The sequence below is a fragment of the Leopardus geoffroyi genome, chromosome B4 (genome assembly GCF_018350155.1).
Source record: "Leopardus geoffroyi isolate Oge1 chromosome B4, O.geoffroyi_Oge1_pat1.0, whole genome shotgun sequence".
NCBI classification, from domain to species: domain Eukaryota; kingdom Metazoa; phylum Chordata; class Mammalia; order Carnivora; family Felidae; genus Leopardus; species Leopardus geoffroyi.
Genome location: NC_059341.1, coordinates 48,328,652 through 48,617,009, shown reverse-complemented (window position 1 = coordinate 48,617,009; position 288,358 = coordinate 48,328,652). Strand labels below are relative to the sequence as shown.

Genomic DNA, 288,358 nt, shown 5'->3' with positions numbered 1-288,358 from the left:
AAATGAATAGCTACTATAATCCTATCTCAAACTTAATTTGGGAGTAGAGTTCTTTTAGCAATAAGTCTAATATATCTGGTTATTGCTAGCTGATTTGATTGAACTCATTTTAAGAAGTATACAAACTCCTGTATGTGAGTGGTAGAAATCTGACTATCAGACACTCATCAGCTTGTTACAATTTTTATAGAAAAGAAATGTCAGTTCCATTGTAGGCAGTCAATTATCTTTTATGAGTCCTTGTGAAACCAATAAACCCTATGACTCCACCCCTGAGAGTTCACATAACAAGATTGAGTTTAATCAATCCAAAAAAAAATTAACTTTGATAACCAAGGAAACATAAAAACCAGTCTTTTCAAATAGGAAATGAATACATGAATTTATAATTTTACTTAGCAATTCAAAATGAAAGGTCAAATCATGTCCCTGGGCCAGCAAGTAGGAAAGACTATTGTTAGACAGTAATTTAATAAGGGAATGAATGGGCAACTAATCTCGCAGTCATGGAAACTGATTTCTCTGTGACTGTACTGAAAACAGATCCATCTGAGGAAGGAAAAGCTCTCATTTTATTCATACAGCCGGGATCTCATACAAGAAAAAATTGAAGCATAAACAAGTTTTGCTGCTAACATTTTCAATATTTGCTATAAAGAAAATGATACCTATGATGTCTAGCAAAGGTGAATATTTGGTTAAATTCCGTATACTCTGGTTATTTTTATCAAAGTGGCAAATAGGCATGTATTCAATTACACAGCATAACATTTTTAAACAAAGATCCCAAGCTATGTTTCTGAATCGGCTGATATGAGAAGCAAATTTTTATGACAATGCATCTATCTATAAAACAAAATATTCTGAATAGATGTACAAAAAACAAAAGATGAGAGGTAGATTTGGACAGGCAGTCAGGCTGCATAGAAAAAGCAGTAATCTTCCCAAATTTTAATGGCATCTAAACATATATTATATCTGACACTATTTAATTATACATTAAAATACATAATAGTTAAAAATATAGCTCCTTAAATATAAAGTATAAATATAATTTTTATATAATTACATAAATTATTTATAAATGTAGTTTAATTATAAATTAATTCTATATGACATATAAATTATATAAATAAATTTATATAAAATATATATTTATATAATATATAAAATATATTGATATATTATATAAAATATAAATTATATAAATTTATAATATATAATATATAAATATAATATTTATATAATATATAAAATATTTATATAATATTATATAATATAAATTATATAAATTTATAATATATGATATATTATAAATATAAATTATATAAATTATATAAAATAATTTATATAATATATAAAAATATATAAATTAAATAAATAAATACATAAATAAACAAACACACATATATATGTACCGGTAATAAATGTCAAAACTGATAAATGTCATGGCTAAGCATTAATTCTGAAGAAGAAAACGAAGGAGGAGGTGGCAGAGGAGGAGGAGAAGAATTAAGAAGAGGAGGAGGGTAATGAGAAAAAGGAAACGAAGAAGAAGTTTAAGCTTATTTAAGTTAATGAACTATGGGAAAGACAAGTAGAAAGCATGATTATACATGTATTTAAAGCTAATAGGAACAAAACTTCTGTTCTGCTCATGAAAGATTTCCACTTCTGCTCATGAGAAGGTAACTAGTACCCAACTGATGTCTCCAAGGTAAGCAATTGTAAAATAGGATAAAATATCTGAGGAATCTATTTTCAGATAATGGACAACAGGCATAGGGCTGTGATCCCTCAGAGAAGAAAGTCAGTGAGATGAACCTAGGAATGGCCATGGCTTTTTGGCTGGGGGTACTTTCCTGATTGATCTACATGGAAGGGAGACTTCATGAAGACCACATGGGTCTCAATAAGCTGGAAAGTCCTAAATCAGACTTCGATGTTACCACACTGGCTGAAATTTGTAGAGCAGTCTACCAGGGAGAAGAGAGAGACAAATGAAAAAAAGAAAGAAATCTTCATGTGACTCCTTTTAAGATTTTAGCCAAATATTAATATGCACATGCATACGACAATGGTAAGCAAGGTCCTCCGGAAAAGAGATGCTAGGAACTTAGAAGATGAGTGGATCCTAGAGCTATACAGGGAGACAGAGAAATTCTGACCAGCCCTATACACATAAGGCCAAAGTAATGGCTCCTCTAGAAGCAACCTTAAAATGTTTAAAAACAGGGGCGCCTGGGTGGCGCAGTCGGTTAAGCGTCTGACTTCAGCCAGGTCACGATCTCGCGGTCCGTGAGTTCGAGCCCCGCGTCGGGCTCTGGGCTGATGGCTCAGAGCCTGGAGCCTGTTTCCGATTCTGTGTCTCCCTCTCTCTCTGCCCCTCCCCCGTTCAAGCTCTGTCTCTCTCTGTCCCAAAAATAAATAAACGTTGAAAAAAAAAAAATTTAAAAAAAAAAATGTTTAAAAACAAACCTCAAAAAGATCAAGCTTATCTACGTGGAAATTAATTGTCTGCCAGAACAATATGAAGGGTGATAAATCCAGATACAACTACACAGCACTCAGAATGTGCAATATACAATAAAAAATTACTAGACAAGCAAATGAGCGAAACAATGTGACTAAACACCAGGAGGAATGAAGGCACATATAACAAATGAGATAAGACGCTGCAAATAGCAGACAGTGGCTTTAAAAAATCCATCATAAAAATGGTCTAGGACTTAAAGAAAAAAAAAATATTAATCCATAGTGGCCCAAACTGAGCTTTCAGCAGAAAAAATAACGGAAACTATTAAAAAGAAGAAAAAGGAGAGAAACAGAAGAAATTCTAGAACTGAAATTGAAAACATTTAAAATAAATACTCCCTCAATGAACATAAAAAACAGACTGGGGAAAACCAAAGATTGGTGAATCTGAGGAGAGAACAACAGAAATCTGAAAAAATAGATACAAAAAGAATTAAAAACTAGAGCTTAGGTGACCTGGGGAACATCAGCAAATAGTCCACTAGACATATAATTCAAATCCCAGAAAGAGAAGAGAGTGTGGGGGAGGAAAACATATTTGAAAGCACAGAGGCTGAAAATTTCCCAAATTTGGTGGAGAAAAGTGACAGAGGGATCCAAAAATCTCAATAAACTCTGAGCAGAATAAAGACTAAGAAAACCCCAGCTAGGCACATTAATGACAAATTGTTGAGAATAAAGAATAAAGAGATAATAAATAAAACAACCAGAGAAAAATATCAGATACAGGAAACCAATTATATGAATCATAGAAGACTTCTTATCCAAAAAATTGAAGACCAAAAGACAATGGAGTGACATTTTTTGAAGTATTAAAAAGTTTTTTTTTAATGTTTTTATTTATTTTTCAGACCGAGAAAGACAGAGCATGAGCAGGGGAGGGGCAGAGAGAGGGGAGATACAGAATCCGAAATAGGCTCCAGGCTCTGAGCTGTCAGCACAGAGCCCCACGTGGGGCTCGAACTCACAGAGTGTGAGATCATGACCTGAGCCGAAGTCAGGCCGAAGTCGGACGCTCAACCGACTGAGCCACCCAGGCACCCCCATTGTTTGAAGTATTAAAAGATGAGGAAAATGGTAGCAGGAGGCAATCCTGTATTGTAAACCCAGTGAAAATGTTTCATCTACGAAATAAGGTAGTATTAATAGAGAAGAATTAAGAGAATTTGTTGATAGCAGAACAATAAAATCTAAAGGAAAATTTTCTCAATGCATTGTATTACATTGAATGCAAACTTGAATGCGGAGGAAAAATGAAGAGTACCAAAAGAGGTAAAAATGAGTGTAAATATAAAAGACTATATTCTTCTTCTTTTAATTTTTTTTTTTTACAAACAACCATTTAAAGCAACGATAAATGTCTATTGTGGGGTTTAAAGTGTATGTATATATAACATACAATAGGAAAGTGGGAATTCCACTATTAAAAAGTTCTTAAATTGTTTGCAAAGGGTTTAGATATCATTTCAAAGGGCTACATTCTGAATACTTTGAATCAAACACTAAAATATAATCCTACAAATATAAAAATATATAGATGTAAACAAAAAGATATACCTAAATGGCCAATGGAGGAACTAAGATGAAATAAAAAATGATTAATCTAAAATAAGACAAGACAGGAAGAACTGAGGATAAAAAAACACATATACATGACAAAATTTTTATAAATACAAAATAGTTTTAAATCCAACCACATCAATCATTATGTCATATGTAATGATCTAAACCCTCCAAATAAAAAAGGAGAGGTTGTCAGACTGAATCAAAAGCAAGCCTCAAGTAAACGCTACCTCTAACAGACACACTTTAAATATAAGGACACTGACAGGATGAAAACAAATAGATGGAAACAATATTGGCACACTGAAAAGAGTCGGCATAAGAAGTCTGGAGTAACTATATTAATAGCAGATGATGTAGACTGACTTCAAGACAAAGAATATCACCTAACACAAAGTTATTGAGGCGTCTGGGTGGCTCAGTTGGTTAAGCGTCTGACTCTTGATTTCAGCTCAGGTCATGCTCTCACAGTCTGTGGGTTCAAGCCCCACATCAGGCTCTCTGCTGTCAGTGCAGGGCCTACTTCAGATCCTGCCCCTCTCTCTGCCTCTCCCCTACTCACATGTGCCCTCTCTCTCCCTCAAAAACAAATTTAAAAAAATGTTTTTAAAGACAAAGTCATTTAATAATGATAAAAGGCCAGTTCAATAGAAATCATAATAAATTGTAAATTATAAATGTATGTATGCCTAATATAATAGCGCTTTGAAATACATGAAACACAATACATGGACAGAATTAAAGAAACAAAATCCCCAGAGATAGTTTGATGCCAACACTTCTCTTTCGGCAACGGATAAAACAATTAATTATATAAAACCAAGTAGTGAAGACAAAAAAGATTTAAACACCATAACCAACTTGACCTAATTTACACTTCTCACAATATCCAACTGAACTTTATATATGTATATACTCTTTAAGTGGATATGAAATATTTACAAAGATGAGCCATATGTTTTACCATAGAATAAATTTAAAATCATTTTGAAGACTGATATCTCATGAAGTACATTCTTTAAACACACAGGATTTGGGGTGCCTGGGTGGCTCAGTCAGTTGGGCATCTGACTTCAGTTCCGGTCATGATCTCACGGCTTGTGAGTTTGAGCCCCACGTCGGGCTCTGCGGTGACATCTCAGAGCCTGGAGCCTGCTTTGGATTTTGTGTCTCCCTCTCTCTCTGCCCCTCCCCTGCTCATGCTCTCTCTCTCTCTCTCTCTCTCTGTCAAAAATAAATAAACGTTAAAAAAATTTTTAATAAAACAAAATTTTTAATAAAACAAACAGCAGAATTAAATTTGAATTCCATAAAAATAAGATCTCTCAATTTTCTTTGAGCTTAAATTATTCATCTGAGAGGTAGAAGAAAAAACATAAAAAGCTGAAATCAATACAATAAAAATATAATATACGATACAAAAATTAAAGCCAAATTGTTTCTTTGGAAAGAACAATAGAATTAGAAAACTCCAACCAAGGGAGTATCATGGTGGGGGGAGGGAAGAAGACAAGGAAAGGAGAGGGGGAGGGGGGGAAGGAGAGATTGAGAGAGAGAGAGGAGAGGAGGAGCAGCAGACAGAGGAGGGACAGAGAGACCACAGTTTTCCAAAACTATAAGTGAGAGACAAAATAGCCGCAGATGCCACAGATATTACAAGGATAATGAGGGGTGCCCGGGTGGCTCAGTAAGTTAAGCCTCAGACTCTTTATATCGGCTCAGGCAGTGATCTTGTGAGATACAGTCCAGCATCAGGGCCCACACTAAGCGTGGCACCTGCCTGGGACTTTCCCTCTCTCTCTTTCTCTCTGCCCCTCCCCTGCTCTCTCTCTCTCTCTCTCTCTCTCTCTCTCTCTCTAAGAAAAAAAAAGAATAATAAGTATACACCATGGATAACTTTATGCCAATAAATTCAATAGCTCAGATCAAATGCTTAGATTCCTTGAAAGACAAAACTGAATCAAAATTAAGAAAATATGAAATAGAAAATCTGAGTAGACTTATTCCTACTAAGGTAACCATAATAACAAACAAAAAAAGGCCATGAAGAAAATGCCACACCTAGATGATTTCCCTAGTGAGTTCTATTAAATATTTAACAAAGAAATAATAGCAGTTTTACATATGCCCTTCAGCAGAAGGAAAGAGAATGGAACACTGCCCAGACTGTGGGGGCCAGCATAATTCTGATACCAAAAACTAAACAAAGATTTTACAAAGAAGAGAAAACTGTAGACCAATATGCGTCATTACATACATGCAAAAATCCTTAACGAATTTAGCATATTGAATTTGGCGACAGATAAAAAGAATAAAATGTAATGGCCAAATGGTATTTATTCTAGGAATGCAAGTTGGCTTAACATTTGAAAATCACTTAAGTCAGCACAATGACAGGTTTAAGGAAAAGTCATATGCTTATCTCATCTGATACAGAAAGCATTTGACAAAATTACATGCCAGTCATGATAAAAGTTCACAGCAAATAGGAATAGAATGGAATTTCCTTACTGTGATAAGGGTATTTATTTAAAAAAAAGAAGAAAGAAGAAAGAAAGAAAGAAAGAAAGAAAGAAAGAAAGAAAGAAAGAAAGAAAACCCTACAGCTTACTTAATGGTGCAACACTGAATACTTTTTCCTTAAGATCAGGAACAAGGCAAGGATATCAGTTTTCATCATTGCTATTTAATAGAATACAGAAGGTCTTACACAGTGCAACAAAACAAGAAAAATACAAACTACATAAAAATTAGGAAAAAAAAGTATTTGAAGATAACATGATTGTCTATGTGAAAATATTTGAGATCATTCATGAAACAACTACTAAGAGAATTTAGTAAGTTCTCCATACAGTCAATATGCAAAATCAATTTATTTCTATACACTTACGCCTTACAATTAAAAACTAAAATGTAAAACTTATATCCACAGTAATATCAAATTAAAATACTTAGAAATAAATTTAGCAAAATATCTAAAGACCTGTATACTGAAAACTACGAAGGCCCAGGTAAATAAAGGTTATATTAAATTCATGGATTGAAACACTCAGTATTGTTCACATGTTAATAATTCTCCCTAAATTGACATATACTTTAGAAAACAGTCTAATTATAATTCCAGCAGGATTTCACTAAAAACAGCAAGCTATTTCTAAAAATTAAATGGAAATGCAAAGAGCCTACATTAGTCAAAAGGATTTTGACCAAATCATCAGAAGACACTAACATATTTCAAAACCTACTATTAAGCTACAGTAATTAACATGTGTCATGCTGGCATTAGGATTGGCAAGTAGATTGATCAAACAGAAGAGAGGGCTCAGAGATAAACAAATTTACACAGTCAATTGACTTGAAAGATGATATAACTATTCAGTAAGCAAATAAACATTTTTTCAATGAAAATGCGGAAACAACGGACTATCCACATGGAAAAGAATTCATCTCAACATTTATCTGAAAAATTAACACAAAATGGACACATGGAAATGCTAAACTTGCAAACTAAAATATAAAATCTAAATCTATAAAAAAAATTAGGAGGAAATATATATTTGCAACCTAGGATAAGGCAAATACTGCTTGGACAGAATGCCTAAAGCAAAAACAACAAAAGAAGCGTTAGATTTATGTTCATCAAGACAGGCTTGGAACATAAATTGGCAAGCCACCCACTCAGAGAACATATTCACAGTACATGTGAACAATATCCAGAATATATAAAGAATGACTACAACTCAATGACAAAAAGACGATCCTATTCGAAAATGGGGGGCAAAGTGGGACATGTCACTAACAAAGATACAAGAATGACATATAAGCACAAGAAAAAAAAAACTCAACATATTAACCAAGGAAATGCAAAATAAACCTCAAAGAGATCCCCTTATACCCAGTACGGTGGCCAAAATTTAAAAGACTGACAACATAATGATATGAAACAAATGGAATTATCATAAAATTGGACAAAATGGTACATTTTGGGAAGGTCTTAGCAGTTTCTTTCATTTCCCATCATTTACCCTGTAACCTAGCAATTCTCAAGAAAGGAAAAGAGAAAGGAAGAGAGAGAGAAAGACAGAGAGGGAGGGAGGAACGAGGGAGGGAAAGAGGATGGGAGAAAGAAAGAAAGAAGAAAGAAAGAAAGAAAGAAAGAAAGAAAGAAAGAAAGAAAGAAAGAAAGAAAGAGGAGAAGGGAGGGGAGGGGATAGGGTGTGGGAGGGAAGGCAAGGGAAGAAAGAAAGTGGATATCCACAAACTTATACATAAATGCTTATATCAGTTTGACTTATAGCTAAATATTAGATATAATCTAAGTGCTCACCAAGAAGAAAACAGATTAACAAATTGTGGTATGTTCATACAATGGAATATTACTCAGCAATAAAAAGGAATAAACTACTTACAATGTAACACAATGGGTAAGTCTCAGACATTGTGCTGTGTGTAAGAATAGGGACACAAGAAAGTATCAACTATGTGATTCTATTTGTAAGAAAGTTAGCCTACAGAAAACTTATCTATGGTGGGAAACAAATCAGAACAGTGATTGCCTGAGGTAGCAGCTGTATGGGAAAGGTCCTCAGAGAATATTGGGAAAATGAAAATACTCAGTATCTTCATTGGTGTGTTGGTTGTACAGAGGAATGCATTTTTCAAAACTTGAATAGTACACTTAATATCTGAACCTTTCACTCAATGTAAAATCTGCCTTTACAACAACTAAAGGCACACTGTCATCAGTGTGGTATCATATGGTAGGTAGCAAGAACCTTGCCCCGTGATCTAGAAAAGCTGAAACTAATGAGTCCAAACTCTAACTAGAAACCTTAGAAAATTATTTTAACTTCTCAGTGCTTCAGGCACCTATTTTAAAAAAGAAGACATCAATATCCACGCTTTATTCAGTCAATATTTAAGAACCTACTACATGCCAGGAGTTTCATAAGTGATTCTATTACTTCATGGGCTTATTATTAAGTTCAAATGAGAACATGAAAGCAATTTATACATAAGAAAGTATGCAAACATTATGATTTTTTACTGGGCAAGTAACAGAAACCACCTAACAGGAAAGAAAAAAAAAAAAAAAGACATATTTAGGGCTTCAAATTGGAGACACATCCTGTCTATAGCAGAAACTAATTTCTTTTTTAACATGAGAGAGAACATGAGAGACCTTAGATGAGAGGGCATATTTTAAAAGGAAAACTACACACAGCCCTTTTGCTTCATCATCACAGAAAGGACTCTTATTTGTGCAATTAAAGTTGGTTCCCAAGGGAAATAGCAAACCTAAAATCAAAAGCTTAAAGATCAAGAATTTAAATCCCCGAAGTAGAACAGTGGACCCAGAATGAATCAGAAGGAAATGTTCTAAACAAAAAATGGAGGTAAAATGAGGATGATAATAGATCAGTTCTATTCTCATTCATTTTAACTTCCATATGTACAATACATTAAAATATGATATTCTTTAAACAGGAATAATCATTGATTTAAAAAAAGTTGTTCAAAGTTAGAAAATAAATGGTTTAAATCTATATAGCTCATAGAAGATAAACAGTCCATTACTTTGAAGTAGAAGTAGCTATTTCCATTTAGTTCTGAACCTTAATTGGAATATCAAGTTGGGAACCTAAAATGCCAGAAATAAGCCCCACACCATGCTTAAGATGTCTTGATAAATTCTTCCAAACTTGGCTTTGTGGGATCTAAACCAAGTTTGTAAAATACTTTCATCACTGAAGTTAAGTTAGTAAATTTTATTTTAATGAAGAGTCTTTTCCTTTTTAATTCCAATGTTGAGGAATAAATTGAATACTTTTGATATCACAAAAGGCAGTGATGGACAGAATCTATTTCAAAATGGAGAGTGGAATTACGGAGATAATGCTCCCCTCCCTGTTTGTCTTCTTCATATAGTAAATATTTCTAAATTAATACAGGTGATAAACCCTACAAAAAGGTACATTATTTATATTTATATACATTTAACTTATGTTTAAATCTTGTTTTCCAAAAGGGTGGCCGTTCCAGTCATGAGATAGCCTTTGAATTTGGGAAACCGAGAATCATTGAATAAAGATCCCAACAAAAAGTTCAGCCAACTTATGAAGTTAAAATAAGATAAATTATTAGAGGGTACCCAAAGTCACTGGGACAATATCTCCAATGAATGTCTTACAGAGCAAGGTGTTTGGAGAATTTATATTGGCAATGTAGCACAGTTTGCAAACAAAAAGGCTGACAAATAATTTTAGTCTACCTTCACACATTTTCAGAATAATGATAAGGCATAGCTACGTGTTCAGTCAACAAAGAAATGCAAGTGTAGGTTCTTTTTCCAAGACAAAACAAAACAAAGCTGCGAACATACTAATGGCACGAAGAGCTTCCTGACATCCATGGAAATTCTTGAGAGATACTGTCTTGCCTTACAGGCTAATTAAGATCCATTCAAATAGGGATCAACCAAACAACAAAGAAAATCTGTGTGTTACAGATTTTTCAGATCTAGTTCACTGGGTGCGTGGATAAAAGTAGGGAGTGTATGGGATCATCATGATGGTGATAGTAAGTAGATCAAAGAAAGTTTAGACATCTATAACCTTAATATCAATGTCTACAACCCACCTACATTTCACACGCTTTATTTTCTTCCCTCCTCACACTAGTCATCAAGGAATATTTTTATATCTTCATTTAAAGAAAAGAAATAGGCATTCAAACTTTAAGTAACTTACCCAGAATGATGTAACTACTGAAGGTAGAGACAAGATTTGACCTTAAGTCATTCAAACTTTGACTCATGGTTTGTTATATGCTTTTTACCACAACCACAACTGAATTCAATTTTTTTTTTTTTTACCTATAGTGTTTATAGTTTACCCTTTTCCACATCATATACAATGTGGGAATTTTTGCATGTGGCCAGATGACTAAAAAGCTCTTTTATTGCATGTAAACATATTGATTCAAATGTATATTGCCTTATCTTTCTAATCAGGACAGCCTCAGTTTAAGGTTAAAAAAAGAGTCCTAAACTGCCCTGCCCCAAAAGCTGGTTACTACAGAGATAAGATGAGTGAATGCATTGTATACTAATAGGTATACCAAACCAAAATAAAGATGCTTTCCAAATGCTAAGTTGAAACAAGAAAGATTTTAGACTATTGCCACTCTTTTTTTAAAATTTTTTTTTAATGTTTATTTTTGAGAAGGAGAGAGAGAGAGAGACGGAGACAGAATGTGAGTGGGGGAGGGGCAGAGAGAGAGCTAGGGACACAGAATCCGAAGCAGGCCCCAGGCTCTTAGCTGTCAGCAGAGCCAGACATGGGGCTCAAACTCACAGACCGTGAGATCATGACCTGAGCTAAAGTCAGAGGCTTAACCAACTGAGCCAACCAGGCTCCCCTAGTCTGTTGCCATTCTTAATGATCAGCACAAGTGAGAATAAATGGAAATTAAATGTTTTGAATAATGAGATTTAGCTGGGTCAGTATCTCATCACTGCATATGAAATACGGCCTCAAGGGGTTTGCAGATACTTTGTTAATTTCTTCTATATTGCTTTTATTTGGCAATATCAAGACATAGAAGCACATGGCATTACATTTAAAGAAACAAAGATCATACAAGCGTAAACAGTGAGTAGTTACTCTACTCTTGTTTTCCATTAAGTGGATATTCTTTTCAGTTCAACGTCATGGACACTAAGTGTTAGATCATTTCTCAGAGGCAAATATCCCTGTCCTTGCTTATATTAGGATAGTTTTTGGTTCTAGCTCATATTCTTTGGTCCTCAACTGTCTTTGTGGTTCCATTTTCTAAAAGGCAACCAACTATTATTTGCCCAATAACATAGGGAGGTCTATACTGAACCAATCTCCCTTTAAAGAATTTTAGAAGTAAGTGAAAGCAGAAACTCTTTAAGGAAGACAAACATGGGCAAAAATTAATTCAGGGCTCTGTCCCTTCCACCCCCCCCCCATCTTTCCTCTTACTCAACTGAAATGTTCCAACATACTGGCTGTTTACATGCTTCCTAATCCTCCCCGCACAGAAAACAATCTAACTTGCTTTGGCATGCAAGTGTTTGTCCTTTTTTCCAAAAATAATTAGTAGGGAAGAGGCATTTGGAACAGGAGGGCAAAAGGGGATATTTTTTGGACAGAGGGAAAAGGTTGTTGATGCCCTTCAAATCAAAAAACATTAAAACATAACAGTGTGAGCCCAGTTCTGAACAAAAAGGAAAATTTCTACTTGCAACCCTAAACTTTGCAGCTTATGTTTGCATATTAGACATCTAACAACTTGGCTGACATTTAAACATATGGCTAACATATGCCAAATTTGTTTAAAGTTGTGTCCAAAAGTTCAGATGTGGAAGACTAAAAGTCCTGATTCATGTTTTCTTATTATATTCTCCTGAAGGTAACTCAGTGCCAGCATGTCTGTGTGTGTGGCGGGCGGGGGGGGGGGGGGGTACATGAAGGAAACTTACAGGGAGGGGAGACAATCCTTCTTTGTTTTCCCTCCTTCCTCAGCAAATGGGGAAGTGAGGCAGAGCACTGAAAGTCTTGCGGCAAAGCAAGACTTTGTGACCAGCAGAATACACGTTTTGCATGATTGTTTGGAGAGAAGGACACAGTTTATCCAGAGAAATGTAAAACTACCACAATTTTATGAATGGGAGAATATAATAGGGTGGATTAAAAAAAAAAAAGCAAATATGTAGAGGCGTGTCAAGGTTCACTTAAAGTTTTACAATTATATTTTGCCTGTGTAGTAGCAACTTTTCAGTAGTAGAAAAAAATATTAGAAAATGAAAATATGTCACCTTAATTACATTACAGTTTCTTGTGCCTAACACTTTTTAAAAAGGCATGTATTCATTATTTAAAGCTCTCAGAATGATCCAAGAAGGTGGATTTTGATGATCATCTCCATCTGAGAAGTAAAGACGCAGATGCACTGAGAAGCTAGATATTTTGGCCAAGTCAGCAGTGTTAGAAAATGGTGGAGCCAGGATTCAAACGAAGGCAACTTGGCTCCAGAATTCTCACCCTTAGTCATAATATCATGTTGATGCCTTGGGCTAAAGAAGGCTGAACTGATCAACTCTGCCACTATTTCTTTGAGAGGGCAGGAAGCAAGTTCCATCCTTAGAAATATAAGGATTATTTTAATTTTTTTTTAATGTTTATTTATTTTTGGAGAGAGAGAGACAGAGCATGAGCAGGGCAGGGGCAGAGAGAGAGGGAGACACAGAATCGGAAGCAGGCTCCAGGCTCCGAGCTGTCAGCACAGAGCCCCACGTGGGGCTTGAACTCACAAACCGTGAGATCATGACCTGAGCTGAAGTCTGGCGCTTGACCAACTGAGCCACCCAGGCGCCTCTAAAGATTATTTGAAATGTTTTTTATATCCATCTGTCCATCTACCTCCACTCAGTTATTACAGGTAAAAATATCTAAAAGACAAGATGCTACACGTGATGTACTATAAAAGAACTATAGTTTATCAGGAAAGGGAAGGAGGTAGTCTCATGTGAAATACAGAATGAGCTCTCCAGCACCATTAGACAAACACACAGTAGTAGATCGATGGTAAGCAAACAGTGACTAGTGAAAATGTGGTCCTCCGTCTTCTACCATTAATGGAAAAGGGCAAGCCCATGGGGCACCTGGGTGGCTCAGTCAGTTGGGCGTCTGACTTCAGCTCAGGTCATGATCTCACGGCTTGTGAGTTCAAGCCCCACGTCGGGCTCTGCGCTGGGGACATCTCAGAGCCTGGAACCTGCTTCAGGTTCTGTGTCTCCCTCTCTCTCTGCCCCTGCCCTGCTCATGCTCTCTCTCTCTCCTTCAAAAATAAATAAACATTAAAAAAAGCTTTTTAAAAGGAAAAAAGAAAAGGGCAAGCCCAGAAATAAGTATTAATTGTATATAAACATTGGGCAACAAAAATGAGAGGAGATACGCTCTTAAACTACACTAAAGAAGTATCTTCAAAATGACTTTTGTATTAGTAAATAAGATTACATCAAAAGGGCAAGTACATTTATCAATGTGTTTTTCCTAAAAGGGATCTGAAATTGAATACAAGCCTTTCCTCTAGCTGACAATCTACTTATTGTTTGTGACCATACCTGACATTCCTGTGGCAATACCTTTGCTCCTGTCATTCCCATATGACAATAATCTTGCCAAACCCATAAAGTTTTCTTCAAGGGATTTTCCTTCAAGCCATTCCTTTCTCTTGAAGCCTTATCTTTGAAAATTGTGACACTGACTACTTATACTGCCCTGTGCCCTGTAGATTCTCTATATTTGATGTGTCATCTTGATATCTAAAGAGGAAATTTATAATGGTCCAATATTTTTACTTACTCAAACACTGAAATTATAAGTTTATAAATAAGAGATATTCAGCATGCTTGAATCATTTTATATTTCTAAAATTACTATGGAATATTTTAAAAGGTGAAAGAAAATGTAAAGATTGATTATAAATTAACAAATAGCTAGAAGCCCAAATAATGATGTTTGTTGCATCAAAGTAGATTAGAAGTATAATTTTACCAATCACAGAGACACATTGATATTCTTGCCAAGATACATTTAAAGTATTCTCTCTCACAATAGTCCAGACTCAAAGGGAATTCACATCACTCTGGGTCACAATTTCTGAACTCACATGTTTACTTTTTAAACCAGCACAAGGAAGCTATAGTGTGTGTAACTAACACAACGTATTAGCCACTTTTTTTTTTTTAATGTTTATTTATTTTTGAGAGAGACAGAGTGTGAGCAGGGGAGGGGCAGAGAGAGAGGGAGACACAGAATCCGAAGCAGGATCCAGGTCTGAGCTGTCAGCACAGAGCCCAACACGGGGCTTGAACTCATAAACTGTGAGATCATGACCTGAGCCAAAGTCGGACGCTTAACCAGCTGAGCCACCCAAGCACCCCAACCTGTTAGCCATTTCTTTCCTTATTTTGCAGGCAGCCTTCGGAGTCATGAAGCTGGCCTTAATGAAAAGAGCATTCTGATTACCGAGGAGCCGGGTTCCTTGCCTGTTTCAAGTGAAATAAGAATAATTGTTGTTCAGCTTCCATCAGCTTCCAATTTTATTTGGGTCTCGACTCTCGCTGCATGTTAGAAACTCCAAGGACTTTGCAGAAACACTGATGCTAGGATCCCCAAGTCAGTCCAATTAAATTTTTTTTAATATTTATTCATTTTTGAGAGAGAGAGACAGAGGCAGAGCACGAGCAGGGAAGGGACACAGAAAGCGAGGGAGACACGGAATCCAAAGCAGGCTCCAGGCTCTGAGCTGTCAGCACAGAGCCTGATATGGGGCTCGAACTCATGAACCCTAAGATCATGACCTGAGCCAAAGTCAGACGTTCAACCGACTGAGCCCCCCAAGTGCCCCCCAATCAGTCGGATTAAATCATGTCTCTGGAGAGCAGGGCTGAGCATCATGATTATTTGAAATGCCCCAGGTGATTGTAATTCAGGATCAAACCCCACTTCTCCATAGGCTCTTCAGTTGGGCCCAGCGAAGTGCCTGTGGGTGTGGTTTATATTGGTGGCCACTACAGGTACAACAGCTCAATTCAGGGTCATTTAACAGATAGGGAGGCTTTGCAGAGAAAGGAATGATAAAACTCACCTTCCTGTGAGAAAGAATAGGTACAATGATATTATAGCTAATAGGACTCAAAATGTCAGTTTTATTTATGGTCAGTCAGGTGCTCATTTCTCTACTAAAGTGCATTGTCCTTTGGCAAGAGTGACTTCAATAACGTGAAAGGCCATTTGTTCCCTAACCCCAAATGGAAGACATCAAAAATACGCAGAACTGGTTTGATTTACTCACCCCATGGCAGGCTAAGAAGCTGAAATAGAGAAAGCAGAAACTTAGTTGGGCCTTCCAGATAAAACCCCTATCGTTCTTCTTCCTTGAAGGCACCAGAAGAACAAGATAAGCCTTTTGGCTGAGTGGTGCCATTTTCCTAGATTTAAAGGAGAGTCCTCTAGAAACTAGTAAAAAGCCACAACCCAATAAATGCACAGACTCTCATTATTCACCCTTCATCTGAAAAGGACAGCAAGTAAGGATGTGAAGTAGGCTTAACACTCTCTCCTATACAGGTAGGAGATAGATATAGATAATAGATAGATCTATTATCTATACATATATAGATCTATAGATAATAGAAAATTAAAATCTCCTCCTTTCTTGGCCAAAACAGCAGTATAGGGTTATGCAGTGTCATCAAGATTCCACAAATTTTGTTCTATCATAGCCCGCGGACCGTATAGCCAAGCGTCTGGTCAACCAGCAGTGTGAATGGCCCTCATGGCTGTCCTTCATGGTGCCATGCCACACCACGCTCAATGCCCTGAAATATTCTCCTGAAATTCATGATGTGGCCACTCAGTGGTTGCCCCCAAGTGCTTTGATATGGGTCAGAACAGAACATTAACTCAAAGTTATGCTGTCTATACCAAAAGCCAGTTTTATTCTATTTCTCATTTCAAATTATGCTCAGTAATTTTATCCATTGTAACTTACTCAAGATTATATGTGATACCCAAATGACAGCGCAAAGACCATCTCCAAATGATACAATGTGCTGAAAATTAATAAAATATAGATCTTTCAAATATGAAGCTGCCAGAGAGAATTACAGTTTTGGATGGAATATCCTTCTTAGGCACTAAAAATTTTAAGTTCAAAATCAGTTTTCAGCTCAACCCAGAGGATACTCATTTAATCTGGGTTTCTGTAGCCCCTGCTGCATGCTGCACTGTCTCCCGCGGGTGCCTCCTAAATTGTTGTTATTTCGACTCTGAAACGTGTGTGTACCTCTTTGCAGTCCTACCGTAAAAGATACAGGCTATCACACCACTGGCCTCATGTCCATAAAACTTACACAACAAATTTTTGGCCCCGTGGCCAAATTCCTAGGAACAAAATCATTCCATAACTCAAGACTACCTATACCTACAAAAGTGTACCAAGGCAAAATCTTGGTATTATCTTGGAAAGAAGGGTAGACAGGAAGTATAAGAGGTAAAGGAGAAAAATATATCTCGCCTTCAGTGATTAGGATGCCACTCATTTTCTGAACAGTAGTCTGAAGCTCGCTATCTGTGAGATGAAACTCATTTCCAAGAAATCTCCCACTGAGCCATAAAGTTTCATAATATGTTTCCCCATCTTGGGGGAAAAATATCTATCGTATACAATGCTTTATCGCTCAGTCAGAGCATTTGAGATATTCCAGTTTCCGTGAGCCTTCTTTTTGCTCCTTGATCCCACATATTTAAAAAAGTCTTAATTTCCATTTTCCCTTTGAGCTTTATGTACTTAGCGCTCTAGGCATGGAATTTGTGTAAATTATTTCTCACGTAACTACTGGTGCTTCTTATAAGTAAAGCTCCTCTCATTTTCAACATGCAACTTCTCAAAGCAACATTTACTGTCCTTTCTTTGCACTTTTTATCTATTTGTACCTCCCAGGAAGATTCCAAGGCATTCCAGTCTTCTGCCATGTGCTACCTATGAATCCTGCTAGGCACAGTTTCCCCATTGACCCCACATACACACCAGCTGGTGAACTAGCCTCTGTCAATTCTTGAAATGAAGTTGCTCGTGATGCTTCCAACACCCATGCCCTCAGAGATGCAGTGAGGTTCAATGCTTTCCTTCACCTTCAGAAGTTTCTTTCTTTCTTTCTTTTTTTTTTTTTACATTTATTCATTTTTCAGAGACAGAGACAGAGCGCAAGCTGGGGAGGGGCAGACAGAGAGGGAGACACAGAATCTGAAGCAGGCTCCAGGCTCTGAGCTGTCAGCACAGAGCCCAACGTGGGGCTCAAACCCACAAACTGTGAGATCATGACCTGAGCCAAAGTTGGACACTTAGACTGAGCCACCCAGGTGTCCCTGAAGCTTCTTTTTTTTTTTTAATGTTTATTTTATTTTTGAGAGAGAGAGAGAGAGCATGAGCAGAGGAGAGGCAAAGAGAAAGGGGGACAGAGGATCCAAAGTGGGCTCTGTGTTGACAGCAGTGAGCCCAACGCGGGGCTTGAACCCACGAACTGTGAGATTATGACCTGAGCCAAAGTTGAACTGTCAACTGACTGAGCCAGCCAGACACCCTCACCTTCTGAAGTTTCTAGATACATAAGAAAAAAAAAAAAAAAAAAAAAAAAAAAAAACTAAACAAATGAAAAAAGAGGCAATTATTAGCTCCAGGAGAAGTTAAACTTTTTACAAGAAAAAATGTAATCGTAATACACCAAGTGCCTGAGAAAGAGACAGAACATGCCCAGGAGAGGGGAAGAGAGAAAGGGAGGCAGAGAATCCAAAGCAGGCTCCAGGCTCTGAGCTGTTAGCCCAGAGCCCAATGCGGGCCTCGAGCTCACAAACCACAAGATCATGACCCGAGCCACCCAAGTGCCCCTATAGTTTCTAATTCTTTAAAAAAAATTTTTTTTAAGTGTTTATTTATTTTTGAGAGAGAGAGAGAGACAGAGCATGAGCAAGGGAGGGGCAGAGAGGGAGGGAGACACAGAATCCAAAGCAAGCTCAGCACAGAGCCCAATGTGGGGCTTGAACTCATGGACTGTGAGATCATGACCTCAGCTGAAGTCGGATGCTTAACCGACTGAGCCACCCAGGCGCTCCTATGATTTCTAATTCTTACGCAGAGGAAAGCTATATGCACTTTTCCATTTCCATGAAACAAAGAAGTAAGAACCATCTGGAAAACTCTACACACTTCAGGAAGCTTTATTTGTTTGGGCTTCATAGTGACTTGAAGTTAAAAAGTGTTGGTAGGGTGAGAAAAAGAGATCAAGATGGGTAGGCGAACACTCCATTGGGAAAGATATTTTTGGATCTGAGCAAATGGAAATATAAAACATCATGTTTGAGGTAGAGGCAGACGCTCCACATTTGGAAGGAGTAGTTCCCATATGCACATCCAACTGACAAACCCTGCTGAGCCTGACGAGGACTTCACACAAGCAAAAAAACTTTTATCAGACTTCTAACTGTATTCCAACTTAAAAGAGAGAGAGGGAAAAAAAAAAAGACAATTTCCACCTCTGGATACAGGACATAGCATTACACCTGCTTCATAGACAATTTTGCCTTGTGGAAAATGCCAATGTTATTTGAGTCACTGACTTTAGTTGCCGGCCTCTTCCAGGCCCCATCAGTCCATGTGACTCCTATGACTTCTATTTAATGTGTAGAATTCTTGCTCTTTGTTGAATTCTTATATGTATCCTTTAAGATTTACTGATATTGATACAGTGTTTCCATGTGCTCTGTAATTAAAATCTAGATCAGTAGACTTAAAAAGAAGAAAAATAACAGGATTAGAAAAATAAAACATAAGACAAAGGTAACAGAATTCTACTTTTTGAATCTGAGTGGAAAGTTGAGAAATAAATGTGTCATGTATTTCAATATATAATAAATTATCGTAATGGATAGCAGTCATAAATGTTTTTGTTTCATTGAATAAATATAAGAAACAATTGTAACTTGCTTCAGTTATAAATTGAATATACGGGGCTCCTGGGTGGCTCAGTTGGTTAAGCGTCCGACTTTGGCTAAAGTCATGATCTCACGGTTCGTGAATTTGAGCCCAGTATCCAGCTCTGCGCTGACACCTCAGAGCCTGGAACCTGCTTCGGATTCTGTCTCCTTCTATCTCTGCCCCTCCCCCACTTGTGCTCGGTCTCTCTCTATCTCTCAAAAATAAATAAATGTAAAAAAAATTTTTTTAACAAATAAATAAATAAATTGAATATGCAACTATTTGATGATTTCATCTTATCCTGAAATACTCAAACAAGGATCAAGCCTCATATTAAGTTTGCCAACATTATCTTCCTGCCTCCAATTATCTGGCCTGTTGAGACCAGCTTTGGCCTGGTTTCTAGGGTTAACTTCTGCCTAGAGTGCTGGTATTTCTCTGTACTGCACTGCCTCTTGGTAGCTGGTCCCCTTCACACTCTCCCTGTGAATATAAAATGCTAGCTATCTGAACATCTCCTAACAATATCAATATAATTCTGTACTTTATTCATGTATACATATGGTATGAATATAATACTTTCAAATGAATAGTTGAGTTTTTTTTTTTTTTTTTAATTTTTTTTTCAATGTTTATTTATTTTTGGGACAGAGAGAGACAGAGCATGAACGGGGGAGGGTCAGAGAGAGAGGGAGACACAGAATCAGAAACAGGCTCCAGGCTCTGAGCCATCAGCCCAGAGCCCGACGCGGGGCTCGAACTCACGGACCGCGAGATCGTGACCTGGCTGAAGTCGGACGCTTAACCGACTGCGCCACCCAGGCGCCCCAAGTTGAGTTTTTTTAATCCACAATAAAAGTATTCAATGAAGTTTAAGATTTCTTTCAGTTTTTAGTCCTGAAGTTATACATAGCTGAGGATTTACAGTTATAGTACTGTGTTCCAAGGTCAAGCAGAATAAATATTTCCTTTGTAAGGTTTTTCTGCCAAATTAGTATGTGGTAAAGTTCATTTGTTTCTGTTGTTTTCAATTCTCATCAATACCAAAGGATTATTTTTCTTCATTACTTAGTTATTTTATGATGTAAAATATTTACATAATTCCAAGTTCAAAAGTCAGTGAGGTATCTCAAAGAATTCCTGCATTAACTCTACACTCCCTTCATTGTTTCCTTTTGCAAGGAAAGATTCCAAATAATTTTCCCTTTTTCTCCTTCTAATACAAAAGCTAGCATGCTATATACCCTCTTCTATATCTTGGGTTTTTTTTGTTTGTTTGTTTTTTCACTTAACAATATATTTTGGAGATAACTATACTTTAATGTATAAAGATCCTTCTAATACCTTTATTCCTTTCTACCACTGCATAGTTTTCATGGTGGGATTGTGCTATAGTTATGCAACCAGTTGCCTATGGTTAACCATGCGAGTTGTTTTGAGTCTTTCACTATTACGAATAATGCCTCAATGAATAATCTTGTACATATGTCACTTTTTATTTTTGCGAATTTGTGTTTATGATAGATTCCAAAAGTGAGATTCCTAAGTCAAAGGAGCAATTTTAGTGGGAATTTTACTCACTGTGGTCAAATTCTCTCCTGTAAGAGCTGCTCTACTTTGCACTTTCACTAGCAAAGTGTGAGAGTGCCTGTCTTCTAACAGTCACACCAACAAAGTGGGCCGTGAAACTGATGGCAAGAAACGGTATGTCACTGGGGTTTTCATTTGCATTTCTCTTATTATGAGAAAGATTGAGCAAAGCTTTTTCATATTCATCGTTCATCAGGGTCATTGTCATTCTTTTTTGAGACCTGTCTGTATTTTTGTCCAGTTTTAAAAATCAAACATTTATCAATGTTTGGAGGTTATTACATATTAGGGTTTTACAACAGGTTTTTCCCAGTGTGTCATTTGTCCTTTTGGTATTTGCCATGAAGAAGTTTGGTTTTGTTTTAATACGACCAAATGTATCTACATTTATGGCTTTTGAATTCTGAGTCATAATTAAGAAGTTTTTCCCTATACCTTGTTGAGAAAAAGGACTTCACAAATGATTTCCTCTAGACATAGTACAATTCCATTCGTATGGTGCTAATCTTTCTGGAATATTTCTTAGTTTGTAATATAAGATCTGGATAGAATTTTACCTTCTTCCAAATGACTAACTAGTTGTTCCAAAACTTTTTATTAAAAATCTGTCTTTTCATCCATGAATTTGAATTTCCAAATTTATCATATCATTTGCAGAATTACTATGTTCATGGTCTATTTTTTAAATTTCTTTACCCTATTCCATTAGTTTTCCTATTTATTCAATAATATCACACTCCCTTAATTATAGAGGCTTTATATTAGGTTTTAACATGGAACATCAAACATGGAACTAGTCTCCTTCAAAGTATTTTTTAGCTATTCTTGTTTATTTACTCTTCCAAATGAACTTTTGAATCTATTTGCGTGGTTTCGGAAAATAAAAACTTGTTGGCATAGTTATTTGAACTACATTAAATAAATTAGAAAGAGCTGACAACTAAGTGATATTAAATTTTTAATAGGAACGGGGTATATTTGTTTAAGTCAACTTTTAGGTTTTTCACTAGTGTTTTAAAACTTTCTTCATAAAGAGATTGTTCATTTTATCTTTCTTATTATGATTGTAAATGGATTCTTCTATCCAACTATATTGTCTAACTAGATATTGTCTGTATATACAAAGGATGGATAGATTGATAGATTATTATTTTTTATATTTTTCTACCTTATTAAGGACTCTTATTTTGTAGTAGTTTTTCTACTGATGTGGGGGATTTTAGATATATTGTTATATCATCTATAGATGCAGATCATTTTACCTTTCCTTTTACAAATCTTAAGTCCTCAATAACTTTTAACAGTCTAATTTTGTTAGTAATACTTTGTAATGTTAAATAATAGCAATGATGTAGGAAATTCTGTTTTGTTTCTGACTTTAGGAGGAATATGTTGGTTATTTAATGCTCTCCTGTTAAATAGGATGCTGGCATCAGAGTATGCATGTTATATTGTTTTATTCTTATACCACTGATTTTATTTTATTTTTTTTTTCAACGTTTATTTATTTTTGGGACAGAGAGAGACAGAGCATGAACGGGGGAGGGGCAGAGAGAGAGGGAGACACAGAATCAGAAACAGGCTCCAGGCTCTGAGCCATCAGCCCAGAGCCCGACGCGGGGCTCGAACTCACGGACCGCGAGATCGTGACCTGGCTGAAGTCGGACGCTTAACCGACTGCGCCACCCAGGCGCCCCTCTGATTTTATTTTAATCAGGAATAGACACTGATTTTTGTCAAATGCATTTTCAGAATCTATGGAGATTACCATATAATTCTTCTAGAAATTTCGATACACAGTTTAGATTAGTGGAACCCATAATATTAAAAACCATCCTTGCATTATTGAAATAAATCTCACTGAATCCAAAGATAACATATACTGAATTATGTGTGCTTTGTGATTTTTATAATGGACTATTTCGCATCAGTATTTATAAACAAAATTAGTTATTCTTTTGTGAAGTTTTCATCTGATATCGACGCTAGTGCTATATTTACATTATTATAAGAATTTGGAATTTTTTCCCCTATGTACTGGAATAGCCTAAATAGAATTGGGGCTATCTACATCTTCAAAGGTTAAGGAGCATTTCCCTATGAAATCGTCTGGGTCAGTGAAATTGGTCTGCAAGGATCTGCTATATTAACTGCATTTTTAATAAACTATAGTTTCCTAGAGACTTATTCATTTCATTTAGGTTTACACATTTATTTGCAAAAGATTTATAGAGTAGTTACATGATAATTTAAAAGTATTTCACTTTGTTATTTATTCCCTTTTGTCAACTTACTATTGTATCTGTGCATCTATGCCTAATTCTTTTAACTAGACTACAAAAATGCTTTCTATTTTGTTGATAACTTCCCAAATATGATATTCTTTCATTTGGTAATTTTTGTTTTCTAACTCATTGGGTTTTTACTTTTAGTAATTACTTCTGCCTTTATAAAGTTAATATTGATGTTCTTTCTCTAACTTTTTGAATTGGACATCCGGTTCACATATTTTTTAATGACCTATGGCTGTCTGCTACCCCAAGTTGTGCAAGATATGTGCTCAGGCACAAACCTGTAAATTTGCAAAACTTACCTGTTGTATTTTCCATATTTGAATGGTTTATTCCCTTCAGCCTGCATTTGATCACTTTCCGGTGCCTTCCAATAATTGTGCTTTATGTAGTGTCCAGATTTCACAACTGTCATCTTAGAAGAATTCATTTGACCAAGCTATTGACCAATTACCAGCAGCTAGAATGTCCATCTGGTTTCTAGAAAACAGGTTGGGAAGGTTAAAAAAGAAAACAAAAAACGACCCCACTTTCCTTATCATATTTCCCTAAATCTCACAGCCTCTGCCTTAAGCAGAAGCACAAGAGGGAGGCATTCTTCATGTTGTGTGATTTTCATAGGATTTTGAGAACTCCTGTGAAATGATAATGGCTTGCACTCAGGGAAATAAGATTGCCCTCTGAGCCTTAAACAATAAAGCAAACTTATAGTATATTAAAAATTAAATAAATAAAATTACCCTGTAGAGAATGAAGGGCCCTGCTAAAAAAGAGAAATAACTAATGATATTGACACATTTAAGAAAAACCACATGGATGTAACAGTTCTACATAAAATATTAACTCTGATTATTGAACAGGTTCTTATTTAAATTTTTAAAGTTTAAATTTTAAAATTTGGTTGTGAACATTTTCAAACTCACAGAAAAATAGGAGTAATACTAGGATCAATCCCCTTTACCTCAACGTTTTCCCTTTTTAATGCATGATGGTAATGTAGGTATCACTCAGGAATATGAGGAGGTCAAACATAAAAAAAAACAAAACTCTCAAATTTGCCACATCACAGAATAAAAAAGAAAAAAAGAAAAACGTATGCTATAATTTTCAAAATACACTAATAATAAAATTATCAGAAAATTATGGATAGAACAGAGCTTCTTTAATCTTATGGCTGTTTTCCAATCACTTTTAATATAAAAGTTTTAGACAAACTTTACATAAGTTTAGGAGACTGACAAGAATTTTTGTCATTATAAATGGTGCCTCAACCAAGTATTGTAGGTCTTCCTAGTAAAAAAAGGCAAAAAAGAAAAACTATAATAACAAGTAGATATTATTTATGAATGATTTCATTTGCAATGAAATCCCAAGAAAATTACTATATATGTTATAACTATAAGAAGTACAATAAATTTACTTAATAAAAGACCCACATATAAGAATTAATATTCTTCCTCTAGTCCAATAATAATCAACTATAAAAAATTATATTTCACAAAATTTGCACCATTCCTAGGAATTAAAAAAGATGGCATAAGACCTTTATACAGAAAATCTGAATATTCTGTTAGAGGATGCAAAAGATTATATATGTCTGTATGTGTATATGGGTTAATAGCAGTTTGCCTCTAAAATAATTTATAAATTATACACTCCATGAAATTCCAATCAAAACCTCAGAAAGTTTTGAAAGGAAGATCCTTAATAAATTAACTCAAAAATTAATGTGACTGAATAAAAATTCCTGCAGAACTAACACATTTTGAAAAAAAGAAGAACAAAGGTGTTTGTACTCCAGCAACATTGTACTGGGCTCACTGGGGCGTGGAGAAACAGATGGCCGCTGGCGCCTGCAGGTGTTTGGGTGCAAGCTGAGGGAGCGCTGAGGCTGGCCCCGGGGATCGCCTACGGATGGAGGCTGGTTTGCTGAGGATTGAGTGAGCACTGAGAAAACTTCATCGCAAACGTAACGATATTTGGAGCTGAAATGGAACAAGCATTTGGTGGGCCAATGAGAGACCAGGTCACACGGACACATTTGACAGAAGACGTTCCAAATGCCAACAAGTGCACAGTGATTGGAGGCGCTGGATTCCTGGGGCAGCGCATGGTGGAGCAGTTGCTGGCAAGAGGCCACACTGTCAATGGATTTGATATGCGGCAAGGGTTTGACAACCCCCCCGGGGTGGGGGGGGGGGGGTTCTTTCCGGGTGACCTCTGCAACCAACAGGATCCGTACCCAGCTCTGAAAGGTATAATCAGAGTTTTCCACTGTGCATCACCCCCACCATCCAGTAACGACAAGGAGCTCTTACAGAGTGAATTACATTGCAACCAAGAATGTCATTAAAACTTGCAAAGAGGCTGGGGTTTAGAAACTAATTTTAACCAGCAGTGTCAGTTCGCCTTTGAGGGTGTCAACATCAAGAATGGAATTGAAGACCTCCCTTATGCCATGAAACCCATTGACTGTTACACGGAGACAAAAATCTTAAAGGAGAGAACAGTCCTGGACCCCAGTGATCCTGAGAGGAAATTCGTAACCATAGCCACTCGCCCTTATGTCACTTTTGGCCCCAAAGACCCCCAGTTGGTCCCCATCCTCATCGAGGCAGCCAAGAAAGGCAACATGAAGTTTGTGATTGGAAAAGGGGAGGACCTGGTGGACTTCACCTTTGTGGAGAACGTGGAGGATGTGGAGAACGTGCGGCACGGACACATCTTGGGTGCAAAACACCTCTCCCAAGATGCAGCCGTCATTGGGAAGGCATTTCACATCACCAACGATGAACCCATCCCTTTCTGGACATTCCTGCCCCACATCCTGACAGGCCTCAACTACGAGGCCCCCAAGTACCACATCCTGTGCTGGGTGCCCTACCACCCGGCCCTTCTGCTGTCCCTCCTGGTGGCGGTGATCAGTCCTGTCATCCATCTCCAGCCCCCTTTCACACCACTGCGGGTCACACTGGTTGGCACATTCCACTATTACAGCTGTGAGAGAACCAAACAGGTCATGGGCTACCGGCCCCTAGTCACCATAGATGACACCATAGAAAGGACTGTGCAAAACTGTCACCACCTATGGAAGATCGAAGGAGGCACCCCGGAGATTGGGTCCTCTCAGTGCATTCCCTGGCCACTAACTATCCCCTGCGGTCCAATAAACAAGCCTCCTTCAAGTGAAAAAAAAAAAAGCCAAATATTTAAAATTGTGCAGTTCTAGAACAAGAACAAATAAATAGACCAATAAAACAAGTAAAGAATGCATAAATGAATTTCTATATACATGTAACTTATTATATGTATCTGGGAGATAACTAATAATGAGGTAATCAAATGTACAAATTGCTTTTTCCTCTTTAGTTTGTACTTTTAGGACGTTAACAAATAAATGTATACATCTGACTACATCAAAACTGAGATTTCTCTTCAATTAAGGACACTTTAGACAAGGCAAATGAATAGAAGATTGAGTGGGGAAGGTATTTTTAATTTTTAAAACTCACTAACTAGCTATATATGAAAAACCTCAATCAAAAGATTGAGTGCACCAGAATATCCACATAGTAATGCTTATGGTAGCAGAGTTGGAAATATCTAACATGAGTATCACCAGTGGAATGACCAAGGAACATCTGATATATACACAGAATAGAATTACTATTGTAGTAGTCAGAAGCCATAACTAGAATTCTTAACTTTGTTGGTCATCAAGAGCATAATGTTGTATGAAAAACATAAGAAAAATGCAATTACAACTTTTATTTTATAGTGTTAAATGTATATGCATATTTAACTGACAAAATACCACCTTGCATTCTTCAAAGATTAAAACATGTATGGAAAGTGGATTGGAAGAACATATATTATAAATACTAGAGTGGGTGCCTCCTGAGGGGATAAGGAAATGGAATTGTGTTTGGGACCTGGTAAAGGAAAAAAATAATAAATATCACAAGATAAACATTAAGTCTTGGAATGCTTACTATAACGAGCCTGAAACCTCGCGAGGGGTATAGTCAGTTCTATTTTCCTAAAGGAAAAAAAAAAGTATTATTTAGGGCATTTTAGGAAGAGAGGTTGTGGTTGTCAGCAGTAAAAGCATAAAATAAGAAACACTGACTTATTATTCACTTTCCAGAGATGAGAATATTCTGGCAGACTGACTCAAATGTCCCATCCACCTTACAGACTGGTATTCAGCAAGTATGCACCATTTTGGTAGATTATGGCCAGAGACCGCATTGGTAACAGTATCCATTTATCTGGGTTGGGGCCCTGTACTTTACCCACCATAGATGCAATTCCACTGTGGAGACTGAATAATCAAATTACCAGAATTTGATAATAGTAAGCATTTAGATTATATAAGTGATCCCTCTCCTCTGAACCCATGCCTCCTGGCAACATCATCATTAGTTTGCCTATAGGAAAATATACCCTGATCAGAACAAGGAAATAACTGCTATACCTTCCTGCTGTTTGGTGTATATTAAGAACATTGATATTATAGTTAACTTTTTATAATACAGTGTCTGAACATACAAAGTTGAGGATGAGAACCCAGACCCTGACAAACTCGTCAAAATGGGATTGCTTTCTATGTTCACTTATTTTTGAAAATTAGATATTTGTTTGGATTTTTTAAAATGTTTCCTGGTCCCATTTCAATATTTATGAGAAGTCTGAATTTGAACGATTAAAAATGGAATTTCCCAATAAATTTTCATTTTGAGGGAGTCTTTCAATAGCAAAGGACCTTTATTACCTGGGCTATTGTCTGAAGTGATTCTAAATTGTTATAAGATAACAATCAAGTTGCCCAATGCATGAGCATGCAAAACAAAGCATGGTTTCCACCCCTAGCTCCCAAAATATCTTATAAAAACAAGGAATGATATTTGATCCACTGCCTCCTTTCTTTTAATGCCTTCTCAGAGTTGACATTTTAATTACACATCCAACCATTTATTTTTTAGTCCAGGCAGGAATAATTTATGTGGTTTTTAACCATTTGAGTTACTCACAAACTAAGAAGTCTCTGAGCTCAAATCATCTTCCCCTTTTCCTAGAGAGAACCTCCTAGACAATGTGTGACTGGCCTCTCAAAGAGAGGGAAACCCAAAGGACATCTAAACCCTTGCTACCTAGAGAGTAGAGCCTCAGCCCCCAACCCAGGTCTCCTGAATTAGAATCTCCATTTTAACAAAAGCCTGAGTGAATCACATGCATTTTAAAGTTTGAAAAGCGTAGGTTTCCCCAAGTCTGGGCAATCATCAAAATCACAGTAGATCACTTTTGAAAACATTTAGTCTTGGATCTTGCCCATGGAAATGCTGATTCTCTTAGTTTGGGGTGGGTCGAAATCTGTTTTTAAAACTCCCAAAACTTGGTCAAATTCAAGAACCACTGTAGAAAATGTTTTCATCAGTAGTGCCCAGAGATTAATTCCAAGTGTAAATAGCTGTTTGGTTGCATACAGGAAATTGCTCTCCCCTAATGTGAGAGATGCCAGTGCAACTCTGAAGCACCTAACAATGTATCCTTGTGAGATAAATATTTTGTCCTATAGAAAACAGCTGGAGATATGAAGTGATTTATTCAAAATCACATGGTTAGTTTTTCTCAGAGCAGGAATTGAACATAAACATCCTGCCTCAAAGTACAGGAATCCTTCCACGATGCAAGAACTCTTCTTTCCTACATCTTTTACAACCATGGAGCCTAGATTAAAATTTTCATTTTACATTTAGTGGAGCCCTAATTGTGCTTGCTCTCTGAAAGCTGGGCAAGAGTATGAGGAGGTGAGCAGAAGACCCCACCTCCACAAGTCTTGTGTTCCCTTCTCACTGGAAGACAGTACATTGGGCTAATGGAAATCCCAGTTACATCTTCTTTGTTTCCTATTAAAGCTATAAAGTACACAATTTACTTAGCTCCAAATTCTAAATTTGAACATTATTTTCAAAATTTATGGGGTAATAGGGGCGCCTGGGTGGCGCAGTCGGTTAAGCGTCCGACTTCAGCCAGGTCACGATCTCACGGTCCATGAGTTCGAGCCCCGCGTCAGGCTCTGGGCTGATGGCTCATGATGGCTCAGAGCCTGGAGCCTGTTTCCGATTCTGTGTCTCCCTCTCTCTCTCTCTGACCCTCCCCCGTTCATGCTCTGTCTCTCTCTGTCCCAAAAATAAATAAACGTTGAAAAAAAAAATTAAAAAAAAAAATTTATGGGGAAATAAAATCTTGTAACCTCACCACCCTACCACAACTTCTATTGTTATATCATCATTTCTAGGTTTTGTATTACATGTATTGACATAGCGACAAGTGCTAAAGCTTAAGCTCCAAGACTTCCTCAAAATCCCCCCCCCCATCCAAAAACAGACTGTGGTGACCTGAGAGTCACTGAATCCACATTGGTGCAGGAAGATAGCAGCAGAGGCTGGAAAGGGGGAGTTTGGAGGCTCACAGAGAGAACTCCCTGTTTGCAGTCAAAACTTGGACATAGAGCATGTCTTTCATCCCAGTGACATCAACATAATTTCTGCATAGACATTCTCCTTCTTCAGTCCTGCACAACATTCTGTTTTATTTTGATTTTTAAGGTAATTAGAAAGAGTGGCATTAGCAGTGATTTTGATTAGCCTTCCATGTTTGGATTTTTAAAACTATGTAGTTTTAACCAAAAAGAAATCGTCTTGCTTCAATATTTCCCCACTCTTCAGGCAACCATCCTACATATTTTTCGGGGGAAAATGAGTTAGGAGAGTGGTTTTGGAACTGTTGGCAGAGAAAAATGGGTTGGGCTTGAGTTTCCTCTCCAGCTATCCCACTTAATCCAGAACAATTCAGATCTATATGTTTTATTTATGTTGCACGTCCATGTTAAAATTTAAAAAAAACAGGTGTCTGTGATTTTAAACATCTTGGGGAGTGGTTTGGCAATGGGGCTTTGATGTAGTGTGTGTAGGAAAGAGTAGGAGATAAGAAGTGCAGGGATCACGGGTGGCTGGGAGGAGTGGCAAATGCGACATTTCTACATGTTGCCATTCGTGATAGCCAACATTAGAGGTTGTCGGTACCACTGCTTTTCCCAAGGCCAAAACCTGCACATGTATTTTTCCCATAGGTGTTTTGCATTTTAAGCTGTTTATTTCTAACTGTACAATGAAATAATCTGTTTCCTCTGAAAAAATTTTTTTTATTATCAGCAAGCCTGAGAAAACGTACGGTAAGAGTCTTTCCAGTATCCCTAAAATCACATCTCCTTCACAGAAGTAAGACAGTGTGGGCCTGGTAGAAAAAAAAAAATCTGTTTGTCATAGATTCGAAGTATCTGAAACTCTTTGATCCTAGTGAGAAGCAGAGTTCTTGGAACTCAACAAAATTTTAGCAATCTAACCAAACGTGGAAAAGATATAATATATCACAACCAAGTACCATTTATTCCATGTATACGTGCAGGTTCAATATTCAACATTTAACCGATGTAATTCACATAACAACCACTAAAGAAGAAAAATCACATGATATAAATTAACACAGAAAAAATACTTGATATGATTCAACTTTCATCCGTAATAAAACTCCTAGTACACCAGGAATAAAGGAGGGCTTTTCTAACCTCAGAAAGAGCATCTACAAATAACTTACAGCTAACATCATATTTAATAGTGAAAGAATGCTTTCCCTGTAAGACCAGAAATAAGGCTAGGCTATCCATTCTCACACTTTTATCCCACACAGACCTGGAAAATTTTGCCATTGTAGTAATAAGGCATAAAAGAGAAACAAAAGGTTTACAAATTGGAAAGAAAGAAAACTACTACTATTTGCAAATGATACCATATATATATACAGAAAATTCCAAAGAATCAACAAAACAAAACCTTCTAGGACAGTTTAGTAGGGTGACAGGATCCATGATCAGCACACAAAAATCAACTGTTTTTCTATATATTGACCGGGAACAAGTAGAAACTGGAATAAAGCATGCAATACCATTTACAGTTGCTCAAAAGAAAGTGGAATAGTTAGGTATAAAGGTAACAAAACATAGTGAATCAGTTTGCAAAAATTATAAAATGCTCAGAAAAAGAATCAGACTTAAACACTTGAAGAGACTATACCATGATTATGGATTGGAAAATTCCACATAGCACATACATCAATTCTCCCCAAATTTATCTGCCTGCTTATCAAAATGCCTATCAAAATTTCAGACAGTTTCATGTAGACATAGTCAAACTTATTCTAAAATTTATATGGAAAGGGTAAACGTTCTAGACCTTTATTTTTCAAAACAATTTTGAGAATTACAAATAAAGTAGAGGAATCACTTTTCCTAATGTTCCTAGGCTTCCTACATAGCTGAAAGAATCAAGAGAGTATAGTAGTACCAGAAGGATACAAATGAAGATCACTGGAATAAAATTGAGAACCCAGAAATTGACCTACACAAATATGTCCAATTAATTTTTGACAAATGAACAAAAGCAATTCAGTGGAGGAAATGTTGTTTTTTCAATAAGTGGCACTGGAGCAATTGAGTATTGACAAAAAAAGAAAGAGAAAGAAAGAAAGAAAGAAGAAAGAAAGAAAGAAAGAAAGAAAGAAGAAAGAAAGAAGAAAGAAAGAAAGAAAGAAAGAAAGAAAGAAAGAAAGAAAGAAAATGAAACTTGACCTATATCTCACACATTATACAAACATTAACTTACACAAAATGTAACTTATACAAAGATAGGTTACGGATTTCATGTAAAATTATAAAATTCTTATAAAAGAACATAGGATAAAATACTGGGGATTTAGGACCAGCCAAAGGGTTCTTAACACTTAACACACCAAAAGCACAATTTATAAGAGGAAAAAATGATAAATTGGATTTAATCAAAATTGAGAACTTTGTTTAGCAAAATATCCTGTTAAAATACAGAAAAGACAAATTGTGGACTCCATATATTTGTTAAACCACATAGGCCTTATATTCAGAAGCATATGAAAATATGTTCAACATCATCAGCAATCAGTGAAATAGAAATTAAAATCACAATGAGCGATAACTACATACCTATCAGAATGGCTAAAATGAAAAATAGTGATGACACCAAATGGTAGTGAGGATGCCAAGAAACTGGATCACCTATATGTTACTGGTGTGGATATGAAGTGATAAAGCCACTCTGAAAGACTGGCAATTAAGGCGGGGAAACCAAACACAAAACCACCACGTAATCCAATAGTTGGCTCCTGGGCCGACTTACTTAAGAGTAATTAAAACTTATGTTCACAGATAAACCTATGCACAAATGGCCATAGCAGCTGTATTCATAATAGCAAGAAATTAGCAAAATTCTAGATGTCTTTCAATAGCTGAATGGTTAAACAAACTGTTACCTCCATACCACATTTTCATTCTACTTAGAAATGAAAAAGAATGAACTATTGAAACATGCAATTTGAATAGATTTCCAGAGAATTATGCTGCTTTAAAAAGATCCAATTCCAAAAGGCTCATACTATTTGATTACATTTGTATAACATTCTTAAAATGACAAGATTATAGAAATAGAGAACAGATCAGTGCCTGCCAGGGGTTAAGAAAGAGGGAGGAGGGAGGTTAATTTCAACAAACCTTTCAACAAAGGTTAATTAAAAATTTTAAAAAGAGGTCATCTGATATTACCTCTGATGCTGAGAAAACTCAATCAATTACCATACTATGCTTTTCTATCCCAAAATAAGAATTTTCTATGCCTACTCTGAGTACTTCTCTCCCACTCTTGACCTTTGCTGGAGACACTGTGCTGTAGACTGTCAGCACTCACCCACACTCCTTATGATTTTATCACTGGAGTGGAAATCCAACCAATTTTAAACTGACTGAAGGCTTTCTTTGCAGGCCGGAACCTGCACAAACCTGGCAACAAGTGCTGAGGGAACAGTTTCCCTTTTACACTAACCTCTGCAGCATCCCCTAACCCACAGCCCTTGGATGAGCAAACTATGAAGTGCATTTTCTACATCAGCTCCCAGGGAGTTCCCCAGTAGAATCAAGATCCAGTAGCAAACAGTTGTAATCGGCTTGTCATGCATCGCCCATTTTTGCATGGCTTCTCTCCGTTTCTCAATTTCCCACCCTCTAGCTGGTGTTTTCTTGGAAACACCACCTCCCAGTCAAACTTCTTGCATTGGGTCTGTTTGTATTGGGTCCTTGTATTTGGGTCTGTTTCTGAAAAACCCTAAACAAGACACCTAACTTCAAAATTCTGGCAGTGAATTTTGGTGGGCCTGGTGTGGTCTCATTTTTTCCTCTGCTTCCTGCACTTCACATTTCTGCACTTACCTGGACCTTGAAAGCTTGAAAATATATGAGATCTGAGGTCCTATTCTTTTCCCATTCTATCTGCTTTCAGCTATGAGCAATGAGTCCAGTACCTATCCAAACATTCATGGTTCTAGTACAATTGTCGTTCCTTATTAACTCCCTGAACTCAGCCAAGACACAGGACCTCACTGGGTCTTTTATTTCTTTCTTAGATAAATAGGGATAACAGTACTTTCCTGCTGCCATCACAGATTTGTCATGAAGGTAAAATGTGAAAGTAAGTGGGAAAGAATAAAGCATGATGAATGTGAAGTCAGAACACTTGTGCCTTCATTTTCACAGGGAAAATTCTTTCTGAAATCCCACTGCCCTGCTGGGACTGGCTAGGGGGATGGAGGAGTCTCTGCATTGCCCATTTCACCTTCCCCTTCAGGGCTTTCTCGTCATTCCGCCAGCCCCAAATGGCTTTTGTAAGCAGTGGAGGTCTGGTTATGTTCTATCTTGTTAGGAACATCAAGATATCCAATTCCCTTTTCACAAATCCTGCTCCAATGTCATTTCACGTTCAGCCTAAGCCAGCGAAGGAGCTTCAGTGCTGCAAAAAGGACTTGTCTGTTCATTTTGTTGTCTTGCGTGAATCTCTAACAAAGCCATTTGATTTTTAGGATTTTCTCCCTCCCCACAGTCATAACAGAGCTATGCCATTTTTCCTCTCTTTCAAATGCATAGGGAAGATGTGGCCCAAGGCAGAGAATACTTAACAGATATTCATTTTCCATGTAGCTCTCCCCCTGCTGTGGCTTAATGTAGAGATGATGAAGGTATAGTGCTCATATAATCTGGGTTTTAAATAACTGTGACAAAGGTCTCTCTCGCACTTCCTGGCTAATGTGGTGCAGATCCCTTGAAATGAGAGAAAACTTAAGAGTAAAGAAACGAGAAATGTGTGGGGGCTCAGGTTCTAAGAAGTCAGCCCTCCAAAGCCTTCTCCCGATTCCAAATTCTCTGTTTCTACATTTTTTAGAGGCAGTAGTAGCTATAATACCAAAGATGCTTTTACATTATACTCTTATTTTATAGCTGTGTGGCCTCCAACGAGAGATTTAACCTTGTGAGCCTTCCTCTGAAAAATAGGGCTAAGAATGATGATACCTTCCTTGTGGGCAAAATGGTTAGTTCCTAGCACGTAGTGGGCTTTTGGCAAATGTTCACTGCTTTTATCATTATCAACATCATCAACAGCATTAATGCTATTTCTTCAAAAGTATTGTTATGGTGATTTAGGATTTTCTTCTTAGAAGATGTATAGTTGTTGACTAACTTTTTCTTTCTTTGAATGGCAGATATAATGGGGCCCCCGGGTGGCTCAGTCGGTTAAACATTGGATTTTGGCTCAAGTCATGATCTTATGGTTTGTGAGTTCAAGCCCCACGTTGGGTTCTCTCTGCTGTAAGTGTCGAGCCTGCTTGGGATCCTCTTTCACTCTCTCCCTCTCTGACTCTCCCCTCTCTCTCTCTTTAAAAAATAAATAAACATTTTTTTCAACACGGAAGATTATTTACTTGCTTCCAATGGCATAGAAGAACTGGCTGATTTGAGAATCTATCCTACTCCACAGAAAGACAAAATTTTCATAAATATCCTGAGAATCACCAGTTCTTCCCCTGTAATGCTTGGCATGAACAATCAATGACAAGAAAACGTATCCACCTGTGTTTCATTCATATCATCTTTAGTTTCTTAAAGTTGCATCATAAAGCAGATATAGATGGTTAAGTAAACTAATTACCTGCCTATTTTCAGGAATTAAGGTGTACTTTTAAAATATATAACTGACTTTGTTTCTTTTTTTAGAGGTAGTTTTAGGTTTATGGGAAAATTGAGCAAAGAGTATAGAGTTCCCATGTACTTGTGTACATTTAAAATCAAAGAAATAATAAAACGATAGTTATGAACCACCTACAAATAAGACTCTATATGGGTACAAAAAGTACGTTCTCTTATAAAAGAATTCCCTGGGCAAGTTTTTAGCAGGGTATTCTAGCCAAAGGAAATAATATACAATGGCACCAAAGTGAAAGCAAGCATGAGAGAGTCTCAAATTAAAGAGCAACGTGCTTGAGAATAGGATGCAGAGATTATATAAATAAGAGGTGGTGCTTGAGAAGAAGCAAACAGAGAACCCAAAAGATATTGAAAAAGTGTAAAGATTTTACCTTACAGGTAATAAGGATCCACTCAAGAATTTTGCAAAGAAAAACAACATAATCAGACGGTGTGTGTAGGGGCCAAAGGCAGGCTGCCCCGAGACGACCCACTTGAGCATGAAGATCATTTTTGAGTTAAAAGTAAGCAAAACCCAGGGGTGTCTGGGTGGCTCAGTCGGTTAAGCATCAGACCTCGACTCATGTTTGTGAATTCAAGCCCTGTATCAGGCTCTGTGCTGACAGCTCAGAGCCTAGAGCCTGCTTCAAAATCTGTATCTCCCTCTCTTTTTGCCCCTCCTCTGCTGACACTGTCTCTCTCTCTCTCTCAAAAATAAATAAACATTAAAAAAATTTTTTTAAGTTATCAAAATCCAGCAGATTCAGGAAAAGCTCTTTGCTTTTTTATACTTCTCCTTTTCATTCATGAGGCTCTATGAAACATGCTTCTAATGTATTTGGTTACCAGAAGGTCATTGACAACTTCAACAAGGAGGAATTTGCGATAGATTGAGGTGTGAAATGTAAGTCAGTCTTATGCATTGCTGAATCCCTACCACCTAGCAAAAAGATTTGTTCTTCTCATTGTTCAGTAAATACTTATTGAGTGATTACACAATATATCTTTTCCTAGGTCATGTAACAGGCAATGAGAAAAGAATTGTTGTTCTTTCTTGTCAACTGTACTTAACATTTAGTGATCCTCACTCTGATCTGAAAGCTTATCTGACAGACTAACACAACCACACTCAGCTACACTCTCTACATTCTGTGTTCCTACTCAATAATTCTTGCCAATATTTTAGAGCTAAGTCTTGCTGTTTGCAAAGTAGCTTAAAATAAAATTTAAATACTTTAAAATGTTTAATTGTAAAAAATGTAACATAAAACTTACCATCATAGCCATTTTTTAACTATATAGTTCCCTATTGTACTATTCCCTATTATACTATTAAGTATACTTACATTGTTGTGCATTAGATCTTTGGAACTTTCTCACCTTGCAAAACTGAAACTTTACCCACTGAAGAGAAACTATTTCTCCCTCCCTCCAGCTGCTGGCAACCACCATTATACACTCTGTTTCTATGAATTTGGCTATCTTAGATACCTCTTACAAGTGGAATCATACAATATTTGTCTTTCTGTGACTGGCTTATTGTCCTCAAGATTCATCCACGTTGTACCACATAAAATGGACCTATTTTTAAAACACAGCTATCATATGTTTTCACTCATATGTGGAACTTGAGAAACTTAACAGAAGACCATGGGGGAAGGGAAGGGGGAAAAATAGTTTCAAACAGAGAGAGAGGCAAACACATAAGAGACTCTTAAATACAGAGAACAAACTGAGGGTTGATGCGGGGGAGGAGGGGAGAGAGGAAAATGGGTGATGGGATGGGCATTGAGGAGGGCACTTGTGGGGATGAGCACTGGGTGTTGTATGTAAGTGATGAGTCGGGAATCTACTCCCGAAGCCAAGAGCACACTGTGTACACTGTATGTTAGCTCACTTGACAATAAATTACAATAAAACAAACAAACAAACATGGTTTCAGTGTTTTTCTTGTAAAAGTTCTAAGAGTCCAACAACACATGCAAGTCACACAATTTCCAGTTAGGTAGGAATCATGAGAATTTTTCCACCCATTTTGTGGCTATCCTTAACATGGAAGAGATCATTCTTCTTATTAGAAATCATTCCATGACAGGGAACCACTAATTTTGAGAGCACTACTGCATTTTTTCAAAAAACTACTGCATTTTTTCAAAAAACTACTGCGGTTTTTCAAAAAACCTCATCATTAAAAGCTACAACGCTCTACTCTCTGTACTGTTCTGAGGATGCATTTATTGAATCCTAGAATTTGACAGACGTAGAGGAAGTATAGAATGCCAGTTTAGAGCACTTGTTTTTCTTAAAACCTCCTAACATTCTTCAAGTCACCTTTGTCTTTCTGGCTACTAGCCCTTCTATTCCTTGTATCATTAAACCGTAGTTACTTATTAATCACCCCCTGGAAGATGGCTGCAGTAACGATGTGCCCGTAGGGTAAGCTGTCTGGTTTGGGAAAATGAAAAGGGGGAGACATATAAAAGAAGAGGGTTAGAAACCATCCCTAAAAGCCAAAGACAAAGGAAAGGCAGTCTGGCATCTCAGCTGCTACCTCCTACGCTACTAGATTTTACTATAATTAAGCTCTCAGCTTCCAACTTAGTACGACTGTGATCTCCAGCAGCATTTCAGATATAGAAAGCCTGAAACACATTTCCACATGTCTTTATGTGTAGCTTGGTCTACAGAAAATTTGCAAATGAAAATGAAACTCTGAAATGATGTCTAAGTTTCTACATAAAGAGGAGGTGGGGCTAATCCAGTCACTGTACGTGTATCTACGCTTCTGAATTCTGCCACATGTGGTATATCCCCGGAAGAACTGGGTGCATCTTAGTCGATGTCGTTTTTCCTCTTGGCCTGGTGCTAAAGTCTAGACTGCTGAGGCAAACATGTTTAGTTATTTTGACTAGGGTTGAGCAAATAAGCACTAAATCTTGCCTCCAAACCTGAGCTGATCCTCATCATAACCTTTTAGGAAGCTCCAAAAGGTCTTGTTGCCTTAGGTTTTCAGACTGGTGTTTCACTTGTTCCCCTGTTGTCTACCAGCCAATTCCAGTCCTGAAAAAATATATATGCTTTAAGAAAGATTTATCGGCCCTCCATACAGGATCTAAGGGGGAAGGGGAGGAAGGGGGAGGGGAAATCCATGATTGTTCTGTGTAGGGAGTTACTGAAAATATCTAAAAGTTTTTGCCAGGCAAGTATTCTTTCCACCATGGAACACAAGCAGCTTATAGACATATCGTGATCTTATTACTGAGATTTAATAAGATTTCCTTTTTGGGAAGACCTATACCTGCACATTGAGATTCTCAGAAATTCCTTTAGATGGAAGATGTTAAGAGTTGAATTTTACTCTCCCGTCTACCCAGATATAACTGTTCACTCTTGGATGCCTTATAACTGCTGTTGAGCCCCGGGGTTAGGTGATGAAGGATGGCCTGCATTTTAAGTAAACTACATGATTCTCCCCGAGGATGGATTTGACTCTCTCTGCCTCCAGGTCCTCCGTAGTTTTGAGTTATATGCCCTCAGCCTCTGACTTACATGTGAGGCACGGCCATACAAAAATAGTAATTCGTGACGCTTTTATGGAGAACACAATCACAAGATATGGTCTCATGTATTACCTTAACACAACAACCTGAGATAATCGGGTCTGGAAACAGAGCCCCATTTCATAGATAAGGAAACTAAGCATAAAGTCATGATTTAAAGACCAAGAGGGGAGCAAAGTGGGATCCTAGGTTTTCTGACTCTCCATTGTGGTTTTCATCTGCTGGTTATCTGTGTAGGCACTAAAGGGAAAGCCACATTGTTCTCAGTATTTCTTTTTTTTTTTTTTTTTTTTTAATTTTTTTTTTTCAACGTTTATTTATTTTTGGGACAGAGAGAGACAGAGCATGAACGGGGGAGGGGCAGAGAGAGAGGGAGACACAGAATCGGAAACAGGCTCCAGGCTCTGAGCCATCAGCCCAGAGCCTGACGCGGAGCTCGAACTCACGGACCGTGAGATCGTGACCTGGCTGAAGTCGGACGCTTAACCGACTGCGCCACCCAGGCGCCCCTGTTCTCAGTATTTCATCTTCCTTTCAGCTTTCTTTCTCCCCCTCATCCCTGCCTCCCCCTTATCCGGTCTTCTGCGGTTCTCTGGAAGTTACCTCTGTGTCACAATAACCAGTTCACATTTACCCTTTGTAGCCACTTCCTACAGCTTCCTGAACTTCTGGTTTTCCTCAGCTCCAGAAACCTCTCATTCTGTCAATGCTCTCTTAGATTCTTGGAGCCAAGTCACATGGAACTGACGGGACATAAACAGTTCAGTACAGTTGGGGTGCCTGGGTGGCTCAGTCGGTTAAGTGTCCAACTTTGGCTCAGGTCAAGATCTCACAGTTCATGAGTTCAAGCCCAGCATCAGTTCTGTGCTGTCAGTGGGGAACGTGCTGTCAGTGGGGAACAGACACCCTCTGTCTCCCTCTCTCTCTCTGCCCCTCCCCCCCTCAGAAATAAATAAACATTAAAAAAAAAAATAGTTCAGTGCAGTGGTTCTCAACCAGGTGATTTTGCCCCACGGGAGAACTTTAGAAGTGTCTGGAGCTATTTTTGTGCTCCTGGCATCTAACAGGTAGAGATCAAGTGCTGCTAAATATCCTACAATACACAGGGCAGCCCCCAAGACAAAGAATTACCTAGCCAAATGCTAATAGTGCCCCTAAATGTCAAAGTTGAAAAGTCTTGGCTTAGAGCAATAACCCATCCCATACAACAATATCTATTACAAGCATTTACCCAAAGGAGGAGCCAATGTCAGGTCTTTTGATCACCACGTGGTTGGAGAAAATAATAGGTTTCAGCAGAGGAGATGGGGTAGTGGAAGGGTATGGTGGTGTTTTCAGTCATGTCATGGGATGAATAACCTACTTGGATTGTGTTAACTGATAACTCTGGACACCATAAAGCCACATTCAGTTTGTAGCGTTGCTCCATGGCAACACAGCAGAAACTTGCCACAAGGGGAAAGTAGAAAAACCAATGACTCCAAAATTCTCTCTTTCAGAGACACCGAAGGTTTGTTACGAGGCTGCCCCACGGTGGGTCTCCAGCTTCCGAAGGTGACCTCTTGGCAAATGAGTCGCCAGTAACCACATAAGAGGAATATGTGATGGGCAACAGCCTTGAGGATTAAAAGACAAAAGATACGTTAAATGTAGTATCCCATGTTGAGGAACACATTGCAGACATGAGAACTTGAGTGTGAGATCCTCAGTCTGCCTTACTGGATCTGTCAGAGCAGGTGGTCATGTAATTTCCATTCATTCTGTACAATAAGACATCTTTAAAAAATTCATTCTGGGACCTATGCCATGTACATGTCTAACCGACAGTACAAAATTCCATTCCATCTCGTGGACAAAGAACAATTTGCTCTCAGCTACACCTTCCTTTCTTCCTTCTCTGACATCAATTCTGTTCTTGGTACCTCCTCTTGAGCCCCACGTGGAACTAGCTCAAAGACAAAGATGTCTTTTGACCCTGCTATGCCTCCACTTTCATGTTCATGACACGTATTTACAATATTTGAATGAGTGATCATCACTTAATTCTAACACATTTTTCAGGAAAGAGCATTTTCCTTAAACATTTTACTTTCCAAGTCTAATTATCTCAATCCCAAGAATTTCTCCCTTCCCATTTAGCTAAATCCAGGGGCCACTCTTTATTATCTACTTTCTGGATCCCAGTTTTATACTTGACATTTTTCTATGCTATGTGCTTAACCACTTTCCAGCTTCAGCCGCAGACACGCTCAATTTTTATCTTACTGCTTCTTTATGTTACCAGAACACTATATGTACTTACATTGCTTCCTTTCCTTCCGTGTGTACTATAGGACTGGAACTATATGAGGATGTAAGTTCTAGTTGCCACCAAGCATGGAAAACTGCATTTATTTTGAACTTGCATCCCAATTGATGGTAACCCACTAGTTACAGGTTAGTTTATCTACTGAGATAAATGGGCTTGAACCAGCTACTAACGTTTCTCCTTTCCACAATCAATTTTGAGAAACAACTACATAAGGGTGTGGGGGTGGGGAGTAGGGAGGAGTGTTTGTGATTTATAAGAAGGAGAGAGAAAGTAGGAAATTATTTTGGTGTACTTAAGGGTGATAGAAGTTCTTTTTCTTAAATAAGATCCTATCTGTGACATTGGCCTATGTAGTACATAGAACATAGCACAATTTCCCCTTGTTCTTCCATTTCAAGATTCAAAGTACAAGGATCATGCTAAGAAAAGAGGGATTTGGGGCTGCATTAGTTTCAGTTCACTATTGGAGCCTCTTCCAGTGGTTGACCCTTATTTTTCCTTTGGCAAGGATAAATTTTTGTTTTGCTTAGAAAATCTTTTGCTGTTGGCTGTGGTAGACATTTCAAAGAAGGACAGAATGAAGGAAATGGAATGAACTGTGTGATAGAACATTTTCCTTGATTTTTTTCCCCTCACAGTAGAAGAATGGGGGGTCATTTAGGATGAGAAAAATAGGATGTGTTTTGACCTCCCTGAAGCAAGCACCATATTATTTTGCCTTCCCACAGAGCCTAGTTAAATTTCTATAACCAGTGAGTGTCAGGAAAGTATCATTATCTGACTGTTTTTGTCCCAAAAGTCCAAGAAAAATACTCAAATAAGAATTTCATGTGAAAATATACATTGTACCTTTATAAGAAATTACTGTTTAGAAAGTTAAATGAATCCATCCAGTGAAAAGTATATATGGCTTTAAACCTTTCAGTGTGCTGCTCCCTAGTGAGCGTTTGTTAAAAAGACAGCTAGCTCTTCCAGAACTGTACCACAGGCAACAACACTGGGGTCTGTGGGGCCAGATAGGTAGAGGTGTTGGTGGGAAAGGGCAGAGGGGATCAGGAAGGGCAAGAAATCCACCAAAGACCCTGAGACCGAAATACAGAGACCAAACCTGGGTGTTCAATGACTACTTATGAGAAGTATCACCACATTAATAGATTTTGCAGACTAAGCCAGCCCCAGGCCTAAGCCATGGCAAGCCCAGTGATCACGTAGGCACTGTCTTTTGCAAACTAGGGACTGATGGGAGTAACCGAGAAGCAATGAGCAACAGATTGGTCTACCAGTTGGTGTAAAATAAACAAAAAAACCCCCGAGGTTCATATACGCAGTCAGAATCCTGTCTCGAAGAGCTGCCTGCATTCTTAGAAATACACCAACTATCCACGTTACCTGCTCGTTGTAAGTGGTGTCTTCTCACTTCCTTTTATTATTTAAAAAAAAAAAAAAAGTTTTTTTGAGAGAGAGTGCATGCAGATGAGCAGGGGAGGAGAAGCAGAGGGAGAGGGAGGGAGAGAATTTTAAGCAGGCTCTGCCTCAGTGCTGAACCCAACACAGGGCTCAATATGGCAACTGTGATATCCTGACCTGAGCCAAAATGGCTCAACCAACTGAACCACTCAGGTGCCCCTTCTCACTTCCTTTTAGTCTTTAGAGTTACCCTATGTACACACAAAAAATTATTGTAGGAAAGATGGAATTTGTGCCGTGTTGGGGAAGGGTTGTGTTTGGGCTCCTGCAGTTAGAAGGCCCAACACAGGCACTCTGTCAAACATGAGTTGTGGGTAAACTGAACCACAGCTTACAAAGGATGAGGAGTTTGGTGGTTTCACTACCCCAGTAAGTAGTAAATCTTTTGCTTCAGCATTCTAAGGTAGCCTACTGTCCCCTACTTCGGTGTGGAATATAGGAGACTAACTTCATCAAAAAATAAAATAAAAATGTAAAATACATTTTAGATGTCATCTTCTTACATAGCAACCCCATTCCCTTTTGATATTTTTATTATTTTTTGATATTGGCTATTGTTTTTAATACCTACTGTCTATTTAAAAAAAATTTTTAGTGTTTATTCATTTTTTAGAGAGAGAAACAAAGTGTGAGCAGGGGAGGTACAAAGAGAGAGGGAGACACAGAATCTGAAGCAGAATCCAGGCTCTGAGCTGTCAGCACAGCTGACATGTCCAACATGGGGCTCAAACCATGAACCACGAGATCATGATCTGAACCAAAGTAAGACGTTTAAACAACTGAGCCACCCAGGCGCCTCTGTCTCTTTCTTTTGTAAGTTTTGGTGTTTGTTTGTTTGTTTTGTCTTTGTTTTTGTTTTGTTTTTCAGTAATCCCCAATACCCAATGTGTAGGCTCAAACTCACGACCCCAAGATCAAAGGTCGTGTGCTCTTCTTTTTTTTTATAAATGTTTATTTTTGAGAGTGAGAGAGAGACAGAGTGCAAGCAGGAGAGGAACAGAGAGAGAGGGAGACACAGAATCCAAAACAGGCTCCAGGCTCTGAGCTGTCAGCACGAAGTCCAATGTGGGGCTCGAACTTATAAACCATGAGAACATGTCGGTCAGATGCTTAACCAACTGAGCTACCCAGGCACCCCAGGGGTTGTGTGCTATTCTGACTGAGCCAGCCAGGGGCCCCTACCATGTGTTTCTTTAATCCTAATAATAGGAAACCCTGGATGTAATTTTAATTGTCCAAGAGAGTTGCCCATGATTAGGAACCTAGTACATGGCAGTACTGAGAATTAAATGTTTTGCCTAACACTAAAGACACTATGCTCAAGTGGCTTTCTTGCTTTCTTTCTTTTTAAGAATCATTTCTTTTCAAGACATACCTAATTCTGTTGCTCTTTGGAAGATAATTAGTGAAGTGGATGAATTAATATGACCAAATATGACCCTCCCTCTTCTCCTGAGTAACATGGGCACTTGTCACCATGACTTTTTGAGATGATGTCTGACCCAAGGGGGTCAATGGACATTTCTAATCAGCCATAAAGGGAAACTAAAACCGTGACAAAATTGTAGGCAAAGTAATTTCTGGACAGATGAAACCTTACAATTCCTCTCAAAATAAACCAATACAGTAAAACCGTGGATTGCAAGTAACTTATTCTGTGAGTGTTCTGAAAGATGAACAAACATTTCTAATAAATTTTAAATTGATAAGTGAGTTATGTCTTGCAATATGAATAGCACCTGATGTCAAATGTCACATGAGCATAACTGAGCCAATGGTTCTTCTCTCTCTCTCGCTGTGGGATTGTGGGTGCTCGGATACTTGGTCTCAGGCCGTGATGTTTGGCAGAAATCAGTGATTTTTCAGAACGTTGGAAAGTGCCCACAACTGGCACTAGTGTATTTTTTTTTTTTTTTTTTTTTTTTTGGTCTCTTCAAAGGACCTTTGGCTACTCCTTTGCTTTTCCATACAAGGGTCAGCTTAGGAATGCTTTGCTTCATGCTCGGTCATTGGATAGCTTCCTGGTTAAAGTTGTACAAAAAGAAAAAGATTCCATTGAACCAATAGACAGCAGTGATTCCATTAGTGATAGTGGAAATCATTCTACACAATAATCCTCTCCTCTCTTACCTCCCTCACACCAACCACGAAGATTTTCAAAGGTAAGTGCAGGTTAATTTGTCTATTTTTCTTTATATTTTGTATTTTATTTATTATTTTGTATTATAGTACTGCAATCATTTTTACAAGAAAATTTTTGGTTGTGGCACAAATCATGAGTTTCCATTATTTCTAATGGGGCAATCCGCTTTGATGTACAAGTGCTTTGGATTACATGCATGTTTCTGAAACGAATTATGCTCACAAACCAAAGTTTTGTATTTGTTTGGATGAGTAGACCTTTCCCCCTTCCTCCTCTTATTAAACCCCTTTGTGCAGGGTAAATAGTGTCTGCCACAATTCACATCCATCTGGAACTTCACAATGTGCCCTTATTTGCAATAGGGCAGTAGGGAGAAGTAATTAGTTAAGATGAGGTCATACTGGATTAGAGTGAGCCATCCAGTGACTGGTGTCTTTATAAGAGAAAGGTGGAGCTTCAGACACAGAGACATAGAGGAGACATAAGGGACAGAGACTAGACTAATACAGGTACAAGCCAAGGAAAACTGAGGGTTGGCAGAAGCCATCAGCAGCTCGAAAGAAAGAAGGAAGTTTCCTTCCCCTAGAGCCTTCAGAGGGAGCACAACCCTGCCAACACCTTGACTTTGGACGTCTAGCCTCTGAAATGGTGAGAGAATAAATTTCTGCTGTTTTAAGCCACTCATTTTGTAGCACTTTGTTATAGAAGCCTTGGGAAACTAATATGCCCGTTGTCACTAATCGATTTATCCATGCAGTTATCTCCTAACCACTTGAAAAAGCATAGAATCTGAAAGAATGAAATAGAAAATAATGAAGCTTCAGTGGCTGCCAAAAGCATAGGAGTGAGCCATCCCATGTGGTTGGTGGACAAATATGACAATCCAGGAACTGAACTGAAGAGAAAGCAGATCAAAAATATGATATTATTGGGGCACCTGGGTGGTTCAGTCGGTTGAGGATCCAATGTTGGTTCAGGTCATGATCTCACGGTTCATGAGTTTGAGCCCCACATCATGTTTGCTGCTGTCAGCACAGAACGCATTTCAGATCCTCTGACCTCATCTTTCTGCCCCTCCCCCATTCACTCTCTCTCTTTCTCTCTCTCTAAAAAAATAAATAAACATTTTTTAAAAATATGATATTAAAGTGAGACTACCTGCCATTCACTTTTGTCTAAGGGTCCAGGTTGATGATAGTCAGCCTTGCCTATGTCCTGAAAATCATTTGGGAAAATTAGCATGCTTATTTTATGTAAATAAAACCAGTTTCCCCAATAAAAAAATATCTAACAAACTTTGATTATAATTTGCTAAACCAAAACATACATTTTTAGATAAATGAGTGAATTTTCAAAATAAATAAACTTCAAAAATTGATATTCACGTGAAAGTCTTCCTAAAGTCAACAGTCAATGTGCGTTTATATTAATTCTAGCCAGAAAACTCTTTCAAAATGGTATTTATACAAAGAGTGCTTTGCTTAAGGTTTCATAAAGCCCTTAGTGAATACTTGTCGAGGCTCTTTGGAAAAACAAAGTTGGAGTTAAAGTTGATTGCTTTCTCAGAATAAGCAAGCAGGAGTCTTGGATGGAGTGTGGAAATCCCTTCTAGCCCCATTCATTATTAAGGAAAAAACAAAAAGACTTCGTAGTTTAATAAAAAGAGCCTTGTGCCAAGAGTCAGGGGACTCCATGTGAATTATAGCCCAGACTCTGACATTGATTTACTGTATGACTTTAAGGCACACATGTCGTCTCCTAATATCCCAAGTTTCCACTCACTTTTTTCTGTGTAATACTGGACAAGTTATAACAATACTCTACCTTTGTTTCTCCACCTATCAGCTAAGGATGACATACTCTTCCGAATTACTGTGAGGATAAAATAAGTTCGTATGTCTAAAGCCCCGAGAACGATGCCTGGCATGAAGTAGCTAGTATTAGTAGCTGCAATATTGCATGGCTTCTCTCCCTTCTAAACCTTAAGCCTCTTAAGGATAGGAATCATACCTTATGCACCTTGGTTTCTCTCAAAACACCTAGAAATGTATCTTGCATAAACTAGTTTCTCAATACGTATTTGCTGAACTGAATTTAAACTTCAAGGACAAAGTCTATATATTATCTAGCTTGTTGGGGTTGTATTCATTAATTTTTTTTAATCCAGTTATCTGGGGAAAGAAGAGAGAGCATCGTTTGGGAAAACATCTGTGAGCAAAGCATTCCAATGAGAAAAATACTTTAACGAATCTCCTAGTGAAGGCAGAAGACTTTAGCTCTTTCGACAGCTTCTTTCCCATCCTGCTGGTGGCCTCTTTCTCCCAGGAGAACTAATAGTAAATTCTTTATTGCTTTGGCTTTATTGCTTTTAGCTCTGGAAACAGTGCGCTTTCAGGCAGTAATTATATTTCATGTATAAATATTATTTCTATGAGAAGAGCTAATAGCTTTTTTGTAATGCTATCTGTAATTCTGTGGTTGCTAAATTTATGTGTCAGCTAGAATCTTGAAGTAAACAAAATTTATAAATTGATTCCTTTAGAACGATGTAAGATCTTGCTAGACTCTACTACTGCTCAGATAAGAACAACTGAATTCATCAGCTAAGCCAGCAGTGAAATTAAAATACAATTGAATACTCTGAGCAGTCTTTGAGAACTATGGCAAATTACAATAAAACCCAACACGTGAATGTTAGTCACTTTGTCAAGAAGTCAGGTTGTAAGTTACTCAGCCTCCTATTCAGTCACAGGTTCATGTGTTTCTTCCTAAGTTAACTTCAAGTTAATTTTCCCATAAAAATAGTTGAGATGGGAAAGAGTCTTTAACCTTCATAGCAAAGAGTTCAAGTAATTGTAAAGAAGAATATAAATTACGGGTAGCACTACTAACCTCTCTATAGGGTCAGTTGATGGAAATGCTTCTTAAGAAGAGGTTAATGTACACTCTGATGTCTTAGCTGTAATAACATGTCACGGTGAGGATAGGATGGCAGGTTGGATCCTATCTTCATACAGAGGGCCTCTTAAGGAAACTATGTGCAATGGCCTTCTCAATGCTAAGGAGTATTAAATATTTGCAGATTTCTGCGCACTTGATGAAATATACACTTTCTCTCGAGAGGTAGCATTATGTCATGATAAGCTGCATAAGCTCTGAGGACAGAACTTGATGGGTTTATATAAAAAAAACTGAGTCGCACAAGTTGTATCAGTTGGTTTTTTGTTTTTTTTTTTGTTTGTTTTTTTTGCATTTTTGAAATGGACAGTAGCTAGGAACATTAACTGAGTTAATACAACTGAAGGATCTAGCACACCATAAAAGATCAATGGTGTTTGCCATTATATATTCCTCTTATTATTTAGAATTGTTTTATTTAGAATAATTATTAGGATTATTCCATTTCGAATCATTATATTATTTCGATTTATTAATTAGCTCTTTCTTGGCTCTTGCTACCTTAATTTTAGCTCAGGAACTCCAAACTACCATCGATTTTACTGTCCTGAAGAGGCATTCTGACAACCTTCTGTCTACAACGACCCTAGCCAGGAAAATTCTAATTAGCCCGGAAAGGAGGGAAAATCTCTTTGAAAAAAAAAAATTATTTTGGGATGAGCACTGGGTGTTGTATGGAAACCAATTTGACAATAAATTTCATATATTGAAAAAAAAAAGAAAAAAAAGAAAAAAAATTAAAGGACCAAACAAGAATAAAAGCAATTATAGTCTGAAAAGAAACCCTTACCCGTGATTTTGCTCTCCAAGGTTTCAATTACCTGCAGTCAATCACAGTTGGGAAGCACATGATCCTCGTTCTGATGGTCAAGAGTAGCCTAAAGCTACTCACAAGGACTGTATCACTCACCTCACTTCATGTCATCATGTAGGCACTGTATCATTTCCTGTCATCACAAGAAGAAAGGTAAGTACAGTACAGTAAGCTATTTTGTGAGCGAGAAGGCCCACATTCGTATAATTTTTATTAATGTATTGTTATACTTTCTACTTATTCGTTATTGTTGTTCATTTCTTACTGTGCTTGATTTATAAACGAGACTTTATCGTGGTTGTGCATGTCTAGGAAAAAACCATCATATATAGAAGGTTCAGTACTATCCACAGTTTCAGGCATGTACCCGGGGGTCTTAAAACCAATTCCCTGCAGATAACGGGGGTGTTGGGGGGGAGCTGCACAGAATACAGCCTTCCAAAGTGACTTGTTACTACTTCTAAGGGAACTGAGGTCCCTGGGAATCCTCTGTAGTCCCTGGGGACTCCTCTATTCTTAGAAGCACAATGAACTCAAGCAGTTTTCCTCTCCTTCTCTGAGCTGTGGCTTCTTTTTTCATCGACGGGATGTCCTTTCCCCAAGACGTGTTTCAGAGAGGATCACAATTCTCTCTGACCTTTTCCTCTTTGTGCTATCTCCCCAAATTAGCAAACAACCCACTCTCATCCAACGATTTTATTACTAATTACCATACAGTAAAAGAATGGTGCCAAAATTTTTGTTAATAGAAAATAAAATTGGAAGATACAGGGTTCTCAGAGTTCTCCTGGAATTCTGGGGTTTTGACTCTGAATGCCTTTCTTGGATGAGGCATGGACCCCACTCTCCTCCAGTGCTGTCATAAGTCTTAAAGGTGAGATTTACCAAAAAGCATCCGTTACTACACTTTCGCCAAATCCTTTTCTTTTTGAAAACTCTTCCAAATAGAGCTAAAGACCTAATTAAGGTGGGTCGATTAGGCTTTTCTCAAGTGAGTGATGTGTATATCAGATGAATTCCAGGCATACATCTGTCCTTCGGGGCCATCTCCATGTTCCTCTACTTCTGTACATGGAAGGTAGCACTGGGTGATGCCCATGTATTTCATGACTCAGTTTCCATCCTTTATTCCAGTGGTTCTCAAATTTCAGTGTGTATCACAAGAGCTTGAGAGCTTGTTAAAACACAGATTACTGGTCCCTGCTCTCAGAGCTTCTTAGTCAATGTCTGGGATAGGTCCCAAGAAGTTGCATTTCCAACCAGCTTACGGGTGATGCTGATCCTGCTGGGAGCACTCTAAGACCCTTTGACCTATGGTCCTCCTATCCCGGTTTTCCTCTTTGGTCAAATGGGGAGAGCCTTTCTGTAGAATGAAGTCAGGGTCAGAGAAACAAAATAAAGAAAAAGGAAGGAGAACATGGGGAGAAACTAAACACAACTGCTCAGTTCTGGGGTCCATCAGGGTCTGCAGCCAGCTCCAACACTCTGTTTCCCAGCTATATATTAAAAGTTATAAATATACTTTTTTTATATAAATATACTTTTTGTTATGCCAGTGTGAGTTGGGTCTATGCCACTTGCAACAAAAAATGATACTGCCAATATAATCTTAGTTCGATGTACTATTATAAAAATGTCCACTCAAAAACATCTCCCATTGCTCCTGTAGGTAATCAAAGATGTAATTTCTCCACATCCCTTAATCGGCTTTGTCAACAACAAATATCTGTTACCAACTTAACAACAACTACGTGTTTGTTTATGGAGATCTGATGGTAGCTGAAGCAGATGGAAATTCTCCCAGGTAGATATAGGCACACAAGGCAAAGTTGAGCATGTCTTTGGCAAGTCTAGAATCATTCATCCATTTATTTAATAAATATTTGTTAAATCACAACTATGGGCTCCTCATTAGGCCAAATGCCGGAATGAAACAGTGGAAAGACCTCTTTCAAAGATGCCTGTTATTCCTTAAGTTGGGGCAACAGAAATTAAGTCAGTTACAAGAGAGTGAGATCATTGCTCTACAGGCATTGCACAGGACCATTGGCTCTGGAGTGAACACAAAGGGCCACCGGGGCACCGGGCATGTGCTCTGTAAACCATCACTCTGAGTCAAGTTTGGGTGATGGTATGATGCAGTGGACATGGATAGGTTTTACTGTGTCAAGGGGCAGGCTATGGGCTGTGGACAAACTTGGGTTTAAGGCACAGCCCCACTACTTTCTAGTCTAGTTAGTGACCTTGAGCAATTACCATCTAAGCCTCAGTGTATCTTATTTATAAATCGGGCTTTCAATATTACGTATCTTAGGTAAGATTGCAGTAAGAATTGCACTCCAGCACCCAACGTATATAAGTGTTCTTTCAATGTTTGCTAAAGAAAACACCCCAAAATTATACAATTTTAGTAAAACAGTAAAGGAAGTGCCCATCTTCTGCCGGAAAACTACTTACAGAGGAAATGTGAAACCTGAAGTTCTAATGACCCAGTTGACATTAAAATTAAATAAAGGAGGAATTTCTGAGTAATCAATAGTTTCAGATCTGAAACTCTAAGGGGCATCTTTAGGAATCAATACTGATGCCATAAAATCTATTGAAAATTACAAGAGATGGCATGATATCTGTTTTTGAAATGGAAAAATAATGCAAATCAAAAAGAAGTTGCAAGAGACAATAAGTCCTCTGTGGTCTTCATTAATGGAAAATAGGAAAAATGCCCCACAAGATTATGCACAAGAGCACATCAGCTGTTATAGTGAAAGGAAGGAAAATAAAAAGACAAAACTCTAGGTTTTAAACTTAGTCTTGACAAAGGACTAGCTCCACCACTTTCTAATTGTGGGTGATTAAATTCTGGGCTCAAGACTTGTGATAAATTATGTCACCATAACATCTACAAACACAGGTTTGTGGGGAACCAATAAAAAAATGCATGTAAAGTGTCTACAATAATGCTTTGCACCTAAGAGGCACTTGGCAGATAGGAGCCCCAGAAATTGGTGAGAGAGAGAAGAACACTTTTATGTCCTCTCCATAGGTCAAGCAACACTCTCTACTGATGCCTGGAACCTTCCCATTATATCACGTTTTCATCTTTTGCTGAATACAAGGAAATGCTGTGATCAGCAAAATCAAATGGATTGCTGGACCGTAGGTCACAATTCAGAGACAGAAAGCCTACTGTGGGCATAATTGTGAGATTACACAGAACTTCAGCCATCGTAGATGGCCATTTCTGTCTCTCGTCTGGTCGCAGCCCAGGATTTCCTAATGAGCTGTTTGGAACCCCTTACTCTGACCCAGCAGGAAAGGATAGCTTCCTAAAACATGGTTTTCAAATTCTGTGTACTTGCATCCTTCTTGCCATGAACAGACTCTGGCAGGAATAAGCAAGTGGTCTGTCAAGATGAGGCCCTCCTGAAAACTACTCAAATTATTCAATCTGAATTTTTTTTTTTTTTTTACCTGTCTGGGACAGGATTATAAATCTATGGGAAGTTCTTCTCTCCTCCAGTATCATGGAAAGAGATGATGATCTCAGACTTCATGGACCATTCAGGTTTTTTTTTTTTTTTTTTTTTTCAACGTTTATTTATTTTTGGGACAGAGAGGGACAGAGCATGAACGGGGGAGGGGCAGAGAGAGAGGGAAACACAGAATCGGAAACAGGCTCCAGGCTCTGAGCCATCAGCCCAGAGCCCGACGCGGGGCTCTAACTCACAGACCGCGAGATCGTGACCTGGCTGAAGTCGGACGCTTAACCGACTGCGCCACCCAGGCGCCCCCAGGTTTTTTTTTTTTTTTTAATGTTGCATTTTTAAAAAGAGATGCTCTGAAGAGTAAAAAAAAAAAAAAAAAAAAAAAAAATTGATCCAACTGAAATATATTAAAGTTGATGAAAGGAATTATGGTATTTGTATTCTGTACATGTTTCCATGTGTGTTATGTAGTTAAATACCCATCATCAGAAAGATCTTTTAAATTAAAAGAAATTCTGCAATTACAATTAAATTAAATTGTAGCAGTTCTGAAAGTCTGTGAATTATTAGAGCCTTAAAATATAAAATTTGGAGAAGCACATATAGCTTTAGGACAAAGAACATGACAAGAATCTTTGTCCACTGGAGTCCAGTTCAGGAAACTAGAAAGCATACTAATCATTTAACAGATAGACGGAGTATAAAGTAATTATCATCAACTAAACAATTGCCTAAGTAAGTGTTAGAGGGTGGAAAATGCTAAAAGGGGACATTGAAGGGATTAACACAGAGAGAACTTCCAGAAGCAGGAAGCACCACAGGGAAGGTGCAGTGGAGGGGGGAACTTGGGGGTGGAGAACAGGGTCCTCAAAGCCCAGCAGACCGCTGCGGAGACGGCACTGCCTGGCTGGTGCAGACAGCTCTGCAGAATTAGGGAGGGCTTAGAAGGAACTGGAGAACAGACTGGAACAGTCACGGCTGCCAAAAGAGAGCAGCTGCTGCTGGGTATGCTGTTGACAGAAACCAGAACAGGAACGTCCAGGCAGTCCCCTTCCAACCTCACAGCATGCCCCCAGGGCTTCCTCCTCCAGGCAGCCCAAACTATATTTCCCAGCCCTGTGTCACAAAGCTGAAGATAGAAAGCTGGGTTTGGAATCGAGACTAACTTCATAAATCAGCACAGTATCTTCTTAGCAACGACTTCGAGTAAACGGAGGCATTCACAAATCACAGCTGATGGTTCAACTGGCACCTGAGGTTTGCAAACGGGGAACAGCACTGCTGAGTCTAGAGTAGGAAAGCCCCTGTCTATGCCCCATTGATCTTTGCAGCCATCCATGCACACAAATAATCATCTCCTTCATTTTATTCATTCGTGTATTTATTAACCAAGAAATATTTATTGACATGCTTCCATTTCCAGGCATTTCTCTAGGTGTTGTTGGGGTGGTTATAACAGTGAATAAGACAGACAAATCCCCTGTCCTTCTGGAGCTGACATTCTAATGGGGAAGACAGACAGAAACAAATACATACCAATGGCCGGTAGTGCTAGGTCCATGGGGGAAAAGGGTATTCAATCCACTTCTTTTTAATGTGATGAACACACAGAAAATTCTAGAAAAACAACTAATGGCTCCAGTTCACCTGGATTGACATTTTACATTAACTTTCTGTGTTTCATAAGCCATCATTCCAACTGTCAGTGGCTCGTATTAAGCATTCTGGCTAACATCATCTCCCTGATAAAACAACAAGACCTAAGATTTGTGGCGTCCTGGGAAGAACCAAAGACAGACACATCAGCTCAAGCCCAGCACACTGAGGTGGGTGGGCGGCAGGACACTCTCTTGGAGGATGTTTTTGCATCCCAGACATACTCTGTGGTGTCTGAAATGATCTCCTCAAAGTTGGTAAAGAGCTACGGGCACAGATTATACAGGAGAATGAAATCCCAGAGAAGATGAGTTAGCAACTTGTCCTTTTTTCTTTTTAACTTTTTTTTAAATGTGTATTATTTTTGAGAGAGAGAGAGACAGAGCACAAGCGAGGGAGGTGCAGAGAGAGAGGGAGACACAGAACTCCAGGCTCCGGGCTCTGAGCTATCAGCACACAGCCCGACGCTGGGCTCGAACTCATGGACTCACGGACCGTGAGGTCATGACCTGAGCCGAAGTCTGCTGCGCAACCGACTAAGCCACCCAGGTGCCCCTCAACTTGCCCTTTTTTTTAAAGCTTCAGTGGCAAATCACCTGTTTGTAGCTTATTGTATAGTTAGTTGCCTGGATAAAAATATGGTAAAATGGTTGTTCTAGCTCTGCTATATTTTTACTTTGGGCAAAATAAATATTACAGATGCCTGGACTCTAATTTGTTTTGCTTCTTCAAGGCACTATGACTATTAAATTATGGAGGATATTAATCAAATCTCTATGAGTGTGCATGTGTGTCGTTACAGTAACATGTGTTAGAAAGAGTAACTGAGACTCCAGCATACATTTACTGATCCTTAATTAATTTAAACTCTGTTTAATATAAAACATCAGGTTATACATACTACTTAAAATGCTATAAATACAATCTTTATTTCCCGAGGGATTAAAAAAACTCTTCTCACCATATTGCTTCTCATAGCTAACATTAAAACCCATATTCTGACTTCTTTTCTGAGAATCTGGTAATACTAGGCCTCACTTCCCAGGGTCCACTGCTTGAAGATGTCTTCTGACACGAGCATGCTGTCCTCAGTGCCCACTGGTCCCACTCAGCTTGCTGCACCAGGTTTCCACCATCTCCTGGCCTCTGGAGGCATTTGAGTTTTGCAGACTCTATGTGCTGTTGAATAGCTCAGAAAAGGTATTAAACATATTTAAGAACCAAAAGGCACGGGCAATAAAGTGACGTCCTCCAGGTCTCATGCAGTGCTAGGTATTAACCCATTGGCTTCGGATTGTGTAGAAAAAAGTCTAAGATGCAGGAGTGGGGGGGGGGCATGTAGGGAGCTCAGGACAGTAATTATGTACCTATCTTATGGAAATATCAATATCTGAACAGCCCATAGGGTCACATTGCCTGAATACCAGATGTAGGTGTGCATTCTTCAGGTGCAGGATTCATGAGACTCCTTCATGAGTTTAAGGTGACCAGTGAGGGAAGGAAAGATATAGAAGGGAAAGAAGATGTGGAGGGAAAAAAGAGGATAAGAGGCCTTCAGGTCATAGAACTTGAGGGTAGAAGAAAGTGTGTGTGTGTGTGTGTGTGTGTGTGTGTGTGTGTGTGTGTGTGTTTCTACCAAAAAACCTACAGAAAGCCTGTAGAGCTCAGAAAGAATATAGTTTCTAAGGGCCTGAGCATGGGGTGTAGAAGTTGCTAGACCTACAAAATATCTAAGACATTTCTGTTTTGAAATGGTTAAGAAGGGTCACCTGGGTGATTCAGTTGGTTTGGGGATTCTATCTTTCTCTCTCTCTCTCTCTCTCTCTCTCTCTCTCTCTCTCTGTTTCTGCATCTCCCCTTCTTGTGCACTCTCTCTCTTTCTCAAAAATAAATAAATAAACATTTTTAAAAAATGATTAAGAAAAGCAATGATTCCTTGGTCCTAAAGGCCTGAATAATGGAAGAACTAAGGTGACAGGAACCTCTATCTCATCCCTTATCCCACTCTCCTGTCTGTCTTCTTCCACTGAACTGAATTTCTTTTGTCTTTGTATTTCCCAAATTTAAGACAGTGCCTGGTTCAAAATGCCTCCTTCCAGCCTCTTCCAACTTCAAACTGATTTAGGTGTTCTCCCTTTGTTTTAGTTTATCTGTCTTATCTGGAAACTCCCTGAGGGAAGTTTTTTTTTACTGCCTGACTCAGAGTAATGTATTTGTTGAATGGATAAGTAGATGAATATCAATCAGTAAGCTATCTTGGCACACAGTTGTAGGGGGGAATCTGTAATATTAAGCATTTATTTGTTCAAAGTATGCTGCTGACTTATGAAATAATGGGGCAGACATTGGTGATTGGCTACGCAAAAGGCATTCCCAACCCCTTCATCTTCATGGTCTCTTTGTATAGCAGCTGGAAATCTTTATGGCCTCCTTTTCTTAGAGGTAGCTGTGTGATAGTTCTGATCTGTAAGGAAAAGTCTGCTGGAGTGGGGATAGGAATCAGTGTTGCATTTTCTGGCTGTTTTTGGCTTTTCTGTCTCCTTCGTCCTATCTTGAACATGGATGTGGCTGGTGCTGAAACAGCCACCTTGCAGTTATGGGAAAAAAAGACCTGAAAATCTTTTAGCACGTTTTAGCAACCCTGACATCTTTCAGCAATGGACCTGTCACTAGCATCTACACAGCTTTGGTCTGATGATTGAAAAAAAGTGAAGGTTTTTGAAAAAGGTTTAAACCAACAGATTTCCTGTTACTTGCCACTAATGAGTAATATCAAATGTTAAAGTTACACAATTCTGGAATATAGTTTCTCTTTTAAACACACTGTGGGGATGGGGAATGTAAATGTATTCAGAGCACTTTGGGTCTGAAAGAGTGTGATGTCAGAAACCAAGGTGTATTTTCTCAGTGTTCTCTATAGTCTTCAGATGATTTCCCTCCAGGACAAACGCTAAGAATTAACCAACCCTGCTGGAAAATGAAAAAAAAATTAGAAATTTACTTCTCCATTTCTCTGGAATAGATATTGAAGTCCCTAATTAAGCTCCTTGTCACTGTAGACAATGTTGCTAAACTGTGTATGATTTCCCTCCTTTTCCTAATTCCCCAATGGCCTTTGCATCTGTTTAATCAGCAAAGAACAGTAAATTTAGCCCTGTCCAAATCCACAGTCCCTCTGTATTTTCACAATCAGACTGTCTTAGTGGTAAGTGCTTTAATACCTTGTTACAATGTTATCAAACCAATTACAGTGATGAAAAGATTAATCATTATATTGCTATCCATTAATATTAATCTTTGAAAAACTAATGAATATTGATGATCTGCATGTTCTTGCCATGCATCTGCAGCAGTTTGAAAACCCCTAGATCTGAAACAGAATAAGCCAACAACTTGAAGTACCTCTAAATGTGATTGTTGCATAAGTTATAATCATTGAAAGGAGGCTTAGAGATTCTATCACCCATCTAACATCTTTGTTTTACAAATGAGGAGACTGAAAGACCTAAATTGGGAGCCGTCTTAACATATGTTCTCATGCTCCCATCAGCTGTATCTATTTCTATAAACAGAAAGAGACAAGGGTTTCTTTCACTGTTTTACCCATCTGGTGCCGAACACAATACCTTGCTTGCACATAGGAGATGCTCAGTTAGTGTTTATTGACCAAAAAAGTGATTCCACACATTTGATTGGGTTTTGTCTCATTCATTAGACCATAATAAGCTGGCCCTCACTGGGTCCTCTGTGCCTTGATCATTCCCATCTGCCCACCCTCTCTCTAACTATGGTCCTATTTATGCCAACTCAGCTTCTAGCTCCTCTAGGGAGGCATCCACACTGTCTCAAGTCTTCATGGCTCTCAGTCTTGATGAAAGAGGTTAAAAGACAATCAGCTATTTATACAATTTGGGATTTAATTATATAATGTCTTTTATTGATTCTTGTTTTCCTGAATAGCTTTGTCCCTGCCACTATCATTTATAGTTCCAGAAGGCAGCAACAATACATTGTATTTTTATGTACCAAAGTGCATATCATGTTCCAGAATGCATAGAGGTCCTCAGACTGTCCTTGATTTATTATTTGGAAGGAACAGAAACTATCTCCAAGTTCCTTTGTAGATCCTTACTCAACAAAATATGTATGAAATAATTTCTGTGTCCTGAAACCGATATCATAAAAAACAAATTGTGGGAAGATTATTTTTTTAAGAATCAAAAAAGCACACACTAGCACTAATAAAATACAACATTTTAACATCAAAAGGAATCAAACTGTTCAAAGGTACATGCCTTTATGTCCCATATCTCCCAGAATAGATTGAAATATTTCAGAAATATACACACACAGACTCAAGAAAAGAGTACAGATAGAGGGCAAGAACAACCAATACATAAGAGATTTTAGTAAATCTTTGGAAGATAGAACACAGATGGGATTTTATTGATGGACTATAGCAAAAGAAGTCATGGCCTGGAATGTTCCATGAGGGAGCTGTGTTGGAAGATGAAGGGGGTGGGGGATGCCACCATCTGCCAACTAGAATATCAGAGGGGCTTTGAGCTCAGGGGGAGGGACTGATTAGGAGCCTGGAAATAGGCAGATTTACTGGAAATATAAACAGAGAAGAGGTTACCAGTGAAATTTTGCTCTCTTCTCTCTCATTGCTGACATTTGCAAGTCTGGGGAGCTAAGACTTCTAGTATGATGTTGACACTCACAGTCAAGTCTCTTCACTCTGACTTTTGGGGAAACCACACCTGACAGCCACCCTCACATCTTCTCTTCGTAAAGCTAAGCTTGCCATTGCACAAGCTCTGCCTTTATAAACAGAAGTCCCTCTCAGAATTTCCACTCAGTGGAATACTCTAATACCTGAAAGCCAATATTAAAAACCAGTATAACAGGGGAGGTGCTTTTACCAGATCCCATCCTTCATTCTTAAATATGGAGAAACAAACCAAAGGTAACTAGATATGTGAAAAAGTACAGCAGCATAAAGAAAAAAAAAAGATCATCATCAACAACAACAAAATAACCACAGGGAATAAAAGAGAACTCAGGTATACAAAAAGATTTGACATCCACGAACAGGATGTGCAGAAAAAGGACAAAGCAGAGACTGGTAAAGAGGTTGAAAATAGGATAGAAAAAAAAAAACCCACAAAACTATAGGAAAAATAAAGGACAAAAATATCAAGAAACGTAAGCAAAACAAAAAGGAGAAATATAATATGACAGAAAACATAAGAGAACTAGAGAAACCATCTTTTGACTTAGAATCTCAGAGAGAGAGAACAGAGAAAATAAGAATATTACCAAAGACACAGCAGGCAGAAAAAAATCTCCAAAATTGGGAAAGACATTTTCAGCAGAGAAGGATTTCCTAATTGTTGAGTAGAGTGAGTGAAAAATCCTTGGAAATTTTAGAGCACCACCAACAAAAAATAATCGTAAATATTTCCAGGAAGGAAAACACGAATTTGATCTAGAAAAGAGTATGTCTGGAACAACATAGCTATGCTCCGAGCTTGGAAACCAGCCAGTCCAGATGGGCCCAGTAGGATAGAGGCTCTGGTAGGGAAGTGTCCCCCCAGAGTTGGAGGACTTGACTCAATAAACAAAATAATCATGAAGCTAGATAAACTATGAGAGTATGAGGTAGTATATTTTTTTTTGCCAAAACAAACAAACAAGATAATTAACAAGTAAACAAATAAATAAAACAAAAAACTTTACAGGACCTTAAATAACTAATGATGTGTAGAGGAAGAAATTCTTTCTGACCTTTATACTGGAAAGATGTTTCCCTGAGCAGTCCAGAAACGTAGACACTGAATGAGTAGAGAAGAGATGTTTACTAAGCATACTAGTTGGCCCCACTGTGAGGGGCAGGGGGAAATTATATAGTCACAATAATGTAACTGTTGTTGATTAGTTTGGTTTTAGAATCAATTTATAGGGAAAATATAGAAGATTCAGGTAGGGCTAGTGAACAGAATGTTAATATTGAAAATCCTGAGAATATAAAAGAAAAGTTGTGGCTGACATAATGGGCAAAAGAAGAAAGAAATTTGGAGAGAGGGGTGAAACCCTAGGAATGTCATCCTAAATAAGCAAAGATTCAAGATAATGACTAAAGCTGGTAGGAGATGGAACGTCACTGAACTGTATCATTGAAATAATAGTGGTAATGAATAGAAAATCTAAAAATAATAAGTATCGAATATAGGAAATGAGAATGGCTAGGGGAAGTAGTCAATGATAAGAGTTAATATGTCATCTTTTATCACAAGGAGTCTCTAAATATTGTTTAAATAAAGACAGAAGCCTATAATTTTAAGTTATCCTGGTAACTATGAGATGATAAAAAATAGAAGCAGATAAAGAGTTGCCTCTAGGAAGTAGAGAACATAAAGGGTATGAGGGGCATTTTACTATTTAGAACAAGCTCTTCCATTTTATCAAATATGTATTTTACACTGATTTTTAACACTAATTTTACAATAAAACAATGTGTTAAGAACCATCCCTCAGCCTCATCCTCTTCTGAACCTCATCTATCCTTATTCTCACCCCAAATCTCGTATCTGTCCAACCTGAGCCTTTAGCCTGTCTTAATCTATTTTGAGCCCTGGAGGAGCACGTGGCTAAAGTTTCAAAATGGCAGATCAAATTGGTCAAATGAAAATATCATGAGTGACCCACCACTTCATCCTCTGTGCCTCAAGTTTTCCTTCTGTAAAATGAGGTCATGCAGTGAATACTTTAAAGTCTGTTCCCATTTTAACAGGTCTCAAGAACATTTGTACACATGTGTTTGTTTACGTACTTGTTTTTGTTAGCACTAGACTATGAAGCTAAATGTCCACAAGCTGGCAGTCTCCTAATCTTGCTGGTAGAAATTACAAAGCATAAAGAACTAAGAGAAATGTTTTGAGGAAAGCTCAATAAGGCCATAAATAACATTCAGAGACAGGCTTACTGCCCCCCACTTTCACCATCATTAAACCTGTCCAATAACACGGAACGACATTGCCACGGATCATAACAGCCTGAATGTTAACATATTTTCAAAATAACGATCACAAAACCATATTTCTCTGGTTTGGACCTCCACTCCTCCTGTGGGAAATTCGGTCTGCTGCTCACTAACCTAACCCCTCCACTTAATTTTGAGATCCCCAACAGGTGCTTCATCAACCATACCTCTCAGCACCTTCATGTCCGTATCAGTCAAAGTCCTAGCGGAGAAACAATGAGTAGACTTAAGCATTAATACATTTTTACACAGAAGTTGTGAGAAATTGGTGTATGTGGTTGTGGGGGCTGGCTAGGCAAGCCTGAAATCTTTAGTGAAGGCTGGAAACTCTCAGGTAGAAACTGATGCAGCAGTCCACAGGCCAAACTTTTTTTTAAGGGCAATGTCAATTCTCCTTTCAAGGCTTGATAATTGATTGGATCAGGCTCACCCAGATTAGCAAGGATAATCTCCTTTATTTAAATTGATTGATTGTAGATGTTAATCACAACTACAAAATTTCTTCCTGGCCTATTCGTTAGTGTTTGATTGAGTAACTAGGTGCTATGGCCTTGTCAAGCTGATACTTAAAACCGACCTTCACAATTTCTTTGCCTTTTTCTTTCTCTCTTGCTCTCTGGGGCAAGGCTGACTCCCAAAGATGCAGATGTTGTGGTGTTGCTCTTGTGCAGCGTCCCTGGAACACTCTCTCCGAACCACTGAAGCTGTAACCGCCTAGGCTTTGAATATGCTCATGCCCCCTTGTCCTCTCAGTGCTCCTCCCGGATTTCAGTGACACAGTCTCTGATTACAGCATCTCTTCCTGGGTCTCGGGACACTGGAAAATTTGAGTAGGAAGAACCGAGGACATAATCTGGCACAAACACACCATCAGCCACTAGCTCTTTTCTTTGGACTAAACGTGTATACCTTGGCTTTCTCTAACATGCTCTTAGGAGGGATAAATAAAGGTCTAACTAACTCTTGGTGTGACCTTCCAGACACATTGTCTGATTCCCTCTGTCTCTCCAGTCTCGCCCTACAATGTGTTTCTTCTGCCTCCCTACACTCCTGCTTCAACGGTCTCTGCTTCAGTCCTTGAACTTTGCCAAGCTCACTCTTCCTTGGGCCTTTGTAGGTGCTCTACCTTCTGCCTGGTATATTTCACCACATCCTCTTTAACCCATCATCTGGATAATGAGATTTTTCCTTTAGATCTCACTTCAGTTGTCATTTCTTCAAGAATGTCTGTCCCAACAACCTTATCTGATTACTTCCCCATTATGTATACTTATAGTTTTAAGTACTAGAGATAATTACAAACCTAACCACAGTTGAAATTTTACTTTTCTGTATGTCATCTTTATTTATTTTATTTCTCCCCAACTAGAGTGTAAGTGCCACAAAAGCAAGGATCATGTCTGTTTTTGTTCATTATGTCTGCAGTGCGTATTCTTCCCGTGCAAGAGAACCTGGCATAAGCTGGCACTCAAAAATTTGGTAAATGAATAAATAATTAGCTTCTGTATTCCTTTCCAGAACTAACAGTGTATTAATTTCCATACAGCCATAGCAAAGGCAATTAGTGCTGCCATAGCAAAGTACCAGAAACTGGGTGACTAAAGCAACAGAAATTTATTCTTTTACAGTTCTGAAGCCTAGTGTCTGAAATGAAGGTCCATGCTCCCTCCAAAGCCACTAGCGAAGGGTCCTTCCTTGCCTCATCTGGCTTCTGAAAGTATCGGCTGTTTCTTGGCTTCTGGAAGCCTACCTTCAATCTCTGCCTTCATATTCACAGGGCCATCTTCCCTGTGTGTCAGTGTCTGTGTCCCAAATTCCCTTTTCTTAGGACAACGGTCATATTGAATTATAGTCCCAAGCTACTCCAATATTATCTCATATTGATTACATCTACAAAGATCCTAATTCCGGGTAAGGTCACACTCACAGGCACTGGGAATTAGGACTTTCACATATCTTTTGAGGGGAGTACAGTTCGTTCTATAACACACAGAGTCTTTTGAAAAGTTGATACTGAAAATGTTTATTAAATTTATGTAAATTTTTCCAAACTTCAAGCAGAAATGTCATCACATAATACAATATGTTTTACTTGAGGCCATATATATCTTATTCCTAGAACACCTCCAAACTATTTTAAGTTTATTTACTATTTGTTTTGAGACAGAGGAAAAGAGAGGGAGAGAGAGTGTGTGAGTGCAGGAGGGGCAAAGTGAGAAGGAGAGAGAGAATCCTAAACAGGCTCCACATTCATCACAGAGCCTGATGCTGGGCTTGAACCCACAAACCATGAGATCCTGACCTGAGCCAAAATCAAGAATAGGATGCTTAACCAGCCGAGCCACCCAAGCATCCCCTTCAAACTACTCTTTGCATTTCCATGGAACAATAATTTATACTTGAATGTTCAATGTAGTTCAAGTACTTTTTCATCCTGTGCAAATAGTAGGTGTAATGAAAAGAACTTTTCAATTTGTGTTCAAAGACCAGAATTTTAATCATAGTTCTGTTATTTTAACCTTGCTAAGACATACTCTCCTGTGGTGTACAATGCTATTAACAATGCACATGTTGCGTTGTTATTCTCACAACTAAAAGGGGGTAATAAGTCATCAGACACTTAGAACATGTTGAATGAATATCCATTTCTTCTTTCACCTCTATGTCAATTTTTCTACTGCCTCATCTGAGACCACACACACATACATATGTGTACTATAGGTACACTACATATACATGTACTTATATAGCATCTGTATATAAATCTGTGTATATAAAAATATATATTTCATCTGTCCATGTTTGCTATGAAGAACATGGGAAAATATTGGAGCTCATAATGGGAGCTAAAGTGTTAAACCAGGAATTAGTTATCTCCTGGGTCTCCGGACATTATGAGACTGTCTCACTTCAAAGGGAAGATCTATAGGACCACATAATTAAAAATGAGAGGGGCACCTGGGTGGCTCAGTCGGTTGGGCGTCCGACTTTGGCTCAGGTCATGATCTCACGGTCCTTGAGTTCGAGCCCTGCGTCGAGCTCTGTGCTGACAGCTCAGAGCCTGGAGCCTGTTTCAGATTCTGTGTCTCCCTCTCTCTCTGACCTTCCCGCATTCGTGCTCTCTTTTTGTCTCAAAAATGAATAAACGTTAAAAAAATTTTTTTAAAAAAATGAGAATAATTCAGCACTAAGGTAATTGGCCGTATCAGATATTTAAGTGTGAGACAAAATTGACTACCACAATATTTTCCTAAGTGTTCAAAAATAATAAAAATGTTGAGGGGCATCTGGGTTGTTCAGTCAGTTGAGCATCTGACTCTTACTTTTGGTTCAGGTCGTGGCCAAAGTGTTGTGGAATTGAGCCCCACATTGAGCTCCACACTGGGCATGGAGCCTGCTTGGGATTCTCTCTCTCTCTTCCTCTATCCCTCTGCTCCACTCACAATCTCTGTCTCTCTCTCTCTCTCTCTCCCTAAAAAAATTTTTTAAAATATTTGAGTAATAGATGTATAAAGGACAAAACCAGAGGCTTTGTGAATTAACTCTTCAATTATCCTAATGCCCTTCTCTCTACCTCTAGACAGAATGTTACATAATAGAGCTAAAAACAAAAGCATTATAATATGCTCTAAAATTTTGTGGTCTCTAATTGAGAACAAAACATTCATTTACTCTATGGTGATTCCTAAAAACATAAATCAATAGAATTCTGCTAAGCCAGTGAAGGATATGCAAGCAAGGTGCTGTTGATATGTCTTTAATTGACATTGTTCATGATGTTTCTTGATTTTTAGGAAGAGAGAGAGTATATGTAGAAGTTTCAGCTGAGAGTACAATGCTCATTTAGATCAGCATAATATTTTGCCAGTTTTGCCAAGTGAGCTCTCATGAATACAAAGTCAACATGAAAGAGGGTTCCTTTAGGCTAGGATAGCAATGTTAGGGCCAGAGTCTTTTACTTCATTACTTATTCATTAATTCAACAAATATCTATTGAGTGCCTACTGTCTGCCTGACTCCATGACAGACACTGAGAAAACAGCCAAGAATAATACTTTAAGGTCACTTTTTTCGTGGAGTTTACATTCTAAGTTCTGGGAAAACAGACATTATGGCTGCAATCTAAAGGATGAATTGGGGGACAGGGGTGAGAACAGAAGGATTATTTGAAGTTGGTTGTAATAATTGATCCAGAAGACTATAGAAACGGTGAGCAATGGACAGATTCACCTAAATTATTACTCTTCCTAACTTCAAAACTCATCCCCCACAGACACATCTACCAGTACTGTCATGCAGTTGATGGCTCCCTTCAGTGTGATTTCATATCAAACAGTGCCCTGTGCTAGGGTATAAGCATCTTGAGAGCAAGAGATTCATGATAATAATAACAATGACAATAGCAATTATACTGTGATCATTGAGCATTTACTATGAGCTTGGTATTACATTCTTATCTCATATAATCTTCAAAAAATACCCCCATGAAACAGATGCTACTTTCTCCACTTTACAGATGAGAAAATACATTTGGAGAAGTAAGTTGTTTATCTCTGTGACTCCAGAGTTTGTCTTGGCTGGGTCTCATCCTAATAAGCCTCCAAAAATGACTATCAGAGGGTCTATTGAATTGCTATAACCAAAGCATACCATTTGCTTCTTTTTCCTGTTCTGATCATTATCTTCCTTGTCTGCATCTCACAACCTTCCACCATGACATTATTCAGGGCAAAATAACTAAATAAATAAATAAAATAATTTCAAGTTGAGAGGATTTGGAAAATACCAAGATGTATATGTATTTTTTTTTTATTTTGGCAAATGTCAGCTTATTTTCAAAAATGAATTTGTTCCACTCAAGGTCAACACTTTATTTGGTCAACATTTTGTAAACAGACACAATACCTGTCAAGAAATAGAAGGGAAGTTCTTCAAATGAAAACAAAAAGACACTAGACAGCAACACAAAAGCATATGAAAATATAAACCTTACTGATAACAGTAAATATAGAGAAAAATAAAGAATATTGTAATACTGTAATGGTCATATGTTAATCACCTTTATTCTGGTATAGAAGTTAAAATACAAAAATAGAACTATAACTATAAAAAAATGTTCAGGGATACACAATATGAAAAGATGTAATTTGCAACATCAATAACATAGAAAAAGGGAGTAAAAGTGTAAAGTATTTGTATGTCATTGAAGTTTAAGATATCAGCTTAAAATAGACTATTATAAGTATGATAACCAGAAAAAAATTACTTATATAAGATACACAAAAAAAAAATAAATAAGAAAGGAATCAAAGCATATCACTATATAAAATCAATGAAATAAAAAAGAAATTAGCAAGAGAGGAAGACAGGGCAAAAAAGCTACAAGACAGACAAAAAACATTTAACAAAAGAGCAATAGTAAATCCTTCCTTATCAGAAATGAAAATGGATTACATTCTCCAGTGAAAAGACATAGAGTGATTGAATGGATAAAAAAAAAATTTAAATATCCTATGTTCATGTATTGGAAGACTTAGTATTGTTAAAATGTACATACTACCCAAAGCAATCTATAAGTTAAATGCAATTTTTACCAAAATCTCAATAGTGTTTTGACATAAATATAAAAAATAATCCCTAATTGCATCTAGAATCACAAAGGTCCCCCAATAGCCAAAATGATCTTGAAAAAGGGCAAACATGGAGACCCAAGACTTCCTCATTTGAAAACATATTACAAGACCCCAGTAATCAAAACAGTGTGGTATTGGCATAACCACAGACATAGATCAATGGAACAGATTAGAATGCCCAAAAGTAAACCAATACAGTCAAATGGTCAACAAGGGTGCCATAGTACCCAATGAGGAAAGATAGTCTCTTCAACAAATGGTGATGGGGATACTGTATATCCACATGCAAAAGTATGAAATTGAACCCTATATTTCACCATTCATAAAAATCAACTCAAAATGAGTATCAAGACTTAAAGACCTAAAACCATAATATTCCTAGAAGAAAACCTAGACGACATCTTTCATAACATTGGTCTTGGTAATGATTTCATTGATATAACACCTAAAGCACAGGCAACAAAAACAAAAATAGAAAAGCGGGACTACATCAAACTAAAATGCTTATGTACAGCAAAGGAAACAGTCAACAAAATGAAAAGGAAACCTATTGAATAGGAGAAAATATTTAAAAACCATATATCTGGTAAGAGATTAATGCCTATAATGAACTCTTACAATTCAATACCAAAAAAAAAAAAAAAAAAAGAAGAAGAAAAAAAAAAAGAAAGAAAAAGAAATCCCAAATAACTTGATTAATAAATGGACAAAGGACTTGAATAGACATTTCTCCAAAGAAAACATAACAAATGGCCAACAGGTATGTGAAAACCTCACTAAACCATACTCAACATCACAAAACATGAGTGAAATGCAAATCAGAACCACAAACAAGATATTATTTCATACCTGTTAGTATAACCATTATAAAAATAAACAAATAAAAAAAATGTCCCAGAAAATCAGTGTTTGCAAGGATGTGGAGAAGTTGGAAGCTTTGTGCACTTTTGGTGGGAAGGTAAAATGGTGAAGCTCCTATGGAAAAGTGTGGAAGCCCCCAAAAAAATAAACAGACCTATCATGATCCAAAATATTTGAATTAGCATCTCAAAGAGACATTTGCACACCCCTCCATGTTTATTGAAGCATTATGCACAATAGCTAGAAGATGGAAACAAGCTAAATGTCTATTGATAGAAGAATGAATAAAGAAAATGTTGACTATACATACAATGAAATATTATTCAGCCATGAAAAATGAGGAAATATTGTCATATGCTACAACATGGATGAAATGTGAGGATATTATGCTAAGTTAAATAAGTTAGTCACAGAAAGACAAAATAGAATGGTGGTTACCAGGGTCAGGTTGGGGGTGGGTATTGGGAAGCTGCTATTTAATAGGTATAGAGTTTTAGTCATACAAGGTGAGCCATTTCTAGGGATCTGCTATACAACATTGTACTTATAGTTAACAATATTGTACACAAAAATGTAAGAGGGTAAATTTTATATGTGTTTTTTACCACAATAAAAAGAACTCCAAGGTAATTTTTTAGGAGGGTTCACACACAGGATGAGAGTGGAAGGAGCTAGACAAGCTGATTCTAAATTATACATGAAAAAATAAATATGCAATAATACCCAGAAAATATATGAAAAAGAATCATAATGAGACAATGGAAGTTTTCTCAGGTCTTATACTCTGAAGTGGGTAGCTATTTAGAAATAGATCAACAGGGGCGCCTGGGTGGCGCAGTCGGTTAAGCGTCCGACTTCAGCCAGGTCACGATCTCGCGGTCCGGGAGTTCAAGCCCCGCGTCAGGCTCTGGGCTGATGGCTCAGAGCCTGGAGCCTGTTTCCGATTCTGTGTCTCCCTCTCTCTCTGCCCCTCCCCCGTTCATGCTCTGTCTCTCTCTGTCCCAAAAATAAATAAACGTTGAAAAAAAAAATTAAAAAAAAAAAAAAAAAGAAATAGATCAACATAAAATGACAGAAATAGAGCCACTGTGATAAATACAGAAATTAAGTAAATTAATGGGAACATGGATTGTTAAATAAATAAATCCCATTAGGATATATGGCTGTTTACCTGGGAAAAAATACATTCCACAATAACTTTCAGATGAATCCAAGATTTAAAGTAAAACATGAAAGAAAAAACTTGGGAGAAAACATGAAATTTTTTTTTGCAAATTTGGAATGGGAAAACCTAAGTAAAACAAAACTATACAGAGGTCATTAAAATCAGGGGCGCCTTGGTGACTCAGTCAGTTAAGTGACCAAGTCTTGATTTCTGCTCAGGTCATGATCTCAGGGTTCATGAGATCGAGCCTCATGTTAGGCTCTGTGCTGACAGAGTGAAGCCTGCTTGGAATTCTCTCTCTTCCTTTCTCTCTGCCCCTCCCTCTTTTGCATGCATGTGGGCACTCTCTCCCTCTCTCTCTCTCAAAATATAAATAGATAATAAACAAACAAACAAATAAATAAATAAATAAAGGTCTACCTGATAAAAAATAATATAAAGGAAAATAAAAAACTAAGAAACCAAATAGGAAAAATGTTTTTACTACAGATAAAGACAAATATTTCCATTCAGATAGATTGATAGGAAAATAGAGATCAGTATCTTATAATTCAGTACAAAGATCAATCATTTTATTGGAAAACAGGCAAAGCACTTAAGAAGACAATTTATAAAGATGCAAAAGTGATTTTTTTATTTGTTTAAAAACACTTTTTAATGTTTATTTTTGATAGAGAGAGAGAGAGACAGAGAGAGCATGAGCAGGGGAGGGGCAGAGAGAGAGGGAGACACAGAATCCAAAGCAGGCTCCAGGCTACAAGCTGTCAGCACAGAGCCGGACATGAGGCTCGAACTCATGAACGGTTAGATCATTATCTGAGCCGAAGTCTGATGCTTAACCAACTGAACCACCCAGACACCCCAAAAGTGATTTTTAAACATGAAAACTTGCTCACTCTCAGGCAAAATAAAAATTTAATAATCTGTGTAGACAAGAGTGTTAGGGAAAGTGTATATAATTGTGCATTTTGTGTTAGCAATTACAAATTATTTGGAGGCTAATTTGGCAATCTCTTTCCTTCAGAATCTATCCATTCTACTACTAAGAATTTACCCTGGAGATAAATCTGTGCAAAAGTGTCATACATGTGCAGACAATTAATGAAAGACGTAAGAGACTAAACATATCCTAAACGACCATCAGTGTGAGACTAAATAAGTGAATTAGAATTCAATCATATAAATGGAACCTATGAGGTGTATGAAAATGAACGAACATGAAGCAATCCCCAAGATAAGGTAGGTAGAAAAGCAAGATATAGAATAGTGAATACAGTATGCTACCATCATGCAAAGAAAACAATGTATACACATAACATTGTCTCTGGAAGTATGTACAACAAACTAACAACAAGGATTGACTAAGAACAGGAGGGAGACAGAAAGCATGGGGTAAATGAAACTTACCTCATTTGCATGTATACTCCTTTAATGTTTATCTTATGCCTGAATAAACATGCACTTGATACACATGAATAACCAAGTGGTCCATTTTAAATTGGCCAATGAGTGGGAACAAATTCAGAACTAGCTCAATGGACTTAAAAGTTTTCCATTGCAAATGGTCTTCAAGTTCATGAAGTGTTCATTCATCACAGCAGGTGGCAGTGTTATACATGAAAAGAGCTGGAAACAGCGCCTTAGGACTTCTGGACAGAAAGAGAACGGTTTCTTCATGTTCGAAATATGCTTAGATTTATTACTTGGTTTTTAGAATTTTGAGCTGCAAGGGACCTTAGCAATTATTTAATCCAATATCTTTGCTTTATTCTCAAACACTGAGACCAAGAAGATGTCTAGCAGATCCTGTGCAGCTCAGCCAGGCAGAACCCGAGCCTCATGATTATTTTATCATAAGGACATGGTGTGACTGATGCGCACAATCGGTTTATGAATCTGGTTTTAAATTTCAGTTTTCATCAGTCTGGCTCTGCCCTTGAAAAAGAAGAAAGTCAAATACTTCATTTTGAGTTGCAGAAAGCACTGTGCTAGTTTATACACACACGTAATTTTTGTGACTTGTGTAAATAAGCTTTTCCCTCTAGCCTTTTATAAAATACGTCTTTTTAAAAAAAAAAATTCAGTGTCATATTATCTCTGTTCTCATAACATTAGTTGTTGTGTTGCCAGTCTTATGTTATTGGTTTTCCTCTTGTGCAAAATATTAGTCTTATTGATTAGTCTTATCTATGTGTGTTTTCCCTTCACTTCTTTAGTTGTTGAGAAAATACTCTCCCTCCTTTTCTCGGTTTATAGTGATTCTTGTTTTTCTCATGGTGCAAAGAAAAATATTAGAGGTCAACTGCACAGTCTCAATTGTTTAGTAACAACTGTGTATATTTGCCCACAGTGGGGCCCTCCAGAAGAGCATTTCCTCCTTACACACTTTTTTCTGCTCTAATGCGCCTGAGCTCTAGAATGGGAGTTGCTGCCTACATCACCAGCACCATCAACCCCAACTTCTACCCATTGATGGGAACAAATACAAAAGGGGTGACGGATAAGTGAAGGTCACGGCCTCCACCTGCTGAGACAAAGCTCTCTCCCTCCCTGGTCCCCTCTACTCCAGTCAGAGGGGACAAATGAGGACAGAAAGTGACATTGACTACAGACAGAGGGCGGCCATGTGAGACAATGGTAAGAGGTCCACCCCAGGAGTAATGGCGCCTATTTGGCCCGATATTTCTTGGAACTGCCTCAGTCTAACACTTACCTTCTGAACTCTGACATTCTGTACAATTTGAGAAGCATTTAACTGGGTTAGGTCTGAAGTCATGAGGCATGTCTATTAGTCTAAAAGAGTCAGAACACATAAATGGTAGCCCCTGTTCTCACATATATTACATATGTTTTTATGGCAAGTAGGCCCAGTGAAATTGGTCACCTGGATGTTATTAGAATTCTCTAATTCCTAACATTTCCTAACGTAGGCTTGGACGGCATCAGTGTTTTCAAGGTGGTACAAATATGAGAATCACCTGGAGTCCTTCTTGAAGACAAAAGATGTTTAGATCTCACCCTTGGAGACTTTTCTTCAGAAAATCCAAAATGTGGCCCAAATTTTGTGTTTTTAACAAGAAATCCTCAATGGTTTTTATTATCAAGAAAGTGTTAGAAAATTTCAAAAAATCCTCCAAATCGCGGAATGCTATGATAACTTCCTTCTGGGATTGTTCTCTTTTTTCTGTTGTGTTCTGCCTGACATTATCCTCCCTCCACCTTTGGTTTACACATACCTTAGGTTTTGCGCATACACAGGCTTATTTCCCAACTCCAGCTAACAAGCTCTGGTGGAGGAATGGTTTCTGTTCTTTGATACAGTGCCCAGCTGGATAATTCCCATTTGCCCCTCCACTCTCTACCCTTCTCCACCTGATCCCTGTTGTTGGAATCAACTTTAGACAATGTCAATGGGCTCCTTTGTCCTCTGACTTCCAATTGGGTTTATCTAATGGGAGGCATCCGCAGAAGAGTAGAGAATGAGAGAAGAATAACATTGGGGTTATTTATCGGCCTCATCCCCACTCCCTCCTGATTACTCACAGGATCCCTGTGAGGTGGCTGTGTCCTTCTACAGCCCCCTCAGTGGCCTTTCTTAGAGAGAAGACCTACTGGGATTCCTTCAGGCCTAGGGTTTGAAATATTGTAGTTTCAACACTGTAGCCAGCCCCAAGTTACTGTCCTACCTTTTTTAGATATTCCTTAACCCTTCCCAAGCCTTCTTACCTTACTCTCTCCTTTTTTTTTTTTTTTTTTTTAAGGTAGCTCTACACCCAATGTGGGATTTGAACTAATGAACTCAAGCTCAAGAGTCACATGTTCTACCCACTGAGCCAGCCAGGCCTTTTCCAAGCGTTTAAAAAAAATTTTTTAATGTTTATTTATTTTTGAGAGAGAGAGACAACAGAGCGTGATCAGGGAAGGGGTAGAGAGAGGGGGAGACACAGAATCCGAAGCAGACTCCAGGCTCCAAGCTGTCGGCACAGAGCCCAACACTGGACTTGAACTCATGAACTACGAGATCACGAATGAGCTGAAGTCCGACCACTGAGCCACCCAGGCATTCTCCCCACCCCAAGCCTTAAATAGTTCCTTTGTTAAAATTTCCTCAGTTACTCTGAGTATGGCATTTCTGCTGCCAGGACTTTGACGGAGACCATGGTTTACCTTTATTCTCTTTCATATGTGTGCTATTTATATGAGAAAGGTTTTCTTGTTTCTTATTAAGAATAATAGAAATGGTAGACATAGAATTAGAAATGGAAAGGACAGAATTCTAGAATTTGAATGGCTTTCAATTATATCTGATCTAGCTTACCACTAAATGCTATACTTCATAAAATAGACCTGCTTCATCCCACTCATTACAACTTTTCAAATATTTGCTGGCAATTATGGTTTTCTCATCTAGCCTAAATATTATCAGTTCCTTCAACAATTTTTCATGCAGCATGGTTTCTAGATCTTTCTCTAGCCTGACCATTGAATATGTTCCTCTGGGTGCATTCTTAAAATGTTTAGAGAAACATTTGCAAAGTAACCCAATGGAGAAATCTCACCGAACTGGAGAAGAACCCAGACCTCCCTACCTGAAAGGCACGGGAGTGAACAAGCACACCCAGAGGCTCTGGCCATCAAGTGGAGTCTCTGACTTGAAAATAGGAGCATGAGTGGAAGCAGGACTTCCTGCTGGAGGGGAAGTGCCTACACATCGTCACTGTACTTCCTGCATGTCACAGGTCCAACTCTTAGATTTTATGCTTTACTTTTCCTTCTGTACTTTTCTTTTCTTTTTTTAAAAATTTTTAATGTTTATTTCTGAGAGACACAGAGAGACAGAGCATGAGCTGGAGAGTAGCAGGGAGAGAGGGAGACACAGAATCCGAAGCAGGCTCCAGACTCCAAGCTGTCAGCATAGATCCCAACATGGGGCTCAAACTCATGAACCATGAGATCATGACCTAAGATGGATGTCCAACCAACTGAGACACCCAAGTGCCCCTCTTTTCTACTAAGGAAGAACAGCAATGGACAAGAATTAAAATGAAACATAGGAGTGCTTTAAATTCCCATGGTCTGGACATCTCCTTACCCCCAACCAATCCAGATTCCTCCCTTGGGCTTCTAATGTTTTGGCCGGAGGTAACTAAGTCATTTGTGCAAAACAGTGCAGAACCTGCAGCACAAGACATTTTCTTGAGTGCTGAGCTTCTTTAATTTTCACACTCACACTCTGCAGGCCTCAAAGTTGTGGAATTATCAATACCGTGAACCTAGATGGCCTAATTCAGGCAAACCAGAAAATCCAAGGCGAAAGATTTTTGTCCAAAATTGCAGAGTAATGTACTGGTCAAGCCAGGATTAGAACCCAGATCTCTTTTGTCTCTGTAACCCTGTCTTTCTTTTCAGTTAATTTTCCCCATTCTTTTACCACAGATTATGAAACTGAAATGAAGAAATCAATACTGCTAGTACCCAAGGCATCCAGGTCACGTAGGGGCAGCAATTGAATTGCACAATTGCCGTGAAAGTATTGGGGAAAGATGGCTATGTGCACATTACATTTGACACAACCTCAGAGGTGAAGCAAACCATCATTTATTCAGAGGGTTCAACTACCTGTCCCATCTCAGTCTAAATTCCATAGCTCAATCAACTGAGCCAGGACACTAAAAGGAAGGTTCACGTTAACAGATTCCTGAGTTTCCGTCTCCAAATTTAGACACAGAAAATGTACGATTTACAAGTTACAAAGTGGAATCAGAACTTGACTTTATTCCTATGCTCTTTTGCATGCATTGTGTTTATTTCCTGTACGACTGTGCCCTCTTTGCTGAACTGACTTTCAGAAGAGGGCATCAGATATTTGCATATAGCATTTAATACGACTTCATGATAAGATTCAAGGTAAGTATCTCCTTTATTAAATGAGAAGGGGAAGGGGGGTGACAAAAATGTTATCTAAAAAGCTACTATTAATTGTAGGGACTGCCTGGTAAAAACTAAATTTGAAGGACTTAACAGATAAACAAAATTTCAAGAACTATCACTGAATTCTAACCAGCTGATAGGAAATTTGAAATGTCCTAACAAAAGTCTATTTGTATCCACTGTTCTGGGCTGAACTATATAGGGCAAGAGAGAATCTCACACCAAGAGAACTCTTCATAGCAATTTAGGGGGAAATGACTGTGTAAGCTGAAGAAACCACTTCCGAACAGCTGAATTTCAAGACTCTGGCAGATCAATAGGGCAAAAGTAAGCAAAATTACAGCAGATGCTGTTGAAAGTGGCAGAACCTCAGGTGCATCAGATGATCCCAAACTGAGCAAGCTCATGCAATTCCAGGTGGCTGAACGCCTCCCAGGGGCAAATCACCGTGATATCTGCAGAAGAGGGAAGAAGAACTTGTAAGTCTGCCTCACCACCACCACCCCAACCCTTCAGAGCCTCTTCTGCTCAGAAAGACATCCTTTGGGCAGAGACACCTCACTCCTCTCTCCTACTTGTTGTCTCAGCAACCAGGAAGTTATCTAGAATGGCCCTGCAGCCCAGAAAGGATCAGACCAATTGGGTTCTGATGCCCCCAGAACAGACTCCACTTAGTAGGCATCTTCACTGGTTTCATTCTGTACCTCTTTGAAGAGATTACCCAAGGCTTTTGACTGGAGCTAGCCTGAGGGGGTGCATATCACTGATCAAATGGGGTCTCCCCAAAGCACAACCACTATGGAAGGAACACAAGTGGAATTCTAGTCAGGCCAAGGGTTAAAATGGGAAATAGAAGCACTTTAAATCCCCACAATCTGGAAATCCACTGCCTTCTTACCCCCTACCAATTCAGATGCATTCCTTGGGCTTCTCTGATGCACTCTTTTGTTCCTTTACATTTTGAAATGCCTACAATGCCCAATCACGTACTGAGAAATAATCTCAAGACATCTACTAATCCAATTTTTTGCTTCAGGCAATAAAATATTATTATCCCTGGATTACAGAGAAGCTGACTGGAACCTAAAGAGATTAAAAATCTATATAAAAAAAAAAATCGGAGTTACAAGGACGGGACTAGAACCAAGCCAAAGATCTCAAATCTCCCTTCAGTGTAAAACTCTTTCCAGTGTTCCAGATATGTTGGCAGAGTTAAACATAAGCCCAAAGCAAACCTACTGGTCTTCTATACACCTGGCCAAAATACAGAAGCAGTTGATTTAGGAGAACAGCGAAATGAGCTCTATAAAGGAGCTAGAAAATGAATTTGAGATCCCAGGGGTGGCACTTGACTGCAAAAAGCAAGTACACTGAGAATTGCCTGGTAAGGACGCTGATTGCCAATTACATCATTTGTCAAAAGAATATTGGATGAGTTCAAGGCATGTTCACACAAAAACATGCACAATTGTGTTCATAGCAGTATTATTCATAATTGTGAAAACTTGGAGGCAACAAAATGTCTTTCAATAAAATAAGCAAACTCTGATACAGCCATTCAATGAAATATTATTCAGTGGTAAAAAGAAATGAGCTGTCAAGCCACATAGGACATGGAGGAACCTTAAATGAATAAACATTGCTAAGTGAAAGAAATCAGTCTGGAAAATCTGTATATTGTGTGATTCCAACCATATGACAATCTGGAAAAGGCAAAACCCTTGAGAGTAAAAAGATTTGTGGTTGTTAAGAGTTTGTGGAGGTGGGAGGAGGGATGAACAGATGGAACACAGGGGATTTTTAGAGCATATATTCTGTATATACCTGTAATGATGGATACACAATGTTGCGCATTTGTCAAAACCCATAGAACTGGACAACACAAAGAATGAATCCTAACATAAACTATGGGTGTTAGTTAATAATAATGTCACCAATACTGGTTCACCAATTGTAACAAATGTGCCACACTCATGCAGGATGCTAATAATAGGGGAAACTATGTGCAGGAGGAGGAAGGTGGCAGAGGGGGCATGTAGGAGCTCCATACTTTCTGCTTAAATTTTCTGTCAGCCTAAAACTGCTCTAAAAAATAAAGTTTAATATTATTAAAAGGAATATCTGGTCATTTGTGTTCATTAGCCAACAAATCAAGTTATTCTAGTCAACCGAAATTTTGTATTGGATACATTCAGGGTGCAGGCCCTGCTCTGGGTGCTGGAGGATGTGTAAAAAGAGGAAGTTGGTTACAGAGTGGTTTGCCAGGCCCCACCCTTTTTTCCAATATCTCACTCGGGGGCCTCAGATTGTCCCTTAATTTCTCTCTGCCTCAGGTTTCTCTTCTGAAGAAATAATGAAGTTGGGATGGACTAACCCTGAGAATCTTTCTACATTGAAAGTCTACGACTCAACCATTATATGTCCTCAAGAGTTGCTTCACAGAAGAGGGTTTAGTAACTCTGGGCCTTAGCTTGATTCCTGTAGGTGTGTTTCCTCTGGGCACACGTGCACTTACTTAGGAGGTAAAATTAAACCCCACATTTCTATGCCTTCAAGGATCTGCTGCCTCAGGTATTTCTTTTAACTTTTCACAGCCCTTTGAGGCCTAAAGTGTGTATAGTAGTGAAATTCCGAGTGAAAGTCCACATCTTTTGGTGGCTCACCTGTTCCTAGCCCCTCCATGCCTGGAATGTCATCTCCAAACCTGGGGGAAAAAAGAAAAAATTAAAAATTAGGTGAAAGAGTGAAAAGATCTTGGAATTACTCATATAGAGAGTTTCCTGATGAAAGGGGAAGAAGAGGTTTAGGTTTTTGTCTTTGTGAAACACCTTTAATTTGCATTGACCCAGGGCAAAGGCGATGTCACTCAGGCTGTTTTCAGACAGTGTGTCCCCTTGGAGAGAGATTTTTTCCCTTGTAAGAATATAGCCTATGACAACTGAGAACCAAATAGCACCATCATGGGGGAAATTTAGTCAAGTTCCACTTTTAAAAATAGAAATTGGAATGAAAACACAGTATGAAAGGCATTAAAATGATCAATTTATCCATTTGATCAGTTATCCAAAAGCATTTATCAAAGCATTTACTATATGTCAGGCATCGTATTGAGCATAGGGAATTAGGGAAAAAATAATAAATTTTCTTTGAGGGACTTCAATCCCTGAGAACAGATGTAAGTAAACAAATGTGTAAAATAATACAAGTTGTGATAGCTGAATGTATGAAATGCAAACATAGAAGTAATGATCACACTTGTCTAATAAGAGAGTCAGTAATGGCGTCCAAAAGGAAATTAACAAATGAGCATATGTTAAAGAATAAATAGAATTTGGCTAGAAAAAAGCAAAGAACTGAAGGCATAACATTTGTTGCCATACAAATAAACTGAATAAACTCTGTGTTCTGGCAATGGCCAGTGTTTTAGTATTCCAGATTAAATCACAGGGTATGCTGGTGAGGAGGAGTGGTCAAGAAGAGTCTGGAAGGTCAAGTCGAAGTTTGCTGTGATAGGCCCCATTTGCCATGCTAAATGTCACCACAGACCTGGTTGGTGAGGGAGAAAGGATTCCAGGGCTAAGGACACGATTCAGCGAAGATTGTGGTAGAGAAGAAAATAGAGCAGAGGGTGGAAGTCTTTGTAAGTCTGTTTACGTTTATGAGCACTAATTTCTCAAAACCAAAGCAGGGTTGTGGGGAAAAAATAGAGTCTTCTTTTTAATTTGGTCTTACCCTTTCACCCCTTTCTTAGGAGGTTTGCTCTTGAATTGGCGAGTCTGCCTCTGCTTGAACTTGGGGGGCCCTTTGCGTGGGGTAGTGGGACCCTGGTTTGAAGCTGGAGGAGCCAAAGCAGTGTTGTCACTCATTCTGATGTCCTTGGGTGTCTGGTGGTTCTCTTTCGGGCTCCTTAGGCATTGAGAGAAAAAAAAAGAAAGCCCTTCAGGGTACAGGAACCATTGCTTCTTCAACCCTCATTGGACACTTCAGAAAAACTTAGGATTTTGTGTTGACATAAAAGGGAAGAATTCATCATCTTTTAAAGAGATTTTCAAGAAAATATCAATGGAGGCACTTAACATAGACTGACAATGAATAGATTTAAAGTCTATTTTAATCTAAAATAATCCCCCAAAATCTAAATAGACATGTTGTTTCAATAAATTGTCCCTAGCTTTCAATGTGTCACTAGTTTTCTGGTTTATTATAATATATACTTCTCCGTGATTACCAGTTCCACCACCTGTAAAGACAAGGAAATGGACTAAATGCTAACTATAGTCTTTACAGCATTGGTATGTTCTTTAAACTTTATATATTTTTCCACCCAACTGCAAAATAACCCGACTCTGAATGTTTATTGACTCACATTTTATGGGCTTCTTTCTTTATAATCCTTATTTTGTCTAATCCTCGTGTGATCAAGATACTTCTCTAGTTCTCTAGTTCTGGGGGATAGCACTTGGGGAAGCTCTGCACCAGGGATACTAACACCCACATAGTATCCGATCCATTCCAGTACACACGCGCACACGCACACACACACACACACACACACACACACACACACATCAATGGAGGGTGATTAAGTAGTAAATTTGTGCTTTAGCTCCATATCCAGACATGAGGTTCTTTTTTTTTTTTTTTTTCCAACGTTTATTTATTTTTGGGACAGAGAGAGACAGACCATGAACGGGGGAGGGGCAGAGAGAGAGGGAGACACAGAATCGGAAACAGGCTCCAGGCTCTGAGCCATCAGCCCAGAGCCTGACGCGGGGCTCGAACTCACGGACCGCGAGATCGTGACCTGGCTGAAGTCGGATGCTTAACCGACTGCGCCACCCAGGCGCCCCAGACATGAGGTTCTTAAGTCACACATTTCTCTGAAATGTCCAATATTTTCTTCTATCCAAATCATGGAACTTATCCAATGTGGCTTTCACAGACTTTGATTTTAGCTACAGAAATGTACATTGTCATTCTTCAAGGAAAAACAGGTGTGTTAAAAAGATAAAATTAAAAAATACATATGCTAGGCCAAAGGATGACTTTTTTTTCTTTCTCCTTTTCTATCACAAAAGTTGATAACACCTATCCTCGGAAGAAAGATTCTAGAAAGTGCTGAACAACTTCTCAGTAGCCTTAATCACTTACTCTGAGCAAAACCATCTCATACTCTGCTACCTGGAAGGTTTATATAATCTGTAAATTATAGACTTATGCTAATATTAGTAGCTTCAACTCTCCCTGACACTCTTTGGCCCGTGCTAACCATCTTTCTCTTTTTCTGCCACACTGAACATCCCTCAAATCTTATATTGTATGACTTTGAGTTCATCAACTTTTTCTGATTACTTTCAAATAAGGTTAAATTACTATCTTTGCCAAAAAATATTTTTTCCTTATCTTCTTTTCCCCACTTACTATTTTCATTTTCTCCTGCTGATTCTCAAGTTCCTCAATAGAAACACGTTGACTAATCTGTGAGTGGGTACCAGGGGTGGTGCACCTGGCTAGGGCTCTGGATCACTTGCTTATGCCATGGATTTTATCTAAGTTCCCCACTGGAATGTGTTCCATAAGCCTGTTTTTTTTTTTTTTTTCAGTTTTCATTCATTTCTGTGACCTTAGAACCTACAACAGTGCCTGGAGCATAGCAGGTGTGCCATATATATTTGTCGAGTGGGTGAATAAATAAGTGAAAAAATTGAACTAATACTTGGGATATTGGGTTGCAAGATCCTGACCCTGTGACTTCTCCATCAAACCATAGAGAAGGCATCATTTGGCCTTCATCTCACAAAGCTCTCAGTGGCTTTTGGAAATAGGCTGCCAGCTCCTTTGCTCACTGAATCCAGTCCTTGTGCTATGGTCCCTCTTCTGCCCTAGTAAACAGCCAAAGTCTGTGCCTCATCCGAATGTGGTTGGGACCATGTAACTTGCTAGTAGGCAGCCAAGAGACACATTATTGTCAGAGTTTACCACCGCTAACTGACACATCCCAACTCTGACAAAGTCACAGAGGAAAACTAGACAATTTCTCCCAGATCAAGTTTTTGTGACTTCTCAATTCTTTCAAAATGTTAACATACCACAAACTTTCCTTTCTCTCATCTGGAGAGTTTACTAGGACTAGGATTACCAGATTTAGCAAATAAAAATACAGGGCACCCGATTAAATTTGAATTTCAGATAAAAAAACAAATATTTTTAGTATAAGTATATCCCAAATATTGTATGGTATATACTTATACTAAGAGAATTATTCATTGTTTATCTGAAATTCTAATTTTACTGGAAACATTTTATTTTATCTAGCAAGTCTAATTAGGATCCCACCATGTGAGATCTAGAGTCTACAATATGAGGGCCTAAGGTAAACTAATCAGTCAAATTACACTTTGAGGGCAGTGCAATGTAAAAGGTATGTGCTTGGGGTCCCTGGGTGGCACAGTCGATTAAGAGTCCTACTCTTGATCTTGGCTCAGGTCATGATCTCATAGTTCATGGGTTCAAGCCCCACATCAGGCTCTGCCCTGATGGCGTGGAGTCTGCTTGGTGTTCTGTCACTCCTCTCTGCCCCTCCCCTGCTTGTGCTCTCTCTCTCTCTCTCTTTCTCTCTCTCAAAACTAAATAAGTTAATTTAAAAAACAGAGAATGTGTTTTAGAATCAAATAGACATAGTTTCAAATCCCTGCTCCACAAAACTGTCTATGTGACCTTGGATAAGTTGCGTAACTTCTCTGCTCCTCATTCCATCTATAGAGTCAATCAAATATAACTTCTTTTGTAGAGTTACAGGGAAAATTAAAGGGCATAAAGTAAATAAGAAATAAGAAAAAGAGTAACTATGCAATAGACCTTCTATAAGTAGTGGAAACCAGGCAAGTAAATCTATAATTATGACACAGGTTCACCTGCACTCCTACACTCATTCTCCTGGGCCAACTGCTGAAGATCCCCTGTCATGTACCAGAGAGGTGACCGTCATTCAGCAATTGCTGGGTAATCCTCTGCATCCCTCAAAAACCCTGACTATTAATGTATGCCTCGTCTTGAAATTCTGTCTTAAACCTTCCTTGGATTCCTTTGACATCCCTATCAGCAGTCCCAAAGAACGTAAAAATCACACTTGATTTCCATCTTTCCCTGATTATACTTCCCCTTTTTTCTTATAAGTTTCTTTTGCATGTTTTCACATATAATTTTGAAGTTGCACCTCTGGGCTTGCACAGACTTCCTGTCTATGCTAGGTGTGATGCGTTATGTAAAAGAATTCTCTTCAGAAAGAGTTACATAACAGTTGCCTGGTTAATCCCTGGATCATGAAGATAACCCTCAGGGTTTGCACTGTGGAAAATAAGTTTATGTTTCGTGTGCATTTCATGTACGATATTTCATCTTTGAGTACATAGGAGTACATAGGTTGAGTACTAACCCCTAGAGTGTTTCTGTCATAGATATGCTCTGTAGTTCTCCCTGTTCAACCTTTGGGAGGAGCAGACAAATATGACCCTTTCCTGGGTGGAAGTTAGTGTTGTCTGCCATAGATATCACCATAGCTAAACTTATCCTGGCCATGCTTTCCTAGGAATTAAAAGGGTATCTCCCAGGCTAAATAATCCTGAATCTAGAGTCAGACTCGATTTTACCTAAAAAGGACGTTTCACATTTTTGCCTCCCCAAAGTGTCAAGCAATCCATTCCTTTGTGAGGCAGAATGGCTTTTTATTTTTAAGGCGATGCTAGCTCTTCTCCTTTTGAAGGTTATGAAGCGTTGTTCTTCGGGAAGAAGTGGATGCCACAGAGTAATACATCAAGGCGCAGTTTGGTAGGAAACCAGGGATGGTGTCGCCTTAGAGCCAAGGCAATGGAGCTCAGCTGTAGGAAGCTACAGAGGATGATCGTTTATAAATTCCAGCTAAGGGAGAGCAGTTTCAGAAGGTTCTTGAGTCAGGATCTCTGATGCTGCTGCTATCACCCCAGACTTCCGGTCTCTCCTCAGCAAAGATATAGGCTGAGGGGTATAAGAGAAGGGTTGGGGAGGAGATAGATGCAGGGGTGTTCTCTCTGCACTGATGGGGTTGAACCCATAAGGATTCTGCTGAAGCAGAGAGAATCAAATAATTTGGAGAGCCAAGGAAGACCCAAACCAAAGTCACGAAAAGATAAAAACAAAAATCCAACAAGTGCCTTCCTTCAGACTGGAACAAACAAACACTCTGACCTCAGAAAGAGAAGGCTAAGCCACCCACACTGCACCGAGGTCATGCCTGTGCTGGCTCTTGGCTTTCTTCCTCCTTATCCTCACACTCTCATGTCCCCCGTCTTGTGCCTTGGTCTTTTTAAGCACATCCTAGGAATAAATAACTGTTTTCTCTGTGGTCGTTTAGTGCCCCCAAATCCCTCCTTTCCCAGAAAACTGTTTGCCATGGAACCACAGAAAAAAGGAGGGTCAGTTTGGAGTTCTTTCCAAATGAATTTAGTAATCAAGTTTTGCAATGACCTTGTAACGATCAAGTTTTACTTATAAGCTTGCTACATGACATTATAAGGCTATTTGGGTGTATTTCTTTCATGTTTTCTCCTAGTTTCATTCCCGGCCCCAGTCCAGGCCCACAGGTTCAGTGTGTCCTCTTCTTCCATTTCTTTATTTTAGAGCCAGATCAACCCCTACCCCCACCGCCCCCCCCAAAAGCCCTTCAGTTATAATCTGCCTAAACACCACAAGTTGAGAAATACTCACAGAGTTGAATGTTGCTCTCATAAACTGTCCAGTTGCCTTCTTCACAAGAGATGAATAAAGGATCTTTGCACCCCGATTTATCTCCCTCTAATACCCACATGCTTCTTAATCCCACTGTTAGGAGCTTAGAGAACCAACCCAGGTGCAAAGAAGTTGGAAGAACAAGGGGTGAGACTGGGACAGGCTTAGGAGTTTTCTGACAATTGAATACTCTCACAAAACTTACTTGGGCTCTCTCCTGTCAGTAAACAGGTATTGAATCCACAAACACACACATAAAGTGTTGATATCCAGAAGTATATTTCCAGTTTGTGCCTCCTCCATTCCCACCGTTAGTCCTTGTTATCCTTCCATTCCTGCCCTTTCCCTGACACACACATCCTCAATCATAAATCAATCCCCACCATATGCACATCGTGTCATAATTCTCCTGGGACTCTAGATAACTGGAAAGAAGAGTGTCAACCATTGTGTCCCCCTACACCCCATGGGGACACTGGGACGCTGATTGTGTGAGCCATGACACTGAAAAGTATTCAGCATCTCTCCCTAACAGGTACTGTATATATTTCCTCAGTAAGACAGAACCACAAATCAAAAAAGACACAGAATAACTGCTAACTGATGGCATTTATTTGAAATGATTGCTGGATCTTCGTACCCAAAGTCTTCAGGAGCAAGACATAGGCTGCAATTCAATTCATTGGTACACTTGGCTTCAGTCTTTCACTTACATTGACCCACTAGTGTTAGTTTGGACATCAGTTTGTATATATCTTAGCCTAATGTTAATATCATCAGGCTCTTTTGACATACTTATCATAGAGAAATAAAGTGATTGATTCAAAACTGCCGATGAAGTTAGTAGTGAATCCAGGAGAAAAAATCTGAGCACACCTTACATATTTCAGCCATCTGTCTACTGAGTAGAGCGAAGCAGACATAGACCAAGATGTATCTGTTGCTGGTCTCTCTAAAACCTTGCCAGCGGATTGTGACATGCCTTCCCTAAATCATTACTTGTTAGAGAATTGCACTCCATAAGATGATAGAGAAAGAAGGTCAATTCATCCTTCTCGGGCAGGGAAAGATTCTCAACCAGGGGCCCCGAGCAGATTAAAGGGGCAGCTAAACAGCTCACAGGGTATTTTGATGAGCTTTCCTCTGGTCTTTACCAAACTTAGAGGAGTTCTGAAGCAGCAGACACCTCACAGAGCTGGCAGAGTGTTTGGTGTCTGGATGAGTCTTTCCACTCCCACCTCTGTGTCTCCATTACCATTGAGATCTTCCTCTACTTTTACACACCGGGCACATGGATATTGAGATTCTTATCTGTCAAACCCTCACCCATTCTCTGTTTCTTCATTGAAGGACTGCAATTCATACAGGCGGTGAATAGAACAATAAGCGGAATGTTCTCAAGTGTTGCTACTCAAAGTGTAATGGCATGCACACCACCTGGGCATTTGTTAGAAATGCAGGACCTCAGGCCCCGCTCCAGACTGCCTGAACCAGAAGCTGCATTGTTACAAGGTATCAAGATGATTTGTTTGCATATTAATGTCTGAAAATTACTATTATAGACCCATGTGCAGACCCGGTTTTACCACATCTCTGCTATGTGACAAGATCACCACCTCTTCAGGTCTCAGTTTCCTCATATGTCATATTCCATAATGTGCCAAGGTTCTCAGTTTCTGCCATCCCAACAACACCTGAGAGAGATAAACCATACTGATCAGTAGCAGGATTTGTAACCAGTGATTTCCCAATGTTAGAAGGAGGATGAGGGCTGTTGTGCCGCGACTCTTCTCCCTCCCAGGGAGACCCAGGAGAATGGAGAGTGAAAAGTGGGATGTGTGGGGCAAGGCAAAGTCTATAGTTGGAAAAAACTCTCCTAAAATGATTCTAATATAGCTCTCGATGGTTTATGATAAGAAAAATCTTAAATTGCTTTAAAGATTTAAAAGCTTCTATCGTATCCAGTTCTGGACAAGAGTGGGGTAGATATACTTCTTTCCATTTCTCCTGCTAAGTACAGCTAAAACTCCTGGATATTACATATGGAACAAACATAAGAATATTTTAAACGTTCAAAAGAAGATAGATCAAATAGGCAACTTGGGACTCAAGGAACAATGTGGCAGCAAATTTTTTGAGTTCTCTTTTTGCCTTGTATATCCTGACCTAGATGCAAGGGAAGCATCTAGGGAAACACAAACAGGAGCAGACAAAAAAAATTATATATATATATATATATATATATATATATATATCTCCTCTCAAAAAGCCTACTCTCTCTAGACAAATAACCAGGAAAGAGAATCTAGTAAGGCAGAAAATAAGTAGAACAAAATCTCGATGCCGTGGAAACAAATCCAACATCAACAAATCCAATATCATGGGAAGAAAAAAAGGCCAACATCAACCCCCTCAGCACAAGCAGAGTAAAGAGACTTCCATCCTGGCCCAGCTATAATTAGGTAATCCTACCCCATCCCTACCTGGGTAGTATCAGAGAAGGCCATATGGGGATATTAAACTTTCATCTCCCACCAGTGATAATGAGGCACCCTCTTCCTTTCTACCAGAATGGTATCAGAGGAGGCCAAATGAGGAATCTTAATTTTCATCACTATTCAGCAATAGCAAGGTATCTAAAGAAGAACAAAATGAAAATTTACAACTGAAAAATAAAACAACCAGCATAAAAAACTCAATGGATGGGCTTGACAACAGAAAAGAAAAAGAAGAAGAAGAAGAAGAAGAAGAAGAAGAAGAAGAGAGGAGGAAGGGGGAGGTGGAGGTGGAGGAGGACAACCTGGGACCTGGGAAACTAAAAGATCTAATATTCTTGTCATCAGAGTTCTGGGAGAGGAGAAAAGGATAAGGCTAAAAAAGTACTTGAAGAAATAATGACTACAAACTTCCTAAATCTGGTGAAAGACATAAGTCTATGGAATCAAGAAGCTAGCAAACCCCAATGAGATAACCCCAAAGAAATGTATGCCAAAGCACATCATAATCAAACTTCAAGAAACTAAAGACAAAACAAATTTTGAAAGCAATTAAAAATATATATATTTATATATATTTGCTTTTGAAAGCAACTTAAATATATATGTATATATATATATATATGTACATATGTATATATGTATGTATATGTGTATACATATGTATATATGTATACGTGTGTGTATGTGTATATATATAAATATATATATGTATATATATGCCACCTTACCTAGACGTGAAAAAAAATAGAATGACAGAGGATTTCTCATCAGAAACCATGGGTCAAAACGAAAGAAGCACAACACTTTCCTAGATCTGACCCCAAAAAAACACAAAAAACAAAAACAAAAAAACCTGTCACCTCTGTCCAGAAATTTATCCTTCAGGAGTTAAAGGAAATAAAGACATCATAATAAAGAAAGGCTAAGGCAATCTATCCCCAGAAGACTTATACTAAAATAAATGATAAAGGAAGTTCTCAAAACAGAATGGACATGATATGAAAGAAGAAAGAGAAAGAAAGAAAGAAAGAAAGAAAGAAAGAAAGAAAGAAAGAAAGAAAGAAAGAAAAAGAATTTTGAACATCCAGAAAAAAAGAACAACAACAAAAAGAGATAGTATGGGATACAAGGGAAGTGTGGAAGATAGGACCCTCAACCACATTCAGCAAGGTCTTGTGGAGAATGAAACAGTGTTCCAGACTCTGTGAAGTTCTAAAGATCTGGTCATTTTGTACCTTTAGGAAATGTATCCATTGTTCCCTGTTCCAAGGGGCTGTTCTTTCTAACTATTGCTCCTGTTGCCACTGAGTCTTAGAGGATTTGCGTAGCCTGGCCTATCAGCAGTAAATACACACTGCCTCTGTCAGACAGAACAATTCTACCAGATCACTTCATTGGTCATTGGCTAGGTTAGTGATGACTGACTTTTGATTGGTTGCCTATCTCAAGATCTTACCATTCAGGTAATGGAGTCACATGGCACTAAACAAGCTGACTGATGACCAAGAAATTTCTCTAGACAAACTTTGGTTGTGCTGGACACTAAGATTTCAAAGACATAAGAATAAAACCAACAAGAACCATGCTGGAAAAGAAAAGGAATTATTATTGATAGATGTAATAACATAGATAAATATTAAGCACATTTCACTTAGTGAAAGAACCCAGAACTGGAAGGCTCTATACTGTCTGATTTAATTAATATCATTCAGAAAAGACAAAACAATAATGTTGAAGAACAAATCCGTGGCTGCCAAGGGTTGAGAGAAGCTGACTGCATGTAAAGGGACGATGCAAGGGATTTTAAAGGGTGATGAAGTTATTTGGCATCTTGATTACAGTGGTGGATCTATAAGTCTATGCATTTGTCTAAACCCATAGAAGTCCACACCACAGAAAATGAGTTTTGCTATATGCAAATTTAAAACTTAAATATCATAAAATACTTTTTAAAAATTATGTTTCATAGCTCTATAATCCTTAGTTCTTGATACTTTCTGACAGATGGGAAAATATTATTAATCACATACAGGAAAAGACTCAAAGGGCAGGTACTAAGTAATTAGAAAGTGATTAAAATTTTAGCTGTCCGATAAGCTCCTTACACAAGTGCTAATCTCTAATCCTTCTTTAGTGTTTCTTAAAATACCTTTGAGTAGGAAGACAGACATCAGAGACACATTCCTTCCACATTTGGATTTTTCTAGTCTGAGATTCCATCTCTAATCAATACATAGTGGACTCCAGAGAGGAACACCCTAAATGTGAAGGAAGAAGTTACCTTCTCTTAATATCTTAATATCTCATCATATTATGCATTTTCCAGATCAACAGTGCAAATCTTAAAAAAATAACTTATTAAATAAAAATACAATACTCTCTTTCAGAAAATGGAGAAGAAGGAACAGTTATCAACTCATTTCATGAAGCCAGTTTGACCTTCATAAACTTTTTTAACACAAAAACCAAAGATAGCAAAAAGGAAAAATACTGATCAATCTCTCTCATAAATTTAGATGTAAAAATCCTTAACAAAATATTATCAAATCAGATACAGAAGTACATAAAAATAGCACCCCATGATCAAGTGGATTTATTCCATGTATGCAAGACTATTTAAAACCCAACTAACATAATGCACTGTATCAACAGGCTAAAGAAGAAAAATCATATGATCATATCAATTGACACAGAAAATGCATTTGGCAAAACCCTGTGCCCATTTATAACAACTCTCTGCAAACTAGAAATAAGAACTCATAAAGAGCATCTACCAAAAAACCCCTACAGTTAACCTCATACTTAATTGTGAAAGACTGAATGCTTTTTCTCTAAGATCAGGAACAAGTCAAGAATGTCTGCTTTCATGATTCTTATTTAACATGATACTGAAAGTTCTGGCCAATGCAATTAGGCATCAGAAAAATAGAAAGCATACAGCTTGGAAATAAAGAAACAGAACTTTCTATTTACAGATGACATGACTATCTACATAGAAAATCCTAAGGAATCTGTATTTTAAAGCTATTCTATAATTAATAAGTGAGTTCAGCAAGGTTGGAACATACTAGGTTAATGCAGAAAAAATCAGTTGCATTTATATTTAACAATGAACAAATGGAAACTGAAACTTAAACAGTAGTGTCATTTGTCACTGCTCTAAAGACAATGAAATACTTAGGTGTAAATCTAACAAAGGATGCACAAGATTTGTATAATTAGAAACTACAAAATCGAATTAAAAAGAAACCAAAGCAGACCTAAATAGTCGAAAAAACATACCACGCTTATGGATTAGAAAACTCAACGTAGTAAAGATGTCAATCCTCACTAAATTGATCTATGTTTATTGCAATTCTTATCAAACTTTTAGCAAGGTTTTCTGGAGACATAGATAAGTTTATTCCAAAATGTACGGCCAAAACAAGTTTGAAAAAGAAGGAAGTAGGGTGGGAAGGAATCAGTCTTCCTGATGTTAAGGCTTGCTGTATTGCTACAGTAGTCAAGACAGTATGCTATTGACAGAGTGATAGACACACACATCAGTGAAACCAAGTAAAGAACCCAGGTGTAGACCCACACAAATATGCCCAGGTACTTCTTGACAAAGGTGCAAAAGCAATTAAATGGAGAAGGGATACCTGCCCAACAAATGGTTCTGGAGAATGAGTAGCTAAAGCTTGGGCAAATGGTGCTAAGCATGGATATTTTGTCCATGGACATCCATAAAGAAACAAAAAAAAAAAAGTGAATCTTAATCTAAACCTCACACCTTATGCACCTAAAATTCCACACCCAACCCACACACCTTGTCTAAAAACTATCTCAAAATGTATCACAGACTTAAATGTACAATGTAAATCTATGAACATTTAGGAAAAAAAATAGAAGAAAATCTTCAGGGCCTTGGACTAAGCAAAGAGGTCTTAGAGTTGCCAGCAAACGTACTTGGCGGGAAAAAAACTGATAGATGTGACATCATCAAAATTTAAAACTTTTGCTCCGTGAAAAACTCTGATAGGAGGATAAAAAGACAAATTACAGGCTGGGAGAAAATATTTGCAAATTACATACCCAACAAAGGATTTGCATCTAGAATACACAAAGAACTCTCAATGTTCAATATTCAAAAGGCAAACATTGGGGCGCCTGGGTGGCTGAGTCGGTTAAGCGGCCGACTTCAGCTCAAGTCATGATCTCGCGGTCCGTGAGTTCGAACCCCACGTCGGGCTCTGTGCTAACAGCTCAGAGCCTGGAGCCTGTTTCAGATTCTGTGTCTCCCTCTCTCTGACCCTCCCCCGTTCATGCTCTGCCTCTCTCTGTCTCAAAAATAAATAAACATTAAAAAAAAAAAAAAAAAAAACAAAAGGCAAACATTCCCATTAGAAAATGGACAAAGAATACAAATAAACATTTCACTGAAGAGAATATACAAATGGCAATAAGCACATAAAAAGATGTTCACCATAATCACGCCTAAGGGAAATGCAAATTAAAACCACAATGAGGAGGAGTACCTGGGTGGCTCAGTAGGTTAAGCGTCCAGTGTCCAACTTCAGCTCAGGTCATAATCTCACGGTCTGTGAGTTTGAGCCCCACATCGGGCTCTATGCTGACAGCTCAGAGCCTGGAACCCACTTCAGATTCTGTGTCTCCCTCTCTCTCTGCCCCTCCCTTGCTTATGCTCTGTCTCTCTCTCTCTCTCTTTCTCCCTCTGTCATGCAAAAATAAATAAACATTTAAAAAAAACCACAATGAGGAAATGAATCAGGTATGGACATCTGGGAGAAGAGGATTCCTACAGGGAGAGTAATTGCTGAAATAGGAATCTCCTTCTGATGTAAGGATTAGCAAGAGAGCAGGGACTGGAATGGAGAGAATAAAACAGTAGGGAGAGCAGTCTGGAGTGGTGCAAGGGACCAGATCATGAGTGCATTAGTTATCTAATAACATAAAAATTGCCTCAAAATTTGGCAACTCATAGCAATAAACATTTGTTAATATCCCACGGTTTCTGAGGGTCTATCCGGGAGGAGTGGAGCTGGCTGGCTCCTGCTCAGTCTTTCATGAGGTGCCAGGCAAGCTTTCAGCCGGGGCTGCGGTCATCTGCAGCTGGAGGGTTCACTTCCAACAGAGCTCACACGCATGGCTGTTAGCAGAAATCCTCAGCTTCTCGCCATGTCTTTCCTATGTCGCTTCAGTGTCCTTACGACATGTCACCTAGCTTCCCACAGAACAGGTGATCTAAGAGATAGAGAGGCACAGTGTCTTTTATAACATAGCCTCAGAACTGATATAGCATCACTTCTGCTCTAGACACATTTCTTATCCTTATATAATGTTCACTTTGGAAGTCCAGCAACCTTGAGCTTCTTCTTTATAATTCCCTGGACATACCACACCATTTTAGGCTGCCACGCCACTGCTCATGGTCTCCCTTTCCTCAATTGCCTTGCCTTCCACTTCCAACCCTCCCCGATGTACCAATGTATACTACCCTTTGAGATTTAGCGTTGCAGTCACTTCCTCCAAGAAGCCTTCTTTGATGTCCTTACTGACTTCTCTCATACTACCCCATGTGCATTTCTTTTCCTAAGCATACATAAAAAATTTCATTTGTTTCTGTCTTCCTCACTACGTTGTTAGTAACATGAGGTCTAGGATTGTGCCTCAGGACTGTGTTTATCTCTGCTCCTGTGCGCAGGTTCTGGGATGTAGTCGGGAATTCTTAAGGGCTTGTCGAATTCGGAAATAAGCCTTTACGTCAAGGCTCTGAACCCCTGCAGAATGTAGTTCGCCGTGTCGTATATATAGAAGAAAGGAAGAAACAGAGAAGTTGGTTTCAGTGATTCCCTGTGGACACACGACCTTGCTCATATTTGTATTCTTTCTTCGCCAAGGCAACGCTCTCACCAGAGGAAAGAGATGGAGTGGGGTGCATAATGTAGGCATTCCTGTCTAATTTAGACATATACATATCTACTAAAGAATTTTACTCAATGTCTTGCATGAGTCTGACAAGCATTATGCGAGCCACTCCAAGCATTACACGATACGAACGACACCGGCCTTTCCTCACACATTTTATATTTGGGTGGAGAGATAAGTCTAACGCTCAGAAAAGAATCGTTTAACACAAAGCAGCGCTCACTAAAGGTCTAAATTATAATTGTATAAACAGTGCACACTCTAGGGGAAAAAAATACAACACACTTGTCCTGGATCAGTGCTGGAAAGCTTCAAAGAAGAAGGAGTTACTATATAAGACATTTATATTTGAGATTTATGGATGCTGATTGTGAGTACTTAGATGAAAATGCCTCTTGCCTACTTATTCTAATATGTGTTATGCAAAAATAAGGATCAAAATGTAAAGTTGGGGGGTGCCTGGGTGGCTCAGTCATTAAGCGCCTGACTCTTGATTTCAGCTCAGGTCATGATCCCAGGGTCATGGGATCGAGCCCCGCATCGGCCTCTGCACCGGGCGTGGAGTCTGCTTCGGATTCTCTCTAAATATAAAAATAAAAAATTAATGTGGAAATGATGATGGTGATGATTTTCCTAGCCTCCACCATTTGTTGAGTATTGAGCACTTTTCTGAGGTGGAAACCTTGCTGGATGCTTTCTCACACGTTATTTCCAACCCTTCTAGCAATGCTGAAGGTTGACATCATTCCTCTCTCACAGATGAGAAAACTGAGGCTCAGAGAAATGAAAACCGTGGCCCAAGGATCCACTGATGGGAAGACACAGAGCCAGGACCTCTGTCTGAACTGCAGCTCTACCCCCAGCCTGCTGTTGGTGCCTCATGGGCACATTTGAAAATGGATAGCTCTCAGGGCAGAAAGTCTTCTCTGAGAGCCTATTGTCTCTACTTGTAGCCTCAGAGAAATACGTCTGTGCAAAAAGGGGAAGTTTTAAGTCTGCAGTCCTTTGTTGCTTTTTTTAGGCCCATGGCAAAGGCACCGCCCCTTGGAAGATCTGCCTAGAATTTACCTTTCAGGCGGTGCTTATAACAACAAAGGAAAGCTGGAAAATACCTCAAAGTTTCCATCATTTTTCTAGAAATTCTTAGGCGGTTTTCCAAGTTCTGCTGATTTCGTTTGGCAGCACAGAGCTAAGGTCCTTAGACTGAGAGCATCCTTACCGCCACGACGGGCCTTGTCTTACATCTGAGGAAGCTTAGATATGGGGAAGGAAGTTTCGATGCATAACACACCTTCGTCAGCATGGGCTAGAAGCAGTGTCTCCCATCGTAGACTTCTTTGAAAAGTCTCTTCATCGGTTTTCCCATCCGATAAATACAGGTGAACAATGAACTATGACGGAAGAAAAATGAGAAATGGGAATTTTGGATAGATCCCTGCCCTGACTGCGATACCAAAGGATATTTTAGGAGAACATCACAGTTGTCCCCCAAGTTACTGAAAGTCCACTGCTATATCATCAAGAAGAGGCTTTAGGGGTGCCTGGGTGACTCAGTCCGTTGAGCATCCAACTCTTGATTTTGGCTCAGGTCATGACCCTGGGGTCGTGGAATCTAGCTCCTTCCTCAGGCTCCACGCTGAGCACGGAGTCTGCTTAAGATCCTCTCTCTCTCTCCCTCTGCCTGTCTCCCCTGCTCATTCTCTCTCTCTCTCTCTCTTTCTCTCTCTCTCTAAAATTAAAAAGAAAGAGAGGCTTTAAGTTGGCAATTCTTAATCCTTTTGAGGTCATGGACTCTTTTGAGAATTTGATGAAAATTATGAATGCTCTCTCCTCCCCCAATAAATACATACACACTGCACACGTACAAACTGATTTTACAGACACTTTCTAGTGGTGTCTATACCTTCTAATGTCCATACCTAGAGCAGTGCATTAAGAAAAATTGTGGAGTCACATTGGACTTGGCAGGAAAAAAAAAAAAAAGGCCTGTTTGACTCGTGACGTCTTCCCAAATAGCATGAGAAATGGGTATGGCATGGAGACTATGAATCTACCATTCCCAATTTTTAAATCTTTCTTGTTCTAAATAATTTATTCTACCTATGTTATTTTTTAATTGTCTGTCTCCCCTAGAACATAATTTCCACAAGAGAGCAGAGATTTTTGTCTGTTGTCTACTGATGTTTCAGTGGTACCTAGAACAATAACTGGCAGAAAAAAAAGGTGCTCGACAAATGCTATTGAAAGAAGAAATGTGTCCCCTCTTGAGAATACTAAGCTACAAAATCTCTTCCCTGCAGACTAATATTTGCTTTGATTTATGGTGCAGTCAGATGCTTTGTTTCAAGGGCTATCTTCTCTCTACATCATTGTGAAATTTACACACTAAGTCTGTATTTGGCTTTCAGCGCTTTTGCCAATTTTAATCATACACTGCTGTCCTTTTTCTATTTTTCTAGATTAACCTCTTTTCTCCCACCAAATGACCACCATCTCGATTGTTTCAGTTCCAGTGACTAAAGGTAACGTATGTTTGGTGGCATCCGTTTACAAATTAAAGGGAGCAAAATGCAGTACGCTTAAATGACAGCAAAATAGATGTCCATTTCTTCAAATATATTTGCTTGATTAGCCATCTCTAAACGTACTGAAATGATATAAATAGTGAATATTGAAATGTTAGTATAAATAAGCATTGTTTATTGGCAGCAGCTATGGAAGTGTATGGAATAAATGTGGTTTGAATGCCTAAAAAATGTTCCTTTAAATGGTTTCAATATGGCCTCTGCAACTCGTTCCCATTTATTTTATTTTTTATTTTATTTTTTTTTAATTTTTTTTTCAACGTTTATTTATTTTTGGGACAGAGAGAGACAGAGCATGAACGGGGGAGGGGCAGAGAGAGAGGGAGACACAGAATCAGAAACAGCATCCAGGCTCTGAGCCATCAGCCCAGAGCCCGACTCGGGGCTCGAACTCACGGACCGCGAGATCGTGACCTGGCTGAAGTCGGACGCTTAACCGACTGCGCCACCCAGGCGCCCCTCGTTCCCATTTAAATTACTTCACAGACCAATTCCCTAGATATGGTACAAAGTCAATTTCAGTACTTGTTAAATTATCACAAATTCTGAGGTAGAAGACAACGAACTAATGAAGTTATATGCTATTTTGTGATCTTCATTCCTAGGTTTAATCAAAAGCAGTGCTTTACGTTTTTTACTTAAAACATTTGGCCAAAACGACAAGCAACATTTGATTGTGCTGCAGTACAGAGCTGCATTTTGAAATTATACCAACAAAACCCCCAAAATCTGTTTGAGGACATTTTTTTAAGTTTAGGGCCAAGTATATGCAGTTAACATTCATAATTCCTTAGCACTCTGTATTCACAGCCAGCAAACTTTCAAGATATCTGGCTGATGAGAAAGCTGGCAGAGACCATATAGGATGAGACGTCAGTGCTATGAAGTGACGCTGGTGCGAATTTATTGCCAGTGGTTTCAAGGATACTTGCATCAAGAAGCTTATGCACTGAAATGACTCGATTTTTAGACACACCCACACAATTATTCGTAGTGCTCAAGGCTATGGCCTCGATGCCCTTGCGTGGACACTCATGCATACCCGAGTTCACACTCAACACGGGCAGTCATGCTCCCACATGTCCCATTAATTGACAAGAACACTGTTCAGTTGACTGATCGAGAGATATGCAGTCCAAAGGAACAGAATTTGAGACAGCCCAGGGTTTCCTCTTCTAGTAGGTTTAAAACATTTTTTTTTTCCCCTCACTAACTTCCTTCCTGTTCTAACTGCCAGTACTCAGAAGTCAGAGTAAGAGACAGAGGCACCCCAGAGAGCTGTGAGCCACTGAATGTAAGTTGAAATACCTCGGATGCGGGAGGCTCTAGGTGGGCGCAGGGAAATGTGGTAAATCTCGCAACTAGGCTATGACCCTCTCCAGTTTATTATTTTTTTTTTTAGAAGGGCAATTCCTCTTTAAAACAAACTTTATGATAAGAAAGTACTAAAGAGGCTGTTGGAACAGTTCTGCAGAGAATGGGGAAGTCAGAGCAGGGAATGTTAGCAATGACTCAGGGGAGAGAGCCCCGTGAGGGAGGGGAGGGTGTGCCCTGCAGCCCTGGGGATGAAATCCTGTGTGTCTGGGGAAAGGACTATGAGTGTAACTGCTGCGGAGTGCCTGGAGGGGTTTCCTACAAGGTAGGACTGGGCATCTAGCCGAGTTCAGAAGCACAAAGACTGTGGACACAAACTGGTGTGGAACATGCTGGTAGATGATGGGTTGCTGCTGGGGTGGAGATGTGTGGTTTCCTGTTTTTAAGTAGATTGAAAGAGACTGATTGCAAAGCAAAAAAGATAAAGACTCAAAGCTGTCAAACATTAAACTCGTTGCCACTAAAGAACTTTTCTGGGGATAGGAGGGAAACGCATAATGAAAGCCTCCCTTGGAGTACGGTGGGATTTAATAATCGAACGGAAAGTATGGTAGAACATATTGTTATTTACTTATCAGTCATATAGAGACAGATTTCCACCATGAACAGAAACCGTTTATTAAATGCCTGCAGTCAGACGGGCGGAAAGATAGTGGGTATTGTTGCCAAAAAATAGCTCTTTACATCCAAGAGAACTGAAGGCAGACATGGAAGGCACCAAATAATTTATTAAGAGATAGGTTCTGGGGCACCTGGATGCCTCAGTCAGTTAAGCGTCTGACTCTTGATTTGAGATCAGGTCATGATCTCACGGTTTGTGGGGTTGAGCCCCGTGTCAGGCTCCTGTCAGTGTGGAGCCTGCTTGGGATTCTCTCTCTTCTTCTCCCTCTCTCCCTCCCCCGCTCATGCATGTGTGCACATTCTCTCTCTCTCTCTCTCTCTCTCTCTCTCTCTCTCTTTCTCTCTCTCTCTCACTCTCCCTCTCTCCCTCTCTTTCTCTCGCTCTCAAAATAAATAAATAAACATTAAAAAATAGAGGTTCTACAAAAATCCAAATAGATCTGTTAGGATACCTGATCTGGGAAACCAGTAAATTTGGAGACCATTAGAAAGAAGTGTTTTAGGCATGACTTGAAATTTTTTCTTCCCTTTAGAGGACGCTCCAGTTAGCATGTCTTATAGATCTTGTCTGTAATTAAACTCTAGACCTACTGTCCCAAAAATAAATAAACGTTGAAAAAAAAAATTAAAAAAAAAAAAAGGGGCGCCTGGGTGGCGCAGTCGGTTAAGCCTCCGACTTCAGCCAGGTCACGATCTCGCGGTCCGTGAGTTTGAGCCCTGCGTCAGACTCTGGCTGGCTGATGGCTCGGAGCCTGGAGCCTGTTTCCGATTCTGTGTCTCCCTCTCTCTCTGCCCTTCCCCCGTTCATGCTCTGTCTCTCTCTGTCCCAAAAATAAATAAACGTTGAAAAAAAAAATTTTTTTTTTAAATAAAAAATAAAAAAACTCTAGACCTAGGGTAATTTATCCTGGGTCTGATAAATCCTGGGGAAGGCAGACTGCTTTCATAGAGAGGTCCCATGGTCACCCCTTCACGTGGAGACCAAGAGGCACTGAAATCGAGGCGAGCGTGTTGGATCCTCACTGCAGGAACGATCAAGCAAGGGAAATCAAGAGGCCGGTGTTGGCCCAGGAGGTTCGGGCACAGGTAGACATCCTTGATCTTTGCCATTGCTTTGTTTTGTTAAGTGGACAAGAAAATATCCCTCCCAAATCCAAATACGACACAAGCATAGTAGTAAGATCATCTTGCTCTCTTGTAAGGTGTGTAGAATTCTGAGAGAAGAATTCATTCTTCATGTATGCTACACAGTCCCAGCACTTGTGGAAGAGCTATGTCACAGATGTACACAAGCTGACTGGAGTGTTCCAGGGACTGGAATTTCGTCCTTCCTTGTTTGGGAGAGCATGAATCTGTCCCTAGGGAAGTGTGCTGTGAGCAGCATCGAGGTTCTGTTTTCAGCAAAGTCACCCTGACAGAAAGATTGGCCTGGGAGCACAAAATGTTACAAACTGCAGCTAGCAGGGAGAGAAGCCCCAGGGAGGAAAACCTAAGCAGATAAGCAGATAGAGAAAGAACCAGCATCTGTCAAGTGCTTTCTTGGTAGAAACTCAACTCTGAATCCTGAGAGGACTCAGAGGAGACAGTAAGGGTCAGAAGTGTTAAATTATTTGACTAAAGCCACATACTGGTGCAAAAAGAAAAAAAAAAAAAACAAAAAAAAAACAAAAAAAAGAACCAACAGCTACAATGCCTTAGAAGGACATTTTAAGAAATGTCTCATGGGAGAAATTGTTTTTAATCCCTTGTTTGTAGGTCAGTGTTATGTTGTCAGGGACCCTGGATTAAAGTCCATACTGGCATACCCAGAGATGGGTCTCATGTTGCTCCTGAAGCTTCAATGTTTATCCCCTCAGCAAGCACTTACTGAGTCCCCTGTACTCTGGTCACCATAGCCAGAGCTGGTAAAACATCAGTAAAGCTTTCTTAAAGGGCCTGATCTTGTCGGCACAAGGGATTATAGAGAGTGTCTTTACTTATTTTCATGCTTAATTTAAAACTTCTGTGACTGTATTGAGTTATGGCAGTGTAGTATTTTGCTTAATAACGGCTTAATGCAGTTTTTGTTGAGGATTATTTAAAATAAATATTTGCAGGGGCGCCTGGGTGGCTCAGTCGGTTGGGCGTCCGACTTCGGCTCGGGTCATGATCTCGCGGTCCATGGGTTCAAGCCCCGTGTCGGGCTCTGTGCTGACAGCTCGGAGCCTGGAGCCTGTTTCGGATTCCGTGTCTCCCTCTTTCTCTGACCCTCCCCTGTTCATGCTCTCTATCTCTCCGTCTCAAATAAATAAATGCTAAAATAAATATTTGCAGAGGTGCCTGGGTGGCTCATTTGGTTAAGTGCCTTACTTCGGCTCAGGTCATGGTCTCACCATTCATGAGTTCAAAACCCATGTCGGGCTCTCTGATTCAGCATAGAGCCCGCTTCAGATCCTCTGCCCCCGGCCTCTCTGCCCCTCCCCTGTGTGTGCACGCTCTCTCTCTCTCTCTCTCTCTCCAAAATAAATAAGCCTTTAAAAATAATTTAAAAATAAAATAAATATCTGCAAAAATACTGAGCATAGTAACTTCACAGGGTAGACACCCAGAAAAGTTGAATGGGTCCACTGAGTCCTCTCTCCTTCCACGTATGAATCTGGGTTAGAAGGATGTATTGTGAATACACAGGGAAGAAATTATGTATTGGTTCTCCCACCAAGGAAAATGTTAAAGAATTCTGCATCTAGTAATATGTCCCCTCCTCTGGATTGATTTTAATGTTTACTGACCCTAATAGGGACTCTCAGGCATTTAGTTGATTCCCCTCATCCAGCTTTGCTCTCTTGGATGCTCTTCATAGAGCTAACATGGTAGAAAGCAGCCCTGAGGAGCCTGGGAAGCACCAATCCCGCCGTGGTGCTATGGAATACTGAGAAACCACAGAGGACTCCAGAACCCGGACAGCTTGTGGTGTCCTGAGGGATGACCTTGGATTCCCCCAGATAAGCCAAATCACCAGGCAGCCAGGAAAGCAGAGCCAAACCCTTGACCAGCTCTGACATGTGGACAGTCCTTCAGGGATGGCCCAACTCTCCAGAGCTGGGGAAAGTGGGACGTGTCCTGGTCAGCAGGGAAGAGACAGGACACGGTGACAGAGAATGCTCATACTCACATAGGTACTTCTCTGATGGAAATCCCCCTACTTCTGGTACTTCCCTCTCTCATCCCCAACACTTCTATCTAATAATATTCATGGCCTGCGCGTCTAGATACATGAGTGATCTGGCAACTTTGGAACAGAAGTTAAATCTCCACAGTGTTTTGCTCCACAGCCAAAGGAAGTTTTCTCTATTGGCCGCCCCTGTGTCTTTTATCAGTTCTCATCATTCACAGAGTGAACTCTGGCTTCAATTATGAAAGGGAGCAATAAATAGAATCTAAAATTAAATTGCCCATGAGGAAGCTTTTTTAAAGAAATAGAATAGTGACAGTCCCATTTTCAGGTTGATCCAGTTAATAAACAATCCTTGCGATTCCCAGAACTTCTTGTCTCTTCTGTACGGCTCAAAGAAACAAAATCTATTTTTAAGAAGGAAGGAGTGGACGTTGTCAACACCGCAGATCCAAGGGAAAGCACTTGGTGCCTAGGCAGTCAGTGACCTCACTTTGCTGAAAGTGTTCAGCAAAACAGATGGCATCGCTGGGAAGGGAGCAGAGGACGAGCATGGGTCCTTTATTCAGCATCTACCATTGGCCAGGACAGCCGGGAACTTTTCATGTCTTTGTTCCAATTCTTCAACCCCATAAAGAAAGATTATTACTCCCACGCTACTAGTGGAAAATCTTGGGCTCAGCTAGGTTGATAATTTACTTGTGTCATGCAATAATTCAGTGCAGACCCACATTTTGTTTTTATTTTACTTTTTTAATGTTTATTTATTTTTGAGAAAAAGAAAGAGAGAGAGAGAGAGAGAGAACACAAGCGGGGGCAGGGAGGTACAGAATCTTAAGCTGGCTCCAGGCTCTGAACTGTCAGCACAGAGCCCAATGCAAGGCTCGAACTCAGACCATGAGATCCATGACCTGAGCCAAATTTGGATGCTCAATCCATTGAGCCACCCAGGTGTCCCACAGAACGGCGTTTTGAATCTCCGACCCATCAGACTCAAAGTCCATATTCTAGTAGGCACTGAAGATCACCTTTCTTTGACATAACGAGGTGATTTGTTTTATCTAAAGTCGAGTTTCACCTTTTCTGGCCCTCGGCTTATTTAGAACTGCATTAGTGAACCAGACAAGGGTGCTCTATCCCGAGGTGGGTGCAAATTCTTAAGGGTATTTCACTTGCGAGGTCTTGGAAATTTCACTGAATTTGCAAGCAAAACCACCAGTTTGGTGCTATGGCATTCTTGCACCATGAGGAAACATCCTAATTTAATGTGGCATTTTAATTGAGCCTGAGAGGATTAAGTTCCTAACTCAGCACACCCTTCATGTTTACACTGCTTTGCTGAGTAGCAAACACAAGGGTGTGAGGGTTTCACTGTGAAAACTCATCTGTGGAAGCATCGGTGAAACAGAAGATAAAGATAATGAGTAGTAAGCGCACACACACAAAACCAGTATGTGCTTCAGGGCCTGACGGAGCCCACGCTAACCTCGTTAAACACGTAATTGTTCATTGTCCATTCCACTTTTACTGTTTAAAAAAGCCAAAGTCAAAACAACATACAAACAGCAACAACGACAAAAAAAAACCCAGCTCTGCTCTTTGTGGAACAGTGGGTGAGCTGCAGAGGAAGGTGAGAAAAGACCAGCCAGAATGTTCTACACAGATGGACTGGGTTCTCCCCTACCCCACCTCCACTTCCTCTTTTCTCGTTTCAGAGGCTTCTGTAAATTAAGGAGCATTCGAGCATTCATTGTATTAGGAAGAGGTTTCAGAGACCCTTCCAATGCAATGATTTCATTCTGCAGAGGACAAAATCCAGAGCACAGGGAGGTTCGGTGACCTGTGCCAGGTGACTTGGGCAGAGTTGCATGGAAACCCTCTTTATATGACACTTCCCTGCCTTGCTAAAGCCTGCAGAGTTTTGCAAAGAAGCATTTACCGCAGCCTGGGCACCCTCAAGATAGATTCCCAAGAAGACTAATGGGTTCTATAATTTTATCTTTACTTCTTAATAAAGACGGCTGAAGCAACAGATCATTGCTCCTGGAAGCCAGACAACCTGGGCTCAGATATAATTCTGCCCCTTACACAGCATGTCATCTTGGGCAAGTTACTTACCTGAGCTTTAGTTTCCTGAAGAGAATGATAATACCCGTCCTCAAGGCTGTCATGAGGATGATGAAATAATCCTCAGGAAAGCATTTAGCATTATGTAAGTTAACTATTATAATTATTACCATCAATAAGAGAACTGGTTTTTCTTTTTTTTTTTTTTTAATGTTTATTTATTTATCTTTGAGAGCGCAAGTGAGGGAGGAGCAGAGAGAGAGGGAGACACAGAATCCGAAAGCAGGCTCCAGGCTCGGAGCTGGCAGCACAGAGCCCAATGAGGGGCTCGAACCCACAAACCATGAGATCATGGCCTAAGCCGAAGTCAGACGCTTAACCAACTGAGCCACCCAGGCACCCCGAAAATCAGTTGTTCTTTAGATGATACTTGAAGATAGTCTATAGAATTTCCATGACATGCTTATTCTCACTTTAGCAAGCACCCATAAAATGGGGGGATAGAAAGAGAAAACAGATATCTGTGGTTAAATATATGCACACGTATAATTTGGGAAATCATCATCAAACTATATAAGCTATTGTGGCTGAGGCTTTGGCAGAATCTGAAGTTCTGCAGAGATGAACTGTGAAATGAAAAATGCAGGTCCTTTTGGGAATTCATGCAAATCTGAAATAGTAAAACAGAGATAGATAAGTCTCTTGGGTACACAAGTGAAATAAGGTAACTGAATGACTGTGGCTTAGTGGACACATGACTGCAGGGCAGGAGAAATCTACAGATGGAGACCTTAGGAAAGATACACTTAGAGGTTGTGTGCTCCAGCCCCCCAAACCCCAAGATAAGGAGAGTAAGATCCGCAGTATTTGAAACATCTTCTTAGGGTGTTACAGCTGATCAGTAGCAAAGCCAGAACCAAAATCCACACGTGATGAAGTCCTAGTTCAAAGCAGAGATAATTATCCAAAATCAAGTATATTGAACAGAACTCTTCCCCTAAAGAGCTGTGCCCTTTGCACTTTTGCTCCTCTGCCAGGCTTTGTGTCATTCCCTCAGATATAGACATTACCCGGTATCTCCTTCTGCTTCTACATAAGCCAACATTTGGGGTTTGATACACATGATTCTCAGCTGAAAGCTAGGTGGGGTCAGTGACCCAGCCAGGCAAGCTTCCATTGTAACACTCAACTCTCTGCTTCATGTTTCCAAGAAGTCACAGCGTCAAGGTCATGTTTCTAATCTTGGACTCCAGTAAAGCCTAGGAGCCTCTGGATTGCAAGCACAATCTCATAGGTGTATTCCTTTTTTCTAAGTTGTGACTTTCACCAGATTTGTCAAGAGACCTACAGTTTCTGAAAAGATGAACCAACCAAACCACTGTGGTTGTCCATCCCCCAGCCCTCTCTCCACTTTGGAGAGTAACTTAAACACCAGTATGAGTGTGCTAAAGCACTGTGTCTTATAAATAGTAGGTGCTCACCAAACACTATGCTTTAAAGAAGTTTCCTTGAGAATTGCTTTTCCAGTTCTTTATTTCTTGTATTATTATGTTTTCATCTTTTTCTACTCAGCTTTCCAGATTGAACTGGTTTGGGACCATCTAGCTTCGTATCTCCTTTTTATATGCTATGTGATTAAACCAAATTATTTTGGGGCGCCTGGGTGGCTCAGTCAGTTGAGGGTCCAACTTTGGCTCAGGTCATGATCTCACAGTTCATGGGTTTGAGCCCTGCATCAGGTTCTGTGCTGACAGCTCAGAGCTGGAGCCTGCTTCAGATTCTTTGTCTTTCTCTCTCTGCCTATCCCCTGCTCACACTCTGTCAATCTCTCTCTCAAAAAATAAATAAACATTAAAAAAACAAACAAACAAATTATTTTGATGTGGTCCTGAATTTTCTCCTCTTTACTACAGCAATTTTATACAGTAACCTCATATTATCCTCTGCTCTTACATGTCTTTTAAACAAATTTGTTTCATTTTTGTGAAGCAATTATTGTATATCTGTTTGCAACGAATCAAGCAAATTTAGACTTGACGTAAGTCTCAGATTTACTAGTAAGAATATCAAGATCTTAGATGACAGATAAACTGACTTGCCAATGATCACACAGAGGTTGTCAAACCCTGTCTGAGATCAGGTCTTTGTCTTTGTCTCTCCCTTCTTCTCTCTCTCTCTCTCTCTCTCTCTCTCTCTCCCTCTCTTTCTCCTTTCAAAATTGAGATTTCAGCCTGCAAAATAATAATTCCCTGCAGGTTATGGAAATTACCTTGGGCTAGTTAGTGGGTACGTGTGATATCTTTTGATGGTCAAACTTCAAGCAGATGATTTGTTAGAGCCAAGCGATATATTCCAGAAAGGCCTTTTGAAGAGGGCCAAGATGTCCTCATCTATAGATAGGCTTCCTGGTGACCTGTCCACAGGTTTGTTATGTGACTTCCATTCTGGGTATCTAGTCAGGCTTCTGGGTGTCACCAGAGGAGAGCCTGTCTCTTCTGATTAGTCTTATCTGATTTGCTCTTCATCTCACTGCTTCATGATTGTCCTCAAACTACCTACAATCTACAATCTCCACCCACTGTGCCCTTCATTGTTTTTCTAACCCATTCATTCAGTTTCCCTGAGTGTTGTTTGGAATATGAGTTGAGCTGGTCATGATGTTTATTGTGCTGTGAGAGGCTCAGCATTGAGTGGTGCTGAATCTTGGGCTGAAGCAAGAGTTGCCATAGGAACAAGCCTGCCTTTTTCCTTCCTGCACAGGAAGTGGACCTGGGCATTGCAATGCTGTTTGCAGACTTGATCAAGCGCATGGTGTTTGGCTTGTTATTTTGCTAGCAGAGGATCGATGAGCCAAGAGATAGTGTTTCTTTCTCTTCTCTTTCTTTTCCTTCCTTTTCTCTTAAAATTGTTTTTGTTTGGCTTCACTTCCCAATTATTTTCCTTTCTGATGCCAATGATGGAGACATCGAAACTCAAAACCATAATTGGTTTTGGCCAGAGATAGCTTCATCCCCTGGGGGACTTTATAGAGGTTTGCAGAGTCATTTAAGATGAGATATGCTAGATATTGTCTCACAGTTGTGCCACTCAGGAACAATGTGGCCTTTAACATGGCAGGGAAGAGACATACTCTTGGGGCAGGACTGAAGGAAATCAGGAAATTATCTCCTTGCCCAAATACCTCCTGTGTTTCCTCCAAATAGCTCCATTGCTGCCAGCCATGGGCCTGAAATTCTTCCAGCACAGACTTCTTCCTCTTTATTAGGACACTGCAGTTCCAGCTATAGGAATTTGAGCATTTCTCTTAACCTCTGACTTTCCATTTTTTCAATGATTCAATGAGGGGTTGGAATATATCACCTCTAAGTTTCCTTTCTGCTCTGAAAATCTCTGACTACACATGCCCTAAAATGGGTATTTTAAAAAATCTATTATTCAGTCACTAACAATTAAGTGTGAATAATTTAATTAGAATCATGCCTCAGGGCACCTGGGTGGCTCAGTCATTTGGGCATTTGACTCTTGATTTTGGCTCAGGTCATGATCTCATGGTTCCGCGAGTTTGACCCAATCTGCACTGGTGGTGCAGAGCCTGCTTGGGATTCTCTCTCTCCTTCTCTCTCTCTGCCCCTCTCTCTCTCTTTCTCAAAATAAATTAATCAATTAAAAAAAAGAATCTCCCCTCACTATTTTAATACACAGCAAGTAAAGGTAGATTATAATGTGATAATGGAAGAAGACAGACTCCAGAGTATGCCCAGATGAGGCCTTAGGGCATAAAGTCACTAGAAATCCGGGTAGGGGAGGTACTAAAAGGGAAGGGGATCCAGAAAGGGGAGATCAGTGGAAGGTAAAAGTAAAGACATACAAATCCTTACCATTTCGTCTGGAGGAATTTAATTTTGTTATTTTATGTCATTTCAAAAGAACAGAAGATCTTTAGCTATAGAACCAAACAAATCAAACAATGGATGTTTATAAAATGCCTCCACTATTCAATTATTATGGGAGATTCAAGAGAAACACAGAACCTGGTACCTGCCCTCAAGGAGTGTTGGATGGGAACCATTCCTACACCTCAGGCAGGTATCATAGGGGTCTACAACGTTGCATGACTTACCTTTGAAGTATTGCAGGAGTTCAGGGAAAGATTCAATTAATGGGAAGATGCCAACTCTTTCTTTGGCTTCCTGTGTTTTGAAACCATCATAACCGAGACTGTACAACGTTAAGAGCTTTGACAGTGGAGGGGTGGTGGCTGGATTTAGAGAACTGTGGTTATTTCTATAATTATTTGAACTGGGGCTCTCTGCTCATTATTTGGGGCTGCCTGTGTTATGTTGCTTCGCTTACACATTACTCACAAATGAGCTATTTCTTTCTTGTCAGTTTTATTCGGTGAACAGGAGACATTTGTCACAGTGCAGAGAAATTCAGGAAGATCCAAGAAAAGACCAAATGCACTATATTCTCATTGCATAAAAATATGAGATTAAATTAGGAAAAAATATCCTGGAAAATCCCTGACAATGACAAAAGTCCATTAGGGCAAGGATGGTGTTACCAGTAGCCCCACAAACATTTTCCATACCTGTGGACTTGTGGCTAATGGACTATCATCCTCTCTGTCTCTAAAATAGATCAAAATGACTGAAAAGGACCCAGAAGCACACCTGGAGGAAGATGTTGATGAGCTGGACAGCAAGCTCAATTACAAGCCTCCACCTCAGAAGTCGCTGAAAGAGCTCCAGGAGATGGACAAGGATGATGAAAGCCTAATCAAGTACAAGAAAACACTCCTGGGGGATGGCCCTGTGGTGGCAGGTGTGTGTGTACAGGGGGATGGGGGGAGGTGGGAGGGCCCCGATCAGGCATACATTTTGGCAACACAGGAGCAGGTGCAAAAGAAAGAATACCAAGTGTTTCCAGGGCTCAGTGAGTGAGGCACGATCTATATATGCTGCATAAAGTGACAACTGCAGGATTAAGTCCTTTTTGGAGATAAAGTGCAAGTTGGCATTGAAATAGGCAAAAATTACACATAAGGAAGATTTAGAAAGAACTTCAGACTACCACTCAGATGGCATTCTCTCCATTCTCTCACATTTTCTTTCCTTCTTCTCTTTCTCTTCCTTACTCCTTACTTAACCGTTCCTCTCTTCCACATACACAACAGCAGACTTGGATATAGATGGGCACTGCCCATCTAGCAGAGGAACTTACCCACAGCCACTCAGGAAAGGTTTGCTGTTAATAACTAAGATGGGCCTCCAAAAGCTTGACACAGAAATAGTCCTGCTCGAGTTTCTGAGGCCATTAAGGCCAACATAGTGAACCTGCCGCTTTCATCTGTATATTCGCTCCACATTAGAGATATCGCTTTTCTTTTTATATTCCTTCTCTCCTACTTGAAATGTACACACACTGTACCCGCATGTTCTCTTCCCTAAAATTACATTCTTTTCTGAATCCTGCAGACCCAACAGCCCCCAATGTCAAGGTCACCCGGCTTAGCCTGGTTTGTGACAGTGCCCCAGGACCAATCACCATGGACCTCACTGGTAAGTGGACACATCTGTTCTGTTCAAAGGTGTCTAGCGATATCGCAGGGAAAACTTAGTCTCTGCCCCCTCTCCCAGCAAAAGGAAATGCCAGCAAGGTGAATGCCAGACACATGTATGCTGGCATCGGTTCACAAATCATTGCTCTCAGAGTGCAGTATTTACCATGTTTAATGAAAAGCTCAATCTCTGTCTCTAATTAATTGGAGGGAGTGCAGTCATAAGCGTTGGATGTATTTACTTGTATCATAATTACTTCAGAATTTTATCTCTACACAGTACCAGGGGAATTACTATTCGTATAAAGTGACTGATGGTGGAAATATTAAGAAGCAAGCTGTATGCTTCTGAAATGTAATATTTATACATTCTAAACATCAGAGAAAATATTCATCTTACATCACCTAGAGACCTTACTTGAAGGCAAGAAGCAATCTAAAATCTTTTATTAATTTTTAAAAAAATTTTAATGTTTATTTTTGAGAGAGAGACAGACAGACAGAGCAAAAGCAGGAGATGGGCAGACAGAGAGAGAGAGAGGGAGACACAGAATCCAAAGCAGGCTCCAGGCTCTGAACTGCCAACACAGAGCCTGATGCAGGGCTCAAACCCACGAATCACGAGATCATGACTTGAGCTGAAGTCAGACGCTTACCCAACTGAGCCACCCAGGCATCCCTAAAATCTTTTAAATAGTGCTGGAAATTCTACTGTTAAGTACATACTATTTTAGCCTAAAGCTCTGATTCTTGTATAAGCAACTTCCCCCACTAAAGATGTACCAATTAAGATGTTATTTCTTTTCCCCTTATTGTGACAAGGGTCAAATCCTTTCCTGGAACTTAAATCTTGAGGAGATAAAGACAGGCTGAGAAGTCAGGTATTATGGGTGACGTGTGCATCCCAGGGTAGAGAGGGAAGAGCCAGGAGGTTGAGGGTGTCCAAGGTAGATTTTCAGCAAAAAAATAAGATTACCAGATTCAAAAGGTGGACTCATGAGACAGAGCAAAGCATGACTCTAGAACAGTAGGCTCAGCGGCCAGGTGGCTCCCTTCTCACAGGACACATCCACTCTTTGCCTTATATGGGCTTGTCTGAGGGAGGAAATCAGAGGCTGAGAAGACACACTTCCCCTTCAACTGAAGTCATTACAGCAGACACAAGTGCAGCTACCCCCACATTCTAGCATCTCTCTAGGAGAATCTCTCTCTCTCTTTCTTTCTCACCAGGACTCAGGCCTCTTCCTGTGTGAAATTGGGTAATGTTACCAGGTGCAACTGTCAATTTGTTAGATGGGGTCTGAATTAGCTCTGAGGAAATCTAAGGGCCTGATGGTATTGCAGGGAAAACTCAGTTTCTTTCACTTTCCTAGCACGGGGATGTCTAAGTTTGGTTTTCTGTCACAAAAAGGCTATTGAGGTGAATCCCAGTATAAACACACACACACACACACACACACACACACACATACATATATATAATACCCATAATATACAGTATATATAGAAAACAGTGTGTGTATGTATATATGTGTACATATGTACAATATACATTATATATATATAGTATATATACAAAACTGTGTGTGTATATATATATATATATATATATACTATATAAAGGCACACACACACACATATATATATACTATATGGTATATATACTATGTAGTATTGTAGTATATATACTACATGGTGTGAAGCACATGCACAGAGCTATGCAAAACAGGAAAACACACACACACAAACACACACTTGCCCCTGAAGGTCAGATGACACAGGATCACATTGGGAGAAGAACAGAGAGTGATTATCTCCATACCTAAAGTACAGGAATTAGAGTCAGATCCTGGTTTTATGGGTCCTGAAGCTTTTATTACTTAAGGGACTCTCCTTAAGGAAAATAATATGAAATTACAAATGCAAAAGCAAAATTAAGTACAAAGTGAATATATATCTAGAATGATAAAAGGGAAACCAAGAGAAGTAAATTTTTTAAAGCTAGAAAATGACATAAACATCACCGAATCTACAAAAACAATTAGGTGGTACTACCATATAATATTTTTCTTATATTTATCTATTTGAGAGGTAAGGGCATATTCTTTAATCATCTTTTTGTTTGGCCACATATGTGATATCATTTTCAATAGAGAAAATAGCAAGATCATTCAGATGTTCCTCTAGGATCACTGATTAAAACTTGTTTTTATTATTGACAATTAGAAAAGACATTGTCAGGGGCGCCTGGGTGGCTCAGTCGGTTAAGCGTCCGACTTCAGCTCAGGTCATGATCTCACAGTTTGTGGGTTTGAGCCCCGCATCAGGCTTTGTGCTGGCAGCTTGGAGCCTGGAGCCTGCTTCAGATTCTGGATCTCCCTCTCTCTCTCTCTGCCCCTCCCCCACTAATACTTTCTCTTTCTCTCTCTCTCTCTCTCAAAAATAAATAAACATTAAAAAAGAAAAAGAAAAGGCATCGTCACACACAACTCACTGCTGTTAATACCTTATGTATTTTAGGGTTGTCATCAAACTTGGGGGAAAAGTACTATCACATTTCTTCCATATCTAGCTATAAGATTTCAGCTTTTCAAGTGTGTGTGCGCGCGCGTGTGTGTGTGTGTGTAGCAACTAGTCTCAAATATTCTTTGAATTGAGGGCCATGAGGACTGTGTTGCTCTGATGAGCCCAGCAAACAGCTCCGGAGTTTAAATCATTCATCTTCTTGTGGTTCTCCTTCTGAGGAGAATAATCTCTTTCTAAATCTACTTCTACAGGGGATCTTGAAGCTCTCAAAAAAGAAACTTTTGTGCTAAAGGAAGGTGTTGAATACAGAGTCAAAATTAACTTCAAAGTGAGTATCTTTCCCTGAATGTTTTTACAAAGCTTAAATTCTTCCTATAATCAGAGAAGGAAAAAACCCAAATGTCTTGCATTAACATGCTGTCATAGTTTTTGTGTTTCCTTCCCCCCGACCTCCCCTCTCTTGACTGTCCTCTCCCCAACTCTGAGCTCTACCTGCTGAGGCCCACCCTTGCTTCATGCCTTTTCCCAACCAGAGCCCTCGCCTTGAACTCTCCATTGATAACTCAACCAACAGGACTGTTCTGTGAACTCCCAACGCTCCCGTCCATGAAGCACACCCTATTTTGTACTGTACCATTTGTGGCATTTCTTCCCTGTACAGCCCAAACGCCCTGAGAAAGGGAAAAATTATTTATCTCTTGTTTCCAATATCTTACCCGAAATTTTGTAAATGATATTTAGTGAATACTTATTGAGAAATTGATAAATGAATGAATCAATTATTAGTAAACAATGGAACAGATGGAGCCACAGTTCTAATTGCTCAATGGTTGTATAAATCCAGGAGTATGGACCTTGGAAAATAACTGGAAACTACAATTATAGTTGTGGAGCAAGCAAACAGGTAACAGCAAAAACTGAACAGGAATTGACATATAAAGAATGAACGCATACCCCATTGAACAGCCAAAAGCAAGAAGAAAAATAATCTTGACTGAAAACAAATAAGTCAGAGATGTACTGTTTGCTCTCAGTTGCTTCTATTTGCCGTGGTTGCCCTTCTCAGCCATATCCTTCAGGGACCTTTAGGGCCACCAAGGAAGACCCCATCTGCCCTCTGTGTTTGCACACTGGGATCTTCTTTCCCCTCAGTGCAGGGTTGATTCAGGGTCTGTGGACAATCACTCTGTCCCACGTATAATTATGCCTCAAAATAATTTCATTCTGAAAATACTTGTTGATGCCTACTCTACAATATGCACTGAGCCATGGTTCACTTGCTTGTTTCGTGTAGTATTATTCATTATCAAAGCACCCGAGAGTTTGGTATTGTATCTAAATATGCCTAGAATTATATCTAAGGCATTGCATCCGAATATGCTTAGAAGGGGTTACACATCGGTTGAATTTTTAATCATTAAGGCTATTGCCTTAATTTGTCAGTTTAGTAAGCCCATTTGTACCAAATGAAGGAGGTAAGGTAAATTTTGATGGGAGTAAGATGAGAAGGAAAGGTCTGGAGCATAGGCCTCTGCTGTGGTGGGAAAGCCGAAGAGGATGCAGTGGTCGGGGTTACACATGAGGGTGATGCAGGAGGAGGGCACAGAAAGGAGTTTTCAGGTCCCACCCGCTTCAGATACTTAGCATTGTCTCAAGCAAGAGAAAACCATTCTCTGTGTGCAACCCACACAATGTTAACCAACCTGTGGCCTGTCCCAGCGTGGGGCTCCAGTTAGAAGAAATAACAGGTCAAAACTGGAAATAATTGAGAAGCGTTTTAAGTCTTTACTGACATCTGCTGAAAAGTATCCAAGAAAGTTTGCATTTATAACACCAGCAACACATTCCAAAAGTCCTCTTGCATTATCTGTCTTTCTTTTTTTTTTTCAACGTTTATTTATTTTTGGGACAGAGAGAGACAGAGCATGAACGGGGGAGGGGCAGAGAGAGAGGGAGACACAGAATCGGAAACAGGCTCCAGGCTCTGAGCCATCAGCCCAGAGCCCGACGCGGGGCTCGAACTCACGGACCGCAAGATCATGACCCGGCTGAAGTCGGATGCTCAACCGACTGCGCCACCCAGACGCCCCGCATTATCTGTCTTTCAATGGTGTTCAGTGTTCTTCTCTTTCTTCCCCCCAAAACCTGGCCTGGGGGGCATGGTTCTTCTAGTTTCTCCCCCTTTTCCTTCTGCTCCCAAGGACATGTAGTATCTCTGACTTTCACAGTCCTCTGGTCACCAAGGCTTCTTCCGCTGGAAGTGGAGAAGAACAATGGGAAGGCGTGCAGACAGAGCAAGAGAGTTCTATGAATATTCGTACTTCTCTATTACCCATCTCAAACATATTTATATTAAATGAACCCTCTATGGAGCAGTAGAAAAACAGGAGGCTCCGTTTTGAAGTCCTTATTGGTGAGTAGCAATCACCATTCCTGTTTTTCAGTCTTTTTACCACCAGACCACATCTCCTACAAAGACCAAAGGACTAGCTTAGAGACTTCTAGAAAAATGCATTCACTTTTTTCTATTTGTATGAGCCACATCTGGCAGAGTGATCAGAAAGTTAGGGCATCACTTTGTCACAATTTCTTCCATGGAGTTGTTTTCATTCTGTATGCTTTTGATAGATTTGTATGACAGATTTTACTGAGTGACCATCTAAAACCTAAGCTAGGGTTCATGGCTGAGCTACCTCATTGCCAATAAAACAAAACATAGCACTGATAAATTGGTTTAATTATTCTGTCCAAAACAGGAAGGCAGCCATAATTACTGTTGGGAGAAATTATTTGAAGATGCCTTCATTCTTCATCTTGGTGAACAATTAACCAAGCCCTCCAGCTAATGACGCAATGTCCACTTTATTTGTTTGTATGAACATGAGCACAGTATAAAATTAATGGGCAATGCAGTTCAGTCCTAGGCAAAATGAATCATGGAAAAACAAAGTGCTTGGGCTATATATATATTCATCCTACTTTAGTGAACTTTCTCTGAAAGGCTTGGGAAAGTGGTGACATCTCAGACAACATGTGAAAATAACAGACATCCAAAATGCTTGCCAAACACGAGTGGATTTCACCCATTATTTATCAGTTTAGTAAGCCTATGTTTCCATGAGGTCCATCTCCCCATCTTTAGACTCCAGTCTCAGTGACATTACAGGCACCACCATCTTTTAAATCTGATTTTCCATTACGGCTTTTCTCCTTGTTGTTTGTTTTTCATGCTAGATAGATCATTTCTGAGGTTAGGGTTTTCAGGTATTCACATAATATTTTCCATTGGTACCTTTGTAGCCTTTCCTAAGACAAGGACAGTCTTCTGGCCAGTAGTATCAGGGAGGGGAAGCTCAAGACTGTTCTTAGAACCTTTGGAGGAAGGATAAATGTAATGAAGAACACTGAGACAATGTTTTAATTAAGCAACCCCCTCCCCCAAACCAAACAGCACAGTATTCCATGATTAGAACCAGATTGGCAACGTTGAGTCTTGTGATCTCTCCAATCTCTGCCTCACCATCACATGAAATGATAATAGTAACACTTATTCTGAATTAAATCTCAATCTTCTTCCGTCCTCAGAGAAGACTGCTAGGTAGGATAAGCATGAAAGATGAGGGAAAATGAAAGACCTATTTTAATCTGAATTGCTTGGATCTTTCCCACCTACAGGTGAACAGAGATATTGTGTCAGGCCTGAAATATGTTCAGCATACCTACCGGACTGGGGTGAAAGGTAAGGGACCCACACTTTACATTGTCCCAAACTCTGCTCCCCACTGATACTTAATCTTCTGCTTATTAACAATTTTAATCATAGGCTCATGTAAGAATCTGATTAAAAGCTATGGGCGCTCCCCCTAGGAAAAAGCACATATGTACCTCTGACCTCGACACCAATGGTAAGGCCTACGTCCAGAGATCCAGTTTAGACTGGGTCCACCACTAACCTTCAGCATTCAGTTTCTGGAATTTAAGCTTATTATTCATAAAGGGGAAGAGTAACCAAGATAAGTTTGAATAAAGATGGAGTATATTAAAATACTCTCAAAAAAAAAAAAAGTTCACAGGTATACATGTGTCAGAGAAATCCAAGACCAGAAAGATCTATCTAGTGGTATGTGTTATGCGTGTCTTTTGGAAATGGGAGAACGGAAGTAGCATGTGGGCAGTTGTGGAGTGGAGGTAGGGGAGCAGGGAGCAGCACTGAATTTTTTAAACAAAGAAATAGAATCTTTCTAGAGTTGAGAAAAGCTGTGATTGAGACATAATGTGACACTACCTGATCTGCAGCTGCTCTTGACAAATTGTACCTAACCTGTACATGCCTTGGGGAGCTGCCTCCAGTTTCCTTCCATTATTGTGGGCAGGGGGAAATGACACTTGGAAAGATGACGGAAGTACTTTTACAGTTCCATCTTACCTTGGGGGCTGTCTCCTTCCAGGGGTGTGAGACAGTACTGCCCAGATCAGTTCCATCAAATTAATACACAAAGGATTAGGAGAGAATTGTCTGATAAATTTGCAGGACACAGACAACCACTCAATGACTCAAACCCCACAGAAGGTTATTGACCTGGAAGATCTTAACTGGTCTTTCCAATACCAAGTCTCATGAAAAAATAGTTCTGTTTCCTATTTTCCTTGGGTATAGAGACTATGTTGCCTCAGTTAGGCAAGAGGATGATGACATGTCTGTAGCTGTTCCTCCAAGCTTCTTCACAACGCTTTACAGCTAACTACACTTTGCCTGCCTGTCTATCTACCTAGCCTTAGTTATAGTTTCTAATGCTCTACTTAATATATATCCCAGTTATTCACCTGTTAATAATTTGGGTTGGCTATTTTCAACATTTGTGAAGACTTTTTTTTTTTTTTTTTACCAAATTATTGACTTTCCCCATCCATCCAATGATTCCATCCATGAGTCTTGTTCATTCTGATCACCCTCTGTTACCTGGCCTCCCCCAATTGATATGTTCATAGAACGATAGTTTGTAGATTAGAAGAAGTTCATTGCATATAGGAAGAAACAGAGGCCCAGAAATGTTATGTGACTTAAATAGTTGCAGAGCTAAGATCAGAACTCAGGTTTCCGTTAATGTGGAGTTTTTTTTTATGGTATAATCTGCTACATCTACCATAAAAGAGTCTTGATCCCCATAGCTTTAAGGCACAGATTTCCCAACTCTCCTGATAGTATCAGCTGTGATGCTTTGTAAAACACTGATTCTTGGGACCACCCATGGAAGATTACTTGTCCATGGTATCTGAGAGTGGGTCAAAGAAAACTGTATTATTAAAAGGTACTCCAATAGGGGCGCCTGGATGGCGCAGTCGGTTGAGCGTCCGACTTCAGCCAGGTCACGATCTCGCGGTCCGTGAGTTCGAGCCCCGCATCGGGCTCTGGGCTGATGGCTCAGAGCCTGGAGCCTGTTTCTGATTCTGTGTCTCCCTCTCTCTCTGCCCCTCCCCCGTTCATGTTCTGTCTCTCTCTGTCCCCCAAAAAATAAATAAATGTTGAAAAAAAAAATAAATAAAATAAATAAATAAAAGGTACTCCGATAAAAAAAAAATATTTTAAAGAAAATAAAAAGGTGCCCCATGTAAATCTGACATTTTGCCAGTATTGGAAACTGTGGCTCTTGGCGTTGATCACTGTGAGCTGTGCTCTGAAATTTCCAGTTTGCTGTGTTTGTTTTCTCTTTCAGACTCTTACCCTAATGAACTTTCCTTTCTTCCTAGTGGATAAAGCGACATTTATGGTTGGCAGCTACGGGCCTCGGCCAGAGGAGTATGAGTTCTTGACTCCAATTGAGGAGGCTCCCAAGGGTATGCTGGCCCGAGGAACTTACCACAACAAGTCCTTCTTCACCGACGATGACAAGCATGACCACCTTACCTGGGAGTGGAACCTGTCTATTAAGAAGGAATGGACAGAATGAGTGCATCTGCCCTTCCTTTTCCCCACCTTGCCACTCAGAAGTACCCTCTCTATCATATTCATCACCCTGTCCCTCCTCCCTGTTCAGAGCTAGGTCCTTTCCCCAAAACTCCCCACATTCTGTTATCAATGCTTCTTGTCCCGCAATGTCTCTCAAAGTGGTCCCTAGCACAAGATGCTTAACACCCAGACTTTAATCCTGCCCATTCCTTCCAATCCTCATCATGGCCAGATCTTCAAAATTCTTCATTTCAATACATGGTCATTTAGTATTTCCTTCTATTTTTCCCATGTGAGCAACTAGAGGCCAAGAAATAGGCAAACTATCACTAACAGTCCTTTGCCTTGGGTTCCAGTAGCTCATTCCCATCCCTGAATTCTTCTGTGGTTGCTGCTGGCTCAGTGAAGGTCCCTAATCACATTGCCTACCAGTTGGGGTTCTTCTTTTATGGGAGACACTGTAAACAACACAAGAGAATAAATAAAACAGTTGTATGATCTGACTGAGACCCTCATTTCCCTGCCTTCTTTCTTTGAACAAATATGATAACTACATTGTTTACATTTGTGAGTTTCCTCAGAGCATATGTGTGGGCTGGACACAGTAGAGATGGTATTTACATCACTAGGAAATGTTTAGTCTCCCTGTTCTAGTGCAATAAGCAATGAATATTCAGAATGTGAATAGTAGAAATCCTGAGATATTTTATTTTATAGTAGTACCATATGGAACTTTCTCCTGAGCTTGAGACCCATATATCCTACTACCTATGGGAATCCTATCTTGGATTTCAGAGGGCACGTGTGGGCCAAATCAGCCACTGCTTCTCTCCTGCTTACAACCTTCCAATATAATCCCAGTTGCTTAGAGAATAAGATCCTACACTTATTGTATAATGCCCCCTACAATCTGGCCTAAATTCAATTACTAATAATTCTCTCACACATTACATTTGCATCTCCGTGTTTGGGCTCTTTACATGAATGGGCTCTTTACATGAAACTCTCCTTCCACCTCTGTTGCCTGGAAAAATACTATTTACAGAGGACTCTGCTTAGGCATCCCTTGTAGGAAGAAAACCTTCACTGAACCCCACCATTGTGCTAAGTGTCCTTAAGTCTGTATTTTATAGTATCCTATGAGTTTCTCAATTTTTAATCACCTCCAATTTTATATTTAAATGATCTGTTTATTTGTTCATCTTTCACACTAACAATCTGGGAAAGGCTGGATCAGATCATACTTATCTTTGTATCCCTAGTACTTAGATCAATACCTGCAGAGGATATTTCCTTTTTATTTAATCTAAATGAACAGACTTGGGGCGCCTGGGTGGCTCAGTCGGTTGAGCGTCAGACTTCGGCTCAGGTCATGATCTCCCCGTTTGTGGGTTCAAGCCCCCTGTCAGGCTCTGTGCTGACTGCTTGCTCAGAGCCTGGAGGCTGCTTCAGATTCTGTGTCTCCTTCTCTCTCTGCCCCTCACCCGCTCACGCTTTGTCTCACTCTGTTTCTCAAAAATAAATTAAAAATGTAAAAAAAAAAAAATTTATAAATGAACAGACTTGACTTTCTTCTGGCCGGTTATGTTCTGAGATCTTGTCACTGAACCTGGTCTTTAATCTCAGAAGTTGAAGGTTCCCATAGAACCAGCTGCAAAGTTCCCAGAATACTAACAACACTATGGCCAGTTAACTGGAGTAGGCTGCTGTGAATTGGCCTCCCATAACAGGTCCGGGGCTTGGAGCAGGAGCAGAAAAAGAAGGATGGAAGCTGACCAATGCAGATTCCTGTTTCTATTATTTCTTTTCATGTGCCAACTATCTCCAGAAGTTGCTGCAGAAGTTCAGGAATCCTCAGGTAAAAGAAAAAAGCACTTGGGTGACCATAGGGCAAAAGTATTGTGGAGGAAAGGGAATATGGTAGTGATCTGGGTGTTGTTCCTCCCGATGTAGAACATCTTCTAGGAAATGCTGGATAAAGATTTGTGTTCCATAGTAGAGACAAGAGAAGCCTAGCATTATTCTTCAGAGAGAGACCATGAGGTGAAGTCACCTTCCTTATAAAACAATAAAGCCTTGGGATGATGACAGTGCCCCTAGAGACTGTGATCTCCTTGGCCTTAGTATGGAGAGAAAAAGTATGGATACCCTCAGCATTTAGAACTGCTTCTTCTGCATGTGATACCCCAAAACCTTCTGCTTCTCCCTCTCTCTCTCTCTCTCTCTCTCTCTCTCTAGATGATCCTGGTGCTTCCCGGGAAACTGTGCAGCTCACAGATGTCCCAGCTACCATGGAATTCATTGCTGCTGCTGAGGTGGCTGTCATAGGTTTCTTCGAGGTTTGTCCAGTGACCCCATTTCTGTTCCCCCAAAGAACCGGAAACATTCTACCTCAGAGCAGACATGAGAGTCACCTGCTGGCCACTGCACTAGAAGTCAAGGGGCACAGACTTCACTTTCAGCTTATCAATTTAGACCTCTCAATTTCAAGACATTCCCAGTCTCTGAATTATGTCTTTCTCACACTTGATTCAAGACTTCTCAGTCTTGGGATGCCTGCGTGGCTCAGTCAGTTGAGCATCCAACTGTTAGTTTTGGCTCAAGTCATGATCCCAGGGTCATGGGATCAAGCCCCTCATTGGGCTTCATCACTGAGTGTGGAGTCTTCTTGGGATTCTCTCTCTCTCCCTCTCTCTCTCTCTTTCCCTCTGTCCCTCTCTTCCCCCCACTCCCCCCAAAAAAGAGTTCTGGATCTTCTCATCTATAAATGCTTTCAATGTTAAGTCAGTGTCTGGATTGCTGAGGCAGAGACCAGAGTAAACCCAACCTCTATCATCCAGGGAACACATAAGTCAATAGTTAATCTCTTTCTAAAGCCTTACCAAGTAGGTAGTCCCTCACTTGTCTTTCTCTTTGTTTGTTCCAAAATGTTGAAAAAGGATGACATTTCGAATATTTGAGGTATTAGCCTCCATCTTCCAGATTGGCTGCCTGACTAATGAAAGCAGCCATAAATGAAAGGGCACCATTCCAGCATTTTATCTTTCTTTGAAGGTAACATCTGGTTATTCTCACAGATCAAGCCCCTACTCTTATTGCAGACCTTCTTATCTATTTCCACTAATTAGTCACCATCACCCTGTCAATTCTGTGTACACAGCTGGAAATAGCTTCAGTGAGATGCATGTGGGGAAGGAAGACAGGGGAGCATGTTTCTCAGTGATGAGAGATCTGAGCGGTAGACAGAAACAGCCACCTTCGGAAAGGCAGGGAGAGGCAAAGAAAGTGGGAATAGAGGAATTTGCAATAACTTAAACAGCCACCAGATGCCGTCCGTCATTTGATCCATGAGTAATTCCACTCTAAGGGGAATTAAAAAAGGGCAAGCCTAGATTAGCAATTGTTCATAGCCTCGGATGAACTCCACACACCCTGTCCAATTACCCCAGATGCAAGGTTAGTCAGCTTCTTTCTTTTTGCACATCTCTTCCTCCAGCCCAGAAAGATGTCAGAAAAGAATATGCTCCCTCCTGTTTATTGCCTGGAGCTGCTATGGGCAAAGGTCCTGTGACAGCAGGGAAAATGATGCCAGCTTGCTATAGAAGGACTGGATCATCGCTAGATGTGGTTTCCCTGCTGTCTGCTGCAGGCCTGAGTTCTAGAGCTGGAACAACACAGAAACAGTATCTTCATGGGCAATACCTCAGGCTCAATGCAGGGGAAGAGGATTGTTCTTCCACATCCGGCACAAACTTTTGTTAATAAAACCTCTAAGTTCCATTTTAATTTCCTTTATTATTATTTTTTTTTTCCTTTCAGGACCTTTGACAGTACCTATTTATTTCTGCATTCCTTCTTTCCTCCACAAATTGTTCCCAAGACATTTGCCTCCTCGGGTATATCAATGACAGTGCAGCCAAACTCCATAGGCGTCTATGATTTTGAGGCCCTTCTCTGCTAATAAACTGCAAGTTTTATGGTAAGGCCAGACAGGAGTTTCAGGCTTAGCTACAATTTTGTAGTTACCTAGTAGCCCACCAAGCCTGGAAAATTCAACAATACCACTGCAAATTTACAGGTAAATGTTGTTTCACTTGACACTAAATCAAGTCTATTACTTTTTTTATATGAGTGAGCACGTTTCTACTCCCTATTCTATTTCTATGTGTCTCCTTCCCAAAATAATCCCTGTGGGTTTTTTCCTCCTCTTGTTTTCAGGATTTAGAAATCCCAGCAGTGTCCCTATTCCATAGTATGGTGCAAAAATTCCAAGCCGTGTCATTTGGAATCAGCACTGATTCTGAGGTTCTGGCCCACTACAACATCACTGGGAACACCATTTCCCTCTTCCGCCTGGTAAGTTGGGTGGGCTGCTCGAGCCTTCTTCCAGTTTTTCCTTTGGTTGTGGATTCACAAATTTGTGCAACTGGGAAGGGCTCTATGACTTTAACACTAATGATGGTGCCAGGGACCATTAAGTCAGGGACGATAATGACAAAGATGGTGGATCAACTCAAGCTTCCCAAACAGGTGCTGTCATGAGTTGGAAAGAAGACTGGACTGAGAGTCAAGAGGTAGGATTATAGCACTGCTTTGTCACTGACCAGCCATGCGACATGGGCAAGTCACTTAACAGTTTTTAGTTTCAATTCCTTCATCTATAAAATAAAAGAGTTTGACCATATCATCTCTAAGGTCATTTTGAGCTCTAAAATTTTATATTTTTATATCACTAGGAGTTCACTTACATTTACCAAACATGCATTAAACAATATCTGTGTCATCTGCAAGATACGGATAATAAAAGCATGTTATATATGTCCCCTGCTTTCAATAGACCTTAAAACATAGTAGAGAATGTAATCATAATTTATAAGTATCTACAATGCAAAAAGCATCACTGTGGATAAAGTATTATAATGGTTAAAAGGATAAATGCAATGCTGGAATTCTGACAAAAAAAAAAATGCGGAAGGAGGGGCACCTGGGTGGCTCAGTCAGTTAAGCGTCCAATTTCAGCTGAGGTCATGATCTCGCATTCCCAAATTCAAACCCCACATTAGGCTCTGTGCTGACAGCTCAGATCTTGGAGCCTACTTCAGATTCTGTGTCTCCTTTTCTCTCTGCCCCTTCCCCACTTGCTCTCTGTCTCTGTCTCTGTGTCTCTCTCTCTCTCTCTCTCTCTCAAAAATAATAAATAAACATTAAAAAAACTTTTTAATGAGAAACTGGACTGAACTGGAATTTAAAGGGTAGATAAAATTTGGACAAAGTACAGGAGCATTCATGTCCAAGGTGGGGAAAAAAATTAAACTTAAGAAACAATGATCAAGCCACTTTGACTGGATCTCAGGGTACAAGTTTGGAGAAAAAAAATATAAGAGAAGTTTGATTGAAACCATATTATGGAGAAACTTGAATACCAATTTAGTGGGTTTGCATTTAATTGGGTTGGCACTAGAAAACCCTTAAAGCCTTGAGATCAGGAGAGTAACATGAACAGGAATGTGTTTTTAGCAAAATGATTTTGGCAGTGATGGCTGGGATGGATTGTTAAGCAAAAACACAAGAGTGAGAGAGGACTTTGGTTAGGTTGACAAAATCAATCATGTACTGAGGGTCTGCAGTACAGAGGTAGCAACAGAAAGTGAAGAAAAGGCAGGTCCTGCTGCTGATTAAATATAAAAATTGTGGAAAGGAGGCAAAGTTTAAAGGCAGGGTATGTAGAAATAGTGAGGGCATACACAAAAAAATAGGGTTTTCTGATGCTTTAGTTAGTTGTTGAGGTTGTATTGTTGGTGGCATATCAAGATAAAGATGTCCAGAATCCACTGGAAATGCAAAATTGGGACAAAAGATAAAGTTTTCAAGATTTCTGCACAAATGGCCTTCTCCCTCCAGCCTCCATCCTATATATTTCACTTCTCATCCACATCTCTTTTAAATGTGTTTTATATTCAGTGTCTCCAATTTTCTTTAAGCTCTTAAATACACTGCTATCTTATCTATGCCCCACACCCCCTCAAAACTGCTTTTACTGAGGTCAGCATTGCTTCCATATTTCCAAACCCAATGAACATTCTTTAGGTCTTACTTAAGTAAACATCTCTGCCATGTTTGACATTGTTGACTGTCTCTTTAACCTTCTTTCTTTCCATTACTTCTAGGAGCCTACTTCTGGTCCTCTTCTGCTTTTCTTAGTTTCCTTGAGACCTTCTCTGCCTCCATCTACACTGCTTTCTGACCCAGTGCTCTTTCTAATCTGGTTTATAGAATTCACGTTCTGTAGAAGCAGAGACTATTTTGTCCATTACTTCAACCACAGAGCCCCAAAAAAGTGTCTGTCATATAGCAGGCGCTCATTAAGTGTTTGTTGAATGAATGAATGAATGAGTTTTCCTTAGGTAATACAATTCTTATTGTTGACTATCATGGGTCTGCTGAGGATTTGAAGTGCTTTATCTCTAGCCTGGACCTCTCTCATGATTCGAATGCTTGTTGTATATAACTATTTGGATACACTCATAAGCACTACCATCCCAACATGTTCAAAACTGAATTTATCATCTGCAGCTGCTAAATTATATTTGTTCCTCTAAGACAATTGTATTGAATGGTTATGTTCATTTGGTCTAATTTTTGCCCATTCCACCTCCAATCTTATTGAATCTATATTCCCCTTCACTTTTTCTACTTTATTTCCTATTTAGTTTCTTAGCATCTTTGACATAAACAATTTCGATAGCTTCTTACTCTCCCTTTGTTACTTCATATCCAGTTTCTAGATTGGTATCACAGTGCTGTATTTCAAATGGAAATTGGGCCATGGTACTGCCTTCTTAAAACCTCTTCAACATTCCCCATTTCTTACAAGATGAAAAACTGACATATTTAATGTTACATATAGTCTTTTATGACCTGGCCACTATCTGCTTCTCTAGTCCCTTTTCCAACATGCTCCTACCATAGGCTTTATCCTCTCACTTCCCAAGTATACACAGTTTGATGATACAACTCCATGATTTCACTCACACAGGCTGTTCCTCTGCCTAAAATGCCACCACCCTCAATGCCCCCTTTCACCTAGCCTCACCCAGCTAATTCCTGAGATTCCAGTGAATGAGTTCAGACATTGTATCCTACACAAAGCCTCCATGGAATCTTCAAATTGGCCCGCCTATTCCTCTATACTTTGATATCTCTATTTATATTTATCACTTTTGTGTCTGTCTCACCTGCTACTCCATTAGACCATGAGCAGTTCAAGGGTAGGAACCGCGAATTGTTCACATTTGTTTTCCAAAGCCCACAATATGCCTCTGATCACAAAGACCCTCAGAAGTACTTGAGAAACTGACTCACCTCCAAAAGCACATCGGAGTCCCTTCACCAGTTCTTTCCCACCTGGACAGTAGTTGCAGGTGTGCATTTCACCATTGTGGAACTGGATTAAATGAAGCTCTTCCAATGGAAAGCTTTGGTAGGAAAGATGGAAAGTTAGGCTAATGCCTTTTGCGTGACTGTTGGACCACTGGTAGTAACCCTACAATAAAAAAATTCTAATCAGCTACATCTCCACAAGTACTTCTCTCCCAGTTTGTTATTTTAAGTCTCATAAAGAACTGATTTGTTTTATTTGTTTTTAATGTTTATTTATTTGAGAGAGAGAGGGAGTGGGAGGAGGGGCAGAGAGAGAGGGAGACCCAGAATCCGAAGCAGGCTCCAGGCTCTGAGCTGTCAGCACAGAGCCTGACTCCAGGCTCGAACCCACAAACTGTGAGATCATGACCCGAGCCGAAGCTGGACGCTTAACCGACTGAGCCACCCAGGTGCCCCTCATAAAGAACTGATTTTAAAAGTCTTGGTACTAAAATAAATAAATAAGTAAGTAAATGTCTTACTACTACCAAGATACACATGTGGGAAAGAAAAACAAGTGCTGTTGCTTCCAATGTCTCTACAGATTTTATAACCCCTCATAGGCACATTAGCTTTGCTTACAATCTATCCTTTGTGAAGCCCTGTAGATGACTTCCCAGAGCTGTTCATGCTCCCTTAGCATCTGCTTGTTGTTTACCGCGAAGGGCAGCCCCACTCTGAATGAACTCCTGGGAACCCTGTGGATGAGATTATTGCTGTACCATACCAAAAACAAACACACCGGTTCCGCCCTACTCCACTGGCAGGTCTGGGAGAGGTTCGGCTTGTGCTGCGCCAACTTTTAGATAAACATATTTTTCTCAGTTTATACTTTCAAAAATTTGGTCCATATTTTAACAGGATTATTATTCAGGAGTTTGGGATGACTTTTTTTTTTTTTTTTTTAAAGAACATCAAGACTATGCATTTTTCAATGAGGAAATGGGAACCTGTTGCAAATTTCTTGGTACCTACCTTCATCTTAAATGTATAGTTCATTCTGTTTGTTTTTATGTTTGTTTTTAGTACCTAATTTATCATAGACACTATGCTAGGTGTTTTTCAGTGTTCTACCATTTAATTCTCGCACAAATCTGACGCAATCATTATTATGGTCCCTGCATTATCCAGAAGGAAGCTAAAGTTCCATGAGATCAATTCAGTTGTCAAAAGTGTATAGAGTAGGGGCGCCTGGGTGGCTCAGTCGGTTAGGCGTCCACTTCGGCTCAGATCATGATCTCACAGTTCCTGAGTTTGAGCCCCACGTCAGGCTCTGTGCTGACTGCTCAGAGCCAGGATCCTGCTTCGGATTCTGTGTCTCCTTCTCTCTCTGCTCCTCCCCTGCTCATGCTCCCTCTCTCTCTGTCTCTCAAAAATAAATAAACGTTAAAATTTTTTTAAATAATTAAGAAAAAGTCTATAGAGTAAACAGACATCTGATTCATACCCAGCATAGCTGTCTCCAAATCATGCCATTTCTGTGATACTATAGTGACTTTCCAAAGTACTTAACCCTGACAAAAACCTTTGTTTTTACTCCTAGATTCTATCTATTCTAATGCCTCTCATGCTAAAGCCTACTTATTTAGAGCACTTGCTCCTAAACGATTCTTCAACCCCACCCCCACCCCTGCCTTTGCACTACTTAAACCCTAGCATCATTTCTCCAGATTTACTCTAGGCATTACACATTTTGGCAAAGAAATCTCAGGATTTAGACATAGAGAGTTTTCAATGGTAAGAATATATTTGGAGATAAACTGGAATAATGATAGGTGAAAACACAGTAAGACTGCAATGAGTTGACAGGACTGGGTGCTTTGAAATGTTTGAGCAATAAGAAGCCAGCAACTGTTATATTCGTGGAATACACCACTCTCCAAAAACAGGCAGGACAACTATATAAACGTGATCAGGAAGAATTGAACTAAGTGGAACAATAATAAGTTGTGTATGACAACTTGTTTAGTGTGTACGACAGCTTGTCTTTTGTGAGGGTGACTGTAGGGAGACCCTCCACACTCTCTCAAGTGCTCTCATTGTTGCCCTAATGGAGGTATAATCCTGGGTTGAATAAACCATGAGCCTGTTCTAAAATGGAATTTCAGATATTATTTGAATGTTTATCCCACTTTGGGTTTCTTCAATCACCTCTATTTTAAGAAATATAATTAGCCTAACTTTGACCCAATAGGATAGTAATGGAAACACAGTAAAAGCATTCTTCCATTCCTTACATGGTTATGTGCTGGCTACTTATTATACGAAAAGCACCTTGGGGCACTGGGTGGCTTAGGTCAGTTAAGCTTCTGACTTGAATTTGGATCAGGTCATGATCTCACAGTTCATAGGATTTAGTTCCACGTTGGGTTCCATTCTGACACTGCAGAGCCTACTGGGGATTCTCTCTCTCTGCCCCTCCTCTTCTCTCTCAGAGAGAAAGAAAGAAAGAAAGAAAGAAAGAAAGAAAGAAAGAAAGAAAAAAGAGGAAGGAAAGAAAGAAAGAAGGAAATGAAGGGGGAAAAAAAGGAATGCACCTTTCCAAACAAAGAGAATCAAAAGGAATGAGTGCATAAAAATAAACTAATAAATGCAGGAAGTAAGGTATGTCAAATTATTCAGTTTTTTTTCTAAAGTATAGTTTTATGAACTCTATGGCAAGCTAAATGGTTTATAAAAACAAACCCAGGGACATGAGGGATTTTGTTTAACAGATGATTTCTCAGTGTTATTCAAGATATTTAATACTGCAACTGTGGTGTAAACTAAGACAACTTTAATATACTTTATGAAGTGCTGGGTTGTTAATTAAAGAAATACATAGAAATTCAAAAGAATATTGCTGAAGTACTAATGAACAGAAAAAAAAAAACCTGATTAATCTTTTGGTATGATAGTAGTGTCTAAAACAAAATAATCCACTTCAAATATTCTTTGGGGAGTCTCAAAATTGTATTGTAAGGTGGAAACTCTTCTGGTTTACAGTTTCTGTTTTTCTTCTGGTGCTTCTTTCTTGGGGAAGAAAAATAACATGATATCTCAAGTAAAATTCTTTCCAAACACTAGGGAAAAAAATATATTAAAAAATCTTTCCCCAGCTCTTGGTTTCAGGATCAGATTTTCTGTCCAGGGCATTATGCAAATACTTCCCTTTACAGAGGGAGATTTCCTGTTTGAATATTGTTTCCAGGAGCCCTACACATGACGTTCCAGAGTTTATTAGCTTAAGAAAGAGTGACCCAGTCGGCCATGTTTTATTAAAAGAAGCACTACAAACTGGAGAGACTTCAGGAGAGTGGTTTTTATTAAAACTCTTTGCTACTTCGAGAATGTTATCACCACTTAACATCCTCCACCTCCAGTATGCTGCATTCCTTAAGCCCAGAAACACCTGGAATAACTGGGCTTCCTGCTCTCCCTGTTCTGGGAAATGGGAAGGACTGCCTGGAAAAGAGCAGAGAGGGAGGGGCTCCCTGACCGCAGCACAGCTCTGTTAGGTGAGGCCCAGCTGCTAGAGTTCCTAGACAAATAATCAGGAAGTAGTCAGACATATGAAATAGTAAAAGGACCCTGATTGTGATTATAATAATGATGAGTTTGATGTTTGCAATTAGCAAAGCCTTAAGTTCGAAGGACACATGCCAGCTGGCAAAGCAGGCCTTAAGCAGCCTCAAAGATCCTGTGGGCTCATTTTCTTTCTTTCGTCACTCTTAGTGCCCTGGGAAGGAGGATAAGAGAGGCTGGGCCAGGACTCCCCCGAGGAAGACTTTTCCTTTTGCTTTTATATTTCTGCCCCAAACCTTCCCCTCGGTTCCACTTTGTGAATATTAAAACAATTAAATATACAAAGAGAGAGTTCACATTTTATTTTTATTTATTTTGAGAGAGATAGAGCATGCGCAGGGGGGAGGGGCAGAGAGAGAGAAGAAGAGAGAATCCCAGCAGGCTGTGCACCAGCAGCAGCGCAGAGCCCAACTCTGGGCTCAAACTCACAAACCATGACATCGTGACCTGAGCCAAAACCAAGAGGCAGATGCTTAACCGACTGAGCACCCGGGTGCCCCGCGACTTCACATTTTAAAATATCCTATGGTTTGGGGGCGCCTGGGTGGCTCAGTCGGTTAAGCGGTTGACCTCAGCTCGGGTTATGATCTCAGGGTCCATGAGTTCAAGCCCCAGGTCGGACTCTGTGCTGACAGCTCAGAACCTGGAGCCTGCTTCGGATTCTGTGTCTCCCTCTCTCTCTGCCCCTCCCCTGCTCATGCTCTGTCTCTCTCCGTCTAAAAAAAAAAAATTAAAATATCCTATGATTTTGATGAATTTTTTCAAAACTCTTATTTTGAAATACATACTTTTGTACCTCAGCATTTATTTATTTCTTAAATTTGAGTTGTGCAAAACAGTCATAAAATAATTAAATCGCTATCTGAGTGAATGTCAGCACTCCTGTGCCTCAGTGCCTAATATACAACAGGCACTCAACAAATGATTCATTTGCAAATGTATTACAGGAGATATATCCAGAATTAATAATATTAACCATAGCGTGCCTTGGACTTCTTAAAGGTGCATATTACTTTTAACTAACCAATGGGAAACCACCTTGAACAAAAGAAGAGAAAAATATGCAACTGGGAGTCATCATGCGAAGGGCATAATGAGCAATCTTGGATTCCTAGTGTTTAATTTACCTTTAATTTACCTTTAAATGAATTCCTTCCTGCATAAACTAAAACGACACTTATCTCTGACTTTGCTGGGTTGACTCAGAGAAAGGAGCTTGGGGGGTAAAAGGATAGTTCTGATCCAGACCAAGAGCAGATTGGGTAGGACCTATATGAGAAAGCAGACATAAGGGAAAGGGGTTGAGATGTCCAAGGGTTGGTAGCTCAAGGATCTCAAAAGTGATTCAAACTATTTTAAGAAACAGAACTGTTCAGAAGCTAGCATTTGTCTGTAGGCATAGTTGCTCTGGGTGATGGAAGTATTATCTTGTGCTTTATGGACAGGAGTAGATTGGGGGAGGGGAATGGAAAACTCTGGGGATAAGAATTGACAGTATGAAGTCCTATCTTTTAATGTATCTGAGTATAGTGGAAAGGTAGCTCTAAAATGCTAATCTGGGATTACAGACTAGGTAACCAAATAATCCCTTTCATCAATAACAATTTATTTTAAAATCCAGGCAAATAGTAAAGGGGGCAAGAGTCTTTGGAGAACTAGCAAGAGAGAGAGAGTGAGAGAGAGAGAGAGAGAGAGAGAAAGAAAGAAAGAAATAACTAGACTAAGATCTAGAAGATAAAACCCCAAAAGGAAAACCCTGTATTGGGACCGCTTTTTGTCTAGGGGGCTCTTCTTGCCAGTTTTTAAAGAAGTAGTCAAGATGGGGCGCCTGGGTGGCGCAGTCGGTTAAGCGTCCGACTTCAGCCAGGTCACGATCTCGCGGTCCGTGAGTTTGAGCCCCGCGTCAGGCTCTGGGCTGATGGCTCAGAGCCTGGAGCCTGTTTCCGATTCTGCGTCTCCCTCTCTCTCTGCCCCTCCCCCGTTCATGCTCTGTCTCTCTCTGTCCCAAAAAAAAATAAACGTTGAAAAAAAAAATTTTTTTTTTTTAAAAAGAAGTAGTCAAGAGTCTGAGAAGTTTAACAGCTTTTTTGTGACACTCAAGGAACCTGAAAAGTAAATCTTGAAATCCTGGGCCCAGATGAGGAAGTAGGAGGTAGATTTAGTAAAACAGCCTTTGCCCCACTTTGAACCCTAAAGAACAGTACCCTAAGAACAAGGATTTACCATAAGTAAATCATCCTTCCCAAGGACTACAACAAATCATCTCAATCCCTGAAATTGGATTAGGATGATCGTACATGAATATAATATATATACACATACCCATGCACATAGATATACACACATATACCTCTACACATATATAATTATACATATGTATCATATATATAATCTACCCTTAGCCATGCCATAGTATAATAGCTGACTCAAAGAAAAAGAGAATAATTTTATTTTATTTTTTTAATGTTTATTTATTTTTGAGACAGAGAGAGACAGAGCATGAATGGGGGAGGATCAGAGAGAGAGGGAGACACAGAATCTGAAGCAGGCTCCAGGCTCTGAGCTGTCAGCACAGAGCCCGACACGGGGCTCGAACCCACGGACTGTGAGATCATGACCTGAGCTGAAGTCAGACGCTCAACCGACTGAGCCACCCAGGCGCCCCCAAAAAAGAGAATAATTTTAAATCAGAGAAAAGAGATTACCCTCAAAGCAATATCAAAAAGGCAATACTAAATTTCACTGATGACTTCTCAGTGGAAAGAGTGGAATGTTACATATAAAGAATTATATCTTGCAAAAACAGAAAGAAAATAATTGTGAACATAGACTTCTACCTCCAGCAAAAATAGGCTTGAAAAATAAAGCTGAAATAAAGATATTTTCAGAAACCAAACTGAGAGATTATGTCGCCCAAAAGATCTGACTCATACTAAAAGGTGCTTTCTAGACAGAGGGCAAAACATCCCAGATAGAAGCTCAAAAGTACAGGAAGAAATGAAAAAAATCTCACCAAAAAAATATGAGATTTAAAATTATAATATGCAATAATAATCATCTGTAAGCCTTGAGTGTGGGGTCAGGGTATATAGTTGGATGGAGGAAAACTGTATTAAATTGTTCTAATCTCTACATTGTCCAGGAAGAGACAAAATTGCCAGTTAAAATTAGACTCTGACAACTAAAGAATGCATGTTGTGTAGTGCATGCTGGTTATCTTCAAAAGAATGATCATGGCTTGTGTAACTTCTAAGCCAATCAAGGGAAGGAAGGAATAATATAAAGTGCTCAATCAATTCAAAATAGTCCAGAAGTGGAAGAAAGTGGGATTTGGAACAGGCAGAAACAATGGGAAATGCATATGGAAATAAATATATTAGTAATTACATTCTATAAAAAAATAATGCAATGCAAAGACAAGGATTGGCAGGCTGGATTAAAAAATACAACTCTGAGCTTTTTTACAAAGGACATATTTTAAAACATAGGGACACATGTAAAATAGAAAGATAGATTGAAAGTAAAAGGATAGAGTCTAATACATGGCCTAAGAATACATAAGCAGAATCTAACAGAGTTATAAGAAAAAATGGTTAAATTCACAATCATGTTGGGAGATTTTAATACTTTTTTCCCCTAAAGTTAATTTATTTATTTGGGGGTGGGGGAAGGACAAAGAGAGAGGGGAAGAGAAAGAATATTAAGCAGCCTGCGAATTGGCTTTCAGAGCCTGACGCAGGGCTCGAACTCAGGAACTGTGAGATCACGACCTGAGCCAAAACCAAAAGTCAGTCGCTTAACAGACTGAGCCACCCAGGCACCCCAGAGATTTTAATATTACTCTCTTGATAAAAGAAATTGGTTAAACAATTCAATAAGAATATAGAAAATTTGAATTATAAAATTAACCAAGTGAGTCATTAGTTTATACAGAATACTATGTTAAAAAATTGCAGATTATACATAATTTTAAGGACATATATAACACATGCAGAAGTTGACAAATGCTATAAATAAAATGTAGAAATTAAGCTACAAGGTTAATACTGATTACAAGATTAATATTGATTCAAATCAATACAAGATTAAATTAAGTTCTTAAGAGCCAACAGGTTAGAGAAGAAATAAGAACAGAAATTGGAAAACATTTGGATTGAATGATAATGAAATCTACATATAAAATTTATGGATACATTTATAGCCCTGTAAGGAGGAAATGTGTAGATTTTAATATATATTTTAGAGAAGGATGATGATAAAAATCAAGGATCTAAGCATCCATTTTAAAGTGAGAGAAGTAAGTTCCAGGTAGATCTTAGATCTATTGTGAAAGATAAAATAATAATGTTTATGGGAGATAAGGGAATTTCTTCATGACTTTGGTGCAAAGATTTTTAAACAAAACAAAACAAAAATACACACTAATTACCAAGGAAAATATTGATAACCTCAACTACATTGAAATTACCTTCCGTTCATGAGCAATAGCCAACAAAAGAGAAGGTCCCTGAGAAGGAAGATATGCCAGACAGAAGCAACAAAAGACTCACATAACAAAGTGTATAGAAGCATCTTCAAACCAGTGAAAGAAAGATAGACAGCTCAATAGAACAATAAGCAAATGATTTGAATTGACACTTCGTAAAAGAGGACATACAAGGGGTTACTCAGGGAAATGCAATTAAAGCCACCGTAAGACATTACCACACATTCACCAGAATGAATAAAATTTAAAGGCTGGTAATACCAAGTGGTGGACCAATGGGAGCTTTCAAACAATGTAGGTGTAAGCATAAATTATTATCTACTTTAGAAAATAGTTTGGCATTTTTTTAAGTTTATTTATCCATTTTGAGAGAGAGTGTGTGTGTGTGTGTGTGTGTGAGTATGGGAAGAGCAGAGAGAGGGGGAGAAAAAGTATCCCAAGCACAGAGCCCAACATGGGGCTGGATCTATGACCATGAGATCATGACTGAGCCAAAATCAAGAGTTCGATGCTTAACCAACTGAGCCACCCAGATGCCCCAATAGCTTGGCAGTTGTTGTTAGTTGAAAATACACACACTCTCTAATGAAAAATCCCAATCCAAGGTATATGGACAATGGTTATGTCCCATGAACAAGAGTGTTCACTGCAGCATTATTTTAACAATCAGAAACTGGAAATAACCTAAATATCCATCAGTGTAAAATGAGTAAGTTTTGCATATTTATACAATGGAGTATTATATGCCAAGGAAAATGAGCAAATTTCAGCTACATGTGATGACATGAATGACTATATACAGAATGTTAAGCAAAGAAATGAGATATGTGTACATAAAATATACTGTTAATTTCTATTTTCATGAAGTTTTAAAAAAGAAAACTACACCATAGGATTAAAAAGTGCATCTTTAAGTGCATCTAAAGCTATAAAGAAAAGGATGAAAATGGCCACCATAAAAGTCAGGTAATGGTCACCTTTGGCAAAAAAAAAAGAAAAGGGCAAATTATGGATTAGAAGGGAAGACAGAAGGCATCAGGAGTTCTGGCAATATTCTACTTCTTTACCCAAGTGGTGGCTCCACAGTTGTTTGCTCTGTGATAATTTTTTAAAAACTGAGTTTTACATTTTATGTTTCATGCTTTTCTCTGTATGTGCATATTATTTCACATTAAAAGGGTACATACATAAATCTGATTATGTAAATGTAAACCCTTGACTTCAGGTTCTTAGAGTGTAATCTATTTAGCTTGACTTCAAGGCCCTTCAGAAGTTTGCCCCAGCCTACCCCACTAACCTTGTCCCTCTCCTACTCATACTCAACTAGAATTACTGTTATAGTTATGACAAACTAACTGCAGCTTCCAGAACATAGGATCTCTCATCTTTTTGTCCATTGTAAATACTGTTTTTCGAATTAAAACTCTCTCCCCATCCTCATTCATCTAACCAAATTTTAGCTATTTTTCAAGACTTACTTCCTCCTGGAAACTTCTCTGCTCTTCCTTTAGGTGACATATGGGCCCATGATTCCCCTGTGATGACATTTCTGTATCCCACAGGACAGTGTGTTCTTTGAAAGTGGAGAATATTTCTTATTTCCCTTTATGTCTTTTGAGTTTTAGTGCCTGACATGTGGTAGATAGTCCAGAAATATTTATCAATGAATAAATAAAATCAGAACAGTGACAATTTTATCTTTTTTGTGTTACCCAGGTGGATAACGAACAATTGGATTTAGAGAGCAAAGACATTGAAAGAATTGATGCCACCAAATTAAGCCGCTTCATTGAGATCAACAGCCTCCACTTGGTGACAGAGTACAACCCTGCGGTAAACAATAGTCCTTGGCTCCAGACCCTTAAGTCCCTATGTCAGGGAGGGTACTTGTCTCCATACAGAGATCTCTCCTTCCAGGAGTTTTAATCCTTTGACCAATAATAACAGTAACTGATATTAACTGAACACTCAGCCGTTTATGTTGCAAACTTTACTCCAACTCTTTAAGTTTGATAGACTTGTCCCTCCTCAACAAAGAAAGAAACAGAGTTAGAAAACTTAAACACTCATCAGACGACTAGTAAGGAAGAGAGCCAAAATGTAGAATCAAGGTGACCGAGTCAAACACTTCTGAGCTTTGCTGTCTGAGAGTGTTCGCTAAAAGCAACTCATCTAAGCAACACTCTAGACCACACTTCTCAAACAAAATTGTAATCGATGCTGAAGATCCACTTTTCCAAAGGCATCAGTGACCAATCCTCTTGCAAAATACAATTTAACAGAAAAATTAAATATTAAAAAATAAAGCCCACTGATCACATACTTGGATGTTACAGCAATGTAAAATTTCTACAAAAGTTTTTAAAACTTCGTCCTACCTCTTGTGGACCTGTAACTAACAATTCTTGGTCTGGCACCCCCTACACATGCCTAGACCCTCATGGTGACGTAGCTTTCTTTCTAGGTTTATCTTCTTATGGTGTTGCACACTGCATGCCACCTGGGTGAAGGCATCAGCCCACCCATTCCGATCATCTTCTGGTCGTAACATTCTACAGCGTACACAGTGAATTAATTACCTTCTATGTCCTGTCTTTTCTTTTCCCTGGTGTAGAACATAAGGTGATAGCTATTAATTTCCAGTGATCTCATCAGTTCTGAAATGCTGTGCATTCTCTAATAACAGTACTTTAGAGCACATCATGGTTTTTAGAACTCACAAAGCCAATTCACACCCATTTTCTCACTTAATGTTCACATTGATTTTTTGAAGCCAAAGAGAGAAAATCACTATGCCCATTTTATCAAGGAGCACATTTAAGATCTAAGTGACTTATTCAAGGTCACTAAGTCAGAAAGGTAGAACTGAAGGCAGAAATTTTAACTCCTGATGGATTAGCTCATATTGTCTACTCCCATTTCACAGGAAAGAAAAGAGAGTTCAGAAAAGGGAAGTTCCTCAAGGCCATATGACTAGCAATTTGAGCTTCCGAAACAGCTCTCTGCACTTGTCCCTGCTTTTTTTTTCACGACTAGTCTGACAGAATCCTGTGGTTTTTCCATTGCCCCACACAGCCTTCAATAGGAAACACCCCTTTTCCTGTTGACTAAATTCCTGTCCATCTTTCACACCACGTTTGTCTTCATAGAGCGGTGACTCCATTTCCACCTTTGTTAAGATTCCAAACACACGCACCCCAGGGGTATCGGCAGCAATAATCAAAAAGGCAGTTTTCTCCTAGACATCATCATTCTCATGATTATATTTGTAGAGGTCAGGAGTGCTTGTGGGAAAAGAAAAGATGATCTTAGAGTCCCTAGGTTTATGGCCCCAGGGTCCTGGAGTTCTGCGGGCTAACTAAACAAGGACTGGCCTTCCTGAGTTCTTGTGCCTAGTTCATCTCTTATCTTATAAAGTAATGACATATTACTTTAAATTCCACATTAGTAGTGAAGGCAAATCACATCAAGAAAAAATTAGGTAAGAATTTCTTTAGAAAAGCAAGTTCACCTTTTGTTGTGATTTCTACATTTCCCAAAAGTGATATTTTTCTCATTTGGAGACCTGCCTCCTCTACTATAGCTATTTCTCATCTGCTGTTGACGTAGAGGTTTGCACCAGTAACAATGAGGAGGCAGAAACTCACAATCATGTATTAAGTCAGCTGTATACATTTAATGCCCACACTTGATACTTAGCTTCAAGGTGGAAAATCAGACTGTCTGTTAAGATTAAATTAATCACTTCTGATATACCCAAGACAGCTGGGTATACCCAAAAAGTAAGACAGCTGTACTTTTTGACTCTTTAGCTTTGATTTCTTGACTTCCCCAAAATTATTCTCCAACTCAGCTCTAGGAGGATACATGCATGCTTTAAGTTTAGGTAGCAGGATCTAGTAAAACAAGAGACTCTTATTTAACATCCAATCTCCCAAATTTAAAATCTAAGAACTGGCTTTAAACTCCAGGTAGAGGGGCTCCTGGGTGGCTCAGCTGGTCGAGCAACCTTCAGGTCATGATCCCAGGGTCATGGGATTAAGCCCTGCATCAGGTTCCATCCTAAGTGTGGAGCCTGCTTAAGATTCTCTCTCTCTCCTTCTGCCCCTTTCCCCTGCTCATTCTCTCTCTCTCTCTAAAATATAAATTAATTAATTCCAGGAAGAAAGTTTTGGAAAAGAGCTCATTGAACACTCCTTGCCTACTTGGCCAATACTGCTGGAAAATCTCTACGGAGTAGTGTGTAGCTTCCAGAAGAATCCGACCTAGCTGGCTCCCCTTCTCAGCATCCTGGGACTCTGTCTTACAGTTCATTCATCCACCATACTCTCGCTTCCTGTACACATGCTAGTTTTATAGAAATGCTTTCTGTATTTAAGCAGGAGAGGTGAAAAGGGATAGGATTTATTTAAAAGAGACTCTGGAGCATGGTTTCAGGAAAAGAAAGAAAAAAAAAGTGAAGAGAGCCAGTGCCATAGTTTCATGCTCTCTCTTCTCCTCACTCTGGCTCATGGCTGTACTACTCCCCTCTGTCACTGATAACTTCATGGGAAATCACGATCTCTAATCAGCAAAAAAGGGCCAACGCTTCTGGCCTCCTGAAGAGCTTATCTTATTGCTGAGGTTTCAGGCAAATGGCTTTCATTTGAGTTGGTTTTGATGGGGTTTTGCAATTAACTATGTATAAGGCAGGACAACCTGATGGTTAAGAGCATGGACTCTGGGGTGCCTGAGTGGCTCAGTTGGTTGAGCTTCTGACTCTTGATTTTGGCTCAGGTTATGATCCCAGAGTCACGGGATGAAGCCCTGTGTTCAGGCTCCACGCTGAGCATGCAGCTGCTTAAGTTCTCTCCCCAACTCCCCCTCCCACTGCCCCTCTCCTCTCCTCTTGCTTTCTATCTCTCTAAAAAATTAAAAAATAGGGGCGCCTGGGTGGCGCAGTCGGTTAAGCGTCCGACTTCAGCCAGGTCACGATCTCGTCGTCCGTGAGTTCGAGCCCGGCGTCGGGCTCTGGGCTGATGGCTCAGAGCCTGGAGCCTGTTTCCGATTCTGTGTCTCCCTCTCTCTCTGCCCCTCCCCCGTTCATGCTCTGTCTCTCTCTGTCCCAAAAATAAATAAACGTTGAAAAAAAAATTTTTTTTAAAAATTAAAAAATAAAGAGCATGGACTCTGGAGCCAGACTGCCTGGTGTGAATCCCAGTCCACAATTTATGTAACTTTGGGAGAGTTTATGCCTTAATTCCCTCATGTATAAAACTGAAACTTTGAGGATCAAGTTGGTTATTATATGTAAAGACCTGGAAACAGTGTCCAGCACATAATAAGCATTCAAAAGTGTATCTGACTGCTCTTGCGACATGGAAAGGGACTGAGAAGAAGTAACTGATAAGTTACATGATATATTCGTTGTCTATTGATGTATAACAGATTACCCCAAAATTTATCAGCTTTTTTAAACAGTAAAGTTTGATTATCTCACACGGTTTCTGTGGGTTAACAATTTGGGAGAGGCTAGGCGAGGTGCTTTTGATCTGGGGGTTCTTGTGAGGTTGTAGTCATTGGTCAGAGAGGTAGTCAGTCATCTGAGGGTGGGACTAGGGCTATAGGATCTGCTTCACATAGCTGGCAAGTCAGTGCTGGCTATTAGTAGAAGGCCTTCATTTTGTGCTGTGTGAATCTCTTCATAAGGCTACTTGTGTGTCTAACACTGGGACTGGCTTTCCCCAGCATGAGTGATAGAAGAGAGAAGGCAGATGCCCCTATGTTTTTGATGACTTAACCTTGGAAGTCACACTCTGTCATTTCTGCAATATCCCAATGGTTGCTCAGTTCAGCCTTTTTCATCATGGATGATAGGGATCTACACAGTTGCATGACTGCCCAAGGGGAGACTTATGGAGGGCCGAGATGGAGGCTAGTTATCATTTGTGTTATTAGAGGGTAGTTCTCATTTATATTTCAGCCTACCTATTTACTGGGTTGCCACTAATGGTTTGTTGTTGTTGTTCCTTGTCTATTCCATTTAACTATAATACACTTCAATTTGCCAGACTGCGATTGGCCTATTTAATAGCATGATTCAGATTCATCTTCTACTGATGATGAACAAGGCCTCCCCAGAGTATGAGGAAAGCATGCACAGATACCAAAATGCTGCCAAGCTCTTCCAGGGGAAGGTAAGTGTGGAATGGCAGATACCCTTTTGAATACTCAGTACTAGGACACTAAAAAAGGCAGATGGGTCCAGGGAGGTTAGATAAATAAGGAAAGTGAGTATGATTAAGAGATCATGAATTAAGAACTGGGACATAATAAGTCACATTACTCCTTTTTTTTTTTTTTTTTTTCAACGTTTATTTATTTTTGGGACAGAGAGAGATAGAGCATGAACGGGGGAGGGTCAGAGAGAGGGAGACACAGAATCGGAAGCAGGCTCCAGGCTCTGAGCTGCCAGCACAGAGCCCGACGCAGGGCTCGAACTCACGGACGGCGAGATCGTGACCTGGCTGAAGTCGGACGCTTAACCGACTGCGCCACCCAGGCGCCCCTCATTACTCCTTTTTAAAATTAAACATGTTGCGATTGGGGCGCCTGGGTGGCTCGGTCGGTTAAGCATCCGACTTTGGCTCAGGTCATGATCTCGCGGTCCGTGAGTTCGAGCCCCACGTCGGGCTCTGTGCTGACAGCTCAGAGCCTGGAGCCTGTTTCAGATTCTGTGTCTCCCTCTCTCTCTGACCCTCCCCCGTTCATGCTCTGTCTCTCTCTGTCTCAAAAATAAATAAACGTTAAAAAAAAAATTAAAAAAATAAATAAATAAAAATACAGATGTTGCGATTGCTGTATTAGATATTTACCCAAAAGATACAAAAATACAGATTAATAGGGGTACATGCACCCTAATGTTTATAGCAGCATTATCTACAATAACCAACCTATGGAGAGAGCCCAAATGTCCATCGACTGATCAATGGATAAAGGAAATGTGAATTTAGATATATATATATATATATATATATATATATATATGTGTGTGTGTGTGTGTGTGTGTACAATGGAATGTTAGTCATCAAAAAGAATGAAATCTTGTCACTTGCAATGATGTGGATGGAGCTAGAATGTATTATGCTAAGTGAAATAAGTCAGTCAGAAAAAGACAAATACCATATGATTTCACTCATATGTGGAATTTAAGAAACAAAACAGATGGGTATATGGGAAGGAGGGAATAAAAGAGACGACAGGGAAACAAACCACAAAAGACTCTTAATGATAGAGAACAAACTATGGGTTGCCAGAGTGAGGTGGGTGGGAGGTGGGCTAGATGGGTAGTGAGTACTAAAGAGGGCACTTGTGATGAGCACTGGGTGTTGTATGTAAGTGGTGAATCACTGAATTCTACTCCTGAAAAACAAAAACAAACAAACAACAAACAAAGAAGGCTGATGAATGAGTTTCCTAAAAATAAAAAAATTAAAACTTAAAAAAGGTACAAATATTTTCAATATGAATAAAATGAAGCAATAAAGATAAACTCTTTTGCTTGCAAATTCAAAAAAAAATAAATTAAATTAAGTTAAAGATGTATTTCATACTATTAAAGACCTATATAACCATATCTTCCCTTGGTGGTAAGTCTATTTTTTTTTCTGTATTGAAAAGTGAAGAAAATAGAGACCCAAAGATGCTGAAAATAAAAATCACTTTTTAGTCACAACTTATTTATTCTTTGCCATTGCCTCTTAAAGTTTTAAACTCAGGACTTATTTCCCATATAAAGCACCTATCATACCTGGGGCCTACTAGATGTCCCATAAATGTTTATTTCTGTCCCCTCTCTACTTTGTACTGTTCTGTTTGGTATGACCGAAATAGTAAAACTTCAACCACTTCAAGGCTACTGCATTAAACTAGAGACATTTTCAATACTGACATCTGTCTGGTAGTAACATAAGTTGACTTTCTGGTGGTTGTTTCCCTAACACTGGCAGTTTTCAGTGTTTCTAAATGTAGACGATCCTCTAACAAGAATATTCTAAATATTTCTACTTTGGGTAGAAGGTTTGATTTAATAATATAAAATAGTTGACATTTATCAAGCATTTATCATATGCTAAAAACTGTACTGAAAATACTAGATGGATCCTCTCATTTAATCTCCCCCAACAAAAGCCTATTTTGCCGATGAGAACACTGAGCCTCAGAAAGGCTGAGTAATGTGTCAAAGTCAGACAGCTAGAAAGTACCAGACACAAAACTTAAAATGTATCATCTGCTTTTAACCATTAGGCTATCCTTGCTTATTTAGCTAATCACTACAGTTGCTTCCAATTCTCTGTTCTTAAAATTAAATAAACTTGATCAAAGGGGTAAAATACCAAAGCAGAGAAAAATAAGAAGCAATCCATTCAATTGGATGGCACAGACCATAAGTTCAATCAGTATAACCTGCAGCAATTGTGAAAAGTCTCTTTCTCTTCTGGACCTCAGATAGATGTTTCCCTTTCAAACCTCTCCAACTGCAGATTCTTTTTATTCTGGTGGACAGTGGTGTGAAGGCCAATGGGAAGGTGATCTCATTTTTCCAACTAAAGGAGTCTCAACTGCCCGCTTTGGCAATTTACCGGACTCTAGATGAGGAGTGGGATACACTACCCAGAGCGGAAGTTTCAGTGGAGAATGTGCAGAACTTTTGTGATGGATTCCTGGGAGGGAAACGGCTGGTAAGTGGGAGACTTCAGGAAGAGCAAGTTGAGTGTTACTCTCTGTGTCTTCTCATTTCCTGTTGAATAAAAATTCTTTAAGCTCTACTGGATTTGACTAAGAGCAAAAGTACATGAGGATATGGTGGACAGGATCAGGAGGCTTGTTAGGATAGAATCATGAGAATAGAACTACACATGCATATTTGGAAGATGTCTTGCACATGCAAAGGAGCTGAATTTGGGGTTTTACCATTCTGTTTGCGTTATTAATGGGAAATAAATAATATTCCCATATGTAAGAGTTCATGAAATAAAAATTAAAGATGGATTTAGGTCTTCCAGGAGTAATTACATAACTCATTTTGCTAATCTCTCAAAACCAAGAGCCCCAAATCTAAATAATAGTGTTGTGATGTTTTTCAGAGAGAAAATCATGAATCAGAAGAAAAGACTCCAAAGGTGGAACTCTGAGCTCTCCCTGATACTCCTGCATACTACTAAGAATTTACACGATATAACAAAAGGGCAACTCAAACTTCAGAGATGCTAACCAACAGGATGAACAGGCCTTACACACACACACACACACACACACACACACACACACACACACCCCTCCATTTTGTTCCTTAAAATCTCATTTACTCTCCTTATCCTTTCTTTTAAATTGTCTACACTCTCTCACTACCCATCCGATCTTCTTCTACGCTTTCGTACTGTGTGGTCCCATACACGGCAACACACATCACTGAATGGAGCCTTTAAGAGAAATATTGTGATATTTCTTTGAAGGAGAGGCATTCCTGGAGGGAGGATATTCTGATTTGTCATTTAATATTGAATCTTTACACTGCACAGGACGTACATGCAACATAGTTTCTGCTCTTTAGTGGTTGTTTAAGGGTTGAAACTCTACCTTCCTCATGAGCACATGTCCCTGTCTAACTCCCAGCCGAGAACAAAAGGAAGGTTTAAACACCTTTGCAGAACTGCGTTTTTGCCGGGGTCAACCGGTGTTTCCAAGTCTCTAAACTCAGCAGAAACAGACTATGTAAAAACTCTATGCTTGTGTAGCGTTCCTAACTCCCCATGTAAATCAACAACCGCATAATAAATAAAAAGCAATAATGTTATAGGAAAAGACTGGCATCTCTTTGCGGGCCAAACCTTTTGTAAATACCCAGATGCCCAATTAAGCAGTAGGCACCTCACCCTTCGGTGTCCACTGTTTAGCGTCCGGCCATGAGCCACTAATGTGTTATTGTTAACTTGGTGGGTGGGATGGAGAGTGGGTAGAGAACATCCTCCATGAGGATTGGTATAAATGTGGCAAAAGAGCTAGGAGTCGAATTATGTAAAAGGTTGGGGAATAGGTAAGGAGGGGGACACTTGGCTCTGTGGGGGGGTGGTGTTGGGGCTGACTAGGAGCGGATTATTGCAGGTAAGGTGTTCAATCCAGCCCATGTGAAACAGAGGGAGAGTTTGGCTGAGTGTCTCTGGCCGAAGGCTGTTTCTGTCAACACACAGATGCTGCATTGTTCCCAGGAGGCCCTTGGCTCAGAAGGAAAGGGCCTAAGTGCCGAAGAGTTGAAAAACCACAGTGTGCACCTTAAGGATTGGTCCAAGTGCAGAACAGGGAGTGAAAGACTTAGTTGTTTCTTTCTGTGGGGAAAACTCCACAGCCTCTGAGCTGGGAGCGGACAGCTGGCAAGGACACTATGAAAGCAGCAGTGTATGGCATGCTCCCTCAGCAACATGAGACTGAAGGATTGTGAGGAGGCCGTCCAGTTCAGCCGTGGGGAGGAAACCACCCCGTCTTCTCTCTCGAGGCTAAAATATATTCCTAGGGTAGGCACATCCCAGAAGCCTCTCTTTGATCCTGTAAACCAGAGCTCTTGACGTCTACAGTCAGGAAATTCTTCCTGATATTCAGCTGAAATTCTCTGGCCACACAAACCCGTTTCTTCTTACCTGCAGTCCATGGAAATTCTTAATAGCTGCCAATCACCATCTCCAAGTGGCACCTCCAATTCTTACTGGGTGTTCTTAACCTCCTCATCCAGTCTTGTTTTCTCCCTACCTACAATCCAACTCTTCAGCTAATTTGCTTTATTTCCAAGTCACTTAATTGGCTTTATTATTTTTCCCTCTTCCCTCTTTCTCAAATTTCCTTCTTTTTTTGCTTAAAAAATAGCAGATTCCAAACCACTGTGAGAATTTGGTAAATGTCAAAAGATAAATTCCCATGAATTCACCCAATATTCCACATTGGTCAACACTGACCGCATCTTTATAGTGCATTTTGCTGCTTGATGACATGCGACAGAAATTTTATTATATATTGTCTTTTAATGCTTATCTTTTATCTTTATTGTATTGAATTGTTCCTTCAGTTTATGGTTTTCCAGAACTGTGAGAGATTTTTGCCTGTCTGTTTCACAGCCAATCCGGTTTTTGTAGCTCTGGCAACTCATGACCAAAGAAGGGAACTCTTTCAGAAAGAAGAAATTTCTAAAATTTCTCATTCATTCATTAAATATCAGACTTAGTATTATAAAGTTCTACAGTTTCTAGATCTTCCCTGTCTTTGGATAGTATCTTCCTAAGACTCTGCATTCTTTCCCCAAGGTCATGTTATTGTTGAAACATCTAGATATATGTTAGCTACTTTTCACGATGGACTCATTCTTTAGCCCTAGCTGGCAAGAAATTGCCATACTTTCGTTTAAAGTTTGAAGGAAGTGGTGATGTCATACAATAGAACTTTGTAAAAGGATACTAGAAGATAGAAGACTTTGATAGAAGAAGTAGAGAAACAGGGCATGATTGAAGGAATGCCAGGAAAATTGGTGTGTGAGTCTCATGTCTTCTGTGTGTGGGACTCTGTGACCTTGGAAAACCCTATCTTTAAATTTCAGTTCATTGAGGGCAATACGATAATTCACAGGATTTTTTGAGACCCCAAGCTGATAATACGTACGAGGTAAAGTGTGTCATTGCTTTTGTTTTTTAACAGAATATTATGCTGCCTTCTCTGGATAACAGCTATTTCTCCAATCGTCTGAACTTTTAAAAAAGGAGAGACTTCCTTTGGAGTCTTAAAAGAATTAGCATGGGAGACCTCACATTTGAGATTAGAGAAGTATTTGAAATAGCTATTTTAAAATATAGATTTGGGGAGCACCTGGGTGGCTCAGTCAGTTAAGCATCTGACTCTTAGTTCCAGCTCAGGTCATGATCTCACGGTTCCTTGAGTTTGAACCCCACATCGGGTTCTGTACTGACAGTGTGGAGCCTGCTTGGGATTCTTTCTCCCTCCCTCTCTGTCTCAAAAAAAATAAATAAAATTAAATAAATAAATAAATAAATAATAAAATGTAGGTTTTATTGTTGCTCAGGCATGGTGAAGCCAACAGACCAGGAGGCAATTGACATTGAAAAGATAGTTTGTTATGGTTTCCAAGAGGGGGGAATATGCCATACCATGGGGAAGGACCAGGATTGGTCAGGAGGCAGAGGGACCAAGGGGAAAATATAGGCAATAGCCTTTATTGTGCTTTGTGTGGGAAGCATAGTCAAGGCCAGGTAAGCAGGCTTGATTGGCTGCTTTGAATAATGTCATCTGTCCCTAGCTGTCCAGAACCTGGTCCTGAGGTGATGAGAGCAGGTGAATAGTGGATCAGAGTGTGAGAGCCCAGTGAGAGCTCAGTTAAAGCAGGTTTGGGAGGGTATGGTCTCTGGCTTGGTTGGTTTGCATATGAAAGACAGCCCTGGGTGAGTTGTTCACCATCTCTGTGAATTAGCTAGCTTTATGAGGAGCAGTCTCTCCAGGGTCAGCAAGGCCCCAGACATAACATCAAAACATCAGAAGCACATGGTTAACACAATACTCTAACATTCATCTGTCATAGGACTCCTCTCCCAACTCACCTAGTTTGGTCCTGCTACAAGGGAAGGCATGTTGTTTTCTTTCAAGCCCCTGTTTATACATGTTTACCTTGAGTGGATGGGGGCAGGGTGGGTGCTAAGTGGTGTATTGTGAGGGAGCAGTTTATTGATTCATAGTCTCATCCAGCTATTTAAATACTTACTAACCAAGTATAAGTGTGCCAAGCAAAATTGCTTCCTAAGAGAGAAAAGTTAGCTGTACAATAGGGACGTTTCAGTTATAGTAACAACAGGTAGCAGGGAGGCCATCAGACTGACTGTAGGTCATGGCCAGGAGAGGGAGGAGAAGAAGGAGGACAGGAGACTGGCAATAAACCAAGAAGTCTCAATGTTAGGGGAAGAGTAGCCACAAAGAAAAATAGTCTGCCGCAAAAGGGAAGAGGCTCATCATGGACAAACTATTTCACAATGCGTTTGGAACCAGCCCTATTTATTTATTCTACCTTTCTGAAAGTATCTGGTTTTCTAAGCAAAGAAAAATAAAACAGGGAGTGGGATGTATCTGACCCATGCTCCTAATTACAGTACTTTTACATTTCTAGAGCCTAGAAAAAGGAAGAACTTAATTAAAAACCTGTTTTGAGTTTTGAACCTTTGGAGAAAAAGTACTCTAGAAATCAAACAAATGAATTTTAAAATTCTACCCCTGTAAATTTGAAGGGGAGTCCCCACCCTTCAAATCATTTCCACGATAGCCCAGTGTCTCCCTCTTTTCTTTCCATTCAGTCATTGTTTCCATGGGCTTGACAATGAAACGTCTGAGTTACACCAGGAGTGAAGGTAAGGAGGGGACAGTGAAGGGCGAAGGAGTTAAGTTACTTCTATAGGTTATGAAAAGTGTGGAATCCAAACTTGAATGCTTCATTATCCAAACAGTTAGTTACACTAGTCTTTTTTTTAATTGAAGAACAATTGACATAAAATATTGTATTAGTTTTGGGTATATGGCATAATGATTTGATCTTTATATACATTATGGTCACTGCAAGAAGTCTAGTTATCATTTGTCACCATAAAGAGTTATTACAATATTATTAACTGCATTCCCTGTGCTGTACCTTATATCCCATGTCTTACTTATTTTATAACTGGAAGACTGTACCTCGTAATCTCCTTCACCTACCTTGTCTCCCAATCTACTCCATCCTTTATATGTAGATAAGTGAAATTGAATGGTATTTGTTTTTCTGTCTATTTCACTTATGTAATTAATAGTCGTTAGGTCCAACCATGCTGTTGTAAATGTCAATATTTCTTTCTTTTTCATGGCTGAGTAATATTCCATTTTATATACATCACATCTTCTTTATGCATTTACCTACCAATGGACACTTGGGTTGCTTCCATATCATGGCCATTGCAAATAATGCTGCAGTGAATATAGGGGTTCATTTGTCTTTTCAAATTAGTGTTTTGGTTTTCTTCAGATTAATACCTAAAAGTGGAATTGCTAGATTGTATGGTAGTTCTATTTTTAATTTTTTGAGGAACCTCCATACTGTTTTCCTTAGTGACCACACCAATTCACATTCCCACTGACAGTGCAAGAGCATTCTTTTTTCTCCACATCCTCATCCACATCCACTTGTTATTTTGGTTCCACTAAGTCTTAATAGCAGGATACAATTTCTACATTAGGCTCACTGGTCTTAATATGGGAACATATGGTGTTAGCCGAGGCTTGAGGAAGAAAAAATAGAAAAGATCTGACATAATTCTAGCAGTGGTGACGTAAGAACTTTGAAATTAAAAAACATGTTGTGTTAGAGGTTATGTTTCCCAAGAAGAAGACTCTGAGACTAAATTTCCTTGCAGGAAGTTTATTGGAGAGTACCCTAGGGACCTGTGGGGAAATGAGGAATGTAGGATTGGGCAGAAGGAAAAGTTGGGCTATGACACAGTCACAACAAGGGCTCAGATTAACTCATGGGCATAGTTAGTGCTGGGATGTACTTGCAGAGTTGTCTAAAACTGGAGAATGGGGCCAGGCCTTTATACCCTCACAGTGATCGTTTGATGCAGGCCACACACAGGAAAGGTGTGTGATCACAGGAAAGGCAGCTCACCTTAGCAGAGGGAAATCTCTGTGTTGGAGGTCAGTGAGTGGGATTCAGCTAAGAGCTGAATCGATACAACCAGCAGCTGGGGGGTCATGGTCTGAATGTTTGTGTGTCCCCAAAATGCATTTATTAAATCATAATGCCTAATATGATGTTAGTAGGAGATGGGGGGGGTCTTTGAGAAGTGATTAGGTCAGGACAGTGAAGCCCTCATGAACGGGATGAGTGTTTTATAAAAGAGACTCCAGAGAGATTCCTTCCTTTTCTCCCATGTGAAAATACAATTAGAAGTCTGCAACCCAGAAAAGGGGCCTCACGCAACCATGATGGCTCCCTGATCTTGAACTTACAGTCTACAGAACTGTGAGAAATAAATTTCACTTGTTTATAAGTCACTCAGTCTGTGATATTTTATTATGGCATCCCAAACAGACTAAGACATAGGTGAAGAGTGTGTCTGATATAAAGAAGTTGGGGGTGATCTATGTGGCTCACCATAGTATCTACTGTAGCAGATGGAACAGTGTTTTCTTTCAGATTACCGTAATCACTGAACCAATGCAATGCAAAAGAATGAATTTATTTATCAAATAAAATACGTAGTGCCTTCACTGAATCAGGGTTGGGGCAGAACATATGACCATGTTGTCTTCACTAAAAGGATTAGAGTAGGCTTCCAGCGGCAGTACAACATGATCACTCACTCATTCATCCCTTCATCAAATATTGATTGAGTACCTCTACCATGAGATGAAGATGGACCAGAAAACAGATGAGACACCCAAAGCATAATGTTAACGTCACCTCTTCCCATCCTCACCATCTGGTTCCCCAGATGGGTTACAGGACAAACACGAAGTTCACTGGGAATTTGAGAAGTGGTCTGAATTTCTAATATACTTAGTAGATATTCAAATATTTTGATGATGGTGGTCATAATGCATATCAACAAAGAGAAAGTGAAAACTTGAACAGTAATTAGTGACTGTGCAAAAATTGATGTTAGGCTTAACTCTAAATTGTGACCGTGATGCTTATTTGTACCAACTAAATTTTGTGCACCCAATCATATTTCTTGCTACATATCTTTTCCTTTTTTATCCAAAGTTGATAGTACCTTATCTTGCTATCTCCACTTCCTGCCGCTCACTTCCTCACATCAACCTTCTTGCTAATAATTACCACCCAGTAGTCCATCCTTTATTGCTTTCCTACAAACTCATGGCCTCTGTCTTTACTCCTTCCTCTATCTTCACCTCAACCTAGGGTGTTGCTCCAGGTCACTGGATGGGGCAGAGATTGATTCAGGTTGAGTTACAGTATCAAGGCTGAGTACAAAAGAGTGTGGTCAGGGAAGGAAGTATCTGGAGGGAAGTGGTATACACTGAACAGTATATCGAAAGTTTTGGCCCTGTCCTGAAATCTCTACACTCTACATCAGGATCATAAGAATCTCACTGCTTTCAAAGGGCACTCCTCCACACTTTGGCAAATATACCACAGAAAGAGTAACCCTCACTCCACCACACTTTGGCAAATATGCCACAGAATGAAGGTAGGAAATAATTACTTGTGATCTAATTCCTTAGACCTGCAGCCTCTCTTGGACTGACTCATTCTGTTCACTCCACATGCTTCTTTCCTTTCACACCACAAATGATATGCCAGGGCTGGAGATGGAAGAAGCTAGTCAGTCAATAAAGGGAAATATTAGGTGTTCACAGCAGGCAGGTAGTTTGTGGTAAGGTGCGTATTTACGTGACTGTGAAATGCAAGAATGGTAGTGGCCAATAATGTGATGTTGATTTGTAAGGTGAGGGCCAAGGGTCAAAGAACCACTGCTCCCTTGGGGTCAGCTCGTGTTTGGGAAAGAATGGTAGCCAGTGAGGTTAAGGCTGGATATAATTATGGAAGCCACACCAAGTGTTAAAATGGCAATTTACTTAGGGCTACAGTTTTAGAACTGTCATCAGCTTATGACCTTCTAGTTCTCCTTCCACCTTCTTATTTTCCAATTTGCTAAATTATAGAATATTCAAGTTCATCAGGGTTTCCTGGAGGAGAAATTCACCATTTTCCAATCTGTGTGATTTTAAGTATATATCAGTATCTTAGCATAACAATTTCTGAAAAGCTCAAGTCACGAAACACAATTTCCACATAGTTCTCAAATGTCTGTTTTTAAGCACAATGTTTTCAATTTCCAGTAAGAGATAGACATTTTAAGAATAAACTTAAAAGGACTTTGTCGCTAGATGACTAATGAGTCAATGAGGAAAGCTGTGATAACCATCAAGCAGGATCTTAAAAGAGATGCATTTGGAATAAGCCATATATCAGTTATAGTTATTAGTCACCAAAAACAACAGAACCCAAACCACAGCAAAGGCTGTTGTGTTTGTGGAGCTAATATTAATTTCTCACGCACTTCTAAGAATTCTTGACCGCGATTCTGTAAAGGACACATCCCTTAAATAAACAGATACTAAGAAATCCACCAAGATAAAAGATTTCATTTTTTTCTCCCTCTAGAGAGATCAAGCCTCTAAGATCGGAGAGAAGTGGCCATAGTTGTAGGAAAGGGAAAAAAATTTTAAGTGAATGGGAAATCTAAGGAAAAAGTCACTTCTCTAAGCAACTATCTTTTCCATCTGTTATTTCTCTGCTCTGCACTTAAGAGACTATTATGAGGTTTCATTTATTTAAGGCATCTCGTCTTTTATAATGTCATAGTAAAATGATTGTCCATAAGAGGAGAAAGGTATGGAGTACTGTTCATCACAAAGAGGACTGTCAAAGGATCTGCCTCTTTAGATGTGAAGATTTAGATTTTAAAATAATGGCATCCAGAAAAAAGTGACTCTTAGGATTCCAAATGCCATACATCTCTTCAAAATTGACCCAACGTGTTGAAGCAAATTAACTAACGAACGTAGGAGCACCTGCACATTCCAGCGTCCATTTATTGTACAACTGGTCTAATTCATACTAATGGAAGGAGCGGGGACAGTGTGGCCCTACCATTAGGAAAGCTGAAACAGTTCCGACTTCTCCATTAAGTTTAGCACGTCCCCCTGGGAATGTGACTGTCTTATTTTCCCATTCCTATCACTTTCCCACTCCATTAACATGTGAAATTGAGTTAATTTTAACTTTCTATCTCCTCGCAAATACATAGCAAAGATAAAATGAAGTGAGGAATGGAAAGCACTCTGAGATGTAAAAACACACACTGATTTTGGCCTGGACCCAGAAACTCCTCTGAACAAGCGCTCTACAAACACACACACACACACACACACACACACACACACACGTCCCTGATGCTGAAACACTTCAGCCTCAATGGCTAAGACAGGGAGAGAGCTGTGCAATCCTCCAACACACAGTTAATCTAATTGATAGACTTGGCTCTGTGAGTTTATGGTCAAGGGTGTGCAGACTGAAATGTCTCCACATTTATTTTCCCAGCCCAGAAGAGCCAAGAATGGAATCTCCTCATCTGTAGGTGCCGCCCGACAGCACAGGCATACGTGGTTCGAATGTACTTCTGTCATGGGCACAGGAGGACATGTGACTTCTCCAAGTCTCAATTTCCTCCACACAAAATAAGGGGATGAAGGAAATGACTGTAAAGGTTCTTTTCAACTCCGACATTTTGGGTTTTGAAAATTGAAGGAAAAGGAGGGCAGAACTGACTAGCTCACGTCCTGGGCGCCAGGCCAGACATTCTACCTCCCCATTGTCTCCTCATAATGAAAATAACTTTGGTTCAGTTAAGGCCAACACGGCCTACATCTCCCACTGGTTTGTAAATCAGCCATTAGACTCAACTCAAAAGCGGCTGATTCTATTTCTGTCTGGCTTTCAGTGCCAAAGCTCAACCCCCAGTTTGTTTGGTTTTAATAAATTTATTCTGTTGTTGCGGACATTGTGTAAAATGGAAAAAACAAGTCTAGACTGGTTTGAGTTCAGGAAGTTTGGGCAGGGTCTCTTTATTAAAAATAAACATCCTCCCTCTTTCTTCCTTTTCACTCTTTTCTCACAAATCTGCTCCCCAAAGCCCTCGGAATCTGGGGCTCCACTATCTGATTATTGCCCCAGATCCTTGAAGAACATTTCAACCCCTTCATGAATAATATCACCAACAATACAAGGAATTCTTTTTTTTTTTAACGTTTGCTTACTTTTGAGACAGAGAGACAGAGCGTGAATAGGGGAGGGGCAGAGAGAGAGGGAGACACAGAATCTGAAACAGGCTCCAGGCTTTGAGCTGTCAGCACAGAGCCCGACGCGGGGCTCGAACTCACAGACTGCGAGATCACAACCTGAGCCGAAGTCGGACGCTTAACCGACTGAGCCACCCAGGCGCCCCAATACAAGGAATTCTTAACAGAAGCTAACAATAATACAATTTGGACACGATAAAAGATGAATTACCTGAACCCTGGTAGGATCTTTTATCTTTCGTTTATAAAGGTTAGCACATGAATCCCAGTGAGGGAGACCCATTTTTATCTGCATCTTGCAGTCTATTTTTTGGCACTCACTGCCCTTCTAGCTTTAATTAAGGATGATGGTCTTCATCACTTCCTGTTCCAACAGGGCACTCAGTTCTACAACGGGAGCCAGGATTGAGATTGCTTTCAGTTCTCTCTCTTCCACCTTTTAGAGATTTTCCTTTCCTCTCGAATCTGCCTCTTCCTTTTCTCTTCAGGAGATTATGTGAAGTGCTATTAAAATGTAGGGGTTTGTGATTAGTGAAGTTTACAAGGGACTTGCCAAAGAAACCACACTAATAATTATTTCTAGTTCTTCATTTGGAACAAATATCTGGAAGAGCCTGGTGGAAGGCAATGTATCATGACAGTTAGGCACATGGGCTCTGGGGTCAGACAGTCTGATTCTACAACTTATTAACTGTGTGAACTTCTCCAAGTTTCTTAATTCCTCTGTGTCTCCTACAGCGCAAAATGGGAATAATAACAGCACTAACCTTGTAGGTTTATTGTGAAGATCAGATGAAATGGCACAAATTAAGGACTTGGAACATCACTTGGCAACAGAGTGAGCATCAATTACTATCCCTGAGGAATATCCCAAAGGGGGCAGACGCACACTTCACAAGCTTTCTTTGTTTTTCCTTTTCTCTTCTAGTTTGTACTAAGGGACTAACTATTTCTACACAGAATATCTGCTGCGCCTTTCCTAGTTGGAAGCCTGTCATTAGCCACCAAGGGCCCTACTCAAATGGGTCTCTCTAGAGGTCCCCTTGGGCCTCTGGGCAACCTGAGTGCATGATACTGGCCTTAACCAATACAGCATTGATCATATCTTATTGCCACTATTAATTTACTAACTTTCCTTTAAAAGCATATAGCATACACGTAAAATTGAAACATAGTTTAGAGATCTCTGGGATACATCCAAAAACCTGTTTTCTACATTTCTTTCCACCACCATGTCTATGGTAATCTGAAAATGTACAAGCATAGAACAGTGACAGTCAGAAAGAGAATCCACAGAATTTGTCTTTTTAGTTTAGAAAACTAGCTTGGTTGCCTCCAAGAATAAATTTGTTGGAACCTCTAGATTTTCTCCTCTTAAAAACTTCAAAACCATATATATACACATATATATATACACAAATATATATACACATATATACAGATATATACACATATATATACATATATGTATACATATGTATATATACACATATACATATATATGTATATACATATACATATATATGTATACACATATATATGTATATGTGCATATATACATATATGTATATATGTGTGTATGTATGTGTGTGTGTGTGTGTGTATATATATATATATATATATATATATATATATATTTTCTCTCTCCCCTTTTCTCTCTCTGCCCCTCTCCTGCTTGTGTGCACACTTTTTCTCTTTCAAAATGAATAAACTTTAAAAAAAGTTTGTGAATAAGAAAGAAAAAAAGAACAGTGAGGGCAAAAACAAACAAACAAAAAAGATGAAAACCAAAAACCAATAAAGAACCTGGCGCTTTTCCCATGTGAAATGAGGAGACATAAAATGTGGGCCTCCTCCTTTCCAATAGCCACCTAGCTATTAGCTACCTACCGATCTATCTATCTATCTATCTATTTCTCTCTCTCTCTTTGGTTCCCATGTGCGATGGCTCTAAGAATGGCCACAGAAGCTCCAGGAGATAGGTAACATAAACTGTGCAACCAATTCAGATTAATCAACTCAACAGATATTCAAAGGGAGCCTGGAGTGATGGAAACCAAATCTGAGTTTTAGTCTCAACTCCAGCGTTCACTGGTTCTATCTTTGAGCAGGTTAACCTTTCCAAACCCGAAATGGGTGTAACATACATACCTGGAAAGGTTTTTATGAAAATTAGAAATAATTTAGGTGAAATACCTAGAATATAATTGGTACTTGATATATAATAGATATTATTATTCTTATCATTACTATTATTTTAAGAAATCTCTACACCCAATGTGGGGCTCAAAACCATGACTGCGAGATCAAAAGTCATAGGCTGTATCCATCGAGCCAACCAGTAGCCCTTATTATCATTATTATTACAAAGTACATAAAGCAATATAAGCAAAACATGGTTATTACTCTCAGAAGGGTTTAAAAGGACTAAACTCAGAAAAAAATTCAGAAAAACTTCTTGAAAATATTGGAGAAAAGAGAGAAAAATGCTTAAAGATGTTAAAGGCTGCAAAATTTACCTCCTAAAACAAACATACTACAGTGACTGGGCATTTTTATTAGGAAATAGATTTTGCTTGGTTAGTCTCAGGCCAAATAAATACTGTATCAGTGGTGACACATGACATGGGAATTGAGCTGGTCCAAAAGAAACAAGCAGGATTTAAGTAGACAGAGAGGAAAGCATTCTAAAAGAGTGGAGTGGTGTGGGGCAAAGGGACACAGGTGTCTCAGATAATCCTGAGCCTTTACACACCCACTTCCCAGAGCCAGTGGAAGAAACTTCTGACAACATTACTTTATTCCAAGCTATAAAAATATTAATATTTTTAATATTCTCGTATCCTAGGCTCAGAGACCTGCAGCTAATCTCTTGACTTCTTGGTACATTTTCCATGTACAGCCTGGAACTCTACCTTAGGACCCAACATTTAACGTTGTTCCTCTGGTGCTATCTCTTGCTCCCCTTTCCTTGATAGTAATTTGAACTTGACCCTTACATAGTGTCTTTTTCTGGTCCCTCCAGATGATTACTCAGCCTGATCCCATGAGGCTATTACAGCCCAGATTAATGCCGAGTACTTGGTCCCTAGAGAGGGAATGGAAAAAGACATGGAAAATACAAGATATTTGTAAATTAATTTGACTGAGGCAGAGCATTTGGGAAGATGAGTGGTTAAAAACGTTGGCAAAATCTTTTGCAAATTGTAGAGTTCTTTCCACACTGCCTCTCTCATAAAACACTTTGTGTTTGCCAAATTATATTAGCTGAGCAGGCCCATGGTCCACCAAAGGCTAAGTGACAGACTGAAACTTTGGGTCTGAGGTTATGTCAGGTCACTGAACTAGGCAGCCAAAGTCAGCATCTCCAGAGTGGGAAGGGCTTTCTCTTGTCTTCTTAAAGGGGAGTATTTATGGCCATATTCATGTTTTTTACAACAAACCCAATTGTAAGCCATCATTTAAAAAGTGATTTAGCAATATTTTTAGTGTGACTTGGTCAAATAACAAATATGTATCGATCGCCTACTCTGAGCAAATCATCCCAATGAACTTGTGTGTTTAAACTCTCTCTATATAACTCTATTTTGTTGATATTGTGCAATACATTTATTGTTTGGTTTTATTATTATAACTCATGAAGGAGTTAGGAAATAGTAAACAAACAAACAAAAAAAAAGACTCATCTCCTTCCTCCATCCCTGAGTACAAAGCAGCTCATTTTATGGAGGAAGACAGGTGGGAACCCATTTAGGGAAAGGTATATTTTCATTTACTTTGAAAAATACACGTGTTTTATTTGAATGGGCTCTTGACTCCCAAATTTGCATTTCCAGCTCAGATCAGACACTGAACACCAACCACATGCTCTACATTTCTATCTAGATATCACAAAAACATCTCAATTCATTCTCATTTCTCCCTAAAACTGTGAACTGCTCTAGATCAGCAACAATTGTATAATCTAGAAACAAAGGCACCGTCTTTGACGCATGCCTTTGCCTCTACATTTATTGGTTCAACATTACCTTCTAAGTAACTTCTATATCCTTCCTCCTTTCCTTCTTTCCAACGGCATCTTATATTAAGCTACCATCACCCAGCACTGAGTTTCTACAGTGGTCTTCCAAATAGATCTTCCTGAATTAATTCTTGACCCTTTTCAATCTATTCTCTATACGGCAGCCAGACTCATGTTTTTTTTCTTTTTCTTTTTTTTTTTTTTTTAATTTTTATTTAACTTTTTTGGAGAGAGAGGGGGTGGGGACAGAGGGAAAGGGAGAAAGAGAATCTTTTTTTTGTTTTAACGTTTATTTACTTTTGAGACAGAGAGAGACAGAGCATGAACGGGGGAGGGGCAGAGAGAGAGGGAGACACAGAATGGGAAGCAGGCTCCAGGCTCTGAGCCATCAGCCCAGAGCCTGACGCGGGGCTCGAACTCCCGGACCGCTAGATTGTGACCTGGCTGAAGTCGGATGCTTAACCGACTGAGCCACCCAGGCGCCCCCAGACTCATGTTTTTAAAACAGTATTTTATTATGTCTTCCTTCTCCTTCTTAAACTTCTTCAGTGGTTTTCAATTAGTTTTTTTTTTTTTTTTAATTTTTTTTTTTTCAACGTTTATTTTTATTTTTGGGACAGAGAGAGAGCATGAACGGGGGAGGGGCAGAGAGAGAGGGAGACACAGAATTGGAAACAGGCTCCAGGCTCTGAGCCATCGCCTAGAGCCCGACGCGGGGCTCGAACTCACGGACCGCGAGATCGTGACCTGGCTGAAGTCGGACGCTTAACCGACTGCGCCACCCAGGCGCCCCAATTAGTTTTAAGATTTAAAAGTGTTAGGGGGGCGCCTGGGTGGCTCAGTCGGTTAAGCGTCCCACTTCGGCTCAGGTCATGATCTCTCGGTTTGTGAGTTCACTCTCGGTTTGTGAGTTCGAGCCCCACATCAGGCTCTGTGCTGACAGCTCAGAGCCTGGAGCCTGCCTCAGATTCTGTGTCTCCCCATCTCCCTGTCTCTCGGCCCCTCCTCTGCTCATACTCTGTCTCTGTCTCTCAATAATATATAAACATTAAAAAAATTTTTTTAAATGTTAGACCTTTGGCATTTTCACATGGTCCTGCCTAATTCCCAAGACTTATGTCTTTTTTTTTCCAGTTTTATTGAGGCGTGACAGACAAATAAAATTTGTATTTATTTAGGCTGTACAATGTGTTTTTAATGTGTGCAAAATAATGACTTAAATATGCATTGTGAAATGATTACCATAGTCAATTAACTCATCCATCCCCTAACATAGCTACATTTGGGTGTGCGTGTGTGCAAGGAGAACACCTAAGATCTTATGCCTTCGGATGCACAAAGCCTCATTCCACCTTACAATGTATATAGTTACTGTAGTTCAGTTTTTCTCTTCCTATTTTCACTGCCCCTTTTATGCATTTAACTCGTATTTATTCTTCAAATTGCAGACCAAACATTCTTATTCAAGAAATTTTTCCTAACCTCTTAAATCAACCTCTAGATCCATTGTCATGTAGTTTCTTAACTTGAAATACTTTTCCTTCATAACATTTATTGAAGTTTATAATTATGCATGTTTCGCGATCATCTCATTCAATAAGACTGTGTGTTCCACAGGATGAAGATATATCCATCTTGCTCATTCGCATAGCACCACACTGTGATAAACAAGTGTTGGGAGTAGATGGGGGTGGGTTGGTCCAAGGGAACATTCAAATATAAGTAAGTGAGGGTGCCTGGGGGGGGCTCAATAGGTTAAGGGTCCCACTCTTGATTTCGGCTCAGGTCATGGTCTTCACAGATTGAGCCCTGCGTTGGGCTCTGCGCGGACAGTGCAGAGCCTGCTTGGGATTATCTGTCTCCCTCTCTCTCTGCCCCGCTCCTGCTTATGCTCTCTCTCTCTCTCACAAAATAAACATTAAAAAAAATTTTAAACAGAATTTTTAAAAAATGACCAAATGAGCTTCACATCTTGCAGTACAGGTACAGGCCCTCCAAGCAATTCCTATAATCTTTCCATTTCTTCTAAGCATTTACCACTATCTTATATAAAATTATTTACTTATTTTTATTAGTTTATTATTTGTCTCCTCTGCTGCTAGTACCTACACATAGTATTAGCTTGACAAATGGATGGTGTGAACAATGAATTAAAGTGAATGTTACATTAAAACGAAAAATTTTAACGAATCAATTTGAAAGAAATAACTCATGCCACAAAAATGAATTTGTGCCCCAGGGAAGAAGGAAATTATGTCTATAATTACAAATCAGTATAAATGTGTGAGGGTGGTCAGTGTCTCAGAATAACACGTATGACTGGAAAGTGGAAATGAATATCTGGAAAGGTAGCTCTGGAGAGAGCACTGGGCATAGGAAGTGGCTGTGGGAATTTGCAACCACATGGATGGAACTGGAGGGTATTACGCTAAGTGAATAAGTCAGTCAGAGAGAGATAGCAGATGATTTCACTCATATGTGGAATCTGAGAAGCTGAACAGATGAACACAGGGGAAGTGAAGGAAACATAAGATAAAAACAGAGAAGTAGGCAAACCATAAGAGACTCGTAAATACAGAGAACAAAATGAGGGTTCATTGTGGAGGGTGGTTACATGGGTGACGGGCATTCAGGAGGGCACTTTTCAGGATGAGCACTGGGTGTCATATGTAAGAGATGAATCACTAGATCCTACTCCTGAAGCCAAGACTACACTGTATGTTAACTAACTTGAGAATAGAAAATAATAATAAATAAAATAAAGGAAGTGGCTGTGAGATATGTGGTTACATTATTACAGATGTTGAATGCCTCTCCGTAAAACTCTGTTGTTGCTGTTGCTATTTTAATAAGGGGTAAAACTAACAACCAGTAGACAAAGGAAGGATGTGATTAATTAATCTTTGGTTGTATTCACCCCATTTCACCACCTCAGTGAAGAATGAGCCTCTAATACCTGTTCTGCCTTTTTTATATATTCTAAGCAGCGTAAATGTTGAAACCCCACTATGGCAGACCTATGAGCTAGGTGAGAGTGTTGGGGCCATTTTTCTAGGCTTGATTGAGCTTTGAGGCTTTTCAGAGGCTAGAAACATGAGCAGCACAGACTGACCATGGTGACTCATGCCAATACCTCATTCTTTCCATTGAGAAGTTGTAAAAACAAATCAACAAAGCTTCCTGGCTCTAGAATCTGAAGTAGGAAGTGCAGTGTCTATGCCCTGCCACAGACTGGACCTGGCTAACTCCTGACGAGGCTCTACTGCCTTGAAATGCAGGACTGCCTACATTTCTGCTACTGTGACATTTGAGTGACTAACTGAACCATTTTACATTCTTTTTTTTTTTTTTTTTTAACTTATTTATTTTGAGAGAGAGAGAGAGACAGAGCAGAGGAGGGGCAGATGGAGAGTGCGAATCTCAAGCAAGCTCCAGGCCATCGGCAAAGAGCCTATCGTGGGACTCAATCTCATGAACCATGAGATCGTGACGTGAGCCAAAGTCAAAAGTTGGATGCTTAGCCAACTGAGCCACCCAGGCACCCCTGTATTCTGGGTTTGTTTGTTTGTTTGTTTGTTTTTGAAAAGTATATCAGGGACATCTTTGTACTGAGAGTAGGCAGCATCTAGGACTGTGTGTAGCACACAGTTAATATGCAACAAATACTGTTGAATAAATGAGTCAATAAATGACCAGAAAGAAATTCATGCAGTAGCATAGAGGGATTACGTGGATGCTTGTTGGTATCTGGGTTTATATCCAAAAAATGTCTCCCATGAGAAATCAAAAAGTTAGGTCTACTCTGAAGATGGGTTTGAACTCTAAATGTATACTACCTTTGTATCTAAGAACTCTCAAGTTGATGAATTAGCACAAAATTCTGCCCCCTTGGGCAACTGCATAGAAACTAAAACAATTCTGGAAAGATAATCTAATGACTTGGCTGATTAGGATTCCTACAAAGAGTAGCCCAAACAAGGTAAACTCATTATTCAAAGAGACAAAATATATGAGGGAACTCATCAACAGACATAAGAATCAAGAAGAGGGGCGCCTGGGTGGCTCAGTCACTTAAGCGGCCCACTTCGGCTCAGGTCATGATCTTGCTGTTGGTGAGTTCGAGCCCCACGTCAGGCTCTGTGCTGACAGCTCTGAGCCTGGAGCCTGCTTCAGATTCTGTGTCTCCCTCTCTTTCTACTCCTCCTCTGCTTGCACTCTGTCTCTTTCTCTCTCTCAAAAATAAATAAACATTAAAAAATTCACTAAAAAAGAAGAAGACATTAGTGAATAGGGGGAAATATTTTAGTAAGCTACTTAGAATTCAGTAAAGAATTCAGTAAAATATTTTAGCAAACTACTCAGAATTTGGTATGAAAGAGTATTAAGACACATGAAGGATAAATTGAGCATGTCCAACACCAGTTAGTAAAAGTTGAAGAAAGAGGCGTGAACGAAAGTGAGACAGAGGCAGTATGTGAAGAAATAACGCCTTTGAAAATGCCTGAATTGAAGAAAAGCATGAATTCATCACATGGCCGAAGCGCAGTCCTAAGCCATGTAAATAGAAACATAAACACAGATACCCATGTCATAGTGAAACACAGACCACCAAATAATTAAAAGAAAAATCTTAAAATCACTGATGAGAAAAGGCAACTGTTAGACTGACCTCAGATTTTGCAACAGTATCGGAAGAAGCCAGAAGGTAATGGAAAAGCATTTGAAAGTACTAGGAAAGAAAATTTCAAACTAAAATTTTTATTTCTAGGTAAACTATCACTTCAGAGGAAGGACAAAATACACAAATATATTTTTGGATGAATACTGTAATTTGTTGGCAATGTATTTACTTCAGAAAGTTGTACAAAGAGAGGTGAAATTGAATGCAAGGAGATTGGAAAACAAATGTGTAAGTCAAAACAAACTGGGTATCTAAAACATTAATGGTAACTGTGACTAATCATGGGAATAACTTAATTGGCATTAGACCTTTTAATCATCAAGCAAACAAAAATAATTTCATAAGGCCAACATTAGAAAATCTATTATTGTAACCCATCATATTGAGAGATTCATGAGAAGATAATCTGTGATATTGCAACACATGAAAAAACAACCTTGTATGTATAATTTAAGACCCCTCTTGGTTTTAAAAATAATAACTCTTAGCAGACTAAGATTTGAAGAGAACATTTTCTCCAGATAAAGGATATTCATTTTTTAAAAATCTATAAATATATCACATCATAATCAGGGGGAATGTGAGAAGCATTTCCTTGCAAGTTAAAAACAAAGAAAAGATACCTACTATCTACCTTATTCCTACCAATGCAATAAAACAAACAAAAAATCTAAAATATATTTTTGAAAAGAATGTACAAAAACAGCATTGTCAATATTTACTGTTTATATTTGCCTACATAGAAATTGAAGGAAGCTATAGACAAATGTTTAGATTAATATGGGAGTTAATTAATATGATAATCAATATGATTACCGTGTTATAAAAAGAAGGCTTTTTTTCTGGAGTCTGCTTTGGATTCTGTGTCTTCCTCTCTCTCTGCTCCTCCCCTGCTCATGCTCTCTGTCTTTCTCTCTCAAAAATAAACATTTTAAAAAATTAAATAAAAATAAAATAAAGAATATTTTTAAAATCCTCAGTGTTCCTAAATACACCAGTAGAAATTATATTTAAGTGTATCTTTTAAATGCCATTCACAAGAACACTGAAAGTCATAATAAATCAAACAAAAGATGTTCAAGATCTTTATGGGGAAAAATGTAAAATTTATATAAAAAGTATAAAATCAACTGGAGAAGTTTTAAAACATGTCATGGCCATGGATGGACACATTCAATTTTCTAAAGATGTCATTTCTCCTCAAATTTCTCAATCATTTTAAATAAAATTCCAAGAAAAATCCCAAAAAGATTTTAAATAAAATTTGACAAGGCTAATCAAGAGTGTATGAGAAGCCAAAAAGCCAAGCATAGCCAAAATAATTTTAAGAAAAGGAGAAAACTTAGTGTTCCAGACAACAGAATTATTAGAAGTCTTGGGAAATTGTAAGATTTGTGATGGCACAAGGAAAACAGTATATAACAGAATACAGAAACCAGAAACAGCTCCTCTTTGAAGGCAGCTTGAGAACATTGCAAATCAATAAGGAAAGGATGTACTGTTACATAAAAGAAAAGCCAGGACAAAAATATTTCCAGATGATTTAAAGATTTAAATGTGAAACATGAAAAGTGAAATTTTTAAGAGATTATCTTTATGACATCTCAAAATTTACAACTGGAATTTTTATTGGGATCGCACTGACTTTATAGATTAAGTGCAGGAAAACTGATATCTTTATAGCGGAAAATCACGCTATCCATGGGCATGGAAGTTATTTCCATCTATTCAGATTATCTTCCATCATTCTTGCTAGAGTGTTGGCATTTTCTTCATAGAGAGTCTATGTAGTCTTGATTATATTAATTCAAAGATACCCAGCAGTTCTTGCTGGTATTATGAAATGTATTCCATTTTCGTTATATTTTTCAGTTATTTCTGATGTAAAGAAATGGTATTGTCTTTGTCAATTGATCTGTGATAGGCAAGTTTGCTAAACTCTCATGGATTCTAATAGTTTGTTGAATGGATGATTTTTTATGTGTTTTGGGTAACATTGTTTCCAAAAAAGAAAAATGAAGTTCTTTATCTTTCTCTCCCCATCCAGTCCTTGTTTTACTTCTTTTCTCTCTGTATAACACAGGTCAGGCCTTCCGGTTCTGTGACAAACAATTGTGATAACAGTAAACACACTTTTCTTAGCCCCAGTTTTAAAGGAAGTGCATTTTTACTTCCTCCATTAAGAAGAATGTTTCCTGGGGGCGCCTGGGTGGCTCAGTGGGTTAAGCGTCCAACTTCTGCTCAGGTCAGGATCTCATAGTTTGTGAGCTGGAGCCCCGCATCGGGCTTTGTGCCAACAACTTGGAACCTGGAGCCTGCTTCAGTTTTTGTGTCTCCCTCTCTCTCTGCCCCTCCACTGCTTGCGCTCTGTCTCTATCTCTCTCTCTAAAATAAATAAACATGAAAGAAAAAAAAGCTATGAACCAAAAAAAAAAAGAAGAAGAATGTTTGCTGTGAGTTTTTGGCATATAACTTTACCAATTTAACGAATTTCCAATATATCCCTAATTTGGTAAGATATATGTAATTATATGTAAATTACATCATGTTTATATTTATAAATACATAAATACAAAATCAGTATAAAAATATATATAAAATCAAAAGCTATACATCACCAGCTGCTTTTTGTGCATCAGTTGAGATAATTACACACTTCTTGTCTTTGGATCTGTTACTATGGTGAATAACATTGATTTATGTTCTAATGTTAAAAATGCTTGCATTCCTGGTACAAACCTACTTGATCAGTACGTAGACTTTTTAATATTTTTTAAGACTGGGGCGCCTGGGTGGCGCAGTCGTTAAGCGTCCCGACTTCAGCCAGGTCACGATCTCACGGTCCCTGAGTTCGAGCCCCACGTCGGGCTCTGGGCTGATGGCTCGGAGCCTGGAGCCTGTTTCCGATTCTGTGTCTCCCTCTCTCTCTGCCCCTCCCCCATTCATGCTCTGTCTCTCTCTGTCCCAAAAATAAATAAACGTTGAAAAAAAAAATTTTTTTTTAAATAATAATATTTTTTAAGACTATGTTAACTAATATTTTATTTTAGAATGTAGTATCCACATTCATAAAATAGACCTACAATTTTGTTTTCTTCTGCAGTTTTTAATTTGGTTTTATAATGAAGAACTCACTAGGCTCATAAAACAAACTATATATCTTTAACACTCTTAAAATTTGGCAGAACAACTTGTATAAGATAGGAACTATTTCTCAAAGGATGTGTATGTCTGAACTAAAAAGCCATCTGGGCAGGGGGTATTTTGGAGGGGAGATATTTGGTTGCCATTTTCATTTCTCAGATGTTTAATAGTCTGTTCAAATTTTCTCTTTCTTCTCGTGCCAGTTTTGGGTTTTCTACTTTTGTGTTTGCAGAGATATTTCTCTTATTTATCTTTCAAACAATAAGCTTGGATAAATACCTCCTATATTACATTTCGCTCTATATGTTATCGATTTCTTATTGTATACTTATTGTTTTGTTCCTTCTTTTCTTGGGTTTTTCTCTTGCTCTTTTTCTCATTTTCCAACTCAGACTGCATGCTTAGCTCACTTGTTTTCAGCCTCTTTTTTTTTTTTTTTCTGATTAATGCCTGTAAAGCTATGCATTTCCCTGTCGGCACCAATTTGATTGGCTCTCACAAAACTTGATATATAGTGTTATTGTTATTCAGATCTAAGCATTTCTCTGTTTCCTTTAATCCTTTATTTCATTTTTTTCCTAAAGATTATTTGATAATATATTTTTAATTTCCAAACGTTTGACTTTTTTTAGCTGTCATTTTGATATTAAATTCTAATTTTACTGGATTATAATCAGGAAATGTAGTCTATAGAATGTTGGTACTTTGGAACTATTGAAGCTTCCTTTGTGGCATGAAGTATAATATTTTTCAGAATAGGATAGAAAAACAAGTATTCTTTGGTGAGCAGTTTCTGAGTTTCAAAGAAAGGTGTATGTGTTAAATATCCAGTTTTAGAATTTGTTTATCCCTGAAATTCTGTAACTTATTGCTTGATCTTGTCCCAGGTTGCCAGGTTGAGTGTGCATGCAGTGAAATGTTAGGCGCGCTCATGTTCATGATGGTTATGTTTTTCTGTTCTACTGGTGTTTTTTTTTTTTTCCAGTATAGAACATACTCCAGTGTCCTTTATGATATTTTTTCTCAACTTCTTTTTTGTCATACATTAAGAGTGATACCCCACTTTCTCTTGGTTCAGATTTGCTTGAAAGAATTTTTCCATTCTTTTATTTAAAATCTCTCTGTATCTTTTGTCTTAAATGTCTCCCGTAAGGACTACATAATATTAGACTTCTTTTGAAAAATCTAGTTCAATAGTCTGTATTTTAATTGGTGAGCTTGACTCATTTACATTAACTAAAATTACCATTATATTAGGATTAGTTCCTACAGTATAATTTTTTATACAACTGATAAAAGATTTTCTCTCAGTATTTATAATTATTTGTTTATATATCTTCCTACCCCTCTAATTGTTTGAGACAAGATATGAATTTTAATTCATACAGTATCTAGATAGAGTAGGCAGTTTATAAGCATTTGTAGAATAAATGAGCAAATGAATGAATGATCATTATTGTGCTTAAAAACTGCTCTGTCACTATGTTAACTTGTTTTATGTATTATAATTATAACATGCTTTCTACTTGCCAGGCCATGTGCCATGTGCTGCATTACAATACAGATAGGAGTTGAACATAATCTTCACTCTTTAAATATCCATAATCTAATATACTGTAATTTAGTACAAATGGTATATGCACAAACATATAAACATGCACACATAGAATCGTTCTAATCAGGTAAAGCCCAAGGCATGTAAGCCCATGGTATTGGTATCGTTTAGACAAGTCAGTGGAGAGTTCTAAGCCTTCATTTTCCCATATGAACTTTATAAAGATAAATTAAGGGCACCTGGGTGGCTGAGTTGAGCGTCTGACTCTTGCTTTCAGCTCAGGTCATTATCCCAGGGTTGTGGGATCAAGCTCCATGTCAGGCTCTATGAGGAGTATTTTTTTTTTTTTTTAATTTTTTTTTTTTCAACGTTTATTTATTTTTGGGACAGAGAGAGACAGAGCATGAATGGGGGAGGGGCAGAGAGAGAGGGAGACACAGAATCGGAAACAGGCTCCAGGCTCTGAGCCATCAGCCCAGAGCCCGACGCGGGGCTCGAACTCACGGACCGCGAGATCGTGACCTGGCTGAAGTCGGACGCTTAACCGACTGCGCCACCCAGGCGCCCCTCTATGAGGAGTATTGAGCCTGCTTGAGATTCTTTCTCTCTTTCTGCTCCTCTCCCCTACTCTCTCTCTCTCTTTCTCTCAAATAAATAAGAATTTTAAAAAATAATAAATAAATAAAATTATATTCCTTATATGAAGATAATATTTTAGGCTATATTTTGCGTTTTGTAGGCATATGTGAATTTTATCATAGATTTGTTCAGTTGTTTGTCTGCCTTTTACTCCTGGTCCTCTTTAAAGAATAATAAGAACTGTCTCTTTATTATGCATATATTTTTTTTTTCAATTTTGATACACACTGTTAGTGAATTTTTAAACATAATTTAAGGCCTATGTTTCCACAAAACATAAATTAAGGCCTTAAAACATAGCTTAAATAATAGGCTCCATGCCTTGACCTGCATAAATTTATTTCGAGAGTCACTGACATGTTTCAGTATCTTTTCCTTTCTTGTTCTTTTCTTTCGGGACAATTAAAATGCCTTAGGGCTCTTCAACTGCTCTGTATTTGAATAATTAATCTTACACCATATGGAAACCATTCCTACTAGTAAGCCTTGCGAAATCTACTCACGGCAGCCTACGTTGTTGCTTTCGTTTAGGGCAACAGAGAAATTCGCCAGCAAGAAGAGCAGTGAGTTTGCTTTTTTTAAAATGTATCTTTGAGCCTCCGCAGGAAAAATGCGGCCAGATAAACTGTGCGTGACCCTGGAAGGGGTGAGTCCAGGTACGAAGCACAATATGAAGGCCGAATGTGGCGGCTGAGAAAACCAAGCCAAAGTTACCAGACTTGCTAAGGGCAAAGGCCTCCAGCTGTTCCGGGAACATTTTTACTTTTGTGCCATTGTCCATTGGATGTATTGCTGGCACAAAAATATTAAGTATGTTACAAACTGCTTTTCTGGAGAGTCCACAATATAGAGAATAGCCGATCTCTGTATCAAACAAAGTTTTTTCTCGTTTCCAAGAATCTTTGGCTTCAAAACACAAATCCCCACAAATCCTCCAGCTCTGGTTGCTGACCTTGTAAGAAAGTTCGTATGTTACAGTCATCTGAAAATGGGAAGAAAGTGCTGAGATTCATTCCAATAAATACAGCACAGCTTCTGGGAAGAGGGAAAATGGTTCAGCTATTCAGTAAATGTTTAGTGAATATAAAAATTTTGCAAGTTGAGGTAGATGAGAAGCTTTTGGATTGCCCTACCCTATTTTTAGAATTAACTTTCTATATATTAATTATAAATAAGCCAGTCATCTTTTTCCTTTTCAAATTAAAAATTGGGCTTTGTTTCAAGCTATTTGGCATATATAGGGTTACTATGAGAAGATATCAGAGATATTTAACTCAATATGTGAACTCAGCAAGAGAATCCTAGGGTTACTATGAGAAGATACCAGAGATATTTAACTCAATATGTGAATTCAGCAAGAGAATCCTTTCTTCTTTCAGAAAGAAAGATTTCAATCTCCCTGGAAATGATCATTTCCTAGCTAATGAGCTAGAATCTGGCAGATAAATGTGCCTAGAGACTGGTGATTTTACCATCAACAGCTGGGGAGAAGGTAAGTAGCAAGATAGAGAACAAAAATGCCTGTAAACTCAAAAAGGAAGAAGATATGTAGTGGTAAAGAAATAAAAGAGTATTAAGGGAGTGTTTAATGGGAAAAAAAAATAACCCACTTGGAGGCTAACTTAAGTAATATGTCATGAAGTCAGTAGTTTTTGAGATAAGCTTCGAAAAATGCCCAAGGTTGTTATAGACAAAGGCAGAAAAACAGAAAAAGAGAGTAAACAATAAAAGGAGCAAAGGTTGAGGGACGTCTTAGGAACAAGTTGCTCATCTTGGCTAGAGTATTGGTTATATGCAGGGAAATAGTGAAAGAAAAGAATGGAAAAGACAACCAGGAGTAGAGGTTTAATGACTTCTATATTTAATGACTAACCACTATATCACAGGCACTGTGTATTTTATAAGGATTATCTCAATAAATCTTTACAACAATTTATGTAACAATTGTTATCCGTCAAATGCTACAGTGAGAAAATGACTTATCCACAGTCACACAGTTAGTTTGAAATAACAACAATAGTTACTTTCATGGTATATTAACTATATGACAGCACTATGCCCGCTACATGTGCTCATGCATTATTTAATGTAATCCTCATTACAACTGCACAGGCTACTTTGCATTATCACTGCCATTTTTTTTTTTTTTTTAAGATAAAGAAAATGAAAATCAGGGAAATGGCAGAGATCACAAAGTGACAGACCAGAACTCACATTGTGTCCCATTGACTTCAAAGCCTGTGCTCTTTTCCACTGTTTTCTGTCACCAGAGAACCGGGGACACATGTGAAAGGGCTATTGGCTTAATTCAAGCAGTGGGCAGCTACTGTTGTATGTTTTAAAGATGAATCAGATCCAGAGGCTAACCTCAAAGACCTCAAAGTCTGGAGGAGGAGCAAGACAAATGAGTATTCATGCCGAACCCTCATCATTACTAATCCACATTCCAGCCCATATTCATTTCACCTGCCCTTCTAATGCTCTTGCAAAACATAACACAAAACTACATTACATCTTGTTTTCTTCAGTTTATCTTCCTTTCCTTTGGATCCCATTCTTACACCCATTCATTTATCTCCTACCAAAAAACCAGAGGAAGAGCTCCCTTTCATTCCCTCAACAGAATAAAAGTCGCTTTCCAAATTCTATAGGGACAGGAAATAAATAATCTAAGATTATGAGGAAGACAGGAAACACAGAGAATGATCAACTGGAAGGAACAGAGTCTGGGTGAGGCCACCCGGATTCAGATAAGCCCTGGTTATGTGACTGCTTAAGTGAACGCCAGCAGGCAGGGCCGAATTAGGTCTCCACGGGTCATCCTGACACACATTTCACAGCGTTATTTTCCAAAATGGTTCTATTGGGGAGAATTCGGATGTGGAAACAATCTCTTATTATACAACCCATTTGCTTTGTAGCTTGATCAGCAGAGACATGTTCTGCACCCTACGCTCCCTAATACTAACCTGAAATTTTTTCCTTTGTGTCCTGTCTAAAGATCCTTTTTCTGAATTTCGTCCTGTTTCCAGGATTGGCAATGACCAGATGAGGAAACAAAGGAGAGAAATTGCAGAATTACGCATCTTCTCCATGAGATTTTTCCCTCGCTGACCAAACACTGGCTGAAAAAAATCTTTTTTTTTTTTTTTTTTTTGTCCCAAAGATTTCAAAGCATATCCACATCTCATGCAAATGTACGAAGATATTTGACTGCCCTGGGAAACAACAGCTGCCTGGGCCCTACTGGCAGGCAGTGATTTGAATGGAACATTTGTAAGACATCTTGCTAGCGGCTTTCAGGCCTAAGCGTTGCCATCCAAACACCAGTCAGTCCTGGAAGCACCACTCCCAAAACAGCATTAAGAACAGAGTGTTCCCTCAAACACTGGATTAGAGAATAATTTTCTATCTTGTTGATCCACTTCAAGGATGAAATAATCTAGTAGCACAAACTTGTACAAGTCTATTCCAACCAGTGCTTGAAAAAAAAAAATTGAGTTATTGGATCAAAAGTCACGTAGGCATTACATGGCAGTGTAAGAATTAAACTGAGCTCTGCCAGCTCCCAATTTGGTTCCCATTGGAGGACACCTTGCTGATTCAGTCGCTTCCACTTTTTCCATTCTCTCCTCTGCTTTGGCCATCTATTCCTCCACTACTGGGGAAAATCGTAAGTAACACTAAACCAATGAAGTTAACCCGATCTTATTGAAATCATATTTATTGAATGTGTGTATTCCATGGCATTACATGCCAGCCATTACTCAAGGAGCTCTAAATTTATTGTTTTTTTTTTTTTAATATTTATTGTCTTATTTAATCCATCCAACAGTCCTTTGGGGCAGGTTTTATAATGCTTATATGTGGCACTGAGGAATGTGAGGCTCAGGAATTTAAATAATTTGTCGAATGTCACACAAAGAGTAAACAACAGAGCCAGAATTTAAATCCAGGCCTTTTTCTGTTTTGTTTTGTTTTTAGTTTTACTGAGGTAAAATTAACAAATTAAAAATTGTATACATTTGAGATGAATGTGATGGTTCAATATGCAAACTGTGAAATGATTACCACAATCAAGTTAATGAACATATCCATCACCTCCCATAGTTATCTTTTTTTTTTTTTTTTAGTGCAGTGAGAACACTTAAGATCTACTCTCTTAGCAAATTTCAAGTATAACAAGTACAGTATTGTTAACTATATGTACCATGCTGTACATTAGATCTGTAAAACTTACTTATCTTGTAACTAAAGTTTGTACACTTTGACCAACATCTTCCCATTTCCTACCCCTGGTCCTTGGCAACTACTGATTCCATCATCTGTTTCTGTAATTTTGACTTTTTTAGGTTCCATATGTAAGACAGATCATACAGGATTTGTTTCTCTGTGTCCGGCTTATTTCACTTCGTATAACATCCTCCAGGTTCATTAACATTGTCACAAACGGTTTTATGGCTGAACAATGCTCCATTGTGTGTTTACAATATTTTCTTTCTCCATTTACCTGTCAACACTTAGGTTGTTTCCATAGACTTTCTTATTCCAAAAAGCACATCCCTCAGCCAGAAGAGCTATTTACTTCTTATAGGGCCTTTCTTTAGAGTCCAATCTATTTAATGGGATGGTTGTTTGTCTGAGGGAATACCAAAAGTATGGAGGGAATACCAAAATGGAATGAAGATGAGAAATGTTCACGTCCCCAACTTGTTGTTTGTTTTGTCCGAGACAGCAATGCAAGAGCAGGTGAAAATGTGCTGCAGTGCAAAGGAATTTGCTAGACTTGTTCCATGCAGCTAGCTACTAGATTTTCCTAAAGTTTCCTAGTCAATCTGTTTCCTAAAGTTAAAACCACTTTAAGAATGATTTAAATTCTCATTTAAGTGAAGTACCTTTGGATTATACAAGATCCATCCAGATATCTGTCTCTAATTGAAGGATTTCAAAAAGCATATTTTCATTTCTCATGTCACCTTTAAAAGTTGCCAACTAATTTTGAGGGGTGCCTGGATGGCTCAGTCGGTTCAGCATCCGACTCTTGATTTTGGCTCAGGTCATGATCTTCCAGTCCGAGAGTTCCAGCACCACGTCAGAATTTATATAGATATTTTATATAGATATTTTCCCATAACTAAAGAAGAGTATTCTTTAGTGGAGAGACTATTTGCAGATATTCCCAGGAGTGACAACAAAGGAATTAGAGAGACAGTGATATGACTGGCAGTGTTTTCAGACTATATAGGAATCTTGTGAAATTGGCAGGGTGGTATAACCTGGGCAACAGAAGCCACAAGCAAAACAAGATCTTGTATTCCACCTGCCCCCAGGAGGATAAGAGAAGCATGACCCTGCCCTCCAGAGACAGAAGTAGTCTCATGGTTTAGTCATTCTTTCATCCATCCAACCAGCCATCCGACCATCAATCCATTTAACAAATGTACCGAGCATCTTCTATGTGCCAATTCTAAACTGAAAATATAATGGAGAAAAATACAGAGATGGACCCTAGCCTCATGAATCAAGGGTGACATTAGGTCCCAAATTTAAGTAGTGGTTCCTCTTCTTTAAAAATTTGTTTGGGCGGCCAACCAGCCCTAGAAAAGTCTAAGTGGTATGCTTTCTCGTTGGACAAAGTTTTTATTAGCACTTGGGAGCATCGTTATTTGCAGAACATTGCATAAAGCACTGATGACAAGCTCAAAGAATTCTGAATTCAGGGAGAGAATGGAGGAGAGGGAAAATGGTCAGATCTGCCAGAAGCTCTTCAGAAAACTATTTGCTGGAGGACATGCCAAGAGAGTTACCCTTTTCTATAGTATTTCTGTGACTAAAATAATGGCATAGTAATAAAATTAATGTATTTCTCCCCAATTCTACTTCCTCTGTCCGTCCTTGCTTATTCGTCCTCTCTTTTTCAGACTAAGTATTTTGTCTCTTTGAAGAATTTTCCTGGCTCCAGTCGGACTTTTTTTTTTTTCTGTTCCATGAGATTCAGCTTTATTTACAGAATGTTGGTTTTATGAGTTCATAGTATTATTTTACTGGCAGCACTAATATCCTTGGTCTTGCCAGTAAAGGAAAAAGGCAAAGGGGAGGAGAATTAGGCAGTACCAGCCCTGAAAACGTAAACAGAAATCACTTTCTAGGACAACAAAGGGCAACGAAATGAGAGACAGAAACCTAGCCAGCTTCACAGCACAGTGCTGACCTCTTCGTTCTGTTCGTTTAAGGGAAGATCCTTGAACGGATTCTACATCTCAGATTCCTTAACTGCCATAGCTTCCTGACCACTGAATCCCTGTCTCTTCTTAATTTGTCTTAGCTGAACTAAGTGAAAATAAATGCTTGTCAAACTCAGACATGGGAGGGGCATCTAGGGAACCATGTACAGAAATGTCTGGGGAAAGGCAGAGAAGCCTGGATATTAGATACACTGAGCTTCTGGTTGGGGACAGCTGTCTTCCCATATAGATCATCTCCTCTACCCTTTTCCTTCCCATTAAAACTTCAATATTTCAATAAGATAGCAGATGTGAAGTAATAATCATATAACTATCCAAGCAATATTATCATGTATCATATAGGTATGATAATCAGTTTTTATTCATTATGTTATTTACTTTTCATAATTATCCTATAAACTGAATGTAATTATCCACATGTTATATATGAGAAAATTAGGGCTCAAAGAGGTTATATATTTTATGTATATTTTATCCAATGTCATACAGTAACTTCATGGCAGAGGGTTATTTGATTTCATAGAAACACAGGGCTATTTGATCTCAAAGAATATGACTTAACTGCTGATACAACCATGCAATATTCCCCAAGGTTCTGACACCTGCTTAAGGAATTCTGTGGTCGCATGTACAGGGATGCATGAGTCTAAAGTCTCAGAAATAAAGATAAAATTATAAAAAGATATACATATTTAAAATGCTGATTTCTTCAATGTCTTTTGAAATTTAACAATAAGAATGAAAGATTTGCATATCACCACTTACACCTGCGTAGTTAAATGGCTCACAAAATCAGAGAAAGGGATGAATTTGGTATTGGAACCCAAATACCCCATGTCTCTGTTCAGGACTCTGCACACTAAATTGTCCAAAGAAGCTCTAACTCAAATATGCTGCTTTCCAAAACCTTTCAGCTTACTTTAGAAATCACCAAGTCTATGAACACTCATGTTTGCTGACTCTCATCTGACATTTACTCTGGTTTGGTATAAGAATACAGGTTCTGCAATGACGGCAAAGTCAATTTCTACGGTTACTTCAACCCCAAGCAAAACTGGAAATCAAGGTTCAGTTTACAACCTGCTCCTTCAACGCAGAGCAAAATAGAGAACAGCTTCTGTGTCTCCTGTCTTGGCAAGACATGAGGTTAGGAAAGTTTGGCCATTTGCTCATCAGACTCCAGTTGCTGCTTCAGAATGAGGTGTGAAGGAAAAGTCTGGCAAATTTCTCCCACAGCACCAATGGCCTTAGCTGGAGGGGAAGGAATCCCCTTAGATCTCTTCTACTGGCATCCCACATTCTGGTTCATCCTTGTATTCGCCTTTCATTATTCCAACTCTAAAATGCTCCTTCCTATATTCAGGAAACTTACAACAGCAAGCAATGGACCCAAATAATCTGTAGGAGTTGAAGGAGATTTGGTGCCTCACAGGAAGAGGAGCCTTGCAGGTAGGACTGGTGAGCTGGGATGTAAGGGGGAATGAGCCGATGTCTCTATGAAGGAGGTAGAAACAAAGTACTTGTGTAGTCAACATCTGTCAAGACATGAAGGGAAGGGAGAGGATGATGGCTTTGCTTGTCAAATTGTAGTACACAGGAACTTGAGAGCACAGTCACAAGTTGTGAGAAATAGTTCGAAGGAAGATAGAATACTAGTTTTAAACAACAGCAAATGATTTAACAGAAATTTAGTAAGCACAACAAGAATATTAGCTATTAATTTTAAAAAGAGCTGGCAACTTTTAAAGCCTTTTTTTTTTTTTAGTTTATTTTATTCATTTTGAGGGGGTTGGGGGAAGAGGCAGAGAGAGAGAATCCCAAGCAGGCTCTGCACTAATAGAAAAACGTCTTTCATAATTATCTAAAATCCAGATACAAGCTGGAGCTTCATGTAGTCTAGTCTTTACAAGATATTTCAATGAAGAAAATACAAGCTAGCAACCAATGTTCATTAAAAACTATTTTAAGGGGTGCCTCGGTGGCTCAGTCAGTTAGGATTTCGGCTCTTGATTTCAGTTCAGGTCATGATCTCACAGTTCTCATCAGATGGAGCCCCAAGTCAGGGCTCTCAGCACAGAGTCTGCTTGGGATTCTCTCTCTCCCTTTCTCTGCCCCTCTCCCTGCTTGCACTCATGCTCTCTCTCTCTGAAAATAAATAAACATTTTTAAAAAACCCAATTTTAACATTTTCTGGTAGTTCTCAATCTTTTAAAATCTCAAACAATCTTATTCATAACCAAAGCAGCTCTTGTTTGTCTTTTCCGATGTCTCACTTTTAATTTTTTTTAATGTTTTTATTTATTTTTGAGACAGACAGAGCATGAGCAGGGGAGGGGCAGAGAGAGAGGGAGACACAGAATCTGAAGCAGGCTCCCGGCTCTGAGCTGTCAGCACAGAGCCCAATGCAGGGCTCGAACTCACAGACCATGAGATCATGACCCGAGCTGAAGCCGGATGCTCAACAGACTGAGCCATCCAGGCACCCCTCTGATGTCTCACTTTTAATGTCTCACATCTTACAGCTGCCTCAAAGCTCTTCTCTCTGTGACTCAGTCTCTATCTAAAACTCGCCTACAAGGCTCTTCTTATTTCTCTCCTTCCACTTTTTTCTACCTCCATTTTTTTTCTCCCTCTCTCTTCTTTCCAATGAGTCAATCTTGATCCTTTCCAATACAAAGCCCCCATTGAGTTCCCCATTGAGTTAGCCCAATCCTCTTCATAAAAACACATAACTGGAGTTGGCACATACAAAATTATCTTTGAGACAGGGAGTGGAATGGGAGAAGAGAAAAAAGAAGGGCTCTGAATTCTCACACATGCTATTAATTTTTACAAATTATATAAAAATGGTACTTAGCATAGGAGAACCCATAAATAAATGGAAAACAGTAGACAGGGAAGATGAGTGACTGGTGAGAGACCTTTTCCAACAGAAAGTAAGTGTTAGCCTTGCAAAGAGCAAGAAGATAAGGAAAAATGCTTACAAATTTAGAAATCCAGTGGAAGCAGTGATGAAAAAAACTTGTGCGGAAGAGGTGAAGCTTAAATTGGAAAGAGAAGTGTAAGATTTTCACATTTGGATTCAGAGGTGTAAAAATAAATAATTGTGATGTCAGAAGGCTGACAGAGCACAGTTGGAATCTGGCCAGAAAAGACCAAGCTAATGTGCATTACAAAGCACGTGTTTGTACAAGTGCACCAAGAAGCATAAAATACCTAGGAATAAATCTAACCAAAGATGTAAAAGATCTGTATGCTGAAAACTATAGAAAGTTTATGAAGGAAATTGAAGAAGATATAAAGAAATGGAAAAACATTCCGTACTCATGGATTGGAAGAATAAATATTGTCAAAATGTCAATACTACCCAAAGCTATCTACACATTCAATGCAATCCCAATCAAAATTGCACCAGCATTCTTCTGGAAACTAGAACAAGCAATCCTAAAATTCATATGAAACCACAAAAGGCCCCGAATAGCCAAAGTAATTTTGAAGAAGAAGACCAAAGCAGGAGGCATCACAATCCCAGACTTTAGCCTCTACTACAAAGCTGTCATCATCAAGACAGCATGGTATTGGCATGAAAACAGACACATAGACCAATGGAATAGAATAAAAACCCCAGAACTAGTCCACAAACGTATGGCCAACCAATATTTGACAAAGCAGGAAAGAATATCCAATGGAAAAAAGACAGTCTCTTTAACAAATGGTACTGGGAGAACTGGACAGCAACATGCAGAAGATTGAAACTAGACCACTTTCTCACACCATTCACAAAAATAAACTCAAAATGGATAAAGGACCTGAATGTGAGACAGGAAACCATCAAAACCCTAGAGGAGAAAGCAGGAAAAGACCTCTCTGATCTCAGCCGTAGCAATTTCTTACTTGACACATCCCCAAAGGCAAGGGAATTAAAAGCAAAAATGAACTACTGGGACCTTATGAAGATAAAAAGCTTCTGCACAGCAAAGGAAACAACCAACAAAACTAAAAGGCAACCAACAGAATGGGAAAAGATATTTGCAAATGACATATCGGACAAAGGGCTAGTATCCAAAATCTTAAAGAGCTCACCAAACTCCACACCCAAAAAACAAATAACCCAGTGAAGAAATGGGCAGAAAACATGAATAGACACTTCTCTAAAGAAGACATCTGGATGGCCAACAGGCACATGAAAAGATGCTCAACGTCGCTCCTCATCAGGGAAATACAAATCAAAACCACACTCAGATATCACCTCACGCCAGTCAGAGTGGCCAAAATGAACAAATCAGGAGACTATAGATGCTGGAGAGGATGTGGAGAAACGGTAACCCTCTTGCACTGTTGGTGGGAATGCAAATTGGTGCAGCCACTCTGGAAACCAGTGTGGAGGTTCCTCAGAAAATTAAAAATAGACCTACCCTATGACCCAGCAATAGCACTGCTAGGAATTTAGCCAAGGGATACAGGAGTACTGATGCATAGGGGCACTTGTACCCCAATGTTTATAGCAGCACTCTCAACAATAGCCAAATTATGGAAAGAGCCTAAATGTCCATCAACTGATGAATGGATAAAGAAATTGTGGTGTATATACACAATGGAGTACTGTGTGGCAATGAGAAAGAATGCAATATGGCCCTTTGTAGCAACATGGATGGAACTGGAGAGTGTTATGCTAAGTGAAATAAGCCATACAGAGAAAGACAGAAACCATATGGTTTCACCCTTATGTGGATCCTGAGAAACTTAACAGAAACCCATGGGGGAGGGGAAGGAAAAAAAAAAAAGGTTAGAGTGGAAGAGAGCCAAAGCATAAGAGACTCTTAAAAACTGAGAACAAACTGAGGGTTGATGGGGGCTGGGAGGGAGAGGAGGGTGGGTGATGGGTATTGAGGAGGGCACCTTTGGGGATGAGGACTGGGTGTTGTATGGAAACCAATTTGACAATAAACTTTATATATTGAAAAAAAAAAAAAAGCACGTGTTTGTAGCTGGAAAAGAGAGAATTCTCTTTAATTCTGGAGATAGGGTGGAGAGGAGGTGGAGTGTCCTACTCATTTTAGAGAAGCAACATTGGAACTAAACTTGCTTCATATCAGGTAAATTGGGGGTTAGTAACTGAGTTGAGTACATATAAAATGCTACATGAATAGGCCACGGCTAGTTTGTTTTCCCCAAACAAGCAATGCAGTAAATGAAGTAAATGCAATGTAGTAAACTAGCTTTTGCAAATATAACAATTTGAATGATTTCTCTTGTAAAAAGGGCACTGAAGTCAACCCTGAGAGCAAGTTTGTGATTTCAACTTTTTTTTTAAGTTTATGTATTTATTTTGAGAGAGAGAGAGAGAGAGAGACAGAGAGAGCACACAAGTGTGGGAGGGGGGGTGGGGAGGTGGGGAGAGAGAGAGAGGGAGAGAGAAGAATCCCAAGCAGGCTCTGCACTGTCACACAGAGCCCGATACAGGGCTCAAACTCATCAGCCATGAGATCATGACCTGAGCCAAAACCAAGAGTGCTTAACCAACTGAGCCACCCAGGCTCCCTGCAAGTTTGTAATTTAAAGGGGGAAACAACCACCAATCTTGTGACCAGAAATCATGATGGGTTTTCTTTATCAGTGATAAGCATACAGGGATAAGACGTCTCCTTTTGAAGTCTTCTTTAAGATTTTATCACAAAGAATACGCCTCTTAATAGGAATAAATCTGGAGGGAAAGCCTGAATTTTATTGGTCCTTCACAACTCATGAATCCTTCAGATTATAAGCGTTCTGAACTATTTCCTTTAACAGGGAATCCTAAAAGCTCTTCAGAGGGGGGAGGTTGGGAAGGAAATCCATTCCAATAAGACTAAAAGAATGAGGCTCCACCTAACTGTCCATCACTGCTCCTTGAAAGAAACTATTATTGAAAACTATACCACCCGCTCTCATTCCCAACCCTTTTGCTGTTCCAGCCCGAGTCAGAGTTCCTGCAGCTTCAGCTCATCTACAATCTGCTGCTCTGTGACTCAAGTCTATCTGTCTTCCAGGAGGACTCTTGGGTACCAGGCAGCAGAGACACATCTTGATAGAAGAGTTTTCTAAATTTCCAAGAAGAAGAAGAAAAAAAAGCTCTGCCTCCAGGATAACCAGAGACACCAAATTACAGTCTGTCTCCTATAAAAAAAGAAAAGAAACAGCATTTCTGCTACTGAAGGTATAGTGGAAGTGTGAGTTTGTGAGAATCTGTGTTTGAGGATACATGACAGCTAAAGAGCAAAGCGAATATACAAGAAGCTATTACTTACCTCCTTAGGGACGTGTCTTGTTTGTCTCTAGATCCCCCAGAGCAGCTAGCACAGTAACCAGCCTCTCACCTATCACTCACGAAGAGCATATTGGATTAGTTCATTATCAAGACACTGCCTTCAGAAAATAAGAGATGAGTACCCTTTTATCCTCACTGCACTTTAGATCAGTGATATCCAGCCTAAGAGAGCCTCAGGGCACAGGTTTGGACTCAAGTCACAAAACTGGATGGGCAAGTTACGATGGGGCCAAGGGAGGAAACAGAACCCATGGCATCACTGGGCATCTCTGCCGTGCTGAGGGCTTGGAAGAATGCAAAAAGTTGCGTATCACCGGACACATGCCAAGTGATCCAGAATTGACAGCTCAACCTTACTGGGAAAGTAAGTCTGTATGAGAACCAGTTTATGAAGTGGAGTCCTTTGCCCTCAGAATCTCTCGTCCAACCATCAGGGGAGCGAGCAGAACACTGCAGCTCTGTCTTCAAACCAGACTGCACTCAGGGCCAGGAGAGTAGATCAGAGAAGGAATCAGAAAGGCAAACACGTGTTTGTGGCAACTCCCTTCTCTGTGGAACTTTGTCCAGATCTGGCCCCAAATATAGGGTGGCCACAACTTCTGTCTCAGGGCAGCATCCTGCTACAGCACAGTCAGGTCCAGGAGTGAGGGAAAACTGCCCACCCAGAGTAGATAATATCTGGAAGGAATGAATATTTGGGAAAAGTCCCAGTGTTAGTTTAGGGCCAACCAGTCTCCACCTTCTCTGGCCCCCTCCCACTGGTTCCTCCCATTTCAGCTGCTCTAGTTCTTATAAAAACTCCACAGCCTTTCACAGACAGCCTGCAGGAGCCTCTCTCCCCTCTGCTGCTGCGCAAGCCAGTGAGACCAACCCACAGGACCACAGAGACACCATGAAGAGCCTGCTCCTTCTCTCCATTCTGGCTGCCTTGGCCGTGGCAGTTCTGTGCTATGGTGAGAAACCTTTCTTCTGCCATGCTTCTGGTGTTTCTTTCCTGTCTCCGATTTCAGTTTACTTCCATTTTTTCCTCCCCCTCCTCCTCTTCTTCCCCCTTTCTCTGATATAATCTTAAAGTATCATTAACTTAACATTTCCCAAGCCCTGTGGACACTGATTCATTCCATCAAGTGTTTTTTGTTTTGTTTTTTTTTTACATACTAAATATCCAGACTTTCATATACAACTTGACAGGCATGTCCTGTCTCTGGTAAGTCACTATTCACCTAGACACTTCACTGTTTCAGAAAGAAGATACGAAATTCCCAGCCCCTGAGTTCTCATGTTTAGGGATGTTTACTTCTACGTTGGGAACTGTTGGTTAAAGGTATTAGTTAAATCACTCACCTTTAAGAAAATCAGTTTTCACATGAAGTGTTAAGTATAGCTCTCTCTGCAGGGACAAGACAATCTCCTAAACTTACTACATTTCTTCAGTGAATTGATCTAAAACCGAAGTTTTACATTTAAAGAACCTCAGAGAAAAATAGACGGTATAATTTCTATTGTCCAAAGATAAGTTTCACCTGGTTTCTCTATGTTGTTAATTATATCTGTGTCTGATCAAAGCTTATGAAAGAAAATCCAAAGCAAGATTATTTTTGATCAGTCTTATGCTTCAGTTATCTGGACATCTTAGATGTTCTTAAACCTAAATCATACTAATAACCATCTGTATTTCTTCTCACTCTTGAAATTATTCACATGGTTTCTGTATCAGAGGATTTGGTATTTTCATCTCCTTTTTAATTTTTTACATAAAACCACTTGCTTACAAATATAAACCTCTTATTGCCAAATTTACCTGCAGCACATGGGAGAGCAGTGGAAAGAAGAAAACTTTTGCCTTGGCATCGTCTCAGTTCTTTCTCTGAACTGGCATCACGCCCAGCGTGAGTTGTCCTCTGGAGCCAGTGGTTTTTGTGCCTGCCAAGTTAACACAGGTCCTTAAGAGGCTTTAGGAACCTCTTAAAAACCTGTCTTGGTAAAGCCCAACTGACCATCTCCCCAGTCTGCCTGGAGGACGTTGGCTATTTTCTGGACCCTTCTGTCCCTTTCTCAACGCTGCTCTTAGCCAGGTCCCAAATTAATCAGAGAAGATGCCTCTCTGGAGATTTGTGTGCAACATCGAAATTATCTTATTTCACTAGCCTGAGGACCTCATAGCCCTTGAGAAATTTCAGTCAAGGCCGTGACGACTAGCTCCTTCAACATCAGCAAATCTGAAGTGTAGAGATAATTACACCAAGGACAGAGCTAGAGACACAACTTGCAAATCCAAAATGTCTGAAATTTGTAATAACCACACTGCTAAATATATTCTTCACATCTTTTTGACTCTTTTCTCTCCTTCCTTCCCCAAATGCAGACCATTGTCATGTCTGATAAATAACAATCAAATGAATTTTTTTTTATTCCAGAATCTCATGAAAGCATGGAATCCTATGAAATTTGTAAGTGAATATTTGACTTCCTTATTTAAATCTCATGTATTAAAGAATCTCTCTCCCTAGTCTTAAATAGACAAAATTGAGGTAATATAGGGAAGAGAAAGAGGGTCTCGTTTGGAAAACTATGTTTAAAAATCTAATGACCGTAAAAATCGCCAGACGAGCAATTTTTTTAAGCTTGAAATAGCATAATATGGCCTTGAAAGTGCATTTGACAGAATTGGAGCCATAAAATCTCACTTGGAAGTTTTAAGTTGGCACCACATCAACCACACAGATGGAAAACAAGGAGTAACAACAAATGGCAGAGTAAAGAATTAGAGGCCTAGTCAGCTGGGAAACCGCAGTCATCAGCATTACGTTGAATGTTACTGAATATCTGGACTTTCAAAGACTGAGTGTGGGAAGAAGTAACGTAACACTCTCGTTTTCAGTTTTTCACTATTTTCATAACATTGACACTTTCCATTCCCAGTAATCAAAAGTCATGCTTTACAAGCATGTCCCTCCTCAGGACAGAGAGAATTTCTCCTCACAGGAATTAAAAACACACCGAATAGGAACACCAAAATTGAGAACGGCAAAATGATTTCCCAAAGGGGAAATAAACAAACAAATTACTGTGGCCTATGTAATAAGTCTCTAAGATACATACACTGCTTTCCTTTGATCTGGCAGTTTATGAAATCGGCTTTATCTTTCCCTTTGACTTTTGTAGATCTCTAGTTACATGGGATGCATGAATTAATGAGTTTTCAAATATATATGTGTCAGGGACTATTCATGGAAATATTTTCAACTACTGTTTCCCTAAAACTATAATTATCTTTTTTTTCTTTTAAGATCCCTTCACTAACAGGAGAAATGCTAATACTTTTATATCCCCGCAACAGAGATGGAGAGCTAAAGCCCATGAAAGGTGGGTAACAAAACTTGATGGAAAGAGGTAATTTTTCCCAACAATCGGAATGGAATGAGAAACTTTTTTTTAAATCATATATATTATTTCTAATTGTGTCTGCTAAATCAAAGAATTTAAAAACAGTATACAGAAAACAACTGAATTTCAAGAAGACTAGTTTATGAAAGACCCAGAAAGCAGAGGGAGGGAGAAGGAAAAGGAGGACAGAAAGAAAATTTCTATTTTTATTAAAAAAAAAAAATTACTCCTGTCCCACCTTTCCTCCCTGTTAAGTATCTCTTAATATTGGGATGTGTCTCCTATATTTTCTTATTCTTTTTTCCCCTTTTCCTTTTTAAAAAAAATTTCTATTATGGTTCTCATTTGGGGCCTCTTTTTTTTCCCCCCACTTTCTAGGATTAGAGAAAGGACCAAGCCCACCTATGAGATCAACCGGGAAGCCTGTGATGACTTCAAGCTTTGCGAACGCTATGCCATGGTTTATGGATACAATGCTGCCTACAATCGCTATTTCCTACAGCGCCGAGGGGGCAAATGAGATTGGAAAAAGTCTCTTTCTTTCCAGAGCCTGGTGCCTGGTTTTGTATTCCTTTGCAGTAGCATCACTGAACTATATAAACACATACAAACTGCTTATTTCTTAAACGTTCTTGTCTGGCTGCAGCCCTCCTCCCTGCCCCCAGATTGATAAGCAATGAAAGCGCAGCGTAGTGAAAGTCAAGAAGGACTTAAGATGTGTAATTATTACAAAATAAACTGCTGGTTGGATACTTTCATTTTGTGAGTCTGATTTCTTCCGGCAAAATGCTGAGATATTTAAATCATGGCCCACCTAACCCAGGATATGAGATTCTGTTAATCATGTTCTAGTCTTGATTAGAAACATAACTGCATAGAAAGAATGAAACTTAGAAGGCATAAGTCACCCAGCCATAATTTGTCTAAACTCTACCTTGGGACTGGTGCATGATTGCTTCTTAGTATTTCCAGGGTTTTCAAGCATTATAGATAATCATAGGATTTTCCTGCTCCCAAACTTTTTAAGTTTTATTTATTTAAGTAGTCTCTATACCCAGTGTGGGGCTCAAACTCACAACCCTGAGATCAAGAGTCACATGCTCCTCTGACTGGGCCAGACAGGCGACTCTGCTCCCAAACTTTAAATGGTCCTAAATCCTTCCTGTGTGGATTCCAGGTTCTATCTTGGCTCATCACCCTCATCATAATTTCCTGAGTGTTATCATTTCTTAAGATGTCACAGCTTTGACTCTTACTTAGGCCAAGAAAATGTTTGCTTTCACAATCACCAGAGATTTTTTAACAATCCAATCATGGAATTTTGGAGCCAGACAATATGCTATAACTCACTTAAGCCTGGTTTGTCAATGAGGAAATGAGACTCCAGAGTCTCCCGCTTGGTAGTTAGAGACAGGACTTCTCAATCCCTGTTCAGAAATTTCTCTTCTTTGCCATGAGAACTTGTTCATGCCCACCTTTATCATCCATTCCTTTTGGTAGGCCCACTGCCTTCATGTCTTTAGTGGATGATCTTTCTAATCCTTCAAAATCCAGCACAAAACCCAAGCACTTTATGAAATCAGTAATGATTAAATCCACCCACTTCCTATCACACCACTCGAGCCAGTGTCTAGCCCTTGAGGAATATATGTAAAGAGTCAAGTACAATAATATTATTCAATTCGTTTAAAAATTTTTAATGTTTATTTATTTATTTTTAAGAGAGAAAGAGAGAGAGAGAGAGAGAGCACAAACTGAGAAGGGACAGAGAGACAGGGAGATACAGAATTTGAAGCAGGCTCCAGGCTCTGAGCTGTCAGCACAGAACCTGACACAGGGCTCAAACTCATGACCCGTGAGATCATGACCTAGCCAAAGTTGGACACCTAACCGACTGAGCCACCCAGGAGCCCCTATTCAATTCATGTTTTGATCAAAATTTCTTTTTATGTATATTTTCTTGGCTAACGTTATGGTAAGAAACTGTAATTTCTTTTCTCTCTACAGACTTGGTACTAAGTTCTGTTCATAAAGGGTTTTCAATGAAAGCTGTATAAACACACACTGACTAGTCATGCCTGGGAGGGATCCCCCAATTTTGTTACATTCATCATAATAATGTGCGTTATATAATTTAAACCATCATCATATAAATGTAACGACGACTGTTTTATCATTTTCTAAGCTATTATGCATGTGATAACTCATTGGGTCTTACAATAGCCCAGAAGATGAGTAGTATTTATTAGATGGTAAAATTGAGACTCAGAACAGTAACTTTCTGAAGACATTGTAGTGAATGCCGTGGTGTATTACTCAAGCTGAGATATGCCCCTGGCCACCAGATATATTGACAGCTGATGGTTCCCAGCCAAGGATTTGAGTACAATTCCCTACAGACCTCTAGAGCTGTCTCTTCTGTGCATCTCTCTCCTCTCTGGTACTCTTCTCTGTGATCACTAGCTACCTTTCTGGACTCCCAGCTCTGTCTCCTCAATTTAGGAAGGCCATAAGGCTTTGCTGGGTTCTATTTTCTGTTGTATGTTCTGAAAAGTCTCCAAAAAATTGGGGCAGTTATAGGACTCATCCTCATTTGCATCAGTGTCAAGGAGTCCAAAATAGAGCAAAATATAGGGGTAAATGGGAATAAAAAACTAAAAGGGACAAATTGAAAACAAATGGCAAGATGATAGACTTAAACCTATCACACTAATCTCATTATACATAAACAGTCTAAATGGTCTAGTTATTTTTTTGCTTTTACATATGCTATAGATCCTATAAGACAATTTTGTTATTTTTGCTTTAAAGAGTCAATTATTTCTTAAAAGGCTTAGATAATACAAAAAATATCTCATACATTTACCCATGTAGTTTCCATTCCCATTGCTCCTTGTTCTTTTGTATGCATCTAGATTTCCATCTGGTCTCATTTTCCTTCTGCTTGATGGACTTTCTCTAACATTACTTGTAGTGAAGGTCTGCTGGATTCTTTAAGTTTTCAAATTTTGCCTTCACATTTGAAATATGTTCTCACTGCATATCAAATTCTACATTGTCAGTTTTTTTCTTTTCATTCTTTTAAGATGTTCCACTGTCTTATAGCTTGCATTGTTTCTGCTATAAATCTGTTGTCACTCTTATCTTTATTCTTCTATAGGTACTGTCTTATGTCTTGCAGCTTCTAAGGTTTTTCTCTCATTGGTTTTGACTAAATTGATTATGCTGTACCTTGGCGTGGTTTTCCTTATTTTTTTTGTTCTTCAAGTTTATTGAGCTTCTTAGATTGCATTACATTTTATTAATTAAATTGAATCAAATATCAGTCATTGTTTCTTCAAAGATTTCCCTTCCTTCACTCCACTTCTCCTTTGGAGACTGCAGTGACATGCACTTAAAGTTGTCCAGGCCTCCCTGTTATTAATTTAATTTTTATAAGCTTTTTTTTCCCTCTGCGTATTTCATTTTTGACAGTTTCTTTTAATGTGTCGAGAGTGTATTCAGTTATATTCAGTAATATCTAATTTACTGTTAATCCTATCCAGTGCACTTTTCATTTTAGACATTACAGTTTTCATCTATGGTAGTTTGATTTGGATGTTTTCTTATTTTCCATATCGCAACATTTTAAACATCTTAGATACAGTTAGGATAATTTTTTTTTAAAGAGAGGGAGAGAGTGCAAGCAGGAGAGAGGGACAGAGAGAGAGAGAGAGAGAATCTCAAGCAGGCTATGTACCCAGTGTGGAGCCCAATGGGGGGATTGATCCCAAGACCCTGGGATCATAACCTGAGCCGAAATCAAGAGTCAGACATTCAACCAACTAAGCCACCCACATACCCCTGGATAACTATTTTAATGTCCTTGTTTGCTAATTTCAATATCTGTGTCACTTCCACACTTGTTTTGGTTGTTTGAGTATTCTACCTTTTATGGATCATAATTTCCTACTTCTTTAATTCCTGGTAATCTTTTATTTGATGCCAGACATTGCAAATTTTATTTTTTTGTGTGTGTGCTGGATATTCCTGTATTTTTATAAGTATTCTTGAACTTTGTTCCGGGAATAAGTTAAATCACCTGCAAAAAGCTTCATTGTCTTAAATCTTGCTTTTAAAATGAGACAAACTCAGTATTTAGTCTAGGCCAATTGCTTGCCCCACACTGAGAAAAGATCTTCTTAGTGTTGCACCCAATGTCCCATGACTGGGTGGTAAGAATAGGCAATAACCCCAGCCCTTAGTTAGTGCCAGCCACTGTTCCCTCTATTCCTCTTGGATGAGTATTTTCTTATATTTATGTGCCAATCAGCTCCCTACTACATATGTGAGAGGTGTCCTCAAGATATCTGGAGATCCCTCTCTCTGTAACTCTCTTTTTTCCAGTATTTTGCCATGTAAACTATAACCACCATATTCTCCCAGGACTCTCAACTCATCTCAACTCAACAAGTCCACCATATTTCATTTTGGTCCTCTGTGGGGGACCGGGCCCCGGTGCCAGGCTGACACCGGGTCAAGCAATGTTCCCCGTTGACTCAAGCCAACCCGGTGGTTCCCCCTCCCATTCATGTGGGAGGCCGGGCCCCGGAGCCAGGCTGAGACCAGTCGAGCAACGTTCCCTGTTGACTCAAGCCAACCCGGTGGTTCCCCCTCCCATTCCCCCACTTCCAAGGGCATACGAAAGCCTTGTCAAGGCTGAGAGAGTTAATTCCTGAAGCCTGTGGTCTGCAGGTGTTGGCAGTAATGCTACCTCCCTTTTTCTACCCCGAGTCAGATAGAAACAAACATGGGAATTGTGTTTTGCTAGCAATCTTATCAACAAGGTCTTGTGACCCGTCTAGAAAATGCACAAGAAACACAGAACTAAATGTTTTAGTTGGCAGCGATTATGTGAAACCTGTTTATTCTTAGAATGACCTAACCCATAAGAGTCTGGTTATAAAAGATTGTGTATAGCAACAATAAAGCCGTCACTTGGGCCATCAGCCCAGGGGACCCTCCTGTTCCCAAACTTTCTCTTCTCTTCTCTTTTCTTGCATTCCCCTACCCTCAGGACCCTGACCTCGGTGTTTGTCGCGCCGGTCGCGACAGTCCTCCCTCCCTGAGCCATAGCCTGAAAATTCTATTAAGGCAACAAGCTGAGGTAATGACAGGACTCACTTTGTTTCTCATCTCTTAGGGATCACCATCATCTTTCATTAACTGATGCCCAGTGTCCTGAAAATCATTGTTTCATATGTATTGTCTGTTTTCTTTAGTTATTTATAAAGAGAGAGTAAATTGCCTAAAAGCCCATTATCAGACAGGACTACTCTGAATAGTCATCTCAGCCTGAGTTTTCTCATAGAACTGACTGAGCCATTTACTAAAATTGTATAACAGCTCAAATGTTCACTCTGCCTAGGCCTATGTTCTTCACCCCTCTCAGGCTGTACCCAAAAGTACTCCCTTATAAACCATCTGCACACAAATCTCTGAGTTTTAGAGTTTGTTTCCCAGGAACCAAATCTATGACAATCAATCAGATGGTAAATAGTGGGACCAGGGTTTTCAAGCTCCAAACCTCTTATCAATTACACAACACTATAGTCATAGTTTTTGAGCTGACAAGGAGTTCATCAATAACCTAATTCAACCTCCTCATTTTATGTTGAGTAATTTGAGAGCTTAGAGACTGAATGACTGTTCCAAGAGCAGGTAATTTTATTCTCTTGAGAAATTCACTTGTACTAATCTCATGAAATTTAATTCCATAAGCCAGTTTTTAGAAAGGGTTATGTACAAATGGTCCATATATTTGTACCAAACTTTCGTTGTATATAGTCACACTTTCCAATCTGATGAAGCTAGTTTTAACATAGTTTCAAGTCGGTCAAAATTTTATCTATCCACCTTCTTAGTTCTATTTCCTTTTTGATATGCTTTGGTTTTTCAGAGCTAAGACAAATGAAGTAAGAGGTCACAGGCCTTATTATCTTCCCCTTTCATGATCTAGGTGAGGCCTTTCGTGGAATAGTACATCCTGGAAACCAAAGAGTGCTTGAACGTAGGCAGAATACTCTTCTCCCAACCTATAAAGAAATCTTACATTTTAGCATAGAGTTTAAGAATAAGGACTTTGGAACTCCCAGCTTCACCACTTAGAAGTGTGAAATTTGTGGGCAAGTTATTTAATCTCAGTGGGTGTCAATTTCCCTATCTGTAAAATAAGATTACTCTAGTACCCACCTTAAAGTTGTTGTAAATATTAAATAAATGAAATATATGCAAGTACACAAAACAGTGTCTGGCATAGAGTAAGTGTTTAATAAATGTTAGCTATGGTTACTGTTATTTTCTATTCTACTATTACTATTGTTGTAATGTACTATCCTCTGTATATTAAGAAATGGCAAGACAATTCCTCTTGGGGATTCCCACTTATACTTTGAAAGCAGTCAGCAGAACTTATAGCCAAAAGCTATTGAGAGCACTGGCCAGCTTGTACTCCACTCTTCCTCAATTTGCCCCCATGCAATATCTACCTATGCTGATGAAACATGTAGTGTAAGAACAGTAGGCCAGAGCAGTTCATTTTTGTTAAGAAAAATTTATTATCTTAGCGTTTATGCTCAACTGGGTTTAGAATTCATGCAGCTGGGTTTTTATGCAGTCATAAAAGTATCCATATTAGAATGGAGTGAAAGTTATATACTTAAATAGTAGTAGTAGTACATTTAGGCACTATTTAAATCCCTATCTCTACCTTTTCAGTAAAGAAAATTTGCAAGAAATCTGTTGTTCTACCTCTGAGTTCTTAAGTACCTTGATTACCCATCATTAGTCACCTTTCCTTCATTTCCTCAATTCTTATGATCTGGGCTCGGTTCTTTGCCATAATACATAATTCTAATGAGAGAAAATTTTATCCTGAACTTATTTTGATTTGGAACCCTGAAACTGCCCAAATTGGCTCTTTTTTTTTAATTCACAAACTAGGGTTCTATTTCATCCTAGGTGGCCCTCCTTTGGAGCCTAGACATTGCCACCTCTCTGACTATCACTAGATATATCTTCTGCCATGCCTCCTCCATGAGTAAGAATTCCTGGTAATTGATGTTAATTCAGAAAAGAACATATTAACCCATTCCATTTTCTCTACAAGAAGGGGCATCTTTATCCATGATGTATTATACATCCTAAACTATCAAGCATAATACTTCAGTATGTCCCCACTAGAGACTGAGGGCTGAGTGAGAACTAAGGTAAGGAAGGGTCTGAGAACTAAGGTAAGGAAGCAGGAGTGGGGTCTGTTTATCATATTTTGTAACCCACATGAAGAATTTATACTTTCCCTCCGTACAGTTCTAATACCTGTGGGTTGAAATTCCTGAGTCATACAAAAAGAACAATTTCACCACAGGACATTTGCAAAAGTCCTATTTAAGCTCTAGATGCTACTGGTCACATCTCTTCATGCTAAGAGGACAGTTGGCAAATAACAGAGTCATCTTTTCTCAAGGAGATAATTGAACATGTTTATCAGGAGAAGGTAGGGCTTCTGAATCTAAGAAGGGAAAAATGCATTTGATATCTAGGTAATCCATTGGAATACCTCTTGATGTTTCTCTGCCCGATTGTGATAAGAAATGGACAGATATATCAGCCATGGTCTGAGAAGGGCATGGCGACCAGCTCATAACTCTCAGGAATGGGGATCTATTTCACTTAGTAAATTAGACACCTAGACCACCAGATGTGTTGACTAACAGTAAGGTGATCTAGAATGGGTAGTTGAAAGTGAAATAATGAGTATTAGTGGTTCTCAGCATTACAATGAGCTGCAGTAGCAGGGGCTGTGGTTTGTCCTGCTATTTTTTAAAAGTATTCTAACTTGCTCTAGGAGGGAACTAGATTTCAAACATGAGAATATACTAAAAGAGAAGTAGAGCTGAGAAAGAAGAGATCATTGTTATACTAAAACTGGGAAATACATTTCGATAAAACAGGAAAATGTGACTAGAGTATAACTTTTTCCTGGAAAAGAGTCCAACCAGAATCCTGGAGAAGCTGCTTCTGGAACATAAACAGTGTTTATGTGGATGTAACAGTGCAAGTGTAGACTGTAATTGATTTTGTGGTCCTTTCCTTTCCCCAGGACTGAGGCACTCATTTCCTCATATGCCAGCAGCTGATGGCTTTCAGTGGGCTGAGTCCCTGTCCCCAAAATTGCCCTTAGCTGAAGAGAGCAACTTGCTGCAAGTTATGAAACAGCCCACATCTTAAAACTGGTCAGTGCAAGGGCATAAAGACATAAGCCTTTTCCCCAACACTGGATTCTTTCAGTCTTGTGATTACTTCTTTCTTATCTTCCCTTCCCCTGCCAGCTCAGTTTTAAAAAGCCAGAAATGTTTGGCTTAATTGCTCAGTTTATGAATATATATGCACACACACACACACACACACACACACACACACATTCACACAGCAGAGGGAGAATATGGAAATCTTTTGGTGGACTCTAAATTCATCCTGAGATTGAAATTGGCCCCATTTTTCTCCAATTTAAAAATGTAAACTACTCCCAAATTACCCTTAAGTAAGTTGATGGTAGGGACTACATTATGAGACTTACCTATTAATTTCTTTTAGAGAAATGAACTGGGTGACCTGTTGGGGGTTTTTCCATCTCTCATTTCTCTGAATTCAGACAGTGAAGGCTAACCCACAAACAAGAAAGCCAGGAACATAAGTCATCTAGGGTTGTTAAAACATGAGGTTAAGCTTTGAAAAATACTGTTCAAGAAATGTGCTTTTTTTCAGTTAATACAGGAGATTTTTATGGTGCTTACCTAGAAACACTCTGACTCCTTTACTTTGGAGAAAGTAATATACAAAATTTGTCTCTACCCATTTCATCTAAGGATAATGACTTCTTCTTTTGACCACAAACCTATAATAAAATAGAAAAATAATCTGCATACATTTAGATACAGTTTTTAAACATTCCGAGAGAGAATTTTCCTCCATACAAGGAGTCTTAGAAAAGATCCTAAAGAAAAACAATTTTGTATTATAAAAGTATTCAAAGAAAATCATAAATGCTGTGACTTACTCCTAGGAGTGAATTAGACCTCAAACATGAGAGTGCATCAAAAAGTCATAGACCTGAGAAAGAGGAGATAAATATTTCAATAAACTGATAAATACATTTCTACATACAGCCATGCTATACAGGAAAAGATGGCTAGAACTACAAAATTTGGTAGAAGCACAAGGACAAATAGCACCCATCTCTTCGAAAACATAAAAGGAATTAAGAGAAGAAAAAAATGGAGCAAATTTACACCAGTGTTTCCCAAAAAAATATTCTAAGGAATGATGTTCAGTCATTGTCCTGCCAAAAGTTGTTTTACCCCCAAATAAGTTCTATTGTTTTTGTATATCTCCTCTTGGAGGCATATACTTATATAAAATTTGGTATATTAAAACCTCTGTATGGTACATCAATAAAGGGATCTGTTTGAATCTATTTAACACAGGGGGTAACAATTTGACACTAGAATGTTCTTTTTAAAGAGCATTGATCACCACCGTGCCCAACTTACTTTAGAATTGTTGGTCAAGCCCAACCTCTCACTCTTTCCTTATATAGCATGCCTAGCATGTATTTAACATTTAAAAAGTATTTATCATATACCTGCTCTACACTACACCATATGGCCATACTGTAGCAGATGATCAGTTTGCACTTAAATCTCTAGTGTTGTAAAGTTCTCTAGGTCACATGATGCTCTAGCTCATCTTTGGATAACTAATTGTTAGGATAGAAATTTTTCTTATATTGAATCCATCTAGACATTTTAGCATTAACTCTTCTCTCTAGAATAAAACAGTGTGCATATATTCAACTGCCTTATATATCTTTTTTTCTTTTCAAATTTCTATATTTGCTCTGCTGCTCAGACACATTCATACTCCCATATATCTTTTCTTTTCTTTATTTTTATTTATTTATTTATTTTTAGCAAACAGAAACATAAACTCCATTCATTTGTAAAATAAACTTATTCTCTTATCAGGAGCATGGCAACCTGGTATATCAGCCATGGTCTGAGAAATACATGGTGACCAGGACCTCACAACTCTCAGGAATGGGGGTCTATTTCATTTACTGATTGAAATATTCTTTCTATATTGATGCAAAAAAATAGCCCAATGCTATATGTTCCATTTGCTATGATTCTAGTACAGAAAAGCTATACAATTTCTTTTTCATTATTTTATTTTATTATGGTAAGCACACTTAACATAAGATCCACTGGGGGCGCCTGGGTGGCGCAGTCGGTTAAGCGTCCGACTTCAGCCAGGTCACGATCTCACGGTCCGTGAGTTCGAGCCCCGCGTCAGGCTCTGGGCTGATGGCTCAGAGCCTGGAGCCTGTTTCCGATTCTGTGTCTCCCTCTCTCTCTCTGACCCTCCCCTGTTCTCTCTCTGACCCTCCCCTGTTCATGCTCTGTCTCTCTCTGTCCCAAAAATAAATAAACGTTGAAAAAAAAAAAAAAACATAAGATCTACTGTCTTAATTTTTTTACATGTAGTTGTTGACTATAGATGCAATATTGTATAGCAGATCTCTAGAGCTTATTCATGTTGTTTAATTGAAACTTTATATTCCTGGATTTATAACTCCCCCACTAACCCTTGGCAATCACTATCCACTCTTCAATTACATGAATTTGACCATTTTCACATATCTTACATAAGTGGAATAATGCAATATTTTCTTTCTATGACTGACTTATTTCACTTAGCATAATGTAACAAGATTCATCCATACTGTTGCACACTGCAGAATTTCCTTCTTCTTGAAAATTGAATAGTATTCCATTTACCACATTTTCTTCATTCATCTGTCAATGAACATTTCACTTGTTTCTACATATTGATTATTGTAAATAACACTGTAATGAACATGGGAGTACAATTATCTCTTCAACATTCTGATTCTTTTTTTTGGTGGGGGGAGTGTATACCCAGAAGTAGAATTGCCAGACTATATGTTTTAATATGTTTAATATGTTTTTATTCTAGTTTTAATTTTTTGAAGAACTGCCATATTATATTTCATAACAGTTCACCATTTTGCATTCACGCCAATAGTGTGCAAGGATTTCAATTTCTCCACAACCTCACCAGTAGTTATCTCTTTTTTTTTCTCCAAAATTGCCATCCTGACAGTTGCAAGGTGATATTTCAGTGTGGTTTTGATTTCATTTCCCTGATGATTAGTGATAGTATCTTTTCACATATCTGTTGGTCATCTGAATGTTTTCTTTGGAAAAATATCTATTTAAATCCTTTTCCCATTTTTTTCATCAGGTTATTTTATTATTTTATTTTATTTTATTTTATTTTATTTCATTTTATTTGCTCCTGAGGTATAGGAGCTTCTTATATATTTTGGAGATTGACTTTTTATGAGACATATGGTTTGCAAATATTTTCTCCCAACCTCTAGGTAGCCCTTTCACTCTGGTGGTGATTCTTTTACTCTACAGAAGCTTTTTAGTTTGATATAGTCCCAGTTGTTTATTTTTGTTTTGAATACCTTTGCTTTCTGTGTCATATCTATGAATCATTGCTAAGACCAATGTCATGAAGATTTTCCCCTATGTTTTCTGCTAGCAGTTTTATAATTTTAAGTCTTAGGTTTAAGTCATTAACCCATTTTGAGTTGATTTTTGTGCATAGTGTAATGTAAGGGTCTCATTTTATTCTTTTGAATGTGGATAACTAGTTTCCCAAACACGATTTGTTGAAGAGACTATCCTTTCTCCATTGTGTATTCATGACACCCTTGTTGAAAATCAGTTGACTGTATATTCATTTATTTATTTCAGAGCTCTCTATTCTGTTCTCTTGGTCTATGTATCTGTCTTTATGCCAGCACTATGCTATTTGGGTTACTGTAACTTTGTAATATATTTTGATCAGGAACTTTGATGCTTCCAGCTTTGCCTTCTTTCTCAGGGTTTTTGCAGTCATTTGTGGTTCCATATGAATTTTAGAACTGTTTTCTTCTTATTTCTATCCAAAATACCATTGGGATTTTTATAAAGACGGCATTGAATCTATAGATTCCTTTGGGTAGTATGGGCATTTTAGCAAGTCTCCCAATCATTGAACATGGGATGTCTTTCCATTTATGTCTTCTTTAATTTATGTTATCAATATTTTATAGTTTTCAATATACAAGTCTTTCAACCTCAATAAGTTTACTCCTAAGTATATTATCCTTTCTGGTGCTATTATAAATGGAATTATTTTCCTTTTCAAATAGTTCATTGTTAGTGTATAGAAATTCAACAAATTTTTATGTTGATTGGTATCCTACAACTTTACTAAAATTGTTTATTAGATCTAATAGGCCTTTTTAAATAGAGTTTTTAAGGATTCTTATATATGAAATCTTGTTGTCTGCAAACTAGGACAATTTCACTTCTTCCACTTTCACTCAATGTAATACCGGAAGTCCTAACCAAAGCAATTAGGCTAGACAAAGAAATACAAGGCATACAAAGCAGAAAAGAAGTAAATTAAATTTGTTAAGACTTGTTTTATGACCTAATATGCTATCTATCTTGAGGAAAGATCCATGTATGCTTGAGAAGACTGTGTATTCTGCCACTATGGGGTGGAATGTCCTGTATATGTATATTAGGTCCAATTGGTCTAAAGTGTTATTCAAGTCCTCTGTTTTGTTTTGTTTTGTTTTTGTTTTTGTTTTTGTTTTGTTTTTTTATGAATCTTCTGTCTGGGTGTTGTATCCATTATTGGAGTATTCAAGTCTCCTACTGTGATTGTATTGCTGTCTATTTCTTCTTTCGGTTCTGTCAATGCTTTATAAATTTAGGTGCTCTGATGTTGGGTGCATATATATTTATAATTGCATATATATTTATATCTTCGCTGTTGAATTGGCCCTTTTGTCATTATTTAATGACTTCCATTACATCTTTTGATGGTTTTTGACCTAAAGTCCACTTTGTTTGTTATAAATATAAACACACCTCCTCTCTTTTGGCTACTATTTGCATGATTATCATTTTCTATCCCTTCACTATCAGCCTATGTATGTCTTTAAACCTAAAGTGAGTTTCTTACAGACAGGATATAGTTGGGATTTTTTAATCCATTTGGTCACTCCATATCTTTTGCTTTGGGAGTATTATCATCTGAATGTATCCTCTCACCCAGATTCATATGTTAAAATCCTAATTCTTGAAGGTGATGGTATTAGTAGGTAGACTTTAAGAAATGCATAAATCACAAGTGTGGAGCCTTCATGAATGGGATTAGTGCCTTATAAAAGAGGTGTCAAGAGCTCTTTAGCCCCTTGCTGTGTGAGGACATGTGTGAGAAAATGTTGGCTATGACTCAGAAAGAAGAACTTCACAAGAATGTGACCATGCTGGCACTTTGATCTCAGACTTCCCAGCTTCCAGAACTGTGAAAAAAAAATGTCTGTTGTTTATAAGATATCTGTTCTGAGGTATTTTTTTTATAGCAGCCCAGACAGACTAAGGTGATGTGTTTAATGATGTTCAGGTTATGTGTATTAAATGCATTTTCAACTTAAGATATTTTCAGCTTATGATGGGTTATTAAGGAATAACTCCATCAAGTTGAGGAAGATCTGTACATTTTGGGAGGTTCATCTTATTTAGGCTTTTGTTGGGCTTCTTAAATCTGAATGTACATATCCTTCCCCAGATTTGGAAAGTTTCCAGCCATTATTTCCTTGAATAAACTTTCTGGTCCTTTCTTTTTCTCTTCTTTTGGGATTCCAATCATGTGTACATTGGTTCTCTTGATGATGTTCAATTAGTTCCCTAAAGCTTTATTTTCTTTTTTTTTTTCAGACTTTTTTGCTCCTCTGGCTGAATTATTTCCAATGCCCTGTATTCAGCTTTGCTGATCCTTTTTTCTGTTTCATCTAGTCTATTACTGAACCCCTCTAGTGAATTTTTCAGTTCAATTGTGTTCTTCAGCTTCATGATTTATGTTTGGGACTTTCTTATACTTTCTTTCTCTTTGTTGAAATTCTCACTTTGCTCATATATTGCTCTTTTGACCTCAATGAGCATCTTTATGACAGTTATTCTGAATTTTCTCTGAGGTAAGCCATATAACTCCATTTCATTAAGGTTGGTTTCTGGAGATTTATCGTATTTATTTGTTTAGAAGATCTTTGCCTGATTCTTCATTTTTCTTGACTCTCTATTGGTGTTGGCACCTTTGACAAAGCAAGCACCTATCCCAGTCTTCATGGACTGGCCTCACACAGAAGAACAGCTTCATCTAGCCAGAGATTCTAGGGGCCTCTATTAACTCTTTTTCCTCTCAAAGAGAAGCAGAAAGATGTGGTTTTTGTCCTCTTGCTCTGTGCTGAGCTGGGGAAGCAAGAGGAGGTGTAACTATGGTGATTACCAGTCCAAACCATTATTTCTATTCCTCCTTATTGTCAAGACTATGCCGTAAAAACCAAAGCCCCAAAACTGGCAAAATACATACCAGTTCTTGGGGATACTCCCAGAGAGGCTGGGGTGTTAGATGCATGGATCAATCATTTTCTCCTCTGAGGGAAGCAGAGAGCTGGGGGCAGGGAGAGGTTCATTTGCTTATCCTGTGCTAAGCTGGGGAGAGGATCTATGGCATCTACACACTTGGCCCATTCTCTCTCAGCAGCTAGACTGTACCAGACCCATCAGACACCCAAGACTGTCAAAACTGACAAATGTTAATTCTTTGGTCAGCCCTAGAAAAGTTGGGGCTCTAGACACATGCATCAACTTTTTCGTCTCCCGAGGTATAGCTGAGAGATGACACTCTTCATCCTAATAACTCTGCGCTGAGCAGAGAGAAGGATCTATTGCATCTACCAACCCAAGATGCCATCTTCATTTTCCCCTGGGTGGCTAGGTTGTGCCAAACCTGTCAGAGTTGCAAAACTAGTGAGACAGAGCCAGTCTTCTGGGTAGCCCCCTGAGAAAAGTTAGGATGCTGGGTGTACAAACCAACAGCTTCCTTCCCCTTGGAGAAGCTGGGAGCTAAAGGGTTGCTTCCAGATCATATGGTTGTGCTAGGGACAGGGACTCCAGTGTGAGGGGGTCCCAAGTTTCTCTACCAGCTTCAGTGAGTCTGGATTTGTGTTTGCTCTAGGCACAGGAGCCTTTCAATTAGTTTCTGGATTACTCACAAAGAGAATTTGTAAATTGTTGCTGAATTGATGTTTATAGGGAAAAGGCAAGTTCAAGCCTTCCCACTTCACCATCTTGCTTATGTCACACTCCCTCAATGCATCCTTTTCTGAATATATTCTAGCTTATCAGTATCTGTCCCATAGGACCCGAAGTACAAAATATTGTCTGATGGTTTCAGAGTTCAACTAACTGTGACCTGTCATGACCCAAACCTGTTTCATCTATGAGGAGTCCAAGCTTACATTTATTTCTTTCATGGTTGCTTCTCATGGGCTGTTAATTCCTTCAGGTGTTTTAACATAAGCTGCTAGCAAATCATATCTTCCCCCATCCTCTCCTTCTGAGTACATTTTATAATCTAAATGCAAAGTATATTTTATTGCTTTTTAAATGTCATCTTGCTGAATTCGATAGTTGAAATAATTTTGTCATTTATTTTATTAGCTCTTTTTGGAGATATGACTCACCTGAAAATTTGATGAGAAAGTCTTTTATGCCTTTGAATAAAATATCTTTACCAATGAAGATTAGCAACAGATTCATCAGGGGGAAAGAGCCAAAAAAGAGTGAGGGAAGGCAGCACTAGGAAGGAAAGGTTGGCATCAAAATTCACTCCAAAGCTAATTGTAACACCTTGCCACTGCATCCTCATTAATGTAGCTTGCTATATTGGAGGTCTCAGTGCAGATTTAGGGAGCCAGTAAGTTCATTACATATGCCGTCTGAGGTCAGTCACTTGACCCCCGTTTACTTTATCCCCTTATCATTCAAAATGCCTAACAGAGTTATCAGGTGCTACATAATGATTTGCTAACATATAATCCAATATAAACCCAGCTAACTGGGCCAAGAGGGCAAAAGACAAAGGAAGTTCATTAAAAGTTTACAATGAGTCAGATAAAGTCTCCCAAATGAAGTGCTATTTAGAGGATTTCCCAGGCCAGGCCTTCCTCACTCCTCCCTACCCCAGAGGTTTAAGTCCATGTTAGGTACTAACATGTGCTTTGGCATAGAAAGACATGAGACCAGGTCATCTGAGCTAGAACTATGACAAAGAAGGAAAATATTGTCTTAAGGATCCACACTTTTCCTTTCCAGTGTCTCTTTTTCTCCTCTCCACTACTGACTCAAACAAGTTTGCCTTTGTTTTTCTAAGGAGATGTCTGCATTTTAAAAATAGAATTTGGAGAGGGCTATGTTCACACACACACACACACACACACACACACACACAAAACTAGTCTCACAGAGTGACCTTAAAGGCATCAAGACAAGCTCCTGAACAAGATGTTTTGTCACAGGGTACATCTCAAATCATATTATAAAGTAGCAATCTAGTCTACTGACAAGTAAAGAGGCTCTTCTTTGCCATCTGAACAGCAGGTTTCTCTGGTTGTGAACCAAAAGTAAAGAAAAAAGAGACCCAGACAATTCCTAGAGGAATTCTCTAGATGAGGGGGAACCTGAAGCTTACCTTGGGAATTATTCATTTCTAGAGCCCCTGCATTTTCCCAGCATATATAAGAAGTCAGGATTGGTTTGAAAGAGAAACATTTTAGGCCTAATATCTAGAATGTCAGCTATGGACGCAAACCTAACTAGAAATGGCATTTGTGTGTGCGTGCATTTGCGTGTATGTATGTGATGAGAAAAAGAAGAGAAGCAATCTCACTGCAGATAACCCTCCTCTCTCCCAGCTCACTGCAAATGCAATTCAAGATCTTCTCCGTACAAGGTCTGTCCTTACTTCTGCCCATGGCGCCTTGGATGTATGGTATTAATTTTTCATTTTTATAAATGAATTTATTTTAAATGATTTCACATATATACATGTTTTCCACTGGTACTAACAATATCTATGGGTTTTAGGCAAAGCAGGTATCATTATCCATAATCAAGAGATGTGAAAACTAAAACAGTACTAAATTAAAGTCATAAGTAAGCTAAAAGCAAAACAAGACTGAAACTCAATTTTTGACATCTGAATGGCCCCTTATTCACCACAGGTGAGAAGCTTTGGGAGTCTTTTTGCAAAAGCAAAAAAAATAAAATAGGGATGGACAATGTTTGCAAACAGACCATACTTTCAACAGCAGAGAAAAAAAAGAAGACCAAACCCTAATGCTGAAGAAATGTTGAGAATGAAAAACTCCTGTGCAATCATCTTTCAGTTTCTGATAAGACTTCTTTGGGAATCACAAAGTTATATGTTTGAAATCAGTCTAAAAGGCACTTTTCAGTGATAAAGATTCATCTCCTGTCTTGGAACAAACTAGATCCCTTGGACAAAATCAAATAATTCAATTTTAGTTTTGCAGGAAGGGAAAATAAACCTGTACTTCAAAAATATTTACAGTTCAGGGTTTTTTTTTCCCCCTTTGCACTCAGTGACCTGAAAGATGAAAAGAGGGCACTGAGCCAAACCAAAATATGGGTTTCTAAATGTTGCAGTTAAAAACCTTCAAAGTCATAATTCAGCTCTGTGCCTGCCTGGTGTACACATACCTACAATTTTAAACAATGACATGATTTATTATCTTCACATTGAAAACAAAGAGATATTACTTCCAGAGGCTAAAGAAGATCTTGACAGGATCAACTAGGAATTCAGATATTCTGTAGAATTAGCCCTATGTATACTTCAAAAAGTTTTTTCAGTATCCGTATTTTTAAGCCTCCAGATTTCCAAGATCTTTCATCAGAGACCACCCCACAGGATATTTAGTTTATCTAATAGATAACTATGCTAATCCTGGTACACATAAATCTGGGCTTTCAAAGAGAATCAAGGAAATGCCTTCTTTCTGTCTTCAGCTACCAAAAGAAATCCAGAATAATTCATTTTGGATGCACCAAAATGAAGCCTGTGTCTATTCCCCATTTGGTGGTGGCACTCTGCTTCCACAATTCATTGTTGGCTGATGTTTTGCTGGGCATGTGAGGTTTGGGGAAAGGTGGATTGGAAAGCTTATTCCTTCATGTGAGGCCATGTATTTCTCTAAACTTAATTGGAATTTACTTTCAGTATCTCTCTCCGTGTTTTCTTGCGCTCCAGTCACTAGAACCAAAGAGGGTCAAAACTAGAAGAGCAGATCCCTTCTTCTGTTTGACCTCTCTTCATGTCATAATCTCAGTAACCCAAATCTCCTCCTTAGAAAGTTCAGATGTATGTGTCCGTTAAATCAGAATGACTGTCTCTCTATCGTGACTCAACTTATGGCTCTATTTTACAGCAGAGAAATGGGCTCTGGATATCAGGCCATTATGTCTAGAGGAGAATAAATATGAAAAGGAAAGGGATTTAAAACTAGGTTGTATGACCAGTGGTTAACATCATGAGTGCTGTTTGGTTTGAAGCAGAAAAGGTGTATATGACCTCCAGGTACAAACATGCAAAGGTTTAACATGTGAGAAAAGAAAAAGATTTACATGTTGTCATCTTAAGGGTGGGATTGTGAACAAAAGGTAAAAAAGACAGGGAGAAAAAATGTTTCAATGAATGCAAAATTTAAGAGACAAATCCAAATTTGAAAAAGGTCGTCTCAGTAAGCTTCTCACCACGACTACGTTTAAACATGGGGATAACACCACTCAACAGGAACAACGAAAAGGGGATTCTTGGAATGGATTGTCAGTTAGACCAAATGAACCTTCTAACCTTAATACTCTGTGATTTTTATCCATGCTCAAAAAGAAAAGATATATGAATCCAATATTTATATCCATAAAACCAGCTGTTAGCCCCCACTCTGTTCAGAATAGGGAGAGGATTATATAGTATACAATGCAAGAAGCGGGCTGAAGAAAGTGAGGTACTCCAGGACAGGTACCTCATGTGAACATATGAGGATGGGCAAAAAAGGAGATGATCATAATTGAGCTATTAGTTCAATGAATGGTTACAGAATAAAATAAAATAACCATTTGGCATTTAGGCTCACAACTTGACTCTTCATTAATATGCACAGATAACATATATTTGAGGTGAGCATATTTGGGGCTTTGGACTTTATTTTTTGGATAGCCTATTTCATTCTTTAGATCTTATTGTAAACATAGTTCTGGGTTATGAAACAAATGTGGTCAAACGTAGGTAACATTTAAGAGTTCGACAAGGAAGGAAAGAATTTCTATTACTCTCTAAGCATCTTGTGTCTCATAGTCTTAAATGTAATTAAACTAATATAAGCAAGGTAATACACATTTTATTTTGCTATTGTCCACGTGATATAGTAAAAATGAATCTGGGCTTAAGACCAGTAGATAATAGATGGGGGTCTTATGCCTAATCCTAACACTTGCTGGTTACATAGTACTTACCAGAAGCATTTGGCCTATTTGACCCACAGTTTCTTCATTGTGAAAAATAAAGCTAATAATGTCTGTTCTACCTACTTTATCACTTATTACAATTAAGTCGGATAATGAGAATTTTCAAACTGCTAAGTGTATATTTGGTATGCAGCAGGGTACATGCATTAAAAACAATTCTCTACCCAGGTTAGATATTTTTATCTACATTAGTACATCCTTCTAGATATAGAGCTGGGAAAAATACACACTACTCAACCACTTTTTAGCAGATCATGAATCACTTTCTTTTTTAAAAAATTTCTAACACCCATCTTTAAAATAAAAGTTTCCTATGTGCTACAGTTAAATGTGAAAATATACTAACGTATGTATCTCTGTGTTTTCTGATAATTCAATACTTCTAACCGAAATCTGATAATGGAAGACTTCATCACACAAAGGACTATCTCAAGGTAAAATCCTTAAAATAGATTTGTTTTACTTCACTGTCTCTCATCCCTTTTGCTTGCCCCTCCTTCCATTACCACCTCTTACTGCTAGGTAAGGGGTAGCCCTGTGCCAGCCCCATTAACCCATACTCCAATCCAAAATCTCCCCCTTGGGAAATAATCTGCAGTCAGTCATGAAAACCAATGTGTCATTCTTGATACATGAAAATCAATGGGCCATTCTTGTTGTAGATAATCACCTTTTTAGATTTATCCCTAGCTGTTGCCTGCAAGCCTAGTCCTCTTTAATGTAAGGAAGATCAGGCACAAGTGAGCTTGTAGAGTTCATGTGCTTAGTTTCCTATCCTTCCTGCCCCAGCTGGCTCTAAAAACTTACAATTTCAAATCATTGAGAGAATTATAGTAAGCTGTTCTTCTGGGCCAATAAGTGAACAACACTAATCCTGAACCTTTGGTGTGAGCAGCTGTTTTCCTGGTTATTAGTCATAAAATGTCAATGTTTATGCACCTACAGTCAAAATCCAGAGGCACCAGCTTGACCAAAACTTTCCTTCTCAATATTACAGAACGGCTCTGCGTCTGTACACAACTTACATGAATGTAGAACTGTGTGGTTATATTAAGTTGGCCGGAAAATTATGTTTTCCTTGACAGCAATTAGGGTTTTACCCAAAGGTCTTCCAGCCTGAAACAACAGTTAAAAGCATATTTTTAAAATGAAGGGGAAAAAATAATACTAGTAATTAAGCAATGAAACTGGATGTCAGGCCCAGAAAACCTACATTATATCTCAGTTAAAATATTCTTACTTACTCTCTAAATTTGAACAAGAACATGATGGCTACCAACTAACATGTTTATGATTAAATATACATTGAAATGACAAAGCATCTATTTGCAAAATGTACATATGTTTTCTTCTATAAGAAAAAAATAATAATCTTTATAGCATTCATAAATGCTTTAAAAAAGTAAGTAAGAGGGGCACCTGGCTGGGGTGCTCTACTCAGTCAGTAGAGCATGTGACTCTTGACCTTAGGGTCATGAGTTCAAGCACCAAGTTGAGCCTACTTCAAAAAAAAAAAAAAAGAGAGAAAGAGAAAAGAAAGAATAAGAATAAACATAATAAAATGTTGAACAGTTGCAACTTAAGGGAAGTGTATAATTTAAAATTAAAAAGAACCATAAAGGTCCCTCATCTGATACTTAAATCCCTCTTCCCTCCACCTCTTTCCCAAAGGTCTTTGCTAAGCAAAGATATAAATAATATAAATATAAATTATTTAAATATACGGGAAAAGTGAGGTTCGTTTGTCAGGAAACTATTGTGCAGATAAACTATTTTGACTGGTTTGTTCTGATGATTAACATATAGTATTAAGAATAATAAAAATACCAATTTGAGTCTAGCCAAATTCCTTCTAAATAATAATAATTATAGTAATCAAAACTATAGTAGTAATTGCCATTACTTGAGCACTGCCTATATAATACTGTCTTAAATACTTTATAAACTTTGTTCGTTCAGTCCTAATAATGACCATATGAGTTGGATTATCTCCATTTGCCAGAGAGGGTAAGTAATTTGCTCAGTGTCATCACACTAGAAAAAACAGAATCTGGAGTGAAACCCACATCTGCCTATATCTTAAGCACTGTGTCCTTTGATCCTGCAGGGACTTGAAAGATAATTCCAGTGAGAACTCAGACATCAAGACTCTAAGTCTGGCCAAGAAGTATTAAAACTGTCTATAATTCAAGACAAGATTAGAGAATCACAAACCATGTGCATCAGGGTTTGTGAACTGGACAAACTCTGTCAAGTTCAGAGAAGTAAGCTGAGTCAGAAACATAAATACTATAGTTTCATAAGGAAAAGAATCGAACATAGGAAAAACAGACTTGGGGCGCCTAGGTGGCTCAGTTGGTTAAGCTCCGGACTCTTGGTTTCGGCTCAGGTCATGATCTCATGGTTTGTGAATTCAGGCCCCAAATAGGGCTCCAGGCTGAAAAGGCAGAGTTTGCTTGGTATTCTCTCTCTCCCTCTCGCTCTCTCTCTCTTAATTTGCCCCTACCCAACATGTGCTCCCGAAAGAAAGAAAGAAAGAAAGAAAGAAAGAAAGAAAGAAAGAAAGAGACAGGCTTGTACCACCACTCCAGGAAAGCAAGATTCAGAGTACAAGGGGTCAACAACAAAGTGAGAAGAGTGAAGACAAAAGAACTAAACACCTCCCCCCTCCCCTGACCCCAACAACGGATCTAAGGAAGAAGAGGTAACAGAAACTAGGAAAGAAGGCTAAACTTTATTTACCTTAAACCTCAATTAGTAAACTTGAAGTAATGATAATAATATTACCAAAAAATGACAGTTAAGTGAGATTAAACATATCTGGAAATATAGAAAAGATTCAATAAATGGTGGTGGTGGTCTTATTGTTTTAAAGGGTTACCTTCAGCTTTCTAATATAGTGCAGTTTAGAGCAAACACTCATTGACTAAGGTCAGGAGATCTGGTTTAAATCTTTTGTTTGCTTTGTACTAAGTGAGCAAAGTTAGGCAAGGCACATTGCCTGACTCTCAATATAATCACCTGTAAAAAAGGGGACTATAATACCTCCTCACAACATTGTTGACATAATTAAGAATATATTAGAAAATTCTTAGCATAGTATTTGGCAAGCACAAATTCATTCACACATACCCCCCAGCCCCCGCCAAAAAAAAAGAAATGTATTCAACCAAAATTTACTGAAGGCCTATCCAGGTGACAGGCACTATTATAAGCATAGGTGATAAAATAGTGAACAAAAGATTTGATTTCAAATCCTACTTAAGTGTTTGTCTGATCTGAACTGCATATTGAATCAAGCTGATAATATGACTGCCTAAGAATGACAGCCCCACAAGCCCTGATTTATTAGAAACAAGTGGTAGACCATACTAAAAATGGAAGAGGATGAAGAAACAAGATTATTCATCACTGCTCCAGATAGAGAAGAGTTAGCATAGTCATTCTGGCCATTAGACACACAAAGTACACAACTTAATCACCAATCCACAGTTAATAGGTGGTGGACCAGCAGAATCATATTTGTAAATGAAAAAAAAAAGCCTTTAAGAACAACAATAACTACATATTGAATAGAAATCTACTGAGAAGACAAAGACAGTAAACTCCTTTTTGTTTATTTATTTTTTGAGAGAGAGACAGACACAGAGTGCAAGTGGGGAAGGGGCAGAGAGAGAGGAAGAATCTGAAGCAGGTTTCAGGCTCTAAGCTGTCAGCACAGAGCCCAGCGCAGGGCTTGAACACACAGACAGCAAGACAATGACCTAAGCCAAAGTCAGACACTTAAACGACTGAGCCACCCAGCTGCCCCAAAGACAGTGAACTCTTAAAACACTACCACTTCCTTCAGAATATATAAATTTAATTTAAAATATAGTTATCTCCTAACACAAATAGCTGTTAAATATATTGGGGAACTTAGAGATCGCTTGGACTTATTTGGGAAGTTCAAAAAGCTTACCTAAAACAAAAGTTCCTCTTTCTTCTCAACATCATGGGCCCTAAATTTTAGCAATAAAATGATGTCAAATTCTAGAACAATTTAAGTATACAAAATGATAGAACTATAATTGTTATGTTGATGTGACCCATAGTGATAGCTCCAAAATGTATACACAAATTAATAGCAACCAGAGGGTAAATATAGCAAAGATTAAGAGCTTAGAAAAGCTTCAAGAAGACCTGAGTGTAGATTAAGCAAATATGTGGCATAGGAAGCCAAAGAACATGGAAACCATGAGATCCCTAACATGTCAAAGTCATTTGGAAGGCACAGAGAAGAAAAGACAGAAGAGGTGATAATCTAATCAAAGCAACACATTTTTTTTTTTTTGAAGATAGGTATAGAATATTTGAGGAGCACCTATACCAAATGCTGAGGAAAATTAGAAAATTAAGTAAAACAAACAAGATGATTAGCATGAAGAAATTTAAATTAATAAATAGGATAGACCAGATTCTTATGAAATAGGTTTCCAGAAGTTCAAAGAGAGAACAAACACAACTGAAGGCAGAAGATCTTAAAATGACAGCTGAGTTAAGAAGGTTGGAAGAGGTAGGGATGCCTAGGTGGCTCAGTCTGCGGCAAACTTCAGCTCAGGTCATGATCTCACAGTTGGTAAGTTTGAGTCCCACATCAGGCCCTCTGCTGACAGCTCAGAGCCTGGAGCCTACTTTGGATTCTGTGTCTCCCTCTCTCTCTGCCCCTCTCCTGCTCATGCTCTGTCTCTGTCTCTCTCTCAAAAATAAATAACCATTAAAAATTTTTTAAAAATAGGGTTGGAACATGTTATATCTAGATTTTAGGAAAGCATTTGGTCAACTTTCATTATGTTTCTATCCTGTTGATCATAGTTAAAATCCCTATCTAATAGCTCTAACATCTGGATCCCAGACCATCTGTGTGTTTGGCGCTACAGATTGATCTTTGGACATTGTTTTTCTTGGTTTTGTATGCGTGTCATAATTTGTGGTTGAAGGCTTGATGCTGTATGTAGAAAACAATAAAGTCGAGGTCAGTGGTATTTGGCCCTGAAGAGACATTCATCTTATCAGGCTATTAGTGTTGGGAACTAAGTCAACCTAGTCAGAAGTTGAACTGTGTTGGATTTTGTTTTGCTCTAGCTGCCCTCAGTGCACCACGGACTTCAAACTCCCCCAGTGGTGGACTCCTGTTAACTTGTGCCTGGTGTGGAGTCCGAGGTGCCTAATGGATTTTCTCCATGTTTCTGTTCTACTCTCAGTTTTCAGCAGGTCTTGTGCACTTGTACTACCAGGGGTAGGAGATCATCTCTCTGTGTGATCTTGCTCCTCCCCCTGCAGTAGTTGGCTGTTTCTTACTGCTTGCTGCCAGGCTCCTTGTGGAGCAGGGAAAGGGGTTCTCTGTCCTCCTTCTATAGCCTCAACCTTAGGAAGGACTCTTGGCCTGGCCTCTGGGATTGAACTATCTCAGCACTCCCTTTATCTACCCTAATTTCCCCCTCTACCCCTTATCATGACAGCCAAACTCTGCCTTGTATCTATGGGGGATCTTGCAAGGACAGTTTCCCGCCCCTTCCCAATGGAAGTAGACCTTTGCTTTCTATCATGTCAGGCTCCTGAGCCAGATGGGTTTCCCTGCCTCTCCCTCAAAGGCAAATGGCCTCTGCTTTAAATGAGAGAAGTTGTGAACCTGTTTTCATCACCAAGGAGGAATCTCTGATCTTGAGAATTAGTGTCTATTCTCTTTCAGTCTGGAGCTTCAGAAGATTCTAAATGGTTTTGCTAGCCCACACCTGACCTTTAAGAATGTGTTAAAATTTTGGCTGCTTACTTTTTCCCTACTTTTATGGCAGTTGAATCTTTCTCTTCTATTTCAACAAAGATGAAGCGACTTACGTGTCCCATATCTCCTTAGGGGGTCTGTTACCCTTTGAAATTCAGTTGACCTGTTTGTCATGTGACCTTGGTTCTTTCATGGATTCCAGGAAATTTATGATTTTGTAGATTATCTGGCTTTTTTTTTCTCATTTTCAGAGTGAGAGTGATAGTCTATTAAGGTTTCCACATCCTAAGTGGAATGACTCAGATAAGGTTGGCAAATTCAAATGTCTAAAGAGTCCAGGTGGGTAGATAGCATATGCTATTAAACTGGTCTAAGAGTAAAAGGTGTGAATTATGGCTAAATGGAGAGTACAAACCCACCTAACAGCATTTTTTGTAATATAATTTATTGTCAAGTTAGCTAGCATACAGACTATGCACTGTGCTCTTGGCTTCAGGAGTAGATTCCCATGATTCATCACTTACATACAACACCCAGTGCTCATCCCCACAAGTGCCCTCCTCAATGCCCATCACCCATTTTTCCTGCCCCCTTAACCCCCCACCTCCATCAACCCTCAGTTTGTTCTCTGTATTTAAGAGTCTCTTATGGTTTGACTCCCTCTCAGTTTGTAACTATTTTTTTCCTTCCCTTCCCACATGGTCTTCTGTTAAGTTTCTCAAATTCCACATATGAGTGAGAACATATGATATCTGTCTTTCTCTGACTGACTTATTTCACTTAGCATAATACCCAGTTCCATCCACATTGATGAAAATGGCAAGATTTCATTCTTTTTCATTGCCAAGTAGTATTCCATATTGTGTGTGTGTGTGTGTGTGTGTGTGTGTGTGTGTGTGTGTGTGTGTATACCACATCTTTTTTATCCACTCATCAGTTGATGGACATTTGGGCTCTTTCCATAATTTAGCTATTGTTGAAACTGCTGCTATAAACATTGGGGTACATGTACCCCTATGAATCAGTACTCCTTTATCCTTTGGATAAATTTCTAGTAGTGCTATTGCTGGGTCATAGGGTAGTTCTATTTTTAATTTTTTGAGGAACCTCCACACTGTCTTCCAGAGTGGCTGCACCAGTTTGCATTCCTACCACCAGTGCAAGAGGGTTCCCCTTTCTTCACATCCTCACCAACATCTGTTGTTTCCTGAGTTGTTAATTTTAGCCACTCTGACTGGTGTGAGGTGTTATCTCTGTGTGGTTTTGATTTGTATTTCCCTGATGATGAGCGATGTTGAGCATCTTTTCATGTGTCTAACAGCATTTTCAGAAAAGTTTTTAAACATTTTGCGTGTTAAACTATCTTTTGATTTCACCTGATAAATTGTGAACCTGGTTAAGATGTTAGCAGAATTATATGTGTTCAAACCTAGTTGAGCTGACTAACTGATTGATGTATAACTAAAGAGAACTTTAAAATGCACAATTTCAAATTAATTAATTAATTAATTAATTAAATGCATAATTTCAACCTAAAAGAAACACCTATTATCATACCCAGGAATCTCTACTTAGTCTTGTGCTGTTTTTAATATTTTAATTAATGTTTTGATGAAGATATAAAAAAAGAATAGTATTCTGATTTTTGCATGAAATTAAACAATGAGTTATTGCTGTAACACTACATATCAGAATCAGGATTCATGAAGTCATTGACAGGTTAAAATAAAGAGGTTAAGTATGCATAAATGTCAGGTCCTAAAAGTCAGCTTGCTAAATCTACTTCAAATTTACAGGTGCATATTATTTGTGATATCTGACTTAACAGTTGAAGTTCATGTTCAAATAACATAATTTCTAATAGGTGTGAATTCAGTGATTCAAAAAAATGATATAGTCCCCCAAAAGCTGCTTCACCTTAGGTTGCAACAGTGGAGAGTGTTCAGAACAAAAGAAGTTTCAGTCCCATTAATTAGACACATGTGTGGTGTTCTGTTGCCATGTTTCACAAGGGTCATTGAGTTACTGGAATTGAAAGAGGAAGATGGCCAGGATGATAGAGTCTAAGGAAGGGTGGATCAGAATGTTGAGTCTGGAAAAAGAAAACTTGGAAGAACAAAATAGGATCTTCAAGTTTAGAAAAGAAAGAGGGAGGAGGGATTTGGCCACCACTATCAGAGATTACTCAAAACAACAGTGAATACATTGGGATTAGACGAAACTGATGTAATACTATGTGCTATTTGATACATTATTACATTTGGGATAAGGTAGACTGAAACGTTTTCTCCTCTGGTTAGTAGGGGGGAAAAAAGCTAATGATGAAAGAAATGTGATTTGTTTGTACCAGTCATTGTTAATTAACGTAAGATTTGTGACATGCCTCAGAGTAAGAGGAGAGCAAAAGTTCTATTAGCATAAGTCCAGGGTAATTAATTTTATAGAATAAGACTAATATTATATTTATGACTCAAACATCAATTTTTCAAGTAGAAGATAAGAGTTTTTAAAAGAAAATTAAATTGATAAATCATTTAATCTTTAAATTGATAAATCATTTTGATTTCAGATATTCATAGAACCTAGGAGGAAAAAATGGCTGTAGCATAGATTATTCTCTATTTTCACCACCATCCATTAAAAGATAGTCACTTTGCCCAACTCTCAAGAAACATCAATGAGCAGTGAACCCAGAATTCACCTCTCTTCTCAGAGACAACACCTGGGTGGAGAAGAAAGGCCATCAATTTTTACTAGAAGACAGAAACTACAAAGTTTTTAAGACACAGGACTGAAGGTGCTAAAAGTTAATTATATTTCGAGGGAGTGGTTTATGAACCCAGAGAAGCAGGAGGAGTAATGGGTTAAAAGAATGATCCCAGAGGCAGACTTCTGAGTCACAAAAGTATTTATTCACTATGAGCATCAGGAGAAGAGTAAGGTTCATCCTCCCTGAATGATTGTTTTCTGATCAGTGGTAGAGATACATCATACAGGAAATGCAAGAAAGGGACCAATCACACACACAGGATACAGATGTTAACCTGGTATAAACCCTTCCAGTCCCTTGCCCTTTAATGAACAAAATGAAAATGTGCAAAGAAAATATTATTGAATATAAAACTATTATACCAAAACAGAAGTACCTTCATTTCACCAGCGTCTAGCAGTCAACATAAGTGTGGAACTGAATTTACAACTACTAAGCCATGGAGCACAGATTTGCATCTGTTAGTTGGAAACTTTGGTCAATACCTAGCAAACTCCTCCCTGTACATGAGAAAGAACAAGGGCATCAATCAAAACATGTACCAAAGTGAGGAAAGGGCAGAAAGTGAAGGAACATAGCTCAATAGAAAACTCTTTATCATGAAGAATACTTGCATACAAAACATTATATTATCATACACACACACACACACACACACACACACTCACATACAAAATCTATAAAGAGCTCACCAAACTCCACACCCAAAAAACAAATAATCTAGTGAAGAAATGGGCAGAAAACATGAATAGACACTTCTCTAAAGAAGACATCTAGATGGCCAACAGGCACATGAAAAGATGCTCAACGTCGCTCCTCATCAGGAAAATACAAATCAAAACCACACTCAGATATCACCTCACGCCAGTCAGAGTGGCCAAAATGAACAAATCAGGAGACTATAGATGCTGGAGAGGATGTGGAGAAACGGTAACCCTCTTGCACTGTTGGTGGGAATGCAAATTGGTGCAGCCACTCTGGAAAACAGTGTGGAGGTTCCTCAAAAAATTAAAAATAGACCTATCCTATGACCCAGCAGTAGCACTGCTAGGAATTTAGCCAAGGGATACAGGAGTACTGATGCATAGGGGCACTTGTACCCCAATGTTTATAGCAGCACTCTCAACAATAGCCAAATTATGGAAAGAGCCTAAATGTCCATCAACTGATGAATGGATAAAGAAATTGTGGTTTATATACACAATGGAGTACTACGTGGTAATGAGAAAGAATGAAATATGGCCCTTTGTAGCAATGTGGATGGAACTGGAGAGTGTTATGCTAAGTGAAGTAAGCCATACAGAGAAAGACAGATACCATATGTGTTCACTCTTATGTGGATCCTAGAAACTTAACAGAAACCCATGGGGGAGGGGAAGGAAAAAAAAAAGAGGTTAGAGTGGGAGAGAGCCAAAGCATAAGAAACTCTTAAAAACTGAGAACAAACTGAGGGTTGATGGGGGGTGGGAGGAAGGGGAGGGTGGGTATTGAAGAGGGAATCTTTTGGGATGAGCACTGGGTGTTGTATGGAAACCAATTTGACAATAAATTTCATATACTGAAGAAAAAAAATTAAACCCCTCAAATAGAGATGTCAGCAATCTCACTAGAGTGACTGCTCACTAGAGTGCCTGCAGGGCTGCTCATGCCATAATACTGCTCCTTCCTTGTTTCCTCCCATTTCTACCAGCCTCAGTTTCCCACAGAGGGTCCCACTCATTCCATCTCTGAAAAACTCAATCCTGTTCATTTCCAGATTGCCATACACCCAGCCTCATATGCGCATCTCAGAGAGACCCAGGGCCTGGGTGTTGGAAGCAGGTCTTCTCATTTGCAATTCTCCCATACAAGAACTTGCTCTCAGGATTTATCTGGGATTACAGACCTCTCCCTAGAAATGTAATTAGCTTCTACTACCCTCAATCCTAACTATGTCTTCAAAATTTTATAGCTTTCATTCTCTAATAAAAATTGCTCATTTGGGGGCTATGCTTCAGTTCTAATCTCCTGAGGCATAGGATTAATTAATTAATTAATCTGACTAGTACAATATATATATTATATATATATTATGTATATATAACATATATATATAATATGATAGAAAGAAAAAATGACCGATGATAGATGATGATGATAGATAGATAGATAGATAGGACTCTTTTGAAAGATGGAGGTTTTTGCCTGAATTTTCTTCCAAGTGTTAAGCCCCTGTTACCTATGAGCTGACCCTCAAAATTGCATAAATCTAAGTTCCTTGAGAGTCAGGACCTTTCTTGTTGTTTTTGCTGAATCTCCAGGACCTCAGACAGAGCTCAGCAAATATGTTATAAGCAAATGCATAATGGATGGCTACTCCCTTGCCTGGTATTCTCACTCTGTTCTTCCCAAGTGTTGGGATGGTCCCAGAGTTATGATGGATCTTCTGCTGCCAGTTATGCACCCAGAGCTACAGACAGACCCAACCATAGTCCTTGGACCTTTGTCTTGCCTGTGAGCCTGGGCCTCAGAGCATCTTGAAGGAATCTTGTCTTGTCTGTCTAACCCCTAGTCCTTTCTACCTTCTCTTCCAGCTTTAAGTTTCCTAGTCTTCCTGTCTCCTTCCATTCATCGCTTCATCCTCGAAGACAATATTGCCCCAGTCAGGGTATGCACATGTACCAGCAAAGAAAAAAGTGGGTAAGATTACAGCAACTTAATAAAATGTCTTCATAATTTTTGAAGTTATCTTTTTTCTTTTCTTCCTTTCGTTCCTTGTCTTTCTGCTTTCCTTCAGCCACTTTTTCTTTCATTTAGTTCTTGATTCCTTCTGCCTTCCTTCCTTCCTTGTTTACTTTCTTTGTATTTATTCATTGTTTATTCTCCCATGTTTCTTGAGAGAAATGAACTTGAACAAATGGCTAGAAGATTATTGGAAATGTCAGCTCTTCCATTTCTCATTTCTAATGCAAATGTCAACTTCCTAGGGTGGTGGAAACTGTCCAGTTACTGAAAGTTTGCAAGTGCTCATCCATTCACTCATTCATTCATTCAGCAAACACTTCTTGAGTGCCAACTGTTGTGTGGGGGCTATCAACGCAAACACTCATATATGTCTCCTTACTCTCAATACTCAGCTACAATGCCACTTCACTTCTGACACCAGATGTGTGGGATGGGAATTTCACACATTAAGCAATTCTGCAACAGTGGCTGGGTGTCCTATAATTAATTCAATCCACCTGAGTCTTACAATCTACTCAGAGATAATATCAGATTCCACAGGTGAAGGGTTCATTCAGTCCTTCTAGACTGCTGCCCCCACTTTAGATGCCAATCACAAGTCCAGTTTATCAACCTGTGCTTCTAACCAAATTGCTATAAATCAGAGATTCTCAAGATCCCCTCCTTGGGTTCAATTAATGTGCTAGAACAGCTCACAGAACTCAGAAAAACACTTCCTTACATTTGCCAGTTTATTATAAAGGATACAGATAAGCAAGATGAAGAGGTACATAAAGCAAGATCCAGAAGGGTCCTAAGTGCAAGAGCTTCTGGCCCAGGGGAAGTGGGGTGTGCCACCATCCTGGAATATGGGTGTGTGCGCCAACCTGGAAGCTCTCCAAATTCCAGCCTGATGGATTGTTGTGGAGGCTTCTTTACATAAGTATGACCGATATATCATTGGCCATTGGTGATTATTCAACCCTCAGCCACCTCCCCTCCCTAGACATAGTGGGACTGAAAGTTCCAACCCTCTAACATTGGTTTGGTTCCCCTGGCAACCATCTTTAGGGGCTTTTTAAAAATGACATATAAGTAATTTTTATCTAAAAATAACATATTTGAAATTATTGTCTTTAATTTTTAGGGTTACAAATAGCTTGAGACTCTAATATAAGTTATGGACTATCTCCTCTGAAAAATGCAAGAACATACATTATTTTACACACTTGCAGTAAGTCTATGTTTAAGATTCCTTGACATATTAATTTCCCCAAATGTCAGTTACATAAAAGAGATACTTGGACCTAGAAGGCTTTTTTTCAACTTTATTGTATTTATTTATTGTATTTTATTTATGTTTTTGAGTATAGTTGACACACAATGTTATATTAGTTTCAAATGTACAAGTTAATGATCTGACAAGTTATTACATTATATTATGTTCACCACTAGTATAGCTACTATCTGTCCTATAACACTGTTTTTACAATATCATTAACTGTATTCCTTATGCCCTGCTTTTTATTCTTTTGACTTACTCATTCCATAACCAGAGACCCGTATCTCCCTCTCTCCTTCACCCATTTTGCCCACCTCCCTATCCCCTCTCCTCTGGCAACCATCAGTTTGTTCTCTGTATTTATAGTTCTGATTTTGTTCTCACTTATTTTTTAAGACTCCATTTATGAGTGGAGTCATATAATATTTGTCTTTCTCAGTCTGACTCATTTCACTTAGCACAATATCTTCTAGTTCATCCCTGTTGTCTCAAATGGCACAATTCTCATCCTTTTTATGGCTGTGTAATATTCCATTATGTATGTAAAACATTTCCTGTATCCATTCATCTATTGATGGACACTTAGGTTGCTTCCGTGTCTTGGCTATTATAAACAATGCTGCAATAAACAGAGGGGTGCATGTATTTTTTCAAGTTAGTGTTTTCATTTTTCCTGGGTAAATACCCAGTAGTGGAATTATTGGATCATATAGAATTTCTATTTTTAATTTTTTGAGGAACCTCCATACTATTTTCCACAGTGGCGGTAAAAATTTACATTCTGACCAATAGTGCACAAGGGTTCTTTCTTCTCCACATGCTTGCCAACACTTGTTTCTTGTCTTCTTGATTTTAGCTATTCTGACAGGTGTGAGGTGATATCTCATTGTGGTTCTGATTTGCATTTCCCTGATGATCACTGATGCCGAGCATTTTTTCATGTATCTTGGACATCTGGATGTATCCTTTGGAAAAAAGTCTATTCAGGTCCTCTGGCCATTTTTATTTGGATTATTTGGGGTTTTTTTGTTTTTGTTTTTGTTTTTTTGTTTTTTGGCATTGAGCTATGTAATTCTTTATATATTTTGGATATCAACCCCTTATCAGATATATCATTTTCAAATATCTTCTCCCATTTAGTAGGCTATCCTTTTGTTTTGTTTTGCTGTGCAAAAGCTTTTTATTTTGATGTAGTCCCAATAGTTTATTTTTGTTTTTGTTTCCCTTGTCTTAGGAGATATAGCTAGAAAAATGTTGTGACGGCTGATGTCAGAGAAATTGCTGTCTGTGTTTTCTTCGAGGAATTTTATGGTTTCAGGTATCATAGTTGGGTCTTCAATCCACTTTGAGTTTATTTTTGTGTATAATATTAGAAAGTAGTTTAGTTTTATTCTTTCAAATGTAGCTGTCAGGTTTTCCGAGTACCATTTATTGAAAAAATTGTCTTTTCCCCACCATATATTCTTGCCTCTTTTGTCATAGGCTAATTGGTCATATAAAGGTGGGTTTGTTTCTGGGGTGTCTATTCTGTTCTATTGATCTATGTGTCTTTTTTCCCCCAGTACCTGTTGTTTTGACTACTGCAGCTTTGTAGTATATCTTGAAATCCACAATTGTGATACCTCCAGCTTTGTTCTCCTTTCTCCAGATTGCTTTGGATGTTTGGGGTCTTCTGTGATTCCATAAAAATTTTAGTATTATTTGTTCTAGTTTTGTGGAAAATGCTGTTGATATTCTGATAGGGATTGCATTGAATCTGTAGATTGCTTTAAGTAATATGGACATTTTGACAACATTAATTTTTCCAATTCATGAGCATGGGATACCTTTCCATTTGCTTGTATCATCTTTAATTTCTTTCATCAATGTTTTATGGTTTTCAGTGTGCGGCCTCCTTTAAACTATGACTTTTTACAGAAAGAATAAAGAAAATAATAATAATAATTAATAATAATAGAAAAAAGAAAAGAAAAGAAAAAATTATAGAAAAGAAAAAAGCAGAAAGAAAATAACAAAACCAAAAAATAAAAATAAAAACAAAACAAGACAAATTTTTAAAATAAAAAATATATATGTTGAATTAAAAAAATATTTAAAAAATTTTAAAAATCCACAAAATCATGACATGTTTTCTATACCCCAACACCAAAGGTTGACTGGTGTGGGCTTATGGACCCTGGTCTCACTGAAGTCACAACCTCTCTGTGAGCTGGACTCTGCTCTAGTCTGGCCTTTTTAGGTAGGTGGGGAGAGAACTTTCCCACAGTTTCTCAGACCTTTTAAACCTCGTCTTTTTTTTTTTCTGTGCCTCAGTGTGATTGGGAGGGGGGGTAGTATGGGCTTTAGGTTCCTGCACTTGTTGAGGTTACAAGTTCCCTGTGATGAATGGATCCACCAGTTATGGTTTCTAGACCTGCTCATTGGGGCATCAGGACCCTCCAAGGATGCATTCTGAACCTGCCCTTTATGGCAACGAAAACTTTACCTTATGGTATTCTGACCTTCCTACGGTCTGTGCTTTTAAAGTGGAGGGGGAGAGAATGTTCCTGCAGTTCTGTGTCCCAGCATGGCTAGGGCTGGTGTGGGTTTGTCGACCCTGGACTTGCTGAGGTCATAAGCTTTCTGTGCCAATCCAACTGACCAGTTATGGCATCTGGACCCACCAATTATGCCATCCCAACCCATACCTTATGATGTCCAGACCCTGATCCAGTGTGGGATTTTAAGGTGGCATGGGGAGAGCATTCCCACATCTCCTTGGCCCTTTTTTTTTTTAAAGTACAGTTCACGCCCAGCATGGAGTCTAATGGGGGGCTTGAACTCATGACCCTGAGCTGAGATCGAGAGTAGACGGTTTAACTGACTGAGCCACCTGGGTGCCCCTTCCTGGGACCTTTTAAAACTCAGCTCCTTTTTCTGTGCCCCAGCATGACTAGCGCTGTGGGCTTGTGACTCCTGGGTTCACTTAAGTCCCAGTCTCACTGAGACAACCGCACCTGTCTGTTTCGGTGTCCAGACCCTGCCCCGGTCTAGGTGGGTGAAAAGGTAAACCATGTCCCTCTGACCTGGAAAGGTTTCCCAAAGCTCCTCCACCACTTGCCAGGGTTCTAGCGTTGTCTCTTTTATATGCTAGTTGCCCTTTTAAACCATGGCTTTTGTCCTGTGCTCAAGGACCCAGGGATCTATTCCCAGAACCTCAGTACTATCCCTCCCCATTATGTTTGCAGCCTCAATGGCGGGGGTTCCATTTGTTACTGTGTCTCTGTCTCTCTTGCAGTTCCAATGCCATTCTCTCTATCTTTGGTTGCTCAGTAGCTGTTTAGTCAGCCCTCAGTTCTTCAGGAGAAATTGTTCTATTAATAAGTTTAATTTGGTGTGTTCCCCGAAGGAGGTGAGTTCAGAGTCTTCCTAAAGTGGCCACCTTGAACTAGAACTTCCTTAGGGCCTTTAAAACACCACTTCATTAATATAACCTCAGTGGAGTTGTTTGGAATAACAAAAGACACCAATTTCACCCTTTTGGCTCTGGAGCTATTTGAGGAACTGGAAAAGATGTCCCTATAGCTCTTAGTGCTTAAGAAATTACAAAGGTTCTAGGAGGTGTGTGCCACAAACCATGGACAAGAGCAAATATTTATTTACCATAAATCTCAATATTACAAGAACACACACAACAGAAGTTATTCTGTAAGAATGTTGAGGGGGAAATTCACCGTGGGTAGAAGACGATTCCCAACACTAAGGTCCTATACTTAAAAAAAAAAAGTGGAAATAAGAAAGGTTAGGTAATATGTTTCATAATGAAGCTGTTGATCTAACAACTATTATTGCAAATATATTGAAATAATGGATACAAGTGCCTCCTGGGATATCACATCTCTTCTGTGATTTCCCTGCCAAAACTCTATGACCTGAAACTAATCAGCAGGAAATAATAGAGAAGCCCCAAATGAGAGACATCTACAGAATAACTGGCCTATAATTTTCAAAAACGTCAAGGTCAAAAAGCAATATAAATACTGAGGAAAATGTTTCAGTTTAAAGATACTAAAGAAACTTGACAACTAAATGCAAAGGGTGATCCTGGAAAATAGCCAGAAAGGAAATTATAGGAAGAGTTGATGAAATCATTTATGGACTATGTGTAAGATAATAGTATTGTATAAATGTTAAATTTCTTGATATTGGTTGATAAGGGAGCATAAGCCAAGCTGACAGGCCACAAACGCTCCCCCATCCCCCAGGTGCCATACTTGTGATATTCCTTGGGCACTCCTGGCTGCCCAAGAACAAAGGAAAGGAGAAAAACAAAGGGATAACTAATAGAGATCATAGTCCTGCAGGATTTGAGTCTCCATCTATTGACAAATATCTTAGTAAATCACAAGAAAAAGGCAATCTTATCAATAGCCTAATCTCCAGAAACCAATAGACTCCGCTTCCTGGAGCCCCAACATCACCCCTCCATAGTGATGTGAGAAGCAAAGGAAGAAGGAAATGGCAGATAGAACCCAATTTCCTTATAACCTGCAGCCCTTTGACAAATACTGGAGGCTGGCAGAGCAAAGTTTCTCCAGAAACTCCTTACTATCTTAATGTCAATGCTTTGCTATAGGGAAAAACAACCTTAGCTTGACAATAGCTAGGCCTCCAGTATCCTGGAAGTCTTAGCATATGAAAATCTCACAGGAAACTTCCCCTCAACTTTACTTCCCCCAACCCCAGAGTGTATAACCAGTCTCTCCTGTGGTCCAGAGTAGCTCTTCTTGGCCACAGGTCCTGTCCCCGTGCTTCAATAAATCACCTTTTTGCAACAAAGACGTCTTTAAGAATTCTTTCTTTGTCGTTGGCTCTGGACCCCACGAACCCCACTATCACCCCAAAAAAACCTCATCATTGGTAATTGTATTGTGGTTATGTAAAAAAAAATCTTTGTCTTTAGAAAATAAATTCTGAGGTATTTAAGCATGAAGTACATTAAATTAATCAAACAAGGAAGTCATTTGACTGAGAAGGTTCTAGTACCTTAATAGCCTATGTAAGCAAACCAAAACCTAAGCATGTAAAGACCTCAAGGTTAAGAAAGCAGAACCTAAAGACAACCAATCACAACAGTCAACTAAGCTTTCCCAAATGAGGCAAATGCTTACACTACAGCCAATCAAATAATGTCCTTGCTTTGCTTCCACCTTTCTCCATAAAAATCTTGCCTCTGGACCCTATTGGTGGAGCTCTCCTAATCACTTCTGGTCTGGTGCTGCCTGATTTGAATCTATTTTTGCACAAATAAGTTCTTAACATTTTTAATATGCTTCAGTTTATCTTTTCACAGGGGGATGATGTCTATGATTAATTCTCAGGTGGTTTAAAAAAAAAGTAAGAGAATGATAGAGCAAGTGGGGGAAAATCTAGAAATCTAAACATGTGTGCTATCTATTATGGATAGGGTATGGGGGAATTCCTTGGACATATGCATGTTCCTTGTACAGACTTGAAATGTTTCTGTGAGTTAAAATTTTTATCTAAATAAAAGTTATAAAAATATGAAATGATTAAGGAAGTTTTGCTCACTTCTGTAAGGGTATTGGGGGTAAAAGAGAACTAACAAGATGTTAAAACCATCCCAAATTACCAAATTTGGGGGTCTCTATCAAACTACCTTCCTTTGGATAACAAAGGATTTCTGGCAGATAACAAGGATTTCTGGCCTTAAATTGACACAGGTCCAAAGGAGTTTAATAAGATCCAAACAGGAAGTACTCAGGGCCATTACAAAACCTTTAGGTTGGTGGCAAAGGACACAGTTCCCCCGGGACAAGACCCTCTAGGACTACTTCAACCTATGCTCCAAAAGTAGCTTTAGTAGCTTTACAAAACTAGTCTAGAATGTTTAGAATTTATTCTAGAAAACCTTTTCTTTCTTTCTTTTTTTTCTTTTTTTTGAAAACCTTTTCTTAAACAGCTGTTTATTTGGAAAAAAAATAATAAAAATTAACTTTTACTTTGTTGGACACCCTGTGAGTTGTTGGCCTTCACAAATCTGAGTAGAGCGTAAGCTGAGCCCACATGCCTTGAGAAGCTGGTGTCAGTGGCACTAGGAAACAGGAAACTGAGGAGCAGAGAGGTAAAATACTGTGCCCGTGGTCAGACATTAAGGTCATAATAGAACTAGGAATTGAACCAAAGTGCCTCTCTATTCACTAATCAATCTGCTCCCGAGACAGTATGGTTCATGGATCCATTCCATGATATTTTATAGAGTATCTCAATTTCACTGCCATCACAGCCCTATAAGAGTGATACCACCTCCAGTTTTACACGTGAAGAAAATGAGACTGAGAACCAACATAACTTGTTCAAATTCACAAAAAGAAGGAAGACATAAAGGCAAAATACCAACACAGCTCTGTGCAATTTCAAAGCCCACATCCCTTTTACCCATCAAGACAGCAGAGATAGATTGCATTTTAAGGAACTGGGTATCAAGAAAATGATAATGGAGTGAACTCCCAGCTCTAAATGAACTAATATTAAATTATCACATGGGAACTTTCATAAAATAGCCCCCAAGGCAAAAGATGATTTTGTAATGACTCTACATATTGTCAGAAAGGGGCGCCTGGGTGGCTCAGTCGGTTAAGCATCTGACTCCTGGTTTCGGCTCAGGTCATGATCTCTGGGTATGATAAGGGAAAGGTAGGATAAAATAGGCACGGAGGGAAAGGTTAGAACCTGAGGTCCCAGGGTGAAAAACAACACATATTTTGGAACAATGCTGGGAGCATCTGACCACAGAAAGCTCCCTCAGGCCTAAGGTTCCTCTTAAGAATGTTAACAGACACCACCTCCTCCCCCTCAGGTTCTCCTCAGGAGTTTGACAGTCAAAATACCTAACTAAAAGAAGTAAACATAAAACTTATGTTATACAAAGGATAGTATGACCATAGTCGGACTCCTAACACAATGGAATCGAGCCAACCAGGAATGGACAACCCAGCACCTAGAGTTATCAAGCCAATAAGGATGAAAACTGAGAAGAAACAAGGGGGGAAAGTACAAGGGGACTGACCGGAACCTTCTAAAGCAAAGAGCCTTGCCTATAGTCGGGGGCATTCACTTTCACATGCTCCTTCTCTGCAAAGAGAGCTTTCATACTATTCTTACTTTCTAATCTTATACTGTAATAAACTTTCGCCTGCTGCACATTTTCACTTCTCATATTTTTACATTCCACTTCTTTTCTTCAAGCCGGGGAGACAACGAACCCCGGGGTATTGAGGTAAAGAATCCTGCAACAATGGTCCATGAGATCAAGCCCCTCATTGGACTCTGAACTGACAGCACAGAGCCTGCTTGGGATTCTCTCTCCTTCTTTCTCTGTCCCTCCCTCGCTCATTCTCTCTCTCTCTCTCTCTCTCTCAAAATAATTATTTTTTAAAAAACATTATCAGAAAATATTGTTTTCATTTTAATCCAAAAACGTACACACACACATCAGACCTCTTGTCTTTCCCTATTCCATTTTATTGTCAGAGTTCTCTCTTCCTTTCCTCCATCCCTCCCTCCCTCTCTCTTTAATCAGCTCAACGACAATAGTCTCAACTTCTCACTACTGTTCTTAGACCCACTCTCTGCTCTGTCTCTGTCTCTCCTTCCCTCCCTTTTTTCCCTCTTTCTTCCAGCTCCTTTAAATTCTGGACAAAGGAACTGTATAAAAAGGTTACAAGGTTTCCTGCTTCCCCCTAGTGGTATTATTCTGGAAGTGGAAGTCACACTTAAGGAAAATTAGCAAATGTTTACAGACAATAGAAATAAAATGACAGACTCCTTTAGAGTTTTTGGAGACAGGGAGCCAATGGGAGGAGAGGAATGAACGTGTGATCACTGACAGTCTCTTTAACCTCACACAGCCTCAGGAAATGCACCTGTGACGTGGAAGTTAAACTATCTCCTCACAGTGGTCTTGTAGGTTGAGATACTAAAAAAAGGGTCTTGAAACACAGTACACTCCCAATAAAAGGTAACTGTTATATACTTTTGACAACTCTATAAGGTTAGGAAACTGAAGCTCAGCACAACTTGCTGTTTCTTCTTCTTCTTTTTTTTTTTTTTTATTTATTTGGGGGGTGGGGAGCAGGGGCAGAGAGAGATGAAGAAAGAGAATCCCAAGCAGGCTGTACGTTGTCAGCACAGAACCTGTCAGTGCAGAGCCCAGTGCAGGGCTTGATCTCATGAACTTGGAAATTATGACCTGAGCCAGAATCAAGATCCTGACGCTTAACCCACTAAGCCAGCCTGCTTATTCTTCTTGATCCAGCCAGCAAGCTGTAGAATTAAGCCCATAGTCCAAGTTTTCAGACTCTAGTGCTCTCCACCACACCTCAGTCTCCCAAACTGATGGTTGATAATGAGGAATCTTAAGAATTTAAAAGTCTTAAAGGGATATTTATTTTATCATGTTTTCCTTTAAGTCCAAAAAATATGCATTTCAACGATCTGTGGCCACATCTCCAGATTTGCATCTTAAAGTTGCAAGAAGAGAAACACACAAAGATTTATGTCCCAAACAGGCTCACAAATCATTGCTTATAATAGCACAAAGTTGAAAGCAAGCTAAATGTAAGATATTTATTCAATAAACCTTGGTACAAATAATGATAATTGTTTTTATTTATTTATTTAATTGATTGATTGATTTCTCAGGGCCAGAAGTGTTGTAAGAATTAAAAACAGGTCAAAGCGTTGGATAAGGGAGGTACTATTATGTTCTATTCATTGATCAATCTGTTTCTGAGATGGATGCATGGATCCATTCCATATTTCATTGCATTGTAGCACCTATGGTGGAATACTGTGAAGCTATAAAAAAAAAAGTCATGTTTTCAATAATTATTAAACTATAGGGAGATGTGCTTACATTAAAAATGTTAAGGGAAAAAACAGTATGAAAATTGCATACTATATTAATTCAGTCCTAAATGTGTGTGTGTGTGTGTGTGTGTGTGTGTGTGTGTGTGTGTGTTGTGTAATACCAAAATCTAAATCTAAATAGTACCCTTGTCCAGGTGATAGGTTATGGATAATTTTGTATCCCCTTTTATACTTGTGTGAATACTCTGAACTTCTGTCATGAGACAGAACTGCTGTGATCATCAGTAAATTTAGATTACAAACTATTTTAGGATGCTGAAAAGAATACCATAATTTCATGGGTTTTTTAATGTTTATTTATTTTTGAGAGAGAGAGAGACAGAGCGTGTGTGGGAGAAGGGCAGAGAGAAAGGGAGACACAGAATCCAAAGCAGGTTCCAGGCTCTGAGCTGTCAGCACAGAGCCCAATGTGGGGCTCAAACTCATGAACTGTGAGATCATAACCTGATCCAAAGTCAGACACTTAACAGACTGGGCCACACAGTCACCCCCAAAAATACCAGAATTTCTAAGAACAAGATTTAGTCTCTCTTCACAGTTAAATAGTGAAATGGGAAGTGTTAATGGGAAAGATTTGCAAGAAAAACAATTATCCCAATGATTGGGAACAGATGAAAGATGTTCAAACTAGAAAGGGAAGTGCCTGAGAGAGAGTGTCTAACAGAACACTTGTGCTGCATTAACTTAGCACACTGGACCCTGCTTTTGATTGATGTCAGCTGTTCAGAGGCTGTCTTCTGACAGTAGTCAGTAGGATTCACTATACTGAAATAGTGTGGATAGAGGATCTGATGCCTTCAGAAGAGAAAACAGAAGAGCTGTGACCCCAACAGGAATAGTTTCTGGATTAGAGAGTTTCAAGGCTATCGTGGGAAAGCAGCAATGAGAGCCTTCTTTTTGACAGTAACCCTAAAAGGTGTGCTGCTTCTTATCAGCCCCTTCTGGGCAGGGGCGGCCTATCAGCGGCACCAAATGTACCTGACATAGACCCACCTTGAGGTGGCATCTTTCCAGCAACCTGTGGGAGCCAATCATATCACTCGTGATGAAACCCTGCAGCTCAAGATAATGTCGCTTGGCCCCAGACACTGTACAGCTTGTGCCTTTTCCTGTCTTCCTGAGAAAGTTAAGGTTGAGCTGCTGAGCCTGACCTTTAACAGGCCTTTGGAATTCCCCCCACACAGACGAGATAAGGGATTTTTTTTTTAATGGGAAACGTAACAAGTTCACTTTAGAATCCCTTTTTTGGTGCACAGATCTGGCTATTTCACAGAAATATCAGCTCTGCAAGTAAGTTGGAGTTGATCTCTTCCCTCAGAAAACTGCTGGCTGGTAGTCATCAACAAGATGTGAACAAGGAAGGTTCCCAAAGGAGAACACTGAACACTCGTTTCAGGATGAAGCCGCAAGAGCAAAGAAGTACTTTTAACACAAACAAATACCATCCATTGACCAACAGATGCAGGAGGACTCTTTTCCCAACTACTCCTACAGCCCCTGTGCTGAGAATCTGGCTCCTTCCAAAGCAGCTTCCTCTCCTGATGCTGTTCTCTGCCTTGCAGACACCCTCCGGGAGTTCTGAGGTAGGGTACAATTGAAGAGGAGATTTCTTTATGGTGAGTGCTCCAGTGGGGCACTTTCCTGGTGACAACCTTTAAATGACCTTTAGTCACTTGGTTCTAATTTCTTTCAGACATTTTAACAAATAATGCTTAGTGAAGGGGGTTGAAAACAATGATCAACAATTGTGGAATTCTTTAGAGTTTATAAATTTGGCATTATGGAAGCTAGGGGCATAGTGTTATTTTCTTGATTCTCCATAAAACTTAAGTGAAACACTGCTTCTGTAGGACAAGTGGTACAAAATAGCCTATTTGACTTTAGACTGTGTCATATGGATCAAGTCACAAGGAGTATTATAATTTAAAGTTCTGCATAAGGAAAAATAACCTACTGTTAAGAGATAACAAAGTACATATTTGAGATCGAGTAATATAGTAAAGTTTTTAGAGCTTACAAGATTGAACAGAACATGATATTATTGATTTTGGCTTCTTTTGGCATAAATAGATTCTGTGGAACTATTTGTAAACCTTCCGTAAAGAGCTATTGGTTAAAATCATTAAGCAGTCTTAAAAGTCTGTTCCATTTTACATACAACTAAACATCTTTTCATCATAAATAACAGTAAAAACACCAAATGGTATGTTTTTGAGTGTTAGCTGCAACATCTTTGACACTGACTGGATGGAATCCTATCTCCTAATATAATGAGTACTGTCTATTAGAAAAGCACAGTTTCTTTGCCAAGAAGAAAACATCTTGGAATTTGGATAATTGAAAATAGGGCTCTAAAAAATATGGACTGATGATGCTTAATGAATTTGTATTCAAATCTCTAACCTCAGTTTAATATGGACTAGATATTAATAAGTAACATTCTATGGACTACCAATGAGAAAATGTTTTTCCCACTCCTGTCTCCTAAGAGGAGGAACTATCCTCGGCACACTCCTGACCACTGTACTACTCCTCTGGAGCTGGGCAAATTTACTTGATTGGTAACATTAGGATTAATAACTGGGTATTCTGAGTTTGAGTCTGTGCTTCTTCCTGGGAGTTAGCCTGATGGCAAAGGGCATGAGCTCCGTGTACCTCCGTGACCAGAATCTTACTTTGGGCAGGACCACAGTCCAACACTGTCTACAGCTAAGTAGGCAGGTCTGCCTCATTCTGAGGTTTACTCTTAGCAAATCTACTTTCCATCAGACCTAAAGATGTGTGCCCCAACAGTTCAGTAGTAAAGATGTTATTTTAACCTTCATATATGCTTTCCCACCCCCCTCAATTTTTTCAATTGGTCAGAAAAGAGGGCTGTTATATACTGGGGCCCCCTTGGGAGAACCCAACATTACTCATCACTGAAGGTTTTTCTTAAATAAAGTTCAAAGACTTAATATAGGTTTTAAGTATTCACCTACAGAGATATTTCTTAACACCCATGAGAGAATGTGGAGGGAATCAACAGGGGAAACAGAAGGTATACATAAACTTTAAGATTACAATTTTTTTCTTCAAAGTACTCCCTGTGCAAAAATACTGTTTTTGGTTACACAAGAAGGGTCACTTCCTCCCTGAGGAGATGAGGGTTTTTTGAGCTTTTAGTAATATTTATCAACCCAAATTCAATCTCTAACACAGGTCACTGATGCAGGGCATACTGGGGCAGTGTGTAATGAATATGAGTGAAACTTACTTCAGCAAATAAGTTTTGAAGCAAAGACTTGGCGTTATGGAGTATAGCAAGTCAGCCACCACACCTACCATCTGATATGAATGGTTAAAATCAATATTTTTCTTTTCTTATAGGTTGCCATTAACATCAACTTTGACTTGGCACCAAATTCCTTCGATGATCAGTACCAAGGATGCAGCCAGCAGGTCATGGAGAAGCTAAGTCAAGGGGATTATTTCACAAAAGAAATAGAAACACATAGAAATTACTACAGGGTCTGGAGTAATGCCTATTTAACCTGGTTGAACCAAGCAAAAGATCTCCCCAAGAACATTAATATTACGCATGCTGTGGCCATCTCAGTTTATACATCAAACAATAGCATTCGCACAGACTTCATCAGAGCCATGGCCAGTGCTACTAGGACTCCACGGCAGTATAAACATTCATTCCATTTCAAATACCTACACTACTACCTGACCTCAGCAATCCAGCTGCTAAGGAAAGAGATAGTCGGGAAGAACAACTCATTGTGTTATGAGGTGCATCATGAGATGAAGGGTATCAATTTGGAAGCCTACAGAGGTGCCACCATCCGATTTGGCCAATTCCTTTCCACCTCCCTCCGAAAAGAAGACACACAGAAGTCTGAAAACCAAACTCTATTTACCATATTCACCTGTCTGGGTGCACCTGTAGAAGAAGTTTCTGTCAAGAAGGAGGTCCTGGTCCCTCCCTATGAGTTGTTCAAAGTTGTAAATATGAGCCACAACCCAAGAGGAAATTGGTTGCAATTGCAGTCAGCTGGGAACCAGAGCACATATAACTGTCAGCTACTAAAAGGTATTATATTATTGATCTAAATTGAATCCACTCTAATCAGGATCACAGACCACTGTTCTTTTACAAAAGTTATTTTTCTGGGTAAGTTTGTGGAGGGAAAGGCCAAAACCATGGAAACTGGCCTTCAGGGATGATGGAACTGACAGATTAGAGATAACCTGCCTTCTTTGTTGGTTTCCCTTCTCTTCTTTCTGCTAAACTACCTCTAGAAAAAAAAAATGTATTTCTGCAGTGGGGCATTTTAGACACAGAGAGTAAACCTCTGCTGAAAAAAATAGCACATAAAATATAGTATTTTTACCTTCTCCCTCTAGCTCATTTTTTTTTTTTTTTTTTTGTCATGGCCATTACAGGAATAAGGAGTGCTAAAAGTAAAGCAGGAAGCATGATTTATTCATTCACTCTTATCTATTAACTATCTTCCATGTTCCAGGAACTGGGATGGGAGACCCCAGGCAATGTGAAATGAATAAAGCAAGATCATTATCCTAGGGAGATTTTTAGTCTAATGAGAAATGGAAATACGAACAACTGTCCACAGTCAAAAGCACTAAGCAACACACCAGATGTTTAAGCAACGGCTGTGGCTTCCCTACGCAGGAAGCTGTTCATTGTCTCTGGAGAAAGTAAGAAAGGCTTCAGAATAGAGGACCACATGGGACTTGAAGTAGGAATGGGGGTTTTCAGTGAAAGAAGAGAGGAAAAGCCATTGCAAGCAGAAAACAGCGTATGCTGAATCACAGATTTCAAATAGCTGGTGTCTTTAGGGAATCTCCACGATTCTGGATGGTTGGAAAGTAGGAGGTGTAGGACATAGGAAGAGTAGAAAGGGAATACGGGATTGATTGGAGTGGGAAGATTCAGATGAGCTAAACCATTAAAACTCTTGTATTCTATGCTGAGGACTTTTCAAATTTCGTGCTATAGATAATGGGAAGTCATTGGAAGTTTTTAAGGAATGGAACATCGATTAGAGCAGTATTTGAGCAAGAGCTCTGATGATACCATGAAAAAAAAATGAACGGAAGCAGGAGGAATTGGAGACCTCATGAAACAAAAATATATGTGAAGGCCTTTTTTAGAAAAATACATGGCTGACTCCTTTCCATCCCTGTATGTTGCCAGCCACAGTCACTGCACAAAAGGGTACTTCTGTAGCAAGTGCTGTGCCCTGTTTGATTCAGAAGGAAGACCGTCCTTATCCACCTGTGCACTCATTCGCACTCACACAACTGCAGTGTCTACCTTTGAAATATCCCTGAATCTTTCTCCACTCCATCACTATCGGTACTGTTAGTAATTCAGGCTGTCAGCGCTTCTCAAAATTTGGGGGCTACAGTGTTACAAAGATCTTGAAACTATCATCCACGCTGAAGTCTTGGGCCTGCTCACTCTGGTGCTATCTGCAAACACAGACCAGGGGAGAGGTGACCTATCACTACTTTTATCTCCTCCTGCCTCTCCTTGGAAGTGTGGTAGGCAGTACTATGCGTGAAATGAGTATCTGTTCCACAGAACCAAGAGATTAGTGTTTGCAGAGGAGAATATGAAACACTAGAGTATGAAGAAAACAGTGAGATTTTGATAATAAATGAGAACATTCATAGCCAGTTTCCAGGACTCTTTGGAACTATACTTGACTATGACACGGTTGCTTCATCCTCATCATGATGAAGTTGAGACAGAAAAATTTTTCTACTAGGTTGATGAGCACAATAAAATATATTAAGTAAAAAGTTGTAGGGCATTGACACAACCAATATCCACCTATCTCTACTTATTACCAAAAAAATGTATTAATTTCATGATGTTTGTAGCTTTCAGGAAACTGAGAAAAAGGAGAATGTAATAGAAACAATTACCCATACTCTCTTCTCTGTAAGTCTCAAAGAAAAGGTGTTTCAAGACCCTCCACACCAAATTAATGACCCTTGCTTTCCTGTCAGGAAACAACTCAAGCACAACTGTGAGTTAAGGCTTAGCTGGAGTAGCCATGCATATCACTAGATTCTGGAAGCTTGGTTGGTCTTGACTGGATCTTTGGAATCACAAATCATACTTAAGGGAATCAATAATCTTGTACTGCTCTGTAAGCTTTTTGTGAGCCAGGATATGACTACATAGTATTTAAGAGCTTGGCATGGAATCCAGGCACTTGGACCCCAGATCCACTCTGTCTAAATTCCTGTCCAACTGGTACTATGTTTTAGCTGTGTTCTCAATCCAGTTGCTTAAACTCCCTGTTTCTTCAGCTATGTAAGGAGCATCATAACAGAGCCCCACAGGGCTCTTGGGAAAATAAAATAAAACACTAAAGAATTTCTACATTCCCTAGCATATATAGTATATGGTAAATAAGCCTTAACCAACATTAATTTTAGTCTCCTGGAACATAGAGGTACTTAATCTGTATTTGTTGAATAAGTAAGTGAATAAATGAAGCATTCTCTTTCAATGTCTCTACATGACCTGGGCCTTGGGTCAGATGACCAGATAACGCAATTGACTAAAAACAGTTTCAATACTTACTAGAATGAGAAAATATTCTAGAAAGCTCAACCCCTAGTCAAAAACTAAGGAGCTGTAGCCACAATATAAATGATGTGGAATGTGGGCACTTGCAATGTGAGTTATTATATCTAAATCTTTCCTAGAAATTCCCCAACTGTGCAGTCTTGGGAAGAAATTGTAAATGGTGGAATGAAACTACCACTGGTCATAGAAGGTGATGTTTTGGTCAGAGGCATTACATGGTAGGCCAAGAGCTGGAGTTGGAGTGTCTTCCCAGCCAGCACAACTACAAAACTATTTGGGAGATTGAAAGAGGGAGAGGAACAAGCCCAAGCTGCTGTGATGCCATCCTTCCTTTGACTCCTTTGGCTCTGGCTGAAAGTTGCAGAGAAGCCTCCTCCATCCTCTGGTTCTGCCTTCCCTAAACCCCTTAGGGAAGTCAACTGAGGGAAGCCTCAAGGCTGCCATTGGCTGGTGGTTAGCATAGACACTTTAGTTGAGGACAAAAAGACTAATCTTGAGACAAACACAACCAATATCCACCTATCTCTACTCACTACAAAAAAAGTTTGATTAATTTCACGATGCTTGCAGCCATTCACTGCAGTGGTATTTGTTTTCTCAATGAGTAAGCTATTTCTGAAATTTCCTGAAGTCATTTCTGTGAACTAACAAGTAACACTCCACTTATCCCAACATCTTGGAGCAGTATTGAATTGATCCATACATGAACAACGGAAGGAGGAAGGTGGCGGTGTATGTTTCTTTTCTGGGAGTCCTTCACTGGAAGGGAGTAAGATCAGTGGACTCTCTCCAGACCTGTTTTTCTAGGTAACTGATATTGTTCACCATCAACCTCAGTCTAGGGATGCACAGATGGTATTCTACTGATATCTAATTCCTCATGAAACCGGAGTCCTCTCAACTGTTTCTTATCCCTTCAATTTTTTTCCTGAGCAGAAGCCACAAACTATCTTATGTCTCAACAATTCCCTCTCAGCCAGTGACTTGTTTCCTCTCCTGTTCCCTCTTAATCTGACAGACAACATATTTGAAAGACAACACGAAGACCTTTAAAATTGGTCAGCCAGGACACCATAATTCTCCCAATGAAAAGACAGTAGATTAGAGAGCATAGCTTCTTCAGTCCTTCAATTTATTTCAAAATTGGTTCTGTTAACTTGTAACTACAATTCCCAAGTTCAAAGAGCACCCAGGAATCTGTCGCCTTCAGAGAGTCAACAGGTCAAATTGGTAGCATAATATATTTAAGCGATCAATTTGAAAAAGACAAATCATTTAAGACATTCTAAACTAACAGCTCTCCCTTCTAATTCTTCTCTCACCCCTCATATGACCTATACTGGTTACCATAGAAACAGATGTTTTCATGCTCACTGAAACATTCGAAATATGTTATGTCAGTTATTTGTCCTTAAATGTTGCTTTGTTCAAGAAAATAATCCGTGCCAAAAATCTGTACACACACAAATACATGCTCTGTTCTATATCGTTGGATTCACAAGGAAGGATTTATTTGTTAAAATGTTTCACATAATCAAAATTCTTAAGCATGTTTCTAGAAAAAAATACAGTCAATTGTTTGTAGCAAGCCTGGTTTTACATGTTAACTTTGCCAGTTACTAGCAGTAAGGACATGGACAAATGGCTTAGTTCTTCCGTGCTTCCATTTCTTTATATGTAACACTGGGGGAAATTTTAATAAAAACCTACCTTATAAGATTCTAGTGAGTATAAAATGACTTATGCATGTAAAAGCTCTTAGAACAATACCTGATGCTAGTAAGTACTCCAAACTTTCAGCTACTATTACTGTTACATATTATTTATTTTATTAACTTCCTGTTTCCTGTGTTCTTTGACTCTGGGCTTTATCTCAAACAAGTTTTCCCTATTTGTGATATCACATTACTCTTGAAGGATAGTGTCTATCTCACCCGAATGCATGAAAGAATGAGTAACTGAATGAATCTAGGATGGTGGAAACCACCACAGCATGGTGGAAAGAGAAGAGACTTTGGAGCCAGGATGGGCTGGACATATGTTAATAGCTACGTGGCCTTGTGCAAATGACAGCCTATAAGCCTGTTTCTTTATTCATAAAATGGGGCAAGAGGGAATGTTGTGGTAGTACTTGGTATCCACTCTCTCAAACACAATTGAAAAACTCTGCAAAGTACTTTGCACATGGAAGTGGAATAATAGTTTAATGGCACAAATGTGTGCTTCAGTGACATTGAGAGTTAAAAATAAAACAAAAGAAGAGGCGGAAGAAACAATGCTTACCATTGTTTGAGTGCCAACTTTTTCCTAGATAACTCTAAAATAATGACACTCATTAATCTCTGCATTTTGACAGAAACGAGCTATAGATAGCATTCGGCTCCAAATACCAGATTACCTAGATACGCTGTATGTCAGTTTTAGCTTTTTCTGTTTTTTTCAAGGGATTGACTCTTTCTGAACAATCTGGTATAATTCACAGATTCAGAATTCATTAAATAAAAGGTATAATAATCATGTTCTCCCCAGGCTGTATACCCTAAGGTATAGATGACCAAATTGAGGTTATAAGTCACTAGTAAAATGATATTTATGTAGCAATTTCATTTACAAAAGGTTTTCACACACATTATCTGTTTAATTCTTACCACCACCCTGTACATTGGGTTACTGACCCCACTGTACTGATGTGAATACTGAGGTTTAGAGAGGTTAAATGGCTTATGTGAGATCATTCAGCTTACAAATGACAGAAGTACAACTTTTTCCCATGCTTTATGACAAAAAGCCCATGACAGTTTTCTCTATAGAGTATTTTCAGGAGATTTATTTGCTGTTCAAAAATATTACTAAGAACCTACTATTAGTCTTAATCCTCTGTGACTGTGACTAGATTATAACTCACTTTGCATACACATAAATTACAAACACACACACACACACACACACACACACACACACGACAATCAGTTACCATTTTGCATGCCGTTTAACTAGAGTGTTTTTTATTCCAACCCATTTTATGACATTATTAAAGAGTGATGGTCATGACAAGGCATCAATGCATCACAAACTCCAATTTGAAAAACACTCTACTAGGGACAGAGGGAACACAAAGTATTAAATAGATAGTCTAGAAGAAAAGTAACAAATACAAAAGTCAATTTAATGTGAGTTATCCTTAAATGAAAGATTTTGTAGATTGCATTGAATTTAATTCACAGATGTTTTTCATTTATTCTCCTAAACAAAGATATTGTCTGTGCAAAAAAATAATAAAGTGTGAGGTAGAAATTTAATGACTGTAAGAAAGGTAGAGAAAAAAGGAACAAAAGAGGAAAGAAAAGTTACTTTAGCTGAGAAAATAAAATTATAGTAAGCTTTTTTAATATCCTGGTTATTATGAAAGGGGCTTAATAGGTGGTTTGAAGGATGAGTATGATTCAAAATAGTAATATCTGTATGTCTGTCACTTCTTTGAGCCTCATTGTAATAGCCGTGAAACAAAGTGGAATGACAGTGATCTGAGTATTTCCAAAAACCTCGAGGTGCTCTCATTTTACAGATGAGAAAACTGGGGCCCAGTGAAAGTGATTACCATGGTAAAGGTAGGCTAGGGGCAAAGCTTCAAGACCAAAGCTAATTCCTTCCAATAACCATGGTTTCTACCTGCTATATTGGTTTGCTGTCAATCAATATTTTCTGATAATTCTTCAGTAGAATCTCATCCCGTTAAAAAGTGAGGAAAGGCAGGGTCAGAGGTCCTTGGGACCTCAGCCTGAAAGAAGAGAAAACAAAACAAGAAGTGAATAATGAATAACCTGCGACAGTGGTATTAATGGTTCCAAGGTCCCTGTGAGAGTTCAGATAATATAGTTTTACACAAAGTTTGGCAAAAGCTTAGAAATCTGTACCCGCTATTAACTCTCCGTGTCTACTCTTATTGGTGAAAACTGGGGTTTTAAATATCGTTTGCATATATAGAATTCCAAGAAATTCCAGGAAACTCAAAGGATTTTACGCATTATTATGTGAAAGTAGTGGAAAAATATTTCTCCATCATCAGGTCATCCTATCAAATGAGATGTTTAAATAGGCAATCACAGAGCTGAAAGTCTTCCTACCCTAAACATTTTTTCTACTCTAAATAATCAGTGAAGGCTGGTTAAAAAGGCGATTCCACTCTTTATCTAGAGCCTTTTTTAAAGGTTTCCATCTTCCAACTCATTCTATATCCTCATCCCATTAAATTCCCAACTAGTAGTGATACCTGACATAGTTTCTTGTATTCGTCTTGCTTCCATGAGTCACATCTAACTGCCTGCTAACCTTCCCCATACTTCCTGTGAAGAGCATGCATGTGTAGGCAGAACACACACACACACACACACACACACACACACACACCCCACACACCAAGCAAGATTGTGTGAATACCCTTGGCCCACTTTGTAATTAAAAAATGGACATGCAAAGTATGGAGAAACAATATAGTAGTTAAAAAGATGTGTGATGCTTGGTAAATTTCTCCACATTTTGTGTCACCATTTTACCAACTGAAAAATGGGGATAATGAAGAATAAACACTGCATAGATTTCCTGTGAGGATTAAATGAGTTCATCTATAGCAAGTGCTTAAAATAGATCATAGCACAGAATGAGTTGTTTAATCAATGTTAGCTTTCATAACGATGATGAAGCTGATGGTAATTAGATGGGGTTAAGGGTGATGGGGAGAGTGCTGCTGATGATAATAAAGGTGGCAAATCAGGAGATCTCAAATACCTACTAGCTGGGTAACCTGCAGTAAATATCTGAACTTCTTGGTGCTTGTTTCATCATCTGCAAAATAAACAAGCTGAGTTCTGTTAGAAAATATCTAAAAGAATATTTTTTTAGGTAACCAACTTAAAATACTTTTATTAGGAATTTTCTAACTTTAAAAAAAAGTGAATCAAAGGAGAAATGAGGTCATTTAAAAAAAAAATTCTCTTGCCACCTAAAACATCTCTAACTTTGTGTTTGTTTTTACAGCTTCCAGCAAAAAGTACAACCCAGCTCCCATGGTTATTGCTTCTCTCTCCTTCTTGACCAGTGTCGTCATCTCTTCCAAAAGTAGAGGATAAAGGAACCTTGTGGTTTTGCTTTCTCTGTGCCCTTTTGCTTGACGCCAGCCAGGGCACCCTGAATACCCTTGGGGAATCACTCTGCCCAGTCACCAACTGACACAGAGCTGGCCCAGCCCACTGCCTGTGAGTGGACCTGTAACTCCTTATATTTCTTCTCCGTGGACACAGAGATTCATGCTGAAATAGAAAAGGACCCAGCCAGAGCCAGTGAGATACAATCATGGTAATTTTTTTGCATCAGGATTGGGAGTGGGGTGGGAGCCTTTTTTTTTTTGAGTGAAGATTAATGAAAGCAGAGTGAGTAGGAGCCTGGAGCTACTAAGCAGCTATCTTGCCACCAGCAGGGGAGACTCTATCTCCTTGAGAATGGAGCGAACACAATGAAGGAAGAATTGAGGAATGAAAAAAAACCATTTTGATGAGAGTAAATGAGCCCCGAGATCCAATTGTGCCTGAAACTGGACTCCTGGGCTTTTATTATTACAGAAATCAATAAATAGTATATTTGCATAAATAATTTGAATTGAATATCCTACCTTAAGCAATTAAAGGAATCATGAATACAAGGACTCTCCATTATTTCTTTTAGCAATCCTAAGTAGGAACAAACCAGAGAAGCTTGATTTCGAAAGCAGAGACCAAATTCTTCATCAGATGGAAAAGCTTTGAAGCCCAGAGACATAACTAAAGTGTGAGATTTTTATCAGCATTCAGGACCAAACCAGTGTAGTCTTAGATAGGAGGAAATATGAAAACTTGAGAAATAAAAGGGAAAGTTAATACAAGATGTTAGTGAAATCTCATTCATTCACTGCCAGTAGTGGGGTGCTGCACGTGTTTCTAAAACATTACAGAAGTGAGAATTTAAATTCATATATTAATTTAGAAAGAACTTTACAGTAAATTGGATTTTAAGTCAGCATCAAAAATTTAAGTACATTTATTAGCAATGTATGTAGATGTGTGTGGAGATAAAGGAGAAGATGTAGGAGAAAAAAAGTCTGATAACCAAGCACATATCAAAGATACACTGAGCCGCCACTATGTGACAATAATTAAGTGGAAGGGAGTATAAATCATCGAACTTCACAGCTGGGAATGTTCTCCAACTCACCTCAGTAGTATACAATATGAGTGGGGCAATGGGGTTGTTTTAGCGGATTTCCAAAGACCTTAGTATTGGGCTAAATGGAGTGAAAGTGAGGGCTAGCTCTACACCTTTGAATTTTGGAAGTCCATGCTACTTAGCCCCTCTGAGATTTGAGTAAGAAACAACAAAAGTAAAATCAGTTTAACTGACCCCAGGAGAACTTTCTAAAAGGACCGTGCCATGAGAGAAGAGACTCAGTGAAGAATTCGCCTAAAATCACCTGGTAGAGAATTCAGGCATCTAATACTTTACACGGAATTTTGAGAACAGGGCCAAGCGCATCTCTGTCACCTAGCTTACATTGGTCTCTATACCTAATAAAGCAAGGATAAAATTTCCATAAACACAGTATTCCTGATTTATTGCCCAGGGACCTTGGCAGGTTAGTGGCTACTGAGTAGAGTCCCGCAGGCCTGACTCTGGGAAGAAGCTTTGCTGTGAGCCTCAGTGAAGCAATAGAAAAGCCTTCCAACATCTTGCATATATAATTTTTTTTTTCTGTGCCACATAAATGCACTTATTGAACCATATTATGTACAAAACACTTTGGGGATTAAAAGTTGAATGTCGTAGGCCAGATCTTCCATGAGTTTACAATCTCTTGGGAGAAATTTAAAAAAGAACATAAACGAGTCACAGAGGAAATAGCAAAAGAAAGGGGGAAATCAAGCCTTCTGTTCATGATAGTTCAAAAGAGAGACTCCTTCAAACTGAGGCAAGAAGAGATGCCAGGAAGGCTTCAGGGAGGAGGCAGGATTTGAACAAGGCCTTGGAACACTGGGAGTGGAGCAAGGGGTTAGAGGAAAAAGATAGAAAGTGTAGGTATGTGTCAAGTGCTTAGTGTCATCGTGCATACAAATAAGCACTTGAAGTTTAGAGAAAAATGAGATCCTTCTGACTTATGGTTGGATGCAGCTTTCTATCAGAGATGAGGCTTGAGAAAGGGGTTCAGATGGGTAGAAAGGAGACACCTGAGCAGGAGAGAGTCGGAGGATATAGGAATGATCAGTGTACGTAAGGGTCAGGAAGTAGGTCTGGTAGAGTGAAGCTGTAATGTGGACCAGAGAGGAAAGAGTCACCCAGTCAAGCTAAAAAGGCAGTCTAATGCATTGGATCTCCATGAGAAATCAGTTTTCTGAGTAAGACATTCTAAACAGGTGACTCTTAACACATGCCTCCAGCACCTGCAGCATCAGTGTCCCTTAAGAATTTGTTAGAAATGTGAGCTCTAGGGCCTGATCCCAATCCATGGAATCAGAAACTTAGAACCTATGTTTAAGAAGCCCTCCAGGCTTGTGACTTATGGGATTATGATCCTGCCGCTGCTTTATAGAACAAATCTCCAGAGATAGAAGTTATTCCCTTGAATTATGTAGATTTGTAGGTTAAGGATGAATGTCCATAGTTTATGTTCCCTTGATCTCTGTCTATGGTCCACAGTTTTTGTGCAAGAAAACCGTGAAGTGGACCGTTGATTTAAATCAATTCAAAGTCTAAGTTCATGAAATTTTAGGACATCACTTTCAAAAATTTCACTGTAATTTCTGCTGTTTTTTTTCTTCCGGGATACCTTTGAAGATAAAATGGACGCTTCACTGTGCACGAATTCACATGAATTGTTAAAAGAGCTGGTGTTATAAAGTTGCATAGTATTTACCTCCTATAGTAATTTTTATTAAAATAAAACATGCTTCTCTCCTTTTTGTGTACACAAAAAGTTATCTGGCCTCATCTATTATTTTATTTTTATCTTTATAATTTAGTGTTCTAATATGCCTATCTGATTGTCGTGAATTTCTCTGTTTGCTATTACTTTGAAAAATAATAAAGCCAGTGAAAGAAAATTTCTGTAGAGTTTGATTTGCCTGGGGAGCCAGGATTCTTGGCCTGAGTTGTGTCATGATCAGAATCAAATTGACTTATGCTCTATGAACCAGCTCTTGATTTGGTAAAATTCAACAAACATTCATTGAACTAGATGCTTTCAGAGATGCCAACACGTACCAAACATTGGCAAGTGAGAAAACGTGAAGAAAAAAAAGCATTACAAGTATTACAGGACTCCCTTCCTACTTTCCTTCCTTGTTTTCCTTCCTTCCTCTTTCCTTCCTTCTTTTCTTTATTTTCTCGTAGGAAATGCCCGTGTGTTTCATTTTGTCTTGCTTTATGGCAGTTCACATTTTTGTCCCCACTTATGCTTCATTCAGTTAGTTCACACTGGGCTCATGGCCTCTGAGGAGGACTGAAACTAGATAAGAGGTAGAAACTAGTGAGTGTTCCCCATGCTGCTTTTCAAAACCTGGAGGAACTGATAGAAAATGAGAGGAACCCAAAACAAAGAATTTGAGAGAAACATTAAACAAGAGTAATAGGTTGGAAAGGAGCGAGGCTTCCCCCCCGACACACACACAGTATCTCCACAGGCTGGGAAGCAGCCGCCACCAAGAAGTCATCAATGTGGGAAGATTAGTGGTCCTGGGTGGTGGGGCAATATCTGTGAGAGGCACTGTCAGTGATGGCCAGCCTCACAGGAGCCACCAGCATCTGAAAACCACTCTTACTGATGCACTGCCCATCTCTGAGGTCAAGGGATGACACTAGCTATCGTTCCCATTGACATGTGGTGAGGACTTCCCTAGAACTGCCACCAGTCATTCTTCCAGTCATTTCACAGAAAGACTCTGCCCAAGACTTTTCTTGGCCCTCGTCCCATTCATTTCCATGTGACTCCCCCTGCTGTTGTAATATCCTGGGACACAATCTTAAGACCAAGAGAAAGCAGGTGAAAACCTGAATATACACAGTTTCAGAAAAAGTAACAAAGTGAGAGCCATGTCTCCCTCCTCCCATTTATATATGTGTATTTTTGAAGTCAGGATAGAAATGGATCAGCTCAAGAATGTCCTCAAAATAAGACAGCTATTAATGGATACCTATTGCAAACAAGGTTTCAGCATTGGAGCTGAGAGAAACTGCAGACTCCATGTAATGAAACTCATCCTTTTTGCAAACCCTCTAAACCCTGGAAATGGTCAAAATCCCTGTGGCCCTTGCCACAGGACGTTCGGAAGGTCTTATTGTTAGGGAGCAAGGAAGAGATTCCTACTTTAAAATTATAGTGGTGATTCCAATGACAGCCTTGGCTTTGGAGCTGAGCTCCTGACTCAGGTTAGCAAAAGTTCAACTTCAAAGTAGCCATGACTGAGGAGGTGACCTGGGAACCTCGGTGGAAGTGACTGCATCGCAGGCTAAAAAGTACACAAACTGAGTGCCATCTTCCCCCCTCCATCAAATGCCCACCATCTCTTTCCCTTTTAGTTTCTCATGCTGCAGACTTTTTTTAAGTATAAGGAAATATGTTTTCTCTTTAAAGAAGAAAATGGGACTTAAAGCTTTAGATGAGAAAATGTTTACACGAGGAAAAAACTTAGGTATTCTCAGAAAAAAAATTCCAATAAAGAACTAAAATTACTGGGGCGCCTGGGTGCCTCAGTCAGTTAAGCGTCAGACTTTGGCTCAGGTCATGATCTTGAGGTCTGTGAGTTCGAGCCCTACGTCGGGCTCTGCACTGACAGACCAGAGCCTAGAGCCTGTTTCGGATCCTGTGTCTCCCTCGCTCTCTGCCCCTCCCCCGCTCATGCTCTCTCTTGCTCTCAAAAATAAATAAAACATTAAAAAAATTTTTTTAAAGAACTCAAGTTACTAATTGCTTTTCTTATTCTCAATGAAGTTCTTATTAGGTTCATGTAGAATATGGCAATGTTGAAAGCATATGCTTCTTCCCACTGAATGAGCATCAAAGACTTTCTGGTAGGCAAAGGGACTTGTCTAACTTTTCTTCCCCCATAAAAGCACATCTCAGAAATCCTACAAGTGTTTCAGTCTTCATGAAAGGTTAGAGCAACTCCATTTTCAACCTCCAATAGCTCCTAATCACAAAACTTCAGTAGGAAACAGACAAGAATAAATTGTTTGCTCTGGTCTTAGTCAAGTAAGCAAGAAAACAACTACTCTTCCTTCATTGCTCTTATTTACTTCTGGGAGCTCCTGGATGGCTCAGTAGGTTAAGCATCACGATCAGGTCATGATCTTCGGCTGAGAGCATGATCTCATAGTTCATGAGTTCGAGCTCCGTGTCGGGATCTGTGCTAACAGCTCAGAACCTGGAGCCTGCTTCGGATTCTGTGTCTCCCTCTCTCTCTGTCCCTCCCCCACTTGTGCTCTGTCTCTGTCTCTCTCAAAAATAAAAAATAAACATTAAAAAATCAATCAATCAATCACTTCTGGATAAATCATACCAAAAGTATTTAGTGATGGCATATAAGAGTTAAGGCACTAATGTTTCAGAGATGGGTATATAAGGGACAGAAATGCAGAAGTTTATTTTATACGTGTCCTGTCTCAACAGTAGTTTCTGCCAGATTATCTAATGATAACGTTGACATTTACCTGGATTTCGCACTGCAGTATCTAGAAATAGAATTACTAAGGGTGGGGAGTGCTTGGATGGCTCAGTTGGTTAAGTGTACGACTTCAGCTCAGGTCATGATCTCATGGTTCATGTGTTTGAACCCCATGTCAGGCTCTGTGCTGACAGCTCAGAGCCTGCAGCCTGCTTCTGATTCTGCATCTCCCTCTCTCTCTGTCCCTTCCCCTGCTCACATTCTGTCTCTCTCTGTCTCTCAAAGGTAAATAAATGTTAAAAAAAAAAAATTACTAAGGGTGGAAATTAGTTTGGGGTTATTTTAACTGTTTTAAGATGACAGGTAACGTTTAGAAACATCCTCAAACATAATACATTACCTTGTTTTTCTGAACAAAATGTTATCTTTAGTAACTGCCACTTCAAGCAGGCTTTCTTTGATTATTTTTATTTGAATAAAGCAAAATTCAAGGTAAATGGTCTGTTGGGTGACTACTCTTTGCACTTATGTCTCAACATAACACATTTCTAGCATGAAAGGTCTTAGAACATACTCCAAAATTTCACAGGACTCACTGATTCTCTGACAGAAATGAGCACTCCTACTGGTCATTGGTCTTCTTAGGCACAGGCATCTTGGTTTCCATAGTGCTTATGACTTTTTGGAGGACCTCTAAGATTGGTAGCAAAGCTTTGACAATTTGCTCCAGCTGATCTGCAGTGGACTTGATGGTATTCTTGGTTTGCTCAGTTTTTGACGCACCCTGCAACTTCTTCAAGGTGTCTATTGTACTGATTTGGGGTGGCCCTGGGCTTGTGCTTTTCACAGATGTGGTGGCATCTGATTGCTCTTTGGTGTCTTTTCTATAGAGGTCACTTAACCGAAGATTCATGATGGGATATTTCATCAAGGGTGAGACAGAAGATTCTAAACTCCCCAGGATGTTACTACTATTCAGCACAGAGACAATGACTGGTGTGTGGACATTTTTGAACATTTCTTTAGCTGACTGATGCAACTCCTTTACATTGGTGTTCTTCTCAACTATGGAACAAACAGCTGTTACAATCTGGGAACATAAAGGTTCCTTTTGCATTTGGTCATACTTTGCCTCCAGTACAGATTGCATCTCCTTTAAAATTTTGAACATTTGTTCAAAGACATCCTTAATATTATCATCTTCTTTCACAGTCATGTGGTTGATCTGAGTATTCATACTGCAGTTAAACAATTCAATAAGTATGTTAGTGAAGGAAGCAAGATCTTGCATATGAAAGAAGAACTTTTGGGCAGCTTGAACCAGCCTGTCTCTATCCTTTTCTGATTCTGAAGACATTTCTCCAACAAAAATGTTTCAGCACTGCAAAACAAAGTAGTAATCCGAATCAAAACTAAAATTATATTTGTCAACCGTAGGGAGACTGAAAGTATAATCTAAATGTGGAGGTAACTCCTGTCAAGGGTAGGAAAGCTACCCAAGCTATAAAGCAGAAATGATCCTGTGTTTTAATTTAAAAAAAACAGCAAAAATAATTAAAATAAATATATATATATTTTATATTTTATATATAAATATATATTTTCTATATATAAATATATAAAGTAGGGGTGCTTCAATGAACTTAAGTCTCATATTGAATATTGTGTGCTAGATCCACAATTAGATGTGCTGATATATGGAGTAGCATTATTCTCAGAGATTATCCTCAATAACTGTCCAATCTAGTGGAGAAGATGGTATAAAGCTTACAAATTACATAGAGGGGCTCTGCTTCCAGTTAAGATAGAGCAAGCACACGCCATACAATCTTTCCCATTGAGTACAACTAAAAATCCTGGACAGAATATATAAAGTAACTATCAGATAGCTCTGAGAGGTGGATAACAGCAGACCAAGGAGGTAGAGTGCCACACTCCAAAGAAGATCAAGGCCATCTGATGCAAACTCCATCAGAGTCTCTCTTGCCTCAGAATGTTTCTGTACCTTCACTGCAATCCCTCCTCTTCTGCTTCAGAGAGGAGTGTTGATGTCTTTAACCAACGTTCACACGTAGAATTCCAGAGGAGATAACAAAAAGACAGGATTGTGAACACTGGCCCCGGAGTCACAAACCAGCAATCCACAGGCAAAGTCCAACCAGCAGATGTGGTTTGTTTGACCCACCATAAAGTAGTTTCAAAACGCATGTCAACTGCTAAATTCAAAAACTGAAAGATAGAAATCTGGATTGCTATTGATGATTGAAAAAAAATGAGATTAACTGGCAGTACTAAGCCCATGTTATAAGTTAGAAAAATCGTCTGGAGCTACAGCTGTCCTTTTTAAACTAGACACTTGCCCTCTATACCCTACTGTCTAACACTAAGTGTTTCAGCTACATATGTTTTGTCCAGTTACTGTAGGCACTGGAGTTACGTTATCGGCTATACCCACTAATGCACTTTATATTAAGTAACCTTCCTGAAATCCAAACCTCCTCATATTATCTCATAATAAAAAACCTTCAATAATTCAGTATTGCCTAGAGAATAAAATACAGTTTCCTGGAATGGCATTTAAGGTCATCTACAAACTGTTTTCAATTTTTCACTACTTGCCTTCCCTTCACTGCTCTCATATAGTTCCTGTGCCACCAGCCTAGTGGATTAATTTTGTTCCCTGGAAATGCTCTACAATACTTTGTTAGCTCCTTTGTTCACAGTACTCCCTCCACCTGCATTATCTCTTCCCACTCCTTCCCCCTCCACACCTATTGAAATCGTACTTATCCATCCATACTTACTTTCAATACACTGTCTACACATCTTTCTTCTCTTTTTTCCCCCCATGCCTGTACATGGTAAGCCCTAGGATATGTCAAGTGCAAAATGACCCACTGGGACAAAAGTAAAATAACACCCCACTTAATCCTTCTTTAAAACTATAGAGCAGCATCTTTACATTTGACACATTTTCTAGTTGGATTTGGTTCTATATCCTCTACCCATTCAATAGCAACAGAAATTAGTGTTGTTAATATAATAAGAATAGCTACCATTTAATAAGTTTTTGCCATATTATACATGCATTATCTCACTCAATACATAATGACAATCCATAAATTACTAACTAATACTCAAATCACACTAATGAAAAAAATTAGATTAAGTAACTTTCCCAGGGCTACATAGCTAGGAAGTGATACTTGGGGTACACAAAATCAGGACGGTCCAATTCTAAGCCTGTGTTTTTTCCATTAAGTTATATGGGGACTGAGTGATTTTCCTGCGTCTGAGGTGTCCCTGCCGGCTGTAGAGGGACCAGTGGGTATTAGGGCAGAATCTAGATGAAGAAGCATAGAAGACTCTGATCAAAGCATTTTTTTTTTTTTTTAATGAGAGAGAGAGAGAGCACACATGAGTGGGGGAGGGGCATAGGGAGAGGGAAAGAGAGAATCTTAGGCAGATTCCACACTCAGCTCAGAACCCCGTGCAGAGCTCAATCTCTTGTCACCATGAGATCATGACCTGAGCTGAAATCAATAGTCAGACACTGGGGTGCGTGGGTAGCTCAGTCAGTTAAGCGCCTGACTTCAGGTCATGATCTCACCACTAGTGAGTTCAAGCCCTGTGTAAGGGTCTGTGCTGACAGCTCAGAGCCTGCACAGAGCCTGGAGCCTGCTTCAGATTCTGTCTCTCTTTCTGCCCCACTCACACTCCATCTGTCTGTCTCTCTCTCTCTCAAATATAAATAAACATTTTTTTAAAGTCAGATGCTTAATGGCCTGAGTTACCCAGGCACCCCATGATCTAAGCTTTAAGGGAAAGGAGTCAGGTTGGTTTTTTGGGCTTTTCTGTTGTCAAGACATTCACCAACGCAACGAGAGACAGTGATAAAGAGCAGAACTTCTACACACAAATCACATTTGGCTGCAGGTATCTGGATTTACATCTCTTGAGAACCCAAAGCCACCAGCAACAGATGGAAGTATAAATGCAACAGAGGCTAAAGGAAACTTGCTGTCTGGAATAGCAGACAGGACAGAATCCCAGAATCTGAGAGCTGCGATCAGAGTCATCTTCTCTGCTGAATGGAATTAGTTCAGTTGTACAGCCCTTCAACAATGAAGTCCATTCAAGAACAGAAAATTAAATGGCTCACTACTTTACTAGTCTTTCTAATTATGTTACTTAACATACACTGACTTTATATTATACAGGAAATAGAAGAATTCTGAGAACAAAGAATGCAGAAATTGTCTATAAACCAGACAGGCAGAGGGACCCAGCAGAGACTAGCAAAGGCTATAAGTCATCACATTCCACGGAAACATCCGGATGAAACCAGATGAAAAAGCCCTTCAGCAATACTCCTAAACAAGCTGGGGCTACTGAACTCAGGAACACAGCAAGGTAAGCAATATGGATATTTCTGCTAGTATTGATATGATATTCTGTTTCTCCGGATTAAAGGATTCCTGAAACAACATGTCAGTCTTGAATCCTAGCCATAAATATAATATAGTCACAAAACAACTTCGTTTTAAGAGGATCTGATGTCAGCTTCCTTGTGATTATTTCTCTGAAGACACCAGATTAAAAAAAAAAAAAAGTAACAGCTCATATGACTGATTAAATCAGAGGGGAAGATAAAGCAGTAAAGACATCACTATTAGGATTAAAGAAGAAATGATACCTATGTGAATGTGTACTGTTTACATGGATTGTAACATTTCCTCTTGTCTTTAACACCAATATAAGCACTCAGAATCTGTAAAAGAAGAAACGTATAATCTACTACTATTTAATTTATACTGCTTCTGCTCCTTCATGTTACATTTAAATATCATTAGCATTTGCTGTGTATCTCCAAATTGACTGTCATCTTCTTGAGGGCAAGAAACATTGTCTACTAATTTTTTTTAATTCCTTAAGGCACATAAGTAGAGGATTCTCACCTGAGCATTTGATAACTCCTTGATACTCCTCTCCCTAGTCAAAAATATTTTTTAGAAGAACTCACATGGGAAACAGTGTCATGACACCATGATCAGCTTCTTATTTTTGTTGTTGTTGTTGTTTTTAATGTTTGTTTATCTTTGAGAGAGAGGCAGAGCGTGAGCCGGGGAGGGGCAGAGAGAGAGACACAGAATCTGAAGCAGGCTCCAGGCTCTGAGTGGTCAGCACAGAGCCCGATGCAGGGCTTGAACTCACGAACTGTGAGATCATGACCTAAGCCAAAGTTGTACTCTTAACCAACTGAGACACCCAGGCACCCCTGATTTTGTTTTTTCAGTTAAAGGCCATGGTTTTGATTTATAGAAGGAGGCCCAGAGCGAGTTAATAGCTGTTATTTTCTCCCGAAAAGCTTCGGGCTTCACCTATACCCTCTTCCCATGTTCCCAAATAAGTGAAACTTGCATGATCGCTGGACCCAAAATGGATAGTGAGGAAAAGTAACAGTCTGGAGAAATGTAAAACCTCAGAGAGCACAAATGACTAAACATTAGAGGCTGAGAAGTTATCTTTTTCTTTAATTGTTATTGTGGAAAAAGTTCAAACATACACAGAAGTGGAGATAATAAAAAAATAAACTCCCATTAACCCATAATGTAGCTTCAAAAATTATCAAAACAAGGTTGATTTTATATCCTCTGTAACCCTACTCCACTCTCCCTTCCAGATTATTTTGAAGCAAATCTCAGAGATCAAGCATATCATTTTATCATTAACATATTCACTATGTATTCCTACAAAAGCAAAAACTCTTTTTGAAATTTAACTGCATGCTCCCCAAATTAATAATGTTTAACAGAACCATCTTTGACTTTGAAACATACACAGTGTCCTGCTGTAAAAATTTATTTTTGATGGTAGTGTATAAGTTTTTGGAGTGCAATTGGCAATACTTATCAAAAGCAATAAAAACTTTATTTCCCATGGATTATAGAATTCTTCTGGAAATTATCCTGAGGAAATAATCCAGATAATTGAAAAGGGGAAAAAAACCTGTGTATTAAAATGTCCATTAGAATATTATGATGGGGGGGTGCCTGGGTGGCTCAGTCGGTTAAGCATCCGACTTCGGCTCAGGTCATGATCTCATGGTCCGTGAGTTCAAGCCCCACGTTGGGCTCTGTGCTGACAGCTCAGAGCCTGAAGCCCGCTTCAGATTCTGTGTCTCCCTCTCTCTCTGCTCCTCCCCTGTTCATGCTGTCTCTCTCTGTCTCAAAAATAAATAAACATTGGGGCGCCTGGGTGGCGCAGTCGGTTAAGCGTCCGACTTCAGCCAGGTCGCGATCTCGCGGTCCGTGAGTTCGAGCCCCGCGTCAGGCTCTGGGCTGATGGCTCAGAGCCTGGAGCCTGTTTCTGATTCTGTGTCTCCCTCTCTCTCTGCCCCTCCCCCGTTCATGCTCTGTCTCTCTCTGTTCCAAAAATAAATAAACGTTGAAAAAAAATTTTTTTTTAAATAAATAAACATTAAAAAAAATTTTTAAAGAATATTATGATAGGGAAACAATTGGATATTTATTAAATTATGATAGATATCTTATGGACTATTTTATATAATGATTATAAAACTAGAAATAAAGGAAAGTGTTCAGGTAAATTAATATAAGATGACAATTTTATTTACACTGTTATTCCAACTTTGTAAACTACTTGCACCCTTAAACAAACTTTAGAAAGGAATAACCAAAAAAAAAAAAAATTAAGATAGGTTAATGGGTGTTTTTCTTCTTCTATTTTAAAGTGTTTATATATCAGTGCTATTGACTTTATATTTTAAAATACTTTTTTATCAAATCTTTTAATTTCTTCATAATTCTACCATCTGTCAAAACACATATCACATGTGTTTCTCCGTGAAGCTTCCTCTGAACACCTCAATATAATTTCCCTCTTTAAATTTCTGTGACACTTGACATTTAACTACTAGTATTCACAAAAGTATCCTGAGAATTTTTTATTTGAACATGTGATAATCAATACATTTTCACTTTGTAAGGTGGTTCCTTCCCTGAAAAAAACTAAAACAATTGTATAGTATCACTAAATAAATCTTAACTTTTAGATACAATCAATATATTTCTACCATTTATACGCTCTTCTGTCTTGAATGTTGACTTCTCATTTCAACAAAATTGACAAGGTTAATTTCAGTAAGAATCCACTGAAGCTAGTCTTTGTTCACATTCCAATTTCCCAAGACAAAAATATCTGTGATTTCCAAACTTCCTTTTAGCAACAGAACTCTGTCATCAAATAAAATTTTATGCACCCACAGTCCATATATAGCAAGAAGAAATCATAGCTGCTTCAGCAAAGGCTCTGGAAAAATAGGCATGCCAGAGACCACGAGCTCCGCCTGCTGGCCAGCAATTCTCTATCAGGCTGCCCCAGAATCTTTTTGGAACCTATTTCATGAACCACAGCAATAAAATAACTCAAACAACAGTACAAACTCTGCTGTTAAGAAGTGGATGCTAATTGCATAAAGTGAATTTTTTTCATTGACAGGGAGCACTATCATGTGATAACAAATAATGTAAAAATCACATTTACCACACAAAAGGTGCAGGTAATAAGTAAGAATTGGATGAAGTGTATACCACTTAGCTACCTGTAGATGCCAATCTTTAAATGTCTTTTACAAAATGACTTTGAAATTATTTTTAAAAGATTGAATTTTAAAGTCAATATTTAAAAGGTCATCCCTGGGGCGCCCAGATGGCTAAGACGGTTGAGTGTGGCTCAGATCATCATCTCATGCATGATTCGTGAGTTTGAGCCCCACATCGGGCTCTGTGCTGCCAGTGCAGAGGCGTTTCAGATCTTCTATCTTGCTCTCTTCTCTGTCTCTTCCCCACTTGCGCGCTCTCTCTCCATCTCAAAAATAAACGTTAAAAACAAAAAAAAACTAAAAAAAAAAAAACCTAAAAGTAAGTAAAATAAATAAATAAATAAATAAATGGTTATCCCTGAAATTGTAATAAAGATAGGAAGAAGTATACGACCCAGAACTCTTCTTAGGTAAGTGAAGTGTATTGTTGGTAAGACATCACTTGAGGCATGCCTAAGTAACACTATGATCTTCAAGAAGGGTGGCTCCGAGGCACCCGGATGGCTCTGTCGATTAAGTGTCTGACTTCATCTCAGGTCATGATCTCATGGTCTGTGAGTTCGAGCCCTGCATCAGGCTCTGTGCTGACAGCTCAGAGCCTGGAGCCTGCTTCAGATTCTGTGTCTCCCTCTCTCTCTCTGACCCTCCCCCCGGTCTCGCTCTGTCTCTCTCAAAAATAAATAAAGATTTAAAAAAGAAGAAGAAGAAGAGTGGCTCCAACTAATTGCAAGGCTTTTGTTTTGCTGAGTGAAGTAAGCAATTTGAGAGTCGAAGCTAAATTGTCATGGGCAATAGTAGAAATGCTGCATATTGTCAGCTGTTTTTCCATGTGGTTTACAACCTCTCCTCTAAATATCAAACACTTATTTAAGAGTAACAGCTTTAAAGTGTACAAATTGTTAACCTTCCCTAGATGACTGAATATTTCCATATGGCCCCAGTGTTAATATATATTAACCTGTGGGTTGTTCAAAATTTGAATGTGATAAAGAAGATGTGGTTTATATACACAATGGAATACTACTTGGCAGTGAGAAAGAATGAAATCCTGCCATTTGCAGCCACGTGGATGGAACTGGAAGGTATTATGCTAAGTGAAATAAGTCAGTCAGAGAAAGACAGATATCATATGTTTTCACTCATATGTGGAACTTGAGAAACTTAACAGAAGACCATGGGGGAAGGGAAGGGGAAAAAATAGTTTCAGAGAGGGAGGCAAACCATAGGAGACTCTTAAATACAGAGAACAAACTGAGGGTCGATGGGGGGGTGAGGGGAGGGGAAAATGGTGATGGGCATTGAGGAGGGCACTTGTTGGGATGAGCATTGGTTGCATGTAAGTGATGAATCATGGGAACCTACTCCTGAAATAAGAGCACACTGTATGTTAGCTAACTTGACAATAAATATTTAGAACAAAATAGAAATAAAAAATATAATAAATAATTTGTAGAAACTGGTAAAAAAATTAAAATAAAATAAAATTTGAATGTGCACAAGTCAAGCGCCAAGCCTATAATTTCAAATGACACATTACTTTCAACTCCACGTGTACTTTTAAATGTCTTAACTACCTAACTAGATTGGAAATGCCATAAAAGCAGGGACCATGTACTTTTTAATTTTTGTGTGCTTTATAGAGCCTAGCATGCTTTCTTATACATAGTAAGGTACTAGTCCATTAGATAAATTGTTACTGAATTATTAAACTGCTTCCTTCACCAGCTTCTTCAAATTTCACGTGTCCAAAAATAATTCATTAGTTTCACCTTAAAACCCTACCTCTCCTCCACCTAATTCTCTAGTGTTTACCTCACTGTTGGGATAAAAATAATCTTGAACTTATTCAGTACCAGAGGAAGCTTTTCAACACCCTTGCCCAAGAGAAAAGGAGCTAGAAAGGTAAGCCCAACTCAGAAAAAATAAAAGTCATTTTTGATTAGATTTGAAAAACAATTCTGAGCAAGTCATGGTCTCTTATTCAAACTTGTTACTGGCACAAAATTATAGCTTGATATCTGGAAACTGGGAAGAAGGGTATAAAAGTGCAGGTGTAACGCCTTGGGTATATAAAAGAAAGAAAATATAATTGAAATACTGTGTCTTTCAGGTAAGATTTAAGTTTTTTCATCAATTAATTAGCTACTATTCTTTTACTGTCCTGTTTAAAGTTGTTTGTTCATTTAGCTATTAGATTACTACTGTTTTTCTTATTGATTACAACACTCTTTGAAAATTCATACTTCGTTTTTCTTGCACGTTTCCCAGTTTGCTTTTAGTTCTTTTTACATGGTCATCCTTGTTAATCAAATTTTTGTGTAACTTTTTACTTTGGCTTTAAGTGTATAAAGTCCTCCTCCATATAAACATCTGAAAATTATCCATTTTCTTCTATCTACTTTATAATTTTTTACATATATTACATTAACTTTTTAAAATTAATTTTTAACCCCCCAAACTAGTCTATTATGCCAGGAACATTTATAGAATAATAATTTCAATTACTATCGACCTGAGATTCTATGTTTATTATTTATCAAATATATAAAAGGGTCTGTTTTCAGAACTGTTTTGTTCTAGGAGTTCATCTATTCTTATACCCGTACAATACTGATTGTTTTCATAATGTTTTAATACTGAGGGAGGAAAAATTCCCATCATTACTTTTCCTGGAAAAATAGGAAACCTCACCTATTTAGTTTTGTTTAAACCCTTGGTAGAAAATAAAGAGAAAATGGAGTCCTCTGTATCTGTGTGGGATCTGGTACATATTCTCCTCAGGTAAACAACATCCTGATTAATTGTTACTTTATGATTCATTCATCAAGTTGTGCTAACACAGTGAATTAACTGGGAAGAAACTGACCACTTGGAAGCATTCACCCTCCCACCCAGAAGGAAGACTCATCTCTCCATTTGTTTATCTTTACATACATAGGACCACACACCTTTTCTGGAAGCTATGCCTTCAGATAATGGCATAGGATAGATGCTAGAGATATTTTATGCTTTTTCAGGGTAAGAACGACTCCTCTCACTTAAATATCTGAATAGCAATGTAGTTGATGATCTTGTGAATTCAAAGTCAGAAACTGGAGTTTTCACTTCATGATAATATCTGAAAACTCAGAGCCAAAAAAAGAAACAAGTTTAAGGGAAAATTTCAAGAAGACAAAAGAGAAATCAAAGTCCAGATTCGTGGTTATTGAAGTGCAGTTTGCAACCCAATGGTGTGTTTGGGGAGTATTTAATAAACCCTCAGCCATTTCTTTAATTGAACTTGAGATATTTTCTAAGTACGGTTTTGTGGCAATTTGTGTAACACATGGGTGTGCCGGATCTGAATCAAATATAAAAATGAATTTCTGACTAGGGCACCTGGATGGCTCCATTGGTTGAGGGTCTAACTCTTGATTTAGGCCCAGGTCATGATCTCAAGAATTGTGGGTTTGAGTCCTGCATCCAGCTCTGTACTGGCAGCATCGAGTCTGCTTGGGATTCTTTCTCTTCCTTTCTCTCTGCTCCTCCCCCACTTGCACTCTTACTCTCTCAAAATAAATCAATAGACTTTTTTTAAAAATGAATTTTTTGCCATGATAATTTATGCTATCAGGGGTACTGAGACATTTTTTTTCTAAATTTAAAAGCATAAATAATTATGTTCCCTATCCATTTTTAAAAAGTGTACCCCTTTCCATTTTCAAATGATATCTTTATGACTTGGAGAATAGGTTATTTTCATATTTATTTTCTTGAGAAAAAAGTATCTCCATTCTTTCATGCCATGCTTGTGAGGTTCCTCATATCTAGGCCAAGACCCATGGTCCCAGAATAGATAGGGCCTGAATTCCTCAGGATGTTGTCTACTCAAGACAGAATGTGCCAGACCCCATACAGATTTCATTTTCTCTTTTCTCCAAAGAGAATTTTAAACTAAAAATAGACTGGCCAAGCACATAGTAAGCCTATTCAAATGCATATGGAGTAACATTGTTCTTAGAGGACTCAAACTTTTTCACCCAAATAAACTCAGAACATGCTTGTTCCTTTTTTCTCTACGTAGTACCCTGAGCCAGAAGTACAAACACAAGGAGGCTCCTACCAGATTCATTTTATTTATTCGATGGTGCGTTCTTGCTACTCATTCCTTACTACTTTCACGAAATGGTATCGTCTTCTTACTGAGGCTAGTTTTTTTTTTTTTGTTTTTTTTGTTTTGTTTTTTTTTTGAGAAAGAGAAAGAGAGCGAGAAAGCAGGGAAAAGGCAGAGAGGAGAGCGAGAATTCCAAGCAGGCCCCATGCTGTCAGCGTGGAGGCCACACAGGGCTCAATATCACAAACTGAGATCATGACCTGAGCCAAAATGAAGAGTAAGATGTTTAACCGGCTGAGGCACCCAGGCACCCAGGCATCCCTCTAGCTAATCTTTTTTTTTAATTTTTTTTAACATTTATTATTGAAAGACAGAGAGACACAGAGCGTGAGCAGGGGAGGGGTAGAGAGAGGGGGAGACACAGAATCTGAAATAGGCTTCAGGATCTGAGCTGTCAGCACAGAGCCTGACGCGGGGCTCGAACTCACAAACTGTGAGATCATAACCTGAGCCGAAGTCGGTTACCCAACCAACTGAGCCACCCAGGCGCCCCTCCCTCTAGCTAAACTTAATAGTGCCCAAGTGCACTACAGACCAGTCTAAATAACTTACAAGATTTGCAAACGGACACTACATAGGTAATCATAACTACACTGTGTCCGGCACCATGAACACTTTCTCCCCAAGGGAGATTTTAATCTAAAGAATTTTGAATATGTGCTCTTATCGTGAAAATTTTGTGTAAAGATTCTAATGTTATATCTGTGCTGCCTTTGGATGGCCCCTGCGTTTAGAGACCAAATAATTGCCTGTAAGGACATACAGAGTGACTTGAATAGTATAAAGTAACAGTATACAAACAAAATCAAATATTAAGAGCCCTGTAAACTCAGATCTTACTATTCTTCTGGCCCTAGTAACTTAACTCCAAATATTAAAGAAATCAATCTGGTAGGTGACTAGGGCTTGGGAAAATTAAGGAGCACTGGAAACCAAAGACTAACTACACAGTATGTCAAATGCTATTAAATATTACTTGGAAATAATCACATTTGTCAAATAAGATACTTGATAAACACAAATGTTTCCTATCTAGGATTTCTCTCCACCACAAAAAGCTAGTGCCCTAATTAATGCACCAACAGGTCGCATTCTGTTACCCACATTTCCATCCACTGACTCTTAAGTTTCATAAAACTAATTGTTTTGAAGAACCTGTTGAATTTTCTAAGGAATTCCTTAGCACAGTGCTATTTTTCTATTCATAAAGTATAAGATTTCCTGGTCAAATGTATGCAGACAACAGATATTTTTCAAAAGTTTTAGTGAATATTTACTACTTTATTTTTCAGAAGTTATATTTGAAATATGGCTCACAGTGACTTCCTCTACCCAGATAACCCAAGGAGAAGGCAAGAAGTCAACCGTCTTCACCAGCAGCTTCTTGACTGCTTATCTGATAGCTTCAACGCCACCAATAAGCTCATTGGGGTTTTAAACACGCACTTGCGGTGCAGCCTGGCCTCCATTGAGATGAAAAGAGATGGGACCATCAAGGAAAACTGTGATATCATCATCCAAGCCATGATGGAAATCCAAAAAGAATTGCAAAAGGTTGATGAAGCACTGAAAGATAAACTAGAGCCAACCCTTTACAGAAAACTTCAGGATATTAAAGAAAGGGAAACAGAGAAAATTGCAATAGTACAAAAGGTCATTTCAGTCATCCTGGGAGAAGCTACTTCTGCAGCCAGTGCAGTGGCTGTCAAACTTGTGGGCTCAAATGTCACAACTGGCATAATTAACAAGTTGGTCACCGTGTTAGCTCAAATTGGCGCTTCTCTCCTTGGTAGTATAGGGGTTGCTGTTCTTGGCCTTGGCATAGATATGATTTTCCGTGCTATCCTGGGAGCAGTGGAGAAAACACAGCTTCAAGCAGCCATTAAAAGTTATGAGAAGCATCTGGTGGAATTCAAGTCAGCCTCAGAAAAATATCATCATGCCATTACCGAAGTCACCAACATAGTGAAACACCAAATGAAATAAACAGCCACTGTGCCACTTCTGCTTCTCAACAACAGTGTTCTGCTTCTTTGATTAGGTTCATTTTCTGTAAGTTTCCAACATGGACATAAATACAGTTAACAACGTGGAAAGATGGTTTAGAGATGCTGAAACTAGATGCCTCTAGAGTTTTGTATCAACAATGAATGCCTAAATCAGCTGGTGCTAGACCCTGTGAGGTAAAATTATATCCCAGGATACCTTCTTACACTGCTCTACCAGATCAACATTAGGTTTAATGCTATTGTAGAAGAGCAGGTGTAAGGGTTACCTTTTCCTTTTCTAATTCCTCAAATCTTTAAAATTTACACTGACTTTTGTTTCCACTACTAGCTTCAGACATCATTTAGTTCTAAGGCGATGTACTTGGTAACTGCTGCCTAGACAAACTGTGACCTTTGAATGAAATAGAAATGCAGCCATAATTTTGTTCATCAGGTTAAATCTAATTTTCTATCAACTGGAAGAGACTGAAATATGGTTTTGCAACAATTCAATCATGAAAGAACACAATGGTTCTTTACCTTCTACTAATCACACGCTATAACCTGGATGGATTTTTTAAAAGATAAAAGTTAAGACTAAAAAGATAAAGACTCTGTTTCTATAATGGCAATCAACCCTGACCAACTGTGGTGTGATGATTAAATATCCCTCATGTGAACATGTGAACCCTCTGGAACATTTAAAAAGAAAACATGCAAACCCCAGCTACACTTACATAACATGCATTTAGGATGCCGGGGAGGAAGCTGTTACTCTCCTAAGAATTTGTCACTTTGTCATTTAAAGGAGAGTCATAATTTTTATTACCCTGAGTTTTCAGAAAAATGAAATTTCATTTTCAATACTATCAGAATGGAAGCTGCCTCTGCTACAAAAAACGTTAGGTGGCCCATTTCATTAATTACCTGATTTCAGAAAAATCCAGAGGTTAATGAGGCCTAATGGTTCAGTTAATTTCTACAGACACAAGTGTTTTTTCACCAATAACTACCCATTGAGACTCTTAGGTTCTATTCACAAAATTATTAATAAGTTGTTGATGCAAGAATGTGTTTGTTACAGTTTATTTTTTGCATAAAAGTACAAGAAATGTCTTGAGATTTTAAAATCTCATCATGTCCCCAAAATTAAAAAGCTAGATGAAATACTTTAATGTTTCAAAATGTACTCATTTTCTCTTCTGTCACTGTTTCTTAAACTTAGTTGCAAACTAAATTTGTTCACATTCAAAATTAAAGCTTATTTTTTTTATTACCTAACTTTCAAGTTCTAAACTACAATACCTTGTTAATGCTCTTTCTGGGATTCAAAATTCGGTCCAAAACCAAACCGGGAAACTTAAATGCTTAAGTGCACATTTAAATATTCTGCTGCTAAGATTAGTATGTATCTCCTTCAATGCTGGAGTATTTACAATAATTGGTAGTAAGAACTATATCTAAAATATTTTCCTATTAAGGGATATTAAAATCAGAAATAACCAAAGGAGTCTTTTAAAAGTAAAATTTTTAAATATTTGAGCTTACCTTTAAGGGGAAAGGGGGAGGAGTCTCAGACAAACCGCAGATAGCAGGGAAGGATGAAAGACTAGACCTAAGTGAAAATCCGTATATAGGTATAGTGACATCATAAAGGACTTCTAGATGGTGAAAAGACCAAAAGGGAAAGGAGCCAACATAAATCAACCTCGCCACTTCTAGATTTAAAATTGCATACGTATCTCCACATTTCCTCCTCAAAAACTTATTGTAGGTTACTGTAGATTAGTTTATCGTAGATGAACAATCTGGAACTCTAAAACGGGCACTAACTTGCTCAAATCTACAAAATGTTGTGTGTGCCTATAAAATTTCCAGACAGACATGACACTAGCAAAGAGCAACAAACACAGTACCAAGTAAAATTTGGGGGCCCGCTCTCAAACAGACACAACCAAAAGAGACAGCACGCGCTTACATCACGAAAAAATCCAAAATCCAAAAACTAATACAATTCTGGCCAAAAGAAACACTGCAAAACAGCTAACTGGAATCGTCCCGTCCAACCCAACGTGACGGAGATCCCGGAAATTAAGTCAGAATGTCTCGGTCCTAGAGGGAACGTAGTCTTCTCATCAGCCAATCACCTAACCCACTTGCTTCGCTTTCCTTATTTCTATTGGTCTAAAGAAGTGTCAATTAACGTGGTTCTGCGCAATGGAGGCGGGCTCTTACCAGACAGTCAACCAATTCGGTATTAATTCGGAGCGGAAGAAGACTCTGGTCCGGGAGTTCTTGGTTCCTCTCTATGGTACCAGGGCGGAGAAACGCTAAGATCTTCGGCAATAGGGATAGGAAGTGACGTAAGGATGGCGGAGGGGCGCGAGGTTTCAAGATGGCGGTGGCAGGGTTGCTGACCGGGAGGCAGAGGTGAAGGCCCCTACGAGGTAAAAGAGGCCAAGAATCGTCCCATCCCCGCTTCCTTCAGTCCCAGGAACCCAGCAGAAGTGTGAGTGTGCAGGATTGTTCCACTCCGTTCCTTCATCTCTCCCGACCCTTCTCCGGGCCCGCGCGTTTGCCTCGGGGACACCAGGCCCGTCAGCTCCGCTCTTCCTCTCCGCGGTTGGGTCTCCCGGGTCGCGGACCGGGGGATCTTCGAGCCAAGGGCGGTGCGGCTTCCAGCGTTTCAGCAGCTGTTCACCCGTCAGTTAGCGCCACCTCCTGCCTGTGCTCCTTGACCGGCAGCTTTAGATTTGACGTCTTCTTGTACCTCGAGTCAGGGTCAACCGTCGCTATGGTTTCGGCAGTTGCTGCTGCTGTTGCTTCCCTTGGTAAACTGGGCTCCGTCCCACTGCTGCCTCTTCGGTTAAATTTAGTTTCCCCACGGTTTTGTGGCCCGGTTTCCCTGTCGTTTCTGCTTTTAAACCAAAAGTAGTTCGTGCAGACTAAGGCTCCATGGTCTTCTGTAGAAATCCTCTGTAATTAGTATCTGTTCTTTGTTTCAGTTGCGGGAGAGGAAGGTCAAAACAGGAGCCTGAGGGTAATTGAGAAAACAGCAAAAAAGATACAAGTCATCAAAGATTAGGGGAGCCTATATTTCTACTAATGTTGCTTGTTCCCACCTCCTTTCTCCCCGACTCCCAGTTTTTTCTGTGAAGGAAATCCTGCGCAGGGTGAATTAGTTGCCACTGGAAAAGCTTTGAAGCATTTAGCAGAAATCAAGGCATTTGAACACTTGCTGAAAGAGGCATTAACTAGTGAACTTTTCTTGACAAAATCTTCATACGAGGAAGAAGGGGAGGTATAATTACTTGTATAGGCTACTAAAAATTTTATCTCATGATCTTCCCTTTCCCACCCTTTAAAAGTCTACTTTCAGGGGTGCCTGGGTGGCTCAGTCGGTTAAGAGTCCGACTCCGGCTCAGGTCACGATCTCACGGTTTGAGGGTTTGAACCCCGCGTAGGGCTCTGTGCTGACAGCCTGGAACCTGCTTCGGATTCTGTGTCTCCCTCTCTCTGCCCCTCCCCTGCTTGCGCTCTCTCTCTCTCTCTCTCTCTCTCTCTCTCTCTCTCTCTCTCTCAAAAAGAAAGAAATGTGTAAAAAAAAAAATTTTAAAAGATAAATAAAAGTCTACTTTCAAAAGAAAGTAAATTTGTCAACTTTATTATTGGGAAGGGTGAGCATTAAAGTTAAACCTTAATTGGAACAAGAGAAAGAAGTAATATAATAATGTCTCAGATTAGTAAAAATCTTGACTTGCAAAATATTTTCTCTCAAGCACGATCATCCCTTTCAGTTATCTTAAAAAGCACAAATCAGGAATCAAGTGGGTACTAGTAAAAATGTGTGTCTTGACATTCTTGGACACTCCTTCATATAATACTTTTCATTTTTAATATTTGCACCTTTAGTTATGTTTTAAGCTCTTGAGAGTCAAGAATTCTATCTGAATTAGAATGAAATCTGAATTAAATAGCCTTAAATTAATGAGTTTTTATTATCTTAAAGACGTTGGGAATACATGACAAGAAAAACCATGGAGAGAGACAAGAGTGAGCTATCTGTTTTTTTGAACTCACATTATTACCACCATTCTCTTTTGATTCCCCTTTCACCCTAAATAGAAACCAAGGGTGTAGGAAAAGATCTAATGGTTTTTCGTAGGCATGATTTGTCCCCATATTGTCAAAGCATATTCTGATTCTTTTCAGTTGACAGAGTCGGTCTGTTGTGATCCATTTTAAAAAGTTAATAATCAAAGGAATGTTTCTTTTCAAGAGATTGTAGAAGTTTTGTAACATAAAATGGAAGACACTTTGTAAATAGAGGAAAAATAAGCTATTTCTTTGTCTTTGCAGGTTTTTGGGTTTTTGTTTTTTTTTTTTTTTTTTTTTTATGAACAAGTAAATCATACAAGTTGTCAACATGGGACGGAGATCTACATCATCCACCAAGAGTGGAAAATTTATGAACCCTACAGACCAAGCCCGTAAGTGTCCATTAGTATGGAATGATAAAGAAGAGGAGTGATAAAATTGCAAACATTAGAGAATCTATTATGCCTTAGTTATAAAACCAGCTATGGTAGGAGTCAGTTGTATGAAGTTACCCAGTGTTCTTGGGAGTACATGATGAAAACTTTAAACATGCAAAAAAATTAGTACGCATATTTTTTTTTAAGTTTATTTATTTATTTTGAGAGTGTGTGCATGATCGGGGGAAAGGGCAGAGAGAGTGACCTCTTTTTCTTTCAGATTCATAGTTACTTTTTAAGAAGCTTAAAACAAAAACTTCTCAGGACATTTTTGGTTGACATAATTAAAGGGTGCTGTTGGCATCTAATGGGTAGAGCCCACAAATGCTCCTAAATATTCTGGAGTGCATAGGACAACCTCCCACAATAAGAATTAATCTGTATTAAGTTGGAGAAAATGTTAGTGTTCAAGATTTGAAAGTTTTATGTTTTCTCTGTCTCTAAAGGAAAAGAAGCCCGGAAGAGAGAATTAAAGAAGGTACGATTTCAGAAGCATCCTGTGAGGCATAGTGATGTTTGGCACATCTTAATATTTGGGATTAGTGGATTTCAGAACAACATTTACAGTTTTTTGTCAGGAAAAATACTTCATACTGCTTCTAACAAACCATAAAATTACTAAGCCAAAATACCATATTTGGAAACAGAACTGAAAAAACTTTGCAGTTAAGCTCATGAGGAGTTATTGTAACATTGTCTATTTGATTATCTTTCCCAGTGAGTTAAATATCTTTGAAAGGAATTTCTTTTTGCTATTAAGGCATATTGCTCTGTTAAAAGCTACTGAATTAGTGAATGGAAATAAATATGGTTCTAAATAGTTTTGTGGGTTCCTTTTTTTCATTTTGTAGCTGTCGAGTTTGTGGCAAAGTGTTTCCCAGAATAAAAAAGTACTTACTTTTTAGTATCATGCCTTAACACATTGAGAGAATGCAGATTTTTAATAGCTTTTAATGGGGTTTTCTTAGTTCATTGTTCAGTAGCAAATCTGCAAAACTTTTCTCTAATATATAGTTTTAGAATTAAGCTTAAAAAAACTAAGATTTTTTTAAGTAATTGCTAAAGACCTTACAAAATTGAAGGAAATACTTGCCTAAGAAAGCACACATAGTAATGGTCATTTATCTTTTTGTCTAAAGTTGAAATATTTGAGAGCAAAAAATTACATAGCTTTGGTTGTGGTGGTTGAAACAAGATCAGAAACTGAGGAGAAGTTTGGCTTCATTTCAAAGAGATTCAGATTCTTGATGCAAATGGAAATAAAAACTCATATGGGTGTCCAGTTTCCTGACATAGTGCTCTTTTGTTTCTCTAAGAACAAAAAACAGCGCATGATGGTACGAGCTGCAGTTTTAAAGATGAAGGATCCCAAACAGATTATCCGAGACATGGAGAAATTGGATGAAATGGGTAAGAATTTATAAAAGGCTAGATTTCATAGCAGGTATGACAGTCTTATACATGGAGGCAGGCAAGCAGGTAATGAGAGCAGCACAGGCATGAGTAAAACAAAAGCATGATGACATTTGACAGTTAGGCTTAGTTTTAGTATCAGGAAGACTAAAATGGAGGGATAGGGAGTGATTTGCACACTGAAGATCTTACCTAGTGTAAGATGAATCCCATTTATTTAGCTTGCACTAATTGTTATTGAAGTAATGAAAGCCTGTTTTGACCAGTTCAAAAATGAAAGCCTGTTTTTTCTAGACAAGACTGAATTCTGGAGGTTTTTGTTTGTTTGGGTTTTTAATTTTGGCAACTACAACGTACATCTAAGTATTACCCCACCATGAATTTATCAGTTTCCCATTTTTCCCAATGAGAAGATCAGACACTTGACCCACTTAGTAAGGTGGTAGAAGTCATCAAATACTTAAAATCTAATTTTATAGAATATCGTATTAGGATTTCTCCCTTTTTTCACATTTCTTTGAGTGATTTTACTCAGTTTCTTCATATGTATCTTCAGTGTCACAAGTTTTTTTATAACTGGAATCATACAAATAACTTGTTATCTTTCCTTGAATCAAAGTTGCTTGAGAATTGTCTGTGTGATGCTACCATTGGAAATTTTATCCCAACCCACAAAGATCCATTCAGAACATGGGATTTTTTATTTTTCTGCCTCCTTTACCTTTTTTTAATTTAATTTTTATTTTTTTTAATTTACATCCAAGTTAGCATATAGTGCATTAATGAGTTTAGGAGTAGAAGCCAGTGAGTCATCCCTCTGTGTATAACACCCAGTGCTCATCCCAACAAGTGTCCTCCTTTATGCCCCTTGCCCATTTAGCCCATCGCCCCACCTACACCCCATCCAGCAACCCTCCATTTGTTCTCAGTATTTAAGAGTCTCTTATGTTTTGTCCCCCTCCCTATTTTTGTGTGATTTTTGCTTCCCTTCATCTGTTTTGTATCATAAATTCCACATGTGAGTGAAGTCATAGGATATTTGTCTTTCTCTGATTTCACGTAGCATAATACACTCTGGTTCCATCCACGTTACTGCAGATGGCAAGGTTTCATTCTTTTTGATTGCCGAGTAATACTCCATTGTATGTGTATATCACATCTTTATCCATTTATTTGTTCATGGACATTTGCTTCTACCTTTTTCTTTTAATTGCATAATGAAATGATTTTTCCAAGTTTTGTTAGCAAAGGTTCCCAGTTTTAGTGGTTTGCCAAAAATCAGATAGTAAGCAAAAGAGGTACAGTGGGTCTCAACAACGCATTAAATGAATTTTTGAAATCCAGTTATGTGGGATTATGGTATGAGAAGTTTTGTTAAATAATGTGGCAAATCTTGTGCATTTAGCTGGGGCAAGAGTTCTGGGTCAGATTGCGTGATCCCAGATGTTTCCCAGTTCATGTGTAACTGATCCCACTTGTTGCCTCTGCGTTAAATATTACTATGGACAATTGCTGTCCCTGAGATGTCAAGACATTACCTATTAACATGACTTCAATGATTTTTGTGGTTTTAAAGGAGATAATCGTCACAATTGAGGTTTATTGACTTCTTATCTTGCTATTTACCAATTTTTTTCCAGATGTTATTTAACCCTTGCAACAGCTTTTGGGTAGGTGTGTTCCACCTGTTTTATGAGTGAGGAAACTCAGGCACATACTTTACTCAAGGTTGTGCTGTTAGGAAGTGGCAAGCTGGGATTAAAACTCAGGCATTCAACACTTGTATTAATCACACTAAGAATAGTGTGTGATGTAAGACTGTATCTTCCAAATAAATCACCAAGGTTAATAGGATTTAGGGAAGAAGATAATTAAACTTGCTATCTGTAAAAAAAGAAGGGAACACTGTTGATCAGGGCTCTAATTACAATTCATAAAACTTAACACAGTTTATAAAACTCAGTATAAACTAGTTTAGGCAGAAAAAATATGTACATTGACTCCCATAGTTGGTAAATCCCAGAGGGAAGCTCTCATGTGTCTGTCTGGTCTACTCTCTTGTTAAGGATGGAAGGTGAAATATGTGTGTGTGGAATTAGTGGGACACAAGGTCACAGCTTTAGGTTTATTTTATCCCTCCTGTGAGGGATCCACATTTAAAATCTCCACATCCACATTTAAAATCTCAGAGAAGTATCTAGTTTCAGTTTGGATCATGTGCCATTTGATCTCTGAGTCAGTCACTGGCAGGGGGAGTGGAGGGAGGCAGGTATAATTGACCAGGCAAGCCATTATCTTGTGCTGATAATCCCTCTTGGGGCAGAAGACTTGAAATGAAGCCCTCTGTTGAATACATGGAAAGAGAAAGGATTGTATGGTAACTAGACACCAGTCCACTATAAAAATAATTAAGTGGTGAGGTAGACACTACTGGATATTTTATTTGTGATCCCATTAAGTCATCAGACTTTGTTGTAAAGTAGTTGATGTCCCCATTTTCCAGATGAAGAAGTTAAAGATCATAGAATTCAAGTAAAGTGCCCAGGATCTCAGAATTAAAGGACAGAGTCAGGTCTGACTGAAGCCTCACTATATAGCAAGTTGTTAGCATAAGGGAATGAAAATCGATTTTTATTACAGTGATGATGAAATCAATTAGGTGCTGTTTTTATAAAAGAAAGTAAAATTAATGGCTATCTTAAAAGGGTGGAATTTCAACAAATGTCTGTTGCACTTTATAGTAAATTTTAGAAGTAATATACCTGGTCTAGGTCCCTTTTAAAAGTTTTAGCATATAGGGAGATTATATTAAATTATATAGTTAGTTGATAACCTAAATGAAACAAGTTTTTGTGTTTAATTTGAATATCTACTCTTTTCTCTCAGAGTTTAACCCAGTGCAGCAACCACAGTTAAATGAGAAGGTGCTGAAAGACAAGCGTAAAAAGCTGCGTGAAACCTTTGAACGTATTCTACGACTCTATGAAAAAGAGAATCCGGATATTTACAAAGAATTGAGAAAGCTAGAAGTAGAATATGAACAGAAGAGGGCTCAACTTAGCCAATATTTTGATGCTGTCAAGGTAATCAAGTTTCTTTTAGAGAAACTAAAATGTTTTTAGATTTGCTCTTAAAATTGACAGTGTGAGAATTGGTCATATTCTTCCTCTTGACAATTTTTTTTTTTTTTAATGTTTATTTATTCTTGGGAGAGAGAGCACAAGCCAGGGAGGGGCAGAGAGAGAGAGGGAGACAAACAATCCAAAGCAGGCTCCAGGTTCTGAGCTGTCAGCACAGAGCCGGGTGTGGGACTCGAACTCACGAACCATGAGATCATGACCTGAGCTGAAGTCAGGCACTTAACCGACTGAATCACCCAGGTGCCCCTTGGCAATTTCTTGTCAAACTAAACATACACCTTCTCCATGAGCCAGCAAATCTAATGCTACATATTTACACAAGAGAAATTAATCCATTTGCCAACACAGTAATAGCCAAAAACTGGAAATAGCCCACATGTCCGTTAATAGGATAATGGATAAACAAACTAGTATATTTATAAAATTGAATGTACTCAGCAATAAAGAATGACCTACTGATACTCAAAACCACATGGGATAAAAAAATTTTTTCATGGGTATGTGTCAAAACATGTTGAACTTCTTTCATAGTTATTCCATTTGTATGACATTCTAGAATAGGCAAAACTAATCTGTGGATGAAAAAATTTGTAACAGTGGTTGCTATGGGATATTGTTAGGGATCGACAGGAATATGAACTATATGCATTTGTCAAAACAGAATTTATACATTTCACTGTGAATTTTGTTTCAAAAATGTAAAAAAAAAAAATGATATAGTCGTTATAAAGTAGGTAGTATCGGTCCTGCTTTATAGATAAGGAAACTAAAGTAACTTTGCTTAGTCACACAGCTAGTGTGTGGCAGAAATTCAATGAAGGCAGACTAACTTTAGAAACCCAAGCTCTTCCACGGGTTATATGCTATTTCTAAGTTAATTAGTAAGTGCTATTTATCATCCAGAACATTTAAAAGGGTGGCTTTGGTGCTAGATACTTTTAATAGTTGGATTTCCATAAACAGCTATTTCAAACCATAACCCAAAAGGATAAGTTGATGATAGGAGGGAGAAGAGCAGCAGAGGTTGTCTCTTTTAGAGGTGATAAGGATTTTTTTTCCATTCATTGACAGGTTTTGGAAATATTGACAAATATTGGTATTGATATTTTTTTCCTGATACTTATGTTAAGTGGAAAGCAAATCCAGTTTATGAAGCAGCAGGTGGTTAATTTTTAGTGTTGAGTTTGTGGCTTGCTCTTATCATACCATTGAAAAATTTTGTTTCAGAATGCTCAGCACGTGGAAGTGGAGAGTATTCCCTTGCCAGATATGCCGCATGCTCCTTCCAACATTCTGATCCAGGACATTCCACTTCCTGGTGCCCAGCCACCCTCCATCCTTAAAAAGACCTCAGCCTATGGGTAAGGAAGCGGTAGCATCATCAGATAGCATTTATTAAAAGTACCTTTTGACTATCCAGTGCCAAAATTATTGTAGTGGAAATGAAAGGCAATGTGAATGTAAGTGGTGCCCCGCCTGATTAAATGTGAAGAAATCCCTTAAAAATGTTTGAAGAGAGGAAATAAATATCTTCTCATTATTAACGTGGTAACTGTAAAATTTTCTTCATAGACCTCCAACGCGGGCAGTTTCTATACTTCCTCTCCTCGGTCATGGTGTTCCACGTTTGCCCCCTGGCAGAAAACCTCCTGGTCCTCCCCCTGGCCCACCACCTCCTCAAGTCTTGCAAATGTATGGCCGTAAAGTGGGCTTTGCTCTAGATCTTCCCCCTCGTAGGCGGGATGAAGACATGTTGTATAGTCCGGAACTTGGTAAGGAGTGACTGTTTCTTTTGCTTTTAACAACCTTTCTACCGTCATTTTTTAAGCTGGCCCTGTTTAACATCTTGTTTACCATCCTCAGAACTTGGAAAATGAATGAGGATTCCATGTACATACTAACAGATGGATAAGTCATAGAATTTCCTTAAGTAAAAGCATCATACATAAGGAAGCATAGAAATGTTTATTGTGTTTTAAAATAGGCTCTATTAAGAGATGTCACCTTCTTACTAACAATCCCTTAAGATTCAGATACTTGTTTCCTTTTCAGTTTTATTGCCATCAGACTAGAACATAGTTTTATATGTTCTCTATATAAACAAATATCTTGTATATGTGTGTGCATCCAAGTTTCCACATATAGAATTTGTTTTCAAATTTAAACCTTTTAAAAAATACCTTACGTTATCAAAAAGGTTTTAAAACTGTTACCATATGGAAATATTGTTAGATGGTATGAACAGCTCATATCATATACAGAATCTTTCTGGTTCATATACAGAACGAGAATCTGTAGGTTCATATACAGAACCTACAGAAACAGGTAGGTCATTCTGAGTTAAATAATAGTTTTCTGTGCTCTGAGACCCCGTGTGTATGTGGAGGATCCAATAGTAATACTTGTTTCCTGCTCCCTCCTACTTTGTCAGCTCAACGGGGTCATGACGACGATGTTTCCAGCACCAGTGAAGATGATGGGTATCCTGAGGACATGGATCAAGATAAGCATGATGACAGTACTGATGACAGCGACACTGACAGATCAGATGGAGAAAGTGAAGGGGATGAGTTTGTGCACCGTGATGATAATGAAAGAGACAACAATGAAGAAAAAAAGTCAGGTATGTGCTGATGAAAGGTCCATGGTATTGATCAGTAAATACACAAGACAAAGGTCTTGATTTATTAATACATTTGTAAAAATAATTGTGAATATCTTGAAAGGAAGGATCATAGCTCCATTCATCTTTATATCTCAATCTTAAAAGTTCTTGACACATACTAAGTACTTGGTGGATGTTTGTGATGGAAAAATAAATTAAGCAGTGTATGTAATAAAGAAGCCTATGTAATAAAGTCCACTTGGGGAGAAGAATAACTATTTCAACAGCGTGAGGATGTACTTTTATGGGGATGTGTAGGAAAAAAGGAGAATAAGCACACAACCATACTGAGAAAGCCATATTCACATTGTTGGTTTGTTTGTTTTTTAATAAGTCTGTTTAAATAACTTAAATTTTCTGTGTTCGTTGTGTCTTCACATGAACCAGACCACAATTATAATTCAGGTACACTTGCAAGTGAGTCATGATGTAATGGAAACATCCAAAATGTAGGTTATGTGTCCATTTGATTATTACAAAATCGGACTGAGTTACGTGTACTTTTAAAAAGTAGTAATGATATTCATCAAGAAAATGTTAAGCATCATGATAGAAACTGAGCAGTGCAAAATGTATAATAATCTCTCACACTTCTGTAGTCTTGCAGTTTCTTTTAAAATTGTTTTTGTAACCTACAATACCATATTTATGTGTTAGTAATACTACTGATGTATTTATAATGACAGATCTTTCCTCTGATATTTCATAAAAATCATGGTTGCAAACCAAAAAACTTGGTTAAAGGGGTGTATAGAGCTGGTAACGAAAAGTTATGGTGGACTTACATAGGAGCTAGCGCTCAAAAATAGCAAGTCCTTAGAGCCACAGCAGCTCCATTTTTCTCTGGCATTGTGTGATCCTTTGCCTCATTTTTCCCTTTTCCTGCCACCTTTTGTTACTCATACATACTCATCAGTGTACATGTGCTGAAAGTGGCTATCCTAACTGATTTGACATTCATCTAATATTTGTTCATTTTGTACTGTATGCAAGGAATTTTCCTAGACAAAGGATACAAAGTGAACACAACTAAAGCCCTGCCCACATGGAACTTTGTAAATGTTTACCAACAAAGATTACTTCCAATGTTGTACCCTTTGGCAACATGTTTAATAGCGTCTAGTAGATAGCTTGATTTATCAGGTTAAAAAGGTCCCTTCTAGTCCTACTTTGCTAAGAGTTTTTGTAATAAATATTTTTAAGCATCTGTTGGGATGTTGTTATGGTTTTTAAGTTGTTTAATGTAATGAACTATACTCATGGCTTTTCTAATGTTAAACCTCACCTTGCATTTCTGGGACCAACCCTACATGTTTATGATGTATTTTTCTTTTAAAACACTGTTAGATTCTGTTTGGTTATACAGGTGGGTATAACAACACCAGGGTTAGGAGCACCGCCCCTGTGTGCAATCAGAATATCCGTGCATAACTTTTGGTTCCCCCAAAACTAAATAGCCTAGTGCTGACCGGAAGTTTTACCAATAACACAAACCATTGATGAACACACATTTTGTCTGTTGCGTGTATTATATACTACAGTCATGCAATAAAGTAGGCTAGAGGAAAGAAAATAGTGTTAATAATTCATAAGGAAAGTACAGTTACAGTACTGTACTATATCACAAAAAAATCATGCATAAGTGGACCCACTCAATTCAAACCCATGTTGTTCGAGGGTCAACTGTATTTTATAATAGGTTAGTTTTGGTATCAGGGTTGTGCTGGCTTCATGAGTTCTGGATTGCATTCCATCTTTTCCTGTGCCCTTTTACAGGAAATTTCTGTAACTCCCACATTTGCCTGAAGTTCCTTGTAAAAATTATTTGGGCCAGGTTAAAAAAAGATTTTTAACTACCACTTCAATTTTATAAATTCTGGTCTTATCTCTTCTCTGGCCAATTTTTGTAATTTATATTTTTAGAGAGAACTGTCTCTTATCAGGGTTTTCAGTTTTACAGGCATAAAGATATTGATGGTATTCTTCAAGTTTTTAAAATTGATGGATTTGAAATCACAATTGCATATGTTTACCACCAGTGGGCACTTCTTCTATTACCTTTTATACGGCTCTTTCAGCACTTAACTTCTGCCAAATAGTGGGCAGCCATCATAGCTGGTGCTTTATAGCATTATAGAGTAAGCATTTACTGAATTTTGTTGTTCCTGATCTACCCCATTCTCTCCCTCCCCTGGCCCCTAAGGTCTGAGTGTAAGATTTGCAGATATGCCTGGAAAATCAAGGAAGAAAAAGAAGAACATGAAGGAGCTGACTCCTCTTCAAGCCATGATGCTTCGAATGGCAGGTAAAACTGGGAAAGAGGCGTGAAATCACCTTTTGGATATTTCCTCCTGCTAGTTCCTTTACGTATGGTTTCCCATTTCGTGTCTCAGCAACCCTAAAGTAAATAATAAATCCTGTTTTACAAAAGTTAGGTTTGGAGACATTAAGGTAAGCTGTCCAGAGTTGCCCAGCTAGTAAGTTGTTACACTGGCATTTAGATCCAGGTCGGTCTTGTTCAAAAGCCTGGGCTTATTTCCCTCTGCTCCACTAACATAGATGAGTGGAATACGGTTTGATTCTTCCACATCTAAGTATTTTACTGAAGAAGACTATTGAGATAATTGTAAGAAAGCACTGAATTGAGCATGTGTCTTCAGGCATCACTTTTTTGCAGACTGTAAAAAATGAATCAGTCCCATTTACCTGGTTTAAAATTTCCTTTAGGTCAGGAAATCCCAGAGGAGGGACGAGAAGTAGAAGAATTTTCAGAGGATGATGATGAAGATGATTCTGATGATTCTGAAGCGGAAAAGCAATCACAGAAACAGCATAAAGAGGAATCTCTTTCTGATGGCACATCTGCTGCCTCTTCACAGCAGCAAGCTCCCCCACAGTCTGTTCCTCCTTCTCAGATACAAGCACCTCCCATGCCAGGACCACCTCCTCTTGGACCACCCCCTGCTCCACCTTTACGGCCACCTGGACCACCTACTGGCCTTCCTCCTGGACCACCTCCAGGTAAATTAGCACTTCGGTATTGTGAAAAATAATTAACATCTCTCTGTGATTAGAATGATGAAGTCATTTCAAAAATATACATCATTAGTGCTGATGTTTTCTTTTCTCCTGATACCCTAAGAGAGAGGATAAGTGCGATTTATTCCTACAGCACTGTTTGCAATTCATAGTACTTACGACAGCCGTCTTTTTCTCCAAAGGTCTTCTTTTTTCAGGGTTCTTTACTTCTGACGTTCGCAGGCAGAAACTGGAATACAAAACTGGGGGTTTCTTTAGTACTGCTTTTTAATATGACAGGTTGGCCGAATTCTAAATTGATTGCTAGTGAGATCAGGGCACAGTAAATACTATCAAGTATCCTTCTTTGGTTGGGAATTGTTGGATGTCAGTCTTCAGAGATAAAAGCGATCAGTATTAATGTAGTTTGGCATACCAGTATAAGAAGTTTATTTAAAATGCGAACTTCTTGGCCATTTATGATTTTATAGTTCTTCATCCTGCAGTTGGCCAGTTAAGTTTTTTCACTTGAGTTTATCCTTTTCCAATTGGTGGTGCAAAAGCAAATTACCTATCTTACGCCCTTTTCAGTGGTCCTTGTCAATATCTTATTGTGTTTCAGGGGAATTCTTAAAGCACCCTGCTCTGTATTCCATTTTCAGCTTTATTTTGGAAATTTAAGAATTCTTCTCATCTTTGTACAATGTCTAGCCCAGCAGAGCTGTGATTATGTTTTTTTTCAGTGCTGGGATATAAAGAGAAATGGTCCATGACAAAATTACTACCCTATCTGGTGCTCAGATATTTGTTGAATGAATTCAGTTTCCACATATGTTTTGATCAGTTTTTGAAGTTACCTGATTTCAAGTTAAAATGATAAGTCAGACCACATCGGAGTTACCTTTATACCACAGTTACCTACTTCATATGTTATTTGTCTTACACTAATTTGCCATTTTTCTGTTTACAGGAGCTCCTCCATTCCTGAGACCACCTGGAATGCCAGGGCTCCGAGGGCCTTTACCCCGACTTTTACCTCCAGGCCCACCCCCAGGCCGGCCCCCTGGTCCTCCCCCAGGTCCACCTCCAGGTCTGCCTCCTGGCCCTCCTCCTCGGGGACCCCCACCAAGGCTACCTCCCCCTGCGCCTCCAGGTAAAGCTTTTGATTTATACTACAAAAATTTGACTACCACATACTTCGTCCTGCTCTAAGACATACTGTCACATTTCGATATCCTGAAGTCAAGGGTTATTCTAAAATGTTTTTAAATCGCTTTTGGCGTAGGTTGAAGTTGAGTTTTTCCAAAGGGTATTTGCATTGGATTCTGTCTCGTATGAGCAATTTTTCCCAGCCAAAGACCACCTTGGATTAAATTCTCCATTTGAGTAGGGTGTTTTGCACAGACAGGGACAGGCAACGCTTCTAATTGTGAAGTCATTCCATTTATTTACATGAGTATGAATTTAAAGTTTAAAATTATAAGGCAGATTCCCCTCCTCTCTTAACCGGTATCAGTGTGAAATATGCAGATTTCCTTGCACTCTTAGTTTGTGTGGTATGTGTATTTCTAGTTTATTACATTGACTCCTGGTTTAATGTGAAAGCCTCCTTTTAAGCTCCCCGGATTCTCAGTGGTATCTGGAATAATTATGAGTCTGTATAAGTAATAGCATCTTAGGTACTTTAATATAAACTTGGTACTTTATATTCGCTCTTAAAAGTGGTGTTTGAAGAAAAATAATCTGGAGGTTCTGGGTAAATGACAGTGGTATGTCTGAACCATCAAAAGGACACGAATTCTTTTCCAGTGGTGGTGACATACTGTGATTAGTTACGTTCTCTCATTCCAAGGTTAGAATTACATTTCCTGCCCATGGGGCTACTTTTTTCAGGGGAGGAATGGTGTGGAAATCAGTAAATAATGCATGAGAATGAAACCCCCAACCTTGGCCTTGATAGTATCTGCATTACACAGCTAGTATAGTGTCTTGGGCTGTCAGATTTGAAATTTGACAAAGGTGACATCCTACTTGAAACCAGTTGGTGTTGTCAACTTTACAGATTAAAATAGTACATTACTCTGAGAGGAAGAAAACATAAGTACAGGGACACAGACTGAAAGTGAATACAATTTCCTGGGGCGCCTGGGTGGCTCAGTCGGTTAAGCGGCCGACTTCGGCTCAGGTCATGATCTCGCGGTCTGTGAGTTCGAGACCCGCGTCGGGCTCTGTGCTGACCGCTCAGAGCCTGGAGCCTGTTTCAGATTCTGTGTCTCCCTCTCTCTCTGACCCTCCCCCGTTCATGCTCTGTCTCTGTCTCAAAAATAAATAAACGTTAAAAAAAAAAAAAATTAAAAAAAAAAAGGAAAGTGAATACAATTTCATGATAAAATATTCCTTCCTATCAAAAAGTATTCCTGAGTTTCAAAAGCAAGCAGTATGATTTTAGCTTATTTTTTCTAAATTGCCCATTTTTTAAAAATTGTCAACCTATGTTTTTAATGGTTAAAATGGCTTCACGTAGTATTCATCGGCCCGTTTTCGCCTTCATTTAGGTATCCCTCCACCCCGTCCTGGCATGATGCGCCCACCTTTGGTGCCTCCACTTGGACCTGCCCCACCTGGGCTTTTCCCACCAGCTCCCTTGCCGAACCCGGGGGTTCTAAGTGCTCCACCCAACTTGATTCAGCGACCCAAGGCGGATGATACAAGCGCAGCCACCATTGAGAAGAAAGCCACCGCAACCATCAGTGCCAAGCCACAGATCACCAACCCCAAGGCAGAGATTACTCGATTCGTGCCCACTGCGTTGAGGGTACGTCGGGAGAATAAAGGGGCCGCTGCTGCTCCCCAAAGAAAGTCAGAGGATGATTCTGCTGTGCCTCTTGCCAAAGCAGCCCCCAAATCTGGTCCATCTGTCCCGGTCTCAGTGCAAACTAAGGATGATGTTTATGAAGCTTTCATGAAAGAAATGGAAGGGCTACTGTGACAGCTTTTAATGCCAGAACAGGTTTCTGTTCACATGAGTGGTTCGTGGGGAAAGAGGCTCTTACTAAACTTAGTGAAAGAGCTGCTTTCACTGTCAGGGTATTTTTAAATTTCAGTTCAAGGAATATCCTAAAATTTAGCCTTGTTCAGAATTTGTTGCATATAAGACAGAGTTATTTCATTCAGAATAGATTGGTTATTGAAGCCGTGCTGCTAACATCCATTCCCTTCATACCACCATTTTCATCCCGTTTGTTCCCCTTCTCCAGTTCTTTGGAAACGTGATCGGGGGATCTTTGTTACTTATTTGTTATGATTCTCTTCTTGTGTGCTGTGGGCACTGGAGTAGAGATTTCTGAAAAACAGTTTATTTTACCCCATCTTGCCTTTTGTGTTTGAGTTATTTTAATATTTTCCTGTAAATATTTTGTAATATTTTAGTGAAATGGATCGCAATGTCATTTCCTAATACAAAGCAAGATATGTGGGAAGAAATTGTACAATTCTTTGATTAAAATTATTTCCCACTGACCTAAACTTTGAGTGTTTCATGGAATAAATAAATAAATGTTCTACACCAAAACATCCTCTGTGTTACTGGTAATATATAAATATGATATCTGTGTTATGGGCAGAAAAGAAACCAGTATTTAAAACTTGGGTTTTAAGGAACTACCGTAGCTGGTACACAATGAAACTCTGATTGAAGATATGGTTAAAACTAAGTTTTAAATTTTAAGGGATCAAGAAAAGAGGATTACTTTCTTTCAGAATTATCTTATTGGCTTTGGAGAAATTGAGAGGTTATTAATTGTGTGGAAGATGAGTCTTCTCAAAGATTATTTGCTTTCCCAGAGCTTTGTGAGCTGACACTAATTGATGATAAAAAGCTTTGAAACCATTTCTAAATCATTAGATAGCCAGATAAGGTTACTTCTTTTACTTTATTGCATTGTCAGTTGTATAAGCTTTTATTAGTAAAAGCACATAAGGGTTGCCGAGTGGCTCAGTCAGTTAAGCATATGACCGACTCGGGTCATGATCTCACAGTTGGTGAGTTTGAGTCCCACATCAGGCTCTGCGCCTCCAGCTTGGAGCCCGGAGCCCGCTTCAGATTGTGTCCCTCTCTCTCTGCCCCTCCCCTGCTTGCACTGTCTCCCTCTCAAAAATAATACTAAAAAAGGCACATAAAATGAGGGACGCCGAGGTATCTGACTTTGGCTCAGGTCATGCATGATCTTGGGGTTCATGAGTTCGAGCCCCACATCGGGCTCTCTACTGTCCATGCAGAGCCCGCTTCAGATCCTCTGTCTCCCCCTCCCTTGCTCATGTGTGTGCATACTCTCTCAAAACTTACTAAGCATTAAAAAAAATAAAAGCACATAAAATGATAAGAATGCTTAATTTTATTAATTTGCATCAATACCATTTTCTAACTGATTCATCTAGCCAGTAATCCTGGGAAATGATGTTCGTAGATACTTTCCCCATTTTACAAATGAGAATATTGAAGCCAAAAGGTTTGTGTGACTTACCCAGTGGCCCAAAGTGAATATTCTATGAACAAAGACACATGTACAAGCCCAAGGAGACCATGTATACGCTGAGTTTAGGCTAAGTGTACGTATTCTTTCCACTAGATCTTAAAAACCTGTCATGTGAGTCATCAAAAATTGGTGATATCCTAAAAAGATAGTACAATAACACAATAAGGCCGTTCTTCTCTTGAGGGTGATTTCTTTGATGGATTTTTACATTTCTGTTCTGAGATCTGTGTATGTGACTTTTTCTTGGAAGTTACTCCGGGTTAAAGCAAATCCTGTCAAAGCAGTCTATGGATCATTTGGAGGTTTTTGTTTTTGGTATAATCAGTGCAGGCCAGTAAGTGAATTGAATCGTTTATCATTTAGATACAAGATTGAAACATAGTTACATCATCATCAAGTCAATATTATAATCTAAGTGTAAACAATTGTTCTCCGGTATTTGGTCTGCAAATTTTTAATGTTCTTGCTTAAAATTTATATTTTTGTCCAAGAGATTTGTGTTTTCACATTTATTAAGGGAGCTGTTGACAGTTTATCTTAAAGTCATTTCCTAATATCACTAGTTTAATTGTATGAAAAGTCAGTTGCACAATCTGACACATTTTATATGTTAGCCATATCTGCAGGAAAAGGGAATCAGCAGTTCAAAACTTGGGTCGATTCTGAGTCGGCACTTAACCATCAGGATCATAATTTATGTCATGTTTTCAAAAAACTGGTTCGATCACTGCTAAGCTTGATACAAATCTCTAAGCAGATAATATGGATAAATATTACTGTTTCTTTCTCAAAGTGTCACTTTGTTATACATTAATTGCCCCTTAAAGTCATTTTGAAATTCCTTTTACTCTTTTTCCTGGGCTTAAGATGTGAAGGATCACCACAACAACATTCTGCCATGGCGTAGAATCAGCGTAAAGTCCTAGACGGCACCCAAAGTTCCGTTTAGTTTCAATTCTCATTTTGTATATTCCAGTTTGTGCTCTTTATAAAAGACCACTTTATATAGAGTTGGAAGACTTTTTTGTAATATTTCTTAAACTTTCTTTTACTTCATCAAGTAATTCTTCAGGCCACAGAAGATGCCACAATCACCACCTCATATACAACTGCACGCTCAGGTTGTGTCCTCAACTCTGACTGCAGCACATCTATATGAAAAGGGTCGTCAGTCAGAATCCGTTTGGAGGACAGGCCTTTACGGCAGCACTTCTAGAGTTCAAAGCTGTCACTGAGCAGAGGTATGGATAATTTCTACACACCCAGTCCTGGGTTCAGGAAGGTATAAATGAGCTGTGGGGAAATCTTTCTGTTCTTTCCATCCCTGGGATGAAGGACTTTTAGCAAAGGTCAGAGCTGGGACCTCTATGAGACCAAAATAAGTCTCCCTACCACAGTTCTCTTATTTCTTTTCTTTCTTTCTTTCTTTCTTTTTTTTTTTTTTTTTTTGTTGTTGTTGTTAATGTTTATTTATTTTTGAGAGAGACAAGAGTGTGAGCAGGGGAGGGGCAGAGAGAGAGGGAGACACAGAATCCAAAGCAGGCTCCAGGCTCTGAGCCGTCAACACAGAGCCCGACGCGAGGCTCGAACTCACAGACCACGCGATCATGACCCAAGCCAAAGTCGGCCGTTTAAGCGACTGAGCCACCCAGGTGCCCCTCTTATTTCTAAGAATGCCTTATAGTTTGGCTGTGAAGAGAAGTAGGTAGGACAGAGGGCAGGTGGCTGAAGACTGGCTGAGCAGAAGGGTTTTGCTTGATCAGCATGCTCAATTTTGCTGAGGGTCAATAGACAGTAGAGAAGGAGAGGCTGGAGAATGAAAGGGTAGCTCCTGGCTTAAGGAGACATGAGAAATAAACTATTCATTCTGTAGATAGTTACTGAGCACCTGCTGTGAGCTAGGTGCTAGGAAAACAGTGTAAAGCAAAATCAGATGAGGTTCCTACCTTCAAGATCCTTAGGGAAATTTCAAGAAATAAACATGTGTCTATATCACTTCTGTCCCATACCTTGAATACAGTATTTACCAATACTAATTTTTAAAAGAATTTTATTTAACCCGTGCTAATAAACAATTTGGAAAAAAATAATCTGACGGCTATTACATGCCATGTAGCAGTGAAAGACCTTTTCATCATATCTTTATAATCTTTTTAAAAATCTTCTTAAAAATCTTTTAAATGAGTTTTTTAAAAGTGGAAATGTTTTCTCTGAAAGGTTAAAAATACTAAATATCTACTGATTACCTTAATAGTGCTGCGACCCTAATAGGAAAAACATTTTGTTTAAAAAAAAAAAATAAGTTTGCAAAGAAAAGACCATGGATTCCCACATACATGTTTTTCCTTGATCTGTTACCATATTCAAACAGGTTATTTCCCCTCATTAGGCTTCTGAAGCCTAAAAGTTGTCTTGTATTGCAATTTACCATAATGAATCCCTAGGTAGTAAGAATTGTATCACATTTACAAGAGATAAATAACTGATAACTAGGAGAATTAACATTTGAATAATGCTGTGAGATGCAAAAAAAAAAAAAAAAAAAAAAAAAAAATGTGTCGGGGCACCTGGGTGGTTCCATCCAACTTGGGCTCAGGTCATGATCTCACAGTTAGTGGGTTCCAGCACTGCGTCGGGCTCTGTGCTCAGAACCTGGAGCCTGCTATGGATTCTGTGTCTCCCTCTCTCTCTGCCCCTCCACTGCTCGCTCTCTGTCTCTCTCTCTCTCTCAAAAATAAACGTTAAAAAAAATTTTTGTTTTGGAGATTTGTATACCAATGTTTTGGGAGGAAACTTAGAATGCGATAGTGTTTATATCCATAGAATCTCAAGAAAAATTAGAGTCCAGGGAAAAACAGAATTAACTCCATTATTATCACTTCACCCAGCAACCTTGGCTCCAATAAAATGGGGAATGAGAGTAAAGAAAGAAGGTAACAACCAAAGTTCAGGCAGGGAGAAGGGAAAAACAGATATTAAAATAGCTCTGAAATCCTGTCTGATTTTATAAAATACACTACCCACAAACGAAAAGGTCATTCTATCTTTATGAAAGCTGGACTTTTTTCTGGGAGTTGATAAAGGTTGCCATAGTTAGGGACTTAACTGCAAAACAAAAAATAAAACGTACAGACAAAAAACTCCATACCTTCAAATAATACTTGTTGGCTTTTTTGAGTGATAAGGGAATCAAAATGCAGAGTACAAACCCAACATCTATGGCCGTTCTTATTACTGAGTAACACAGATCATAGGATTTTAAAATCCAAAATTTGTACTGAGAGTTTATTCATAAAATACATGTTCATGAAAAACCTTATGGTTAACATAAAAAAAAGCAAAGAATAACATACTACATTTATTAGAGCAACCCAGTTATTTAAATAGGTGCTTTGCATTTGTTTGGTTTTTTTATTTTGTGTTTTTATTTGTTCGTTTCCACTATTAGACTAGACTAGAACAGGGATCAGCAAACTTTCTGTCAAGGGCCAGATGGTGGATATTTTGGGCTTTGTGAGCCATACAGCCTCTGTCACAACTACTCAATGCTATCTTCGTAGTGTGAACCCCACACTGCAGGCAGGTGGCCTGCCTGTCACTCTCGCTGACCTCAAGGAAAGGACCCCAGGAGATCAACTCTGGGGAAGCAAGCACGTGAGGGAGTCTGGGCACCACTGAAGGCCAGAGGCCTGGAGTGTGGTCTCCCTGGTGGGGGGTTACGGGAAGCTGGTCCCCAGAGCGAGGCAAGGTTGCCAGGTCACAGAGAGACGGAGCATTCTGGGCACATGGTGGGGACAGATTGCCACCGGGTGTCCTCGCACCCTCACTGCTTACCCACCACAACGACCAGCAGCCTGAGCCAGCAAGATTCGCCCTTTCCTCCTGCAAAGTCATTCCAGTGCCCTCTACTGGGAGAGACAGCATGCTTACCAAAATGGAAAAATCACTAAAGGAATTCGGTCTCTTTTCTCAGAAGTAATACTGAAGTTTGAACGTGGAGCTCAGAAGCAATCAGTTCAGAACCGGCACGTGTGAGTGCGAAGAAAATCCAGTCTTCTTTATGTCCACTGTCACAAGCCTAGTTGCACAATTATCAGCACCAATTCCTTTGACAAAAAATAGGGAGCATTTATTCCTCCAGCTCCTCCTGGCAGGTCATTAGGCACTGTTAGCTTGTGTGTACTTGCTGATGATAAAAGGCTTGTTTGGTCATTTTTGTTCTTAACAAACTCTTAAGGGAACCCTGCTTGACTGGCAGTCTCCATGTCAGAGGTTTGTTAAACAGAACAAAGCTAAGAACTAGGAGGTCAGCAAAACATGCCCTGAGAAACTCTGGCAGAGACGGTGGCACTCGCTAAAATATTCCAACGGCTCTTCGACAAATTCCAGCCTTATTGGCATTTAGATTAAACATGGCGCTAGTTCAGGGCGCCTGGGGGGCTCAGTCCGTTAAGCGTCTGACCGGCTCAGGTCATGATCTCACAGTTTGTGGGTTCCAGCTCCGCGTCGGGCTCTGTGCTGACAGCTCGGAGCCTGGAGCCTGTTTCAGATTCCGTGTCTCCCCCTCTCTCTGCCCCTCCCATGCTCATGCTCTGTCTCTGTCTCTCAATAATAAATAAACGTTAAAAAAAAGTATTAAAAAAATAAAAATAAATAAACATGGAGCTGGTTCTACTCAAGGAGCTGAAGCAAAGAAGAGTGGGTGTGAGATCCCCCATGCTTCTATGTCGGCTACTGGAAGAGACAGGAAGTAGTGGTATATATATGGAAAAAAATGGCAGAACAGGCTGGCATCTGTAAGTTTTATGGACTTCATTTAAGGTCTACTCTTGTGGGAGCTTCAGGAACACAAGAATTTCATCTGTTTTATTTGCTCTTGTTAGCACACTCTGTATATCAAGGGTCATGTGAGGGGGTGACCTTTGTCATGCGAGGCAAGGCCCAGTTGTATTCTTCCCCTATGGCAGTGGGTGCCTGCTCACTTTACGTTTGGATTACTAAGAGGCCTGGCCCTCCAGAGCCCCTCTTTGCACGTTTCCGCTCTGTTCTCTGGCCCCGGGAAACTGAACTGGGGAGACTGCATCAATGGGCTTTTTTTGTCTTTTGGCTTTCACTGGGGCCAGCCAATGAGAAGCAGGATACTGGAGGAAGGGAAGAAAGTGAGGTCATGGGAACTATTCCCTTGGACCCTCCCTGCATGGCTGTCTTGGGTTATATTCTCTTGGTTCTTCCTGTCATGCAGGCCCCCTCCACTCAACCTTCTCCTACCAGGTCTGGTGATCACTCCTTCCTTTCACTCCATCAAGCCTAAGGGTGGTCGTGGAGCCCAGCTGTCACTAACCCCCTTCCATGTGGTTTTCCTGTGCGCTACTCACATCATTGTAAATAATCCCATTGGGGCTCCTGGGTGGCTCAGTTGGTTAAGTGTCCAACTTAGGTCGTGATCTCACAGTTGGTGAGCCCCGCATTGGGCTCTGTGCTGATAGCTCAGAGTCAGAAGGCTGCTTCTGATTCTGTGTCTCCCTCTCGCTCTGCCCCTCCCCCACTCACACACACACACACACACTCTCTCTCTCTCTTTCTCTCTCTCTTTCTCTCAAAAATAAATAAAATATTAAAAAAAAATAACCCCGTTACTACACTTTTCTCAACTCACCATATTTGGGCCATGCCATCTGTTTCCTGGCAGGATCCTGGCTGATTTAGTTCCCGATTTATTGAATAAATATAAGATTTATTGAGTAAATAAATAATATATGAGACAGGGAGAAGTCATTGAACACAGATAACAAGTGAGTTCATAGCATAAAACTCTCAGAGTAGCGTTTGGCACATGGTTAACTACAATGTGCTTGCCAGAATAGGCTCTGCATTTCAGGATGAGACCCTGGCTGTGATGCAGGGGATAGGCTGGCTGCAGGGTGAAACACCAGAGCTGGGAGACCCAGGGGGAGACCACTGCAGGCAAGCGCCCAGACTAACACAGAAGCGTGGAGGAGAGGAGTTGAAGATCTAGTTCAGGGACAGAGAGCACAAGACTGGATAGTCCAGGTCATCGAAGGTATGAGACAGAAAGGGAAGTAAGAGCATAGTCTCCAGCTGAGAGCTTTGGTTGTATGGCAGTGACGTTATTCGTTATTCGGGGGACTTACAAAGGGTGTGGTGCAGGTTTGTTAGGCGTAATGGTGCTGAAGAGGAGGAAAGGGATGATAAGAGCAGCTAACACTTGCAGAACATTTGCTGTGTGCCAGGCCTTCTCAGCATGCCCTCTGCCTCGTGTGCATCAATGTATTCAGTGCTTACTACAATCCAGTGAGGTAGCTACTGTCATTTCCTTCATTTTACAGATGGGTCAGTTGAGGCACAGAATGGTTAGATAGCCCGCCCAGAGTACCCAATGAAGGGAGTCGAAATTCAGACCCAGGGAGGGGGTAGTAGAACGAAGGGAACTGGTCTAGTTTGGAACAGGCTCAGGTTGAGATCTCTGGGAGAAAACCCCATGGGAATCTGAAATGGGTGGAGGAAGTATGAAGCTCAGGAGGCAGGCAGGGGATATAGATCATAAACACTGACGGAGACACAGGGTAATACAAAAGGGAAAGAGAAAAGCCACAGAGAAAATATAAGGTAGGGTGCCTGGATGGCTCAATGGGTTAAGCATCTGACTTTGGCTCAGGTCATGATCTCACAGGTTCGTGAGTTTGAGCCTCGCATCCAGCTCTGCACTGACAGTGTCCTCTCTGTCTCCCTCTCTCTCTGCCCCTGCCTGGCTCTCTCTCTCTCTCTTTCTCTCTCTCTCACTCTCTCTCAATCTCTCTCAAAAGTAAAATAAAAACTCTTTTAAAAAAAGAAAAAGAAAATATAAGGTAATGATTATAACAATAGCAGTAATTTACTGAGCCCTTACCATACACTAATCACTAAATGCTTTATGATAAGGGATAGATACTATTGCCTTATTTTTATGCATGCAAAAACGGAGGCTTAGCCAGCTTATAAATAAATGTCTATATTTTTATTGGGTTGAATTTTTTTTTTTCTGACATGAGTTCAAATAAGAATAACAGTGGTGGGGCACCTGGGTGACCCAGTTGGTTAAGTGACCAACTTTGGCTCAGGTCATGATCTCTTGGTTTGTGCGTTCGAGCTCTGCATGGGCCTCTGTGCCGAATGAAGCTTGGAGCCTGGAGCCTGCTTCCGATTCTGTGTCTCCCTCTCTCTCTGCCCCTCCCCCACTCACACTCTGTCTCTCTCTCTCTCCCTCTCTCAAAAATAAATAAACATTAAAAAATTTAAAAAAAAAAGAGTAACAGTGATTTCTATTTGGGCTGGGCCATGGGGAGCAGGATATTGGAAGATGGGAGGAAAGTGAGGTCATGGCATTTACTTAGTATTTATATTTAAACATACAAAAATTATATATAGAGAAGTATATATAAATATAATATAAATTTAAAATATCATTTATTATGAGTGATACATGGATTATATCATGTTAAAGAAACCAGAATATTCTTACCCTACCCAAAGACACACAAAAAATGATTCAAGATAAAAAGTTCCTTGATGAACATGAAAACAAGAGGATGTTGTTAGAGGATCGGGATGTTTGAAGTATACAAATGTGGGGCTGAAACACCCAAAGACAGTAGCTCCCTCTTTTGCATGGTGCTTGGACACTGCCGGCAATTGTCTTGAGATGCCCTTGTCCACTTCCACGGTTCAGCAAGCCCTCTTCCGGGTGTCACATTTTTTCTTTAGCCACTGACAAAGGGGAAGGCAGCCCAGGACAGCTTTGTCACCAGCCTGGACTGTCAGCCAGGCCTTGGTGCTGCTGAGGGTTGGCCTCGCAGCCACACCATAGCTTTCTGAGGAACATAAACTGTGTCATAGAACGCCAACAGCAGACCAGGCCATTCTGTGACCATGAAAAATCAAAACCAAAAGAAGACACCTCTGTAATCGTGTCTGAGCACAAAAGTCCACAGGGCGAGAGTGGACAGAAGCCTGACAAGTCTGTTTCTGAGCTATCCCCCGAGGGCTGAGGCGTTCGGGACTCTTCAGACCAGCGACCCTAGGACAAACTTTGCTTTCAGTCATTATTTCTAAATCAGATAAAGAGCTCTGTCTTTGTGTCCCTGAAGACTGGTCCATTTAGTTTTGTCTGGATCTGTGATCAGTGATGACTGCCCAGTGGCCAAGTTGTGGGGATCAGAAGTTACCCCCTTTTTTTTCAAATGTTTATTTATTTTTGAGAGGGAGAGAGGGTGCGTGCGAGTGGGAGAGGGGCGGAAGTGTGTGTGTGTGTGGGGGGGGAACACAGAGGATCCAAAGCTGACTCTGCACTGAGAGCAGAGAGCCCAAGTTGGGGTTCGAACTTGTGAACCGTGAGATCCTGACCTGAGCTGAAATCGAATGGTTAACCGACTGAGCCACCCAGGCACCCCAGAAATTACCCCATTTTTATAAACCATGTTATTTTTCCTAGTTGTCACAATCTAAAACTGCACCTCTTTCGAGCCAACCACTTGCTTCCTTCATGTTTTCTCATTTTAATAGGAATTTGTACATCTCTGTCTGTAATAAACACAATTTCACCAGGGATATTTTAGAGTTGCAGTTGCCAGTTGGGCTTTTGAAATGAACAAGATTATCGAGGACCTGAGTTACTTTCTAATGTGCTGTCATTCTCTTTTCTGTGTGTATGTGTTAAAATCCGTTGTTCAACACCTAAACTTTATTTCCTCTCCTTATACAGAAAACAAAGTCAAGCTTTACAGTGGTAATTTCATATCTGCCTGAAGCCAGTTGCCTTCCTTTCTTCTTCTTTTCTCTTTTTTTTTTCTTTTTTTCTGTTCTTCTTTCCATTTCCCTCCTTTGGGAAACTAAACATTAGCTGATTAAAAGAAAATTACTTTGTCCAGGTCAAATTTCTCATTTCAAACATTTGAAAAAGTCTATGTTATACTAACTCAAAAAGATATATGCACCCCTATGTTCATTGCAGTATTTTTACAATAGCTGAGATATGGAAAAAACTCAAGTGTCCCTAGATAGATGAAGAGAGAAAGAAAATGTGGTACACACACACACACACACACACACACACACACCGCACAGGAATATTATTCAGCTATTAAAAAGAATAAAAACTTGTCATTTGCAACAACATGAATGGACCCAGGGGGTATTATCTAAGTGAAAAATGTCAGACAGAGAAAGTCAAATACCATATGATCTCACATATATATACAATAAAAATGAAACCGCCAAGCTCATAGATACAGACCACAGATTGGTGGTTGCCTTAGGCGGCAGGTGCGTTGAGGGGGTTGGACCAAATGGGTAAAGAGAGTCAAAAGGTAAAAACTTCCAGTTATAAGATAATTAAGTCATGTAGATGTAATATATAGCATAGTAACTATAGTTACGAATACTGTATTGCATATTTGAAAGTTGCTAAGAGAGTAAATCTCAAAAGTTCTGGTCACAAGAAAAGAATTGTCACCATGTGTGGTGACAGTTGTTAATTAGACACAAATATTGAACAATTATGTTACACCTGAAAATGTTATATGGCAATTATACCTCAATAAGAATAACTATAGCTTTCTACAAATGATATTTATAAGCAATATATATATCTTTAAGAAAGTAAATAAATTAAATAACTAGTTTGATGAATTAATAAGTTTCTGTAACTTCTTTAAGATTAAAACTTAAAACTTCAATTAAAATTAAAACATGTAAAAATATTCAACTAAATATTCAATATTCAATATTCAAAAAATATTCAATATTCAAAAAATATTCAACTAAATGGAATGATAATAAAGGACATATTATTAAAGGGTTCTTTGCCAACATTCTTCCCAGCTTTTTAAACAAATGCTGTCTGTCCAACTTCAGCTCAGGTCAGGATCTCACAGCTCATCAGTTTGAGCCCAGCGTGGGGCTCTGTGCTGACAGCTCAGAGCCTGGAGTCTGCTTCAAATTCTGTGTCTCTGTCTCTCTCTGCCCCTCCCTCACTCATGATCTCTCTCTCTCTCTCTCTCTCTCTCTCAGAAATAAACATTAAAAAAAAATTTTAAACAAATGCTCTCGTTGTCATCAGATACACCCCCAAATTTCTGTCTGTGCAAAGTGAAAATTCATACGGTAAAAATGCATATCCATTCCAACACCATTAGTAAGCTGAGTCAGCCTATCCGCATTGCCTGTGTGGGAGAACATAATAACTTTTAAAGAGCATTTTCTAATTATATGGCAAAGTATAAGCAAATTAGGGGTGTCCAGGAGTTCAGGGAGCCAAACTATGAGAAATCTCCATCCTTTGACAGACTCTCTCCATGGGCCATGTCCTTCCTTCTCCTCAGCTCCTCTTCTGCCAGGAGATTAGATCTCATAGATCCCCACATCCCGTTCAGCTATGGCTGTTTTCTGTACAGCCACTTAGGCATCTATACATATATTCTGTGTATGTATATTCCCTCTCGATGACTTTAGCCACTGACCATTTTTAGTTATGACTCCCAAATTCTCATCTCCAGGCCAGACCTTCTTCCCTAGGTCCTCTCACATCCAACTGCAGCCATTGTATTCTGACTCCCCTGCCTTGGTGCGTGCTGCCTCTCTGCCTGGAACTCGCTAGCATGTCAGGCTAACTCACACACCTAGGCCTATCTCAGGTGCCACTCTCCCCGCCAGGCTGAGTGATACAGGTGCCTCTGTTCCCTGTTACTGAAACACCTGCTTTTACCGAAACAGATGTTTTGCCGAAACATCTCCCTTTCTTTACGTGTAGCCTGTTATACTGTAATCTTTTTTTTTATTATATTATAATCATTTTTCTGAACAGTTGGTTATCAATTATAGGTTTCACACATAATATATACGCAATAAGTTGTTGAACAAACAGGTTCCGTTTTTAATCTTTGTGGGTGTAGTTAAGCCATTAATTCCAAAGTAGGCTGTCTTTAGGGGCGGGGAGAATGCATATTAAGATTTGAATCTGACTGGTTAACAAGCTTTAACCATTTATTACTCTCTTTCCTGTTATAGGTTGATTTGTGGATGTCCTGTAATTAGTAAAACAGCCACTAAGCTTGTTTTCATGAGTTGCTATCAGAAAAGTCACAGGATTGCTAGAGTGATGTTTTTCTATTTCAATAGGTGCCACAATTATTGCAATTCACTCTAAATCGAGTTGCGCATAGAAATAATAATTACTTGTTTCTACATGGGAAACTTTTGTGCTCTCATTCACATTAACTCAATGACTCCTCTGCAAAATCCACTAATATAAACTCTACTATTATGCCCCCTTAATAAATAAAACTGAGGTTTAAAGAAATTGAGCAACATTTCCAAAATCACCTAACTAGTATGGGGCAGAGTGGACTTGAACTTAAGTCTTGTTCCACATAGCTGAAGTCCTTGAACACCATGGTCTATGACCTTTCAAGGGCATTTGTGAAGAGTGCATACAGTAGGTCAGTCATCACCAATTACGGAGACAGACTAAACCTTTTGATTCCAGGCAGAAAAAACTACACAGACCAGTTCTCAGAGAAACAAAGACAAGACTGGTCCCAGAGGAAAAACAAAGCATAAATCATACCCAAGTCACAGCCTGCCACATGAATGACTTATCTTGGCAGGAAAGGGTATGTGTGTCTATAAATACAACTGTGGATTGTAAATGTATTAAAAAATCAGAATTCAGGTCCCACCTGTTCTGTCCTAAGTCATCTTCTATGCAGTCTAGTGCTTGAAGAAATGTTGGCCTTTGCAATTAACAGTCATACATTGGCAAGAATTATTTGTTCATCGAGGATCACAGGCTGAATAGATTTTGCAGTAAATGCATGCTTACTGCAAAGTAATGCAAAAAGTAATGCAAAAAGTATGCATTTTTAACAGCCAATAAATTATTCAGGTTTAAAAAAACCCTTGAAAACAGAAATGGTGAGGGGCATCTGGGTGGCTCAGTTGGTTAAGCATAACCCTTGATTTCGGCTCAGGTAATGATCTCATGCTGGGCATTGGGCCTGCTTAAGATTCTCTCTCTCCCTCTTTCTCTTTCCCTTCCCTGCTGAGGTGCAGGTTTGTGTGCCCACTCTCTTATAAATGAATGAATGAATGAATGAATGAATGAATGAATGGATGAATGAATGAATGAATGAACACACAAACAAATACATAAATTACAGAAATGGTGAGAGACTGATTGAGTCTTGTAGCAAGGGAAGTATTTGAGGGGAAACAATCCCTGGGGCAGTGGAGGTGGTGCAGGAAAGGGGGCACTGGTTGTACTTTTAGGCTTGACTGGCTTGCTCTTCATGTAACAGGGTTAGACAGACTCCTGTGAATCTTCAGAGGAAGAAGAAAAATTGCTTTTTTCTTATAAATGTCTTGGTGGCCCTTGTTCTTGTTTTGCCACTATTTTGGTAATAACCTTTCAGATGCCTCAAATCTTTTACAAAATTAAGACTTAAATGTCGGGGCGCCTGGGTGGCTCAGTCGGTTGAGCTTCCGACTTCGGCCCAGGCCATGATCACACAGTTCGTGGGTTTGAGCCCCGCGTCAGGCTCTGTGCTGACCACTTGCTCAGAGCCTAGAGCCTGCTTCGAATTCTGTGTCTCCCTCTCTTGCCCCTCTCCCACTCATTCTCTCTCTCTCTCTCTCTCAAAACTAAACAAACATTTAAAAAAAGACTTAAATGTCAAAACCAGCATTGGATATGTACACACTTTATATACATATGCCTATATGTATATATATATACATATATATATAGGCATATGTATATATATATGCCTATATATATATGTATATATATATATACACCCCAAAGTGGTAACACTGAGAACTATCCTAATGATTGTGTGCTAAAAAAAACAAACCAAACCAAACAAAAGCCTGTTACAGTTATACCTTAACCTATAAGGGTAACCCCAGATCTTGTAGGAAATCATACTTCTTTTAATTTATTCAGCACCTAATATGTGCCTCATACGTATAGTAAATGAACTATCTCAGTCCTTAAAATTGGTATTATGACTGTTTGACACATGAAGAAGCCTTCTGGATGGAAGGTAGGAGTGGAGTAAATAAATAGCTGTGGACATCTTGGCACCTGCCCATGGTACCCTTGGACTCTATTCTCCTGGGGAATTAGGGGGCAATAATCTGCCTCCTAACAAAGATGTATGTAGCCCTCAAAGTTGACCATGTCGGTGAAGTAATCCCGACCTTCATTTCCACAAGCAGCAGACAGACACAAGTATTAATGGAAGCTGAAGGGGATTCTTTTTCTGATATTAACATTTCTTTGTTCAATGTCGTCTTCAGTTACCAGGAAAAAGAAGTGAGCTCACAGAGAGTGGAAATCTAGTTGTCCTCATTCACAGCTGTACTCCCTCAATAAATACTGGGGAAGAAATAAAGAAAGTCAGTGTGGGAAAATGGGCCACACACTACCAAAATGAAGAAATATATATATATATGTTTTGTTTGTTTGTGTTTTTTTTTTTTGAAAGGAAGACTGCAACTCTGACTCATAGGAAAGAGGACTCCAAAGATGTGAAATGTGAACTGGGATCCTACTTGTGGGCCTGGTGGGCCAGGATGAAGCTTGCAGAAAAGGGTAAGATGGAAGGGTCAGTTGAGGACAGAATAGGATGGCCAGGGTTTAAACTTTTAAATGTGGATTCCTGATCTGAGACGTGTTTCTTCTTGCACTGAAGTCATTTACCCTTACATTTTCACACATCCCATGTTTATTAAAGCATTACTGTACAATTAAGCAATGCAACCCCTAGAAGACTGTTGGGATGAGATCTTTACTCCATGCCAATGGGGGAACATAAAAGACTTCAAGCAAGTTATTTGTTGTTAGGAAGCAAAATCAAATTGATTACATTTCCAAAGGAGTATAATATGGTGGAGACAAGGCCATCGTGAGAAAATCATTTTAAAAGCTCCTAAGCATAAGCAACTCATGACTAAAGACACTGCACTGTTATGCAACATGAGTGTCAGGAGAACAAATTTACTCATGACTCATGCTTCTGTATTACACATCTTACTGGATGTTTCCTTCACCTTAAAGAAATGTGAACATAAGTGTGTATATAAAAATACCTGCTATCCAAAGCATGTAAACACAACAGCTATTAGGCTAAGAAAAATCTGTTGACATGGTGTCATCAGAACCACTCTTCCAAGACTGAGAGTTACTCCACCTTTTGAAAAGTATGGCCAGTAAGCCAACGTCCTGCCAGACACCAGCTAGCCCTACTGAGTCTTCCGAATTGGGTCCTGAACAGCCGGGACAAGACAGAAGAGTGAAAGCCCTGGGAAAGAGGTGTAAAAATAATCCCCCTGCCGCAACCGCACCCTACTCTGCCTGTCTTTTGCATTAAGGCGAGTAGGGAGAGACCCTAACTCTGCCCAATTCCAAGCCAGTGGGTCCCTCCTGGTCTCCTTTATCCGCCCACAAAACGCCTCGAGGGTGCGGACCAAAGTAGCCCACAAAGCGGCTGAAGCCAACCCACCAGTACCTGCTCCAGAGGTCTCCCGGTTGCCCCCCGGGTCATCCGGAAGGTCCCCGAGACTACATAGCTCTCTCCACCACACGATTTTCACCGACTTTATTGGCCCTGGACTTGGCGGGCCCCTCGCCGCCCACCTCCCCACTATATCCCGCCAGCCTTCCATGACATCGAGTATATTGAAAAATACTGCGGGCGGTTATGAAAAGAGCCTTTGCTGGGAAAGCCAGCTCCCCTGTGGTGGCGTCAGGATCACTTGCTCTTCCCCTTTTGACTCTCCGTCTTCTTGGGCAGCAGCACGGCCTGGATGTTGGGCAGGACGCCGCCCTGAGCAATGGTGACCTTCCCCAACAGCTTGTTTAGCTCCTCGTCGTTGCGGATGGCGAGTTGCAGGTGGCGAGGGATTATTCTGGTCTTCTTGTTGTCACGAGCGGCATTGCCAGCCAACTCCAGGATCTCCGCTGTCAAGTACTCCAACACCGCCGCCAGGTACACGGGCGCCCCAGCGCCTACTCGCTCCGCGTAGTTACCTTTGCGCAGCAGTCTGTGTACTCGACCGACCGGGAACTGGAGGCCCGCTCGGGAGGACCGAGATTTGGCCTTTGCCCGCACTTTGCCGCCCTGCTTTCCACGACCAGACATGTTCACCTCTCGCCAAAAACTCCTGCCTGCGAAGCGAAACGCAGCAATCCAGCTCTGAGCAAGTGAATGTGAAGTACTACACCGGAACTGCCTTTAAGACTTTGTGCTGACACTAGGCGGTGCCTTCTCATTGGGCGCAGCAACATCCTCAGTTCTATTGGCCAATGACAGGCAGGCTCCGCTTCCAACCAGCGCTCCTGGTTGAGGGACCGCCTTCTCCAGCTCTCTCCAATCAAAAGAGGAAACTCCTAGTCCTCATTTACATAACCCCCCATATGAATACGCCGGACCGGACCGCTCTGCGTTTGGGGCCTTCGTTGAATTCAGTGCATCCAGAGATTTGAACGTGCAAGTTTGCTCCAAGGAACGTCTTAAGAATTAAGGAACCATGGTTAGAAACTGAAAAATCTGGAAGAGCTACTCTGTCTACAAGTACGAAGCACTCCAGCAAGAAATACTAAAAGCAATGGAGGACGCAGGGTGAGCCCTACTTTGCTATGCCCGGTAGGTGGATTTTCTCACCGTATACAGCATCTTAACCAGCTAATTATCTGACTCCAGACCCTGCGCTTGTGGGCAACACTGCCCCTCTGCCTGCCGTTTCTTTAAACATGCGCGCCTGGTATCCTGCAAACTCAGATGCGCCTGCTGTTACTCAACAGTGTGGGGAGCTGGCTCCAAAAGATGCCTCGGACTGAACTGACCATCTGAACTTTCTTAATCAGCGTAGATGACACTGGATCCCTGCGCAATTCTGCCATTCACAGGTTGCCAATCTTCGCTTCTAGGGACTGCGAAACTAGAGTGCTAGACTAGACGTGAATGCTTTCTTCAGAGACTGCAACAAGTTGGTTAGCCAAAACCTAACATGTCTTGTCTTTGAGGTTATGAGCCTGAAAAGAGTCTCTGGATTCCAGGGAGAGGCCGCAGGAGCAGCACAGTTTCTGAAGCACAAAATCTTGGCCCTGGTTTGCTCCTTATTCATCACCGCGCTGCTGATCATGTTCTCCAAGGAGACTGAGGGTCTCCTTGTAGAGGAGTCCGGAAATCAATATGGTCGCCTAAGACATTATGGTGGCACTTGGTATATCCCTTTCCCAGTCCTCTGCTGCCCCTGTGGTGCTCCAGTCCTGAAAAGACTAAAAAGAATGGTAGCAACTGTACTTACTTAAATTGCAGAGCCATAGCATTTGGAACAAAATAAGTTGTTTTGTTTTTTTTTATAAGAAACTATTTTTTAACAATTCACTGACATAATTTAACAATTATACAATTATACTGTTTGTTTTAAGCACATTAAAATAAGCAACATTTTATGTGGATTATAGTATCCGTTTAAAAGTAAAACAAATTTACCCTCCCACCATCCTAATTAAAGATTTGATTGCAATGAAATCACATTTTTGCCTATTTCTGTACATGTCCTTATTGCCTAGAACAATGATTAACCTATATATACATAGTAGACACTCAATAAATGTCATTGAAGTTGAGAAGCAGTATACTGTTATGATTAAGTCATTCATTCTGGAGCCAAACTGCCTTGTTCCAAATCCTGGCTGTACCACTTACCAGTTGATAAGGTCTGTAGGTATCCCAAAGTGTTTGAAGATTAAATATGTT

At 39.0% G+C, this 288,358-nt stretch overlaps 9 protein-coding genes, 1 long non-coding RNA gene and 1 pseudogene across 19 annotated transcripts; 8 read left to right on the top strand and 3 right to left on the bottom strand.

The window, feature by feature from the left end:
* The first annotated feature begins 25,370 nt into the window (after positions 1 to 25,370).
* Positions 25,371 to 26,778, top strand: LOC123591791 (annotated as a pseudogene).
* Positions 26,779 to 74,386: 47,608 nt separating this feature from the next.
* On the bottom strand, positions 74,387 to 254,555 carry PDE6H (phosphodiesterase 6H). Of its 2 annotated transcripts, none has more exons than XM_045465977.1 (4): positions 254,468 to 254,555; positions 78,468 to 78,641; positions 77,399 to 77,439; positions 74,387 to 75,190 (listed from the first exon to the last, which is right to left on the bottom strand). In XM_045465977.1, exons 2-4 carry the CDS (start codon positions 78,599 to 78,601, stop codon positions 75,114 to 75,116), a joined length of 252 nt encoding a protein of 83 aa, XP_045321933.1. In that variant the 5' UTR covers positions 78,602 to 78,641; positions 254,468 to 254,555; the 3' UTR covers positions 74,387 to 75,113. The 2 variants fall into 2 exon arrangements, with proteins under 2 accessions (XP_045321933.1, XP_045321932.1); XM_045465976.1 differs by lacking the exon at positions 254,468 to 254,555 and adding an exon at positions 83,478 to 83,593.
* ARHGDIB (Rho GDP dissociation inhibitor beta) lies at positions 95,677 to 116,258 on the top strand. Its single transcript, XM_045465974.1, has 6 exons — positions 95,677 to 95,803; positions 106,363 to 106,546; positions 107,200 to 107,283; positions 110,060 to 110,136; positions 113,484 to 113,547; positions 115,557 to 116,258. Exons 2-6 carry the CDS (start codon positions 106,369 to 106,371, stop codon positions 115,754 to 115,756), a joined length of 603 nt encoding a protein of 200 aa, XP_045321930.1. The 5' UTR covers positions 95,677 to 95,803; positions 106,363 to 106,368; the 3' UTR covers positions 115,757 to 116,258.
* On the top strand, positions 114,822 to 115,410 carry LOC123591542. Its single transcript, XR_006709395.1, has 2 exons — positions 114,822 to 115,117; positions 115,368 to 115,410. It is a non-coding gene; the product is annotated as an uncharacterized LOC123591542 (long non-coding RNA).
* Positions 117,359 to 143,114, top strand: ERP27 (endoplasmic reticulum protein 27). 3 transcript variants are annotated; one of them, XM_045465962.1, is made up of 7 exons: positions 117,359 to 117,613; positions 117,994 to 118,094; positions 119,974 to 120,111; positions 132,941 to 133,057; positions 137,275 to 137,400; positions 139,747 to 139,944; positions 142,943 to 143,114. In XM_045465962.1, the coding sequence occupies exons 1-7, from the start codon at positions 117,520 to 117,522 to the stop codon at positions 142,997 to 142,999; spliced, it is 831 nt and encodes a 276-aa protein (XP_045321918.1). In that variant the 5' UTR covers positions 117,359 to 117,519; the 3' UTR covers positions 143,000 to 143,114. The 3 variants fall into 3 exon arrangements, with proteins under 3 accessions (XP_045321918.1, XP_045321919.1, XP_045321920.1); XM_045465963.1 differs by lacking the exon at positions 142,943 to 143,114 and adding an exon at positions 140,350 to 140,684 and having other exon boundaries at positions 117,398 to 117,613; XM_045465964.1 differs by lacking the exon at positions 117,359 to 117,613 and adding an exon at positions 117,710 to 117,798 and having other exon boundaries at positions 142,943 to 143,112.
* On the top strand, positions 177,556 to 180,900 carry LOC123591539 (matrix Gla protein). The gene is made up of 4 exons (XM_045465975.1): positions 177,556 to 177,708; positions 179,173 to 179,205; positions 180,046 to 180,121; positions 180,521 to 180,900. Exons 1-4 carry the CDS (start codon positions 177,648 to 177,650, stop codon positions 180,660 to 180,662), a joined length of 312 nt encoding a protein of 103 aa, XP_045321931.1. The 5' UTR covers positions 177,556 to 177,647; the 3' UTR covers positions 180,663 to 180,900.
* ART4 (ADP-ribosyltransferase 4 (inactive) (Dombrock blood group)) lies at positions 221,991 to 235,908 on the top strand. The gene is made up of 3 exons (XM_045465961.1): positions 221,991 to 222,755; positions 224,542 to 225,250; positions 232,820 to 235,908. Exons 1-3 carry the CDS (start codon positions 222,570 to 222,572, stop codon positions 232,909 to 232,911), a joined length of 987 nt encoding a protein of 328 aa, XP_045321917.1. The 5' UTR covers positions 221,991 to 222,569; the 3' UTR covers positions 232,912 to 235,908.
* CB4H12orf60 (chromosome B4 C12orf60 homolog) lies at positions 238,920 to 254,576 on the bottom strand. Of its 6 annotated transcripts, none has more exons than XM_045465966.1 (3): positions 254,211 to 254,457; positions 253,781 to 253,893; positions 238,920 to 239,848 (listed from the first exon to the last, which is right to left on the bottom strand). In XM_045465966.1, exon 3 carries the CDS (start codon positions 239,822 to 239,824, stop codon positions 239,090 to 239,092), a length of 735 nt encoding a protein of 244 aa, XP_045321922.1. In that variant the 5' UTR covers positions 239,825 to 239,848; positions 253,781 to 253,893; positions 254,211 to 254,457; the 3' UTR covers positions 238,920 to 239,089. The 6 variants fall into 6 exon arrangements, with proteins under 6 accessions (XP_045321922.1, XP_045321925.1, XP_045321927.1 ...); XM_045465969.1 differs by having other exon boundaries at positions 253,781 to 253,847; XM_045465971.1 differs by lacking the exons at positions 253,781 to 253,893; positions 254,211 to 254,457 and adding exons at positions 249,130 to 249,216; positions 253,538 to 253,581.
* SMCO3 (single-pass membrane protein with coiled-coil domains 3) lies at positions 242,519 to 252,912 on the top strand. 2 transcript variants are annotated; one of them, XM_045465973.1, is made up of 3 exons: positions 242,519 to 242,880; positions 250,155 to 250,217; positions 251,537 to 252,912. In XM_045465973.1, exon 3 carries the CDS (start codon positions 251,553 to 251,555, stop codon positions 252,228 to 252,230), a length of 678 nt encoding a protein of 225 aa, XP_045321929.1. In that variant the 5' UTR covers positions 242,519 to 242,880; positions 250,155 to 250,217; positions 251,537 to 251,552; the 3' UTR covers positions 252,231 to 252,912. The 2 variants fall into 2 exon arrangements, with proteins under 2 accessions (XP_045321929.1, XP_045321928.1); XM_045465972.1 differs by lacking the exon at positions 250,155 to 250,217 and having other exon boundaries at positions 242,526 to 242,880.
* Positions 254,577 to 254,661: 85 nt separating the features above from the next.
* WBP11 (WW domain binding protein 11) lies at positions 254,662 to 270,572 on the top strand. Its single transcript, XM_045465960.1, has 12 exons — positions 254,662 to 254,741; positions 256,592 to 256,722; positions 257,214 to 257,245; positions 258,084 to 258,177; positions 261,067 to 261,263; positions 262,548 to 262,681; positions 262,893 to 263,092; positions 263,752 to 263,943; positions 266,189 to 266,290; positions 266,713 to 267,006; positions 267,974 to 268,156; positions 269,559 to 270,572. The coding sequence occupies exons 2-12, from the start codon at positions 256,659 to 256,661 to the stop codon at positions 269,990 to 269,992; spliced, it is 1,926 nt and encodes a 641-aa protein (XP_045321916.1). The 5' UTR covers positions 254,662 to 254,741; positions 256,592 to 256,658; the 3' UTR covers positions 269,993 to 270,572.
* Positions 270,573 to 286,175: 15,603 nt separating this feature from the next.
* LOC123590004 (histone H2A.J) lies at positions 286,176 to 286,838 on the bottom strand. The gene has a single exon (XM_045462732.1). It carries the CDS (start codon positions 286,733 to 286,735, stop codon positions 286,346 to 286,348), a length of 390 nt encoding a protein of 129 aa, XP_045318688.1. The 5' UTR covers positions 286,736 to 286,838; the 3' UTR covers positions 286,176 to 286,345.
* Positions 286,839 to 288,358: the final 1,520 nt, after the last annotated feature.

Bases quoted from the DNA above. Each gene is read 5' to 3' on its own strand.
- ARHGDIB (XM_045465974.1), top strand. From the start codon at position 106,369: ATGACTGAAAAGGACCCAGAAGCACACCTGGAGGAAGATGTTGATGAG. The intron at 110,137-113,483 runs GTGAGTATCTTT...TCCCACCTACAG, and splicing joins GAGTCAAAATTAACTTCAAA to GTGAACAGAGATATTGTGTC. The intron at 113,548-115,556 runs GTAAGGGACCCA...CTTTCTTCCTAG, and splicing joins CTACCGGACTGGGGTGAAAG to TGGATAAAGCGACATTTATG.
- LOC123591539 (XM_045465975.1), top strand. From the start codon at position 177,648: ATGAAGAGCCTGCTCCTTCTCTCCATTCTGGCTGCCTTGGCCGTGGCA. The intron at 177,709-179,172 runs GTGAGAAACCTT...TTTTTATTCCAG, and splicing joins CGTGGCAGTTCTGTGCTATG to AATCTCATGAAAGCATGGAA. The intron at 179,206-180,045 runs GTAAGTGAATAT...TTTTCTTTTAAG, and splicing joins CATGGAATCCTATGAAATTT to ATCCCTTCACTAACAGGAGA.
- CB4H12orf60 (XM_045465965.1), bottom strand. From the start codon at position 239,824: ATGTCTTCAGAATCAGAAAAGGATAGAGACAGGCTGGTTCAAGCTGCC.
- LOC123590004 (XM_045462732.1), bottom strand. From the start codon at position 286,735: ATGTCTGGTCGTGGAAAGCAGGGCGGCAAAGTGCGGGCAAAGGCCAAA.
- ART4 (XM_045465961.1), top strand. From the start codon at position 222,570: ATGAAGCCGCAAGAGCAAAGAAGTACTTTTAACACAAACAAATACCAT. The intron at 222,756-224,541 runs GTAGGGTACAAT...CTTTTCTTATAG, and splicing joins CACCCTCCGGGAGTTCTGAG to GTTGCCATTAACATCAACTT. The intron at 225,251-232,819 runs GTATTATATTAT...TTGTTTTTACAG, and splicing joins TAACTGTCAGCTACTAAAAG to CTTCCAGCAAAAAGTACAAC.
- SMCO3 (XM_045465973.1), top strand. From the start codon at position 251,553: ATGGCTCACAGTGACTTCCTCTACCCAGATAACCCAAGGAGAAGGCAA.
- PDE6H (XM_045465977.1), bottom strand. From the start codon at position 78,601: ATGAGTGACAACACTGCTTTGGCTCCTCCAGCTTCAAACCAGGGTCCC. The intron at 77,440-78,467 runs GTAAGACCAAAT...TTTTTCCCCCAG, and splicing joins CCTAAGAAAGGGGTGAAAGG to GTTTGGAGATGACATTCCAG. The intron at 75,191-77,398 runs GTGAGCCACCAA...CCTCTTCTGCAG, and splicing joins CATGGAGGGGCTAGGAACAG to ATATCACGGTGATTTGCCCC.
- WBP11 (XM_045465960.1), top strand. From the start codon at position 256,659: ATGGGACGGAGATCTACATCATCCACCAAGAGTGGAAAATTTATGAAC. The intron at 267,007-267,973 runs GTAAATTAGCAC...TTCTGTTTACAG, and splicing joins TCCTCCTGGACCACCTCCAG to GAGCTCCTCCATTCCTGAGA. The intron at 268,157-269,558 runs GTAAAGCTTTTG...GCCTTCATTTAG, and splicing joins ACCTCCCCCTGCGCCTCCAG to GTATCCCTCCACCCCGTCCT.
- ERP27 (XM_045465962.1), top strand. From the start codon at position 117,520: ATGGAAGCTGACCAATGCAGATTCCTGTTTCTATTATTTCTTTTCATG. The intron at 117,614-117,993 runs GTAAAAGAAAAA...CTCTCTCTCTAG, and splicing joins AGAAGTTCAGGAATCCTCAG to ATGATCCTGGTGCTTCCCGG. The intron at 120,112-132,940 runs GTAAGTTGGGTG...TGTGTTACCCAG, and splicing joins CCATTTCCCTCTTCCGCCTG to GTGGATAACGAACAATTGGA.